The sequence below is a fragment of the Phoxinus phoxinus genome (assembly GCF_949152265.1).
Source record: "Phoxinus phoxinus genome assembly, chromosome: 5".
In the NCBI taxonomy this organism is placed as follows: domain Eukaryota; kingdom Metazoa; phylum Chordata; class Actinopteri; order Cypriniformes; family Leuciscidae; genus Phoxinus; species Phoxinus phoxinus.
This window is the reverse complement of record NC_136880.1, coordinates 4,940,961-5,229,318: the sequence shown is the minus strand read 5'-3', so window position 1 is coordinate 5,229,318 and position 288,358 is coordinate 4,940,961. Positions and strand designations below refer to the sequence as shown.

Here is a 288,358-nt window from a genome sequence, read left to right as displayed (position 1 = left end):
GTCGTGAGCTCAGGAATCAGAGGAAAAAAGAATTTTGATTCTAGCCCTTACGGTTCAAAAGTTATCAGCATAGACATGAGTGAAACTTTGGACTGTTGGTGGCGCTAGAGGGAATGAGTTGGAGACACCAAAATTGGTGTATTTAATGTTGGGACTGTCCTCTATCAGAATGTCAAATAAAATCAACTTTCCCGCAAGCGGTTCATAGGGCTGCCATAGACTTCAATGGCGGAAGAAGAAGAAGAAGAAGAAACGGAAGAATAAATATAGCTGCAAGCAGCAATCACCGGGGCCAAGCGCAAGCAAGACGACAAGACATGCCAAAGTGGCTGGGAGTGTGAGACCCACTGCAGCAAGGAGCAATTAAAGACATTTGAAGATGAATTTTGGCAAAATGGTTGAAAAATCACATACAATAACTAAAAATATGATTATCACTTTCGACCAATAGGTGGCGCAGTTACGAAACTGATGTGATGTGGTCAGAGTGAAGTGACAATGACACATACAAAGTTTGGTGTCAATATGTCAAGGCATTGCAGATATAAAGCCTGAATAGTCATTTTGGCATCATGCCTCAACTTTGCCACTGCGGTATACGAAAACGGTTTTGTCTATCGACACGAAATCCATAACTTTTACTCGGCACAGTCTGGAGATGACACGATCCGATTTTGGTGAAAATCGGACGTTCGGTCTAGGAGGAGTTCGAAAAAGTAGGTTTTAAAAGAAAATAAAGATGGCGGACAGGAACTTTGATTGACTATGGCAAAATTGGTATCTATGTTTTCAGCATAACCCAAGGAATCTATTGAGATCAGTGTCATTACTATAGGCAAATTTATTCAAAAGTTATTAGCATTTTTGGAAATTTCATTATAACTTTTGACCAAAAGGTGGCGCTGTCTCATAAATTTTTGAGTACTTTTAGGGCGTTGTACTGATGACCCATACTGAGTTTCGTAACGATACGTTCATGCGTTCATAAAATACAGCATTTTAGCACATAATTCAAAATGGCCGACAGCCAAAATGGCCGATATGGGAAAATTGGATATCAGTCGACTCAGCACGATGCCCTGAATCTAACGAGACCACTTTTGTGATTTTTGGACAAACCGTTCAGAAGTTATAAGCAAAAATATAAATTCTTCATATCTCCGGACCAGTAGGTGGCGCTGCGCCGAAACGCAGCATGTAGCCTCAGGTCATGCTTGTGATGACATGTACCAAATTTGGTCTGAATCCGATAAAGCGTTGTGGAGATACGGCCTTACGTCTGTTTTTGCAAGCGCTACGTAAAATTTATTTGCGCGGTATTCGAGAACGGTAATTCGAATCAACTTGAATTCCATAACTTTTTGTCGTCATGGTCTGGAGTTGATCTGGTTCAATTTTCGTGAAATTCGGAGCAACGGCCTAGGAGGAGTTCGAAAAAGTAGGTTTTTTGGAAAATTCAAAATGGCGGGAAAACTATTATGACGGAAAATGACGTCATAGGGTGCAATCGAATCGTCGTGAGCTCAGGAATCAGAGGAAAAAAGAATTTTGATTCTAGCCCTTACGGTTCAAAAGTTATCAGCATAGACATGAGTGAAACTTTGGACTGTTGGTGGCGCTAGAGGGAATGAGTTGGAGACACCAAAATTGGTGTATTTAATGTTGGGACTGTCCTCTATCAGAATGTCAAATAAAATCAACTTTCCCGCAAGCGGTTCATAGGGCTGCCATAGACTTCAATGGCGGAAGAAGAAGAAGAAGAAACGGAAGAATAATAATAATAAGAACGCCAACAAAAACAATAGGTGCCTCCGCACTTTCAGTGCTTGGCCCCTAATAATAATAAGAACGCCAACAAAAACAATAGGTGCCTCCGCACTTTCAGTGCTTGGCCCCTAAATATAGCTGCAAGCAGCAATCACCGGGGCCAAGCGCAAGCAAGACGACAAGACATGCCAAAGTGGCTGGGAGTGTGAGACCCACTGCAGCAAGGAGCAATTAAAGACATTTGAAGATGAATTTTGGCAAAATGGTTGAAAAATCACATACAATAACTAAAAATATGATTATCACTTTCGACCAATAGGTGGCGCAGTTACGAAACTGATGTGATGTGGTCAGAGTGAAGTGACAATGACACATACAAAGTTTGGTGTCAATATGTCAAGGCATTGCAGATATAAAGCCTGAATAGTCATTTTGGCATCATGCCTCAACTTTGCCACTGCGGTATACGAAAACGGTTTTGTCTATCGACACGAAATCCATAACTTTTACTCGGCACAGTCTGGAGATGACACGATCCGATTTTGGTGAAAATCGGACGTTCGGTCTAGGAGGAGTTCGAAAAAGTAGGTTTTAAAAGAAAATAAAGATGGCGGACAGGAACTTTGATTGACTATGGCAAAATTGGTATCTATGTTTTCAGCATAACCCAAGGAATCTATTGAGATCAGTGTCATTACTATAGGCAAATTTATTCAAAAGTTATTAGCATTTTTGGAAATTTCATTATAACTTTTGACCAAAAGGTGGCGCTGTCTCATAAATTTTTGAGTACTTTTAGGGCGTTGTACTGATGACCCATACTGAGTTTCGTAACGATACGTTCATGCGTTCATAAAATACAGCATTTTAGCACATAATTCAAAATGGCCGACAGCCAAAATGGCCGATATGGGAAAATTGAATATCAGTCAACTCAGCACGACGCCCTGAATCTAACGAGACCACTTTTGTGATTTTTGGACAAACCGTTCAGAAGTTATAAGCAAAAACATAAATTATTCATATCTCCGGACCAGTAGGTGGCGCTGCGCCGAAACGCAGCAAGTAACCTCAGGTCATGCTTGTGACGACATGTACCAAATTTGGTCTGAATCCGATAAAGCGTTGTGGAGATACGGCCTTACGTCTGTTTTTGCAAGCGCTACGTAAAATTTATTTGCGCGGTATTCGAGAACGGTAATTCGAATCAACTTGAATTCCATAACTTTTGGTCGTCATAGTCTGGAGATGATCTGGTTCATTTTTCGTGAAATTCGGAGCAACGGCCTAGGAGGAGTTCGAAAAAGTAGTTTTTTCGGAAAATTCAAAATGGCGGGAAAACTATTATGACGGAAAATGACGTCATAGGGTGCAGTCGAATCGTCATGAGCTCAGGAATCAGAGGAAAAAAGAATGTTGTTTCTAGCCCTTGTGGTTCAAAAGTTATTAGCATAAACATGAGTGAAACTTTGGACAGCTGGTGGCGCTAGAGGGAATGAGTTGGAGACTCCAAATTTGCTATGGTGATAGTTCAGGCTGTCCTCTATCACTGTGCCAATTTGTATAAGTTTCCCGCAAACGGTTCTATAGGCTGCCATAGACGCCCAGTCGGAAGAAAAAGAAAAAGAAAAAAAAGAAAAAGAAAAAGAAGAATAAGAACGGGAACAGATACAATAGGTGCCCGCACCTTCAGTGCTTGGCCCCTAATAAGAACGGGAACAGATACAATAGGTGCCCGCACCTTCAGTGCTTGGCCCCTAATAAGAACGGGAACAGATACAATAGGTGCCCGCACCTTCAGTGCTTGGCCCCTAATAATAATAACAACAAGCAGCAATCACCGGGGCCAAGCGCAAGCAAGACGACAAGACATGCCAAAGTGGCTGGGAGTGTGAGACCCACTGCAGCAAGGAGCAATTAAAGACATTTGAAGATGAATTTTGGCAAAATGGTTGAAAAATCACATACAATAACTAAAAATATGATTATCACTTTCGACCAATAGGTGGCGCAGTTACGAAACTGATGTGATGTGGTCAGAGTGAAGTGACAATGACACATACAAAGTTTGGTGTCAATATGTCAAGGCATTGCAGATATAAAGCCTGAATAGTCATTTTGGCATCATGCCTCAACTTTGCCACTGCGGTATACGAAAACGGTTTCGTCTATCGACACGAAATCCATAACTTTTACTCGGCACGGTCTGGAGATGACACGATCCAATTTTGGTGAAAATCGGACGTTCGGTCTAGGAGGAGTTTGAAAAAGTAGGTTTTAAAAGAAAATAAAGATGGCGGAAAGGAAGTTTGACTGACTATGGCAAAATTGGTATCTATGTTTTCAGCATAACCCAAGGAATCTATTGAGATCAGTGTCATTACTATAGGCAAATTTATTCAAAAGTTATTAGCATTTTTGGAAATTTCATTATAACTTTTGACCAAAAGGTGGCGCTGTCTCATAATCTTTTGAGTACCTTTAGGGCCTTGTACTGATGACCCATACTGAGTTTCGTAACGATACGTTCATGCGTTCATAAAATACAGCATTTTAGCACATAATTCAAAATGGCCGACAGCCAAAATGGGCGATATGGAAAAATTGGATATCAGTCAACTCAACATGACGCCCTGAATCTAACGAGACCACTTTTGTGATTTTTGGACAAACCGTTCAGAAGTTATAAGCAAAAATAGCCTTTTTTCATATCTCCAGACCAGTAGGTGGCGCTGCGCCGAAACGCAGCATGTAGCCTCAGGTCATGCTTGTGATGACATGTAGGAAGTTTGGTTTGAATACGATTAAGCGATGCGGAGATACAGCCTTATGTCTGTTTTCGCAAGCGCTACGTAAAATTTGTTTGCGCGTTTATCGAAAACGGTTTGACGAATCAACTTGAATTCCATAACTTTTTGTCCCCACAGCCTGAAGATGATCTGGTGCAATTTTGGTGCAAATCGGACAAACCGTCTAGGACGAGTTCGCAAAAGAAGGTTTTTTGGACAATTCAAAATGGCGGCCATATTTTTATGACGGAAAATGACGTCATAGGGTCCAGTCGAATTGTCGTGAGCTCAGGAATCAGAGGAAAAAAGAATTTTGTTGATAGGCCTTACGGTTTAAAAGTTATTAGCATAATATAAGTGAAACTTTGGACAGGTGGTGGCGCTAGAGGGAATGAGTTAGAGACACCAAAATTGGTGCAATTACTGTTGGGAATGTCCTTTATCAGAATGTCAAACCGGAACAACTTTCCCGCATACGCTTCTATGGGCTGCCATAGACGCCCAGTCGGAAGAAGCAGAATAATAATAATAATAATAATAATAATAAGAACCGGAACGAAAACAATAGGTGCCTCCGCACTTTCAGTGCTTGGCCCCTAAATATAGCTGCAAGCAGCAATCACCGGGGCCAAGCGCAAGCAAGACGACAAGACATGCCAAAGTGGCTGGGAGTGTGAGACCCACTGCAGCAAGGAGCAATTAAAGACATTTGAAGATGAATTTTGGCAAAATGGTTGAAAAATCACATACAATAACTAAAAATATGATTATCACTTTCGACCAATAGGTGGCGCAGTTACGAAACTGATGTGATGTGGTCAGAGTGAAGTGACAATGACACATACAAAGTTTGGTGTCAATATGTCAAGGCATTGCAGATATAAAGCCTGAATAGTCATTTTGGCATCATGCCTCACATTTGCCACTGCGGTATACGAAAACGGTTTTGTCTATCGACACGAAATCCATAACTTTTACTCGGCACAGTCTGGAGATGACACGATCCGATTTTGGTGAAAATCGGACGTTCGGTCTAGGAGGAGTTCGAAAAAGTAGGTTTTAAAAGAAAATAAAGATGGCGGACAGGAACTTTGATTGACTATGGCAAAATTGGTATCTATGTTTTCAGCATAACCCAAGGAATCTATTGAGATCAGTGTCATTACTATAGGCAAATTTATTCAAAAGTTATTAGCATTTTTGGAAATTTCATTATAACTTTTGACCAAAAGGTGGCGCTGTCTCATAAATTTTTGAGTACTTTTAGGGCGTTGTACTGATGACCCATACTGAGTTTCGTAACGATACGTTCATGCGTTCATAAAATACAGCATTTTAGCACATAATTCAAAATGGCCGACAGCCAAAATGGCCGATATGGGAAAATTGGATATCAGTCGACTCAGCACGATGCCTTGAATCTAACGAGACCACTTTTGTGATTTTTGGACAAACCGTTCAGAAGTTATAAGCAAAAATATAAATTCTTCATATCTCCGGACCAGTAGGTGGCGCTGCGCCGAAACGCAGCATGTAGCCTCAGGTCATGCTTGTGATGACATGTACCAAATTTGGTCTGAATCCGATGAAGCGTTGTGGAGATACGGCCTTACGTCTGTTTTTGCAAGCGCTACGTAAAATTTATTTGCGCGGTATTCGAGAACGGTAATTCGAATCAACTTGAATTCCATAACTTTTTGTCGTCATGGTCTGGAGTTGATCTGGTTCAATTTTCGTGAAATTCGGAGCAACGGCCTAGGAGGAGTTCGAAAAAGTAGGTTTTTTGGAAAATTCAAAATGGCGGGAAAACTATTATGACGGAAAATGACGTCATAGGGTGCAATCGAATCGTCGTGAGCTCAGGAATCAGAGGAAAAAAGAATTTTGATTCTAGCCCTTACGGTTCAAAAGTTATCAGCATAGACATGAGTGAAACTTTGGACTGTTGGTGGCGCTAGAGGGAATGAGTTGGAGACACCAAAATTGGTGTATTTAATGTTGGGACTGTCCTCTATCAGAATGTCAAATAAAATCAACTTTCCCGCAAGCGGTTCATAGGGCTGCCATAGACTTCAATGGCGGAAGAAGAAGAATAATAAATATAGCTGCAAGCAGCAATCACCGGGGCCAAGCGCAAGCAAGACGACAAGACATGCCAAAGTGGCTGGGAGTGTGAGACCCACTGCAGCAAGGAGCAATTAAAGACATTTGAAGATGAATTTTGGCAAAATGGTTGAAAAATCACATACAATAACTAAAAATATGATTATCACTTTCGACCAATAGGTGGCGCAGTTACGAAACTGATGTGATGTGGTCAGAGTGAAGTGACAATGACACATACAAAGTTTGGTGTCAATATGTCAAGGCATTGCAGATATAAAGCCTGAATAGTCATTTTGGCATCATGCCTCACATTTGCCACTGCGGTATACGAAAACGGTTTTGTCTATCGACACGAAATCCATAACTTTTACTCGGCACAGTCTGGAGATGACACGATCCGATTTTGGTGAAAATCGGACGTTCGGTCTAGGAGGAGTTCGAAAAAGTAGGTTTTAAAAGAAAATAAAGATGGCGGACAGGAACTTTGATTGACTATGGCAAAATTGGTATCTATGTTTTCAGCATAACCCAAGGAATCTATTGAGATCAGTGTCATTACTATAGGCAAATTTATTCAAAAGTTATTAGCATTTTTGGAAATTTCATTATAACTTTTGACCAAAAGGTGGCGCTGTCTCATAAATTTTTGAGTACTTTTAGGGCGTTGTACTGATGACCCATACTGAGTTTCGTAACGATACGTTCATGCGTTCATAAAATACAGCATTTTAGCACATAATTCAAAATGGCCGACAGCCAAAATGGCCGATATGGGAAAATTGGATATCAGTCGACTCAGCACGATGCCTTGAATCTAACGAGACCACTTTTGTGATTTTTGGACAAACCGTTCAGAAGTTATAAGCAAAAATATAAATTCTTCATATCTCCGGACCAGTAGGTGGCGCTGCGCCGAAACGCAGCATGTAGCCTCAGGTCATGCTTGTGATGACATGTACCAAATTTGGTCTGAATCCGATGAAGCGTTGTGGAGATACGGCCTTACGTCTGTTTTTGCAAGCGCTACGTAAAATTTATTTGCGCGGTATTCGAGAACGGTAATTCGAATCAACTTGAATTCCATAACTTTTTGTCGTCATGGTCTGGAGTTGATCTGGTTCAATTTTCGTGAAATTCGGAGCAACGGCCTAGGAGGAGTTCGAAAAAGTAGGTTTTTTGGAAAATTCAAAATGGCGGGAAAACTATTATGACGGAAAATGACGTCATAGGGTGCAATCGAATCGTCGTGAGCTCAGGAATCAGAGGAAAAAAGAATTTTGATTCTAGCCCTTACGGTTCAAAAGTTATCAGCATAGACATGAGTGAAACTTTGGACTGTTGGTGGCGCTAGAGGGAATGAGTTGGAGACACCAAAATTGGTGTATTTAATGTTGGGACTGTCCTCTATCAGAATGTCAAATAAAATCAACTTTCCCGCAAGCGGTTCATAGGGCTGCCATAGACTTCAATGGCGGAAGAAGAAGAAGAAGAAACGGAAGAATAAATATAGCTGCAAGCAGCAATCACCGGGGCCAAGCGCAAGCAAGACGACAAGACATGCCAAAGTGGCTGGGAGTGTGAGACCCACTGCAGCAAGGAGCAATTAAAGACATTTGAAGATGAATTTTGGCAAAATGGTTGAAAAATCACATACAATAACTAAAAATATGATTATCACTTTCGACCAATAGGTGGCGCAGTTACGAAACTGATGTGATGTGGTCAGAGTGAAGTGACAATGACACATACAAAGTTTGGTGTCAATATGTCAAGGCATTGCAGATATAAAGCCTGAATAGTCATTTTGGCATCATGCCTCAACTTTGCCACTGCGGTATACAAAAACGGTTTTGTCTATCGACACGAAATCCATAACTTTTACTCGGCACAGTCTGGAGATGACACGATCCGATTTTGGTGAAAATCGGACGTTCGGTCTAGGAGGAGTTCGAAAAAGTAGGTTTTAAAAGAAAATAAAGATGGCGGACAGGAACTTTGATTGACTATGGCAAAATTGGTATCTATGTTTTCAGCATAACCCAAGGAATCTATTGAGATCAGTGTCATTACTATAGGCAAATTTATTCAAAAGTTATTAGCATTTTTGGAAATTTCATTATAACTTTTGACCAAAAGGTGGCGCTGTCTCATAAATTTTTGAGTACTTTTAGGGCGTTGTACTGATGACCCATACTGAGTTTCGTAACGATACGTTCATGCGTTCATAAAATACAGCATTTTAGCACATAATTCAAAATGGCCGACAGCCAAAATGGCCGATATGGGAAAATTGGATATCAGTCGACTCAGCACGATGCCCTGAATCTAACGAGACCACTTTTGTGATTTTTGGACAAACCGTTCAGAAGTTATAAGCAAAAATATAAATTCTTCATATCTCCGGACCAGTAGGTGGCGCTGCGCCGAAACGCAGCATGTAGCCTCAGGTCATGCTTGTGATGACATGTACCAAATTTGGTCTGAATCCGATAAAGCGTTGTGGAGATACGGCCTTGCGTCTGTTTTTGCAAGCGCTACGTAAAATTTATTTGCGCGGTATTCGAGAACGGTAATTCGAATCAACTTGAATTCCATAACTTTTTGTCGTCATGGTCTGGAGTTGATCTGGTTCAATTTTCGTGAAATTCGGAGCAACGGCCTAGGAGGAGTTCGAAAAAGTAGGTTTTTTGGAAAATTCAAAATGGCGGGAAAACTATTATGACGGAAAATGACGTCATAGGATGCAATCGAATCGTCGTGAGCTCAGGAATCAGAGGAAAAAAGAATTTTGATTCTAGCCCTTACGGTTCAAAAGTTATCAGCATAGACATGAGTGAAACTTTGGACTGTTGGTGGCGCTAGAGGGAATGAGTTGGAGACACCAAAATTGGTGTATTTAATGTTGGGACTGTCCTCTATCAGAATGTCAAATAAAATCAACTTTCCCGCAAGCGGTTCATAGGGCTGCCATAGACTTCAATGGCGGAAGAAGAAGAAGAAGAAGAAACGGAAGAATAAATATAGCTGCAAGCAGCAATCACCGGGGCCAAGCGCAAGCAAGACGACAAGACATGCCAAAGTGGCTGGGAGTGTGAGACCCACTGCAGCAAGGAGCAATTAAAGACATTTGAAGATGAATTTTGGCAAAATGGTTGAAAAATCACATACAATAACTAAAAATATGATTATCACTTTCGACCAATAGGTGGCGCAGTTACGAAACTGATGTGATGTGGTCAGAGTGAAGTGACAATGACACATACAAAGTTTGGTGTCAATATGTCAAGGCATTGCAGATATAAAGCCTGAATAGTCATTTTGGCATCATGCCTCAACTTTGCCACTGCGGTATACGAAAACGGTTTTGTCTATCGACACGAAATCCATAACTTTTACTCGGCACAGTCTGGAGATGACACGATCCGATTTTGGTGAAAATCGGACGTTCGGTCTAGGAGGAGTTCGAAAAAGTAGGTTTTAAAAGAAAATAAAGATGGCGGACAGGAACTTTGATTGACTATGGCAAAATTGGTATCTATGTTTTCAGCATAACCCAAGGAATCTATTGAGATCAGTGTCATTACTATAGGCAAATTTATTCAAAAGTTATTAGCATTTTTGGAAATTTCATTATAACTTTTGACCAAAAGGTGGCGCTGTCTCATAAATTTTTGAGTACTTTTAGGGCGTTGTACTGATGACCCATACTGAGTTTCGTAACGATACGTTCATGCGTTCATAAAATACAGCATTTTAGCACATAATTCAAAATGGCCGACAGCCAAAATGGCCGATATGGGAAAATTGGATATCAGTCGACTCAGCACGATGCCCTGAATCTAACGAGACCACTTTTGTGATTTTTGGACAAACCGTTCAGAAGTTATAAGCAAAAATATAAATTCTTCATATCTCCGGACCAGTAGGTGGCGCTGCGCCGAAACGCAGCATGTAGCCTCAGGTCATGCTTGTGATGACATGTACCAAATTTGGTCTGAATCCGATAAAGCGTTGTGGAGATACGGCCTTACGTCTGTTTTTGCAAGCGCTACGTAAAATTTATTTGCGCGGTATTCGAGAACGGTAATTCGAATCAACTTGAATTCCATAACTTTTTGTCGTCATGGTCTGGAGTTGATCTGGTTCAATTTTCGTGAAATTCGGAGCAACGGCCTAGGAGGAGTTCGAAAAAGTAGGTTTTTTGGAAAATTCAAAATGGCGGGAAAACTATTATGACGGAAAATGACGTCATAGGGTGCAATCGAATCGTCGTGAGCTCAGGAATCAGAGGAAAAAAGAATTTTGATTCTAGCCCTTACGGTTCAAAAGTTATCAGCATAGACATGAGTGAAACTTTGGACTGTTGGTGGCGCTAGAGGGAATGAGTTGGAGACACCAAAATTGGTGTATTTAATGTTGGGACTGTCCTCTATCAGAATGTCAAATAAAATCAACTTTCCCGCAAGCGGTTCATAGGGCTGCCATAGACTTCAATGGCGGAAGAAGAAGAAGAAGAAACGGAAGAATAATAATAATAAGAACGCCAACAAAAACAATAGGTGCCTCCGCACTTTCAGTGCTTGGCCCCTAATAATAATAAGAACGCCAACAAAAACAATAGGTGCCTCCGCACTTTCAGTGCTTGGCCCCTAAATATAGCTGCAAGCAGCAATCACCGGGGCCAAGCGCAAGCAAGACGACAAGACATGCCAAAGTGGCTGGGAGTGTGAGACCCACTGCAGCAAGGAGCAATTAAAGACATTTGAAGATGAATTTTGGCAAAATGGTTGAAAAATCACATACAATAACTAAAAATATGATTATCACTTTCGACCAATAGGTGGCGCAGTTACGAAACTGATGTGATGTGGTCAGAGTGAAGTGACAATGACACATACAAAGTTTGGTGTCAATATGTCAAGGCATTGCAGATATAAAGCCTGAATAGTCATTTTGGCATCATGCCTCAACTTTGCCACTGCGGTATACGAAAACGGTTTTGTCTATCGACACGAAATCCATAACTTTTACTCGGCACAGTCTGGAGATGACACGATCCGATTTTGGTGAAAATCGGACGTTCGGTCTAGGAGGAGTTCGAAAAAGTAGGTTTTAAAAGAAAATAAAGATGGCGGACAGGAACTTTGATTGACTATGGCAAAATTGGTATCTATGTTTTCAGCATAACCCAAGGAATCTATTGAGATCAGTGTCATTACTATAGGCAAATTTATTCAAAAGTTATTAGCATTTTTGGAAATTTCATTATAACTTTTGACCAAAAGGTGGCGCTGTCTCATAAATTTTTGAGTACTTTTAGGGCGTTGTACTGATGACCCATACTGAGTTTCGTAACGATACGTTCATGCGTTCATAAAATACAGCATTTTAGCACATAATTCAAAATGGCCGACAGCCAAAATGGCCGATATGGGAAAATTGAATATCAGTCAACTCAGCACGACGCCCTGAATCTAACGAGACCACTTTTGTGATTTTTGGACAAACCGTTCAGAAGTTATAAGCAAAAACATAAATTATTCATATCTCCGGACCAGTAGGTGGCGCTGCGCCGAAACGCAGCAAGTAACCTCAGGTCATGCTTGTGACGACATGTACCAAATTTGGTCTGAATCCGATAAAGCGTTGTGGAGATACGGCCTTACGTCTGTTTTTGCAAGCGCTACGTAAAATTTATTTGCGCGGTATTCGAGAACGGTAATTCGAATCAACTTGAATTCCATAACTTTTGGTCGTCATAGTCTGGAGATGATCTGGTTCATTTTTCGTGAAATTCGGAGCAACGGCCTAGGAGGAGTTCGAAAAAGTAGTTTTTTCGGAAAATTCAAAATGGCGGGAAAACTATTATGACGGAAAATGACGTCATAGGGTGCAGTCGAATCGTCATGAGCTCAGGAATCAGAGGAAAAAAGAATGTTGTTTCTAGCCCTTGTGGTTCAAAAGTTATTAGCATAAACATGAGTGAAACTTTGGACAGCTGGTGGCGCTAGAGGGAATGAGTTGGAGACTCCAAATTTGCTATGGTGATAGTTCAGGCTGTCCTCTATCACTGTGCCAATTTGTATAAGTTTCCCGCAAACGGTTCTATAGGCTGCCATAGACGCCCAGTCGGAAGAAAAAGAAAAAGAAAAAAAAGAAAAAGAAAAAGAAGAATAAGAACGGGAACAGATACAATAGGTGCCCGCACCTTCAGTGCTTGGCCCCTAATAAGAACGGGAACAGATACAATAGGTGCCCGCACCTTCAGTGCTTGGCCCCTAATAAGAACGGGAACAGATACAATAGGTGCCCGCACCTTCAGTGCTTGGCCCCTAATAATAATAACAACAAGCAGCAATCACCGGGGCCAAGCGCAAGCAAGACGACAAGACATGCCAAAGTGGCTGGGAGTGTGAGACCCACTGCAGCAAGGAGCAATTAAAGACATTTGAAGATGAATTTTGGCAAAATGGTTGAAAAATCACATACAATAACTAAAAATATGATTATCACTTTCGACCAATAGGTGGCGCAGTTACGAAACTGATGTGATGTGGTCAGAGTGAAGTGACAATGACACATACAAAGTTTGGTGTCAATATGTCAAGGCATTGCAGATATAAAGCCTGAATAGTCATTTTGGCATCATGCCTCAACTTTGCCACTGCGGTATACGAAAACGGTTTCGTCTATCGACACGAAATCCATAACTTTTACTCGGCACGGTCTGGAGATGACACGATCCAATTTTGGTGAAAATCGGACGTTCGGTCTAGGAGGAGTTTGAAAAAGTAGGTTTTAAAAGAAAATAAAGATGGCGGAAAGGAAGTTTGACTGACTATGGCAAAATTGGTATCTATGTTTTCAGCATAACCCAAGGAATCTATTGAGATCAGTGTCATTACTATAGGCAAATTTATTCAAAAGTTATTAGCATTTTTGGAAATTTCATTATAACTTTTGACCAAAAGGTGGCGCTGTCTCATAATCTTTTGAGTACCTTTAGGGCCTTGTACTGATGACCCATACTGAGTTTCGTAACGATACGTTCATGCGTTCATAAAATACAGCATTTTAGCACATAATTCAAAATGGCCGACAGCCAAAATGGGCGATATGGAAAAATTGGATATCAGTCAACTCAACATGACGCCCTGAATCTAACGAGACCACTTTTGTGATTTTTGGACAAACCGTTCAGAAGTTATAAGCAAAAATAGCCTTTTTTCATATCTCCAGACCAGTAGGTGGCGCTGCGCCGAAACGCAGCATGTAGCCTCAGGTCATGCTTGTGATGACATGTAGGAAGTTTGGTTTGAATACGATTAAGCGATGCGGAGATACAGCCTTATGTCTGTTTTCGCAAGCGCTACGTAAAATTTGTTTGCGCGTTTATCGAAAACGGTTTGACGAATCAACTTGAATTCCATAACTTTTTGTCCCCACAGCCTGAAGATGATCTGGTGCAATTTTGGTGCAAATCGGACAAACCGTCTAGGACGAGTTCGCAAAAGAAGGTTTTTTGGACAATTCAAAATGGCGGCCATATTTTTATGACGGAAAATGACGTCATAGGGTCCAGTCGAATTGTCGTGAGCTCAGGAATCAGAGGAAAAAAGAATTTTGTTGATAGGCCTTACGGTTTAAAAGTTATTAGCATAATATAAGTGAAACTTTGGACAGGTGGTGGCGCTAGAGGGAATGAGTTAGAGACACCAAAATTGGTGCAATTACTGTTGGGAATGTCCTTTATCAGAATGTCAAACCGGAACAACTTTCCCGCATACGCTTCTATGGGCTGCCATAGACGCCCAGTCGGAAGAAGCAGAATAATAATAATAATAATAATAATAATAAGAACCGGAACGAAAACAATAGGTGCCTCCGCACTTTCAGTGCTTGGCCCCTAAATATAGCTGCAAGCAGCAATCACCGGGGCCAAGCGCAAGCAAGACGACAAGACATGCCAAAGTGGCTGGGAGTGTGAGACCCACTGCAGCAAGGAGCAATTAAAGACATTTGAAGATGAATTTTGGCAAAATGGTTGAAAAATCACATACAATAACTAAAAATATGATTATCACTTTCGACCAATAGGTGGCGCAGTTACGAAACTGATGTGATGTGGTCAGAGTGAAGTGACAATGACACATACAAAGTTTGGTGTCAATATGTCAAGGCATTGCAGATATAAAGCCTGAATAGTCATTTTGGCATCATGCCTCACATTTGCCACTGCGGTATACGAAAACGGTTTTGTCTATCGACACGAAATCCATAACTTTTACTCGGCACAGTCTGGAGATGACACGATCCGATTTTGGTGAAAATCGGACGTTCGGTCTAGGAGGAGTTCGAAAAAGTAGGTTTTAAAAGAAAATAAAGATGGCGGACAGGAACTTTGATTGACTATGGCAAAATTGGTATCTATGTTTTCAGCATAACCCAAGGAATCTATTGAGATCAGTGTCATTACTATAGGCAAATTTATTCAAAAGTTATTAGCATTTTTGGAAATTTCATTATAACTTTTGACCAAAAGGTGGCGCTGTCTCATAAATTTTTGAGTACTTTTAGGGCGTTGTACTGATGACCCATACTGAGTTTCGTAACGATACGTTCATGCGTTCATAAAATACAGCATTTTAGCACATAATTCAAAATGGCCGACAGCCAAAATGGCCGATATGGGAAAATTGGATATCAGTCGACTCAGCACGATGCCTTGAATCTAACGAGACCACTTTTGTGATTTTTGGACAAACCGTTCAGAAGTTATAAGCAAAAATATAAATTCTTCATATCTCCGGACCAGTAGGTGGCGCTGCGCCGAAACGCAGCATGTAGCCTCAGGTCATGCTTGTGATGACATGTACCAAATTTGGTCTGAATCCGATGAAGCGTTGTGGAGATACGGCCTTACGTCTGTTTTTGCAAGCGCTACGTAAAATTTATTTGCGCGGTATTCGAGAACGGTAATTCGAATCAACTTGAATTCCATAACTTTTTGTCGTCATGGTCTGGAGTTGATCTGGTTCAATTTTCGTGAAATTCGGAGCAACGGCCTAGGAGGAGTTCGAAAAAGTAGGTTTTTTGGAAAATTCAAAATGGCGGGAAAACTATTATGACGGAAAATGACGTCATAGGGTGCAATCGAATCGTCGTGAGCTCAGGAATCAGAGGAAAAAAGAATTTTGATTCTAGCCCTTACGGTTCAAAAGTTATCAGCATAGACATGAGTGAAACTTTGGACTGTTGGTGGCGCTAGAGGGAATGAGTTGGAGACACCAAAATTGGTGTATTTAATGTTGGGACTGTCCTCTATCAGAATGTCAAATAAAATCAACTTTCCCGCAAGCGGTTCATAGGGCTGCCATAGACTTCAATGGCGGAAGAAGAAGAAGAAGAAACGGAAGAATAAATATAGCTGCAAGCAGCAATCACCGGGGCCAAGCGCAAGCAAGACGACAAGACATGCCAAAGTGGCTGGGAGTGTGAGACCCACTGCAGCAAGGAGCAATTAAAGACATTTGAAGATGAATTTTGGCAAAATGGTTGAAAAATCACATACAATAACTAAAAATATGATTATCACTTTCGACCAATAGGTGGCGCAGTTACGAAACTGATGTGATGTGGTCAGAGTGAAGTGACAATGACACATACAAAGTTTGGTGTCAATATGTCAAGGCATTGCAGATATAAAGCCTGAATAGTCATTTTGGCATCATGCCTCAACTTTGCCACTGCGGTATACAAAAACGGTTTTGTCTATCGACACGAAATCCATAACTTTTACTCGGCACAGTCTGGAGATGACACGATCCGATTTTGGTGAAAATCGGACGTTCGGTCTAGGAGGAGTTCGAAAAAGTAGGTTTTAAAAGAAAATAAAGATGGCGGACAGGAACTTTGATTGACTATGGCAAAATTGGTATCTATGTTTTCAGCATAACCCAAGGAATCTATTGAGATCAGTGTCATTACTATAGGCAAATTTATTCAAAAGTTATTAGCATTTTTGGAAATTTCATTATAACTTTTGACCAAAAGGTGGCGCTGTCTCATAAATTTTTGAGTACTTTTAGGGCGTTGTACTGATGACCCATACTGAGTTTCGTAACGATACGTTCATGCGTTCATAAAATACAGCATTTTAGCACATAATTCAAAATGGCCGACAGCCAAAATGGCCGATATGGGAAAATTGGATATCAGTCGACTCAGCACGATGCCCTGAATCTAACGAGACCACTTTTGTGATTTTTGGACAAACCGTTCAGAAGTTATAAGCAAAAATATAAATTCTTCATATCTCCGGACCAGTAGGTGGCGCTGCGCCGAAACGCAGCATGTAGCCTCAGGTCATGCTTGTGATGACATGTACCAAATTTGGTCTGAATCCGATAAAGCGTTGTGGAGATACGGCCTTACGTCTGTTTTTGCAAGCGCTACGTAAAATTTATTTGCGCGGTATTCGAGAACGGTAATTCGAATCAACTTGAATTCCATAACTTTTTGTCGTCATGGTCTGGAGTTGATCTGGTTCAATTTTCGTGAAATTCGGAGCAACGGCCTAGGAGGAGTTCGAAAAAGTAGGTTTTTTGGAAAATTCAAAATGGCGGGAAAACTATTATGACGGAAAATGACGGCATAGGGTGCAATCGAATCGTCGTGAGCTCAGGAATCAGAGGAAAAAAGAATTTTGATTCTAGCCCTTACGGTTCAAAAGTTATCAGCATAGACATGAGTGAAACTTTGGACTGTTGGTGGCGCTAGAGGGAATGAGTTGGAGACACCAAAATTGGTGTATTTAATGTTGGGACTGTCCTCTATCAGAATGTCAAATAAAATCAACTTTCCCGCAAGCGGTTCATAGGGCTGCCATAGACTTCAATGGCGGAAGAAGAAGAATAATAAATATAGCTGCAAGCAGCAATCACCGGGGCCAAGCGCAAGCAAGACGACAAGACATGCCAAAGTGGCTGGGAGTGTGAGACCCACTGCAGCAAGGAGCAATTAAAGACATTTGAAGATGAATTTTGGCAAAATGGTTGAAAAATCACATACAATAACTAAAAATATGATTATCACTTTCGACCAATAGGTGGCGCAGTTACGAAACTGATGTGATGTGGTCAGAGTGAAGTGACAATGACACATACAAAGTTTGGTGTCAATATGTCAAGGCATTGCAGATATAAAGCCTGAATAGTCATTTTGGCATCATGCCTCACATTTGCCACTGCGGTATACGAAAACGGTTTTGTCTATCGACACGAAATCCATAACTTTTACTCGGCACAGTCTGGAGATGACACGATCCGATTTTGGTGAAAATCGGACGTTCGGTCTAGGAGGAGTTCGAAAAAGTAGGTTTTAAAAGAAAATAAAGATGGCGGACAGGAACTTTGATTGACTATGGCAAAATTGGTATCTATGTTTTCAGCATAACCCAAGGAATCTATTGAGATCAGTGTCATTACTATAGGCAAATTTATTCAAAAGTTATTAGCATTTTTGGAAATTTCATTATAACTTTTGACCAAAAGGTGGCGCTGTCTCATAAATTTTTGAGTACTTTTAGGGCGTTGTACTGATGACCCATACTGAGTTTCGTAACGATACGTTCATGCGTTCATAAAATACAGCATTTTAGCACATAATTCAAAATGGCCGACAGCCAAAATGGCCGATATGGGAAAATTGGATATCAGTCGACTCAGCACGATGCCTTGAATCTAACGAGACCACTTTTGTGATTTTTGGACAAACCGTTCAGAAGTTATAAGCAAAAATATAAATTCTTCATATCTCCGGACCAGTAGGTGGCGCTGCGCCGAAACGCAGCATGTAGCCTCAGGTCATGCTTGTGATGACATGTACCAAATTTGGTCTGAATCCGATGAAGCGTTGTGGAGATACGGCCTTACGTCTGTTTTTGCAAGCGCTACGTAAAATTTATTTGCGCGGTATTCGAGAACGGTAATTCGAATCAACTTGAATTCCATAACTTTTTGTCGTCATGGTCTGGAGTTGATCTGGTTCAATTTTCGTGAAATTCGGAGCAACGGCCTAGGAGGAGTTCGAAAAAGTAGGTTTTTTGGAAAATTCAAAATGGCGGGAAAACTATTATGACGGAAAATGACGTCATAGGGTGCAATCGAATCGTCGTGAGCTCAGGAATCAGAGGAAAAAAGAATTTTGATTCTAGCCCTTACGGTTCAAAAGTTATCAGCATAGACATGAGTGAAACTTTGGACTGTTGGTGGCGCTAGAGGGAATGAGTTGGAGACACCAAAATTGGTGTATTTAATGTTGGGACTGTCCTCTATCAGAATGTCAAATAAAATCAACTTTCCCGCAAGCGGTTCATAGGGCTGCCATAGACTTCAATGGCGGAAGAAGAAGAAGAAGAAACGGAAGAATAAATATAGCTGCAAGCAGCAATCACCGGGGCCAAGCGCAAGCAAGACGACAAGACATGCCAAAGTGGCTGGAAGTGAGAGACCAACTGCAGCAAGGAGCAATTGAAGACATTTAAAGATGAATTTTGGCAAAATGGTTGAAAAATAACATACAATAACTAAAAATATGATTATCACTTTCGACCAATAGGTGGCGCAGTTACGAAACTGATGTGATGTGGTCAGAGTGAAGTGACAATGACACTTACAAAGTTTGGTGTCAATATGTCAAGGCATTGCAGATATAAAGCCTGAATAGTCATTTTGGCATCATGCCTCAACTTTGCCACTACGGTATACGAAAACGGTTTCGTCTATCGACACGAAATCCATAACTTTTACTCGGCACGGTCTGGAGATGACACGATCCGATTTTGGTGAAAATCGGACATTCGGTCTAGGAGGAGTTCGAAAAAGTAGGTTTTAAAAGAAAATAAAGATGGCGGACAGGAAGTTTGGCTGACTATGGCAAAATTGGTATCTATGTTTTCAGCATAACCCAAGGAATCTATTGAGATCAGTGTCATTACTATAGGCAAATTTATTCAAAAGTTATTAGCATTTTTGGAAATTTCATTATAACTTTTGACCAAAAGGTGGCGCTGTCTCATAAATTTTTGAGTACCTTTAGGTTGTTGTACTGATGACCCATACTGAGTTTCGTAACGATACGTTCATGCGTTCATAAAATACAGCATTTTAGCACATAATTCAAAATGGCCGACAGCCAAAATGGCCGATATGGGAAAATTGGATATCAGTCAACTCAGCATGACGCCCTGAATCTAACGAGACCACTTTTATGATTTTTGGACAAACCGTTCAGAAGTTATAAGCAAAAACATAAATTCTTCATATCTCCGGACCAGTAGGTGGCGCTGTGCCGAAACGCAGCATGTAGCCTCAAGTCATGCTTGTGATGACAGGTACCAAATTTGGTCTGAATCCGATAAAGCGTTGTGGAGATACGGCCTTACGTCTGTTTTCGCAAGCGCTACGTAAAATGTATTTGCACGGTATTCGAGAACGGTTATTCGAATCAACTTGAATTCCATAACTTTTGGTCGGCAAGGTCTGGAGATGATCTGGTTAATTTTTCGTGAAATTCGGAGCAACGGCCTAGGAGGAGTTCGAAAAAGTAGGTTTTTCGAAAAATTCAAAATGGCGGGAAAACTATTATGACGGAAAATGACGTCATAGGGTGCAGTCGAATCGTCATGAGCTCAGGAATCAGAGGAAAAAAGAATTTTGTTTCTAGCCCTTGTGGTTCAAAAGTTATTAGCATAAACATGAGTGAAACTTTGGACAGCTGGTGGCGCTAGAGGGAATGAGTTGGAGACTCCAAATTTGCTATGGTGATAGTTCAGGCTGTCCTCTATCACTGTGCCAATTTGTATAAGTTTCCCGCAAACGGTTCTATAGGCTGCCATAGACGCCCAGTCGGAAGAAAAAAAAGAAAAAAAAGAAAAAGAAGAAGAATAAGAACGGGAACAGATACAATAGGTGCCCGCACCTTCAGTGCTTGGCCCCTAAATATAGCTGCAAGCAGCAATCACCGGGGCCAAGCGCAAGCAAGACGACAAGACATGCCAAAGTGGCTGGGAGTGTGAGACCCACTGCAGCAAGGAGCAATTAAAGACATTTGAAGATGAATTTTGGCAAAATGGTTGAAAAATCACATACAATAACTAAAAATATGATTATCACTTTCGACCAATAGGTGGCGCAGTTACGAAACTGATGTGATGTGGTCAGAGTGAAGTGACAATGACACATACAAAGTTTGGTGTCAATATGTCAAGGCATTGCAGATATAAAGCCTGAATAGTCATTTTGGCATCATGCCTCAACTTTGCCACTGCGGTATACAAAAACGGTTTTGTCTATCGACACGAAATCCATAACTTTTACTCGGCACAGTCTGGAGATGACACGATCCGATTTTGGTGAAAATCGGACGTTCGGTCTAGGAGGAGTTCGAAAAAGTAGGTTTTAAAAGAAAATAAAGATGGCGGACAGGAACTTTGATTGACTATGGCAAAATTGGTATCTATGTTTTCAGCATAACCCAAGGAATCTATTGAGATCAGTGTCATTACTATAGGCAAATTTATTCAAAAGTTATTAGCATTTTTGGAAATTTCATTATAACTTTTGACCAAAAGGTGGCGCTGTCTCATAAATTTTTGAGTACTTTTAGGGCGTTGTACTGATGACCCATACTGAGTTTCGTAACGATACGTTCATGCGTTCATAAAATACAGCATTTTAGCACATAATTCAAAATGGCCGACAGCCAAAATGGCCGATATGGGAAAATTGGATATCAGTCGACTCAGCACGATGCCCTGAATCTAACGAGACCACTTTTGTGATTTTTGGACAAACCGTTCAGAAGTTATAAGCAAAAATATAAATTCTTCATATCTCCGGACCAGTAGGTGGCGCTGCGCCGAAACGCAGCATGTAGCCTCAGGTCATGCTTGTGATGACATGTACCAAATTTGGTCTGAATCCGATAAAGCGTTGTGGAGATACGGCCTTGCGTCTGTTTTTGCAAGCGCTACGTAAAATTTATTTGCGCGGTATTCGAGAACGGTAATTCGAATCAACTTGAATTCCATAACTTTTTGTCGTCATGGTCTGGAGTTGATCTGGTTCAATTTTCGTGAAATTCGGAGCAACGGCCTAGGAGGAGTTCGAAAAAGTAGGTTTTTTGGAAAATTCAAAATGGCGGGAAAACTATTATGACGGAAAATGACGTCATAGGATGCAATCGAATCGTCGTGAGCTCAGGAATCAGAGGAAAAAAGAATTTTGATTCTAGCCCTTACGGTTCAAAAGTTATCAGCATAGACATGAGTGAAACTTTGGACTGTTGGTGGCGCTAGAGGGAATGAGTTGGAGACACCAAAATTGGTGTATTTAATGTTGGGACTGTCCTCTATCAGAATGTCAAATAAAATCAACTTTCCCGCAAGCGGTTCATAGGGCTGCCATAGACTTCAATGGCGGAAGAAGAAGAAGAAGAAGAAACGGAAGAATAAATATAGCTGCAAGCAGCAATCACCGGGGCCAAGCGCAAGCAAGACGACAAGACATGCCAAAGTGGCTGGGAGTGTGAGACCCACTGCAGCAAGGAGCAATTAAAGACATTTGAAGATGAATTTTGGCAAAATGGTTGAAAAATCACATACAATAACTAAAAATATGATTATCACTTTCGACCAATAGGTGGCGCAGTTACGAAACTGATGTGATGTGGTCAGAGTGAAGTGACAATGACACATACAAAGTTTGGTGTCAATATGTCAAGGCATTGCAGATATAAAGCCTGAATAGTCATTTTGGCATCATGCCTCAACTTTGCCACTGCGGTATACGAAAACGGTTTTGTCTATCGACACGAAATCCATAACTTTTACTCGGCACAGTCTGGAGATGACACGATCCGATTTTGGTGAAAATCGGACGTTCGGTCTAGGAGGAGTTCGAAAAAGTAGGTTTTAAAAGAAAATAAAGATGGCGGACAGGAACTTTGATTGACTATGGCAAAATTGGTATCTATGTTTTCAGCATAACCCAAGGAATCTATTGAGATCAGTGTCATTACTATAGGCAAATTTATTCAAAAGTTATTAGCATTTTTGGAAATTTCATTATAACTTTTGACCAAAAGGTGGCGCTGTCTCATAAATTTTTGAGTACTTTTAGGGCGTTGTACTGATGACCCATACTGAGTTTCGTAACGATACGTTCATGCGTTCATAAAATACAGCATTTTAGCACATAATTCAAAATGGCCGACAGCCAAAATGGCCGATATGGGAAAATTGGATATCAGTCGACTCAGCACGATGCCCTGAATCTAACGAGACCACTTTTGTGATTTTTGGACAAACCGTTCAGAAGTTATAAGCAAAAATATAAATTCTTCATATCTCCGGACCAGTAGGTGGCGCTGCGCCGAAACGCAGCATGTAGCCTCAGGTCATGCTTGTGATGACATGTACCAAATTTGGTCTGAATCCGATAAAGCGTTGTGGAGATACGGCCTTACGTCTGTTTTTGCAAGCGCTACGTAAAATTTATTTGCGCGGTATTCGAGAACGGTAATTCGAATCAACTTGAATTCCATAACTTTTTGTCGTCATGGTCTGGAGTTGATCTGGTTCAATTTTCGTGAAATTCGGAGCAACGGCCTAGGAGGAGTTCGAAAAAGTAGGTTTTTTGGAAAATTCAAAATGGCGGGAAAACTATTATGACGGAAAATGACGTCATAGGGTGCAATCGAATCGTCGTGAGCTCAGGAATCAGAGGAAAAAAGAATTTTGATTCTAGCCCTTACGGTTCAAAAGTTATCAGCATAGACATGAGTGAAACTTTGGACTGTTGGTGGCGCTAGAGGGAATGAGTTGGAGACACCAAAATTGGTGTATTTAATGTTGGGACTGTCCTCTATCAGAATGTCAAATAAAATCAACTTTCCCGCAAGCGGTTCATAGGGCTGCCATAGACTTCAATGGCGGAAGAAGAAGAAGAAGAAACGGAAGAATAATAATAATAAGAACGCCAACAAAAACAATAGGTGCCTCCGCACTTTCAGTGCTTGGCCCCTAATAATAATAAGAACGCCAACAAAAACAATAGGTGCCTCCGCACTTTCAGTGCTTGGCCCCTAAATATAGCTGCAAGCAGCAATCACCGGGGCCAAGCGCAAGCAAGACGACAAGACATGCCAAAGTGGCTGGGAGTGTGAGACCCACTGCAGCAAGGAGCAATTAAAGACATTTGAAGATGAATTTTGGCAAAATGGTTGAAAAATCACATACAATAACTAAAAATATGATTATCACTTTCGACCAGTAGGTGGCGCAGTTACGAAACTGATGTGATGTGGTCAGAGTGAAGTGACAATGACACATACAAAGTTTGGTGTCAATATGTCAAGGCATTGCAGATATAAAGCCTGAATAGTCATTTTGGCATCATGCCTCAACTTTGCCACTGCGGTATACGAAAACGGTTTTGTCTATCGACACGAAATCCATAACTTTTACTCGGCACAGTCTGGAGATGACACGATCCGATTTTGGTGAAAATCGGACGTTCGGTCTAGGAGGAGTTCGAAAAAGTAGGTTTTAAAAGAAAATAAAGATGGCGGACAGGAACTTTGATTGACTATGGCAAAATTGGTATCTATGTTTTCAGCATAACCCAAGGAATCTATTGAGATCAGTGTCATTACTATAGGCAAATTTATTCAAAAGTTATTAGCATTTTTGGAAATTTCATTATAACTTTTGACCAAAAGGTGGCGCTGTCTCATAAATTTTTGAGTACTTTTAGGGCGTTGTACTGATGACCCATACTGAGTTTCGTAACGATACGTTCATGCGTTCATAAAATACAGCATTTTAGCACATAATTCAAAATGGCCGACAGCCAAAATGGCCGATATGGGAAAATTGAATATCAGTCAACTCAGCACGACGCCCTGAATCTAACGAGACCACTTTTGTGATTTTTGGACAAACCGTTCAGAAGTTATAAGCAAAAACATAAATTATTCATATCTCCGGACCAGTAGGTGGCGCTGCGCCGAAACGCAGCAAGTAACCTCAGGTCATGCTTGTGACGACATGTACCAAATTTGGTCTGAATCCGATAAAGCGTTGTGGAGATACGGCCTTACGTCTGTTTTTGCAAGCGCTACGTAAAATTTATTTGCGCGGTATTCGAGAACGGTAATTCGAATCAACTTGAATTCCATAACTTTTGGTCGTCATAGTCTGGAGATGATCTGGTTCATTTTTCGTGAAATTCGGAGCAACGGCCTAGGAGGAGTTCGAAAAAGTAGTTTTTTCGGAAAATTCAAAATGGCGGGAAAACTATTATGACGGAAAATGACGTCATAGGGTGCAGTCGAATCGTCATGAGCTCAGGAATCAGAGGAAAAAAGAATGTTGTTTCTAGCCCTTGTGGTTCAAAAGTTATTAGCATAAACATGAGTGAAACTTTGGACAGCTGGTGGCGCTAGAGGGAATGAGTTGGAGACTCCAAATTTGCTATGGTGATAGTTCAGGCTGTCCTCTATCACTGTGCCAATTTGTATAAGTTTCCCGCAAACGGTTCTATAGGCTGCCATAGACGCCCAGTCGGAAGAAAAAGAAAAAGAAAAAAAAGAAAAAGAAAAAGAAGAATAAGAACGGGAACAGATACAATAGGTGCCCGCACCTTCAGTGCTTGGCCCCTAATAAGAACGGGAACAGATACAATAGGTGCCCGCACCTTCAGTGCTTGGCCCCTAATAAGAACGGGAACAGATACAATAGGTGCCCGCACCTTCAGTGCTTGGCCCCTAATAATAATAACAACAAGCAGCAATCACCGGGGCCAAGCGCAAGCAAGACGACAAGACATGCCAAAGTGGCTGGGAGTGTGAGACCCACTGCAGCAAGGAGCAATTAAAGACATTTGAAGATGAATTTTGGCAAAATGGTTGAAAAATCACATACAATAACTAAAAATATGATTATCACTTTCGACCAATAGGTGGCGCAGTTACGAAACTGATGTGATGTGGTCAGAGTGAAGTGACAATGACACATACAAAGTTTGGTGTCAATATGTCAAGGCATTGCAGATATAAAGCCTGAATAGTCATTTTGGCATCATGCCTCAACTTTGCCACTGCGGTATACGAAAACGGTTTCGTCTATCGACACGAAATCCATAACTTTTACTCGGCACGGTCTGGAGATGACACGATCCAATTTTGGTGAAAATCGGACGTTCGGTCTAGGAGGAGTTTGAAAAAGTAGGTTTTAAAAGAAAATAAAGATGGCGGAAAGGAAGTTTGACTGACTATGGCAAAATTGGTATCTATGTTTTCAGCATAACCCAAGGAATCTATTGAGATCAGTGTCATTACTATAGGCAAATTTATTCAAAAGTTATTAGCATTTTTGGAAATTTCATTATAACTTTTGACCAAAAGGTGGCGCTGTCTCATAATCTTTTGAGTACCTTTAGGGCCTTGTACTGATGACCCATACTGAGTTTCGTAACGATACGTTCATGCGTTCATAAAATACAGCATTTTAGCACATAATTCAAAATGGCCGACAGCCAAAATGGGCGATATGGAAAAATTGGATATCAGTCAACTCAACATGACGCCCTGAATCTAACGAGACCACTTTTGTGATTTTTGGACAAACCGTTCAGAAGTTATAAGCAAAAATAGCCTTTTTTCATATCTCCAGACCAGTAGGTGGCGCTGCGCCGAAACGCAGCATGTAGCCTCAGGTCATGCTTGTGATGACATGTAGGAAGTTTGGTTTGAATACGATTAAGCGATGCGGAGATACAGCCTTATGTCTGTTTTCGCAAGCGCTACGTAAAATTTGTTTGCGCGTTTATCGAAAACGGTTTGACGAATCAACTTGAATTCCATAACTTTTTGTCCCCACAGCCTGAAGATGATCTGGTGCAATTTTGGTGCAAATCGGACAAACCGTCTAGGACGAGTTCGCAAAAGAAGGTTTTTTGGACAATTCAAAATGGCGGCCATATTTTTATGACGGAAAATGACGTCATAGGGTCCAGTCGAATTGTCGTGAGCTCAGGAATCAGAGGAAAAAAGAATTTTGTTGATAGGCCTTACGGTTTAAAAGTTATTAGCATAATATAAGTGAAACTTTGGACAGGTGGTGGCGCTAGAGGGAATGAGTTAGAGACACCAAAATTGGTGCAATTACTGTTGGGAATGTCCTTTATCAGAATGTCAAACCGGAACAACTTTCCCGCATACGCTTCTATGGGCTGCCATAGACGCCCAGTCGGAAGAAGCAGAATAATAATAATAATAATAATAATAATAAGAACCGGAACGAAAACAATAGGTGCCTCCGCACTTTCAGTGCTTGGCCCCTAAATATAGCTGCAAGCAGCAATCACCGGGGCCAAGCGCAAGCAAGACGACAAGACATGCCAAAGTGGCTGGGAGTGTGAGACCCACTGCAGCAAGGAGCAATTAAAGACATTTGAAGATGAATTTTGGCAAAATGGTTGAAAAATCACATACAATAACTAAAAATATGATTATCACTTTCGACCAATAGGTGGCGCAGTTACGAAACTGATGTGATGTGGTCAGAGTGAAGTGACAATGACACATACAAAGTTTGGTGTCAATATGTCAAGGCATTGCAGATATAAAGCCTGAATAGTCATTTTGGCATCATGCCTCACATTTGCCACTGCGGTATACGAAAACGGTTTTGTCTATCGACACGAAATCCATAACTTTTACTCGGCACAGTCTGGAGATGACACGATCCGATTTTGGTGAAAATCGGACGTTCGGTCTAGGAGGAGTTCGAAAAAGTAGGTTTTAAAAGAAAATAAAGATGGCGGACAGGAACTTTGATTGACTATGGCAAAATTGGTATCTATGTTTTCAGCATAACCCAAGGAATCTATTGAGATCAGTGTCATTACTATAGGCAAATTTATTCAAAAGTTATTAGCATTTTTGGAAATTTCATTATAACTTTTGACCAAAAGGTGGCGCTGTCTCATAAATTTTTGAGTACTTTTAGGGCGTTGTACTGATGACCCATACTGAGTTTCGTAACGATACGTTCATGCGTTCATAAAATACAGCATTTTAGCACATAATTCAAAATGGCCGACAGCCAAAATGGCCGATATGGGAAAATTGGATATCAGTCGACTCAGCACGATGCCTTGAATCTAACGAGACCACTTTTGTGATTTTTGGACAAACCGTTCAGAAGTTATAAGCAAAAATATAAATTCTTCATATCTCCGGACCAGTAGGTGGCGCTGCGCCGAAACGCAGCATGTAGCCTCAGGTCATGCTTGTGATGACATGTACCAAATTTGGTCTGAATCCGATGAAGCGTTGTGGAGATACGGCCTTACGTCTGTTTTTGCAAGCGCTACGTAAAATTTATTTGCGCGGTATTCGAGAACGGTAATTCGAATCAACTTGAATTCCATAACTTTTTGTCGTCATGGTCTGGAGTTGATCTGGTTCAATTTTCGTGAAATTCGGAGCAACGGCCTAGGAGGAGTTCGAAAAAGTAGGTTTTTTGGAAAATTCAAAATGGCGGGAAAACTATTATGACGGAAAATGACGTCATAGGGTGCAATCGAATCGTCGTGAGCTCAGGAATCAGAGGAAAAAAGAATTTTGATTCTAGCCCTTACGGTTCAAAAGTTATCAGCATAGACATGAGTGAAACTTTGGACTGTTGGTGGCGCTAGAGGGAATGAGTTGGAGACACCAAAATTGGTGTATTTAATGTTGGGACTGTCCTCTATCAGAATGTCAAATAAAATCAACTTTCCCGCAAGCGGTTCATAGGGCTGCCATAGACTTCAATGGCGGAAGAAGAAGAAGAAGAAACGGAAGAATAAATATAGCTGCAAGCAGCAATCACCGGGGCCAAGCGCAAGCAAGACGACAAGACATGCCAAAGTGGCTGGGAGTGTGAGACCCACTGCAGCAAGGAGCAATTAAAGACATTTGAAGATGAATTTTGGCAAAATGGTTGAAAAATCACATACAATAACTAAAAATATGATTATCACTTTCGACCAATAGGTGGCGCAGTTACGAAACTGATGTGATGTGGTCAGAGTGAAGTGACAATGACACATACAAAGTTTGGTGTCAATATGTCAAGGCATTGCAGATATAAAGCCTGAATAGTCATTTTGGCATCATGCCTCAACTTTGCCACTGCGGTATACAAAAACGGTTTTGTCTATCGACACGAAATCCATAACTTTTACTCGGCACAGTCTGGAGATGACACGATCCGATTTTGGTGAAAATCGGACGTTCGGTCTAGGAGGAGTTCGAAAAAGTAGGTTTTAAAAGAAAATAAAGATGGCGGACAGGAACTTTGATTGACTATGGCAAAATTGGTATCTATGTTTTCAGCATAACCCAAGGAATCTATTGAGATCAGTGTCATTACTATAGGCAAATTTATTCAAAAGTTATTAGCATTTTTGGAAATTTCATTATAACTTTTGACCAAAAGGTGGCGCTGTCTCATAAATTTTTGAGTACTTTTAGGGCGTTGTACTGATGACCCATACTGAGTTTCGTAACGATACGTTCATGCGTTCATAAAATACAGCATTTTAGCACATAATTCAAAATGGCCGACAGCCAAAATGGCCGATATGGGAAAATTGGATATCAGTCGACTCAGCACGATGCCCTGAATCTAACGAGACCACTTTTGTGATTTTTGGACAAACCGTTCAGAAGTTATAAGCAAAAATATAAATTCTTCATATCTCCGGACCAGTAGGTGGCGCTGCGCCGAAACGCAGCATGTAGCCTCAGGTCATGCTTGTGATGACATGTACCAAATTTGGTCTGAATCCGATAAAGCGTTGTGGAGATACGGCCTTACGTCTGTTTTTGCAAGCGCTACGTAAAATTTATTTGCGCGGTATTCGAGAACGGTAATTCGAATCAACTTGAATTCCATAACTTTTTGTCGTCATGGTCTGGAGTTGATCTGGTTCAATTTTCGTGAAATTCGGAGCAACGGCCTAGGAGGAGTTCGAAAAAGTAGGTTTTTTGGAAAATTCAAAATGGCGGGAAAACTATTATGACGGAAAATGACGGCATAGGGTGCAATCGAATCGTCGTGAGCTCAGGAATCAGAGGAAAAAAGAATTTTGATTCTAGCCCTTACGGTTCAAAAGTTATCAGCATAGACATGAGTGAAACTTTGGACTGTTGGTGGCGCTAGAGGGAATGAGTTGGAGACACCAAAATTGGTGTATTTAATGTTGGGACTGTCCTCTATCAGAATGTCAAATAAAATCAACTTTCCCGCAAGCGGTTCATAGGGCTGCCATAGACTTCAATGGCGGAAGAAGAAGAATAATAAATATAGCTGCAAGCAGCAATCACCGGGGCCAAGCGCAAGCAAGACGACAAGACATGCCAAAGTGGCTGGGAGTGTGAGACCCACTGCAGCAAGGAGCAATTAAAGACATTTGAAGATGAATTTTGGCAAAATGGTTGAAAAATCACATACAATAACTAAAAATATGATTATCACTTTCGACCAATAGGTGGCGCAGTTACGAAACTGATGTGATGTGGTCAGAGTGAAGTGACAATGACACATACAAAGTTTGGTGTCAATATGTCAAGGCATTGCAGATATAAAGCCTGAATAGTCATTTTGGCATCATGCCTCACATTTGCCACTGCGGTATACGAAAACGGTTTTGTCTATCGACACGAAATCCATAACTTTTACTCGGCACAGTCTGGAGATGACACGATCCGATTTTGGTGAAAATCGGACGTTCGGTCTAGGAGGAGTTCGAAAAAGTAGGTTTTAAAAGAAAATAAAGATGGCGGACAGGAACTTTGATTGACTATGGCAAAATTGGTATCTATGTTTTCAGCATAACCCAAGGAATCTATTGAGATCAGTGTCATTACTATAGGCAAATTTATTCAAAAGTTATTAGCATTTTTGGAAATTTCATTATAACTTTTGACCAAAAGGTGGCGCTGTCTCATAAATTTTTGAGTACTTTTAGGGCGTTGTACTGATGACCCATACTGAGTTTCGTAACGATACGTTCATGCGTTCATAAAATACAGCATTTTAGCACATAATTCAAAATGGCCGACAGCCAAAATGGCCGATATGGGAAAATTGGATATCAGTCGACTCAGCACGATGCCTTGAATCTAACGAGACCACTTTTGTGATTTTTGGACAAACCGTTCAGAAGTTATAAGCAAAAATATAAATTCTTCATATCTCCGGACCAGTAGGTGGCGCTGCGCCGAAACGCAGCATGTAGCCTCAGGTCATGCTTGTGATGACATGTACCAAATTTGGTCTGAATCCGATGAAGCGTTGTGGAGATACGGCCTTACGTCTGTTTTTGCAAGCGCTACGTAAAATTTATTTGCGCGGTATTCGAGAACGGTAATTCGAATCAACTTGAATTCCATAACTTTTTGTCGTCATGGTCTGGAGTTGATCTGGTTCAATTTTCGTGAAATTCGGAGCAACGGCCTAGGAGGAGTTCGAAAAAGTAGGTTTTTTGGAAAATTCAAAATGGCGGGAAAACTATTATGACGGAAAATGACGTCATAGGGTGCAATCGAATCGTCGTGAGCTCAGGAATCAGAGGAAAAAAGAATTTTGATTCTAGCCCTTACGGTTCAAAAGTTATCAGCATAGACATGAGTGAAACTTTGGACTGTTGGTGGCGCTAGAGGGAATGAGTTGGAGACACCAAAATTGGTGTATTTAATGTTGGGACTGTCCTCTATCAGAATGTCAAATAAAATCAACTTTCCCGCAAGCGGTTCATAGGGCTGCCATAGACTTCAATGGCGGAAGAAGAAGAAGAAGAAACGGAAGAATAAATATAGCTGCAAGCAGCAATCACCGGGGCCAAGCGCAAGCAAGACGACAAGACATGCCAAAGTGGCTGGGAGTGTGAGACCCACTGCAGCAAGGAGCAATTAAAGACATTTGAAGATGAATTTTGGCAAAATGGTTGAAAAATCACATACAATAACTAAAAATATGATTATCACTTTCGACCAATAGGTGGCGCAGTTACGAAACTGATGTGATGTGGTCAGAGTGAAGTGACAATGACACATACAAAGTTTGGTGTCAATATGTCAAGGCATTGCAGATATAAAGCCTGAATAGTCATTTTGGCATCATGCCTCAACTTTGCCACTGCGGTATACAAAAACGGTTTTGTCTATCGACACGAAATCCATAACTTTTACTCGGCACAGTCTGGAGATGACACGATCCGATTTTGGTGAAAATCGGACGTTCGGTCTAGGAGGAGTTCGAAAAAGTAGGTTTTAAAAGAAAATAAAGATGGCGGACAGGAACTTTGATTGACTATGGCAAAATTGGTATCTATGTTTTCAGCATAACCCAAGGAATCTATTGAGATCAGTGTCATTACTATAGGCAAATTTATTCAAAAGTTATTAGCATTTTTGGAAATTTCATTATAACTTTTGACCAAAAGGTGGCGCTGTCTCATAAATTTTTGAGTACTTTTAGGGCGTTGTACTGATGACCCATACTGAGTTTCGTAACGATACGTTCATGCGTTCATAAAATACAGCATTTTAGCACATAATTCAAAATGGCCGACAGCCAAAATGGCCGATATGGGAAAATTGGATATCAGTCGACTCAGCACGATGCCCTGAATCTAACGAGACCACTTTTGTGATTTTTGGACAAACCGTTCAGAAGTTATAAGCAAAAATATAAATTCTTCATATCTCCGGACCAGTAGGTGGCGCTGCGCCGAAACGCAGCATGTAGCCTCAGGTCATGCTTGTGATGACATGTACCAAATTTGGTCTGAATCCGATAAAGCGTTGTGGAGATACGGCCTTGCGTCTGTTTTTGCAAGCGCTACGTAAAATTTATTTGCGCGGTATTCGAGAACGGTAATTCGAATCAACTTGAATTCCATAACTTTTTGTCGTCATGGTCTGGAGTTGATCTGGTTCAATTTTCGTGAAATTCGGAGCAACGGCCTAGGAGGAGTTCGAAAAAGTAGGTTTTTTGGAAAATTCAAAATGGCGGGAAAACTATTATGACGGAAAATGACGTCATAGGATGCAATCGAATCGTCGTGAGCTCAGGAATCAGAGGAAAAAAGAATTTTGATTCTAGCCCTTACGGTTCAAAAGTTATCAGCATAGACATGAGTGAAACTTTGGACTGTTGGTGGCGCTAGAGGGAATGAGTTGGAGACACCAAAATTGGTGTATTTAATGTTGGGACTGTCCTCTATCAGAATGTCAAATAAAATCAACTTTCCCGCAAGCGGTTCATAGGGCTGCCATAGACTTCAATGGCGGAAGAAGAAGAAGAAGAAGAAACGGAAGAATAAATATAGCTGCAAGCAGCAATCACCGGGGCCAAGCGCAAGCAAGACGACAAGACATGCCAAAGTGGCTGGGAGTGTGAGACCCACTGCAGCAAGGAGCAATTAAAGACATTTGAAGATGAATTTTGGCAAAATGGTTGAAAAATCACATACAATAACTAAAAATATGATTATCACTTTCGACCAATAGGTGGCGCAGTTACGAAACTGATGTGATGTGGTCAGAGTGAAGTGACAATGACACATACAAAGTTTGGTGTCAATATGTCAAGGCATTGCAGATATAAAGCCTGAATAGTCATTTTGGCATCATGCCTCAACTTTGCCACTGCGGTATACAAAAACGGTTTTGTCTATCGACACGAAATCCATAACTTTTACTCGGCACAGTCTGGAGATGACACGATCCGATTTTGGTGAAAATCGGACGTTCGGTCTAGGAGGAGTTCGAAAAAGTAGGTTTTAAAAGAAAATAAAGATGGCGGACAGGAACTTTGATTGACTATGGCAAAATTGGTATCTATGTTTTCAGCATAACCCAAGGAATCTATTGAGATCAGTGTCATTACTATAGGCAAATTTATTCAAAAGTTATTAGCATTTTTGGAAATTTCATTATAACTTTTGACCAAAAGGTGGCGCTGTCTCATAAATTTTTGAGTACTTTTAGGGCGTTGTACTGATGACCCATACTGAGTTTCGTAACGATACGTTCATGCGTTCATAAAATACAGCATTTTAGCACATAATTCAAAATGGCCGACAGCCAAAATGGCCGATATGGGAAAATTGGATATCAGTCGACTCAGCACGATGCCCTGAATCTAACGAGACCACTTTTGTGATTTTTGGACAAACCGTTCAGAAGTTATAAGCAAAAATATAAATTCTTCATATCTCCGGACCAGTAGGTGGCGCTGCGCCGAAACGCAGCATGTAGCCTCAGGTCATGCTTGTGATGACATGTACCAAATTTGGTCTGAATCCGATAAAGCGTTGTGGAGATACGGCCTTACGTCTGTTTTTGCAAGCGCTACGTAAAATTTATTTGCGCGGTATTCGAGAACGGTAATTCGAATCAACTTGAATTCCATAACTTTTTGTCGTCATGGTCTGGAGTTGATCTGGTTCAATTTTCGTGAAATTCGGAGCAACGGCCTAGGAGGAGTTCGAAAAAGTAGGTTTTTTGGAAAATTCAAAATGGCGGGAAAACTATTATGACGGAAAATGACGTCATAGGGTGCAATCGAATCGTCGTGAGCTCAGGAATCAGAGGAAAAAAGAATTTTGATTCTAGCCCTTACGGTTCAAAAGTTATCAGCATAGACATGAGTGAAACTTTGGACTGTTGGTGGCGCTAGAGGGAATGAGTTGGAGACACCAAAATTGGTGTATTTAATGTTGGGACTGTCCTCTATCAGAATGTCAAATAAAATCAACTTTCCCGCAAGCGGTTCATAGGGCTGCCATAGACTTCAATGGCGGAAGAAGAAGAAGAAGAAACGGAAGAATAATAATAAATATAGCTGCAAGCAGCAATCACCGGGGCCAAGCGCAAGCAAGACGACAAGACATGCCAAAGTGGCTGGGAGTGTGAGACCCACTGCAGCAAGGAGCAATTAAAGACATTTGAAGATGAATTTGGGCAAAATGGTTGAAAAATCACATACAATAACTAAAAATATGATTATCACTTTCGACCAATAGGTGGCGCAGTTACGAAACTGATGTGATGTGGTCAGAGTGAAGTGACAATGACACATACAAAGTTTGGTGTCAATATGTCAAGGCATTGCAGATATAAAGCCTGAATAGTCATTTTGGCATCATGCCTCAACTTTGCCACTGCGGTATACGAAAACGGTTTCGTCTATCGACACGAAATCCATAACTTTTACTCGGCACGGTCTGGAGATGACACGATCCGATTTTGGTGAAAATCGGACGTTCGGTCTAGGAGGAGTTCGAAAAAGTAGGTTTTAAAAGAAAATAAAGATGGCGGACAGGAAGTTTGGCTGACTATGGCAAAATTGGTATCTATGTTTTCAGCATAACCCAAGGAATCTATTGAGATCAGTGTCATTACTATAGGCAAATTTATTCAAAAGTTATTAGCATTTTTGGAAATTTCATTATAACTTTTGACCAAAAGGTGGCGCTGTCTCATAATCTTTTGAGTACCTTTAGGGCTTTGTACTGATGACCCATACTGAGTTTCGTAACGATACGTTCATGCGTTCATAAAATACAGCATTTTAGCACATAATTCAAAATGGCCGACAGCCAAAATGGCCGATATGGAAAAATTGGATATCAGTCAACTCAACATGACGCCCTGAATCTATCGAGACCACTTTTGTGATTTTTGGACAAACCGTTCAGAAGTTATAAGCAAAAATAGCCTTTTTTCATATCTCCAGACCAGTAGGTGGCGCTGCGCCGAAACGCAGCATGTAGCCTCAGGTCATGCTTGTGATGACATGTAGGAAGTTTGGTTTGAATACGATTAAGCGATGCGGAGATACAGCCTTATGTCTGTTTTCGCAAGCGCTACGTAAAATTTGTTTGCGCGTTTATCGAAAACGGTTTGACGAATCAACTTGAATTCCATAACTTTTTGTCCCCACAGCCTGAAGATGATCTGGTGCAATTTTGGTGCAAATCGGACAAACCGTCTAGGACGAGTTCGCAAAAGAAGGTTTTTTGGACAATTCAAAATGGCGGCCATATTTTTATGACGGAAAATGACGTCATAGGGTCCAGTCGAATCGTCGTGAGCTCAGGAATCAGAGGAAAAAAGAATTTTGTTGATAGGCCTTACGGTTTAAAAGTTATTAGCATAATATAAGTGAAACTTTGGACAGGTGGTGGCGCTAGAGGGAATGAGTTAGAGACACCAAAATTGGTGCAATTACTGTTGGGAATGTCCTCTATCAGAATGTCAAACCGGAACAACTTTCCCGCATACGCTTCTATGGGCTGCCATAGACGCCCAGTCGGAAGAAGCAGAATAATAATAATAAATATAGCTGCAAGCAGCAATCACCGGGGCCAAGCGCAAGCAAGACGACAAGACATGCCAAAGTGGCTGGGAGTGTGAGACCCACTGCAGCAAGGAGCAATTAAAGACATTTGAAGATGAATTTTGGCAAAATGGTTGAAAAATCACATACAATAACTAAAAATATGATTATCACTTTCGACCAATAGGTGGCGCAGTTACGAAACTGATGTGATGTGGTCAGAGTGAAGTGACAATGACACATACAAAGTTTGGTGTCAATATGTCAAGGCATTGCAGATATAAAGCCTGAATAGTCATTTTGGCATCATGCCTCAACTTTGCCACTGCGGTATACGAAAACGGTTTTGTCTATCGACACGAAATCCATAACTTTTACTCGGCACAGTCTGGAGATGACACGATCCGATTTTGGTGAAAATCGGACGTTCGGTCTAGGAGGAGTTCGAAAAAGTAGGTTTTAAAAGAAAATAAAGATGGCGGACAGGAAGTTTGGCTGACTATGGCAAAATTGGTATCTATGTTTTCAGCATGACCCAAGGAATCTATTGAGATCAGTGTCATTACTATAGGCAAATTTATTCAAAAGTTATTAGCATTTTTGGAAATTTCATTATAACTTTTGACCAAAAGGTGGCGCTGTCTCATAATCTTTTGAGTACCTTTAGGGCTTTGTACTGATGACCCATACTGAGTTTCGTAACGATACGTTCATGCGTTCATAAAATACAGCATTTTAGCACATAATTCAAAATGGCCGACAGCCAAAATGGCCGATATGGAAAAATTGGATATCAGTCAACTCAACATGACGCCCTGAATCTATCGAGACCACTTTTGTGATTTTTGGACAAACCGTTCAGAAGTTATAAGCAAAAATAGCCTTTTTTCATATCTCCAGACCAGTAGGTGGCGCTGCGCCGAAACGCAGCATGTAGCCTCAAGTCATGCTTGTGATGACATGTAGGAAGTTTGGTTTGAATACGATTAAGCGATGCGGAGATACAGCCTTATGTCTGTTTTCGCAAGCGCTACGTAAAATTTGTTTGCGCGTTTATCGAAAACGGTTTGACGAATCAACTTGAATTCCATAACTTTTTGTCCCCACAGCCTGAAGATGATCTGGTGCAATTTTGGTGCAAATCGGACAAACCGTCCAGGACGAGTTCGCAAAAGAAGGTTTTTTGGACAATTCAAAATGGCGGCCATATTTTTATGACGGAAAATGACGTCATAGGGTCCAGTCGAATCGTCGTGAGCTCAGGAATCAGAGGAAAAAAGAATTTTGTTGATAGGCCTTACGGTTTAAAAGTTATTAGCATAATATAAGTGAAACTTTGGACAGGTGGTGGCGCTAGAGGGAATGAGTTAGAGACACCAAAATTGGTGCAATTACTGTTGGGAATGTCCTCTATCAGAATGTCAAACCGGAACAACTTTCCCGCATACGCTTCTATGGGCTGCCATAGACGCCCAGTCGGAAGAAGCAGAATAATAATAATAATAATAATAATAATAAGAACCGGAACGAAAACAATAGGTGCCTCCGCACTTTCAGTGCTTGGCCCCTAATAAATATAGCTGCAAGCAGCAATCACCGGGGCCAAGCGCAAGCAAGACGACAAGACATGCCAAAGTGGCTGGGAGTGTGAGACCAACTGCAGCTAGGAGCAATTGAAGACATTTAAAGATGAATTTTGGCAAAAATGGTTGAAAAATCACATACATTAACTAAAAATATGATTATCACTTTCGACCAATAGGTGGCGCAATTACGAAACTGATGTGATGTGGTCAGAGTGAAGTGACAATGACACATACAAAGTTTGGTGTCAATATGTCAAGGCATTGCTGATATAAAGCCTGAATAGTCATTTTGGCATCATGCCTCAACTTTGCCACTGCGGTGTACGAAAACGGTTTCGTCTATCGACACAAAATCCATAACTTTTACTCCGCACAGTCTGGAGATGACACGATCCGATTTTGGTGAAAATCGGACCTTCGGTCTAGGAGGAGTTCGAAAAAGTAGGTTTTAAAAGAAAATAAAGATGGCGGACAGGAAGTTTGACTGACTATGGCAAAATTGGTATCTATGTTTTCAGCATAACCCAAGGAATCTATTGAAATCAGTGTCATTACTATAGGCAAATTTATTCAAAAGTTATTAGCATTTTTGGAAATTTCATTATAACTTTTGACCAAAAGGTGGCGCTGTCTCATAATCTTTTGAGTACCTTTAGGGCTTTGTACTGATGACCCATACTGAGTTTCGTAACGATACGTTCATGCGTTCATAAAATACAGCATTTTAGCACATAATTCAAAATGGCCGACAGCCAAAATGGCCGATATGGAAAAATTGGATATCAGTCAACTCAACATGACGCCCTGAATCTATCGAGACCACTTTTGTGATTTTTGGACAAACCGTTCAGAAGTTATAAGCAAAAATAGCCTTTTTTCATATCTCCAGACCAGTAGGTGGCGCTGCGCCGAAACGCAGCATGTAGCCTCAGGTCATGCTTGTGATGACATGTAGGAAGTTTGGTTTGAATACGATTAAGCGATGCGGAGATACAGCCTTATGTCTGTTTTCGCAAGCGCTACGTAAAATTTGTTTGCGCGTTTATCGAAAACGGTTTGACGAATCAACTTGAATTCCATAACTTTTTGTCCCCACAGCCTGAAGATGATATGGTGCAATTTTGGTGCAAATCGGACAAACCGTCTAGGACGAGTTCGCAAAAGAAGGTTTTTTGGACAATTCAAAATGGCGGCCATATTTTTATGACGGAAAATGACGTCATAGGGTCCAGTCGAATCGTCGTGAGCTCAGGAATCAGAGGAAAAAAGAATTTTGTTGATAGGCCTTACGGTTTAAAAGTTATTAGCATAATATAAGTGAAACTTTGGACAGGTGGTGGCGCTAGAGGGAATGAGTTAGAGACACCAAAATTGGTGCAATTACTGTTGGGAATGTCCTCTATCAGAATGTCAAACCGGAACAACTTTCCCGCATACGCTTCTATGGGCTGCCATAGACGCCCAGTCGGAAGAAGCAGAATAATAATAATAATAATAATAATAATAAGAACCGGAACGAAAACAATAGGTGCCTCCGCACTTTCAGTGCTTGGCCCCTAATAAGAACGCCAACAAAAACAATAGGTGCCTCCGCACTTTCAGTGCTTGGCCCCTAATAATAATAAGAACGCCAACAAAAACAATAGGTGCCTCCGCACTTTCAGTGCTTGGCCCCTAAATATAGCTGCAAGCAGCAATCACCGGGGCCAAGCGCAAGCAAGACGACAAGACATGCCAAAGTGGCTGGGAGTGTGAGACCCACTGCAGCAAGGAGCAATTAAAGACATTTGAAGATGAATTTTGGCAAAATGGTTGAAAAATCACATACAATAACTAAAAATATGATTATCACTTTCGACCAATAGGTGGCGCAGTTACGAAACTGATGTGATGTGGTCAGAGTGAAGTGACAATGACACATACAAAGTTTGGTGTCAATATGTCAAGGCATTGCAGATATAAAGCCTGAATAGTCATTTTGGCATCATGCCTCAACTTTGCCACTGCGGTATACGAAAACGGTTTTGTCTATCGACACGAAATCCATAACTTTTACTCGGCACAGTCTGGAGATGACACGATCCGATTTTGGTGAAAATCGGACGTTCGGTCTAGGAGGAGTTCGAAAAAGTAGGTTTTAAAAGAAAATAAAGATGGCGGACAGGAACTTTGATTGACTATGGCAAAATTGGTATCTATGTTTTCAGCATAACCCAAGGAATCTATTGAGATCAGTGTCATTACTATAGGCAAATTTATTCAAAAGTTATTAGCATTTTTGGAAATTTCATTATAACTTTTGACCAAAAGGTGGCGCTGTCTCATAAATTTTTGAGTACTTTTAGGGCGTTGTACTGATGACCCATACTGAGTTTCGTAACGATACGTTCATGCGTTCATAAAATACAGCATTTTAGCACATAATTCAAAATGGCCGACAGCCAAAATGGCCGATATGGGAAAATTGGATATCAGTCGACTCAGCACGATGCCCTGAATCTAACGAGACCACTTTTGTGATTTTTGGACAAACCGTTCAGAAGTTATAAGCAAAAATATAAATTCTTCATATCTCCGGACCAGTAGGTGGCGCTGCGCCGAAACGCAGCATGTAGCCTCAGGTCATGCTTGTGATGACATGTACCAAATTTGGTCTGAATCCGATAAAGCGTTGTGGAGATACGGCCTTACGTCTGTTTTTGCAAGCGCTACGTAAAATTTATTTGCGCGGTATTCGAGAACGGTAATTCGAATCAACTTGAATTCCATAACTTTTTGTCGTCATGGTCTGGAGTTGATCTGGTTCAATTTTCGTGAAATTCGGAGCAACGGCCTAGGAGGAGTTCGAAAAAGTAGGTTTTTTGGAAAATTCAAAATGGCGGGAAAACTATTATGACGGAAAATGACGGCATAGGGTGCAATCGAATCGTCGTGAGCTCAGGAATCAGAGGAAAAAAGAATTTTGATTCTAGCCCTTGCGGTTCAAAAGTTATCAGCATAGACATGAGTGAAACTTTGGACTGTTGGTGGCGCTAGAGGGAATGAGTTGGAGACACCAAAATTGGTGTATTTAATGTTGGGACTGTCCTCTATCAGAATGTCAAATAAAATCAACTTTCCCGCAAGCGGTTCATAGGGCTGCCATAGACTTCAATGGCGGAAGAAGAAGAATAATAAATATAGCTGCAAGCAGCAATCACCGGGGCCAAGCGCAAGCAAGACGACAAGACATGCCAAAGTGGCTGGGAGTGTGAGACCCACTGCAGCAAGGAGCAATTAAAGACATTTGAAGATGAATTTTGGCAAAATGGTTGAAAAATCACATACAATAACTAAAAATATGATTATCACTTTCGACCAATAGGTGGCGCAGTTACGAAACTGATGTGATGTGGTCAGAGTGAAGTGACAATGACACATACAAAGTTTGGTGTCAATATGTCAAGGCATTGCAGATATAAAGCCTGAATAGTCATTTTGGCATCATGCCTCAACTTTGCCACTGCGGTATACGAAAACGGTTTTGTCTATCGACACGAAATCCATAACTTTTACTCGGCACAGTCTGGAGATGACACGATCCGATTTTGGTGAAAATCGGACGTTCGGTCTAGGAGGAGTTCGAAAAAGTAGGTTTTAAAAGAAAATAAAGATGGCGGACAGGAACTTTGATTGACTATGGCAAAATTGGTATCTATGTTTTCAGCATAACCCAAGGAATCTATTGAGATCAGTGTCATTACTATAGGCAAATTTATTCAAAAGTTATTAGCATTTTTGGAAATTTCATTATAACTTTTGACCAAAAGGTGGCGCTGTCTCATAAATTTTTGAGTACTTTTAGGGCGTTGTACTGATGACCCATACTGAGTTTCGTAACGATACGTTCATGCGTTCATAAAATACAGCATTTTAGCACATAATTCAAAATGGCCGACAGCCAAAATGGCCGATATGGGAAAATTGGATATCAGTCGACTCAGCACGATGCCCTGAATCTAACGAGACCACTTTTGTGATTTTTGGACAAACCGTTCAGAAGTTATAAGCAAAAATATAAATTCTTCATATCTCCGGACCAGTAGGTGGCGCTGCGCCGAAACGCAGCATGTAGCCTCAGGTCATGCTTGTGATGACATGTACCAAATTTGGTCTGAATCCGATAAAGCGTTGTGGAGATACGGCCTTACGTCTGTTTTTGCAAGCGCTACGTAAAATTTATTTGCGCGGTATTCGAGAACGGTAATTCGAATCAACTTGAATTCCATAACTTTTTGTCGTCATGGTCTGGAGTTGATCTGGTTCAATTTTCGTGAAATTCGGAGCAACGGCCTAGGAGGAGTTCGAAAAAGTAGGTTTTTTGGAAAATTCAAAATGGCGGGAAAACTATTATGACGGAAAATGACGTCATAGAGTGCAATCGAATCGGCATGAGCTCAGGAATCAGAGGAAAAAAGAATTTTGTTGATAGGCCTTACGGTTCAAAAGTTATTAGCATACAATTTCTGAAACTTTGGACAGGTGGTGGCGCTAGAGGGAATGAGTTAGAAACACCAAAATTGGTGTATTTGATGTTGGGAATGTCCTCTATCAGAATGTCAAACCAAAACAACTTTCCCGCATACGCTTCTATGGGCTGCCATAGACGCCCAGTCGGAAGAAAAAAAAGAAGAAATATACCTGCAAGCAGCAATCACCGGGGCCAAGCGCAAGCAAGACGACAAGACATGCCAAAGTGGCTGGGAGTGTGAGACCCACTGCAGCAAGGAGCAATTAAAGACATTTGAAGATGAATTTTGGCAAAATGGTTGAAAAATCACATACAATAACTAAAAATATGATTATCACTTTCGACCAATAGGTGGCGCAGTTACGAAACTGATGTGATGTGGTCAGAGTGAAGTGACAATGACACATACAAAGTTTGGTGTCAATATGTCAAGGCATTGCAGATATAAAGCCTGAATAGTCATTTTGGCATCATGCCTCACATTTGCCACTGCGGTATACGAAAACGGTTTTGTCTATCGACACGAAATCCATAACTTTTACTCGGCACAGTCTGGAGATGACACGATCCGATTTTGGTGAAAATCGGACGTTCGGTCTAGGAGGAGTTCGAAAAAGTAGGTTTTAAAAGAAAATAAAGATGGCGGACAGGAACTTTGATTGACTATGGCAAAATTGGTATCTATGTTTTCAGCATAACCCAAGGAATCTATTGAGATCAGTGTCATTACTATAGGCAAATTTATTCAAAAGTTATTAGCATTTTTGGAAATTTCATTATAACTTTTGACCAAAAGGTGGCGCTGTCTCATAAATTTTTGAGTACTTTTAGGGCGTTGTACTGATGACCCATACTGAGTTTCGTAACGATACGTTCATGCGTTCATAAAATACAGCATTTTAGCACATAATTCAAAATGGCCGACAGCCAAAATGGCCGATATGGGAAAATTGGATATCAGTCGACTCAGCACGATGCCTTGAATCTAACGAGACCACTTTTGTGATTTTTGGACAAACCGTTCAGAAGTTATAAGCAAAAATATAAATTCTTCATATCTCCGGACCAGTAGGTGGCGCTGCGCCGAAACGCAGCATGTAGCCTCAGGTCATGCTTGTGATGACATGTACCAAATTTGGTCTGAATCCGATGAAGCGTTGTGGAGATACGGCCTTACGTCTGTTTTTGCAAGCGCTACGTAAAATTTATTTGCGCGGTATTCGAGAACGGTAATTCGAATCAACTTGAATTCCATAACTTTTTGTCGTCATGGTCTGGAGTTGATCTGGTTCAATTTTCGTGAAATTCGGAGCAACGGCCTAGGAGGAGTTCGAAAAAGTAGGTTTTTTGGAAAATTCAAAATGGCGGGAAAACTATTATGACGGAAAATGACGTCATAGGGTGCAATCGAATCGTCGTGAGCTCAGGAATCAGAGGAAAAAAGAATTTTGATTCTAGCCCTTACGGTTCAAAAGTTATCAGCATAGACATGAGTGAAACTTTGGACTGTTGGTGGCGCTAGAGGGAATGAGTTGGAGACACCAAAATTGGTGTATTTAATGTTGGGACTGTCCTCTATCAGAATGTCAAATAAAATCAACTTTCCCGCAAGCGGTTCATAGGGCTGCCATAGACTTCAATGGCGGAAGAAGAAGAAGAAGAAACGGAAGAATAAATATAGCTGCAAGCAGCAATCACCGGGGCCAAGCGCAAGCAAGACGACAAGACATGCCAAAGTGGCTGGGAGTGTGAGACCCACTGCAGCAAGGAGCAATTAAAGACATTTGAAGATGAATTTTGGCAAAATGGTTGAAAAATCACATACAATAACTAAAAATATGATTATCACTTTCGACCAATAGGTGGCGCAGTTACGAAACTGATGTGATGTGGTCAGAGTGAAGTGACAATGACACATACAAAGTTTGGTGTCAATATGTCAAGGCATTGCAGATATAAAGCCTGAATAGTCATTTTGGCATCATGCCTCAACTTTGCCACTGCGGTATACAAAAACGGTTTTGTCTATCGACACGAAATCCATAACTTTTACTCGGCACAGTCTGGAGATGACACGATCCGATTTTGGTGAAAATCGGACGTTCGGTCTAGGAGGAGTTCGAAAAAGTAGGTTTTAAAAGAAAATAAAGATGGCGGACAGGAACTTTGATTGACTATGGCAAAATTGGTATCTATGTTTTCAGCATAACCCAAGGAATCTATTGAGATCAGTGTCATTACTATAGGCAAATTTATTCAAAAGTTATTAGCATTTTTGGAAATTTCATTATAACTTTTGACCAAAAGGTGGCGCTGTCTCATAAATTTTTGAGTACTTTTAGGGCGTTGTACTGATGACCCATACTGAGTTTCGTAACGATACGTTCATGCGTTCATAAAATACAGCATTTTAGCACATAATTCAAAATGGCCGACAGCCAAAATGGCCGATATGGGAAAATTGGATATCAGTCGACTCAGCACGATGCCCTGAATCTAACGAGACCACTTTTGTGATTTTTGGACAAACCGTTCAGAAGTTATAAGCAAAAATATAAATTCTTCATATCTCCGGACCAGTAGGTGGCGCTGCGCCGAAACGCAGCATGTAGCCTCAGGTCATGCTTGTGATGACATGTACCAAATTTGGTCTGAATCCGATAAAGCGTTGTGGAGATACGGCCTTGCGTCTGTTTTTGCAAGCGCTACGTAAAATTTATTTGCGCGGTATTCGAGAACGGTAATTCGAATCAACTTGAATTCCATAACTTTTTGTCGTCATGGTCTGGAGTTGATCTGGTTCAATTTTCGTGAAATTCGGAGCAACGGCCTAGGAGGAGTTCGAAAAAGTAGGTTTTTTGGAAAATTCAAAATGGCGGGAAAACTATTATGACGGAAAATGACGTCATAGGATGCAATCGAATCGTCGTGAGCTCAGGAATCAGAGGAAAAAAGAATTTTGATTCTAGCCCTTACGGTTCAAAAGTTATCAGCATAGACATGAGTGAAACTTTGGACTGTTGGTGGCGCTAGAGGGAATGAGTTGGAGACACCAAAATTGGTGTATTTAATGTTGGGACTGTCCTCTATCAGAATGTCAAATAAAATCAACTTTCCCGCAAGCGGTTCATAGGGCTGCCATAGACTTCAATGGCGGAAGAAGAAGAAGAAGAAGAAACGGAAGAATAAATATAGCTGCAAGCAGCAATCACCGGGGCCAAGCGCAAGCAAGACGACAAGACATGCCAAAGTGGCTGGGAGTGTGAGACCCACTGCAGCAAGGAGCAATTAAAGACATTTGAAGATGAATTTTGGCAAAATGGTTGAAAAATCACATACAATAACTAAAAATATGATTATCACTTTCGACCAATAGGTGGCGCAGTTACGAAACTGATGTGATGTGGTCAGAGTGAAGTGACAATGACACATACAAAGTTTGGTGTCAATATGTCAAGGCATTGCAGATATAAAGCCTGAATAGTCATTTTGGCATCATGCCTCAACTTTGCCACTGCGGTATACGAAAACGGTTTTGTCTATCGACACGAAATCCATAACTTTTACTCGGCACAGTCTGGAGATGACACGATCCGATTTTGGTGAAAATCGGACGTTCGGTCTAGGAGGAGTTCGAAAAAGTAGGTTTTAAAAGAAAATAAAGATGGCGGACAGGAACTTTGATTGACTATGGCAAAATTGGTATCTATGTTTTCAGCATAACCCAAGGAATCTATTGAGATCAGTGTCATTACTATAGGCAAATTAATTCAAAAGTTATTAGCATTTTTGGAAATTTCATTATAACTTTTGACCAAAAGGTGGCGCTGTCTCATAAATTTTTGAGTACTTTTAGGGCGTTGTACTGATGACCCATACTGAGTTTCGTAACGATACGTTCATGCGTTCATAAAATACAGCATTTTAGCACATAATTCAAAATGGCCGACAGCCAAAATGGCCGATATGGGAAAATTGGATATCAGTCGACTCAGCACGATGCCCTGAATCTAACGAGACCACTTTTGTGATTTTTGGACAAACCGTTCAGAAGTTATAAGCAAAAATATAAATTCTTCATATCTCCGGACCAGTAGGTGGCGCTGCGCCGAAACGCAGCATGTAGCCTCAGGTCATGCTTGTGATGACATGTACCAAATTTGGTCTGAATCCGATAAAGCGTTGTGGAGATACGGCCTTACGTCTGTTTTTGCAAGCGCTACGTAAAATTTATTTGCGCGGTATTCGAGAACGGTAATTCGAATCAACTTGAATTCCATAACTTTTTGTCGTCATGGTCTGGAGTTGATCTGGTTCAATTTTCGTGAAATTCGGAGCAACGGCCTAGGAGGAGTTCGAAAAAGTAGGTTTTTTGGAAAATTCAAAATGGCGGGAAAACTATTATGACGGAAAATGACGTCATAGGGTGCAATCGAATCGTCGTGAGCTCAGGAATCAGAGGAAAAAAGAATTTTGATTCTAGCCCTTACGGTTCAAAAGTTATCAGCATAGACATGAGTGAAACTTTGGACTGTTGGTGGCGCTAGAGGGAATGAGTTGGAGACACCAAAATTGGTGTATTTAATGTTGGGACTGTCCTCTATCAGAATGTCAAATAAAATCAACTTTCCCGCAAGCGGTTCATAGGGCTGCCATAGACTTCAATGGCGGAAGAAGAAGAAGAAGAAACGGAAGAATAATAATAATAAGAACGCCAACAAAAACAATAGGTGCCTCCGCACTTTCAGTGCTTGGCCCCTAATAATAATAAGAACGCCAACAAAAACAATAGGTGCCTCCGCACTTTCAGTGCTTGGCCCCTAAATATAGCTGCAAGCAGCAATCACCGGGGCCAAGCGCAAGCAAGACGACAAGACATGCCAAAGTGGCTGGGAGTGTGAGACCCACTGCAGCAAGGAGCAATTAAAGACATTTGAAGATGAATTTTGGCAAAATGGTTGAAAAATCACATACAATAACTAAAAATATGATTATCACTTTCGACCAATAGGTGGCGCAGTTACGAAACTGATGTGATGTGGTCAGAGTGAAGTGACAATGACACATACAAAGTTTGGTGTCAATATGTCAAGGCATTGCAGATATAAAGCCTGAATAGTCATTTTGGCATCATGCCTCAACTTTGCCACTGCGGTATACGAAAACGGTTTTGTCTATCGACACGAAATCCATAACTTTTACTCGGCACAGTCTGGAGATGACACGATCCGATTTTGGTGAAAATCGGACGTTCGGTCTAGGAGGAGTTCGAAAAAGTAGGTTTTAAAAGAAAATAAAGATGGCGGACAGGAACTTTGATTGACTATGGCAAAATTGGTATCTATGTTTTCAGCATAACCCAAGGAATCTATTGAGATCAGTGTCATTACTATAGGCAAATTTATTCAAAAGTTATTAGCATTTTTGGAAATTTCATTATAACTTTTGACCAAAAGGTGGCGCTGTCTCATAAATTTTTGAGTACTTTTAGGGCGTTGTACTGATGACCCATACTGAGTTTCGTAACGATACGTTCATGCGTTCATAAAATACAGCATTTTAGCACATAATTCAAAATGGCCGACAGCCAAAATGGCCGATATGGGAAAATTGGATATCAGTCGACTCAGCACGATGCCCTGAATCTAACGAGACCACTTTTGTGATTTTTGGACAAACCGTTCAGAAGTTATAAGCAAAAATATAAATTCTTCATATCTCCGGACCAGTAGGTGGCGCTGCGCCGAAACGCAGCATGTAGCCTCAGGTCATGCTTGTGATGACATGTACCAAATTTGGTCTGAATCCGATAAAGCGTTGTGGAGATACGGCCTTACGTCTGTTTTTGCAAGCGCTACGTAAAATTTATTTGCGCGGTATTCGAGAACGGTAATTCGAATCAACTTGAATTCCATAACTTTTTGTCGTCATGGTCTGGAGTTGATCTGGTTCAATTTTCGTGAAATTCGGAGCAACGGCCTAGGAGGAGTTCGAAAAAGTAGGTTTTTTGGAAAATTCAAAATGGCGGGAAAACTATTATGACGGAAAATGACGGCATAGGGTGCAATCGAATCGTCGTGAGCTCAGGAATCAGAGGAAAAAAGAATTTTGATTCTAGCCCTTGCGGTTCAAAAGTTATCAGCATAGACATGAGTGAAACTTTGGACTGTTGGTGGCGCTAGAGGGAATGAGTTGGAGACACCAAAATTGGTGTATTTAATGTTGGGACTGTCCTCTATCAGAATGTCAAATAAAATCAACTTTCCCGCAAGCGGTTCATAGGGCTGCCATAGACTTCAATGGCGGAAGAAGAAGAATAATAAATATAGCTGCAAGCAGCAATCACCGGGGCCAAGCGCAAGCAAGACGACAAGACATGCCAAAGTGGCTGGGAGTGTGAGACCCACTGCAGCAAGGAGCAATTAAAGACATTTGAAGATGAATTTTGGCAAAATGGTTGAAAAATCACATACAATAACTAAAAATATGATTATCACTTTCGACCAATAGGTGGCGCAGTTACGAAACTGATGTGATGTGGTCAGAGTGAAGTGACAATGACACATACAAAGTTTGGTGTCAATATGTCAAGGCATTGCAGATATAAAGCCTGAATAGTCATTTTGGCATCATGCCTCAACTTTGCCACTGCGGTATACGAAAACGGTTTTGTCTATCGACACGAAATCCATAACTTTTACTCGGCACAGTCTGGAGATGACACGATCCGATTTTGGTGAAAATCGGACGTTCGGTCTAGGAGGAGTTCGAAAAAGTAGGTTTTAAAAGAAAATAAAGATGGCGGACAGGAACTTTGATTGACTATGGCAAAATTGGTATCTATGTTTTCAGCATAACCCAAGGAATCTATTGAGATCAGTGTCATTACTATAGGCAAATTTATTCAAAAGTTATTAGCATTTTTGGAAATTTCATTATAACTTTTGACCAAAAGGTGGCGCTGTCTCATAAATTTTTGAGTACTTTTAGGGCGTTGTACTGATGACCCATACTGAGTTTCGTAACGATACGTTCATGCGTTCATAAAATACAGCATTTTAGCACATAATTCAAAATGGCCGACAGCCAAAATGGCCGATATGGGAAAATTGGATATCAGTCGACTCAGCACGATGCCCTGAATCTAACGAGACCACTTTTGTGATTTTTGGACAAACCGTTCAGAAGTTATAAGCAAAAATATAAATTCTTCATATCTCCGGACCAGTAGGTGGCGCTGCGCCGAAACGCAGCATGTAGCCTCAGGTCATGCTTGTGATGACATGTACCAAATTTGGTCTGAATCCGATAAAGCGTTGTGGAGATACGGCCTTACGTCTGTTTTTGCAAGCGCTACGTAAAATTTATTTGCGCGGTATTCGAGAACGGTAATTCGAATCAACTTGAATTCCATAACTTTTTGTCGTCATGGTCTGGAGTTGATCTGGTTCAATTTTCGTGAAATTCGGAGCAACGGCCTAGGAGGAGTTCGAAAAAGTAGGTTTTTTGGAAAATTCAAAATGGCGGGAAAACTATTATGACGGAAAATGACGTCATAGAGTGCAATCGAATCGGCATGAGCTCAGGAATCAGAGGAAAAAAGAATTTTGTTGATAGGCCTTACGGTTCAAAAGTTATTAGCATACAATTTCTGAAACTTTGGACAGGTGGTGGCGCTAGAGGGAATGAGTTAGAAACACCAAAATTGGTGTATTTGATGTTGGGAATGTCCTCTATCAGAATGTCAAACCAAAACAACTTTCCCGCATACGCTTCTATGGGCTGCCATAGACGCCCAGTCGGAAGAAAAAAAAGAAGAAATATACCTGCAAGCAGCAATCACCGGGGCCAAGCGCAAGCAAGACGACAAGACATGCCAAAGTGGCTGGGAGTGTGAGACCCACTGCAGCAAGGAGCAATTAAAGACATTTGAAGATGAATTTTGGCAAAATGGTTGAAAAATCACATACAATAACTAAAAATATGATTATCACTTTCGACCAATAGGTGGCGCAGTTACGAAACTGATGTGATGTGGTCAGAGTGAAGTGACAATGACACATACAAAGTTTGGTGTCAATATGTCAAGGCATTGCAGATATAAAGCCTGAATAGTCATTTTGGCATCATGCCTCAACTTTGCCACTGCGGTATACGAAAACGGTTTTGTCTATCGACACGAAATCCATAACTTTTACTCGGCACAGTCTGGAGATGACACGATCCGATTTTGGTGAAAATCGGACGTTCGGTCTAGGAGGAGTTCGAAAAAGTAGGTTTTAAAAGAAAATAAAGATGGCGGACAGGAACTTTGATTGACTATGGCAAAATTGGTATCTATGTTTTCAGCATAACCCAAGGAATCTATTGAGATCAGTGTCATTACTATAGGCAAATTTATTCAAAAGTTATTAGCATTTTTGCAAATTTCATTATAACTTTTGACCAAAAGGTGGCGCTGTCTCATACATTTTTGAGTACTTTTAGGGCGTTGTACTGATGACCCATACTGAGTTTCGTAACGATACGTTCATGCGTTCATAAAATACAGCATTTTAGCACATAATTCAAAATGGCCGACAGCCAAAATGGCCGATATGGGAAAATTGGATATCAGTCGACTCAGCACGATGCCCTGAATCTAACGAGACCACTTTTGTGATTTTTGGACAAACCGTTCAGAAGTTATAAGCAAAAATATAAATTCTTCATATCTCCGGACCAGTAGGTGGCGCTGCGCCGAAACGCAGCATGTAGCCTCAAGTCATGCTTGTGATGACATGTGGCAAATTTGGTCTGAATCCAACAAAGCGTTGCGGAGATACAGCCTTACGTCTGTTTTCGCAAGCGCTACGTAAAATTTGTTTGTGGGTTTTTTCGAAAATTGCTAAGCGAATCAACTTGAATTCCATAACTTTTTGTCGGCATGGTCTGTAGATGATCTGATTCAATTTTCATGGAAATTGGAGCAACGGCCTAGGAGGAGTTCGAAAAAGTAGCTTTTTCGGAAAATTCAAAATGGCGGAAAACTTTTCATGGCGCAAAATGACGTCATTGGGTGCAATCGAATCGTCACGAGGTCAGGAATCAGAGGAAAAAAGAATTTTGTTTCTAGCCCTTGTGGTTCAAAAGTTATTAGAATAAACATGAGTGAAACTTTGGACAGTTGGTGGCGCTAGAGGGAATGACTTAGACACACCAAAATTGGTGTATTTAATGTTGGGACTGTCCTCTATCCGAATGTCAAACCATTACAACTTTCCCGCGATCGGTTCTATGGGCTGCCATAGACTCCCAGAGCGGAAGAAGAAGAAGAATTATTTTTGGTACGGGAACAGATACAATAGGTGCCCGCACCTTCAGTGCTTGGCCCCTAAATATAGCTGCAAGCAGCAATCACCGGGGCCAAGCGCAAGCAAGACGACAAGACATGCCAAAGTGGCTGGGAGTGTGAGACCCACTGCAGCAAGGAGCAATTAAAGACATTTGAAGATGAATTTTGGCAAAATGGTTGAAAAATCACATACAATAACTAAAAATATGATTATCACTTTCGACCAATAGGTGGCGCAGTTACGAAACTGATGTGATGTGGTCAGAGTGAAGTGACAATGACACATACAAAGTTTGGTGTCAATATGTCAAGGCATTGCAGATATAAAGCCTGAATAGTCATTTTGGCATCATGCCTCAACTTTGCCACTGCGGTATACGAAAACGGTTTTGTCTATCGACACGAAATCCATAACTTTTACTCGGCACAGTCTGGAGATGACACGATCCGATTTTGGTGAAAATCGGACGTTCGGTCTAGGAGGAGTTCGAAAAAGTAGGTTTTAAAAGAAAATAAAGATGGCGGACAGGAACTTTGATTGACTATGGCAAAATTGGTATCTATGTTTTCAGCATAACCCAAGGAATCTATTGAGATCAGTGTCATTACTATAGGCAAATTTATTCAAAAGTTATTAGCATTTTTGGAAATTTCATTATAACTTTTGACCAAAAGGTGGCGCTGTCTCATAAATTTTTGAGTACTTTTAGGGCGTTGTACTGATGACCCATACTGAGTTTCGTAACGATACGTTCATGCGTTCATAAAATACAGCATTTTAGCACATAATTCAAAATGGCCGACAGCCAAAATGGCCGATATGGGAAAATTGAATATCAGTCAACTCAGCACGACGCCCTGAATCTAACGAGACCACTTTTGTGATTTTTGGACAAACCGTTCAGAAGTTATAAGCAAAAACATAAATTATTCATATCTCCGGACCAGTAGGTGGCGCTGCGCCGAAACGCAGCAAGTAACCTCAGGTCATGCTTGTGACGACATGTACCAAATTTGGTCTGAATCCGATAAAGCGTTGTGGAGATACGGCCTTACGTCTGTTTTTGCAAGCGCTACGTAAAATTTATTTGCGCGGTATTCGAGAACGGTAATTCGAATCAACTTGAATTCCATAACTTTTGGTCGTCATAGTCTGGAGATGATCTGGTTCATTTTTCGTGAAATTCGGAGCAACGGCCTAGGAGGAGTTCGAAAAAGTAGGTTTTTCGGAAAATTCAAAATGGCGGGAAAACTATTATGACGGAAAATGACGTCATAGGGTGCAGTCGAATCGTCGTGAGCTCAGGAATCAGAGGAAAAAAGAATGTTGTTTCTAGCCCTTGTGGTTCAAAAGTTATTAGCATAAACATGAGTGAAACTTTGGACAGCTGGTGGCGCTAGAGGGAATGAGTTGGAGACTCCAAATTTGCTATGGTGATAGTTCAGGCTGTCCTCTATCACTGTGCCAATTTGTATAAGTTTCCCGCAAACGGTTCTATAGGCTGCCATAGACGCCCAGTCGGAAGAAAAAGAAAAAAAAGAAAAAGAAAAAGAAGAATAAGAACGGGAACAGATACAATAGGTGCCCGCACCTTCAGTGCTTGGCCCCTAATAAGAACGGGAACAGATACAATAGGTGCCCGCACCTTCAGTGCTTGGCCCCTAAATATAGCTGCAAGCAGCAATCACCGGGGCCAAGCGCAAGCAAGACGACAAGACATGCCAAAGTGGCTGGGAGTGTGAGACCCACTGCAGCAAGGAGCAATTAAAGACATTTGAAGATGAATTTGGGCAAAATGGTTGAAAAATCACATACAATAACTAAAAATATGATTATCACTTTCGACCAATAGGTGGCGCAGTTACGAAACTGATGTGATGTGGTCAGAGTGAAGTGACAATGACACATACAAAGTTTGGTGTCAATATGTCAAGGCATTGCAGATATAAAGCCTGAATAGTCATTTTGGCATCATGCCTCAACTTTGCCACTGCGGTATACGAAAACGGTTTCGTCTATCGACACGAAATCCATAACTTTTACTCGGCACGGTCTGGAGATGACACGATCCGATTTTGGTGAAAATCGGACGTTCGGTCTAGGAGGAGTTTGAAAAAGTAGGTTTTAAAAGAAAATAAAGATGGCGGACAGGAAGTTTGGCTGACTATGGCAAAATTGGTATCTATGTTTTCAGCATAACCCAAGGAATCTATTGAGATCAGTGTCATTACTATAGGCAAATTTATTCAAAAGTTATTAGCATTTTTGGAAATTTCATTATAACTTTTGACCAAAAGGTGGCGCTGTCTCATAATCTTTTGAGTACCTTTAGGGCTTTGTACTGATGACCCATACTGAGTTTCGTAACGATACGTTCATGCGTTCATAAAATACAGCATTTTAGCACATAATTCAAAATGGCCGACAGCCAAAATGGCCGATATGGAAAAATTGGATATCAGTCAACTCAACATGACGCCCTGAATCTATCGAGACCACTTTTGTGATTTTTGGACAAACCGTTCAGAAGTTATAAGCAAAAATAGCCTTTTTTCATATCTCCAGACCAGTAGGTGGCGCTGCGCCGAAACGCAGCATGTAGCCTCAGGTCATGCTTGTGATGACATGTAGGAAGTTTGGTTTGAATACGATTAAGCGATGCGGAGATACAGCCTTATGTCTGTTTTCGCAAGCGCTACGTAAAATTTGTTTGCGCGTTTATCGAAAACGGTTTGACGAATCAACTTGAATTCCATAACTTTTTGTCCCCACAGCCTGAAGATGATCTGGTGCAATTTTGGTGCAAATCGGACAAACCGTCTAGGACGAGTTCGCAAAAGAAGGTTTTTTGGACAATTCAAAATGGCGGCCATATTTTTATGACGGAAAATGACGTCATAGGGTCCAGTCGAATCGTCGTGAGCTCAGGAATCAGAGGAAAAAAGAATTTTGTTGATAGGCCTTACGGTTTAAAAGTTATTAGCATAATATAAGTGAAACTTTGGACAGGTGGTGGCGCTAGAGGGAATGAGTTAGAGACACCAAAATTGGTGCAATTACTGTTGGGAATGTCCTCTATCAGAATGTCAAACCGGAACAACTTTCCCGCATACGCTTCTATGGGCTGCCATAGACGCCCAGTCGGAAGAAGCAGAATAATAATAAATATAGCTGCAAGCAGCAATCACCGGGGCCAAGCGCAAGCAAGACGACAAGACATGCCAAAGTGGCTGGGAGTGTGAGACCAACTGCAGCAAGGAGCAATTGAAGACATTTAAAGATGAATTTTGGCAAAATGGTTGAAAAATCACATACAATAACTAAAAATATGATTATCACTTTCGACCAATAGGATGCGCAGTTACGAAACTGATGTGATGTGGTCAGAGTGAAGTGACAATGACACTTACAAAGTTTGGTGTCAATATGTCAAGGCATTGCAGATATAAAGCCTGAATAGTCATTTTGGCATCATGCCTCAACTTTGCCACTGCGGTATACGAAAACGGTTTCGTCTATTAACACGAAATCCATAACTTTTACTCGGCACGGTCTGGAGATGACACGATCCGATTTTGGTGAAAATCGGACTTTCGGTCTAGGAGGAGTTCGAAAAAGTAGGTTTTAAAAGAAAATAAAGATGGCGGACAGGAAGTTTGGCTGACTATGGCAAAATTGGTATCTATGTTTTCAGCATAACCCAAGGAATCTATTGAGATCAGTGTCATTACTATAGGCAAATTTATTCAAAAGTTATTAGCATTTTTGGAAATTTCATTATAACTTTTGACCAAAAGGTGGCGCTGTCTCATAAATTTTTGAGTACCTTTAGGGCGTTGTACTGATGACCCATACTGAGTTTCGTAACGATACGTTCATGCGTTCATAAAATACAGCATTTTAGCACATAATTCAAAATGGCCGACAGCCAAAATGGCCGATATGGGAAAATTGGATATCAGTCGACTCGACATGACGCCCTGAATCTAACGAGACCACTTTTGTGATTTTTGGACAAACCGTTCAGAAGTTATAAGCAAAAACATAAATTCTTCATATCTCCGGACCAGTAGGTGGCGCTGCGCCGAAACGCAGCATGTAGCCTCAAGTCATGCTTGTGATGACATGTACCAATTTTGGTCTGAATCCGATAAAGCGTTGTGGAGATACGGCCTTACGTCTGTTTCCAGAAGCGCTACGTAAAATTTATTTGCGCGGTATTCGAGAACGGTAATTCGAATCAACTTGAATTCCATAACTTTTGGTCGTCAAGGTCTGGAGATGATCTGGTTCATTTTTCGTGAAATTCGGAGCAACGGCCTAGGAGGAGTTCGAAAAAGTAGGTTTTTCGAAAAATTCAAAATGGCGGGAAAACTATTATGACGGAAAATGACGTCATAGGGTGCAGTCGAATCGTCATGAGCTCAGAAATCAGAGGAAAAAATAATTTTGTTTCTAGCCCTTGTGGTTCAAAAGTTATTAGCATAAACATGAGTGAAACTTTGGACAGCTGGTGGCGCTAGAGGGAATGAGTTGGAGACTCCAAATTTGCTATGGTGATAGTTCAGGCTGTCCTCTATGACTGTGCCAATTTGTATAAGTTTCCCGCAAACGGTTCTATAGGCTGCCATAGACGCCCAGTCGGAAGAAAAAGAAAAAGAAAAAGAAAAAGAAGAATAAGAACGGGAACAGATACAATAGGTGCCCGCACCTTCAGTGCTTGGCCCCTAAATATAGCTGCAAGCAGCAATCACCGGGGCCAAGCGCAAGCAAGACGACAAGACATGCCAAAGTGGCTGGGAGTGTGAGACCCACTGCAGCAAGGAGCAATTAAAGACATTTGAAGATGAATTTTGGCAAAATGGTTGAAAAATCACATACAATAACTAAAAATATGATTATCACTTTCGACCAATAGGTGGCGCAATTACGAAACTGATGTGATGTGGTCAGAGTGAAGTGACAATGACACATACAAAGTTTGGTGTCAATATGTCAAGGCATTGCAGATATAAAGCCTGAATAGTCATTTTGGCATCATGCCTCAACTTTGCCGCTGCGGTATATGAAAACGGTTTCGTCTATCGACACGAAATCCATAACTTTTACTCGGCACGGTCTGGAGATGACACGATCCGATTTTGGTGAAAATCGGACGTTCGGTCTAGGAGGAGTTCGAAAAAGTAGGTTTTAAAAGAAAATAAAGATGGCGGACAGGAAGTTTGGCTGACTATGGCAAAATTGGTATCTATGTTTTCAGCATAACCCAAGGAATCTATTGAGATCAGTGTCATTACTATAGGCAAATTTATTCAAAAGTTATTAGCATTTTTGGAAATTTCATTATAACTTTTGACCAAAAGGTGGCGCTGTCTCATAAATTTTTGAGTACCTTTAGGGCGTTGTACTGATGACCCATACTGAGTTTCGTAACGATACGTTCATGCGTTCATAAAATACAGCATTTTAGCACATAATTCAAAATGGCCGACAGCCAAAATGGCCGATATGGGAAAATTGGATATCAGTCAACTCAGCACGACGCCCTGAATCTAACGAGACCATTTTTGTGATTTTTGGACAAACCGTTCAGAAGTTATAAGCAAAAAAATAAATTCTTCATATCTCTGGACCAGTAGGTGGCGCTGCGCCGAAACGCAGCATGTAGCCTCAGGTCATGCTTGTGATGACATGTACCAAATTTGGTCTGAATCCGATAAAGCGTTGTGGAGATACGGCCTTACGTCTGTTTTCGCAAGCGCTACGTAAAATTTATTTGCGCGGTATTCGAGAACGGTAATTCGAATCAACTTGAATTCCATAACTTTTGGTCGTCAAGGTCTGGAGATGATCTGGTTCATTTTTCGTGAAATTCGGAGCAACGGCCTAGGAGGAGTTCGAAAAAGTAGTTTTTTCGGAAAATTCAAAATGGCGGGAAAACTATTATGACGGAAAATGACGTCATAGGGTGCAGTCGAATCGTCATGAGCTCAGGAATCAGAGGAAAAAAGAATTTTGTTTCTAGCCCTTGTGGTTCAAAAGTTATTAGCATAAACATGAGTGAAACTTTGGACAGCTGGTGGCGCTAGAGGGAATGAGTTGGAGACTCCAAATTTGCTATGGTGATAGTTCAGGCTGTCTTCTATCACTGTGCCAATTTGTATAAGTTTCCCGCAAACGGTTCTATAGGCTGCCATAGACGCCCAGTCGGAAGAAAAAGAAGAAAAAGAAGAAATATAGCTGCAAGCAGCCATTACGGGGCCAAGCGCAAAAGCAGACGACGAGATATGCCTACATGGCTGAAAGTGTGAGACAAACTGCAGCAAGGAGCAATTGAAGACATTTGAAGATGAATTTTGGCAAAATGGTTGAAAAATCACATAAAATAACTAAAAATATGATTATCACTTTCGACCAATAGGTGGCGCAATTACGAAACTGATGTGATGTGGTCAGAGTGAAGTGACAATGACACTTACAAAGTTTGGTGTCAATATGTCAAGGCATTGCAGATATAAAGCCTGAATAGTCATTTTGGCATCATGCCTCAACTTTGCCACTGCGGTATACGAAAACGGTTTCGTTTATCGACACGAAATCCATAACTTTTACTCGGCACGGTCTGGAGATGACACGATCCAATTTTGGTGAAAATCGGACGTTCGGTCTAGGAGGAGTTCGAAAAAGTAGGTTTTAAAAGAAAATAGAGATGGCGGACAGGAAGTTTGGCTGACTATGGCAAAATTGGTATCTATGTTTTCAGCATAACCCAAGGAATCTATTGAGACCAGTGTCATTACTATAGGCAAATTTATTCAAAAGTTATTAGCATTTTTGGAAATTTCATTATAACTTTTGACCAAAAGGTGGCGCTGTCTCATAAATTTTTGAGTACCTTTAGGGCGTTGTACTGATGACTCATACTGAGTTTCGTAACGATACGTTCATGCGTTCATAAAATACAGCATTTTAGCACATAATTCAAAATGGCCGACAGCCAAAATGGCAGATATGGGAAAATTGGATATCAGTCAACTCAGTATGACGCCCTGAATCTATTGAGACCACTTTTATGATTTTTGGACAAACCGTTCAGAAGTTATAAGTAAAATAAGCAAATTTTCATATCTCCGGACCAGTAGGTGGCGCTGTGCCGCAACGCAGCATGTAGCCTCAGGTCATGCTTGTGATGACATGTACCAAATTTGGTCTGAATCCGATAAAGCGTTGTGGAGATAAAGCCTTACGTCTGTTTTTGCAAGCGCTACGTAAAATTTATTTGCGCGGTATTCGAGAACGGTAATTCGAATCAACTTGAATTCCATAACTTTTGGTCGTCAAGGTCTGGAGATGATCTGGTTCATTTTTCGTGAAATTCGGAGCAATGGCCTAGGAGGAGTTCGAAAAAGTAGGTTTTTCGGAAAATTCAAAATGGCGGGAAAACTATTATGACGGAAAATGACGTCATATGGTGCAGTCGAATCGTCGTGAGCTCAGGAATCAGAGGAAAAAAGAATTTTGTTTCTAGCCCTTGTGGTTCAAAAGTTATTAGCATAAACATGAGTGAAACTTTGGACAGCTGGTGGCGCTAGAGGGAATGAGTTGGAGACTCCAAATTTGCTATGGTGATAGTTCAGGCTGTCCTCTATCACTGTGCCAATTTGTATAAGTTTCCCGCAAACGGTTCTATAGGCTGCCATAGACGCCCAGTCGGAAGAAAAAGAAGAAAAAGAAGAATAAGAACCGGAACAGATACAATAGGTGCCCGCACCTTCAGTGCTTGGCCCCTAATAATAGGAACGCCAACAAAAACAATAGGTGCCTCCGCACTTTCAGTGCTTGGCCCCTAATAAATATAGCTGCAAGCAGCAATCACCGGGGCCAAGCGCAAAAGCAGACGACGAGATATGCCTACATGGCTGAAAGTGTGAGACAAACTGCAGCAAGGAGCAATTAAAGACATTTGAAGATGAATTTTGGCAAAATGGTTGAAAAATCACATACAATAACTAAAAATATGATTATCACTTTCGACCAATACGTGGCGCAGTTACGAAACTGATGTGATGTGGTCAGAGTGAAGTGACAATGACACATACAAAGTTTGGTGTCAATATGTCAAGGCATTGCAGATATAAAGCCTGAATAGTCATTTTGGCATCATGCCTCAACTTTGACACTGCGGTATACGAAAACGGTTTCGTCTATCGACACGAAATCCATAACTTTTACTCGGCACGGTCTGGAGATGACACGATCCGATTTTGGTGAAAATCGGACGTTCGGTCTAGGAGGAGTTCGAAAAAGTAGGTTTTAAAAGAAAATAAAGATGGCGGACAGGAAGTTTGGCTGACTATGGCAAAATTGGTATCTATGTTTTCAGCATAACCCAAGGAATCTATTGAGTGTCATTACTATAGGCAAATTTATTCAAAAGTTATTAGCATTTTTGGAAATTTCATTATAACTTTTGACCAAAAGGTGGCGCTGTCTCATAATCTTTTGAGTACCTTTAGGGCATTGTACTGATGACCCATACTGAGTTTCGTAACGATACGTTCATGCGTTCATAAAATACAGCATTTTAGCACATAATTCAAAATGGCCGACAGCCAAAATGGCCGATATGGGAAAATTGGATATCAGTCAACTCAGTATGACGCCCTGAATCTAACGAGACCACTTTTGTGATTTTTGGACAAACCGTTCAGAAGTTATAAGCAAAAAAATAAATTATTCATATCTCCGGACCAGTAGGTGGCGCTGCGCCGAAACGCAGCATGTAGCCTCAGGTCATGCTTGTGATGACATGTACCAAATTTGGTCTGAATCCGATAAAACGTTGTGGAGATACAGCCTTACGTCTGTTTTTGCAAGCGCAACGTAAAATTAAATTGCGTGGTATTCGTGAACGGTTTGACAAATCAACTTGAATTCCATAACTTTTTGTCGTCATGGTCTGGAGATGATCTGGTTCAATTTTCGTGAAATTCGGAGCAACGGCCTAGGAGGAGTTCGAAAAAGTAGGTTTTTCGGAAAATTCAAAATGGCGGGAAAACTATTATGACGGAAAATGACGTCATAGGGTGCAATCGAATCGCCATGAGCTCAGGAATCAGAGGAAAAAATAATTTTGTTGATAGGCCTTACGGTTCAAAAGTTATTAGGATACAATTTCTGAAACTTTGGACAGGTGGTGGCGCTAGAGGGAATGAGTTAGAAACACCAAAATTGGTGTATTTGATGTTGGGACTGTCCTCTATCAGAATGTCAAACCAAAACAACTTTCCCGCATACGCTTCTATGGGCTGCCATAGACGCCCAGTCGGAAGAAAAAGAAGAAAAAGAAGAATAAGAACCGGAACAGATACAATAGGTGCCCGCACCTTCAGTGCTTGGCCCCTAATAAGAACGGGAACAGATACAATAGGTGCCCGCACCTTCAGTGCTTGGCCCCTAATAATAAGAACGCCAACAAAAACAATAGGTGCCTCCGCACTTTCAGTGCTTGGCCCCTAAATATAGCTGCAGGCAGCAACACGGGGCCATGCCAGAGCAAGCAGACCAAGCATGGCGCACACATAGCACAGCCAGCACATCATGTACAGCAGCACAGCAAGTACTGCAAGCACAGCAGCACAGTAACAATTTAATCACCTAGAGCAGTGCGGAGCCATAAGAGCAAAACATCTTAAATGTTATGAACATGTTAATGTACATAGAGCACAGTAAGTACTGTAAGCACAGCAGTGCAGCAATCATTTATGCACCAAGAGCAGTGCGGAGCCATAAGAGCAAAACATCTTAAATGTTATGAACATGTTAATGTACATAGAGCACAGTAAGTACTGTAAGCACAGCAGTGCAGCAATCATTTATGCACCAAGAGCAGTGCGGAGCCATAAGAGCAAAACATCTTAAATGTTATGAACATGTTAATGTACATAGAGCACAGCAAGTACTGTAAGCACAGCAGTGCAGCAATCATTTATGCACCAAGAGCAGTGCGGAGCCATAAGAGCAAAACATCTTAAATGTTATGAACATGTTAATGTACATAGAGCACAGCAAGTACTGTAAGCACAGCAGTGCAGCAATCATTTATGCACCAAGAGCAGTGCGGAGCCGTAAGAGCAAAAAATATGACATTTAATATACATGTTAATGTACATCAAGCACAACAAGTACTGTCAGCACAGCAGTGCAGCACGCATTTTAGCACCAAGAGCAGTGCGGAGCCGTAAGAGCAAAAAATATGACATTTAATGTACATGTTAATGTACATCAAGCACAGCAGTGCAGCAAACATTAAAGCACCAAGAGCAGTGCGGAGCCGTAAGAGCAAAAAAATCTGAAATTTAATGTACATGTCAATTTACATCAAGCACAGCAAGTACTGTAAGCACAGCAGTGCAGCAAGCATTTAAGCACCAAGAGCAGTGCGGAGCCGTAAGAGCAAAAAATATGACATTTAATGTACATGTTAATGTACATCAAGCACAACAAGTACTGTCAGCACAGCAGTGCAGCACGCATTTTAGCACCAAGAGCAGTGCGGAGCCGTAAGAGCAAAAAATATGACATTTAATGTACATGTCAATTTACATCAAGCACAGCAAGTACTGTAAGCACAGCAGTGCAGCAAGCATTTAAGCACCAAGAGCAGTGCGGAGCCATAAGAGCAAAAGATTAGAACAATACAGGAAAAGACACAACATAATACACAATTTAACATAGTCATCCCAAGCAGGATTCGAACCCACGACCAGAATGGTTCTGGATTCACAGCACATGGTTTAACAACTTGCGCCACTCAGAGGATGCTGGTTTAGGAAGCTGCAGAGATGTTTCAGTGTAAGAATGAGCACACAAAAGCAAGTTAACAAGGTTAGCATGCTAAGCTAGCTTAATGCTAATGTAGCTAATTACTTATGATGTGGTACATGGTACAAATTATATATCCACGGATTCGTCATGATGCAAGGAGTCGATAGACACCAATTTTATAATTTTCACTTCAAATGTTTACAAGTTACAGCCTCTGAACCAATTTAGGGTCATCCTTGTTATCTTTGTGACACCATAACTTTTGAACAGAGATGAATATGAAAAATCGGGGACAGTACTTCTGTGCGGCTTTGTCCAAAGATCATGTGAGCAAATTTTGGACAATTTTGAACCAACTTTGAAAGAGAAGTAGCAAAATAACTGTTTTACATTGGTTCCAATATGGCGACCAGTCATATTGTTGGAAAATGACAAATGAGACATCTTTGGAATCGGCATAAGCCAAGGAATATAATGGCATAAAGAAATCAAATTCAAGCAATGTTTGCAAAAGTTATAAGCGTTTTTGCAAAAAAACATTATATCTCTGGAACACTAGGTGGCGCTGTGATAAAACTTATCAGGTACCTTCAGGTCATGCTAATGATGATCCATACCAAATTTGGTGAAGAAATTTCAAACAGTTTAAAAGATATTGCAAATTATAACAAAATTCAAAATGGCGGACACATGGTACCGCCCACCATGGCAAATTTGATATCGACAGATTCGGCATGACCCAAGGAATCGATAGACATCAAGTTTAAAATTTTCTGACAATCCGTTGACGAGTTATTGGCCAAAATAGCCATTTTCCGTATCTCATGACCAGTAGGTGGCACTGTTTCCAACTTTGGCATGGACCCTCAGATCAAGCTTCCGATGAAGCATACCAATTTTCATTTCAATGCATTAAAGTTTGGCCGAGATACAGCCTCTGAACCAATTTTGGGTCGACCTCATTAACTTTGTGACGTCATAACTTTCTAACAATGACGTATAAAAAAAATCGGGTACAGTACTTTTATGCAACTCAGTCCAAAGATCATTTGAGCAAAATGTGGACCAATTTGGATCAATTTTGAATGAGTAGTAGCGATCAGACTGATTACTGTACTTTTCAAAATGGCTGCTACTGTAATGGGCGTGGTCTTAATGTATTATATTGGTTCAGATCAGTATGATGAGAGCAATCAGGTGTACTATGTCTCATTTTTGTGGATCAAATGGTTCAAAAGTTACAGCCATTTCAATGTTAAATTTTTGAACTGGTGGTGGCGCTATAGAGTGTGTCCAACAGACTCCAAATTTGGTCCAATTACTATTCATGGTCATATCTATAACTGTGCCAAATTTCATCATTTTCCTATGTACGGTTCATAGGGCTGCCATAGACTTACAGAGGAGGAAGAATAATAATAATAATAAATATAGCTGCAGGCAGCAACACGGGGCCATGCCAGAGCAAGCAGACCAAGCATGGCGCACATATAGCACAGCCAGCACATCATGTACAGCAGCACAGCAAGTACTGCAAGCACAGCAGCACAGTAACAATTTAATCACCTAGAGCAGTGCGGAGCCATAAGAGCAAAACATCTTAAATGTTATGAACATGTTAATGTACATAGAGCACAGTAAGTACTGTAAGCACAGCAGTGCAGCAATCATTTATGCACCAAGAGCAGTGCGGAGCCATAAGAGCAAAACATCTTAAATGTTATGAACATTTTAATGTACATAGAGCACAGTAAGTACTGTAAGCACAGCAGTGCAGCAAGCATTTAAGCACCAAGAGCAGTGCGGAGCCATAAGAGCAAAAGATTAGAACAATACAGGAAAAGACACAACATAATACACAATTTAACATAGTCATCCCAAGCAGGATTCGAACCCACGACCAGAATGGTTCTGGATTCACAGCACATGGTTTAACAACTTGCGCCACTCAGAGGATGCTGGTTTAGGAAGCTGCAGAGATGTTTCAGTGTAAGAATGAGCACACAAAAGCAAGTTAACAAGGTTAGCATGCTAAGCTAGCTTAATGCTAATGTAGCTAATTACTTATGATGTGGTACATGGTACAAATTATATATCCACGGATTCGTCATGATGCAAGGAGTCGATAGACACCAATTTTATAATTTTCACTTCAAATGTTTACAAGTTACAGCCTCTGAACCAATTTAGGGTCATCCTTGTTAACTTTGTGACACCATAACTTTTGAACAGAGATGAATATGAAAAATCGGGGACAGTACTTCTGTGCGGCTTTGTCCAAAGATCATGTGAGCAAATTTTGGACAATTTTGAAACCAACTTTGAAAGAGAAGTAGCAAAATAACTGTTTTACATTGGTTCCAATATGGCGACCAGTCATATTGTTGGAAAATGACAAATGAGACATCTTTGGAATCGGCATAAGCCAAGGAATATAATGGCATAAAGAAATCAAATTCAAGCAATGTTTGCAAAAGTTATAAGCGTTTTTGCAAAAAAACATTATATCTCTGGAACACTAGGTGGCGCTGTGATAAAACTTATCAGGTACCTTCAGGTCATGCTAATGATGATCCATACCAAATTTGGTGAAGAAATTTCAAACAGTTTAAAAGATATTGCAAATTATAACAAAATTCAAAATGGCGGACACATGGTACCGCCCACCATGGCAAATTTGATATCGACAGATTCGGCATGACCCAAGGAATCGATAGACATCAAGTTTAAAATTTTCTGACAATCCGTTGACGAGTTATTGGCCAAAATAGCCATTTTCCGTATCTCATGACCAGTAGGTGGCACTGTTTCCAACTTTGGCATGGACCCTCAGATCAAGCTTCCGATGAAGCATACCAATTTTCATTTCAATGCATTAAAGTTTGGCCGAGATACAGCCTCTGAACCAATTTTGGGTCGACCTCATTAACTTTGTGACGTCATAACTTTCTAACAATGACGTATAAAAAAAATCGGGCACAGTACTTTTATGCAACTCAGTCCAAAGATCATTTGAGCAAAATGTGGACCAATTTGGATCAATTTTGAATGAGTAGTAGCGATCAGACTGATTACTGTACTTTTCAAAATGGCTGCTACTGTAATGGGCGTGGTCTTAATGTATTATATTGGTTCAGATCAGTATGATGAGAGCAATCAGGTGTACTATGTCTCATTTTTGTGGATCAAATGGTTCAAAAGTTACAGCCATTTCAATGTTAAATTTTTGAACTGGTGGTGGCGCTATAGAGTGTGTCCAACAGACTCCAAATTTGGTCCAATTACTATTCATGGTCATATCTATAACTGTGCCAAATTTCATCATTTTCCTATGTACGGTTCATAGGGCTGCCATAGACTTACAGAGGAGGAAGAATAATAATAATAATAAATATAGCTGCAGGCAGCAACACGGGGCCATGCCAGAGCAAGCAGACCAAGCATGGCGCACATATAGCACAGCCAGCACATCATGTACAGCAGCACAGCAAGTACTGCAAGCACAGCAGCACAGTAACAATTTAATCACCTAGAGCAGTGCGGAGCCATAAGAGCAAAACATCTTAAATGTTATGAACATGTTAATGTACATAGAGCACAGTAAGTACTGTAAGCACAGCAGTGCAGCAATCATTTATGCACCAAGAGCAATGCGGAGCCATAAGAGCAAAACATCTTAAATGTTATGAACATTTTAATGTACATAGAGCACAGTAAGTACTGTAAGCACAGCAGTGCAGCAAGCATTTAAGCACCAAGAGCAGTGCGGAGCCATAAGAGCAAAAGATTAGAACAATACAGGAAAAGACACAACATAATACACAATTTAACATAGTCATCCCAAGCAGGATTCGAACCCACGACCAGAATGGTTCTGGATTCACAGCACATGGTTTAACAACTTGCGCCACTCAGAGGATGCTGGTTTAGGAAGCTGCAGAGATGTTTCAGTGTAAGAATGAGCACACAAAAGCAAGTTAACAAGGTTAGCATGCTAAGCTAGCTTAATGCTAATGTAGCTAATTACTTATGATGTGGTACATGGTACAAATTATATATCCACGGATTCGTCATGATGCAAGGAGTCGATAGACACCAATTTTATAATTTTCACTTCAAATGTTTACAAGTTACAGCCTCTGAACCAATTTAGGGTCATCCTTGTTAACTTTGTGACACCATAACTTTTGAACAGAGATGAATATGAAAAATCGGGGACAGTACTTCTGTGCGGCTTTGTCCAAAGATCATGTGAGCAAATTTTGGACAATTTTGAAACCAACTTTGAAAGAGAAGTAGCAAAATAACTGTTTTACATTGGTTCCAATATGGCGACCAGTCATATTGTTGGAAAATGACAAATGAGACATCTTTGGAATCGGCATAAGCCAAGGAATATAATGGCATAAAGAAATCAAATTCAAGCAATGTTTGCAAAAGTTATAAGCGTTTTTGCAAAAAAACATTATATCTCTGGAACACTAGGTGGCGCTGTGATAAAACTTATCAGGTACCTTCAGGTCATGCTAATGATGATCCATACCAAATTTGGTGAAGAAATTTCAAACAGTTTAAAAGATATTGCAAATTATAACAAAATTCAAAATGGCGGACACATGGTACCGCCCACCATGGCAAATTTGATATCGACAGATTCGGCATGACCCAAGGAATCGATAGACATCAAGTTTAAAATTTTCTGACAATCCGTTGACGAGTTATTGGCCAAAATAGCCATTTTCCGTATCTCATGACCAGTAGGTGGCACTGTTTCCAACTTTGGCATGGACCCTCAGATCAAGCTTCCGATGAAGCATACCAATTTTCATTTCAATGCATTAAAGTTTGGCCGAGATACAGCCTCTGAACCAATTTTGGGTCGACCTCATTAACTTTGTGACGTCATAACTTTTGAACAATGACGTATTAAAAAAATCGGGCACAGTACTTTTATGCAACTCAGTCCAAAGATCATTTGAGCAAAATGTGGACCAATTTAAATCAATTTTGAATGAGTAGTAGCGATCAGACTGATTACTGTACTTTTCAAAATGGCTGCTACTGTAATGGGCGTGGTCTTAATGTATTATATTGGTTCAGATCAGTATGATGAGAGCAATCAGGTGTACTAAGTCTCATTTTTGTGGATCAAATGGTTCAAAAGTTACAGCCATTTCAATGTTGAATTTTTGAACTGGTGGTGGCGCTATAGAGTGTGTCCAACAGACTCCAAATTTGGTCCAATTACTATTCATGGTCATATCTATAACTGTGCCAAATTTCATCATTTTCCTATGTACGGTTCATAGGGCTGCCATAGACTTACAGAGGAGGAAGAATAATAATAATAATAATAATAATAAGAAAACTTACGGATACAATAGGTGCCTTGCCCTACGGGCATGGCCCCTAATAAGAAAACTTACGGATACAATAGGTGCCTTGCCCTACGGGCATGGCCCCTAAATATAGCTGCAGGCAGCAACACGGGGCCATGCCAGAGCAAGCAGACCAAGCATGGCGCACACATAGCACAGCCAGCACATCATGTACAGCAGCACAGCAAGTACTGCAAGCACAGCAGCACAGTAACAATTTAATCACGTAGAGCAGTGCGGAGCCATAAGAGCAAAACATCTTAAATGTTATGAACATGTTAATGTACATAGAGCACAGTAAGTACTGTAAGCACAGCAGTGCAGCAATCATTTATGCACCAAGAGCAGTGCGGAGCCATAAGAGCAAAACATCTTAAATGTTATGAACATGTTAATGTACATAGAGCACAGCAAGTACTGTAAGCACAGCAGTGCAGCAATAATTTATGCACCAAGAGCAGTGCGGAGCCTTAAGAGCAAAAAATATGACATTTAATGTACATGTTAATGTACATCAAGCACAGCAGTGCAGCAAACATTAAAGCACCAAGAGCAGTGCAGAGCCGTAAGAGCAAAAAAAATCTGAAATTTAATGTACATGTCAATTTACATCAAGCACAGCAAGTACTGTAAGCACAGCAGTGCAGCATTTAAGCACCAAGAGCAGTGCGGAGCCATAATTTAACATAGTCATCCCAAGCAGGATTCGAACCCACGACCAGAATGGTTCTGGATTCACAGCACATGGTTTAACAACTTGCGCCACTCAGAGGATGCTGGTTTAGGAAGCTGCAGAGATGTTTCAGTGTAAGAATGAGCACACAAAAGCAAGTTAACAAGGTTAGCATGCTAAGCTAGCTTTATGCTAATGTAGCTAATTACTTATGATGTGGTACATGGTACAAATTATATATCCACGGATTCGTCATGATGCAAGGAGTCGATAGACACCAATTTTATAATTTTCACTTCAAATGTTTACAAGTTACAGCCTCTGAACCAATTTAGGGTCATCCTTGTTAACTTTGTGACATCATAACTTTTGAACAGAGAGGAATATGAAAAATCGGGGACAGTACTTCTGTGAGGCTTTGTCCAAAGATCATGTGAGCAAATTTTGGACAATTTTGAACCAATTTTGAAAGAGAAGTAGCAAAATAACTGTTTTACATTGGTTCCAATATGGCGGCCAGTCATATTGTTGGAAAATGACAAATGAGACATCGTTGGAATCGGCATAAGCCAAGGAATATAATGGCATAAAGGAATCAAATTTCAAGCAATGTATGCAAAAGTTATAAGCGTTTTTGCAAAAAAACATTATATCTCTGGAACACTAGGTGGCGCTGTGATAAAACTTATCAGGTACCTTCAGGTCATGCTAATGATGATCCATACCAAATTTGGTGAACAAATTTCAAATAGTTTAAAAGATATTGCAAATTACAACAAAATTCAAAATGGCGGACACATGGTACCGCCCACCATGGCAAAATCTATATCGACAGATTCGGCATGATCCAAGGAATCGATTGACATCAAGTTTATAATTTTCTGACAATCCGTTCACGAGTTATTGGCCAAAATAGCCATTTTCCGTATCTCATGACCAGTAGGTGGCACTGTTTCCAACTTTGGCATGGCCCCTCAGATCAAGCTTTCGATGAAGCATACCAATTTTCATTTCAATGCATTAAAGTTTGGCCGAGATACAGCCTCTGAACCAATTCTGGGTCGACCTCATTAACTTTGTGACGTCATAACTTTTGAACAATGACGAATAAAAAAAATCGGGCACAGTACTTTTATGCAGCTCAGTCCAAAGATCATTTGAGCAAAATGTGGACCAATTTGGATCAATTTTGAATGAGTAGTAGCGATCAGACTGATTACTGTACTTTTCAAAATGGCTGCTACTGTAATGGGCGTGGTCTTAATGTATTATATTGATTCAGATCAGTATGATGAGAGCAATCAGGTGTACTATGTCTCATTTTTGTGGATCAAATGGTTCAAAAGTTACAGCCATTTCAATGTTGAATTTTTGAACTGGTGGTGGCGCTATAGAGTGTGTCCAACAGACTCCAAATTTGGTCCAATTACTATTCATGGTCATATCTATAACTGTGCCAAATTTCATCATTTTCCTATGTACGGTTCATAGGGCTGCCATAGACTTACAGAGGAGGAATAATAATAATAATAATAAATATAGCTGCAGGCAGCAACACGGGGCCATGCCAGAGCAAGCAGACCAAGCATGGCGCACACATAGCACAGCCAGCACATCATGTACAGCAGCACAGCAAGTACTGCAAGCACAGCAGCACAGTAACAATTTAATCACGTAGAGCAGTGCGGAGCCATAAGAGCAAAACATCTTAAATGTTATGAACATGTTAATGTACACAGAGCACAGTAAGTACTGTAAGCACAGCAGTGCAGCAATCATTTATGCACCAAGAGCAGTGCGGAGCCATAAGAGCAAAACATCTTAAATGTTATGAACATGTTAATGTACATAGAGCACAGCAAGTACTGTCAGCACAGCAGTGCAGCAATCATTTATGCACCAAGAGCAGTGCGGAGCCATAAGAGCAAAAGATTAGAACAATACAGGAAAAGACACAACATAATACACAATTTAACATAGTCATCCCAAGCAGGATTCGAACCCACGACCAGAATGGTTCTGGATTCACAGCACATGGTTTAACAACTTGCGCCACTCAGAGGATGCTGGTTTAGGAAGCTGCAGAGATGTTTCAGTGTAAGAATGAGCACACAAAAGCAAGTTAACAAGGTTAGCATGCTAAGCTAGCTTAATGCTAATGTAGCTAATTACTTATGATGTGGTACATGGTACAAATTATATATCCACGGATTCGTCATGATGCAAGGAGTCGATAGACACCAATTTTATAATTTTCACTTCAAATGTTTACAAGTTACAGCCTCTGAACCAATTTAGGGTCATCCTTGTTAACTTTGTGACACCATAACTTTTGAACAGAGATGAATATGAAAAATCGGGGACAGTACTTCTGTGCGGCTTTGTCCAAAGATCATGTGAGCAAATTTTGGACAATTTTGAACCAATTTTGAAAGAGAAGTAGCAAAATAACTGTTTTACATTGGTTCCAATATGGCGACCAGTCATATTGTTGGAAAATGACAAATGAGACATCGTTGGAATCGGCATAAGCCAAGGAATATAATGGCATAAAGAAATCAAATTCAAGCAATGTTTGCAAAAGTTATAAGCGTTTTTGCAAAAAAACATTATATCTCTGGAACACTAGGTGGTGCTGTGATAAAACTTATCAGGTACCTTCAGGTCATGCTAATGATGATCCATACCAAATTTGGTGAAGAAATTTCAAACAGTTTAAAAGATATTGCAAATTATAAAAAAATTCAAAATGGCGGACACATGGTACCGCCCACCATGGCAAATTTGATATCGACAGATTCGGCATGACCCAAGGAATCGATAGACATCAAGTTTAAAATTTTCTGACAATCCGTTGACGAGTTATTGGCCAAAATAGCCATTTTCCGTATCTCATGACCAGTAGGTGGCACTGTTTCCAACTTTGGCATGGACCCTCAGATCAAGCTTCCGATGAAGCATACCAATTTTCATTTCAATGCATTAAAGTTTGGCCGAGATACAGCCTCTGAACCAATTTTGGGTCGACCTCATTAACTTTGTGACGTCATAACTTTTGAACAATGACGTATAAAAAAAATCGGGCACAGTACTTTTATGCAACTCAGTCCAAAGATCATTTGAGCAAAATGTGGACCAATTTAAATCAATTTTGAATGAGTAGTAGCGATCAGACTGATTACTGTACTTTTCAAAATGGCTGCTACTGTAATGGGCGTGGTCTTAATGTATTATATTGGTTCAGATCAGTATGATGAGAGCAATCAGGTGTACTATGTCTCATTTTTGTGGATCAAATGGTTCAAAAGTTACAGCCATTTCAATGTTGAATTTTTGAACTGGTGGTGGCGCTATAGAGTGTGTCCAACAGACTCCAAATTTGGTCCAATTACTATTCATGGTCATATCTATAACTGTGCCAAATTTCATCATTTTCCTATGTACGGTTCATAGGGCTGCCATAGACTTACAGAGGAGGAAGAATAATAATAATAATAATAATAATAATAAGAATAAGAAAACTTACGGATACAATAGGTGCCTTGCCCTACGGGCATGGCCCCTAAATATAGCTGCAGGCAGCAACACGGGGCCATGCCAGAGCAAGCAGACCAAGCATGGCGCACACATAGCACAGCCAGCACATCATGTACAGCAGCACAGCAAGTACTGCAAGCACAGCAGCACAGTAACAATTTAATCACGTAGAGCAGTGCGGAGCCATAAGAGCAAAACATCTTAAATGTTATGAACATGTTAATGTACATAGAGCACAGTAAGTACTGTAAGCACAGCAGTGCAGCAATCATTTATGCACCAAGAGCAGTGCGGAGCCATAAGAGCAAAACATCTTAAATGTTATGAACATGTTAATGTACATAGAGCACAGTAAGTACTGTAAGCACAGCAGTGCAGCAAGCATTTAAGCACCAAGAGCAGTGCGGAGCCATAAGAGCAAAAGATTAGAACAATACAGGAAAAGACACAACATAATACACAATTTAACATAGTCATCCCAAGCAGGATTCGAACCCACGACCAGAATGGTTCTGGATTCACAGCACATGGTTTAACAACTTGCGCCACTCAGAGGATGCTGGTTTAGGAAGCTGCAGAGATGTTTCAGTGTAAGTATGAGCACACAAAAGCAAGTTAACAAGGTTAGCATGCTAAGCTAGCTTAATGCTAATGTAGCTAATTACTTATGATGTGGTACATGGTACAAATTATATATCCACGGATTCGTCATGATGCAAGGAGTCGATAGACACCAATTTTATAATTTTCACTTCAAATGTTTACAAGTTACAGCCTCTGAACCAATTTAGGGTCATCCTTGTTAACTTTGTGACACCATAACTTTTGAACAGAGATGAATATGAAAAATCGGGGACAGTACTTCTGTGCGGCTTTGTCCAAAGATCATGTGAGCAAATTTTGGACAATTTTGAACCAATTTTGAAAGAGAAGTAGCAAAATAACTGTTTTACATTGGTTCCAATATGGCGACCAGTCATATTGTTGGAAAATGACAAATGAGACATCGTTGGAATCGGCATAAGCCAAGGAATATAATGGCATAAAGAAATCAAATTCAAGCAATGTTTGCAAAAGTTATAAGCGTTTTTGCAAAAAAACATTATATCTCTGGAACACTAGGTGGTGCTGTGATAAAAACTTATCAGGTACCTTCAGGTCATGCTAATGATGATCCATACCAAATTTGGTGAAGAAATTTCAAACAGTTTAAAAGATATTGCAAATTATAACAAAATTCAAAATGGCGGACACATGGTACCGCCCACCATGGCAAATTTGATATCGACAGATTCGGCATGACCCAAGGAATCGATAGACATCAAGTTTAAAATTTTCTGACAATCCGTTGACGAGTTATTGGCCAAAATAGCCATTTTCCGTATCTCATGACCAGTAGGTGGCACTGTTTCCAACTTTGGCATGGACCCTCAGATCAAGCTTCCGATGAAGCATACCAATTTTCATTTCAATGCATTAAAGTTTGGCCGAGATACAGCCTCTGAACCAATTTTGGGTCGACCTCATTAACTTTGTGACGTCATAACTTTTGAACAATGACGTATTAAAAAAATCGGGCACAGTACTTTTATGCAACTCAGTCCAAAGATCATTTGAGCAAAATGTGGACCAATTTAAATCAATTTTGAATGAGTAGTAGCGATCAGACTGATTACTGTACTTTTCAAAATGGCTGCTACTGTAATGGGCGTGGTCTTAATGTATTATATTGGTTCAGATCAGTATGATGAGAGCAATCAGGTGTACTATGTCTCATTTTTGTGGATCAAATGGTTCAAAAGTTACAGCCATTTCAATGTTGAATTTTTGAACTGGTGGTGGCGCTATAGAGTGTGTCCAACAGACTCCAAATTTGGTCCAATTACTATTCATGGTCATATCTATAACTGTGCCAAATTTCATCATTTTCCTATGTACGGTTCATAGGGCTGCCATAGACTTACAGAGGAGGAATAATAATAATAATAATAATAATAATAATAATAATAAGAAAACTTACGGATACAATAGGTGCCTTGCCCTACGGGCATGGCCCCTAATAATAAGAAAACTAACGGATACAATAGGTGCCTTGCCCTACGGGCATGGCCCCTAATAAATATAGCTGCAGGCAGCAACACGGGGCCATGCCAGAGCAAGCAGACCAAGCATGGCGCACATATAGCACAGCCAGCACATCATGTACAGCAGCACAGCAAGTACTGCAAGCACAGCAGCACAGTAACAATGTAATCACCTAGAGCAATGCGGAGCCATAAGAGCAAAACATCTTAAATGTTATGAACATGTTAATGTACATAGAGCACAGCAAGTACTGTAAGCACAGCAGTGCAGTAAGCATTTATGCACCAAGAGCAGTGCGGAGCCGTAAGAGCAAAAAATATGACATTTAATGTACATCAAGCACAGCAAGTACTGTAAGCACAGCAGTGCAGCAAGCATTTAAGCACAAAGAGCAGTGCGGAGCCATAAGAGCAAAAGATAAGAACAACACAGGAACAGACATCACATAATATACAATTTGACAAAGTCACCCCAAGAGGGATTTGTACCCACGACCAGAATGGTTCGGGATTCATAGCACATGGTTTAGCAGCTTGCGCCACTCGGAGGATGCTGGTTTAGGAAGCTGCAGAGAGGTTTCAGTGTAAGAATGAGCACACGAAAGCAAGTTAAGAAGATTAGCATGCTAAGCTAGCTTAATGCTAATGTAGCTAATTACTTATGATGTGGTACATGGTACAAATTATATATCCACGGATTTGTCATGACGCAAGGAGTCGATAGAAACCAATTTTATAATTTTCACTTCAATTGTTTACAAGTTACAGCCTCTGAACCAATTTAGGGTCATCCTCATTAACTTTGTGACATCATAACTTTTGAACAGAGATGAATATGAAAAATCGGGGACAGTACTTCTGTGCGGCTTTGTCCAAAGATCACGTGAGCAAATTTTGGACAATTTTGGACAAATTTTGAAGGAGGAGTAGCAAAATAACTGTTTTACATTGGTTCCAATATGGCGGCCAGTCACATTGTTGGAAAATGACAAATGAGACATCGTTGGAATCGGCATAAGCCAAGGAATATAATGGCATAAATAAATCAAATTTCAAGCAATGTTTGCAAAAGTTATAAGCGTTTTTGCAAAAAAACATGATATCTCTGGAACACTAGGTGGCGCTGTGATAAAACTTATCAGGTACCTCCAGGTCATGCTAATGATGATCCATACCAAATTTTATGAAGATATGTCAAATAGTTTAAAAGTTATAGCAAATTATGACAAAATTCAAAATGGCGGACACGTGGTACCGCCCACCATGGCAAAATCTATATCGACAGATTCGGCATGATCCAAGGAATCGATTGACATCAAGTTTATAATTTTCTGACAATCCGTTCACGAGTTATTGGCCAAAATAACCATTTTCCGTATCTCATGACCAGTAGGTGGCACTGTTTCCAACTTTGACATGGACCCTCAGATCAAGCTTCCGATGAAGCATACCAATTTTCATTTCAATGCATTAAAGTTTGGCCGAGATACAGCCTCTGAACCAATTTTGGGTCGACCTCATTAACTTTGTGACGTCATAACTTTTGAACAATGATGAATAAAAAAAATCGGGCACAGTACTTTTATGCAACTCAGTCCAAAGATCATTTGAGCAAAATGTGGACCAATTTGGATCAATTTTGAATGAGTAGTAGCGATCAGACTGATTACTGTACTTTTCAAAATGGCTGCTACTGTAATGGGCGTGGTCTTAATGTATTATATTGGTTCTGATCAATATGATGAGAGCAATCAGGTGTACTATGTCTCATTTTTGTGGATCAAATGGTTCAAAAGTTACAGCCATTTCAATGTTGAATTTTTGAACTGGTGGTGGCGCTATAGAGTTGGTCCTAGAGGGTCAAACATTGGTCCAATTACTATTCATTAGCATCACTACAAGTGTGCCAAATTTCATAATTTTCCTACATGTGGTTCATAGGGCTGCCATAGACTACCATTTGCGGAAGAAGAATAATAATAATAATAATAATAAAACTAACGGATACAATAGGTGCCTTGCCCTACGGGCATGGCCCCTAATAATAATAATAATAAGAAAACTTACGGATACAATAGGTGCCTTGCCCTACGGGCATGGCCCCTAATAATAAGAATATAGCTGCAGGCAGCAACACGGGGCCATGCCAGAGCAAGCAGACCAAGCATGGCGCACACATAGCACAGCCAGCACATCATGTACAGCAGCACAGTAAGTACTGTAAGCACAGCAGTGCAGCAATCATTTATGCACCAAGAGCAGTGCGGAGCCATAAGAGCAAAACATCTTAAATGTTATGAACATGTTAATGTACATAAAGCACAGTAAGTACTGTAAGCACAGCAGTGCAGCAAGCATTTAAGCACCAAGAGCAGTGCGGAGCCATAAGAGCAAAAGATTAGAACAATACAGGAAAAGACACAACATAATACACAATTTAACATAGTCATCCCAAGCAGGATTCGAACCCACGACCAGAATGGTTCTGGATTCACAGCACATGGTTTAACAACTTGCGCCACTCAGAGGATGCTGGTTTAGGAAGCTGCAGAGATGTTTCAGTGTAAGAATGAGCACACAAAAGCAAGTTAACAAGGTTAGCATGCTAAGCTAGCTTAATGCTAATGTAGCTAATTACTTATGATGTGGTACATGGTACAAATTATATATCCACGGATTCGTCATGATGCAAGGAGTCGATAGACACCAATTTTATAATTTTCACTTCAAATGTTTACAAGTTACAGCCTCTGAACCAATTTAGGGTCATCCTTGTTAACTTTGTGACACCATAACTTTTGAACAGAGATGAATATGAAAAATCGGGGACAGTACTTCTGTGCGGCTTTGTCCAAAGATCATGTGAGCAAATTTTGGACAATTTTGAACCAATTTTGAAAGAGAAGTAGCAAAATAACTGTTTTACATTGGTTCCAATATGGCGACCAGTCATATTGTTGGAAAATGACAAATGAGACATCGTTGGAATCGGCATAAGCCAAGGAATATAATGGCATAAAGAAATCAAATTCAAGCAATGTTTGCAAAAGTTATAAGCGTTTTTGCAAAAAAACATTATATCTCTGGAACACTAGGTGGTGCTGTGATAAAACTTATCAGGTACCTTCAGGTCATGCTAATGATGATCCATACCAAATTTGGTGAAGAAATTTCAAACAGTTTAAAAGATATTGCAAATTATAACAAAATTCAAAATGGCGGACACATGGTACCGCCCACCATGGCAAATTTGATATCGACAGATTCGGCATGACCCAAGGAATCGATAGACATCAAGTTTAAAATTTTCTGACAATCCGTTGACGAGTTATTGGCCAAAATAGCCATTTTCCGTATCTCATGACCAGTAGGTGGCACTGTTTCCAACTTTGGCATGGACCCTCAGATCAAGCTTCCGATGAAGCATACCAATTTTCATTTCAATGCATTAAAGTTTGGCCGAGATACAGCCTCTGAACCAATTTTGGGTCGACCTCATTAACTTTGTGACGTCATAACTTTTGAACAATGACGTATTAAAAAAATCGGGCACAGTACTTTTATGCAACTCAGTCCAAAGATCATTTGAGCAAAATGTGGACCAATTTAAATCAATTTTGAATGAGTAGTAGCGATCAGACTGATTACTGTACTTTTCAAAATGGCTGCTACTGTAATGGGCGTGGTCTTAATGTATTATATTGGTTCAGATCAGTATGATGAGAGCAATCAGGTGTACTATGTCTCATTTTTGTGGATCAAATGGTTCAAAAGTTACAGCCATTTCAATGTTAAATTTTTGAACTGGTGGTGGCGCTATAGAGTGTGTCCAACAGACTCCAAATTTGGTCCAATTACTATTCATGGTCATATCTATAACTGTGCCAAATTTCATCATTTTCCTATGTACGGTTCATAGGGCTGCCATAGACTTACAGAGGAGGAAGAATAATAATAATAATAATAATAATAATAATAAGAAGAAAACTTACGGATACAATAGGTGCCTTGCCCTACGGGCATGGCCCCTAAATATAGCTGCAAGCAGCAACACGGGGCCAAGCCCAGAAAGGGCTGTAGCGCAATGCAGAGCCAGAAGAGATAAAAGAGCAGAAATAGAATATACACGAAGAACAGATATCTTCAGAAGTACAGATAGGATGAAATGAAAAATGAACAGAAGTTCTGATGAGAACAAACACAGAATGAAGAGGAAAAAACACTTATTTCCAATCCAAGAGTAAGAAAGAAATGGGCTGCAGCGCAATGCAGAGCCAGAAGGGCAAAAAGAGCAGAAATAGAATGTACATGAAGAACAGATATCTTCAGAAGTACAGATAGGATGAAATCAAAATGAACAGACGTTCTGATGAGAACGAACACAGAATGAAGAAAAAAAACACTTATTTCCAATCCTACAAAAGATTAGTATTGCTCTTATCTGGATAATAAAGGAATTATTCATACACATTTTGAAAGTTGTCCCACACGGACTTGAACCCACTATCTATGGGTCAGGTGCCTGTCCCTCATCTTGTTGTGCTTCTTGGCAATCATGCATTTACACAGCTGGCAAAATTCAACAGTTCAAGTGAGTATCAACTAAAAATTAAGAATTTGTATAAAGATGTACTGCATGTTATATTGAAGTTGTCAGAAAGACACAATATCTTGAATAGAAGCAACTTTTGCACCACTTCTGGCCACAGTATCTCTTGCATGTGTCACACGGGATTCGAACCCACGACCAGAATGGTTCGGGATTCGAGACACGTGGTTTATCAAATTGCGCCACTCAGAGGACGTAACTTTCAAAGCTGCAGAGGATAGGCTTCAGTGTAAGAATAAGCACACAAAATCATGTTAACGAGATTAGCATGCTAAGCTAGCTTAATGCTAATGAAGCTAATGGTTATCCTGATAGCTGAAGAGCCACATTAGAAAGAATGGCATCTGGTTAGCATGCTAACCAATTATTATGCTAAGCTAACTAGCATAAGGCAACAAACACAGGCTAGGTCAACTTCGAAGATGAATATCTCGGGAACGGTAGCAAATATAAAAAATCTATTCAGTCATTTCTGTGCGTCTCAGTCCAAAGAACATCTGATCAAATTTTGGACAAAATTTAGCAAGATTTGAAGGAGAAGTAGTGAAAAAACTGTTTTTCATTTGTTCCAAAATGGCGGATAGTCACATTATTGGAAAATGACAAATGAGATATCGTCGGAATTGGCATAAGCCGAGGAACATAATGACATAAATCAATACAAATTTGAACAATGTTTTCAAAAGTTATAAGCGTTTTTGAAAAATACCTTATATCTCTGGAACACTAGGTGGCGCTGTGTTCATTGTTCTCATGTACCTTCAGGACATTGTGTCGATGATCCATACTAAATTTTGTGAAGATATGTCAAATAGTTTAAAAATGATTGCAAATTATGTCAAAATTCAAAATGGCGGACACGTGGTACCTCCCATCCTGACAAAATTGGCATCCTCGGATTCGGCATGACCCAAGGAATCCATAGATACCACATTCATGATTTTCTGACAAACTGTACAAAAGTTATTGGCCAAAATATCAATTTTTCATATCTCATGACCTGTAGGTGGCGCTGTTCTCGAATTTGGCATGGACCCTGAGATCATGGTTCCGATGAAGCGTACCAATTTTCCTTTCGATTGATCAAACTTTGGCCGAGATAGAGCTTCTGAACCAATATTGGGTCGAGTTTGTTAAGTTTGCAACAGCATAACTTTTGATCAAAGATGAATTAAAAAAATCTGTTCAGTCATTTCTGTGCGGTTCAGTCCAAATATCATGTGAGCCAATTTTCGTAAGAATTGAACAAAGTTTGAATGAGTAGTAGCAAAAAAACTTAATACTGTACTTTTCAAAATGGCTACTACTGTAATGGGCGGAGTCTTAATGTACGATATTGATTGCAATCACCATAATGAGTGGATTCAGGTGTACTAAGATTAATTTTCCTAGATCAAAGGGTTCAAAAGTTATAACTATTTAAATGTTCAATTTTTGAACTGGTGGTGGCGCTATAGAGTTTGACTTAGAGTCTCAAAAATTGGTCCAATTACTATTCATGGTCATATCTATAACTGTGCCAAATTTCATCATTTTCCTATGTACGGTTCATAGGGCTGCCATAGACTTACAGAGGAGGAAGAATAATAATAATAATAAATATAGCTGCAGGCAGCAACACGGGGCCATGCCAGAGCAAGCAGACCAAGCATGGCGCACATATAGCACAGCCAGCACATCATGTACAGCAGCACAGCAAGTACTGCAAGCACAGCAGCACAGTAACAATTTAATCACCTAGAGCAGTGCGGAGCCATAAGAGCAAAACATCTTAAATGTTATGAACATGTTAATGTACATAGAGCACAGCAAGTACTGTAAGCACAGCAGTGCAGCAAACATTAAAGCACCAAGAGCAGTGCGGAGCCGTAAGAGCAAAAAAATCTGAAATTTAATGTACATGTCAATGTACATCAAGCACAGCAAGTACTTTAAGCACAGCAGTGCAGCAAGCATTTAAGCACAAAGAGCAGTGCGGAGCCATAAGAGCAAAAGATTAGAACAATACAGGAATAGACATCACATAATACACAATTTAACATAGTCATCCCAAGCAGGATTCGAACCCACGACCAGAATGGTTCTGGATTCACAGCACATGGTTTAACAACTTGCGCCACTCAGAGGATGCTGGTTTAGGAAGCTGCAGAGATGTTTCAGTGTAAGAATGAGCACACAAAAGCAAGTTAACAAGGTTAGCATGCTAAGCTAGCTTAATGCTAATGTAGCTAATTACTTATGATGTGGTACATGGTACAAATTATATATCCACGGATTCGTCATGATGCAAGGAGTCGATAGACACCAATTTTATAATTTTCACTTCAAATGTTTACAAGTTACAGCCTCTGAACCAACCAATTTAGGGTCATCCTTGTTAACTTTGTGACACCATAACTTTTGAACAGAGATGAATATGAAAAATCGGGGACAGTACTTCTGTGCGGCTTTGTCCAAAGATCATGTGAGCAAATTTTGGACAATTTTGAACCAACTTTGAAAGAGAAGTAGCAAAATAACTGTTTTACATTGGTTCCAATATGGCGACCAGTCATATTGTTGGAAAATGACAAATGAGACATCTTTGGAATCGGCATAAGCCAAGGAATATAATGGCATAAAGAAATCAAATTCAAGCAATGTTTGCAAAAGTTATAAGCGTTTTTGCAAAAAAACATTATATCTCTGGAACACTAGGTGGCGCTGTGATAAAACTTATCAGGTACCTTCAGGTCATGCTAATGATGATCCATACCAAATTTGGTGAAGAAATTTCAAACAGTTTAAAAGATATTGCAAATTATAACAAAATTCAAAATGGCGGACACATGGTACCGCCCACCATGGCAAATTTGATATCGACAGATTCGGCATGACCCAAGGAATCGATAGACATCAAGTTTAAAATTTTCTGACAATCCGTTGACGAGTTATTGGCCAAAATAGCCATTTTCCGTATCTCATGACCAGTAGGTGGCACTGTTTCCAACTTTGGCATGGACCCTCAGATCAAGCTTCCGATAAAGCATACCAATTTTCATTTCAATGCATTTAAGTTTGGCCGAGATACAGCCTCTGAACCAATTTTGGGTCGACCTCATTAACTTTGTGACGTCATAACTTTTGAACAATGACGTATAAAAAAAATCGGGCACAGTACTTTTATGCAACTCAGTCCAAAGATCATTTGAGCAAAATGTGGACCAATTTAAATCAATTTTGAATGAGTAGTAGCGATCAGACTGATTACTGTACTTTTTAAAATGGCTGCTACTGTAATGGGCGTGGTCTTAATGTATTATATTGGTTCAGATCAGTATGATGAGAGCAATCAGGTGTACTATGTCTCATTTTTGTGGATCAAATGGTTCAAAAGTTACAGCCATTTCAATGTTGAATTTTTGAACTGGTGGTGGCGCTATAGAGTGTGTCCAACAGACTCCAAATTTGGTCCAATTACTATTCATGGTCATATCTATAACTGTGCCAAATTTCATCATTTTCCTATGTACGGTTCATAGGGCTGCCATAGACTTACAGAGGAGGAAGAATAATAATAATAATAATAAGAAAACTAACGGATACAATAGCTGCCTTGCCCTACGGGCATGGCCCCTAATAAGAAAACTAACGGATACAATAGGGTCTATCCCCTTCGGGGCTTGGCCCCTAAATATAGCTGCAAGCAGCAACACGGGGCCAAGCCCAGAAAGGGCTGTAGCGCAATGCAGAGCCAGAAGAGATAAAAGAGCAGAAATAGAATATACATGAAGAACAGATATCTTCAGAAGTACAGATAGGATGAAATGAAAAATGAACAGAAGTTCTGATGAGAACAAACACAGAATGAAGAGGAAAAAACACTTATTTCCTTATTAGGAATCTTTTGAACATTCCACAATTCACATGGTTTAATGCTTTGCTACACATCGGATTTGATTAAACAATCTTCAAAGTTATAGCCTTTTGCTTTACTCAGCATTTGCTTTATACTCATACACTGTGGTTTGCTTAATTTTACAGAGAGTTATGAAAATGTACTCAAAATGAAGATTTTTTATATAAATTTGCTGCATGTTATTTTTATGGAGATCCTTTCTCAGATACACATCATGTGCAGAACTGAAACAACTTTTCCACCACTTAAGGCCACAGTATCTCTTGCATGTGTCACACGGGATTCGAACCCACGACCAGAATGGTTTGGGATTCGAGACACGTGGTTTATCAAATTGCGCCACTCAGAGGACGTAACTTTCAAAGCTGCAGAGGATAGGCTTCAGTGTAAGAATAAGCACACAAAATCATGTTAACGAGATTAGCATGCTAAGCTAGCTTAATGCTAATGAAGCTAATGGTTACCCTGATAGCTGAAGAGCCACATTAGAAAGAATGGCATCTGGTTAGCATGCTAACCAATTATTATGCTAAGCTAACTAGCATAAGGCAACAAACACAGGCTAGGTCAACTTCGAAGATGAATATCTCGGGAACGGTAGCAAATATAAAAAATCTATTCAGTCATTTCTGTGCGTCTCAGTCCAAAGAACATCTGATCAAATTTTGGACAAAATTTAGCAAGATTTGAAGGAGAAGTAGTGAAAAAACTGTTTTTCATTTGTTCCAAAATGGCGGATAGTCACATTATTGGAAAATGACAAATGAGATATCGTCGGAATTGGCATAAGCCGAGGAACATAATGACATAAATCAATACAAATTTGAACAATGTTTTCAAAAGTTATAAGCGTTTTTGAAAAATACCTTATATCTCTGGAACACTAGGTGGCGCTGTGTTCATTGTTCTCATGTACCTTCAGGACATTGTGTCGATGATCCATACTAAATTTTGTGAAGATATGTCAAATAGTTTAAAAATGATTGCAAATTATGTCAAAATTCAAAATGGCGGACACGTGGTACCTCCCATCCTGACAAAATTGGCATCCTCGGATTCGGCATGACCCAAGGAATCCATAGATACCACATTCATGATTTTCTGACAAACTGTACAAAAGTTATTGGCCAAAATATCAATTTTTCATATCTCATGACCTGTAGGTGGCGCTGTTCTCGAATTTGGCATGGACCCTGAGATCATGGTTCCGATGAAGCGTACCAATTTTCCTTTCGATTGATCAAACTTTGGCCGAGATAGAGCTTCTGAACCAATATTGGGTCGAGTTTGTTAAGTTTGCAACAGCATAACTTTTGATCAAAGATGAATTAAAAAAATCTGTTCAGTCATTTCTGTGCGGTTCAGTCCAAATATCATGTGAGCCAATTTTCGTAAGAATTGAACAAAGTTTGAATGAGTAGTAGCAAAAAAACTTAATACTGTACTTTTCAAAATGGCTACTACTGTAATGGGCGGAGTCTTAATGTACGATATTGATTGCAATCACCATAATGAGTGGATTCAGGTGTACTAAGATTAATTTTCCTAGATCAAAGGGTTCAAAAGTTATAACTATTTAAATGTTCAATTTTTGAACTGGTGGTGGCGCTATAGAGTTTGACTTAGAGTCTCAAAAATTGGTCCAATTACTATTCATGGTCATATCTATAACTGTGCCAAATTTCATCATTTTCCTATGTACGGTTCATAGGGCTGCCATAGACTTACAGAGGAGGAAGAATAATAATAATAAATATAGCTGCAGGCAGCAACACGGGGCCATGCCCTGCAGGCCAGAGCAAGCAGACCAAGCATGGCGCACATATAGCACAGCCAGCACATCATGTACAGCAGCACAGCAAGTACTGCAAGCACAGCAGCACAGTAACAATTTAATCACCTAGAGCAGTGCGGAGCCATAAGAGCAAAACATCTTAACCCTCTGGAGTCTAAGGTGTTTTTGGGGTCCTTGAGATGTTTTGACATGCCCTGATATTTGTATTTTTTTCAGTTGCTTATAAACATATTAATGGCAAAGGTGTAATTACACTCTATTTAGCACGAACATGGCTATCATAATATGTGAGCAACATATATGTACATGTTTGCATTTTTGAGAGAATATTATTTATGCGTGGTTATTCAAAAAACTCAAACTTAAATTGTCTGATATAAGACCACATATGACCAACTTCACATATTCCCACAATACTGTTGACTAATGGATGTTGTCAGCTAGAGTATTTACTTCAAAATGATCTGAAAATCATCCGGGCTAATCGTTCACATTAAACAATAGATTGATTTAAATTTTGTAAGACACTTTTTGTTTGGAAAGGCAATATGCAGGTGGGCGTGAATGATCCAACAAGGTCATGAATAATGTCCTCATTCACACCTGGAGACAAAGAAGACCTGCTAATGCTGCAGTGCATACTAATGAGCCTTAGGTGTCACTGTGGCTACAAGAAAAAATGCAAAGACAACACACACACATATATACATACATATATACATACATACATATATATACCAGTATATATATATATATATATATATATATATATATATATATATTACTACAGAATTGGTTCAGAGTTGGAAACATCTTGAAAAAAGTGTATTTTTCCACAAACTGTATGCTTGCAAATTGTATAATATCCAAGGTAAACATTTCTAGTAATTGTGCAGTTAATTCTCATTCGTATTTTCAGAAAGTTTTGGATTATGTAGGCTATCCTCTCCCCAAATTTGTCACTAATAAAACACAAAAATAATTTATAGAGAAGGCTTATATTGACCTTTTAAGATTTTGTTTGCACCTTGTAAATTAGGTTTTGATGTGGCAGTAAAAGCTTTATAAATAATCTATCCAAAACGAAATTTTGTCTTTCATATTTCGTCTGTAACATATGGTCTTTTATAATATATATTAGGGCATAAATGTTAATTTGCAGTTTAATATGTTGCTTATACAAATACATTTTATTTCAACGTATTCAGTTGATTTTTACTCATCTCAGTAGGCAATATAGATAGTTTGCTAAAAGCGAAACTCGCGCGAGCTGTAGTAAACAACAGCATGCGCCGTTCATTCATTCAAACACAGAAACGCGATTCAAATTTAAACAGTCTTTTGCGGTTTACAGACACCATTTCATATCGCGATTAGAACAAAGCACTTACTGATGATCTGCAGCTGGATCCGTTGTTCGGCTACTCCAGCACGTTTGAGGTAAAATTTCCAGAATTATCACGATATTATTATTCCTCACAGCGAGCGTGTTGTCCAGCTGTTGTGGGCGTTGACTGGTTTGCATGTGTTGCTTCAGATTATCTGCGTTTGAATAGCAGCGCGCTCTCGATGGGCGTGTCACATTAGCGGAGTAATGAGGTGGCAGAAAGATAATGAGCACAGCTGATCTCTCGCTCTTTTTATATAGATTACATAAACAGAGAATAATTGTTTTAGTTTTGAATTAGATAATTTAAAACTACACACTTAAATGATTATAGAGATATATAGCTCATGTCTGAGTGAATAGTATTCGCTGAGATTTGTTTAAATTTAGAAACGTGCTTCAGAAAAAAAGTTCACGGAGACGGAGAGGCATAAAGCACTCCCTGTTTACTTTCTTTATTTTACAAAAGCACAATGTTTTATTTCGATTGTAAGTGAACACATAAAAAAGTAGACATTTAACAGCTTATTTTCTCATATTTCTTAAGGCTGTATGACCAAAACTGACTGAGTATTTTAGGTCTATTTTGCTGCTATGTAAAAAAAAACGAGCAAAACGCGCCCGCGCGTTTGCCGACCCCAGGGGGTTAAATGTTATGAACATGTTAATGTACATAGAGCACAGCAAGTACTGTAAGCACAGCAGTGCAGCAATCATTTATGCACCAAGAGCAGTGCGGAGCCGTAAGAGCAAAAAATATGACATTTAATGTACATGTTAATGTACATCAAGCACAGCAGTGCAGCAAACATTAAAGCACCAAGAGCAGTGCGGAGCCGTAAGAGCAAAAAAATCTGATATTTAATGTACATGTCAATTTACATCAAGCACAGCAAGTACTGTAAGCACAGCAGTGCAGCAAGCATTTAAGCACCAAGAGCAGTGCGGAGCCATAAGAGCAAAAGATTAGAACAATACAGGAAAAGACACAACATAATACACAATTTAACATAGTCATCCCAAGCAGGATTCGAACCCACGACCAGAATGGTTCTGGATTCATAGCACATGGTTTAACAACTTGCGCCACTCGGAGGATGCTGGTTTAGGAAGCTGCAGAGATGCTTCATTGTAAGAATGAGCACACGAAAGCAAGTTAACAAGGTTAGCATGCTAAGCTAGCTTAATGCTAATGTAGCTAATTACTAATGATGTGGTACATGGTACAAATTATATATCCACGGATTCGTCATGATGCAAGGAGTCGATAGACACCAATTTTATAATTTTCACTTCAAATGTTTACAAGTTACAGCCTTTGAACCAATTTAGGGTCATCCTCGTTAACTTTGTGACATCATAACTTTTGAACAGAGATGAATATGAAAAATCGGGGACAGTACTTCTGTGCGGCTTTGACCAAAGATCATGTGAGCAAATTTTGGACGATTTTGAACCAATTTTGAAAGAGAAGTAGCAAAATAACTGTTTTACATTGGTTCCAATATGGCGGCCAGTCACATAGTTGGAAAATGACAAATGAGACATCGTTGGAATCGGCATAAGCCAAGGAATATAATGGCATAAAGAAATCAAATTTCAAGCAATGTTTGCAAAAGTTATAAGCGTTTTTGCAAAAAAACATTATATCTCTGGAACACTAGGTGGTGCTGTAATAAAACTTATCAGGTACCTTCAGGTCATGCTAATGATTATCCATACCAAATGTGGTGAAAAAATTTCAAATAGTTTAAAAGATATCGCAAATTACAACAAAATTGAAAATGGCGGACACATGGTACCGCCCACCATGGCAAAATCTATATCGACAGATTCTGCATGATCCAAGGAATCGATTGACATCAAGTTTAAAATTTTCTGACAATCTGTTCACGAGTTATTGGCCGAAATAGCCATTTTCCGTATCTCATGACCAGAAGGTGGCACTGTTTCCAACTTTGGCATGGACCCTCAGATCAAGCTTCCGATGAAGCATACCAATTTTCATTTCAATGCATTAAAGTTTGGCCGAGATACAGCCTCTGAACCAATTTTGGGTCGACCTCATTAACACAATCCCCATTGATGTTCAGTGGATCTGGTTCCCCCTTGTTTTTCCTGAAGTCTATAACCATTTCTTTGGTTTTACCGGTGTTAAGCAGTAGATTATGTTCAGAGCACCAGTCAACCAGCCTGTTTACCTCGTCCCATGTTAATGTACATAGAGCACAGCAAGTACTGTAAGCACAGCAGTGCAGCAATCATTTATGCACCAAGAGTAGTGCGGAGCCATAAGAGCAAAACATCTTAAATGTTATGAACATGTTAATGTACATAGAGCACAGCAAGTACTGTAAGCACAGCAGTGCAGCAATAATTTATGCACCAAGAGCAGTGCGGAGCCGTAAGAGCAAAAAATATGGCATTTAATGTACATGTTAATGTACATCAAGCACAACAAGTACTGTCAGCACAGCAGTGCAGCACGCATTTTAGCACCAAGAGCAGTGTGGAGCCGTAAGAGCAAAAAATATGACATTTAATGTACATGTTAATGTACATCAAGCACAGCAGTGCAGCAAACATTAAAGCACCAAGAGCAGTGCGGAGCCGTAAGAGCAAAAAAATCTGATATTTAATGTACAAGTCAATTTACATCAAGCACAGCAAGTACTGTAAGCACAGCAGTGCAGCAAGCATTTAAGCACCAAGAGCAGTGCGGAGCCATAAGAGCAAAAGATTAGATAAATACAGGAAAAGACACAACATAATACACAATTTAACATAGTCATCCCAAGCAGGATTCGAACCCACGACCAGAATGGTTCGGGATTCATAGCACATGGTTTAGCAGCTTGCGCCACTCAGAGGATGCTGGTTTAGGAAGCTGCAGAGAGGTTTCAGTGTAAGAATGAGCACACGAAAGCAAGTTAACAAGATTAGCATGCTAAGCTAGCTTAATGCTAATATAGCTAATTACTTATGATGTGGTACATGGTACAAATTATATATCCACAGATTCGTCATGATGCAAGGAGTCGATAGACACCAATTTTATAATTTTCACTTCAATTGTTTACAAGTTACAGCCTCTGAACCAATTTGGGGTCATCCTCGTTAACTTTGTGACATCATAACTTTTGAACAGAGATGAATATGAAAAATCAGGGACAATACTTCTGTGACATACAGTCAACTTCACGTATATAAGCAGAATCCATCTTTGAAAAACAGACTCTATCAATCGATCTACGAACCACCGATCCAAATGCGCTGGACCATATGAGATTCTACACAGTTCAGCGCATTTGGATCGGCGGTTCGTAGTTCGACTGATAGAGTCTGTTTTTCAAAGATGGATTCTGCTTATATACGTGAAGTTGACTGTATGTATACAATATCTTCTTATTAAACTGTCTGGACACTTACACAGTTCTCAATGCTTCGGTTTGCTTGTAGGGACCCTCATTATGCTACCGTGTTAGTGTGGGGCTATTTTGAGCCTTGTTAGTGGTATTAACAAGCGATTTTTATTTGTCATTACTCCATGCCCCATATACTAGCGTTATACTAGCGTTATAGGCTAAACTGTTTTTAGAGATAAAACTATTTACATTCGATAATCATGAAAACAAATCTCAGATAACGGTTGACTAGGTAACAATGTGTAATTAGACCAAAGGTTCATTTTGCACCGGAGTTCTCCTTTAAGATCATGCATTTTCCTTTGCTTCTCTCTCGCGCTGAATCTTTTTTATTTTAGTTTATTTAGTCTCCCTGCACTGCGCGCGCCGGGTCTCTCTCGACCCATCATACAGCTGATAATACTGTATGTGGCTGTGTGTCATGCATACAAATCACGGAAAAAAAAATAACTGTAACAAATGATTTAGCCTTTGCTTCAAAGAAACAGAATGCCTGGTTGAATTCACCGTCCAATAAAACGAGGTGGAACACGAATAAAAGCGCTCTCCATCTGCGGCTAATCACTCGCATTCGTTTAGTTGGCAAGAACGCGTTTCGTCGATAGTTCATGTTTAGATAATGCCAGATTTGTTGACAAACACACTGCTCAAACATGTTAAAATTCTACAAAGCCAGTTGAAACAAATGGATTGAACACTTCAACTGAAAGTGTGTGTGAAACCCCTTTAGTGCGACTCAGGTGAATTAAAGAGGCGCCTAGAGGACATTGTTCCCCAATAGCATCATCGAAGCAGTGCAAGTTCCCTTTTGATAGGGAACAGTTACTTTTTTAACAGAGGTTAATTTTGCTTTAATATAAAATAAACTCATCTTTTTCCCCTTTCATAGACACTGTGATCAAACAATTTCCAACACGTCTGAGGTGCGAGCACTGATTCGAAGGAAATGCAACAATGAGGCAAACTCAAAGACCAATCAGTAACCGTACTGTAACTGTTTGCAGCTATTAATGACTGCACTTTATTGACTAGTTAGGTTTATTGAAGTTAGTTTTTTTTTTTTTTTATAATACCTCTGTAGATCACTGTATTTTATGTTAATGTATATTTGTTTTACTGTTTACATATGCTGCTGTACTGATGTACACTGAGTAATACATTAAAGTTTACTAGCTTTCAAAGTGTGTGTGTTTTATACAAATATTTTTTTACTGTGTTTTAATACACAATACATAAATATGATTTGTAAATATTATATATTCTTAAATTTTAAATAATTTATAAGTGTATTTAAAAATGCATTAAAGATGGGTTCAATTGTACTAAAAGGGGTAACAAAATCAAATAAATTAAAGCTGAAATAGTATCTTAAAAGCATATTTTAGTTCATCTTCAGTGTGTCTCAAAATAGCACAGTTGAGTACACTAAGATGATCTTAAGTTTATCTTAAGAAGTACTAAAGATAAGCTTTTAGTATATTAAGTACAAAATAAGTGCGCGAAAATAGAGCACTTTAAGTACATTATGGAAGTGTACTAAGTAAGTGTACTAAGTGCACTTAAATAAAATGTATTTTAAGTGCGGTGAAAATAGAGCACTTTAAGTACATTATGGAAGTGTACTAATTAAGTGTATTTCAGTGCACTTTTTTAAACCTAGGAATACATTATAAGTATAATTTGTATATATTTATTATATATTATTATTATATTTTAAATAATTTATTATTGTATTTAAAACGCACTAAAAGTGGTAACAAAATACACTTTTTTAAAAATCTAAAATAGTATATTAAAAATACACTTTAGTTCATCTTCAGTGTGTCTCAAAATAGCACAGTGGAGTACACTAAGATGATCTTAAGTTGATCTTAAGAAGTACTAAAGATAAGCTTTTAGTATATTAAGTACAAAATAAGTGCGCGAAAATAGAGCACTTTAAGTACATTATGGAAGTGTACTAATTAAGTGTACTAAGTGTACTTAAATAAAATGTATTTTAGTATACTTTTTTTTCACCTGGGTAAATACAATACATAAAACTACAATATTTATAATTTAAGGGCCTACATTTGGACACATCGAGAGATTTATCTTTAAAAGTATTTTGCCTTTGCCTGGTCATCAGGCTCACTCTGCATATGAAAGACAGAACATTTAACACCTCCTGAACCCCCAACCCCCCACAGGCGATCTGAGTCTGAGACCGACTTAAAACAAAGAGAAGTCGCAATTCACACATAATTCTAGACATAGCATTAGGCTAGTAAAGTGTTGATAATGGAAGAATTTAATTATTTAGGCTACATGTAGGCTAGTAGGCTAATATTTCTGTCATAAGTTTATTAATAAACATTTAATTATTTCAATAATTGAAGAAATAAAACGCTACCTCGGTTTGGGCCAGCTTTTTCCAAGCAAACCTAAATACAAACGCATGTTCATTTGTTCAAACGCATGTTTATTTGTTCAAACGCATGTTCATTTCTTCAAACGCATGTTCATTTCTTCAAACGCATGTTCATTTGTTGTCATGAATACAATGTTCAACTCAATGTTAAATTCCACGGGGATCTTTGGATCCTTACAACCAGGGTGCGCGATAGCTATTATTATTTTTTTAATATATAAATCTCGAACCACAGTGCTTGCTGCTGCTAAACTAAATAACATTTATATAATATAAATTAAACAATATCGCAACATTTCTACAAATAATTTATCTGATCTGTTTTTACAATTTAATTCAGGGTGATTTAGCCTAGAGTACATTTACTAATATAGCGAGATTTTCACCCTTGTCCGTTCATCATTGGGAAGCGCTCACAGCTAGTTTGAGTAGATCATCTGCACCTCTCGGTTTCATACGGATCACCTAATCAGATAACATTTATTAAATATTTAGACATTCAAAGGCTTTAGACATAGCCGATTTCTTATCGTGACTGAGCGGAGGAAAGTGGCTTTCGGTTCATTTTTGTGACGCGCAGTTCCCGGAGACATGGACGACAGACTTTTGAATAAAAGTTTGAATATGAATTAAAGTTTACAGTTTTGAACGATGTAGGCTACTCTATTTCTGATCTGTATGACTAAAAAACGACGGAGTAGCCTATTAGGGCCGAAGTTATTTTAGCTGTCTGTTATGAGAAAAATAAATCCAAATGAACGCGCCGCCGCGTCTGCGGAACACTAATTCAACATGCCAGAATAAAACCCGACTTTAGAACAATGGATAGCGCCACTCGGCGTGGTGTGCCAAAATACTTAATTATAAACTTCAATATTTAATGCAAAATAATCTCAAAACGCGTTATGAAAGCCGTGCATGCATTAAGGCCACTGGAACCATGAACGAAACTGGTTCTGATTTTATTGTTTGTCGTTTAAACGTGCCTGTTGCATATCTTTATTTTATATATTTTAAATGGTCTATTGGTGAAGTAATTTATAGCATTGATTACTGTGGAGGGAGGGGGGATTCAAATAATTCAGCAGAAATCGCACCTTGCTTAAAACAATGTTTTTACAAACTCTTTATAGGCTAGGAACCAAAAAAAAAAAAGGCTATCCTGTATAAAAAATGTTTTGTTTGTTTGATTGTCTGCATTAATAATAGGCTATGACATGCATTAATAGGCTAATATAAAATGTACAATAGTCTATGTTTGTTCGGGATTCGAACCTGTGTGATCCAAATGATCGATATGTAAGTTCTGCCACTCAGCCATGAGTTTACTCACTGAGAAATTCCCGGTTTCTCCAGTGTTGTCCAGAGAAGCGCTCATCATTCCTCAATAGAATAGTAAACAAATAATCAGCTTCATTGCACCCAATTTATTTTTGTTTGTTATTTTTGTTATTATTATTATTATTTTATCACGCTGCTCCCAACGGGCAAGGCTTATGTCGCCCACCGACGTCTAGGTGTAGGCAACGAAATAAAGGCTATATTGTTCTCGTCTCTATTTTAAAATTATGATTCTATTATTCTGTCCTAAACAATGTTCTATAGTAGCCTATTTCATCTGTTAATTGACATTAACCCCGCTTACATTTCAAAATACGGCAATAGCTGCTGTTTTGCACAATGTCCCTCTGCGCCACCTGGCGGTCATTTCGCGAATGACTTTGAAATGCGACTGGATTATTTTTACCGCTGTAGTTTTGCCGCGGTGCCTGTCGCGGCGGTAATAGGCATTCTGGTTGAGTACCATCTGTAGGTGACGTAACTAATTCCCAGTGTTTGTTGCAATGGCTTTACATTTTGTTTCAAATCCTGTGGACATCTCAGCGCAAATTGTTAGACGAGCACATCGTAGAGAAAGAGTTTTTAGCCAGACAAAATCCCCTTGCCTTTCCTGATTGTTTGTATGAAAGATACAGATTTTCTGCGGAAGGAATATCTTATCTTTGCGAACTTCTTGAGCTGCACATAAAGAATTTAACACGTCGAATTCATTACTGTACCGCAAATGGTATTGTGTTGCGTTTTTTTGCAAGTGGTACATACTTGCACGATCGGAACATTATTAATCTAGGGGTTTGTCGAACTATTCGCAAGGGGGTCCTCGCTCTGCAGGAGTAATAGTTTCATTAATAATGTTCCCCGGACCATGTCCATAAAAGAGGGCTTTTATAAAATTGCGGGTAAGATATATTGATAGAGTGACATCACATGAACAAATATGTATTTATTTTTTTTTCAAAAAGCTAATTTCACAAATGTACTACAGTAGGCATGTTAAGAATTATTTTAAATATTTTTTATTATTATTCAGTTAATCTTATGAATTCCTTAATGGAGCAATAGCCTGCACACATGTTGCAATACCAGTTCTCTAGAAGAACATGAGGCAGATTATGTTAGAAGGTCCTTTCACACCCTTAATGTTCAGGTAGAGATGATGTGATGATGTGAATGATGCGCTATCTGCACCATAGAACTGGCTTAAACAGACGATCTGATGGGTTTTAGAAGATTAAATAAAATTAAATACAATGTCTACCTTGAATGCAATGTAAGTCGCTTTGGATAAAAGCGTCTGCCAAATGCATAAATGTAAATGCAACCTGAAACTAAAAAACAGACCAGGCCTCTATTTGAGACTGGCCTTTTTTTATCCAAACCTATAGCCACACCAGGCGTGTAAAAGAGACAGGCGTCTTTGGGACTCGGTTATTATTTGAAGTTTTATGGTATATATCGGTATCGGCATCGGACAAAATTTGTTTGAAAATATCGGCATATCAAATATCGGCCAAAATCCATTATCGTGCATCCCTAATTGTCATGCAAGGTCAGCAATAGTACGGTGTGAAAAATTGTGTTTTAGCACTTATTCTGAAGTTCTTTTTGAAGCAACTCAATCTCTAGTGCCAGTTTTTTCTTCTTTAAGGTGTCAAGCTCTATTTCTCCCCTTAATTTGTTTTTTAAGATCAAAATACTAAATTTTCTGTTGAAGATTCCATTTATATAGGGTACGGATATCATCCTGTGCCATTTAAAAATAAAAAAAATAAACACAAGCCTCATGCAACAGAAATAAAAAGGAAAAGTAGACTGCCCACCTCTGAATCACTTTGTGCTGTAGGCCTTTCTGTAGGCCTTTCCTCCTGCAACTCATATTGCAGTCAGAAATAATATGTACACAGCTATAAATTAAATCAAGTTATTTATGCACTTACAAGTACTTCCTCCAAAGGACAGTCATCTGAGAGGGTTTCTTCACTGTACTGTGCAAAAGAAAAATGGGTATTACAAAGTGTTGCACTTCCTTCCCTTTTGATGTAAAGTTTTTAAAAAATCCACTTACTGCACATGCTTCAGCCACCACTTTCTTGGGAACAGGTAAAAGTGTTGGTGTATTATGTAAAACTACACAGAGGAGAACTCAATGGCATTACAGTGAACTACACTAGGAAAAAATATGATCAATAACAAAATATATTTACATTGACTTGTGAAGGAGAAAACTACATAACTTAAAGCAATTGACTCAATATGTACAGATGGTACTCAACCAGAATGAGACTTTTACCGCCGCCGTTCCCGCGGCGATAAAATTGCGGGTGTGTATTTGCTGCCTTTGACCGCAAAGAGGCGCTACAATCGCAGACTTTGAAAAGTGTCAGTTCATTCTCTCTATTGCGTAATCTGCCGCCGCGCCGCGGCTCATTGAGAGTGATTGATTGAAATGTGGTAAAACATCAATTCAAGTTAAACATGTAGTTAAATGAATTCATAATCACAAGACTGAAATTAAATGTAATAGCCTACATTTAATAAATAATAAAAACATTTCAACACAAAACATTGCAATAGAAAAATATTAGGCTACATCAATGAGCCTTTGCAAGAGCAACGTGATCTTATCAGCGGACCGACGGTAGCGCAGTGGACAACGCAACAGCTGAACAGCACGAGCTTCACAGAGCTTCAAGCGATGAGAGATCGAATCTCAGCCTTTGCTGACAGCATTAAATGTTTTACCATTCTTGATGCTTAGATAGGTAACTGTTTATTGAAGTCAAACGTTTTGTTTAATTATCAATGGCACATTACAACATCAATTTGCTAGAGCCGCTGCACTGACGACAAAACTGATGAAGGAAGATTATCAGCCGATCGCGTCAGAAAATGAAAATGACGAAGCTATCTTTAATCTGCTAATTTATTGTTTTGTGAATCATCCACGAAATTGAGATGACTGACAATTGATACCCGCCATAGCAAAGGAAGAAATTTTTAAAAACAGATCCTGGACATTTCAAGGTTTAAATAAAGTGTCGGGGCAGTTTATTTATTTAAAACAGGGTTGCATCGAGTTAGAGTTTATTTTCTAAGTAAGAAACAGAATCTTATTCTTGCGACATTTTAAATCTATTGCCAAAGAAATTGCAGCTAAATAAACAATTAAAACAGTAGGCTAGTCTACAAAACAAAAATAGTTCAAAGCAACATAAATTAAGATCATGCGTTTGTCTTTGCTTCTCTCTCTCGCTGGATCTCTTTTATTTTAGTTTATTTAGTCTCCCTGCACTGCGCGCCGGGTCTCTCTCGAAATTAAACATTACAGATTTAAAACACATTATACAGCTGATAATACTGATGTCGCTGTGTGTCATCCATACAAATCACGAAAAAACTGTAACAAATGATTGAGTCTTGCTTCAAAGAAACAGAATGCCTGGTTGAATTCACCGTACAATAAAACAAGGTGGATCGCGAACAAAATAGCTCTGTATCGGCTGCTCACTTGCATTCGTTTAGTTGGCAAGAACGCGTTTCGTCGCACTTCAACTGAAAGTGTGTGTGAAACCTCTTTAAAAACAATACATAAAACTACAATATTTATAATTTAAGGGCCTACATTTGGACACATCGAGAGATTTATCTTTAAAAGTATTTTGCCTTTGCCTGGTCATCAGACTCACTCTGCATATGAAAGACAGAACATTAACACCTCCTGAACCCCCAACCCCCCACAGGCTATCTGAGTTTGAGAGCGACTTAAAACAAAGAGAAGTCGCAATTCACACTTAATTCTAGACATAGTATTAGGCTAGTAAAGTGTTGATAATGAAATAATTTAATTAGGCTACATGTAGGCTAGTAGGCTAATATTTCTGTCAAAAGTTTATTAATAAACATTTAATTATTTCAATAATTGAAGAAATAAAACACTACCTCGGTTTGGGCCAGCTTTTTCCAAGCAAACCTAAATACAAACGCATGTTCATTTGTTGTCATGAATACAATGTTCAACTCAATGTTAAATTCCACGGGGATCTTTGGATCCTGGGTGCGCGATTTGTGAATTAGCTATTAGCCTATTATTTTGTTATATATAAATCTCGAACCACAGTGCTTGCTGCTGCTAAACTAAATAACATTTATATAATATAAATGAAACAATATCGCAACATTTCGACAAATAAATTATCTGATCTGTTTTTACAATTTAATTCAGGGCGATTCAGCCTAGACTACATTTAATTATAGCGAGATTTTCACCCTTGTCCGTTCATCATTGGGAAGCGCTCACAGCTAGTTTGAGTAGATCATCTGCACCTCTCGGTTTCATACGGATCACCTAATCAGATAACATTTATTAAATATTTAGACATTCAAAGGCTTTAGACATAGCCGATTTCTTATCGTGACTGAGCGGAGGAAAGTGGCTTTCGGTTCATTTTTGTGACGCGCAGTTCCCGGAGACATGGACGACAGACTTTTGAATAAAAGTTTGAATATGAATTAAAGTTTACAGTTTTGAACGATGTAGGCTACTCTATTTCTGATCTGTATGACTAAAAAACGACGGAGTAGCCTATTAGGGCCTAAGTTATTTTAGCTGTCTGTTATGAGAAAAATAAAAATCCAAACGAACGCGCCGCCGCGTCTGCCGAACACTAATTCACCATGCCAGAATAAAACCCGTCTTTAGAACAATGGATAGCGCCACTCGGCGTGGTGTGCCAAAATACTTAATTATAAACTTCAATATTTCATTCAAAATAATCTCAAAACGCGTTGTGACATTTTGAAAGCCGTGCATGCATTAAGGCCACTGGAACCATGAACGTAACTGAAACTGGTTCTGATTTTATTGTTTGTCGTTTAAATGTGCCTGTTGCATATATATATTTTAAATGGTCTATTGGTGAAGTCATTTATAGCATTGATTACTGTGGAGGGAGGGGGGATTCAAATAATTCAGCAGAAGCAGGGATGTTTAGACCCGAAGGAAATCCCCGTCCCCCTGGCAAATCGCACCTTGCTTAAAACAATGTTTTTACAAACTCTTTATAGGCTAGGAACAAAACAAAAAAAAGGCGATCCTGTATAAAAAAATGTTTTGTTTGTTTGATTGTTTGCATTAATAATAGGCTATGACATGCATTAATAGGCTAATATAAAATGTACAATAGTCTGTTTGTTCGGGATTCGAACCCGTGTCATCCAAATGATCGATACGTAAGCTCTACCACTCGGCCATGAATTTAATCACTGAGAAATTCCGGGTTTCTCCAGTGTTGTCCAGAGAAGCCCCTATCATTCGTCTCATTCCTCAATAATAATAATAATAATAATAAGTTTATTTTATATAGCGCCTTTCTAAAGACTCAAGGTCGCTTTACAATGAATTACAAAAACACATGACATAGAAACATGACATAAAAACATGACATAGAAACTGTGAAAGATACAGAATCAGCACATAGATCAGGGGTCGGGGAAACAAGTGACAAAAAGATATGTTTTAATGTGGGTTTTGAAGTCATGTAGTGATGAGAGATTACGGATGTGTTGTGGAATGGAATTCCAGAGAGTTGGGGCAGCGGTGCAAAATGCTCTACCACCAAACGATGCAAGTTTGTGCCGTGGGATCATCAACAGACCGGTATCCGAAGATCTAAGTGTGCGAACAGGGGAGTATGTATGGATGAGATCAGAAATATAGTTAGGGGCAAGACCATGGAGTGCTTTAAATGTAATAAGGAGTATCTTGTACTGAATGCGATAGCGAATGGGTAACCAATGTAGACTGCGTAAAATTGGAGTAATGTGGGAAGATTTCTTTGAGTGAGTGAGGACTCTGGCGGCAGAGTTCTGAATATATTGAATTTTGTTTAATGATGAATTGGGTAAGCCATAGAAAAGTGAATTGCAGTAGTCAAGCCGTGAACTGATGAAAGCGTGAACCAGGGTCTCAGCATCACTGATGTTAAGAAAAGGACGTAAGCGTGCAATATTGCGAAGGTGGAAGAAGGCAGACTTAGTGAGCGAGGAGATGTGAGGAAGGAAGGAAAGAGAGGAATCAAAGACTATACCCAGGTTTTTGACAGTGGTGGAAGGTTGAACTAGAACTCCAGCAATATTGACATTTTCAACACAAGACACGGGATGTAGTTTGAGGTGAACCAATAAGAAGTAAATCTGTTTTTTATCGGTGTTAAGTTTGAGAAAATTAGTGGTCATCCAAGCATTTATATTTCATCAATACAGGCTGATATGGAAAGCTTTGGGAAAGGTGCATTGCGTTGAGAATGGATGTATAATTGGGTATCATCTGCATAGCAGTGGAAATTGAAGCCATGATGACGGATGATATTACCTAATGGGAGCATGTAGATGATGAAGAGAAGAGGCCCAAGAACAGAACCCTGAGGAACACCGTGCGGGACAGAGGCAGAAGTGGACTTGGACTGGCGGATGGAGATGTAATGTTGGCGATCGGACAGGTAGGAGATGAACCAGGATAGGGCAGTTCTAGAAATACCAAGAGCAGAGAGTCGTGAGATGAGAATACTATGAGAGATTGTATCAAATGCAGAGGAAATGTCTAGAAGAATTAGAATACTGGTGGAGCCGGAGTCAGAGGCTACAAGGAGATCATTGACAACCCTAAGAAGTGCAGTCTCAGTGCTGTGGAGGGTGCGAAAATCGGATTGAAAACATTCATAGAGGTTGTTGGATGACAGGTGAGTTTGAAGTTGAAACATAACGAAAGGATGAGAATTTGAACAATGCACAAGGGTTAAGTTTGAAATATGGCTGACTGTATGTTCTGCAGTCGAGGGAAATGCAGTGTCCCTGTTGAAGCCAGCACACACACACACAGTCTCGCACACAGAGGTCAGTATGCAGCAGACAGAACACTAGAAACATAACCTGCTTAATATTTGCCTACTTTTTCTAGGAGTTTTGAAAGAAATGGTAGATTAGAAATTGGTCTGTAGTTGACCATGTCAGAGGGGTCGAGGCCAGGTTTCTTTAGAACAGGAGTGACGGCAGCAGTTTTTAGTTTGAGAGGAACAACACCAGTGCTTAGAAGTTGAGAGATGAGAAGTGAAATCGAGGGTGAAATAACGGGTGCACATTTTTAAAGTAAAGTAGTAGGAGCAAGATCAAGATGACAGGAAGATGAGTTTGCTTTGTTGATTAGCTCAGAGGTATAAGCAGGGGTTGGAGGGGCAAAATCAGTGAGAGTACCAGGTGTAGAAGTGGTGAGGAGGTCATGCGTGAGAACAGTAGAGATCATGGATGGGAAGAGATTATAGATACTATCAGTTTTACTTTGAAAGAAGTGCAGGAATGACTCAGAGAGGTCTGCTGAGTTACTCATGACAGGTGCAGGAGGGTTAGTGAGTTTGTTGACTAGAAAACAGTGATTTTGGTCGGGAGGATGCATTGTTAATGATGGTAGAGTAGTAACTAGAGCGTGCAGTATTCATAGTAGATTTGTATAACTGAATATGGTCATTGTAAGCAGTAAGGTGAACAGTTAAACCAGTTTTCTTGTAAAGGCGTTCAAGACGACGACCAGCTGTTTTCAGATTGCGAAGTGCAGGGGTAAACCAGGGAGATGTATACGTAGAAGGCACAGATCTGCTTTTAAGAGGGGCGTGAATATTGAGGGCAGTGGAAATACAGGCGTTATATTTGGTAAGGATATCGAGGGAGCTTGTGTGTTCAGTAATGTCAGAGAGATGAGGTTGTATAGATTCAGAAAATAGCAGTAGATCAACAGAATTGAGGTTACGGTATGTTATAGTGGATTTCACCCTGAGGCGGGGAAGAGGCATTTCACATTTTAGTTCAACGAGTAGGTGATCAGACAGTCCAATTTGAGAACCATGTACAGAAATATTATGTAGACCAGTTGTGCAGACGAGATCAAGTGTGTGACCTTTTGAGTGTGTAGCAAAATCAACATGTTGAACAAGACTGAAGCATTCAAACACTGACAAGAGTTCGCCTGATTCTGCACAATCGGTATCAACATGTATATTGAAATCACCTAGTAATATAACATAACGAGATAAGACAGAGGAAAGGGTTAACAGTTCATGCAGTTCACTGAAGAAGTTTGACATAGCTTTAGGTGGACGATACAGGAGAATCAAGAGCATTGGAGATGTGCCAGAGACTTTGAGAACTAAATATTCAAAGGTTGAAGTCACATGAAAGTCAATAGTTTTGACTGGAATGCTATTGCGGTAAACAGCAGCCAGGCCACCACCCCTTGATGTCAAGCGAGGTTTGGCCAGGTAGCTGTATCCAGAGGAAGTGAGGAGATTTAGGTGGAAATAGTCATTAGGAGTTTGCCATGTTTCAGTGAGGAGCAATAAGTCAAAGTTTTTCTCAGTTAGTATTGAGCAGAGTACAGTAGCCTTATCTGTGAGAGACCGACAGTTAAACAGCGCAACTGCAGGATGAAACGCGCAGTCATTGCGTGTATATGGATTAATCGTAGACCGATCACAGGAAACAGTTTTTAGTGAGGTATGATGTATTCCACGGTGAGTAGACGGCAGCATAGAATTACAGATATCCGATCTGTTCGACCAGATGGAAGGAATGGCTGACGACGATGGGCAGCGCGATGAGAAATGGCAGCGACAGGAACGATGGACATAGCGCGGTCGCCTAGCAACCCCGAGCTCCGTACAGAGTCTATATGTAGTCGCGTCGAGACGAGGATGAGATTTCAGGCTACGCAGTTGGAGTAACGAATAGTTAAGAGCCATAGGTACACAGCTGAATAATAAACCCAGAGTTAAAACTCCAGTGCAGTGCAAAAGCAATACAGAGACGTTGCGATTAGTATGCATATTCAGACCACGGAGCAGCACGACATCACTGGCAATTGAGAAACGGACTATTCTTGCAAGAAAGCAGCAGCACTTTTGTCGCTAATTATGCACGATCAGCACAGTATGACGACCTTTCAGATAAATTGAATGACAGGGGGTAACCAACCATTCAAAACGACTGTCCACGATAGATAAGCGAGGGAGTGGAGACTCACCCGCCACCTATGTAGAAGGTACAGTGGAGTAGTGCGAGGATCGGCAAACAGCAGACGAGTAGTGCGAGTTGGATAGATGCCAGTGATGAGTTGAAAAGTTGTCCGTGACTGCGTTGTATCAGAAATAAGATCCAGAGGAAAGTGACAACAATAAGGTCCAGGCAAACGTCCAGTCCAGCAGGGAAGGAGATGACACGGTTGACGCGAAACGTCAAGAAACGTCACGGTAGACGCGAAACGTCAAGCTGGGAAGTTACAGCGTGTCTGCGTTGTATCCGAAATAAGATCCAGAGGAAAGTGACAATGGTAAAGTCTAAGCAGACGTCCAGTTCACGCGAAATACAGCACAGAGTTCAAAACAAAACAAAACAAACAAACAAAAGTTCCAGCGAGAAGCGGCAGCCAGGCGCGCACAGCGTACTCTCACCGGAAACAGGAAGTGGGTTCCCGAACCCGAAAAGAAATCACACTTCATCAAGGTAGCGATATAATAGAAAACAAATAATCAGCTTCATTGCACTCAATTTATTTTTGTTTGTTATTTTTGTTGTTATTATTATTTTATCACGTTGCTCCCAACGGGCAATAGGCTTATGTCGCCCACCGACGTCTAGGCGTAGGCTACAATATGAAATAAAGGCTATATTGTTCTCGTCTCTATTTTTTAATTATGATTATATTTTTCTGTCCTAAACAATGTTCTATAGTAGCCTATTTCATCTGTTAATTGACATTAACCCCGCATACATTTCAAAATACGGCAATAGCTGCTGTTTTGCACAATGTCCCTCTGCGCCACCTGGCGGTCATTTCGCGAATGACTTTGAAATGCGACTGGATTATTTTTACCGCGGTAGTTTTGCCGCGGTGCTTGGCGCGGCGGTAATAGGCATTCTGGTTGAGTACCATCTGTATCTGTTGAAATGACTGTACCAGCCATTTGGATTATAGACATACTTAATTTAATGCAGCAACAAATTATTTACAGTGTAGCAAGATGATTTAAAACTAATTTACCTGTAATTAAGGTGTTGCTGTTACTGGTCCCTGGCTTTAGGTCTAAGGAAGAGCTACCCCCAGGGATGCCCTCCACACTAGGTCGGTTCTCATTTAATCCAAGGGCCAGCTCTTCTGCCGGGGTATAATGTGGGGGTGCAGGACCACCACCTGTTTTTTTTCATCTCAGCCTTTTTCTTGGTTGCTGTTATAAACAGACAAACACATCATTTAAAATGTTTTTGGTAAAAGAGACGAAGTAGTAGAAGTAGAAAATATTACCAGTTTGAAGAATATTCTTGTACTTCACTTTTACTTGTTCCCATGTTCTAGTGGGTCCTGAGCTGGCTCTGACATCAAGCTATTATGAAATTATTAAAATACAAGAATATATACTGTAATAAGTGATATAACCATAACATGGAACACTTACGCATGTAAATTTGTCTGCTACTTTTTGCCAGCCCTCTCTCCTGGCTTTTGCACACTTTGAGGTGTTTCCTGGCGTTTTAATTATTTTTTCAAACTCCGCATACCCTTCCAGTAATAATTCTTGCTCTGCTGAGGTGGAAAAACTGAGTGCCCTCTTTGGCCATGATGAGCAGCCAATATAGCAGCGTTGCTGATCAATGTTTCTACTATCGATACATGTCCCCTTTTAAACCAGCGCATGAACGCGCAATTATCTCACTAACTCAATCCAGCAGGTGTGTTCGAAGAACCTAATTAGCCAGATCATGATTACCACGATGATATCATCTTGGATGTCTCGTTTGATCTCGGATGTTTTAAGCAACGTACGAAGAACGGGCCCCAGGTGACTTTGGGATATCTTTCAAGCAGAAGTTATTCTTTATTGAGGACTTCGCTATGCGTAGCTGCAGGTCGTCCAACAGTCTAAACTAAAACAGTATACATTGTAGTCTACATACATTCCAAAGAGGGGAGGGATTACATAGAGGAGGAGACTCTGAACAAAGCATGTAAATGAAGTAGGCGTTAGCTCGTTACCAAACTTTCCGCGGCTCTAATCTCATCAGCATAACTATTCAAACGCATAGTGGCTAATCCAATCTGTCTAACTATTCAATTACTGGGACTGGGGCTCAGGCTCCAAGAGCCATTAAAGACAAAGGTCAGAGTCTGAGGCCCCGTTTACACGTACATGGTTATTTTGAAAAACTGAGACATTTCCCTTTGCTTGTGCCCTTCATTTACACGCAAACGGAGAATTTACCTCTGAAAACGATTCTTTCTAAAAACTCCGGCCAGAGTGGAGATTTTGGAAAACTTCGTTTGCACGTTTGCATGTAAACTGAGATACACAGAGTTTTAGGCAGCGACGTCACAGTATGAGACTATTTTCGGGATTCTGGTTGGTTAACGTGGGCTTGAGCTTCTCGTTACACTGCCACCTACAGGTTTGGCATGTTCTTGACGGCATATACACGGGTTCGTGTGCACAATGTTATTTTTGAAAACGAAGAGGGGTGAAATGTCCGTTTATGAAAATAGCCGTCCACGTGTAAACGTAGCCTGACTCATTTACAGGTCTGGCAGGAATCTCCTGCTGGAAACTCAATAATCATCATGTATACCTCAAATGCTAAAATCAGTCTACAAAACTTTCTCAGTTTATATACTAACTATGGTATTGGAACCTAAATTAAACATTTAATAAATTTGTAACCCTGCAGCTGCATTTCATGAACAGCACTCATGCACTTTCATACTGACTTCTCCTTTTGGTTGTTATACCTCTGTTTCTCACAAAATCGCTAATGTTTTGTAGCACACACTCTTCAGCAGATTTACATTGAAGACACTCAGATGTTGTGGCCAAATGGCCTTTGGCTATGTGAACTTAAAAAAAGCTGTATCACAGCAGCAACTTCTGCTTTTGACCACATTATTTTCTTCCCACGATGTTCAACACTTGAGTACTCTGGGTTCGGGCCAATGTTATATTTCAGTGATTCACCATATATCAAGTTAACTGAACAATACGAAGCTAGTAACTGTTTAATTAGTGCTGGTTTTACAGTTGTACATTTCTCAAATAGTGTAATAAAGACAATTTGACCCCCTGTTCTAAAGTGATGTTCTAAGTTATATTCTTATTAATTATGAGATTAATAATATTTATTATTAACTATGGCTGAACAAATTGTCTTCTGCAAAATGCCAAAGTCATTACGAAAAACTGTTGTTATATCATCATGTTTCATTGGGTCAAGAAGTTTCCAAACCCCTTGAGAAATACTTTCAGAGAACACAGACTGAGAAGTTGTGGCCAAGACCAAGACTTTGCAGACCCACCAGAAGCCTGTTCTGGCATGAAGTGGTATCTGCGAGAGTGCCGCCACAATTCTTTGCGGGGAAACATTCCTTTGCAATAGACACAGTGAATAAATTTAGACTGCTTAGAAGTTCTTTTTAATTTGATTTGCCCTCTTCCATTTTTGAGAACAACTACATTGTGCTGAAAGTTACCACGATTCTGTAACTTCTCCAAAGTCGTCGTCTTTTTACTGAACGTTTTGGAAAACTGAGAGCCTCCATCACTTCTGCTTCTTTCTTGTGTGTCTCTAGATGTCTGGCTAGTTTAGACTGAGGTTTTTGACAAACGTAACAGTAGTTTATCCCATTAACACCTGCTTTGTCATCTTTTGTTTCATCTGTGTTTTTTGTTCTAGTATCAAATGCTTCAATATTCCCTGAGAGAGGACCCTGGGATAGACTAGAGACATCCACAGAACTTGTATCTGAATCTGATTCACTGTCTGGTACATAATCCTTATCTTCATGCATGTCCTCATCGGATTCATTATCATCCTCTGCGCTGAAATCATCTTTATCCTAAAAATATAAAACATGTTTAACTAACACAGTATTTTTTTTAAACAAAACAAATGAAATGGTACTTACAAAAGTAAATCTGACATACCTCAGGTAATGCTTGCTTGAGACAACCCTTGTGCCACACACCAGAACAAACTGAAAGACAACAGGCAGTTAATATAAATCAATATATCTACACTAAAACACATCTTGCTATTTTACAGTACTAGAATCATAAAAATGCATTTTTAAAATGAATCATTATTCACTAAATAATCTTCATTAAACAATTTCATTCATTTTAAAAAGTGAGATGCACAAAGTTCCTAGTTAATGATTAATAATGAGCATGATTGTTATTCAATATGGTAAGTAAAAGCTGTTCAACGGTTCATATATCTGCAGTCCTAGTTTCGGTATCTTTTTTGAATGACGAAAATAGACAATTGATACCTGAGATTTCTCATCGAGGTGAAAAGCTGTCTCGTGATATCGCCATGATGGGTCGTGAGGGTGAAATTAGCATAGAATATACCACCGCTAGGTTTACATTACATCACGGTGCCGAGGCCACCGTCGTTTAGTTTTTTTTTATAAAAAATAAAAAATATTTAATTCAGTTGGATAACGATCGCTTCATAAACTATTGTAAACGTATACTCTGCTCAGCCAGCAAATGCTGCAGTCACACACAGTGCAGCAGGAATTCACTGATCACGTGACGAGAGTAAGGCGAAATGAATGACAAGACCATGGCGGATGATTAGTTGCGCAGACCCTAAGCGTCTGATAAATGTCTTATTTTCAAGTGTCAAGCAAAGGGTATATATTTATGTCAATGTGAAATATATATATATATATATATATATATATATATATGTGTGTGTGTGTGTGTGTGTGTGTGTGTGTGTGCACAGTGGTTAAATTGGGCCAGGGCTCTCCGGGGCTCAGCCCCGACACACCCACGCAAAAAGTGGGTATGCGCTATGCGGCGCATAGGGGCGCCAAAGCGATGGTAAAAAAAAAAAAAAAATTCTAGGAAGGTGACGATATGTAGCTGCTGTTGTGCGTTTATAAATCATTTCTGCATTTCCTCATTAACATTTTAGAGGACTAACAGAGTAGGCGCCCTCATAAGATTCCATCATATAATGTTGACATCGAAGGGTCGCTCTAATAATATCGCGAGCGGGCGGGGGCGCCGTGAGCGCTGAGCGAGCAGGTACGAGTAGTGAGTTGTCGACGAAAAAGATGTATAGAATAGAAAATAGAAAAAGAAAGAGGGGAAAAGGAGATGGCATGTAAATTGATGCGACAGCAGCTAAATAAGTGGATGGTGAAAGGCAACAGGTAGGATTTAAAGTGTGACGTCCAGGCATATAGGCTAATGCCATCGGGAGATTCCCGGTGGGCCAACGTGCTTTTTGGGCCGATACATCTCATACTTTCTTTTTTTCTTTTTCTTTTTCTGAACGGCCTATAAAACTTGTACATCGGCGGCTCATTCGTTCTGTTTTCTTTTGCTTAATCAGCGGCGCTGGGTTAGTGCTGGTGTAATGCACTGGTCAAAAAAAGTCAGCGTTCTGACACCGCATGCCAAAGGGTATCACATTGGACGCTGCTGCCATGAGGCCCAACAGTTTCTCGAACTGTTCCACAGTGCGTGACTGGCCTAGCTCCAACTCTTTTGTGGCTGTGAGGATAGCAGCTACACGAACGGGCAATAGTGTGGCTCGCATCGTGACTGAATCCCATACCACACCAAGGCTTCTGCCAAACAGGGCGGTTTGTCTGCAACATCTGTATTCATCTGTAATGGAGAGAATGAAAATAAATACCGTTTTAAGACATTTGCTGGAGCTAAAGAAACTGCAGGATAAAAGACAAAAGACCAGATTTACTAACAACCTGTGGCAACGTAAACCCTCTCTTGGTGTTAAAAACTACTGTCAGGATTTACCAAAGACATCCAGTAAAATATAGAACTGAAAAGGTGTGGACAGTTATTTTTGCAGCTGACTTTATAGAATATGCATTTGTATGAGTTTCCCTTTCAGAGGCAAAAGGGTTTCCTATATAACTAATAGGGCGCCTCGCTGACAGCAGCGGCCGGCCGCTTTACACTCGATCGCTTTGGACGGAGAACATTCTGTGGCGTGTGAGCGGCGCCGGGGGTACAGTGTTTATCAGTAAGTGTGAGCGGTCACAGGGCTTACGTTCACAACACTGCCGGTATGCTTTAAAGGTTCCGTCCCCTGGAATAACTGTGTAACAGAGCGGGCAGTGAGTAGGTGTGGGCACTGTATCGTGGGCACATTTCCTACATCTAACACTCAAATGGCGTGTGCCCGCTTTATGTGAGTGAGCTCTGTGACAGTGAGAAACACCGGGGGGATCGTGCTTGTGTGTAGGGGTGAACACTGAGGCGTGGGCACATTTTATACACTCAGAACACCGTCGGCCGTGAGCCGGATAAACAGACATTATACTCTTTTTGAGAATTATCTGGGTCGTGGTGTTTGTGTGCAGGCAAGCGAGTTGAGCAACTGGCTTGTTGGCTGCGGTGTACACTACTGCAGTAGCCTTTGCTAAGGGGACTGGCAGAGCGGGTCGCTTTGATGACGGTCCGGCCGCGACGGGACTCGACCATCTTCTCCTCCGTGTGGCTGCTAGGAGGACTTTGCAGGCTCAGGTTTTAATGCGATCTTAGGCTGGGGTCCCCAGGGGGGAGGGGGCCTGTGACGGCTGGTTTAGTGCGATCTAGGGCGGCCGTCCTGTCGTCGCTGCGAAGAAGGCGGAGACTGAGACGAGCGCTGCATGGAGCTTGGTGCAGGAGGCTGATATTAAACGCACGGAGAGGATATTAAAATGATATTGTCGCCGGATAGCGTAGCAGGCACGTAGGACTGAAGGTGGCGAAGACGGCCAGCTTCCTTAGACGCTGTCCTAAGCTTGCTGGTAGCTTGTTTCGACAGTGGCTTCTCTCAGAGTCCAGCGATGCGTAGAGCTTCGCTGAAGAGATGAAAATAAGGTTAGCAGCCCCTGAGCCTTTCCTTTTATACGCTAAGCCACCTCCATTCTGGCAGGCTATGACGTGTGAGGGCACTATGCACACTCACACTGCAAAAACTCCTGATCTAGCCAAGATTTGCAATCTTATATATAGCCGTAAAATCTTATTGATCTTGTTTTAAGAATAAAATACTATGTAAAATCAGATTGTGTAAGATTATTCAGATGGTTTTAAGATTATTAATCTTTTTTTTCTTACTTGGTTTGTAAATCTTAAAGATAGTTATTTTACCTGCAAATCAAGCTAAATCTATGTCAGAGACATCGTTTGAGGCCAGCCTTGAGTCTTTTAAGTCTTTTTTTAGCTTTAAGAACTTGTTTTAAGGTTGCCCAGTAAAAAAATGCTCAATCACACTGAGGACTTGTCAATAAACATTATTTATTACAAATACTGGTTTTATGTCAACATCAACACATTTACAACCCAGTAAAAAATCATAAGAATCAGCGTCAAGTCACCACACTCCTTCCAAACATCATCCAGTTTGTTTAATTACCCAGTTTTAAGAGCAATAATATCATCAAGGTTATATTTTGTCAAAACATACACACTGTTTTTGAAATTGATTAGATAATGAGATGTATGATCGATTAGCTTTTCAGCATCTATAAACTCTGTTGCCTGGGCTACATTAGGTACAGAATTTTCATACGCAAGTAGATCTCTATTCAAATCCAGAGTTTTAAAAAGCTGATATTCAAAACAATACAGTGAACCGTTTACAACATAAATGTTCTGTATAAGTCCAAAGACAGGCACTTTCCCATTTGCACTGATGATTATCAGAGACTTTTCTCTGATGTACTTGTTACCATTAAGAATAAGCCACTTCAGTGCGACTGCATGTTGAATGTCATCAATCCCCAAAAAATCTCTAATCTTTGCTGTAATGTACTCCATATTTGTCACTTCTGAAACAGGACCCAATTCCTTCTCATGTACAAAAATAGGATGCTCAGTACCAAGTTCATTTTGACAACTTTCAAAATGTTGATTACGGTTTGCAAGTGACTTGCAGACATTTTTGTAGTTAAATTTTGATGACCACTGTTTGAAAAAACAGTGTTTTGACTCAAATCTCATGCACATATGCCTTATCAAAGGGCCTAGAGAAAGTTGCTTAGGAATTACATTATTCTCAGGAAAAAGTTGCTTAAACTTCATCAGATGCAGTTCAATCATTGTTTTCAGTCTTAATACACTTTGCACAGATAAAACAGGAGCAAAAAGTATCTGAACTAACTCAATTAAGTCCAAAACAAATTGAACATATTCATTCCTTTCAATACCGTTTAACAGAAACGGCATGATCTTCAACAAAATCAGCATTTGACCAGAAGTCTGTTTAAGTTTGTTATCATTAGATGCCAAAGTATTGACACTGATTGGACATGGTTTTTTCCTGTATGTCTATTGATGAATAAGTAAAACTCTGCATGGCTGAATTGAACATGTCCAACTCCATCTGTCCAGAAAGAACAAGGTATTTCAACACACATTTAATTTCCATGGGTGCAACACCCTCAAGAATGGTGTGCATTATATCCTATGGAGTTTGCTCATTAAGGTCAAAGGCTGGACAATCAATCAACTTGCTTCTTCTGTTAATTCCATAGGTGGTTTTAAGAGCTGATTTCAAGATTTCTATGCTAGCCCTTTCTATTTCAAGGCACTGTCTAAGGTGTTTTTCCAGCGTCCCTTTGGTGAAACTTTTTTCGTCAAAATTCCTTTGAATTTCTTCAAAGGTACATTCGCAATGCCTACACTTACTCTAGGCAAAACCAACTCCTTCCTTGAAACCAGCAAGCTCGTGTTGTGCAAGTGTGTCACCACATAAATCCATTTCACCATTCTGTGTTTGGATTTTGACACCATTATAAAGCAGCTGTAAGTCTTCAGTAATTCTTTGCAACACAACATCAACACCACAGTCGTCAATATCATCAGCTTTTGCTACAGCAAGGAGTCTGATTGCAGCAAGCTTTGATCTAAACTTGGGGTCTATATTTCCTAAAGTATAATAAACCATCAGTAATTTATGTACAGAAGCGTGCGACCCCAGGGGATTGCATATCTCTATTTCATCAGTGTACAAAATCAACTGCAAAGCAGAAGGTTTTACTGAAAACAGTGGGTGGGATTTGAAAAGACTCCCATCAGTAATATCATACACAAAATCATCTTTGTGGCAGCTCTGTGGTGTGGTGCTGATCATATCCAAAATCCTGGAAATGGACAAGAACTGTTCAAGACTCTTAATTAGGGGAATATAGTAAAAACTTTTGTTTCTGATCGCAAGAACCCTTGATTGTCCTTTCTTAAAGGAGAACTCCAGCGCAAAATGAACCTTTGGTCTAATTACACATTGTTACCTAGTCAACCGTTATCTGAGATTTGTTTTCATGATTGTCGAATGTAAATAGTTTTATCTCTAAAAACAGTTTAGCCTATAACACTAGTATAACGCTAGTATATGGGGCGTAGAGTAATGACCAATAAAAATCGCTTGTTAATACCACTAACAAGGCTCAAAATAGCCCCACACTAACACGGCAGCATAATGAGGGTCCCTACCTTCAAACCGAAGCATTGAGAACTTTGACAGTGTCCAGACAGTTTAATAAGAAGATATTTTATACATACAGTCAACTTCGCGTATACAGGCAGAAGCCATCTTTGAAAAACAGTCTCTATCAGTCGATCTAGGAACGCCGATCCAAGTGCGCTGAACTGTGTAGAATCTCATATGGTCCAGCGCATTTAGATCGGCGTTTCGTTGATCGACTGATCAAGTCTGTTTTTCTAAGATGGCTTCTGCTTGTATACGTGAAGTTGACTGTATGTATAAAATATCTTCTTATTAAACTGTCTGGACACTGTCAAAGTTCTCAATGCTTCGGTTTGAAGGTAGGGACCCTCATTATGCTACCGTGTTAGTGTGGGGCTATTTTGAGCCGTGTTAGTGGTATTAACAAGCGATTTGTATTTGTCATTACTCTATGCCCAATATACTAGCGTTATACTAGCGTTATAGGCTAAACTGTTTTTAGAGATACAACTATTTACATTCGATAATCATGAAAACAAATCTCAGATAACGGTTGACTAGGTAACAATGTGTAATTAGACCAAAGGTTCATTTTGCGCTGGAGTTCTCCTTTAACTCTACAAACCCTTTGAGATATAACTATCTCCTCTGGTTTAACTGGGTTAAAAAGCTCCTGAATGGTGCTGTCCTGCATGTATGTGGTGGCCATAATGGAGAAAGGATCCTGAAAATTATCAAATGTTGCCAGTGCCTCCTCTTGGAGCTGCTCCACACTGTCCGAATGTCTTTCGAAGATCCTCTTCATTCTGTCCCTCAATGTATTCAGAAGGGAAGTTTGATACCGCTGGACTCCAGAGACAATACTGTTGACGTTCCTCTGAAACATAACAAAAACTCATATGGTGTTTATTGTTGTCAAGATGACATTATAGATTAGGTACAAAAATGAAATAAGTAAAGCTTAAGTATGTGATTATTATCCCCTGTAAATACTGAAAGACGATAAACAATTTTAGCTTTAATAGTATGCATTCTATACACTCACATACATGAGTTTGTGCATTTCTGTGATAGAACTGATGTATTTTGCTGTGATTGGTCACCAACACAGATTGCACCTTTTTTTTTTTTTTTTTTTTTATGTACATTTATTATTAAACATTAATATTAAAATTTTATTCATTTTGATGCATTGTAAGGGGTGTTAAAGTGATACAAGGCTCTAGACTCATTCTTCCCACTGGTTGCACTCATGCAACTAACTTTCCTGGTTGGTCGCATCGACTTATAATTTAGTCACACCCTTTTAAAAAAAAATAGTTTTTTTTTAAATAATAATGACCTTGCATGTTGATGAATCATCCTCTAAATTTGTATATGCTGGTTTTGCATTAATGTAAAAATTAAAAGAAAACATTATTAAAATATAATCATATATATAGGGCCCAATGAAATACGTTTTATTTTTTCCCAAATTATGTTTTTTTTTTTTTACATGTTAATTAGGGGTTCAAGCACTTTGCGCTGAAACCCTATTGTAATTGTTAGGATTTTTCAAGCATCGTGCAGCCCAAACCTTAAGTGCTAGAGACTTGAAACTCGGTCAGATGGTAGTAGTCTTGCTCGCTACTCAGGTACCCGGACTCGTCCCAGATGGTGGCGCTATAGCGAAAAGAAAAAAAAATCTACACATTTTTGCTTAAATCTCATTAGCCCTTTATCCCAGACTCAAGTGTCTTATATCTTTGGAATCCTTGAGTCAAGACGAAAAAAATGCCTTTTATTTCCGGTATGCAAATGTTTCCGGATTTTGGATTTTGTTCAAAACCTACTTTTGTGAACTAGTCATGCATTTATTTTTACCTGATTTGCTCACCGACTCCCAAATGATTCGTTCAACGACTCATTTTTCCAAACCCCTCCTTTGCGCGACACTAATCTGCGTTGATTGGTCAGATGACCCAGCAGTGTTTACAGAGATAATACTTCTTGTTTAACACGGAGTACAATGATGCTTTTATCAATTAAATCGTGTTATAATAATGATTATAGTCCACTGCTTTGTAGTTTGTAGTAAAAAACTAAAAATAAGATAAAGAATTTAATGCCCAGCCCAGATAGCAGACCGATGTCGATTCCACGTTGATTTTTAGTTGTAAAGGTTAGTATCAATTATCAATCAAATTTCAACGTTGAATCAACAGTTACGTTCAATCAGAACGTTATTACACCGAAAATAAAACATCGATTCAACATTGAAATGCGGTTGAATGGCGTGTCTGACGTTGATTCAATGTTAATTCGATGAGCAAAATGATGTTGTTTCAATGTCACGAGAAACGTTGTTTCCACATTGATTCGATGTCAGTTTGCTATCTGGGAGAGTTCATATTGTAAAAGCACACTCAGTCTTTGTTTGCGTTAGCCCGATGCATAAACATAACGTAAAAAAAAAAAAAAAATGCAGTTACGTTACTACGAGGTATTATTCTATTCTTTAAGACAACTCCGAAAACAACGACAAACACTTCACATCTCAATACAATTGGCATTGAAGACCTAGAAGCTAAACGGTGCTTACACAACAAACAAAATAATTATTAAGCATGCTACATAAAACATAAAAGCAATAATTATTAATAACACTTACAGGTTGTGATACGGAGGAGGAAGCTGATGCAAATACATCTGGAACTGAACCTTCCTTCAATATCAGCGGCTCGCGAATCCAAGTTTGATTGCATTTAAAAAGCAATCGTCTTCAAAATGGCACGAACAAAGCACAAGGCTCGGACTATACTTCTGTGGTACAGTTATATATATGAATTGTAGCCACTTAGTCTTCAAATGCTCCTCCTTGGGCAGATGAAAAAGTTTGCTTTTGCGTCGCACTTCAGAACACAGCGTCTCGTCGCCGTGATGTTTTCCCTGGCCTTGGAGTGCAATAAGTGGGCGTATCGTATTCAAATAACTTGACAAGTTGACGTCATCTAGTCAGAGAAAAAGCTTCAGTCTTCTAACGATTCATAAAAATGACTCCGAGTCGACTCTTACTTTTGAAAGACAATAACTTTATATACGGTGCACTTTCATATTTCAAACTTTGCAGGATGTTTTTGTTCACTTAGATCTATGTTACACACTAAACGAAAGGTAAATGTCAAAATTCCATAATAAGTGCCCTTTAACATGGTAACTGGTCTTGTTTTAATTCTTAACACAATACATAAATCAACAGTGAAGTGAACGACTCAATGTTAAACTTAAGAAAACCGACATGGTGAGAACAGGAACAGCACTTAAAGGAACCGCATGTAAGAAATGTATTTCAATTAATCATAAAATGGCCCTGATATGTCAGTAGACATTAAGACATCATGTTCATTTCAAATACTTATATCACTGACAACAGTAGTCCGGCCAGGATATTGTCATTTTAAAGTGAAGTTGTGGCCCTCAACTGATGTTGATGTTGTCATGTTGTGTTTTGGCCTGATGCGCCACCCTCCACCCAATCACGAAGTCGGTAGTGTTTCGGCATCCGGGTTGCCAGCTCTGCTCTAGTCTTGCCATTGGAAGCTCCCTGTAGCAGCCGACGTTCCTAATGGATCCTGCAGCCTATCTGGCCACCTCGAGTCAGGGGGGAGGGGGAGGGGATACACCGCTCTACTGTCATTTTAAAGTGATTGCAGTACCAGTTTTGGCCACAATCTTACATACGGTTCCTTTAAAGGGGGGGTAAAATACTTAGTTTCAGTCAATCTCATGTTAATCTTGAGTACCTATAGAGTAATAGTGCGTCCTTCATATCTCCAAAAAGTCTTTAGTTTCATCATATTTATAAAATACAAATACAGCTTTCCGATTCTAACCGGAAAAAGCCGAGGTCCTTGATTCTGGGCGTGGGCGGAGCTATAGAGTCAAGCGGGAGCGCCCGGGAAGGTTTGCTTATTATCGATCGTGGTGCGGTAGGTCATATTACTATATATATATATATATATATATATATAGTATTTGGTTTGCAAATCCAGCGACGACCTCGGCCTTGTTAATAAAACATTCGTCACTGAAATGACCAGAACACAAAACCGCACTTGCCACACTCCTTTGCTGTCCCGGAAATACAAACTGCATCCACTGTTCCAGTAACACTGGGTTCTTTGGGAAGCTGAACAAGGTAAACTTTTCCTCACATCCCAAAACACACTTTTTTGGAGACATACATCAACCATTCCTATTTAGCGCTGCTGATGATGATTTCCGGTAGTAGCACGTCGATGCATAGATATTATATAGAGATATATGATGTCTATGCGTCGATGAGCGCGGTCTTTCTCTCCTCTGATCGACGTGTGCGTGAACGCGCTTTTCCGAGAGCAATGCTCATATAAGGAGTTCCACTCTGGTCTACGTCATTAGATCTACGATAGAAAAAAACCAGCCGAAACGTGTTGCAATCCGGAAGTATGATTTTCAGCACAGAAATTCTGTTATTCGTTCAAAATAACTTTTCAAACTTTGGCCATTATTAGCATGAGAATCCATCTCTTTAACACTGTAAACAACTCTGAATACATGAAACACCATTGTACCCCCCCTTTAAACAATACACAATCATTGACACACACATATCTGCGTTAACTGGTGTTAACATTTGCGCAAAACAAATAATGTGTTATGTTAATATGAAAAGTGTATGTATGCATTGTATATTCTCAGTCCAGTGTCATAATAAAAGTAATTTCACAAAATAAGAGTCTCTAGTCACAGAGACAAGTATCAAGAAAAATTCCTTGTGTGTGTAAGCACACTTGGCAATAAAGCCCTTTTTGATTCTGAGTGTTGGTAGACCATTCTGTGAAGAATCCCCAAATCAGTTACTTGATCCAAATGTTTTGATGATCATAAGTATAATTATTTCCTCATTGGGGTAATATTTTTACCTTACACCTCTTAACACGATTACCAACACGTTTTTTTTATTGGTGGCTGAACGGATTAATTCAGAATATCTATCCACTTCCCTCATCCATCCATGTATAGTATATAGAATGAATGAGGCATTTATATAGCGCTTTCATATGTACACCCAAAGCACTACACACACACACACACACACACACACACAATACTGGAGAGAGAGTGATAGAGCCAATTCAGTGGATGGGCATTATTATATCCTGTATCTATATAATAACCGTTTCAGAAAGCTGTTCATATTCATCAAATCAGTTTAATGAAATCACAACTGAAACCATTGAATGCTTTCTGATATTTCTCAATTCAAACGGTTGTTTCCTTAATATTACCACTTGATTTAAATATAAATGATAAAACAATTAAGATGCAATAACTCTGACGTTTTGTTTAAAGTAATTTTATTCACCTTTAATGATCAAAAAGACCCATGCCATGTGCATGATTCATTGGAGCATATGAAGACAGTGTTGCCCGGCACAAATGAAATAAACTCGATGTAATGCATTAAAGAGGAGGGTTACAATCCTGTGGCAAACTTTCTGAGTATCATACCATATTGATAAAAATATTCCAGCACCCATGAGTTCAAAAATATGTACAACCTTTCTATAATGAGATATGGTAACACTTTACAATAAGGTTCATTAGTTAATGTGAGCTAATAATGAACTGCACTTCTACAGCATTTATTAATCTTTGTTAATTTCAACATTTACTAATACGTTATTAAAATCTTTTTAGCATTAGTTAATGCACTGTGAACTAACATGAACAAACAATGAACATCTGGATTTTTAATAACTAACATTAACAAACAATGAGCATTTGTTACTGTATTTACTAATCTTTGTTAATGTTAGTTAATACATTAACTAATGAACCTTATTGTAAAGTGGGTTACACTTTATTTTAAGACGTCATTGTTACAGTGTAATTATATATTAGTACTGAGTAATATTAATTAACTACATGTACTTACTATAGGGTTAGTTGCATGTAATTATGCATCATTTAGTGTTATTACTATGGTAAGTACATGTAACATGTGTAACAAGGACACTGTAAAATAAAGTGTTACCCAGATAATAAATTAACCAATATGTCCACTCATCTAGTGACAATATTGCATTTCTTTCCTAATGAGTTTGAATGTTTCTGCATTTCATTCCGTCCTACTTATGTCTTCATGCCATATTTTGTGAATCGGTTTACAACATTTGGCAAGAAATAAATCCCTATATTCCCCCAAACACACTCAATACTTGACCCAAAGAACTCTTACCGTTGACGTCACACCATTAAACACTCTTTATTCGCACTTTCTCAGCGCCTGACATCTGACGCCTAGATCTTCCTACCGCCAACCAACAACAGCAGACAATGCCCACAGACGGACAACGAGTCTTGGCGATCGGCACAGCGTGGGATCGCTCCACCAGAAGCTGGCTACTTCCAGAAGAGGATGTTCCAGAACATCAGCCAGCAGGGGTACACGAACAGGGCTAGCAGCGGGTACACCAGCGACCCGTAGAGCGAGTGGTCCAGAATGCCCTGCGAGATGACCGAGAGGAAGAGCATCCAGCCCTCGTTGATGCTGACGGGCGCCTCGATGAGCTCCTGGTAGATGAAGACGCAGTAGAGGATGGTGAAGGCAGGACTGAGCAGCACCATCACCACAGCACTCAGAGCTCTGACACACACGAAACACCGCATTAGAGGACAACACGCTAAAGACTGTCAGTAAACACTCACTAGCTGCAGGATTCGAGACATATCATTTGGTTATATCTTAGGGTACATTTACACGTTCAAGACGGAGACGCTTTTTCTTTGAGGTTTCCGCGTACAGACATTGTCAAAACAATCCTCATTCACTCGGATCTGCTAAAAACGCTGCATTCTGCCTCCAGGCCAGTAGATGGCGATGAAACACTATAAACTGAACATGTAATACCGGTATGCATGTGCATGACGTCATAGCAAAAAAAAAACGAGAATCTCTGAAGGCGGTGTACACAGAGACCGTTTTCAAAACTGAGTTTTCAGGCGCCCAAAACACTGTTGACGTGTAAACGAACGGCCAAAGCGCATAATTTTTTTAACATTTTTAGTTGAAGACGGTGTCGTGTAAACAGCCCCTAGACTTGTATTAAGAGTATTTTAAGCAGTTATCGGTATCGCTGAGCACAGACTGATGAAGGCAATCAAATCAACATGTAACGTTAATACTGCAGTCTGTAAGATTGACAGCTAGTGGTGGAAATCGGTACTGCAGTCCAAATTCAAAATATCAGAGAGAGCCATTTCCCCGCCGCCTCAGACTCGACACTCGCGAGGGTTAACAGATTGAGGACACGCAACAGGAACGAGCGCAATTGACAATGAAAGTCAAGGTTGATTTATCGGTGTTTTAATATGCTCTCGTTCATAGAGGTTTTTAGATACCGAGGCTTTTTATGTTGAGTAGAATCTGCGAACTCTGACCCAGTTTGTTTGCTGGCTGCAACACGCTGTGTTTCTGCTGGCATCCCGTGGTGGCAATACTATTGGGTGAACTGGCAGTGAGCGAGATCACACTGACCAAATCAAAAACAGACTTTACGACACGGAGCGCACAATTCAAAGTAACACAACTGGCTGTCGAAGGGTTTTTAGATAACGAGTATGTGAACTCCGCATGTTTCCTAAATATCATGATGGTATTCGTATGCTTTAGTAGAGTGAAAAATGATACATACAGCACCAAAAGTGCACAAAGTTGTTATACACAGATATATATCCATTCTTGGGTTTAACTATTCCCGCCAGTACGGATGTGGTTTCATTTTCCACTGTGCGGCTGATAAAGCAGAATGTACTACAAATGCAACAGTCGTTTCTTCTTTCTTTTTTCTAATCTATCTGTAAATGTGTCTTAAAGGCACACTATGTAATTTTTCACCACTGGAGGTCGTTTATTGAAAACAAAGGCGTAGCTTGATGATTTTGCTGAATCATGGGAGTAGTTGTCTTCACCTCTACAGCCGGTGGAGAATACGATGGACTCGGGCAGACATCATATTCATGGATAACCAGTAATGTAGTAAAGATTTATTAACGTTAGGAAAGCCATTGGACACGCGGCCCGAGAGCAGTGGAGCTTTTATGATGACACCGCTTCCGCTTCTTCCAGTCATGCGTATGTGGGGAAACACAGCGCTGTTTTATCATATTAGATGCAATTGAGTTATGTGCATTCGCAACTGAGAGACACTGGTTACACACTGCAGTGAGCTAGATCGGTATTAGGCGCGGTAAACATGGTACTCGCGGTAAATCAAGAATACGAGATTTAAACAGAATGACTAACTGTGCTGAGCTATATGACAATGATTAGTGTTCAGTCAAACAGTTGCTCCCCTGTCTAAAAAACACATAATATATTAAAGCGTCTTTGGTGTTTCCATGGTTTCTACAAAATAACACAGGAAATCGAGGGTAACGCGGGTATGATGTCATTGATAGGCGACGCACGTTAAACTGTTTAAATCCAGAGAAATAAGCAGTTTTAACCATTCTTTGAAACAACTCCACAAAATATCTAACATTATTCTAGAGGTTTTCAGATGGTGGTTTACTAGCCTAACTAATATAAAACATTAAAGACAAGTAAACACTCTGTAATAACAGTCTGTATATTCTTCACTGTATAAATTAAACATCCGTATTAATTAATTCTATTAAAGTTACAAAAGTCAACTTGTCCTCTCAAGTGCAAGACGACGTGAAAGAGAGCTCAGTTGTCTAAGTAACACAATGAACTCTCTTTTGTGTCTTGCACTTGAATATTTAAATGATCAAGGCTCAAACTTTCGAGACGATGCAGTGTTGGCATTCATTGTTAGAAATCATAAAAATGTTACCGGCAAACTGGCAAGTGACATTGTTTCATATACTCGCCAACGCCGAATTTTACTTGCATTTGGAGATATATGCATATATAACAAGGGAACGTTTTTCAGTTTGATGTTCATTATAATGGCCAGTGGGCCTCAGAATATCTTCAGAGCATGCTTGACAAATATAAAAGAGTGTTTGCTGAAACGGTTTTGTACTTGGGCATGTGTGGCGTGATGCTGGCGGTGATGGGCACCAGTGTGACGGCCAAGATGAAGCCCAGAGAGAAGTTAATGAGGGCTGTGCAGCCCAACAACGCAGCTAGATAGAGCAAAGCCGTCAGTTTCAGCACTTTCCAGCCCTGCTCCGTTCCCTCTCCGGACAGCAACCTGTCACAGACACAAGAAAACACATGATCAGTGTTGGCGAATAAACATCCGACACCGTGTGAAAGGCATTGAGGCCCGGGTATACTTCAATTTCCCTGTTCCGCTCAGCTTTCAAAGTATACCCAACCGTGGATAGATGAGTTCACCACATGTGCAGTAATATTTATTTTTCTGTACTCTACCAGGCGCCAGAGGGCAGCACTGAGTCACACCACTTACAGGACATTCGCTCGCAAGGATAGAAGAAACGTAGCAATAGATCCGCCACTGCATGCAAAGTTTAGAACAAGAACCGAAACAAAACCGATGCAGAAGGATCTGCTGCTTTGTGTCGTAGTGTATAGAGACAGAGCTGCTGTGTGACAGCAAACAAGCTCAAATAACCCAGCTACCGAACCGTGAAAAAAAACAGCATTTAAGGACACAAAAGTGGATACAGGCAATAAGATGAAGCATTAGCATTAGGATCCTGACACTCAGTGTCCACTACACGTGCAGAAAATATGTTGTCACTGATAGGTCAAATGTCAGTTTTATATATTATAAGCTAAGCTATCCTGTCGCCGTTCCCCTCCAGTGGGCGTAGTTCTCAGAGTAATATGGCACGTTGCGCTCTGTCTGTATTCACTTCTGTGTCCATAAACGCTCGTCGACAGCTTATAAAAACGTAGTTCTGGGTAGTTCAGCTTTTTTGTGAAGTCAGGAATGACGAGGCAGCTTCTCGCAATACAAAGTCAGTGGAGAGGGTTGGATTGTTTACCCCAGGTTGGCGTGGTTTTCAGATTATGACGCGTGTCTCTCTGTCTCAATGTGAACGCTAGGCGGACCAGAACTACTTTTGAACCAAGCGAACTGAACTACAAGTGTGAACACACCCTAACACTTTAAAATTAGGACTATATCTGGAGGAATTTGTTTGAAAACATGCTATCAAAACAGTTTCTATCACAAACATAGTCTCAGCCTCAGACATCACTCCCACGGACCGTTGGCTGAACGTCTGATGCATACGGCACACTTTTCTGGAAACACTTCAGGAGTTTCGAAGTCGCGATCTGATTGGTTGAATTCTACAGGATGTCCGGGAGACGTGTGTGTCACATTCTTTATCGGTCCGCCTGGAAACAAAGGTTTGCACACACTGGGGATTTTGGCCCACTCCTCCATACAGACCTTCTCCAGATCCTTCAGGTTTCGGGGCTGTCGCTGGGCAATACGGACTCTCAGCTCCTCCACAGATTTTCTATTGGGTTCAGGTCTGGAGACTGGCTAGGCCACACCAGGACCTTGAGATGCTTCTTATGGAGCCACTCCTCAGTTGCCCTGGGTGTGTGTTTCGGGTCGCTGTCATGCTGGAGACCCAGCCACGACCCATCTTCAATGCTCTTACTGAGGGAAGGAGGTTGTTGGCCAGATCTTGCGATACATGGCCCCATCCATCCTCCCCTCGATACGGTGCAGTCGTCCTGTCCTCTTTGCAGAAGAGCATCCCCAGAGAATGATGTTTCCACCTCCATGCTTCACGGTTGGGATGGTGTTCTTGGGGTTGTACTCTTGGTTCTTCCTCCAAACACGGAGTGGAGTTTAGACCAAAAAGCTCTATTTTTGTCACATCAGATCACATGACCTTCTCCCAGTACTCCTCTGGATCATCCAGATGGTCATTGGCAAACTTCAGACGGGCCTGGACATGCGCTGGCTTGAGCAGGGGGACCTTGCGTGCGCTGCAGGATTTTAATCCATGACGGCGTGGTGTGTTACTAATGGTTTTCTTTGAGACTGTGGTCCCAGCTCTCTTCAGGTCATTGACCAGGTCCTGCCGTGCAGTTCTGGGCTGACCCCTCACCTTCCTCATGATCATTGTTGCCCCACAAGGGGAGATCTTGCATGGTGCCCCAGACCGAGGGAGATTGACCGTCATCTTGAACTTCTTCCATTTTCTAATAATTGCGCCAACAGTTGTTGCCTTCTCACCAAGCTGATGCCTATTGTCATGTAGCCCATCCCAGCCTCGTGCAGGTCTACAACTCTATCCCTGATGTCCTTACACAGCTCTCTGGTCTTGGCCATTGTGGAGAGGTTGGAGTCTGTTTGATCGAGTGTGTGGACAGGTGTCTTTTATACAGGTAACCAGTTCAAACAGGAGCAGTTAATACAGGTAATGAGTGGAGAACAGGAGTGCTTCTTAAAGAAAAACTAACAGGTCTGTGAGAGTTGGAATTCTTACTGGTTGGTAGGTGATCAAATACTTATGTCATGCAATAAAATGCAAATTAATTATTTAAAAATCATACAATGTGATTTTCTGGATTTTTAGATTCAGTCTCTCACAGTTGAAGAGTACCTATGATAAAAATGACAGACCTCTACATGCTTTGTAAGTAGGAAAACCTGCAAAATCGGCAGTGTATCAAATGCTTGTTCTCCCCACTGTATGTTTGCGGCTCCATTGTTGCAGTAAACTTGCACAACGTTCTTGAATGAACAATTTAATAGATGCACGCCGGTCTGTTATTGTAGGGACATCGAGATTATATAGCCACGCCCCTAAACATGACGCGGAACAAAACTAACTGTGGTTGGTTGCGTTACATGTCAGTCAAACGTGCCCTTAGTCAAGAAAAGCTGCGATAGAGTCAGTCAGTCTGAAGCTCTGGCTACGCGAGACTGCTCGGTCTCTTTAGCTCTTTCTGCACGGTACATCACAACTGCCACCGAGTGCACTCTTCCATCTCAACATTCACCTCGCACATGCACTGCTGTGTGCGTACCGTCCACGTGGACCCTCCTGATGGCGGACAGTGAAGTACACCTCGGGCTTTAAGAAGAGTTAGTGTGTGTGTACCGTTGTGTGTTGTGCGGCAGGGCTAGGCCTGCGGTATAGATGGCAATAGCAGTGAGCACCACAGCCTCAGTTTCAGACACAGGGAAGTGCTCGACTGCGATCTCCTGCAGATGAACAGGCAGCAGGTACAGCGCCACACCCGTCAGGTGACTTATCATCACTGGGGTCAACACTGACAACACGCTCGGACCCGACGGCTAAAGAGAAACACAGGAAACAAGCGTTACGCTACGAGCAACTGGGAACCAATCCCCGAATCTGATACATTAAACATAGCTTTAAATGAAACAGAGTGAACACAGCAACATTACAGTGTCTGCCCAGATCCGGCATGCGTGGATCCACGTGTACCAGATCTGGGCCGACACTGTGTTGCTTACTCTGCATTTAACAATGGTTAAAATTGAAGCAGAATGAGAAAAACAAATAGCCGAGGCAGAATTGTATTAATCTGGAACTGACTGGGTTCATGTGAAAAATGGAGCGAGACATTAAAGGGGAACTGAAAGGGAATAGGAAGTCCAGGTGATATAACAGATGTGTTATCATTGTTGTGTGTGGTAGGACACTTAAACTGCTGAAGTAGTTACAAGGGGGAAACAGTGATATTAGTTTGTTGTTTTGTTACTAGGGCGCAGCCATCTTGAACTTCAACGGTCATGACGTCACTGGCATGGTAGACTACCTTGACAGCTCCAGCAAAATGTCATATCAAGAGCATAACCGATCGAGATGGGGGTCTTATTCAATCTTAATCAAGGTTCAAACATTTTGATCTGTCCAACAAGCGAATATAACACCTCCGATGCCATCAAGGACCGAATAACCTGCATAAATGTTGACATAAATGTGACACGGCGGGTCCTGTAAACAAGTTCCACTCACCTCTTAGTTGTTATCGTGATGTTCACCTTCACCGTAGATCACCTTGCTAAACTAATCCGACATCGAGGATGCCATCCAATATATGCAATATCCTTCGGCGACATTTGCAAGATACTTGTTAGTGTGATTTCAGCCGCTTTCAAACTGTGTATGAGAGACGCGGCGGCGCGCCTTCCCAGTTTAAATTTGACGAGCGCACGCGCCTAAACGCCATGCACAGACCGCCAGCTGGTTGAACGCAAGGTTCTGTGTGTATCAGTATATTCTAGGGCTGTCAAACGATTAAAATATTTAATCGCATTAATGCCATAGTTAACTCGCGATTAATCGCACATTTTTATCTATTCTAAAGGTCTCTTGATTTCTTTTTGTCCCATTATTTTTTCTCATTTTAATGCTCTTATCAACATGGGAAAGTGGATCGGCTTGCTTTGTGCAAATGTTTTTTTTTTTTTTAAAACAACATTGGCATATACTGTGTTCAATTTCACACTAACATTCTCACTTGGAGCAAATAATCTCTCACACAATGTAACACTGTCCATCAATAAAAGGGTGAAAGAAATACTGATGAGGTAACGTTACTGATGTAGAAACGCATTAGCTGTGTGTGTGTGTGCTTGGCCATCAAGTTCAGACTGGACGTGCTGCGATGATAGCTCAGTTCACAACGACAAAACACACAGATCACTTTGGTCTTGTCAATTGAACCATTTGGCAACTTTTTAAAAGTAAACTTTCCATTCAGAATCTTATAGGCATTTCGGCGTCTCGCGCTCATCATTCATCCACTCAAAACGTAACGTTCAGACGAGAAGCGCTGCGTCTCGCAGCACCTCGTATTTAAAATTCGAACACATTATTCTCTAAGAGCGTTTTTATTGCTGGCCATAAACTGAGAAAGTGCGCGTCCGATATGCTAGACGCGTTCAGTTGTCCTAGACGCGGCTCGGCGCTGCGCTTCTCGTTTGGCCGGATCGCAAGCCCAAACAAGTGTGTGCGGCGTGTCTGTTGTTTTCTTTCTGGTCTAGCTAGATCCGGTGTGGTGTTGTAGTTTTAATAACGTTATAGTTGTTGCAAAAGCATGTTAAAAAAACTACAAAGTTTGCTAGGCGTTAATCTCGCGATAAAAAAATTGACGCCGTTAAAATGGGTTTGCGTTAACGCCGTTAATAACGCGTTTAACGGACAGCCCTAGTATATTCATAAACATCATTTAAGTAAGAAATTGAATCATCAAATGAAATAATAAAACTGCAAATTCTTCACTGTATGAATGAAACGAAGGCTATACGGATTCTTATACAGACTGCTGTCACTTTGAGAACTACAGTAATGCAGGGATAGACTGATACACAGAACCTTGTGTTTTTGACACTTTAAATGCAATAAGACGATAAAGAGAGTTTAGTTTAGTGCACGCGCTGTGACCGCTGGCGGTCTGTGCATTGCGTTTAGGCGTGTGCCCTCGTCAATTTTAAACCGGCAAGAACTCTCATACACAGTTTGAAAGCGGCTGAAATCACACTAACAAGTATCTTGCGAGTGTCGCCGAAGGATATTGCATATATTGGATGGCATCCTCGATGTCGGATTAGTTTAGCAAGGTGATCTACGGTGAAGGTGAACATCACGATAACAACTAAGAGGTGAGTGGAACTTGTTTACAGGACCCGCCGTGTCACATTTATGCCAACATTTATGCAGGTTATTCGGTCCTTGATGGCATCGGAGGTGTTATATTCGCTTGTTGGACAGATCAAAATGTTTGAACCTTGATTAAGATTGAATAAGACCCCCATCTCGATCGGTTATGCTCTTGATATGACATTTTGCTGGAGCTGTCAAGGTAGTCTACCATGCCAGTGACGTCATGACCGTTGAAGTTCAAGATGGCTGCGCCCTAGTAACAAAACAACAAACTAATATCACTGTTTCCCCCTTGTAACTACTTCAGCAGTTTAAGTGTCCTACCACACACAACAATGATAACACATCTGTTATATCACCTGGACTTCCTATTTCCTTTCAGTTCCCCTTTAATGTAAAAAACTTGACTGTAAAAAATGTCCACAAAGTGCTTCCAACTGTAACCTCCTCACGACCAGTGTAATATTAGTTTTATTAAGATTTTTAATTAGTTTTTATTGTTACATTTTTAGTACTTTTGTCATTTTATTAGTTTTTTGTAATATTTATTTTATTTATTTCCATTTGATAATTTTTAACTTGAACTTAAAGGCCATGTTGCAGGTTAACCACCACTGTCGATTAATGGGTACTTAAATCACTCAAGATATGTATATAATTTTTAAAATGTCTCAAAAATGGTCTTAAATACCATTTTTTTACGTTTTTGGTATTAACGGGTTTTTTTCACGCAATTCGGTGATGACGTCACGTTGGGGAGAAGTGGAGGAAAGCTAGCCTGATGGCCGTCAAAGCCGATGAAATGCATGGTCCGAGGAGAATGAGTGGAGAGTTGGTGAAGTGTCCTGGTGAGTTGCTATCATTTAGCAACGCAGCAATGAGATAACGACACTTTTTTTTTTATACTGTCATTGAATAGCACCGAGTGAAAAATCAACGCATTTTCTTTATAGTGGCGGTGATGATCATGACGTTAGTTTAGATAAGTAACGTTACCGGTAGCCTTTGTCATAGTACTGGTAAACTTTGTCTTTGTCATCTATAAATAGAAGGCTTCGTGCTAGCTATATGGGCGTTTCTAAGCGTTTCTCTTCCTCCGGTGAAAATGTTGCTGCAAACGTAGCCGCCGCGCGTCTGTCGCGGTGTTTGGCAGGTGCTCGCGCGGGCGGTGCCGTCCCGTGGAAACTGCGCTGGAAAGCTTGTGCTGTAAGGCAGTGAGTGCGTTTGGGTCGCTGGTCGAGGAGCTCACACCGCGACCAGATGTGACTGAATGCTGAATGCATGCTGCCTGAATCTGTTTGTGCTGAAGATAGCATACACACATCTCAGGCAGGATCATGGTCCCCTTCAAGCCAGCACGCATGAGTAGCCTATGTTAATTGTTTGTTTACTTTTTTCACAAAGTCTTATGAACCAACTTAAACAGTTATAGGTGACTATAGATGTGTTGTATAGACAATGATCATGTTCTATAATCTGCGCTATCTGAATACTCTCGTCTACTACTCGTCTCTCTAGTCACTCTCAGCGCTCTCCAGGCGGGCTTTGGTAAACTCCCCAAGGTGACGTCATGCAATGCATTGTGGCGGAAAGGAGAATCGTTGGCGCTGTAAGATAGTACCTACTTTTTCGTATTATATTCCGTTTTGTGATACCCAACAACATAAAATACAATGGATAACATTTTAAATGTTCATTACCAACAAGCAAATTGCACAAATTCGTTGAAAAATTTAACCTGCAACACGGCCTTTAAGTAACTCAGTTTATTGCCAAAGCAACATTTCTAATTTTCATTTAAAGTTTTTGAACTAATATTTATATTTTATTCTATATTGTAATTATATTTTATTTCAAATAAGTTAACGATAATAACCGTTTCACCAAGACACTCCAATCCAAACCTTCTTTTTCAAACGGTCATCGTTATTTTTTATTAATGCCATAAGCTTTATTACATAAACATTATCCGTCATTATTTACTGTGTAAGATCCTCGATCTCTTAGAAGAGCATCATATGTAATATATAAAAATAATGTAGACTGGAATTGTGCATCATCTCATGTTGTACTTCTAAAGACTGATGCATTCACTATTCTAATACAGCAAATAACATCTGATGTATAGCCTGAACTCTCATTTCAGCAGTGCGTGATTCTCAAGCTCAGAAGAAGCAGCGGCAAACTTTGCTGAAGTGATCAACAAGAAGAGATATTGTACAGTTGGTCTACAAATATGAAAGACTGCAGACGCTAAACAAGATTTCATCAAGATTTTGAGAAGCCATATTCTTATGATACAGATGCTTTCTTGTTATTGATGATGAATAGAAATCAACACTGATTTGACCTGAATAATAATAATGTTTACTGTTGTCTTCTAGAGCTGCTTTACAGCAGATTTGACCTCTGTTTGCATCACTGAATCATTATTTTCCTCTTTAACACTGTAAAGCTGCTTTGAAACCATGACTTGTAATTTTACTTGATAACAGACACCCTGAAATATGATTAGGTGTAATTATATTTTGTTTGCTTAGATTATCAACATTTAAATGATATTCATTTCTTAGGGTTTAAAACTAAGTGGGAAACAAAGGACTCTGTGTACCTTAAAATAACAGGAGACTTACTGGCTCTGCTTCACTGACTCCCTCGACCGCTGCCAGATCCGGCGTTCCCAGATGAACCCAGAGATCCAGCGCCTGAGGGGGAATTAAGGATTCGAACAAACACATCGTCCTCTTCTGGTGGAAAATAGTGCTCGATTCTGAATTTTGCTCCATAGGTTTTCTTCAGAAAAAAATCTTAAACAAAAAGTTGCGCCACGATAATTATTACACAAGCAAATTTCCAATCTAGATGCGGGAACAAAGGTCCCTTGTCTAATTGTTAATAGTGTAGAGGATCTTGAAGCCCGGCTCACACTGAAGTCCATTAAAGGACAAGTTCGGTATTTTACACTTAAAGCCCTGTTTACAGATCGTATCTGATGAAATAGAACGGTTAAGATACAAATTTGGACACATGCTCCTGTCCCGAGAATTTTAGGTTTATTTTTTCTTGCCTTCCTCGTGTTCATTTAGGCTATGTTTACGCGAAATTATCTGAAGAGAAAGCGCAAAAGTGGCGTTGCGTTATCACTTTTTAATCTGCGTTTAGACAAGCGTTATGGGGGGGGGGGGGGAAATCTGCGTGCATATGGTGACGCAAAAGTGTGTGAAATTCGATGTAGTGTGCACTCCAGACGGCTAGGTGGAAATGTGAAGCACTGCCACACAACAACACCAAGTCCGCGCGCCTGCGTACAACCTTCCTTCTACTTCTCTTGCTAGTAGCGCGAAATCAAAACACAACAACATGGCGAAGCGAACAGCAAAAGCTGACAATTTTGTCAGGACAGACGAGGAGGAGTTATTGCTCCAAACAACATTAAATTACAAAGCCACAACAGGGCGTGGACTGGGAGTCCTGCCAGGCTAAATATTTAGCATATATATATAGAAGACTTTTGCGTTTTTACCCTTTAGACGGGAACGCGACGGTGGAGCGTTTTTAAGATTACCACTCTGGAGGGTGGTTTCACTTTTTTGAAGCCGTCGCCGTCTAAACGAAAGGCATATCTGATAAAATATTTTTAAGTTTTCACCCGCGAGCGTTCTTGTGTAAAGAGGGCCTTAGTGGAGTCTTCGTGTCCTTTGCTGTTTTGCTTATTCATTAATAAATAACTAGAGCCAGTCCCTACAGACGATCAAAAGCAAGCGCACAGACTGAAAAGGATACTCGGAGCAGCAAGATGACAGCCAGGAGGCCAAACGCCGGCATATAGTAGCCAATGGAGACAAACCGAGAGAGAGAAGGCAAGAGGTAAAAGAAATACGACTGATGAAGACGCTCCAGGAGATTGTTCAGTTTACGGGCCATTCCCTCCAACAATCTGAGGAGGTGAAAGAAGAACAACACATGGATGGTCAATTTATCCGATTACCCCAATACTGGCTTCAACCTTGATCCTGATGTAAGAACAATTGCCATAAAACAGTGTTTGGTTGTTTAGCATGAGCCATGGCTCTTAAAAGTAAAATGGTTTTGACATCATTGGTGAATTTCTTGTGTAATACAAACCCGACCTGCCAATGGTGGTGGCGTCCATCTTGTAGTGTCTGAAACTGTTGATGCCCTGGATAGAGGCGGCTTCGATGTGGTACCGGAGGAAGAGGCCGTGATCGCCCCACGAGCGCCCACACGCCTGCTTCAACACCATCAGCATCATGGTCTGAGCCGCGTGGGTGTAGCCCTCCGCCGTGTCCCAGTCGTTCCTCTGGAGCTGCGGACACACAAGCAACACCAGTCCTGACGTGTTCAGCAAGCAGTGTCTCGCTGGCCAGTCTCCACGCGAAGCCTCGTTCACAGACACTCTGGAGAACACTGAGTGTCTCTCACTGAAATCAGTACATTAGTTTGGAGCCGCTGAGGCTCGCTGTCGAGAACATTGAGCTTCTGATCCAAACTTCCCCCGAAGCAAACGCAGCCGCATATCGCAAACATGATTCTGAGCTATTCACATGTACAGTCTAACCAAACATTATTCAGACAACAGATATTTTAGTTTTTTTTTTTTGTAGTGAGTGCAGGACACTATAGTTAATTTATGTAAGTGAGGAGAGCAAAATAAAGTAAACTGTGACTCATTATACCTAACAATTATTCAGACAGTGACTACCAAAAATTATTCAGACACTTTGACCTGATCAAGTGTTTTTTCTTTAATTGCTAATGCTAATGCGTTTTACACCACAGACTGAACACAATTAAGCATTGCTTGGTAATCGGTTGATTTTCTAAACTATAGTGAATAAACTGTGATAATGTGATAATGTTGAAGGTGTCTGAATACATTTTGGTTTGACTGTAACTGCCTCTAAAATAATCTAGACTTCAAGACATCAGAACGGATATCCTCGTATTCTTCAGGTGTGTGGATTGATTGCGTTCATTTGCCAGGAGAATAAATGTTGAAATGTGTGTTATTGTGTGTGTGTTTACACGAGTGACACGAGTAGAGCCTGTGGTCAGGTTAAGGATGGGCATCAGACTCCGATGTTGAAAGACAAAATAAACGTATAAAGCTCATACACTACACGGTTGAGTACAGTGGATAACTACATAGTGCGTCGTTTCGGACACAGCTATAGTCTTTTTGCTAGTTACATTAGCATATACAAGCGTGCTATTGCTAGCTAACCACAAATATAACTAGGGATGCAAGATATATCGGCCACCATATTGCTATCAGCTGATACATGTTCATCTTTAATGTTATCATTATCGGCCCGATAAGAAAGTTTGTCCGATATATTAAAGATAAATAATGGATTATTTCCTTCAGCTGAGGTGCTTCAGATGCGCACTGTTCAACATGATGGGTTTAAATGTGATTGGAATCACTACAAAAAAAAGAAAATGCAGTTAAGTGCAACATTCACTGTCATATAGGCTACATACAATAATGAGCACATCATTATAGTTGTGTGTTTGGGACACGGCTTCTACTGTATTATAGCCTCCAACACGCGGCGTTTCTGTAACTCTCCAAACCACATGGATATGAGGCACATGATTGGCTGTTGGTGTTAAGCATCTAGCCGTAACATCTTAACGCCACATCCTTAACTATGAATAGAAGTTCTATATAACATAATGACTGTAATGTAAGACCGTTTAATTTGTAATCTAACTGGGACTTCCCCCGTGTGTCCTACCTTCCCCTGAATGGTGCAGAGCACTCCCAGCTTCTGGCAGAAGGCGTGGAAGAGGTTGGCCAGGTCCAGGTTGGGCAGCTGACCGTTGAGCCCCTCCAGGACCAGGTCCAGGCTGGTGATGACGTCACTGCTGAGCTCCAGCGAGAGCGCGGCTTGAATCGAGCCCGCGCGGCCCTGCAGCGGCGAGTACTGCATCCCTGGAGCAGAGAGAGGGCCGGGACAGTGAGTGACCACAGACACAGCTGGCCATTCACTCCGTAACAGGGCTAGACCGAGTGCCGTTGTGAAATTAGTAGGGGTGTGACGAGATCTCTCGTCGAGTGAAGAGCTGATTTGCGATATCACCATGACGGAGTGTGAGGGTGAAATAGCAGAGAATATGCTACCGCTACGTTCACATTACACTATATTTTTATCAAAACAGCAAAACGACAGAGTAGACCCTTGTAAACTATTGTAAACGTCTGCTCTGCTCATCCAGCGCGAGTTGCAGTCGCACACTGATCGAATCACAGCAGGAATCACAGTTACCGTATTTTCCAGACTATAGGTCGCACTTTTTTTCATAGTTTTGCTGGTCCTGCGACTTATATATCAAAATGAATTCATACTGACTGAGATGAACCAAGAGAAAGCATTACCGTCTACAGCCGTGAGAGGGCGCTCTAGTTAGTGGAGTTGTTCAGAAACGACACCGAGGATGAAGAGTACAGTGATGTGGGATGAGATCGGGAGTTTGGTGAACTTGCTTACCGTTAACTTGTTGGACTCGCTGGCTAATGTTAATTTAGTCTATTCAGCCTCCCAGGTATATGTTCTTTATGCTGTTGTGGAGCTGAATAACTTGCCTTTCCAGATTAAATGTCTGTTCTTGGTCTTGGATTTTGTGAAATATATTTCTAAATAAATGCGACTTATAGTCCAGTGCGGCTTATATGTTTTTTTTTCCTCTTCATGACGCATTTTTTAACTGATGCGACTTATACTCCGGACCGACTTATAGTCCGGAAAATACGGTACCTGATCACTTGACGATGGCGGGGGATTCGTTGCGCAACAGAGCCCGAGCGTCTGATAAATGTCTCATCTTGTAGAACGTGCTCAGCACCGCCACAGAGTATGTGCGATCGCGAATCCGAAAGTGAAACTGATGTGCGCACATTAGGCTGCTTACAATAGCCCATCTCTGGACTGTGCGGTTCTGGCTCTGGCCTCGGTTTGCACTTTCTGAGAGAGTACTTTGATTATGGTTGCACTTGCACTTAATAAGACTAAGAAAAAAACATTTACTTGTTACATATTTATACTGGTTTTATTTCTGTTCATTTTGTGGAAATTAGTTTAATCGTGAGGACACACACACACACACACACACACACACACACACACACACACACAGCGAGGGCGTGTGTGTGTGGCGAGCGCGGCGCGGCGCGTCTTGGACGGCGAGAGCGGCGAGAAGAGTTGAAATTTGTCAACTTTATGGTAATAAGCTATGACGCGGTTCGGCGGCAACCAATCGTAATGTAGAAGTCCTCCGCCTGAGAGGATACCAGAGAACACAATCCTGTAAACTTTGGTTCCGACCACATTAGTTCCTAAGCAAAATGGAGGAAAAGTTCATTATTTCTGTTGCGGGTTTCCCGTTATTGTACGACGTGTCCCTGTTTACATACAGGGACATTAATAAAAAGAACGACGCATGGAAAAAGGTGTCTGAAATTGTTGGTGTTTTTGTTACTTTCACATTTAAAAGATTTTAATAGGTTAATTTATACCCTACGTGTGGCCAGTATGCACAAAATAGGATACTGATTTATGTTCAGTTCTTATTTGCTTTGCGGCTCCTTTAAACAAAGTTTTTAAAACAATCACGCATTCTAAAATCTACGTCAGAGCGCCAGAGAGTCCCCGAATCTCACGGCGTCGATTGCAGGGCGGCGAGAGCGAATTTTGCCACTCTCGCCGGCGGCGGTGTGAACGTACAGTAAGATCTGAAGAGACTCGTGTGAAATCATACACAGGAGAAAAGCCCGTCAGCTGAGTTTGTTGCAAAACCTTTCGCAGTGCTTGTATATTGTTGTTTTCAATGCATTTGATAATTCATACTCATAAAGTAGAACTGAAATGACATTATAAGATTATTAGTCAAAACATTTCAAACTGCACCTGCAGACTTTTCCAGTCATGAATTTTGTCATTGAGGATTTCTATAAAATTATGTGCAAAAATCTCGAGTCTCGTCTCGTGAGATGATTGTCTCGACACACCCCTAGAAATGATGTAATTTGTCATGACCTGAGTCCTAACCGAGGACGTCTGTGCACACCTGTAATGTTCGTGTGGTGGTATCCTTCCAGCCAGGCCTGCATGCCGATCAGGTCGTGCTCGTTCACCAGGAAGATGATGTCTTTGGCCCAGTAAACCTGGTCTTTGGGGAAGAAGTGGAGCAGTCAATTATTTAGAAAAGAAGATCTAACTCATTGCAGAACATTGTGACTTTAACAGGGGGTGTTACACCGAAAGCAAACCTATCAACAATTAGGCACAGACCCACATGCTTTATGCAACCTTATAAAACAAACACAATCTCTCTGTCTCTCAGAAGTCACTTCCATCTAGGACACACATATATATATACACACAGGCAAACAAAGTCCTAGAACGGTGGCACAATACAATAAAAAAATAAAAAAGAACCACAATTTTTTAAAATAATTTCTCTGATTTTATGATTCATTTTTGCAGAGTTTTAGTACAACTAGTTCAGGGAGATTTTTGGAGACCATATTTATCAAAAACATTAAACTTTGAATTCCCCAGGATTATGAATAGTTACGGAAATTACATAATTCCTTTATATTATATCTTGAACAAACTGCCCAATTTTCTAAATACTGCGTAATCGTGATTCATGTAAAAACTGGTGCGATCAAACACCAGGTGGTGCAATAAATATGATAAACACACTTTAAACAGCAGTTCTCACATTAAGCACATTTTCATTGTCTCTTTTTTTATGCACCACAGAAATGTGGATATTTAGGGCACATTGCAGTCATTTTACTCTTGACATTTCATGAGATTCTCCAGAGAGTTCAAGCTATTTCTCGACAAATAAAGACTTTTGAACCGAATCACTTCAATAGTCAAAGTAATGGCCGAATACTGCGCTTAATAATGTCCAGGACAAATCTGCAATCTAACTCAGAATATCAAGGATTTTTGGCAGACCAGAGATGTCTTTCATCAGATTAAGGGATACACGTGCAGTCCGTCTTTCTGAACTGAAATACTACAGCATACACATCTTCTACTACTCGATGTGTATTTAAATGTTTTACACCTCGTCCAATATGACACATGATAGATTTCTGTCTCACTCTCTCGAAGAGCCGATATCTATGTATCCTTTTTAATTGTTCAGATTTGCATTTCCATGAATAGTAAAGATGGTTTCAGCAACTTTCACTCACTGAATATTTCATGTTGTCTGATCAGCTATTGTACATCGAGTCCTCTTATTTAAGGGGTAATTCTGTATTCAAATTTACAATTAAAATGAATGATTTTGATCCCCCTTTTATATAACATTTCATATTATTGTTCAAATTAGAAGATATTTAAAGAAATATAATTATAACAAAAAAATATTGAGTTGTAATGAGTTATTTAAGGAAAACTTGTTAAATTTAAACTATGGAGAGAACAACATTTACAACTGGATTCTCATGTAATCTGACGGACTTTCGTCTTAGGCCCCGCCCACTTCCGGCTGCACCCGGATACATACACAGGCCCCGCCCACTTCCGGCTGCACCCGGATACATACACAGGCCCCGCCCACTTCCGGCTGCACCCGGATACATACACAGGCCCCGCCCACTTCCGGCTGCACCCGGATACATACACAGGCCCCGCCCACTTCCGGCTGCACCCGGATACATACACAGACCCCGCCCACTTTCCCCGCGGCATTGAGATCAGTGCAGACACAGACACTCCGGCCCTGTTTACTGCTGGTGTTAGGATGCGTTTCCGTAGATCGGATCACAAGCGGACGACAGGTGTAGACGGGGTTTAAATGTTTTGAGCTTGTTTGGTTTGAAGATGAAAAACGTACCAAACACAACGTTCTCTCATCATTCTGATTTCTAACACACACACTCACAGCGTTCGGCTGGTCTTGAGACGATCAGAGCAGAAACTAAAGCTGATGCTCTCTGTGCAGGGTAGCTGCACAATTATTAAAGTCAAGTTTAAGGCTTTTTAAGACCTGAAGAAATCAAAATTAATACCGTACATTGGGGGTGCGCAATATTGACAAAAATATTTCTCGATATTTTCAAAGTTATGTTGATAATAATTAGATTATATTTTACTGATTGTGGTTTTGTACTGGTACCCTGGCTGGTTTAGGCCTGTTGTTGACAGCAGACTGAAATTAACATTTTTATTAAGGGGCAATATTTGCCCTTAAATTGATTTCCAGGGGCATTTTCACCTAAATATGGACATTGTTTCTAAATGTATTTAGAGGTATGCATCACCTTTTATGTCAAATTCTAACATTCAAATTATATTAGAATAACACAGTACCACTGTCAAATTAAATAATTCAATTAAAATCCATCCTTGCAGTGCAGAGGTGACACAGAAGCGGCATCCGAACTGGCATTAGCTTAAAGGAGAACTCCGGTCAATTTTAACATTGAGCTCAATTTTTAGTAAATTTGGAGTGCTGTCAATACAGAGAACAACGACAAAAATCGGTGTTGCCTACGCTGTGTTATCCTATTTTTAAAATTTGCACCCTATTGACTTGAATGGGGCAAGTTTTAAACCTGCTTTTATCCTCTTAACATATTTGATGTGTCATTACAAGTGCCCAGCCATGTTGAGTGATTCCTTAAGAGTGAACACGAGTGAATCTGACTGCAGGAGATGTGAAAGATATTAATAAAAATGATGTTATATCAGCCAGCGCAAATACCTGTATTTAGTTCCTGTTTTCGGTGGAAGTCCAAAGTAGTCGATTGTCGAGTTCACGCGCATAGGTTTAGTTACTATGATCACGCGCGTGAACTCGACAATCGACTACTTTGGACTTCCACCGAAAACAGGAACTAAATACAGGTATTTGCGCTGGCTGATATAACATCATTTTTATTCATATTTTTCACATCTACTGCAGTCAGATTCACTCGTGTTCACTCTTAAGGAATCACTCAACATGGCTGGGCACTTGTAATGACACATCAAATATGTTAAGAGGATAAAAGCAGGTTTAAAACTTGCCCCATTCAAGTCAATAGGGTGCAAATTTTAAAAATAGGATAACACAGTGTAGGCAACACCGATTTTTGTCGTTGTTCTCTGTATTGACAGCACTCCAAATTTACTAAAAATTGAGCTCAATGTTAAAATTGACCGGAGTTCTCCTTTAATATATTTACACTTAATTTGCAATTGCATAAATAAAGCTATTCAATATTTAAATATGAAATTATTTATAATTTTAACGTTTTAATTAAAGGGTACTTTAAATATGAAACTAAACCCACCAGTAGGTGGCGGCAAGTCACTCTCTTAATAAGCGAGTTGTTGGAATCACTTATTCAACCGATTTGTTCAAATGGCCGATTCATTCAGAAAAACAAGTGATTGTTCATTGAATTGTTAAAATGATTCGTTCAAAACACGGATTTAAGTATATAAAAAAAATTAAAATAGCTGTCTGTTGGACTACGGCTTCATTATGAAATTCTCGTCGGCGATATAAAGTGAAAATTTACAATATTGTGTCCAAAAAAGTAACTCACAATGTTGACTTTATTGTTAATTTAACTGTTGAATAAAATAAATAGCACATTTGCAATTGTGCACAGTTTTAAGATCTTTCATAAGTAAAAATAAGACTTTTTATGGCCTTAAATTGAAAAAATCGAATTTAAGACTTTTTAGGGATCCGCGGGGACCCTGCTGTGTGTTTTTCTGTCGTCTCCGGTCGTGTTCATGTGTAAATTGCACGAGCTCATTTCGTCCATTAGATTGAGAGATCTGAAAAAAACACTACATTTACCCGGCCATAGACCCTCCCCTCGAAGACATCAGGACAGAAGTGGGTGAAAGTGGACAGAAGAGACGGATTAAAACACCGGGTGTAAACGGGAATGTGTCTCTCGTCTACTTGTGATCCGATCCACCAAAGCACCTCTTAATAGTGAGAGTAAACAGGGCTCCGCCGCACAGCCCAGTTTCCCAGCGTCACCAGTGCCTTACTCCTGAAGTACTGCGCGAGCGCCAGCAGAAGGCCGACCGCCTGGTTGTTGCTGTCTCCAGGACTGCAGGGGGCGCTGATGACCAGAGCCTCGGTGCGAGGAGCTCGAGGAGCTCGCAAGATCCCGTACACATTCGTGCCTCGGACCATCTGAGCAAAACACACGGGAAGAAAACACTTTATTCCTCAATATTGAATCAATTTACTTCATTCTGGAGACTCTAAACATGAAAGCAATGCCAGTTGCTAAATGCCTATGTATTAAAAAAACAAGAGTAACAAAATTATTGGTAACACTTTATTTTACTGTGTCCTTGTTACACACGTAACATGTATTTACTATAGTAATAACAGTAAATTATGCATAATTACATGCAACTAACCCTCAACCAAACCCTAACCATATAGTAATACATGCATGTAATTATTATTACTCAGTACTTAAATCTATAATTACACTGTACCAGGGACACATTAAAATAAAGTGTAACCAAATGATGTTCTGCATAATAAAACAGCTTTCCGTCAGTACAGGTAATGTGCATTATTGAGGCCAAACCGTGACAGACTCACATATCTCTCCTTGTTCTCGTCGGGGAACGGCAGCTTGCGGGAGAAGCTCTGGGTGAACACCTCCAGTCCTCGAGTCTGCATCGTCTTCACCAACCAGTCCACCGGCATCCCACTGCACACACACACGTTACTCCTCACGCACTACATGGTCAATTCTTGTTTTTTTTATGCAATATTACAGTACAGGTGAAACTGGAAAAATGAGAATATGGTGCAAAAGTTCATTTATTTCAGTAATTCAAAAGGTGAAACTAATATATTATATAGACTCATTGGGTCTCATTCATGAAACACGAGCAGAACGGATGTTTGTGTGAATCGTGTGTAAAGTGGTTCTGGCGTAAATTTTCGGATTCATTAAAATGTTCGTATTTTCCAAATGTTAGTTGGTACGAAATAAATCTCCACCTGCTCCCAGCCACGCGTAAATATGCGTTTAACATCCGAACGTTTTGCTCATTAATAAGGCTGCATTTTAATTCACCTTAATCGGGTACATATTTACACACAGCATTTTGAAAAAATATGATATATAGTAATTACATTCGGTTTTTCTTTTTTACTTTTATTATGAGAGCCAGTAATAGCATCTGCAGACTGAACACTTTAATCAAATAATTAATTGCTTCAATACGGCTGGGCTATATTTGTTCGAAGTGAACTAATTAGTTTTTTGCAGTCGAGCTTCATGTCGAACCATTTTCTCTTCACTTCTGGGACTGTTCGATTAACAGATGAAACTCCAGTAACTGCGTCTGTAATATCTGCCAAGCTTCATTTTTTTAGGACCTGATACGCCACTATGTACGCTTGAAAATAAAATGTGGCGTTTTGAATGAACTTCTGATAATAAAATATTATCTGATAATGAGAAATTTTTCTTTTTCATTCGCTTTTGAGAAGACATGTTGAAATCCTGCGTTTGGTGTCATAATATGATGCCCATATATAGTTGTCAGTCGGATTTAATGGGCGGGATTTATGGTAATTGAGAATGAGCGTGCACGCGCGTCCCATTTACGACTGATTGGAATTCATTAACACACACACACACACACATTTCACTATCACACACACACATTTCACTATCACATCTGACGTTTACGAAATATTTGTGAATCAGGAGAAGAGTTTTCGGGAAGGTCTCTTTACACGCAGATCACTCACATATTTACTCGTATATTTACGAATGTTTCATGAATGAGACTCATTACATGCAAAGTGAGATATTTCAAGCCTTTATTTGTTATCATTTTGATGATTATGGCTTACAGCTTATGAAAACCCCAAATTCATAATTAGAATATTGTGTACAGGTTTTGATAGGACAATATTTGGTCGAGATACAACTATTGAAAATCTGGAATCTGAGGAGCAAAAAAATGTAAACATTGAGAAAATCTCCTTTAAAGTTGTGCATTTATGTTCACGATTGTGCTGCATTCACTCACAAAAATACATGTTTTATATATTTACGGTAGGAAATTTACTAAATATCTTCATGGAACATGATCTTAATATCCTAATGATTTTTGGCATAAAAGAAAAATGGATAATTTTGACCCATACAATGTATAGTTGCTATTGCCACAGATATACGGGTAGGGTGACCACCATCAAACGAACCAAATGTGGGACGATTATAAGTTTGTGTGGGACAATGTGGGACATGTTACCAACGCTAAAACATAACCTAAAAACATTTGTATTCTGCCTTTCAGCTGATAAAAGTGATTTGTTCTTTAGTCCCTTCCAGAAAACACCACATCACGATGTAACATACATGTCTTTATTTTACATGTCATTTAAATTCAACATCACTGAGCCCAAAGGCATCATGCAGATCACTATTTTTGAAACAGTTCTGACCAAGTCCAACTAAAATGCAACAAAATAAACAAAAATATAAAACAACATGAAATTACATTGACAGTCTTATATGTTAAGAATATATTAAACCAAAAACTTTCATATTTTTAGACCCAATTATCCATTTGTTTTCTGACAGGGAACCCATGGAACGAATCAGCGCTCCATATTTTGAGATTGACAGCCGTCACAACCTACCAGTGACCGTGTTTACTCCTTTCTTCTCAACCATTGGATAGGATTTTAAAAACGGCTGTTGTATTTGTACTTCTGACGAAGCGCTGTTAAATATAGGTGGAAAACTACGCCACAAAAAGAATAAATAAAATGCTTTCTTAAAAAGGCAAAAGATCGCATGCACGTTTTCTTAATATGATCATTAAAAACCAACAGACTGATGGAAATGCGGGACGTTTTCTCAATATGCGACGTGCGGGACAAGGGGTGAAAATGCTGTGCGGTACAACGCAAAGCGGGACGGGTGGTCACCCTATATACGCGTGCGACTCGTGATTGGGTGTGTGGTCCAGGCAGGGTCACACATATGCACATCATTGTTTTAAATTCATGTTCCTGGTAATCTTGAATCAGAACAGCGCTTCTCTTCTCTGATGACGAGGGCGGAGCAACCTGTCACTCACATGAGATCAGCCAATAGCAAACCACAACCATCCAATCAATTCCTCACAGACAAGCGCTTGTTCCAGAAGCGCTTCACTCAGTTATAGACTATAGTACAGTACAGTACAGTATATAGTGTAGTCACTCACAATAGGGAAGAAAAGACTGTCGCAACTTTCGTTTCATGCCGACTTTAAAGTGCCCCCTATTCGGCTATTTTAAAGGTTGCTTATTCTGTTTTGGAGTCTCATACTATATGTTTACATGCATCCAAGGTTATATAAAATAAAATAAAAACTTTCATATTCTCATAATATCCACTGCAGCATCACCTCTTTTCTCTCAGTGTCTGAAACGATCCAATAAAGGATCCGGCCTCTCCAAACCCTTTCTTTAGAGAGCTTCCTCTGCTCCGATTGGTCAGATGGCCCAGTCTGTTGTGATTGGTCTACGACTTAAAGCTCATGTTTTTTTTGCATTTCTGAATTTCAGAACCAGATTTTACTTTTACTGTATCAATCTCATCAAAGTGGATTTGCTTTAGCAAATGTTTTTTTTTTTATCAGCGCTTCTCGACATGAACAACACAAACTAAACTCCTCCAGTCTCAGACACACTACAGTGTTTGAGGGCGGGGCAAAGAGTTCAGCCAATGAAGATCCCAGGCTGGCATTATGCAAATGAGCTGCAAACCTACGTAGGTTCAGCAGGAAGTGAGACTGGAGTTACTGACTGGAGTTTCAGGTTCAGAATCGGTTCTTTCTTTTGACAGACAATAACTAAATTTATCTGCACTTTAATCTCTGAAACTCTGCAACCTTTGACAGTCCCAAACAGCAATATTACGCACTACATGAAAGGAAACATCCGCAAAAGCATAATTACACAGCAAGCTCCTGGTGTTGCTCAGACGCTGCGGTGATCCACTCACCCGGCCTTCCTCTTGTGAGCGGCGAACTCCTTGGCCGTGGCCAGCGCCCGCTCCCCCGCGGAGAAGCGCTCCTCCACCATGGTGGACCCCATGGCGTTCTCCGACATGTACGTGCGCAGCGTGAAGGGCTCGAACGCCAGGCCCATGAACCACACGATGGCCGCCAGGTAGCACACCATACTGGATAAACAATGAGGAGAACCAAATGTGGAACAGGAAGTGATGACATAGTATGGCAATGCTGTCATATCAAAGTTGAGACTACACAGAAACTCAAGTCACCTTCATTTATACAGCGCTTTAACAATATAGATCGTTTCAAAGCAGCTTTACAGAGATAACAGAAATTACAGTAATAGATTGTTTGGCTTTACAGCAGATCTAGAATAAAGTTAGTGTCTAGATAAAGTTTGATTCACTTCTTCGCAACGATCATTAGTTATTAACTTAGGGGCCGCTAACACGACACCGTTCTCACAGAAAACACTTATAGGCCCAATGAGACCAGAATAGTTACAATAGATATTTTTACATTCATACCACACTTTACATTCGTCTGGCTGGCAGACACCTACCATATGGGTGTGTTGAGGCGGGTCAAGAGGTTGGTCAGGGCTTTCCTGCGGTTCGGGTCAGACAACAGACCCATGATGACGGTCTACTGCCGCGCTTCAGCAGACACCTAATCACGGGGAACAACATCTCAACTCAACTGTTATTCACACAGCACTTTCAAAACCGCTAGTGCTGTCCATAAATAACTCTAAAATACACAGAAATACACATCTCCATCGTAAAGAATATGGAAACACTGTATAATAGCTCACTTGTTATAACTGAAGGGGTTTATTCACCTTTATTGCCCAGGAAATAAAAGACATCTTCGCATGGTAATGTTTCATAGCAAAAATATGGTGAAGTAGTTCATTTAGTTTAGAGGACAGAATTAATAAAGGTGTTTAAAACCAACACACAAAAACACTGCTTGGGACAACAAGCAATTTGACTCAAACGGCCCAATGTCCAATGTTTATACACAGAGAACCAATGCTTTAAAGAAAGAAAAACTAAAACACAAATTACTAATAATAATAATAATCGTGTTCTGCAGATTTGATTCATATGTTCTCAGTCTCAGGAGTAACAGCTCTGTAACTGACATATAACAAGTCCAAATGTTTGTGTAATGCTTACAATAATGTTTTTGATTTAAGTCATTATTATAACGTATTAATAAATATTAAATGGCGATGTCAAAATGAATGAAAGCTAGTGATGAGAGGGAGTCGATTATGAAACACCAGCAGGAGCCATGCACAGCAAATGCAGTGAAATGAAAAGACATTATACAATAACCATAAAGTTATCATTATTAAGGATAATTACCTGCAGTATCAGTGAGGTTTATTCAGCGTTAACTGCTGTGTGAATGCAGACACTAGCTCATCCCCTGCGAAGACATTGTAAAAGCCTTTAGAACAATCACGAAGTGTGTGATGGCTTTCAGATAAACTAAAGAATATTAACGTCCCTTTATATCGTGTGGTTACCTTGACATATCAAACATTACAGTCCAGTTTCGTCTGCAGCTGCAGTCATTCATTTACTCACACCGTTGTTCCGTGTTCCGGCCGGAAGGAATACGCTGCGGACCAACTTCCTGTCTGCGAGCGACCCTGAATGGGCGGGGCTTTTACTGTCTACGGAAGATTCCCGGTTAGTTTTGTTTGTTTATTTTTTCATATTCCAAGTGTGTCAAAAATTATCATCATTATTATTATTTTGGTGCATATAGGTTTAAAAACAGTGCCGCCCTTAAAATGAAAGTCATCAAATGAGAGTAATTAAACAGCGAAATAAATAAAATAGTTAATATGAATAATAAATATTTTTACAAATACAAAAATGATACAATGGGCAATTATATTTAAACTTTTAATCTATTTCAAAGGGATAGTTCAGCCAAAAATGAAAATGGTCTTATTTCCTCACAAGTAATTTCCTTAATTGTATTAGCTCATTTTGTTTTTCAAATCAAACCTCAAAATTGCAGACATTTCCTTACATAAGAGGATAATTTATCTAGTGGTTTTATTAGGAAAATCTTCTCAATATTTTCTATCAAACACTAAACCACAATTTCATTATTGAAATGTACATTTTTAAGCATCAAATTAACTTTAATGAAAAATGCCATGACTCATTTTTTTACAGTGTAGTACAGTATGATTTTAGTATAATTACAGTACATCACACTTCATAATGCACAGTTTTATCACAATGCATTCATTAGAGAGAAGAAAAGAAAAAGAAAAAAGTCAGACTCACTGCTGGATCCATTTATTTCACGCCAACATTTACAAGTTGTGTTTTCATTTATAAACAAACATGTAATCAAACCACCAACTTCCAAAGTTCCCACACAATGAGATGCACAAAGACAAAAGTAAAGCAAAGGTGTATTTATCGATAACATGCACAAGTTACTCTCAATGACTTTGCAATTCATCCAATAGTTCATATGACGCAGTGCCACACCCTCCTTCATTAAAACCCCTAAACTGCCATTGTGTTGTTCATCCTCAACCGAGCCCTCGCTGCTCAGTGCCAATGTACCGCTTCAAACTTCACAAGTCCACTTTGATGACCAAGTCTTCGGAAACAGGACTGGCAAATTGTTAAACTAAAGCCCAGTGCTAGATGGTCATCTTCCAGACGCCAGCTCCTGAAGAAATGTGGATTTCCTCGGTTTTGATCGAGGCATGAACTCAACATCACTGTGGAAGGGGAAAAAAGATGTCAGAGACTTTCAGCGTGTTTCTAAAATGTAACGATAGGAAACTCAATGGTTTGATGGTCCAGTGGCTGAAAAGAACATACTATGTTTTACTTTCATCTTACCCATCAATGCGGGTAAAAGTGAACACTGTCATCTCACCCATGCCGTTCCTATCCTGTAGGCTTTTATTTATTATGGTGAACGCAACAGAGGAGTTGTTGAGGAATGTTGATAGCCACAGTTTTTTTTCCAGTGTATTGTTTGTCCATAGTTATCAACATTCTTCAAAATATCTTCCTATCTACGTGCTCCACAGAAGAAAGGATACAGATTTAAAAGGTTTGCACATTCTAACAATGAAGGAAAGCCAACAATTGCGAGATAAAACCACTACTAAAAATGGCAAATGTTTCGGGGACCTTTCTTAATGCTTACTAATCACTACTCTTAATAGAAGAAGAAAGTCACACAGGTGTGGAAGGATATGAGTGTGCAAATGATGACCGAATTCTCATTTTTAGGTGGACTGTCGGTCTTGCATCAACGTTGAATTTTCATAGAATAAAGTACTGATTTTGCTAAGCCTGTTAGCATTAGCCGCGTTTCCACCGTCAGGCCAGAAGCTCTGAAACACGCCTCTCTGGAACAACGTCACACTAACCCAGTGCTTCTCAAATAGTGGGGCGCGACCCCCTAGGGGGGCTCGGAGCGATGCCAGGGGGGGCACGCGAGACCCCGAAGAACATGCTTTTTCAGGAAGTGGTTATTTTTTGCACCGAACAAGAGTACAGAGCAGGAGATATGAAGTGTAGATAACAAACAACATGGAAAAATATTTAACAGGGATGAAAAGAAAGGCGGAGAGAGACGGAGATAACGAGACAAACGTAAGTCTCCCGAAAGCTAAGACGAGGAAATATGACGAAGCGTATGTTGCGCTTGGCTTCACCGTGACTACGGTGGGAGACGAGGAAAGACCAGTATGTTTACTGTGTCTAAAAATATTGGCAGCGGACAGCATGAAGCCAAATAAATTAAGGCGTCACTTAAAGACATTACACCCCAATCACGCTGATAAGCCACTTGAGTTTTTTCAGCGAAAACGTGCCGAATATTGCCAACAATCGTCTCGCTTTGTGAATGCTACTTCAGTAAACCAGCGAGCACTGTTAGCATCATATAAGGTGGCGTACCAAATTGCTCAGTGCAAAAAACCCCACTCCATAGCAGAGGAGCTGATACTGCCTGCAGCATTAGACATGGTCTCTGTCATGCTGGATGACGCAAGTGCTGTAAAAATAAAAACTATCCCTCTGTCCAATGACACTGTCGCCAGACGTATAAATGACATTGCTAACGATCTTAAAGAACAGCTGGTAGATAAACTCAAAGACAAACGTTTTGCCTTACAGTTCGATGAAGCAACTGACAGCAACAAAGACTGTTTGTTTATTGCTTATGTGCGTTTTGACGTTACAAACTCCCTGAGTGAAGATCTACTTTTTTGTAAATATGTCAGAGACAGAGCCACAGCTGAAGAGCTATACAAAATGCTGGACTGCTTCCTGACTGAAAATGGGCTAAAGTGGGAGAACTGCATTGGTGTTTGCAGTGATGGTGCACAGACCATGGCAGGGATGAGAAAAGGACTTCGGGCACTCATCAAGAAGGTCTCACCTAATGCTGAGTGGACACACTGTGTTATACACAGAGAAGCACTGGCATCAAGGCACCTTTCCTCTGAATTAAGTGAGGTTTTGACTGACATTGTAGGTGTAGTCAATTTTATAAAGACCAGACCACTAAAAACAAGAGTCTTCTCTGCTATCTGTGAGGAGATGGGAGCTGAACATCAAGCTGTGCTGTTTCACAGTGAAGCAAGGTGGCTGTCACGAGGTTTTTGAGCTCAGAGAGCAGATAAGAATGTTTTTGGAGCAGGAGCACAAGTACGACCTCGCAGAAAAATTTTGTGATGAGAACTTCCTGGCAAAACTTGCGTACATGAGTGACATATTTGGAAAGCTAAATGAACTAAATCTACAACTTCAAGGGAAAGATAAACACCTGCCTCAGGTCACAGACAAGATCAGCTCTTTCACTCGAAAGCTTACAATGTGGGGCAGGCGACTTGATGAAGGAAAAACTGATTAATTCGAGAACCTGCATGAATTTGTTGACACTACTGACTATGATGCCACCTCAGTGATTCCATATATTAAGGAGCATATTTCATCACTTATAGGATTCTTTAAAAAGTACTTCCCTGAAAACAGTTCCCAATATGACTGGGTGAGAGATCCTTTCAATGCACCAGCTCCAACTGGTTTCAGCTCTGCAGAGGAGGACCAGTTCATTGATATGTCGTCTGACTCGACATTGAGACTGAGGTTCACATCACAGACACTGGGTGAATTCTGGCTGAGTGTAGAGAGGCAGTATCCTCTCTTAGGGCAGAGGGCATTCTCCTTCCTTTTGCAACGTCGTATCTTTGTGAGATTGGCTTCTCTGCTGTTGCTGCACTGAAGACCAAGTACAGGTCCCAGCTAAACATCAAACCCCGCTTCGAAAAGCTGTGCGCTGCAAAACGTGCTCATTGTAGCCATTAATCCTGACTTCCTCATTTTGATATAAAAAAAAAAAATCTGCACAAATAGTTTTATTCATTTTTGTTTTATAGGTCAAAGTGTTTTAAATATTGTGTTCCTGAGTTAATGTTGCTGATCAAATTGAATGTATTATTATTTATTGATTATATTTTATTTTCAAAAATGGTTTTATTCATTTTTGTTTTATAGGTCAAAGTGTTTTAAATATTGTGTTCCTGAGTTAATGTTGCTGATCAATTTGAATGTATTATTTATTGATTATATTTAATTTTATTTTCAAAAATGGTTTTATTCATTTTTGTTTTATAGGTCAAAGTGTTTGAGAGTTAATGTTGTTGATCAATTTGATTTTTTTAAATTTATTTATTGATTATATATTTTAATTTCTGGCAAATTGATGCACTTTAAGCCTTTCTTTGTTACAGACTAAAAAACAATGTTAATAAAGTTATTCTTTGTTTTAAGTTGATCTATATTTCTTTCTTTTTTCTTTTCTTTAATGTTAATAAGGATACAATGTTATGCAGAGGTGTACTTATAACAATTTTATAGACAAATTATACTATTTACAGTCGCGGCGGAGAGTTGGGGGGCGCGAAATGTTTACTTCTTCCTGGGGGGGGCGTAACAGAAAATAATTGAGAAGCACTGCACTAACCCATCGTTTCACCAACAAGTGGAAGTTTGATCAGAAAACTATGAGCAAGAAATCACTGGAAACCGCGTGATCGCAAAACAAATGATATGATAAATCTCACCTCAGGCTCAAAGAGAGTCAGCGTAAAGTGCCGGAGGAGGAAGATGATCGATGTCTGCGAACTGGAAGTTTTCTGCCTCTCTGTCACGAACACAGAGAGACGGGACATTAACACACACACACACACACACACACACTGGACTGTCTCCATTTCTGTGAAAGATATCAAACTCAGATTCAAACAAACACAACAGAGATTGCATGAGTTTCATTACTAGCAAGGAATCGATGGGACAAGAAATAGTGACTATAATCACTTACTTGGATCATCAGTGCTGACGAAAAAGTTGCAAATGTTCAATGAAAGAAATATACATTTTATTGCAAATAATGTAAAGTATAACTATGAATAAAAATAACACCTTTTATTACACGGCTTGGTTGAAATCTAATGTAAAATGCGGTCTGTTATTTCTTGATCACACCGTTGCTAAGGATAACACACCGTTGCTAAGGATAACACACCGTTGCTAAGGATAACACACCGTTGCTAAGGATAACACACCGTTGCTAAGGATAACACACCGTTGCCAAGGATAACACCGTTGCCATGAAAAACAGAGCGTTGCCATGGACTTTTAAACGGAAGCAAAACAATCGTTTTTAAATCAATAAACTCCTTTTTAAATAAATATTTTGTGTCAAATTATTGATTTATTTGGTAGGTAGCCATGTCTACAGACTGTCTAAAGTGGACTATCGATATGTAAGGGATAATGTAGAGCGAGGCGGTTGTTATAGCGAACACAACCCTGTCGGGCTGATTCAAGACCCCGATGTGAAGCCTGTCGGGCTTGTGTTCGCTATAACAACCGCCTCGCTCTACATTATCCCTTACATATCGATAGTCCACTTCAGACAGTCTATTAACTACTAGTAAATGTCAACTTATTCTACTAACCCTGAACCTAACGGTCTACTACTCAGCAGAGAGTTAGTTGACATGTAGTTACGTGTAGTTAGTGGAATGTTAAAAGGGTACTATCGAAATAAGGTGAAAGCTAAAATTAAGCGATAAAAGCATATACCTTTAGGAGAGAATTTAATCTTTTTGAGCTTCATGTCTAACGCATGGCCTTTCTACATTAATGAACACCACAAGGCCTGTCTTAACTACTGCTGGATATCTCTCCACAACTGTCCTCAATCACTCATGTGGACAGACCGGAGAGTTGCGTTTCTCACTGTGTGTGGACAGACTGGAGAATTGTGTTTCTCACTGTGTGTGGGCGTCTTCGATACTCCAGTCACTGAACGTCTGATGAGCAGAAGAGGTGCTGTCAACTGAGAAGAGAGAGGAAACACGGAGTAATCCACAACACAGCACTGTACTGTACATACAGCTCAACGCAGAGAGCAACAGTGCACACTTACAGATCTCAGGCATCGACACCGCTTTAATCTGACTCCTGGAAATAAGAGAGAGAGAGACACGAGTTTAGAGAGGTGTGTAAAGTTCAGATGAACTGAGGACATTTTATGAAACGTAGTTCAGGCTCACGAATTTTCAGCAGAGAGAGACAAGGTGTCGTCTTCATACATCCATTCCTCACTGTCATCAGTGACTGCAAGTCGAAACAACACATGACAAAGAAAAACAATTAAATACACACAATTTTACTTTTGATTGACATGCTACTGTACAATGGCGGCCCAAAATATTGGCACCTGGCACTTTTTCCCAAATAACCCACAATCTCTTCCAGAAACTTAAAATAAACGGTTATCCACACATTTATGTCTTCTGTGTGCAACTGAACAAAACCTAATACAAAATAAATAGTAATTTCACAGAAAATCCTAAAATGGCCCAGACAATGTTATTAGCACCCTTTAAAAGTAGTTGAAAACCCGATTAAGCAAGTTCAGCGGGAGGCTTTGATTCTTATTCGCGTGATCAACCAGTTTGAGAGCATGAACAAAAGAAAGAAACCTGAATTATTTGTCTGACGTCTCAGACATTTTCTCTATAGCATTATCAAGAAGTTCAAGGCTCATATCTGCCTCTGAGCCTTGCTTTGTTTTCCTGGTTTTTGTCCTTTGATTACGGTTTGAATCTGTGCCTTCCCGTCACCACTTTTTCCTATTAAATATGAATTAAGACCAGATGTCGTTCTCTTGTCTGAGTCCACCATACAAGTGGTTCTGCTGGAGCTCACAGGCCTTGGGAAGACCGTCTAGAAGAGCCTCTGAGAGGAAGCTCGCCAAGTACGAGGGACTGGTCAGCGAGTGTCGACCAGCCGGATGGAGAGCAAGGGGTCTCCCAATTAGGGCTGTCAACGAATACTCTAAATTCGAATAGTTTTAAAAAACAGACATTTGAAGGTGAAAATTTATATTCGAATGTGGAAAAAACTTTTTGTACAGTCTATGGGAAAAACACGCCCGCATGTAACGCGGCGCGGCTGTCTGCTTTGCGAGTGAGACAACAAAAAGTTGACTTAACGTTACATGGAAGATGGCAGGAAGTGCCGAGCCCAACTCGACCGCAGCAGAGAAAGTGATTTTAACCCCCCGAAATCTAAAAAGCAATGTCTGGAAGTACTTTGGATTTTGGTCGGTAGAAGGTAAAATTGTGGAGCCGCGAGATAGTATGCAAGCTATGTAAGATACAGTTAGCATACCATTCGACCACTAGCAACAAACAGAAACATTACTAAAGTGTAGGCTACTGTACTGACTGAATAGATATGGATAAGGTTAGATACAGCAGTTTCATGCACTTCCACTGGTGTGATTATTTATCGTTTCATGTCAAGGAAAAGTTCCATGTTTAGCACAGCACAGCTCGCTCGGAGCGCTCAGTGTCGGCTCTATACACTGGAAAACTTCAATTAATGTTAATAATATTTGTTTCAATCACTGAATGAAGCCTGCTATCTTTGGGACAAGAGTCGCGATCTTAAATTGCTTGCACAAAACTCTAGCACTCAACATTTGTTTATTGTTGGAACAAAAAACGGGTCCCAAAAATGTGTTTATTGTTGTTGTTCATTTCAACCGTTATGCGCAGAGAGCGTGAGGGCGAGAGAGAACGAGTGCCTGCGGGCGAGCGAGAGTGAGGTCTGCGGTCTTGGCCATTAGTTGATTTACCTGTTTTTGTGTAGTAATACGTTGTCGAATATGTTTAAACTTACATAAACTACCTATACAAGTAGTTATGTCTCTTTGTATTAATTTGTCCTGTTATTGACGTAATGCGCCTTATTGACAAAATGCGCAACCGGATGTTCGAATATATGTGTTTTTTTTAGAGGGAATATTCGAACGTAATTTGAGCAATTTTGACAGCCCTACTCCCAATAGAAGTATGATGCTGGGGCTTTGTAGCCCGATCCCTGTCCAGAGTCTTCAGTCTGTTAGGCGTTGGTGGAGTGAGGAGGAGAAGAGCATCCGCAATACCAGTGAAGCGGCAGAGAAAGCCTCAAGATGGCCATGGCTCGAGATGGGAGATCATGGGGGCGGGGTAGCTAGATTTGCCAGCTGGACACAAGCTGGGGTCTGATCAGCCTCAGCTGGGGCGCCTGGATGAGGGTGTATGATGTTGAAAGACCCAAAACACCCAATGATTCCAGCAGCACCAGTAGATGTGTCCAGGAGCACCAGTAGATGTGTCCAGGAGCACCAGTAGATGTGTCCAGGAGCACCAGTAGATGTGTCCAGGAGCACCAGTAGATGTGTCCAGGAGCACCAGTAGATGTGTCCAGGAGCACCAGTAGATGTGTCCAGCAGCACCAGTAGATGTGTCCAGCAGCACCAGTAGATGTGTCCAGCAGCACCAGTCGATGTGTCCAGGAGCACCAGTAGATGTGTCCAGGAGCACCAGTCGATGTGTCCAGCAGCACCAGTAGATGTGTCCAGCAGCACCAGTCGATGTGTCCAGGAGCACCAGTCGATGTGTCCAGCAGCACCAGTAGATGTGTCCAGGAGCACCAGTAGATGTGTCCAGCAGCACCAGTAGATGTGTCCAGCAGCACCAGTCGATGTGTCCAGCAGCACCAGTCGATGTGTCCAGGAGCACCAGTAGATGTGTCCAGGAGCACCAGTAGATGTGTCCAGCTGCACCAGTAGATGTGTCCAGCTGCACCAGTAGATGTGTCCAGCTGCACCAGTAGATGTGTCCAGGAGCACCAGTAGATGTGTCCAGCAGCACCAGTAGATGTGTCCAGGAGCACCAGTAGATGTGTCCAGCAGCACCAGTAGATGTGTCCAGCTGCACCAGTAGATGTGTCCAGCTGCACCAGTAGATGTGTCCAGGAGCACCAGTAGATGTGTCCAGCAGCACCAGTAGATGTGTCCAGCTGCACCAGTAGATGTGTCCAGCAGCACCAGTAGATGTGTCCAGCTGCACCAGTAGATGTGTCCAGGAGCACCAGTAGATGTGTCCAGCAGCACCAGTAGATGTGTCCAGCTGCACCAGTAGATGTGTCCAGCTGCACCAGTAGATGTGTCCAGGAGCACCAGTAGATGTGTCCAGCAGCACCAGTAGATGTGTCCAGGAGCACCAGTAGATGTGTCCAGCTGCACCAGTAGATGTGTCCAGCAGCACCAGTAGATGTGTCCAGCAGCACCAGTAGATGTGTCCAGCTGCACCAGTAGATGTGTCCAGCTGCACCAGTAGATGTGTCCAGCTGCACCAGTAGATGTGTCCAGGAGCACCAGTAGATGTGTCCAGGAGCACCAGTAGATGTGTCCAGGAGCACCAGTAGATGTGTCCAGGAGCACCAGTAGATGTGTCCAGGAGCACCAGTAGATGTGTCCAGCTGCACCAGTAGATGTGTCCAGCTGCACCAGTAGATGTGTCCAGCTGCACCAGTAGATGTGTCCAGGAGCACCAGTAGATGTGTCCAGCAGCACCAGTAGATGTGTCCAGGAGCACCAGTAGATGTGTCCAGCTGCACCAGTAGATGTGTCCAGTAGCACCAGTAGATGTGTCCAGCTGCACCAGTAGATGTGTCCAGCTGCACCAGTAGATGTGTCCAGCTGCACCAGTAGATGTGTCCAGCTGCACCAGTAGATGTGTCCAGGAGCACCAGTACATGTGTCCAGGAGCACCAGTAGATGTGTCCAGCTGCACCAGTAGATGTGTCCAGCTGCACCAGTAGATGTGTCCAGCTGCACCAGTAGATGTGTCCAGCTGCACCAGTAGATGTGTCCAGGAGCACCAGTAGATGTGTCCAGGAGCACCAGTAGATGTGTCCAGGAGCACCAGTAGATGTGTCCAGGAGCACCAGTAGATGTGTCCAGCTGCACCAGTAGATGTGTCCAGCTGCACCAGTAGATGTGTCCAGCTGCACCAGTAGATGTGTCCAGCTGCACCAGTAGATGTGTCCAGGAGCACCAGTAGATGTGTCCAGGAGCACCAGTAGATGTGTCCAGGAGCACCAGTAGATGTGTCCAGGAGCACCAGTAGATGTGTCCAGGAGCACCAGTAGATGTGTCCAGCAGCACCAGTAGATGTGTCCAGCAGCACCAGTAGATGTGTCCAGCAGCACCAGTAGATGTGTCCAGCAGCACCAGTAGATGTGTCCAGCAGCACCAGTAGATGTGTCCAGCAGCACCAGTAGATGTGTCCAGCAGCACCAGTCGATGTGTCCAGGAGCACCAGTCGATGTGTCCAGCAGCACCAGTCGATGTGTCCAGGAGCACCAGTAGATGTGTCCAGCAGCACCAGTAGATGTGTCCAGCAGCACCAGTAGATGTGTCCAGCAGCACCAGTAGATGTGTCCAGCAGCACCAGTCGATGTGTCCAGGAGCACCAGTCGATGTGTCCAGCAGCACCAGTCGATGTGTCCAGGAGCACCAGTAGATGTGTCCAGCAGCACCAGTAGATGTGTCCAGCAGCACCAGTCGATGTGTCCAGCAGCACCAGTCGATGTGTCCAGCAGCACCAGTAGATGTGTCCAGGAGCACCAGTAGATGTGTCCAGGAGCACCAGTAGATGTGTCCAGCTGCACCAGTAGATGTGTCCAGCTGCACCAGTAGATGTGTCCAGGAGCACCAGTAGATGTGTCCAGCAGCACCAGTAGATGTGTCCAGGAGCACCAGTAGATGTGTCCAGCTGCACCAGTAGATGTGTCCAGCTGCACCAGTAGATGTGTCCAGCTGCACCAGTAGATGTGTCCAGCAGCACCAGTAGATGTGTCCAGCAGCACCAGTAGATGTGTCCAGCAGCACCAGTACATGTATCTGCACAGCCACACTGCGACTGGATCTCACCGAATCATCCGCCTCTGCTGTTAAAGGCACTGAAGCCAGAGATACTCTCACTATAGGGAGATAAACCTCCACGGCTCCAGAAGGCGTAACTGTTCAATTGACCGTTCGCAAAGACCCGCCCCCCTTAGTTACTGTCGCTATGTCCGACAAGCTACGCCGCTCTCACGTCACACCATGTTCTCACGCAGTGAAAAACACATTGCGGACCAGAGAGACTGACAACACACTGACTGACACAGACCAGCTTACTTTTCGGTTACTTTTGATATCAAACAAAGTCTCACCTTTCAAATTTGGTCAATTTTTAAAGACATTTAAACGATAAATACCGTTTTGTGGCTCTTTAATGTGTGTGACAGATCGCTGTGTCGCCTCAGTTAAAGCCGCTCGTGAACCGATCATCTCTTCCTTCTAGTTCATTTATAGCATCAAATAAACATGAATGAACATCAGAAGGAATGTTGTTTTAACCGCGGAAAGACGTCAGTACACTCCGCTTCTCAAGCTCAAATCCTCCTATGTTAGTCTACTAACTCTCCTGACTGCTTTGTCGGACAAAATGGTGGGTGGCGAAGTATGATTGGTCAAATCACCTGTCAATCAAGCTCCCTGCGAAGGGTCAATTGGATCCCGTGTGCCTTGATGACCAGTCACATTATAGCAGTGACATCAATGATAGAGTTGCCAGAGTTGTGCCACAGACAATCATCGTTTACGGATGTCAGAAATGAATAAGTAGTGCTGTAAACTGAATTCTTCCTGCCGCAAAACTGTCTCGCTTCCCTTGTAAAACAATCCAAAATTAATGTTAAATGGCGAACATGTTGGAGATTAACCGATAGTCGGTTCATTAAGTTGTTTCCGCACAAAAGCAGTTCATTCAGCAAACTGAAGCCTCTCCTCCCTCGCCATCCTCCTCACGCACCACTTCAACCTCGCGGGACATGAAAGCTGCAGTGAAGATTGAAGTAAAGGATTGTTCAAATGGTGGGAAGCACCTCAGTCGACAGCCACCGAGATTCAAGCTGACCTTCACACACACAATACAGTTTCAACACACACCATACACTGCAAAGTGCATGAAATATGGCAGTAGACCCAAGAGGTTTGAAAAAAAACTGAGAAAGCAGCAGCTGTTAAACACATGATTATTTCACCACAGGGTGTAAAGTGCCATGTTCTGTCATGTTCATATCTGTCATGTTCATATCTGGCATGTTCATATCTGGCATGTTCATATCTGTCATGTTCATATCTGTCATGTTCATATCTGGCCACGGCTGTATAGAGAAAAGCAGAACACTTACAGCTGCTCGTGAACACCGGATTCTGATGAGAGGACCTGCAAACATCAAACCGTTTTAGATTTGCACATTCATGTCACTGTGGCAGTTAATAGTCTGACTATATGCTGTAGATATAGTGTTTGAAATGAGCAGTGGATTGCAGTGCCGTGTCTGACTTGAGTCTATGATGTGCCGCGTATGACTTGAGTTAACAGCATCTAGCGGCTGAAGAGGACATTACTGGATGTTTAATCTCTGAGCTTTATATCATGAGATGTACAATAGTACTTCAGTTCAGTGATCAATGTGAAGCTGAACGCGCAACATCTATGGACACAGAATTACTTTTGAATGATGAACTTTTGAAATCGGATCTCGTGCGCACGTGTGCAACAAACTCCGATGTGTCAGATGCGAGTACACAGCCAGAGATGTTGAGTGTCAGAATAAAGGTGTCGCATCAATACATCGTATCATTAGTATTCTGATCCATATCGACGCATCGCAACACACCTAGTTTCCAATCCATGGTTGACTTGTCAGTGAACTTTATGTCATATGCATGATGAGTTTGTCATCTCTGCTGTACCTGCTGCTGAAGCTCAGGTTATCTCCGTCGGGCTGGCCTCGTCCGGCGGCCTGCGAGGCCTTCTTGCCCAGCTCTAGCATCTCCTTAATGTTCAGCTCCACATTCATCACGGATATGTAGCCGTCTGCGAACACAGCACAGAAGAAAGACCGTCTCCTTCAGTCTCAGAAACTACAGTCAACTTACATCAACTCCTGCAAGACATTTTCTAGGACAGTGGGATGACTTTCAAGAACTGGTCAACTTTATTTTAATGTCTCTTAAAGGGGTGGTTGATTATGATTTCACTTTTCTAACTGTAGTTAGTGTGTAGTGTTGCTGTTTGAGCATAAACAACATCTGCAAAGTTACAACGCTCAAAGTTCAAAGCAAAGGGAGATATTTTCTTTTAAGGAAATCTTTTTAAGGACTACAACAAACGGCTGGTAGGAACTACACAAGCTTTCTTGTGACATCAACAACCCTAAAATTTACTTATAAAACGGTTAGTTCCAGTCCTTGATTCTGATTGGTCAATAGCTGTGTTTTATTCACGATAAACCTATGACCTCTTCACCCAAAGGTTCGATGCATCACAACACCCCTAAAATAGAATACAATAGCGAGAGAGTAAGCGAGCGTTCCTGCTTTTTCCTTCAGGTCAGTCCTATATTTGTAATAAAAAATCTGCTTGAATATCCACTGTGAAATCTTGTCCTTTTAACAGTCAAGGGTTTTATCCGTGACACGCTAACTTAGTCATTCGTCGGTTGCGTCTTGCTTTTCCGTGTTCACAAGTTCGTTTCCGTTCAGTGTGAAAGTCTTCTCTACTGACTGACTCGCTCATAAACACAGTCTTTGCCGCCATCTAATGGAGAAATAATGTATGTAACTTCTGTTGTTGTTTATGGTCAGGGACTATTTTTTCCAGCGGAAGGAAGGCTTTTAGTGATTTTACTTCATGAAAGTTGCATAGATACATATTTTTCGGCTTTAATATTTGTATTGTGTGGTAACCGTTTTATAAAAGCAATAAGGTAATGTAAGCACTGAGGTACGAGAGGCTAGTGCTGTATCGTGAAGAAGTCACAGCTAATTAATGCCTAGAAGATGTGTTGCTGATGTGGAATTAACCAACCATTCAGAAATGTCCTTCTTGAGTCTCTCCATCTTAAATATAAAAGGCTATATATATATATAATATAAAAGTTTTTGAAATTTTCAGAGTGTGTCTGTGTGAGGTAATCGGAGCCACACACACACACACACACACACACACACACACACACACACACACACACACACACACACACACACACACACACACACACACACACACACACACACACACACACACACACACACACACACACACACACACACACGGGAGCAGCAGCTCATATGCATGTAAAGGGACACACAAAACGGTGTGTTTTTGCTCACCCTCAAAAAGTGACAACTTTAACATGCTATATAAAAATATCTGTTGGGTATTTTGAGCTAGAACTTCACACACACACGCTGGGGACATCAGAGACTTGTTACATCTTGTGAAAAGGGCATTACACCCCCCCCCCCCCCCCCCCCCTTTAAGGAGTGGAGAGGGAAATAATATACATACAGTTTCTGCTACAGTATAAGCCATGACTAGAAGATTCAAGAACGTCTCACATTTGTTGTTGGCGTCTCTGGCCAGCCATTTGCCCTTGGGGCAGTTGACCGTGCGGATGATGCTGATGAGATCCCCACTTTTGACGGGCAGGTCGTATTTGCGGAGTTTGCTGGCCGCCAGCACGCGGGCCCGATACATGGGCTCTTCCAGTCCGGTGATCTATTGGGAAACATGGGAAATATCTCAGGAGCTGGACGCCTGGAGAAGTTACACTAATGTATGCTACTACATAACAGATGGAAAAAGTATCTTTAAAGTGAACACCAGTCCGTTTGAAACTGTATCTGCGCTACATTAAGTGTGGCTTTAATTTATGCATCTGAATTAATTCACTTTAAATTTCTTGTGCAACATGTTCCTCTTTTTGTCCTTCTCCTTCTGCTCTTTCTTCTCCTTCTCCAGACGCTGCTTCTCCTTCTTCCTCAGCTCTTTATCCTCCTGCTGTTCAGGGCTCAGCTGCTTCTTTCTGGAAGAACAGCACACAGTCTTCAGCAGTTTCTATGAGGAACAAGCTTTGCTCAGAGTCTCTGCTGGTAAATAACCAGATCGGCTGGGTTTTATTTAGTTACGTATATAAAAGTGTAAATCGCATGTCCAAGTTAAAAAACATTTATAGCCCAATAATAAGAAATCATGAGAAAGACATACAATTATAATCATATTTAATATAATTTAAATTAATCCAGTTATTTTAAAGTAATACTTATATATTTTTTCCTTGCTCAAGACAACATTTTCACTGGCCTCAACACAAAAGCCTGATTTTTTATTATTAAGTTTAAGATTATTATTATTTTTTTCAATAACTTCAATTCATAAACACACTTTTGCTGGAAGATGATGGAAACAAGGCAAAACATTTCTGACTGTATACATAAACACATTCTCACTGAAGCTTTCGAGACTATAACAAGTCGTTTTTGCAAAGTCAGCAATACTTCTAGATAATATCTTTATAGATAGCAGAATTTGAAAATGAAAAGTGTCAGAAAACTAAATCTGATGTACAAGACCCATGAATCTAATGGCATTGCATGACTGGGCCAAAAGAGCATGTGACTGTACTATAACCTGTCCAGATGAGCTGTTTTCATGACTATAGTGTGCATTAGCACCCGCCTTTTTAGCGGCGTTGGTTCTGGAGGTATTTTACCCATTTATTTATCACATAGGGATTTTTTTTCTTTGAAAAAGTCTTTGCTAAAGCATTATTAGTTTCTCCAACTAGCTCTCAAACAACTGTGTTATCTAGTTCTGACTGTAATGAATTCCTCCAGTTTTTTGTTAATAAGATCAGAGATGTTAGGGCCAACATTGTTCCACCATTGGCCCAGACCTTTGCCTGTGACTTGTCTCCTCCCCATTGTTGGTCCACTTTTACACCTGTGACGTTACATGACATTACCTCTCTGTTCCATTCTATGAAATCATCATTTCGCCCTATGGATGTTGTCCCTACTGTGCTATTTTGACAAGTTTTTGACTACATTGGCCCCTGTATTGTTGAGATGCTTAATTCTTCACTTTTAAATGGTGTTGTTCCTGCTTTTTTTTAAACATGCCGTTGTTAAGCCTGTACTTAAAAAAACTAACCTGGATCCGCTACAACCAAAAAACTATAGACCAATTTCGAAGCTTCCTTTCATGTCAAAAATTCTAGAAAAATTTGTAGCTGAAAAACTCACCCTTTTCCTAGAGAAACATGAGTTATTTGACAAATTCCAGTCTGGTTTTTGCAAAAAACATTCCACAGAAACGGCGTTACTTAAAGTTTCAAGTGATATTATAATGTCAGCTGACTCTAAAAAATATACAGTGCTGGTCTTATTGGACCTCTCATCAGCTTTTGACACAATTGATCATAAAATTATTATTAATAGACTTCGTGATCTGGTTGGCATGTCGGGATCAGTTTTAAAATGGTTTTCATCCTACCTGTCTGGTAGAAGCTTTAGTGTCAATGTGAATCAGATCATGTCTGAAACTGCAGAGTTGTCGTGTGGGGTACCTCAGGGTTCTGTCTTGGGTCCTATCTTGTTCCTCTTGTATACATTTCCTCTCGGTCAGGTTATTAGTCAGTTTAGCGACATATCTTACCACCTGTATGCGGATGATATCCAACTGTATTGCTCCTTTAAGGAAACTGAGTTGTTTAAATTATCTTCGTTAATTAACTGTCTGACTAGTATTAAAAAGTGGTTATGTGAGAACTTTTTGCTTCTCAATTCTGACAAAACAGAAACACTAATCATTGCCCCTGAAAGTAAAATCCCAAAGATAAAACAATATATTGGTGACTTAGGCCCGTCTGTCCAACCGAGCCTCAGGAGCTTAGGTGTTGTCTTTGAGTCAGCTATGTCCTTGGAGCTTCATTCGAAACAATTAGTTAGAAACTGCTTTTTTCAACTGAGGAACATTTCCAAATTAAGATCATCTGTGACTAAAGGCGAGTTAGAGATGATTATTCATGCGTTCATCTCCTCCCGTTTGGACTATTGTAACAGTCTTTTTACGTGCTTGAGTAAGAAGGAGCTTCATCGTCTCCAGGCTGTTCAGAACTCTGCTGCAAGGCTTTTAACCCACGTTAAGAAAAGAGACCACATCACACCTGTTTTAGCATCACTTCACTGGCTACCAGTCCAGTATAGAATTCATTTTAAAATCCTGGTTCTTACCTTTAGAGCCTTGCATGGCCAAGTTCCTACCTACATCACTGACCTGATACAGCTTCACACTCCTACCCGCAGTCTCAGGTCTTTAGATCAGATGTTATTAGTTGTTCCCCGTACTCATTTTAAAACTAGAGGGGACCAGTCATTCCAGGCAGTCGCTCCCAGGCTGTGGAATGCTTTGCCTCTTGTTTTACGTTGCGCGAACTCAGCTGATTCTTTTAAAAAACAACTGAAGACTTTGCTCTTCAAGCAGGCTTTTGGTTAGTCGAGGGGTTGTTATGGTTGTTTGTTGTGTTTGTTGTTTGTATTTTGGGGAATGTTTTTTAAATTGTTCTTGTATTACATTTTACTGTGAAGCACTTTGTGATGTTTATCTGTGAAAAGTGCTATATAAATAAATTTTACTTACTTACTTACTACTTACTATTAGCCATGAACTAAACCAACCAGCTACGAGAATCACAACATTACAAACTTTGATTTGAAGCGAAAATTGGACAAAAGTACAAGACTGTGAACTTAACGGCTTTAGTGAGAAAGAACTACAATCCCATGAAGCATTGCAGACAGCATAACTGAATTAATAATACATTAATATAATATACTCATTTAAAAATTAAAAACACACCATATATTTTACATTTATTTCAAAATGCGCACGTATATATATTGGAAAATATAAATATCTTAACGTAGGGAGACCGACTCAAAATGCTTCATGGGACTGGGCGGATCTTTTGGCTCTGATTGGTGTAATTTCCTGCACAGCATCATGGGTAATGTAGTTTTCACTAGTAATTCTGCCGTTAAACAATCTTAAAAATAAGCTGGAATAATGTGGGCTGACGGCTTCAACAGAAGCAAATGCCATCGATTAACAATCGTAGCTCACAGCAGGGCTGAATTTACAGATTTATAAGGTCTCTGTACAAATCAATTTCACTATGGATGAAAATGAATAGTAGTTTTTACTTGAGGAACCCATTAGGAATGTTTTCTGTCATAATTGACATCAACATTTAAATCTAGCTAAATGTAAGTCTGCATTTCTTCAAAATCTTGTCTTGTGGACATGGGATGTGTTCTTGAGTTTATCATTATATTCCTTGATGAAATCTTTCACCCACATTATAGTAATGAGATTTAGTCTTCACAGATTACAGTAGAGTAAGTGTACCTTCACAGAGTTCAGTCACAAAACAGAGATCATAATACCTTTCGTGATGACTGTGGCCGTTGTGGTCTTCAGCTGTAGTAGACCTTCACATCGTGAGGGGAAAACAACACAAACAGACAAAAAGCTTTTCTTACGTAGTATTGTTGTCTTGTTTCCAGTCCAAATATTTAAAAAAATACTTAAATCAAGAGGCATTTACTAAAGTATTACAATGCCATAAGATATATCTTATTTTCTAGGGAAATAAATCAAAATCAAGTGAGTTGTTGCTTAAAACAAGCAAAAATTATCTGCCAAATGGGGTAAGAAAAATTATCTTGTTTCTGTTTGAATTAAGATTATTTTTCTGACCCCACTGGCAGATCATTTAGCTTTTTTTAAGCAACACCTCACTTGATTTTGATTTATTTCCCCAGAAAAAAAGATCTAATATCTTATGGCATGTTACTCGTCTAGTAAACGTACCTACAGTAGATGGGGTGTGTATTTACTAGACGAGTAGTACATGTGGACTGGAAACAAGACAAAAATACTACGTAAGAAAAGCATTTTTTGCAGTGTACTCTTTTCTTAAACTGTGTACAGCATTAGAAAACAACATGTATCATCAGTTTCTGGACAACAGCAGAGTGAAAGAAGAGCTGACAAACCACTGAGTGACATGCCATATATTCTTCCAAGTCTCTTCTTTCTGTCAAACAAATCGAGAGATCAATAGAAATAATAAACATCATTATTAGCATTGCTCAAGCTAACAGACACATTAAGAGCATTATTCCCTGAGCTGGCTTTCCATGAACACCAGTTTTAAGGATGTTTCCAAGTATCTCTTCAAGTACCTATCAAAATAAATGTCCTGCATACATGCTATCATGATATATCAAACATAATATTTCACGTAAATTAACAATTCTTGAATAAATGGCGATTGCAAGAATGAATCACTCACCACATGGCCGTTGTCAGCATATGGATCTGAAGGAGAAACGCATCGATCATGATCCTCCACTCATTGACTGGAGATGTAGTGCTAGCATGATACTCACTTTTAGGAGCTCCTTTACTCTTGAACGAGTTTTGAGCAAAAGAAAATTTGTGAACAGTCTCCACATCCTCATAAACATTGTCAAATGTCCCATGCAAACGCTTTTCCTTAGGGAAACTGAGGGGAAGAGAAGAAGAACATAGATGAGATGAAGTCTGATCTATCGCATTGTAGAGAACATTACACGGCAATATTAAAGATACAAGGTCAAACCCTCATCTTTCCCTCGATTTTTCTTTTTCTTTAATTGAGTGTTCATCAGAGGGGTCCAAGACCCCTGGACTTTTGTCACACTGAACCACAAATACACACAAAAAAAAAATATGGATTCGAGGAGTTTTGTGGTTGAAATTGAAAAAAAGTAACAGATCCTTCCCTCACGGGTCAGTTTGACCCCATAGGAATGAATTGAATGTGAGGAATGCTTCAATACGCATTGAAAAAACTGAAAATGCTAAATATAATGCTAAATCTTTATCAAAAGATTATGTTATAATGTCTACATGTGTATCTGAGTGCACACTGAAGAGAAACTGACTTTAGGACCAAGAGGAACAGCTTGTTTTCTCCATATAGAGATATAAGGCCATCGAGAGTCATGAAATATCATCTTTTATTATATTTTTTTCCACATGAGGGCCACAAAGACACCCAATGTATAATATTTTGAGCTGAATTAAAAGGATTACGCATGAAATTATGAGCTATTTGTGAATTTAAGTTGAAAGAATGTGAGGAATGTGCTAAAATTATTATTTATTTATTGATCAAATATAGTATATTTTAAGATAAAAAAGCATTAATTTTTAAAACAAATATCAAAATGAAATAAAATTAGCTTTATGAAAAAAAAAAATGAAAAAAAAAAGTATAATTTTAGGGCTTCGGGTCATTGTGACCCGCGAGGGAAGGATTCAGGAAGATCCCACATAATGAGAAATGAAACGTTTACACTGGTTGTGATGGAAGCTGGTGTTCAGTGTGTGATCCGTTCATTCTGAGGTCAGAGGTCGCTGCGCTGGTGGCGTGCTCTGAGGACTGAGCGCTAGCGTCTCCTGACGGCGTGTCCTGTGGGCCAGCGTCCCCGGGAGAACATGTGACCGGGACAGCCTGTGAGCGCGGGCCGCTGAGCTCCTCTGGCGGAGGAGGAGGCAAGACATCGGGGACCTCTGTGGCCTCCAGCTCCAGCGCTGCCAGATCGATGGCCTCACCGCCCGCCGCTTCTGCTGCGAACACCTCAAAATCTGGGAACTCGGGAGGAGGCAAACTCGTGTCCTCAAGAGACGCATCAGCCTCGGGATCCGGTTCTGGAGAACAGAGAACAAGACCGAAATCAGTCCCCAATGGATGAGCTGCATTTCAAGCTCAAGATACATAATAATAGTCAAACCTCCAATAGTTAGGCTAATAAACCATCTATATATACACACACACTGACATATACTGTAGACTACCAGTCAGTTACTACCAGTTAAGAAGTTTTTATATGTTTGTGAAAGAAGTCTCTTCTGCTCACCAAGCCTGCATTTATTTGATCAAAAATACAGTAAACACAGTAATATTGTGACATTACATTACAATTTAAAATAACTTTTCTATTTGACTATATTAAAAATGTAATGTATTCCCGTGATCAAAGCTGAATTTTAACATTTAAAAAAAATAACTACCGGTAGATTAATCACATTTGTTCTGATTAATTGCGATTAAGAACACTTACGTTTATATACGTTTTTTTTAATACATTATTTTTATATTTTTATACAATAATCTCTAAATAAATGTAGAAACAACATAAAGACAGTATATTTTAAATACGTATTTTAAAGAGTGAAGGCCAAAATCACTGATAATATATATATATATAAAAGCAAAAAAGACTTTCAAAACCATTTAATTTTTTTTTTGAATAATTCCTGAATAATAAGTCAGAGTGCTTCATCGTGAATATGAATATATATATATATATATATATACAAAGTATTAAGTAAAATTAGGGGGTATTCATTCATATTCATGACAAGCGCTCTGACTAAGAGGAATTATTCAGATTTTTTAAAATGTTTTTTAAAGTCTTTTTTTCATTCATATATATATATATAAAAATTTAAAAAAAGATGTCATGAATATGAATGAACACCTCTAATTGTACTTCTCATAGCTTTCGCTTCAACCACTGTATTGTTGTACTGGGGTAAACTGCTACATGCACAAACATCCGAGTAGCAGTGAGGTGTGTGAGATTGAGCTTCTACGAACCGGCGGTGAGCGTTTCGCCCGCGCCTCTGCCGTGACGTCCAGTCTTGTGTCTGTGGAGGTCCACGCGCGGGGGTCTGGGGGGCTTCACGGGCGCCGGCCCGAGGGACGCGGGATCAGGGAGAGGCTTGCGCCGTCTCTCGGTCTGCAGGGCTGAGCTGAGCTCCGCTACAGCGGCTGCGGCACAGGACACTTCACAACCACAGACACACTCAAGAACCGACAGGACCAACACAGCCTCGACTTACAGTTCTTACAGGGGAAACTGCTGAGTTCATACACACCACAGGTCAAACGTTTGGAGACATGACTATTATTAACGCTTTTGAAAGGAGTCTCTTATACTCATCAAGCCTGCATTTATTAAATCAAAAATACAGATTTTTTTTCTTCTATTTTAATATACTTTAAAATATAATTATTCCTGTGATCAAAGCTGTATTTTCAGCATCATCACTCCAGTCTTCAGTGTCACATGATCCTTCAGAAATCAGTGTAATATGAGCATTTATCATCACTGTTGAAAACAGCTGCTTAATATTTTTTTCATAACTGTGATACTTTTTTCAGGATTCACTGATGAATAAAAAGTTAAAAAGAACAGCATTCATTCAAAAAAGAAATCTTTTCTAACAATATAAATATTTCCTTTTTATCAACTTAACGTCCTTGCTGAATAAAAGTATTCATTTCTTTTTTTAAAAAGAAAGAAAAAAATTAAAGAGTAATGATGATGAAAATTCAGCTTTGATCACAGGAATAATTTATATTTTAAAGTCCTCCTGCAGTGAATAATTTTATCCATTAAAACTCATATTTTGATCACCAAAATTACATATAAACGTCTTCATGCCTTAAAATAGCCTGAATGTAACTCGACACCCTTGCCTCATTTAGTATGCGCAGTTCTATAAATATGCAAATGAGCCCCGCCTCCTCTCACTCACTCGCTCGAGATCCACTGGTTGACGATCACACGTTGATCTGATTGGTTACAAGGTAGTGTGTGACGTCAGAAACACCAGCGATTTCAAACCGTGTTTTTGAGACTGTCTTTGGTTCACTGCAGCTTTAAGCAGAAAATACTCAGCAATGCTGTCCACTTATGAACTTACACACGGTTTGTCTTAAACACGGTTTGTCTTAAACAAACGACACATAAGCAACATTAAAAGCTGGATTTTAACCACAGGGAGACTTTTGTATATTAAAATAGAAAACCATTATTTTAAATAGTAACAATATTTCACAATATTACAGTATTTTCTGTATTTTTGATCAAATAAAAGCCGGCTTGATGAGCAGAAGGCCGTATAGTTTTGACCGGTAGCGTGTGTGTCCGTGTGTAAGACTGGAGAGTTAGGGGACTCACTGTGCGCCGCTCTGCTGATCTTCAGGGGAGATGAGGTCTCCGGAGACGGAGGACTCTCGGCCGGTTTGCTGATGTAGAAGCCCTTGGGTCGGCCACACACCAGCAGGCTCTTGTGCGAGAGCTTCCTCTTGGCTTTCTCCAGCGTGCTCAACACATGCTGGTCGAAGAAGTGGCTAACACTCCCCGTCCCAGAAGACGAATCCGTCAGGGACTCGCTCGGGGAAGGAGTAGCGGAGCGCTCGAGGCTCGCACACGGGTGTGACTCGCCGCTCTCAGCACTAAGAGTACTTCGAAGACCATTTTTACCAACTTCTTTGGCGCACGCTGAAACTTTGGTCAAGCTGAAAGGAGTAGGGAATTGCTTCCTGATGCATTTGAGAGGTGATGTGACGGCCTTTGAGCAAGGAGCTGAAGAATCAGGCTTTGGCTCGCTTGAAAGCGGCAACACGAGGGGCAAATGCCGAACTTTGAGCGACTGCCTGTTGTGCCCATCCTCACCAGACCTGCTGACTTCAGATGTCGTGTTGGGAAAGCTTGGGAAAGACACCGGCCGTCTTCCTAAGGGTATTTTCAGGTCTTCTCTGAAAATGACCCGGGGTAGACTAGGGGTCTGGGTTTCCACAGCTGAACTCAAGCTCATGGTTATCGGACCAGAGCGGCCCACGCCAGCGGTTGGGAGGCGTTTCTTGGGTTTCTCGGGAAGCACAGGTCTGTTCCTCACCTGGAGCTCTTCCTGAAACTTGGCCCGTATGGATCGGAAATTGCTGCAGGCTTCCTATAGTCCACAAGAAACGCAAAGGGTAACAGATTTAATCGGTTGATTGTCATACGTATACATTTAAGCACCCACATATCAAACACATTTCAAGAGACAGTGTAAAATATTCAAGTAGGCAAACTTATGAAAATTAACCATGGTTTTACTACAAATAAAACAAAAACAACATGGCTAGTACAGTTAGCCTAACCCTTGGTAACCACAAATGAATCATGGTTTTACTTCAAATAATAATAAAAAAACATGGCTAGTAAAGTTAAACCACGTAGCCTAACCATAAATTAACCATGGTTTCACTACACAATTTTTTGTTTTAAAACATGGCTAGTACAGTTAAACCTTGATAACCACAAATGAATTACGGTTGTACTACAAATAATAATAAAAAAAACATGGCTAGTAAAGTTAAACCACGTAACCACAAATTAACCATAGTTTCACTACAAATAAAAATAAAAACAACATGGACACTGTAGTTTAAACCTTTGTAACCACAAATTAACCATAATTTTACTACAAATGAAAAAAAAAATACATGTTTAGTAGTATGGTTTTTACCACAAAAAAAAAAAAAAACATGGCTAGTAAAGTTAAACCACGTAACCACAAATTAACCATAGTTTCACTAAAAAAAAAAAAAAAAAAAAAACATGGCTAGTACAGTTAAACCTTAATAACCACAAGTTGTACTACAAATAATAATAATAATAAAAATTAAAAAACATGGTTAGTATTGTTAAACCATGGTAACCACACACTAATCATAGTTTAACCATTACTATACTTTTACTAATACAACCCAGGTTTAATTTCATAAGTCATTGATTGAAAGAGTATTTGAGTATAAAACATCACCTCCATATAAACAAAATACACGTATTTGTGATTAAACTAAGCGAACTTTTTGACCCATTTAAACCCATCAATCTTTATGACAAAATAGGATCTGTTTGGCGTTTCTATTTTGTTAGTTATCTATCCCAAAACAATGTCTTTACCTGTTCCATCGTCGTTCAGTCTCCTTCTTGGGCAGAAGCGGGTTAAGCATTACATAATATCTTCAAAATAATCGCAAAACACGTTTAGGCAGCGAGCATTGCTCTTATTGATTGATTAAACCGCCAACTCTGTTGAAGGATTGGCTTATGAATATTAATTACGTAGCGTGTGGGTTGCACCCCTGATTGGGTGAACGCAAGGCGAGGGAGTCGCGGGCAAATGCAATAATCCTAAATGTACTTGGCGACGTCCGAGGAGAAGTGAAGCTTTTCTGAACTTGATTCCCAGTGTGGACGCGCTGGAAACGCCACACCCTGGAGACCCCTGCTGGCCAGACCTGTGTGACCGCAGAACAAACACGCATTAAACCCTTGCCACACCAAATGCAAACGTTTATTAAATGTATGCAATTAAAAAAACATCTAATACGATTAAATGTCAAGTGTTTTTATAATATGAGTTATTTTATTACCTTGATTTGTTTTCTTTATGGAGAGCGTGTTTAATCAGTCTTTTAGCCACAAATAAAATCCTTATTTTTATTATAAAAATGTGTCATTAAATATTTACTAATTTATAAGACTGATCCGAGATCAGGTAAAAATCACATAATAGACACTGGTTCATGGGTTCATAGAGATGACGCCTAGCGGCGAAACATTTTATTAAAAAAATTTTTGCGAACCATTAAAATTTCGCAACAGTTGTGACGTAGAATCACCGTTTTTAAACGAATTAATCGGAAATGTTTCGAAGCGCCCATTACTACATATAGGCTATAATTTGCTGGTATATAAGACTTTAGATATGGAAATTTGTGCTGTGGTAAAGCCAAAGAAAATGGTAATTTTCTGCCATTATTCGTTTTTCTACAGATTTGTATGTGTGCAAAGTGATATGCATTTATAATGGCCAGAATGCAATCTGGTAATAACCACTGTTTATTTTGACTCAATGCCAGTCAACCCTAATTCTCCATGTAAAGCTTGTCATGTGTTTGCTTAGAGGTGGAGCATTCTGGGCAAACGTTTTTTACCCCAAATCCTGTCAATCATTAATGATACTGACAAACAATGTGTAGACTGGACCTCAGTCTCAGATCAATCTCAAACCAAGCATCTCTCAGCTATGTGCCGATTTTGGTTTTCTGTTTGTACGTTTGGCCTTTTTCTGGAAAGTTTCAGTTTCCATGTTTCTGCCAGATTGACTGATGCGTCATCAAGCAACAGGTAATAATAGACACTGTACTTGTAGGAGCTTTGTTCATGCTGTACTCTTCTTCACATATGTTGTCTCTTCAGGGCTAATGCATCTTCGAGACACACCAGAGGAGTGGATACCCCCTCTCCCATCGACTGTAAACTCAAGAGCTGGACGGACTGGTCACCCTGTGACGCATGTAGCGACCGGGCGGTAAACACATTATTATAGACACTCATACAAACCAACAAATATGGAAAAGAAAGTCTGTTTTTGTTCATTGTAATGAGTTAAAATAACTTTAAAAAAATATCTGTCCACTCTAGTGGACATCATGCATTATAGGACATTAGCTGGGCAACAAACGAGTGTGGCTCTAATGCAAACAAGCAACATTTTAAAGTTTGACCGCATATAAGCTGATGTGCATTGAACATTAATGTTTAAACCGGTTGTGATGTTTCTCAGTTTCGCTTCCAGTACCTGGAGCGGCCGTCTCAGTTCGGTGGTCAGCAGTGTGTTCACAGTCAGTGGGACGAAAGACAATGTCCACAGGAGGACGAGTGCCAGCTCCAGGAGGACCACTGTGGGGACATGTTTGCTTGTGGGCCTGCTGGTGAATATTTCTGCCTGACTTTTTTTCTACACGTTTGTCTGTCTATGTTAAAGGGGACCTATTGTGTAAGCAATGAGGTACGAGAGGCTGTGCTGTATGGTGAATAAGTCACGTCTGAAGGGTGTTGTTAGGGAAGCGGAGTAACCCCTTCAGCCGTGACTTAAGGCCTGTTCACACCGGGACGAATTTCGCGCGCGATATTCGCTGACGTAAAACGCCTCGTGACTAAACAAAGGGCGCCAATGTGAGTGTTCACACCGACGCGTAAAACGCCATGCGTAAAAGCGTCATTTTTAGAAAAACGCTTCGGGTTAGTTTTTTTGGTTTGACGCGCCGCGTCAAAAACTATCCGACCAATGAGATTGGCGCTTTTGCTCACGTGTCTGGAGCTTCTGAAGTTACAGTAAAACACAACTTGGGGGCGCTCAAACACAAAACGGTCTTGCCGAGCGTAACGCGAAGAAGATATACGCCAAGTATAGCGTCTACACTGCCGGGAAGAAATAAGACGAGGAAGATGCAAGACGAGATGAATGTGGAGCTGTTGGTCTCGTTGGTGTCGGAACATAAAGAACTATATGACAAACGTGCCAGCGACTATGCGAGTATTTCTGTTTTACATTAAGCGCCATCTAATGTCAGGGAATGAATTTGCATGTTCACTCGGCTCATCGTCAGCGAAAATCGCTTGGGTGTGAACACAAAAAACGCGTTGAAAAACGCTGACGAATAATGCGCGCCGATATTCGTCCCGGTGTGTACGGCCCTTTACAGTTTTTTGGGATTGTTTAAGCACGATTTTCAAAACAGGGCCCGTGTTTTCAAAACACTACACACAATTAGCAGAACCACAAACCCAATTAGCAAAACACTACAGATCCTTTGCATAATTAAACACACTTGTAAAAACTATACACTTCTGTTTAAAAACCACACTTTGTTACCATATGAAACACACACGTTTCACATTACTATACTCTGTTTGCACGAGTTACACTCTGCTGTGATAAACCTAAAACACTTTTAGCATTTCTACTTCAACATCAACAAAGTACAAATATAATGTAAATTCACCAAACACTACACAAGACCAATGTTGCAGACTGAAGAAACTCATTTATTTCTCAACACGCCCAAAATGTTGACATGGAGATTCATAATACTGTAACAAAATGTCACTTTACGTATTGTACTGTAAGTTTACTGTAAAAAAATAAAATAAACTAGACATTGTCTCTTCGCCTAGCTGGATCTGGCCAGAGAATTTCATCGCAAGCAATGTTGCAATGTTGTCATTAGCAAGACACCTTGGAAAGACACATCTTGAATGATGAATCCATCCTTGCATTGCTGCTACCTCCATCTGGTCACAGGCCTCCTCCATGGCTTGGATGAGGGGTACCTCAGCCTGGAGACGGAGATCATATACCTTCCACTGCCATGCCGAGAAAAACTCTTCTATAGGGTTGAGGGATGGAGAGGATGGTGGAAGATATAGGACGGTGAAATGTGAATGTTGCTGAAACCAGTTCTGAACCAGAGCAGAGCGGTGGAAAGACACATTGTCCCAGACAACAATGTATTGCATATGAACTCTGCATATGATCGATTTGATTTGCTGCTGTTAACGTTGTGCAATTGGTCCAAGAATATAAGTATGAGTGCTGTGTTGTAAGGGCCCATATGGGCATGGCGGTGGAGGATCCCATTCTGTGTAATGGCTGCACAGTGTTATATTACCCCCACGTTGCCCTGGGACATTGACTATAGCCCCGTGGCCAATGATGTTTCTTCCCCTCCTTCGTGTTCTCGTCAGGTTGAACCCAGCCTCATCTACGTAAATGAACTCATGCTGGATCTCCTCTCCATCCATTCAAAAAACTCCCTGAAGAACAGTGTCAGGCAAAGTTTTGTAGTTCAGTGTAGATCTAGTACCTATTTTCCAATCGAAATGTTCTTATCACACTTGCCACTGTGTATCGGCTTAGATTTGGCTGTACTCGCAGTCCAGCCTCCCTCAGCGTCAGGCCGTGGTTGACAACTTGTCTTACTCTTACTCTTTCTCTGACTCTTTCCATTGTGCTTGAAGACCGATGAACTCACCTGCTGCTTTTTATAGTGCTTATACACCTGATTGGTGTGTCTACAATTAAGCAGACAAGTGTTTGCACACCTGATGACTGTGTTGAACCAATTGGTTGTACGGTGCGGTAATTTGACAGTCAGTGCTTTGGTATTGCAAGGAAGTGACTTCATGATAGATTTTTGTGTGTAATGTATGTTAAGTGTGTTTAGTGTTTTGCAAATCACTGTGTGTAGAGTTTTGCAACAAGTGTGAGGTTGACAATGTGCTTATAGTTGTGCAAATATGGGCTGATGTTTTGCTTCTTGAGTGTAAGGTTTTGCTAATAGTGTACTACTTTTAATTTTAGTGTGTAAGCAATCCAAAAAAACTGTAATCACGATACAGCACTGGCCTCGGGTACCTTATTGCTTTTATAAAACGGTTACCACACAATACAAGCCGAAAAATATGTATCTATGCAACTTTCATGAAGTAAAATCACTAAAAGCCTTCCTTCCGCTGAAAAAATTAGTCCATGACCGTAAACAGCAACAGAAGTTACATAACGTTACATTATTTTTCAAAAGATGGCGGCAAAGACTGTGTTTATGAGTGAGTCAAAGGACTCAAACTTGTGATCACGGAGAAGGAAGACGCAACTGACAGATGACTATGGGCTCGAGAAAACCCCTTAACTGTTAAAAGCACAAGATATCCCAGCGGACATTCAAACGGATGTTTTATTATGAATATATAGGACTGACCTGAAGGAAAATGCTATCTCTACTGTAAATGCAGGAACACTCGCTTACTCGATCCCTCACAATACTCTACTATAGCTTCAGTGAACAATATCGATGAGATCAAACATGCCTTTACGTTGCTAAGAGTGGTTGCTAGGGGTGTTGTGTAGTGATACATAGAGCCGTTGGGTGAAGCGGTCACAGCCGTGTTTTATCGTGAATAATTGACCAATCAGAATCAAGCATTGGAACTAACTGTTTTATAAGCCACTTTATACAAGATCTCAGAGTCCATTTTTTTTTCTTTATTAACGTTTATTATCAGCATGTACGTTTTAAAGCCATATCAGTCTAAACTTCTGATATATGGTTTTCTGAGTGCACAGAAAGCTGAATGTCAGACGGCGCGGCGCGTGAGTATTAAACTAAGCTCTCTTTCACCTCTTATTGCACTTAAACTGGCCACATACACACAAGGTTATGTCAAAAACACACAAAGTTCATATAAACAGTCGGTTATGTCTGTAATGAACGTAAACAGCAGGGAAAGAAATCGCACGTGTATATTAGATCTGTGTATTAAAGTGGCAGCAGCGTAATATACAGAACCTACTGTTATAAATGCTGTTAATGTGAATCAAACAACAAGAGAAAAACAGAAAATCACTCACTGCTCTTGACTGAATAACTTTAGCAGCTTTAATAAGAATACATTTCTTACTTGAATGCTCTGACGTGGAGATAAACATGGCGGACTGTGTACAGCTCAGTGAGGGGCGGAGCCTATGCTGGTGGGCGGAGTCTGTCTGCAGCAGTGGGCGGGGCCTAAGCATGTTTGACGTCACATTGCATAGAAACTGAAAACGGCTTATTCTGAGACATTGTTTATGATTTATGGGGATGAAAAAAAAGGAGTGTGTGGATTTTTAGCATTATTGTGTTGGTTTAGTACACACACTGCCAACACACACGTTCAAACACCATGTAAAAGTGAATTTTGAATAATAGGCCCCCTTCAAATGTGTTGTCTGTGTTCTCACAGGACGCTGTATTGGACAGCAGCTCCGTTGCAATGAGGAGATAGACTGTGTAAGTCAGAAAGACGAGATCGACTGTGAAGTGTTGAATAGAAGAGAAACCAAATGTAGCGACATGTTGATCATACCAGGAGTTGATAAAGCCACTCTAGGGTAAGAGTCCGCAGACGATGGAGAAATGCACACGTGTCGTTTATTTTAATAATGGAATAACGTGCTATTCAGCATTGGAAATATGTTTTATCAGAGATATCACCTTTAAGACAATAACTGCAGCTTATGGATTTATTTATTAATAAAACATGTAATTATGTTTACAATGAAAATGAATCTGTCTATTATCTTGACTTATGCATTTCCGGAGTTGTTTCAGTGTCAATGTACAGTAGTTACTCAAAGAGCATTTCAGGATCTGAAGCAACATTATTCAAATCTACGGTATAATGTCTGCGCATCAATGCAAGTCAATGATCTTCAATACGGTTTGGTTCACAACATGACATGAGGACCACATAGTATGCTTTTAATGCTAAATATCAGTAATCCTGCCAAAGTGGAAAATACATTTTTTGGAAGATAATCTAGCTTTATATGTCGGTATATTTCAGTGTATCCACAATCACATCCTGAATAATTTTTTTTGTTTAATTCCCACAGATATAATGCTTTAACTGGAGCTTTTATGAGCCATGTTCTGGACCCGAGATACTTTGGAGGTGTTTGTGAATACATCTATAATGGAGAGTGGCGGAAACTCACGTATGATCCTTTCTGTGAACACCTCAGTTATGATGATGTGGAAAAATATTACCGGAAACCATACAACTTCCTCACATATCAGATCATGGTAGGCGCTGATATCTCTGGCTCTTTAATTTGGCAGAAAAGAACTACTTTACTTTCAATGTTTATTATGCTGCACATGATTGTGTGTGTGTTTTAAATCATCAAAAAATTACGTTTGAACATTCAAGAAATCATATTTTCTCTTTGAAAACAAAGGTTAATACGAACCATTTCCTCACACAAATCTATGCAATGGCTTTTGAAGGCTTACAATACCAATCATATGTGGACGGACATTTGGATAATTTATCCTAAACTTGGCTTTATTAAGCAAAATGCAACCTCTTACAATAAATAATCAGAATGGACACTATTTTGACATATTTATTTAGAGATATAGTAACTGAAAGCGAGAAAACAAAGATTTTATTGTTATATTTTTGTGCGTTAAGGCCACCAACTTGGTTCAGACTGCAAATAAAAAACTACTCTGTTCAATTTTCATGTTTTTAAACACTGATTATTCTCTAGATCAGGGGTGTCAAATTCAAACTCAGTAAGGGCCATGCTGAGGGTTGTGAATAAAATCAGGGGCCGGACATATATTTAGAGGATTTTTCATATATTGAAATATAAGTGTATTAGTAACTGTATAAAAAAACTCTCAATTTATTAAACCACATTATCAAAACAAGGTTTTATTTTTTCAATTTGAGTTGTAAACACATTTTTACATATTTCACAAAACATATTTGTGTCACATGAGGCTTTTCTTTATCTTTATCAAAACAAGAAATGTGAGTGAGATGTATGATCTCACAGATGTAGGGTCTCTGACCAGCATAACTGCATAAACAGTACTTTTAAAAACTTTTAATTTCATAAAAACTGGTTGATGAAGCAAAATAGTCAACAAATGATAGATATAAATACGACATGGTAGGTAGATAGACAACAAATGGTATATGATATTGTATAATTTGGCTTATTTTGGCTGCTCTTACTTTTTGATTAGATAACTTTATCTTGAAAGGAAACATGCACTGGGCATGATGGCAACTGTCAGTCAAACAAAACATGTGAGGTAGTTAGGGGGGTTCAGGGGCATGCTCCCCAGTGAAAATGTGGATTTCCAACCCGATCTCACCAAATGCGTCTATATAGCACGCAGTGTGTTTATCGTGTAATATATACGCGAAAATGAGTTTTTACGTGCATAGTATACACATGGATAGCACATGGGTAGGTTTAGGGTGGGGTGCGTGTGTATTATACGCTTGGGTAGGATTAGTGGTGTGGGGTGCGTGTGTATATCACGCAATTAAGTGCGTATCATATGCAAGCGCAAAACTGCGTATCATATCCACGTAAAAACTCATTTTCGCGTATAAATTGCACGATAAACACACTGCGTGCTATAGAGACGCATTTGCGTGAGAACAGGCTGGGATTTCTCTGACCAATTGTGCAATTTAAGACTTCTGAAGGCCAAAAAAAAATGGATAAGAAACCGCTTTAAAACTATGTCAGTGGGCATTAGATTATTTGTCAATACCTGCTCTCTCCTCATCTCCATCGTTCTTTTTCTCTCAGTCTCCTTATCCTGCCCTATTTCTTCCCCTGCTAAAGCTGAACTTTCCCTGATAGTCTTTTCATTTTCGTCTGTGTCAGTGAATAAAGTAAAAATAGGCTCAACTGATATTTATATGTTTTATGTATAATTTTCTTAGACAAGTTAATTTACTCAAGGCTACCAGGAAAGCTGTAGCCTAAGTCAGTATTGCCAATAGGAACCTTCTACAAGCTTTGGAATTTGAAAACATCTGTTTTTAAATGTTAAAAGTATAATTTTCTATAATTCAAAGTAGGCTACGTTTAACGCAGTTGGAGGAATTGGCAGACGTCTAGAGTCTAGATTATTGCTCCACCAATATGAGTTTTTCAATGGCTGATTCTTAAACTAGCATCATCTCAAAGATGTAGTTAGAAGAGTTGGGTCGATTTGTGTTTAGTTAGGATGTTGGGACATTTCTTTTAACATGTTCATGCATTTCCAGAATCTAATCCATGCTCTTTTCTTTGTAGCATATTTCTATCATCATTAGTAAGTTATTGGGGACACGCATAGCGCATAAATGGCATTGTTTGCTGAGAATGACTATGTAGCATTTTATGCTACCAACCAAACAATCCTTAAATAGAAATCTTAGTTTAAGAAGGACACAGCCTAATTAGGATGCGACCTTACAATTGAGACGCATCCGCTGACTGTGCTTTTGTCCTTGCCAGGCACAAGCCACTACTGAGGAAGCCACCGACTATCATGAGGACGCTGTCAGCTTTCTCAAAGCAAGGCAGACAGAAGGATCCTTCAACCTTGGTATATCACTGAGAGTCTCTTATGTGGAAGTTGGTGGGGAAGGTAGTAGCCAATACAAGTTTCTCAGCAACATATCACAATACAATAATAAGGTAAAGTAATACATTTTGGATATCAACTAAACTCTCTTTATTGTCACCATGTACCAGTGTTGTCCAAGTCTGCATATTATAAATGGCTTGTTTGGCTTTTCCAAGAAGTCACTTATCCACACTATTCCTGCACCCCATGACGAGTGTAACTTCCGTTAAGCTGTAAACAATCAGTGAAAAGGCTCGCTTTGAACGCAATATGTTAAGAAATTGTCACAATGAGATGAGATTGATCTACTCACCGTTCAACCATCGAACATTAACCCCTTATCAAGCGCCCCCCTTTTTTCTAATAGACATGAAAATGCACATTCCGAACTTAAATGGTTGTAATTCAAGAATGCTTTGGAATATAGATGTAAGATTGGTCTTGTTTTAAAGAAGACATTTGGCAGATTTTTGTAGAAGTGAAATAAATTAAGAAAGTTAAACAGAAAAAAAGTGGTAAAGCTTCAGTAAAGTTAGCTTCATTCATTGAGAGAAAAGGTATGACGTCACATGTGCGCCTTTTGGGTTTGTAGTCTTTGTAATGACGTATTTTCACAGTTTTATACCTCAACAGTTTTACATCAAACTGCGACTTCCTTGACTATAAAATGTTTATTTTAAATTGACAATCATCATATGTGTAAATCAGGGCACAATTCAAACGAGATCAAAATATTTGTTGTCTCTCGCCATTGACTACCATATGGCAAATTTCATATGACATGTGACATATATGAAATTTATATGTGACATGGCAAATTTCAGCAGTACGCAGTATGCACGTTACAACGGGAGTGATCAGTGATATAATCACTTTGCGATCGAATATCTATATCTGCAGGGTTAGCACATACGCTCTTCTGATTGGCTGTGATTTTTGGCTGATTTTGACGTCTCGGGTCGAGTCTGGTTTGGCCAAACAAATTGCTTGCCGCTGGAAATCTTAAGGCATCGCGTCCGGTTAAGACACGACGTTAGGCTGTTTAAATTTGCATTTCAAAGCTGCAATTTCTGCCAAAGGCAAACTCAAGCAAGAGAAATAACGAGCAGCATAAATGCCAAGGTAAGGCAACTGCCATATACTCTGCCATATGTAAACGCCGCCCCTGAACAATAGGTCTGAGAGAAAATCCTCAAACTCTTTTAGGAAATCAACGTAGGGTCCTGGAGGCCTATATAAAAAGCAAAAGATATATAAAGCAAGAGATATGGATGTTCATAATCAGACGGGGCTCGTGCTTATATCCATTGGCCCTTGCCAATCATGGCCTCCTAATAATCCCCATCCATTGTTTCCTTTTCATGTTTAGGAGATGGGTTTTGTCAGGCTGTTGTCAAAAGTACAAACGGCTCAGTTTAAGATGAGAAGCAGAGACTTGACTCTGGATGAGGACATGCTCTGGGCTCTGGGTGATCTGCCAGATCAGTACAGTTTTGGTGCATATTCAAATTTCTTCAATGAATATGGTACACACTACGTCACAGAGGGAACCATGGGTGGGGTGCTTGATTATGTTGCTGTTGTGAACAAGAATGCCATGAAAAGAAATGGTAAGTATATTACATATACAACTCAAATAAAGTATCTGAAATAAATGACTCAACTGTATTTAGCTAACTTTATTCAAGTTAGAAAAGCTAATTGGTACTTGTGCCATTTCCCACATTCTTTTCACTATTAGAAAAATCTGGGCAAGAGATTGGAGCGTGCCTTGGTGCTTCTTTGGGCCTGACACTGTCCAAAAAGGTCACAGTTACAACAAAAGTAAAATCATGTAAAAAAGTTGGAACAATAGATGAGAGTACGTAACTTGGAGCCCCATGAATTTTATTTTCTTCTTTTGTTTTTATACTTCAAACTTTTATACTTTTTCAAACAATTTCAAATTTTATTATTATTTTATTTTCAACAGTTAGTCAACAGTCCGACGGTGCTATTGAGGATGTCTTTGGCTTTGTGAAGGGTGGAGACACAGGCTCCAGCAGTGGAAGTTTGGGCATCAGAGACGCCAAAAGTTACATGGATTGGGGGAAGAGTCTCAAATATAACCCTGGGCTAATTGAGTTTGAGGTGCATTTGCCTTACTCTTCGCAGGCCGGTCAAAAATGACCGATTTTGGGGGTTTTTGTCAATGAAATGAATGTACTATATTTTAGTTTGATATAATATTTTTCTATTTAATATTTTGTATTTTTAGCTGATTTTTTTATACACAATTATATTTACACTGTATTTATAATCAATTTATTCACTTTTTGAGCGTAGAACTAAAAATTAAATGTACAACTTTAACTGTCATAATTCTTGAATGCTTTTAGAGCAACAAACTTAAGTTTGATCTCTTTTCAAATACGACACTTGGCAGATTATTGCTGAAGTGAAAAAAGTTTAAAACAGTGAACTTAAAAAAAGTAACAGGATTTTACGTGTATTGTTATGAAAAATGCTCAAAAATACAATTTTGAATTTTTATATGAATATATATATTTTTAAAATCACGTTTGACTCTAAAACTTCAAGAAAATCAAAGCTAAATATAAAATCTAAACAAGTTGTCTTCCACATTTGACAAAAATGACCGATTTTTTGGGGGGGGTTTGTCAATTAAATGAATGTACTATATTTTAGTTTGATAATAGTTTTTTATTTAATATTTTGTATTTTTAGCTGATTTTTTGTGTTCTCATTTGAACGTCATAAAAAGTTTTAAAGTTGTTTCTCCAGCAATATCAGCAAGCAATATCCGTCATTTCACCGTCTAGGTTAACTATTTACTCATTTAATTTCTTTATCTAATTGATAACTTGTCTATTCTTGGGCTGTGGTTTAGACATCTATTACATTTTCACTGACAGCCCAAATGTTTTGCTTTAGCCTAGACGTCTGGGTTGTGTTTGGACGGCTATTAGACATCTTTTAAACGTAAAATTGCTTGCTGATTAGTTTTCTTCTATTTTCCGGACATATTCCTTTCAGTAGCACCACTAACACTGATAGGACAAGAGGTATGGACACAGAAATTGCGTGACATGCATACTGTCCTTCATTCCTAACCCAGCCCCATTGGGTTACTGATTGTGAACGATTATCAACCCAACTTTTGATCTCTGTCAAAACTCTGTTTGAAATCTTCAATTTAAGATATATACTATTTATAGTTATTTCTTCTCTATTTCTGGTCATTGTGGTCCTGTCATAGATCGCACCAATATACGAGTTGGTACGCTTAAGCACATCGGCCGAGCAGCTGCGCACAAAGTTGCCCCACCTGAAGAGGGCATGGGAAGAGTACATGGAGAACTTCAACCCATGCCGCTGTGCCCCGTGCATGAACAATGGCGTCCCCATGCTCTCCAGGACAGCGTGCAGTTGTCTATGTAAAAGTGGATACAGAGGTAAAGCCTGCGAGGAGACTGAAAGAAAAGGTAATGTACTTCACCAAAGTATAACTGTTATTTTACAAATGTATGTGGTTTGAGTACTGGCAGTATGTCAGAAGAATGTCAGTATTGCATTCATCCAATGAGATTTACACACTTGTAGAATATTTTCTCACAAATGTCTTGGATATTTTTCCAGGACAAACACAAGTATGTAACTACAGCTGCTTGAATCTGCTTCACGAGTCTCAAACACTGTTTTCGCTTTCAAGTGACAAGTTTCGTGCGCTCTCCCGTTTGCCCAATTGGTCTGTGTGAAATGTGGAGCAGAAGTGAGTTGTGCATCTGTAGCGGCAGTGGGCCGCTACATTAATATTCATGAGTTTCCCGGGCATGCGCGTGTGTCGAACTGCTCATTTTAGTTCACGCTCCTCGTTTCTCAGGAGGTAATGTGGTCAGTTCTCAGGTGTTTGTTTAGAGTATTTTACAACAGCTTCAAATGCATCTCAGCCAATCATAATCAAGGGCCGTACCTCTCTGTGTTTCTGTGACTGCTGCCGTTTCAAACTGAACTTGAATGCACTGTTAGTGGCTTTAGATAAAATAGTCTGCCAAATTCAAGTAAAAGTAGTAGTAAAAGTGGGATCAGGACATTTAGGTATGAGATAAGCACATTATAAATAAAGGTATTATTATTATTATGACTAATCAGACTCGACCTTGGGTTTCCCAGTGTTTCCCAACTCTGTGCTTCCAGGAAAAGGGTTGAGAAACACTGTGGGCCTCGTTTATAAAACATGCATATGCACAGATCTGAACTCAGAGCATACTCTAAAATTAACTTATTTATATAAAAAAAAAATTTGATGTGGAAAAGTACGTCAGGATCGGGATCAGATGTACACGCATTTCCTTTTCATTTATAACTTAATGACATTTATTAGGCAGCGTTTACAAGGCGGATATCTGAAACCATTCAGCATTCACGATTTATAACTGCACATCTGAAAGAGAGGCATTTGTGATTAAAAAAATTATGTTAGGATAAATGTAGGACAGTTTCTTTATAAATGATGCCTTTCCCAATATAGCTACTCTTGTGGTCTTTGCCATTGACTACTTGTCTACCTACATGTCTACTAGCTTGATATTCAGTACTTTGCACTTTAAAAATAAAAAATCTGAATGTCTGTTCAGTAGTTCCTTTGCAACACAACACAATTTAATTTTGGTGTTTATAATTAAGTGGTAAAAAGCAGTTAAAAAACGTTTTAGAAAATACACTGTTCCAATTCAATTTGTAACACTTTATGTTTTACAAACCAATTATATGTAATCTTTCACCGTAAGGTTTTCCTCAACATCACGGGATATCTGGGACGTTATCAGACCTGGGAAAGTCCTGTATACTTTCTGTCATTTGCACACACTCTTGAATGGCAAGTGTTGGTATTGGGACAGGCCCACTGCTCTACACGCTTGAAATGTCTATATGCTTTTCACATTTTACTATCAAGTGTTTTATTGGTGCATATGATCGTCACAGCTGAGCACTTGTGATCAGATGAGATGATGGATGAGCACATGTTCCCTCTGACAGGTCCTGCACATGGAGTCTGGAGCTGCTGGAGCTCCTGGTCCCCGTGTGTGTCTGGAGCAAAGACTCGGACACGGGAATGCAACAATCCCCCGCCAAAAGACGGCGGTCTGCCTTGTCAAGGAAGCAGCAAACAGAAGAGAAGTTGTTAAAAATCTGATATTCTCATGTTGACAGTTTTCTTACAAACAATACCACTTCTGTCTGCATAAAATATTGAGTCTGCCATTGATGTTCGTTTTGGTTTCAAGACCAGCACTAATTTAAATGACTATTTTGGATTTACTTCTACTAGCTAATGTCGTAATTTAGTTAAAATATGGCTAACACTTTATTTTACAGGGTCCTTGTTACATATGTTACATGTACTTACCATAGTAATAACAGTAAATTATGCATAATTACATGCAACTAACCCTCAACCAAACCCTAAGCCTATAGTAAGTACACGTTAATTAATATTACTCAGTAATGTGTCAGATGAATGATTTTGAGTGCCGGCTTGTTCCCCTTTCTCCTCTTCAATTGTTTATCACTAGCTGTATACTGTCCTATCAACATAAGGCAGAAAACATATATTTTGTAATTGTTACATTTTAAGGAAAAAGTTTACCTAAAAATGTTATGTGATCAATTGTAATAAGGTCTGTGAGAAGTGTTTATGAGATTTGAAAGCAAGATGTATATATAAAATAACAGCTGAAATTCCCGAAGCTACTGTATGTTACTCTAAGCTAGGAGAAGAGCACAGAAACCCTATGGACTGGACTACATGTGGTACATTTATGGTGTTTTTATGTCCTTTTTGGATCTTGACAGCCCCAGTTCTTATTAAAAGGCACTAAAATTTACTCTTTTTTTTTGATAATGATCAAATTCAAACATACAAAGAACACAAATTTGACTAAAACATCATGTCTGTGTTTAATGTTTCATGAATGTAGGAAAGATAATAAATTCAGTCAAGTGTGTCCAAACCTCTGACTCGTAGTGTTGGTTATATATCATTCAGTTATAATATATTATTATCTTAAAATAAGAATAGTTGCAACCACAGTAAGAAATCTTTCTGATGGCATGATGTACACTTGGCCAGACATACTGCATATGCAGAGAAAGCCACAAAATACACGTCTCATTTATGCAGATATGTTGTCATTTTGTGTACAGTCCTTCGTGTTATGTTAGCTTTATAGTTAGCTGGTTAACTCAATGTATGTTCATATATAAAATAGCTCGCTCAGTTCACTTCATGCCGAGCAAAGAGCAGGTGGTCTCTTGGCTCAACAAGCCATCGAATGGTGCTATATGCAGAGAAAGTCACAAAATACATGTTTAAAACTTATATTTCACATTTATGCGGAAAATAAAAACAGTGCTGAACAGCAAGAGGGTTGAAGTTTCTTTATTCAGTCTATCAACACAACACGGGACCCGTTAAGCTTGCTAATTTCAATTAAGTTCCCTGTAGTTCCCTAAACAGCACTTAAAATGAGTGTCCACAAGAAGATCCAGTCCAAGCCGATCTGAGAAAGCAGTGGCAGCTAAATGTGCACTGGCACCTTATATAGACAGGTGTGTGTGCCTTTCCAGATCATGTCCAATCCACTGAATTTACCACAGGTGGTGGACTCCAATCAAGCTGTAGAAACATCTCAAGGATGATCAGTGGAAACAGGAGGAACCTGAGCTCAAGGCTGTGAGTACTTCAGTACATGTGATTTTTTAGTTTTTAATTGGCAACGATTTCAAACAAACTTCTTTAACAGAAGATAGCAGTAATGTAACGTCAGGGATGCAAGCTGCCATTAAAACCCAAAGAACATACTTCTTTCACGTTGTCATTATGGAGTATTGTTTGTAGAGTTGTGAGGAAAATAACGAATTTAATCCATTTTGGAATAAGGCTTTGGAATCCGGATGCACTAGGACCAGCAGCAGTGCTTCACAAAATGTTAAGTACCACTTTTTGTGTAGGTGAATATCTAGTTTAGTTAATTTAGTGTTGATCCAGTGATGTTTGAGGCCAATATTGTAGGCCTTCATGAAGATGTCATTACCTGATGCAACAGAAACACTCAGCTAACTGCTAGATTGTAATGCTAACACAATATGTCAGTTTCATGTTTCAGCTTAAAATCAAGACGTTTTGCTTAAAGAAAATCTTAATGGTTTGTGTATTAACATTCATTTCTTAACACTAAATTTCCCCCAAAGTAAAACATCAGAAAAAATACAATAGTGAGAATATACTTAACCCTTATGTGCTGTTGGGGCTGTTTTCAGCCACTATGGGGTATTTTTGAGTCTTATTTTGGCCATAACTTTTTCCGTGTTTCAGCAAATGGAATGATTTTTGGTGACAAAGCTTATTTTTACACATATTTTAGGAAAATGCTTTGAAAATTTTCAAAAACTTAACAGTACACTCTGGGCAAATTCACTACCCTTTCGTTATGTTCGTGGCTGAAAACAGCCACTACTTTAAAATGCTGTAAAAATTGATCAGATAAATATTTTTTTGCCATTTTTTTTTCATAAATCTATTAATCAACATCAGTCCTGTTCAAAACTACTAAATGTTTTTAAAAAAATCAAGATTTTAACTCTTTAATTGCCAAATTCATAAATTATGACACTGATTTGGGAGGGGAAAAAACACAAAATTACTTATTTTCAATATAAAATGTGATTGTGGACTGGATTTTTTTTTACCTTTTATCACAGTCTTGGACATGTCAAAGATTAGAAACAACATTGGTTTTGATGCATTGTTAGTTTTTGTGCAGCATCAGATTTTAACTTTTTCTCCCTCATTTACTGTTCGTGGCTGTTTTTGCCCCATTGACTTCCATTATAACCACATTTTTTGATTGCAAAGCCATGACACCATAAAATCATGCATTTTTGATTGTTGGTGGTTTTCCCTGTTGGGAAGAGGTAAAATTTGTAATTTTTACTGTTGATAACCAGGTGGCACCATTAACCCTTTAGATAGGCCTGTGCAAAAAAAAGCTTAGTTTCTGGCTTTTACATGGAGTTATATGGAGTATAATAGCATAATAAAGTGTGTGTGTGTGTGTGTGTGTGTGTGTGTGTGTGTGTGTGTGTGTGTGTGAGAGAGAGAGAACTCACCTTGATGCGTCTGAGAAAATCAAAATATGCACCTCAGAACTACATGGAGTAAACAAAAACAAAGTAAGTGTATTTATGCATCTGCCTTTTGATAATGAGAAATGCAGACTAAACAAAAACAAAGCAAGTGGATTTGAACACTTGCATGCAAGCCTGCTGGTCATTTGATGGTGAGAAGAGCAGGCAACATGAGAAAGGGCTTGACTTGTAGTGAAGTTCTAGAGATGATCATGCAGCCTGACCCCTCCAGCGAGCTGCAGGATGTATTGTCTTCTCCCTCTGACACCACAGACTCAGGAGAGGCAGATCCTGATTTGGATGTGGCACCCTCATCATCCTCTCTAGCTTCCACTGAAGGCGAGGAGGATTCGGAGGATCCTGGGTCTGGGTGGATTGGGAGAAACGGCGAAGTGTGGTTTTCCACCAACGCGGAGACAACTCCCTTTCTTCAGCCTGCCAGAGGCGTGACTCCAGGGCCGACGAGATGATTGACCTCATTGTCAGCATGACCAACCTCCAAAACGCAGAGCTCTGCTGATTTCTTGAATCTTGAGAGGGACATGGTGGCTCTAAAAATCGCACGACCACTGCGATCATCCCACAGGCAACGTGTGGACTCCCCTCTGGACCTGTAGACGCCGGCCAAAATCAGTAGCCCCATGTATGCACGGAGATCTGTGGAGTCCACCCCGGTCCAGTTTCTCATTGTGCGGCGCCCGTAAAAAACAGATTGAACACAGAATCGATGTTATGGACCCTTGCGATGGCATAGCGCGTCGGCCATGAAGTCACGCCTCTGGCAGGCTGAAGAAAGGGAGTTGTCTCCGCGTTGGTGGAAAACCACACTTCGCCGTTTCTCCCAATCCACCCAGACCCAGGATCCTCCGAATCCTCCTCGCCTTCAGTGGAAGCTAGAGAGGATGATGAGGGTGCCACATCCAAATCAGGATCTGCCTCTCCTGAGTCTGTGGTGTCAGAGGGAGAAGACAATACATCCTGCAGCTCGCTGGAGGGGTCCGGCTGCAGAATCATCTCTAGAACTTCACTACAAGTCAAGCCCTTTCTCATGTTGCCTGCTCTTCTCACCATCGAATGACCAGCAGGCTTGGATGCAAGTGTTCAAATCCACTTGCTTTGTTTTTGTTTAGTCTGCATTTCTCACCATCAAAAGGCAGCAGATGCATAAATACACTTACTTTGTTTTTGTTTACTCCATGTAGTTCTGAGAGCTGAGGTGCATATTTTGATTTTCTCAGACGCATCAAGGTGAGTTCTCTCTCTCTCTCTCTCTCACACACACACACACACACACACACACACACACACACACACACACACACACACACACACACACACACACACACACACACACACACACACACACTTTATTATGCTATTATACTCCATATAACTCCATGTAAAAGCCAGAAACTAAGCTTTTTTTTGCACAGGCCTATCTAAAGGGTGCCACCTGGTTATCAACAGTAAAAATTACAAATTTTACCTCTTCCCAACAGGGAAAACCACCAACAATCAAAAATGCATGATTTTATGGTGTCATGGCTTTGCAATCAAAAAATGTGGTTATAATGGAAGTCAATGGGGCAAAAACAGCCACGAACAGTAAATGAGGGAGAAAAAGTAAAAATCTGATGCTGCACAAAAACTAACAATGCATCAAAACCAATGTTGTTTCTAATCTTTGACATGTCCAAGACTGTGATAAAAGGTAAAAAAAAATCCAGTCCACAATCACATTTTATATTGAAAATAAGTAATTTTGTGTTTTTTCCCCTCCCAAATCAGTGACATAATTTATGAATTTGGCAATTAAAGAGTTAAAATCTTGATTTTTTTAAAAACATTTAGTAGTTTTGAACAGGACTGATGTTGATTAATAGATTTATGCAAAAAAAATGGCAAAAAAATATTTATCTGATCAATTTTTACAGCAGTTTAAAGTAGTGGCTGTTTTCAGCCACGAACATAACGAAAGGATGGGAATTTGAACAATGCACAAGGGTTAATTGTCATAAAAATACTCACAATTTTGGGGAATAATACTGACATATATTAATGTTTCACACATATAGAGAACATCAGTGAAATAATTACTGTTTTCAAGCAATTATTACAACTCTGGTTAAAGAAATTAAAGGAAAGGAAAGTTTTTACAACAATGTGTAACTATCATTTTATTAATGTTAAGTATTTTTAATACTATGGACTCCTTTCACAGACTGATGACGCGTTTCCACTTATCAACATTGCAAATGTTTTTTTGTTATTTTTGCTTTTACAAAAATGTAATACACATTTATAATGCTCTATTGTTATATTACCTTGGCAGTTAAAAAAAAAAAAAAAAAGGAAAAGGAAATGCTGCAAAGAATGCTGTAATCAATCAAATTTTCCCTCATTTGGAAAGTCATGGAAACACGACCACAGATTTTTTGATATGACAAAAATGATATTTGCTGTCATCTCATGTTCAGCACTATAGAAGTTTACCCAACTATGGTGAGATAAAAATATCGTATTGTCTGTGAAATAGAGAGATAGATAGATGACGCACACGTCAGAGGCAATCCGCTGATTCCTCTTGAGACCCGAGACACGCTGCTCCTCCATTCTGCGGGGCTGGGTTGTCACATTGGCGGGTGCGCAGCTGGGTCCTCCTCGAACATGTGGACCACGAGGACCAGCAGCTCCAGCTGCCATCTACTGCCAACGCTGTGAGTGTTCGGATGACAAGAAACATGCAGGATTTAGATTTATGTGTTTTCAATTAGTACAAGCTTTAGGCCAAAGTGACTTGAAAATGAGAACAAAAAAATTACGTTTAAAATAAACTCGCTTAAAGGCCCTTCCACACCGGACGCGAAACAAAAAAGTGAAACGAAAAACCAAATAGTTTGCGTGCAAAACCATTCACATCAGCCGCAACGCGAATTTGCGACAGTCAGAGCTTCAACTTTCCAAAACTTTCGCGCCGACAGCTGAGAAAACATGGATCCTTCATCATCCTCATCATCCAGTGAAGACGAGCTTTTTATTTTCTTTAAAATACAGAAAAGGTTTTGGGTGCACCCAATCTTAAAGAACAGAGTCTGAAGGGGAGTATGCTAATCTTGTACAGGAGCTAACACTTTCTCATGGCCGGTTCCGCACTTTCGGATGTCTGTGGGACCATTTGAGGAGCTTCAGACAGTGGCACCGCATCTGACGAGACAAACCACAAACTTCAGGGAACCAATCGATCCGGAGCAGCGTCTGGCAGTCTCCTTAAGTGAGCTGTCCTCTTAAAATCATCAGGGGCTACGTTCAGTGTTGCTAACTATTTTCAAAGGAAAGTCGCCAACGCCTTCCCTAAAAGTTTCTAGATGACGTCATACGTTAATTAGCATACTCATGACGTCATCGGGTCGTACTTGCGTTATGCCTGCCAAATGCGTTTTTTCTCTAAAAATTAATTCTCGCATACTGTATTTTAATATAATGTAATATAATATAACATAATATAATATAGCCGAATGTCCAATAAAGCTGTTCTCATTTCCTATATATTGTCAGACAACGAGTAGCCTAGCTATGATAGTGAATGACAAACATTTTTTATATGTGTAAAATTATCTGAATTGAGAGAGTTTGGGAACTGGATGAAAGATTTGTTATAGTAATAAGCACAAGAAAAGAAAGGACATTTAAATGGTCAAACTAAATTCTTCACATATAAAACAAAAGAGAAGCAGATAAGTGGAGGCAACATTTGGAGGTTACTGAGGTTTGTCCAAAAAGTCGCTTTTAAAAAAAAAATTCGCTAAAGGGGTCTGAAAAGTCACAAAAAATAGCGACAAAGGCACCAAGTTGGCAACACTGGCTACGTTTACATGCAATCAAATAAACAATCCGCGGAAAAAAATAAAAGTCGTTTTTTTGCCGCAGCACATTCGCGTTCGGTGTGGAAGGACTCATTACACAAACAGCTGCTCAAAAAATAAAACCATCACGCAAATTATTTGTGCGTCAAAATCGCGTCCAGTGTGAAAAGGTCTTAATACGCAAACAAGAGCAGAGAGGTGAAATGCAGAAGAGAAATGGAAGAGAAATTGTTATTTTTGTTGCCTTGCAATATTCTGTTATGTATGAGTCTATATTCATTTTGAATTTGTTAAAACCAATGTTTAATATTTTTAAAACGTAGTAGCTGCAGAGATGCAGAGACGATTGGCTCTTTCATTGAGAAGGCTGGACTTACTCTGCCATATTGTGTGTTGCTCTTTCTCCCATTCACTGTAATATGAGTGTACCGGTTTTGTACATCTAAAGACTTTGATTGCACACGGTGCCTTAAACACCAATTTTAACATCGCCCCGAGTACCTTTTCTCTTAAAATGTGATATAGTGGTCAGTGGACTGTCACCATCAAATGCTAATAAAGTACTGAAACTGAATATATTTTGAGTACAATTTCTATGAAGGAAAACGGCACCCTTTCTGCTGGCCTAAAGAGTGCAGCATTTGAGACCGGGCCAAAGCATCTCTCTCTTATTATATAGTTAGACAAACCTTTTCGTTGGGTGATCTCACAGCTCACTCCTCTGAAACCAGCTGGACAAATACAATTACACCTTGTGCCTATCGAGAGAAACAGACAATTATTACACATATTTATGTAATAACATTTGTGATTACATAAACCTACATTTGTTATACTTAGAACTTACAAATACAAAACAAAATGCACTCAAACATGTCCCTGCTCTTGACATACAATCATTGATGAACGTCTCTGATTTGAGTGATTTTTTTGGGGGGACCGTATCAGTGAACACCCCTGACCACTCTGTGAGTTTCACGTCTTTGTAAACGAAAGTTTAATGTGTTTTTAGGAAGGAATCTTCCAGTGCACATAGACTGCCATTGTGGGGGTGGGGGGAAAGCGAAATAAACCTAAAATTCTCGGGACAGCAGCATCTGTCTAAATTTTAATCTTAACCGTTCTATTTCATCAGATACGATCTGTAAACAGGGCTTTAAGTGTAAAATACCGAACTTGTCCTTTAAAGAATTCAGCAACAAAATCTGACGTGAATTGTCCTATAAATTGTTTCTTATGTTCAAATAGCAGTATCAAAGCTTACTTTCCAGGCAAGAAGAGCCAATGCCCATGTACTGTTTTAAGTGCGAGTCTCAGGTTTCTATGGGAACCGGAGCTTCTAACGTCAGCTGCAGTGATGTAATAACTTTGCCAATCAGCGATTGGCTCTTTTACGTAAAAGGCGGGACGTATTTCGCCATATTGCAGGTTGCACTTTCTCACATTCATTGTAATATGAGGGCACCGTCTTTCTATATCTATAGTCTTTGGTTTTGATCATTGTTCTGAATCCAGTCCAGAAGTCGTCTGACAAAAACACAATTTTCTCAGCCTTTTGTTCGAAAAGTTTCTTTGTTTTTGTTTTTATGAAAATTACCAACATTCAAATGTTGATAAAAAAGAATGAATATAATAGGAAAACACTATTTTCATTAGTGGTGTCAGATTATTCTCACCTTTGAGCACTGCCATGCCATTATTGAGACAGGGGGAGCAGCGACAGGAGCTGATTTCCCTCAGGTACTCGGACAGAGCTCTCCTCAGGTTTTTCTTCAGGATGTTAGCATTTGGTTCTTGTGATGGCACCAACTCATAAAGTGGTTCTATCTGTAAACATTGTTTACATTTAACATTACAGGATTTTGCAAAGTGAAATCAATCATCAAGGACAAATGGCTGTGTTAAAAACCCAATAACACTTGTGATGTTTCCAGTCAAAAATGACTGGCCTGCAAAAAATAGCTTATAAACCTCTCGTTATGCTACATCACCAAATATTGGATTCAATCTTTTTGTCAACATGTTTTCTTTAGATTAGGACAGGTTTTGTATTTAATTTAGGAACTGATAAATCATAGACCTTATTTATCTGAGCTTATGTACCTCAGTTTTTTGAGTGGCAACATTTTTTGTGGATAATTTTGTCAATTTACATAAAAACTATGAAAATACATTTGCACTGTTGATCACACGAGTTAGCTCTCATGTTTAAGCTATAGATTTGTTTTGAAATGTTTTTTGTGTTTTTTTCACAAAATGGCACAAAGTCACACTTGTGGTGTTCATGCTCAAAAATGACCAGCAAACAAAGAAATAGCTTATAAATCTCTCGTTATGCTATTTTATCACCAAATATTGGATTCAGTATTTTTGTCAACTTGTGTTCTTTAAAGCTGCAGTCCGGCACTTTTTTGGGTTTAAAAATATCAAAAAAGACATTTTTGGAAAAAAAAGTAACCAGCCAGTGTTCAAAACTATCTGCTTGCCTTACCTCGATTCAAAACGGTAAGCTTGTAATAATGATTTTAATTCTAGTGGTACTGGTGGATTTCCGCGGGAATTTCGAGCATGTCTTTGCGTCATTACGTCACTTCTGTACACATAGAGAAGGAGTCCCCGGCTAGTCGGCTATATAGCGTGTGTGGATGATGGTGGAGATTTAACTTAGCACTTGGTATGGCGGATCCCGAAAGTTTAAAGCGACAATCACCAGTGACAACTGGAGATTCACCAGTTGTAAAACCCAAGACTTCGGACTTCAGAGTGGCTACAGAAAAAATATATATTTTTCACGTTTTGATGTGATAGTATAAGCAATCGTTAGATTTAATCAGCATAGCCTACTGCAATGCTTCCCCCCACCCCCCGAATTTGGTCAGAACAAACGTGAATGTTTCTTACTTGCTCAGATGACATTTTCCGATGAAAATTCTAATGTTGACACTTTCAAAAAGTATACTCTGAGATTGCTGATGACAGTACAGTATCCACAGCGACGCGACAGCCTCAATACATTGTGTTCATCCGCGCTGTTTCATGCCGATTTACTACCCACGCACAGTTAATAATTCCGCGAATAACTGCAATTGCAGATTTCTAACAGAGATGGCGACAAAGAGGAAAAACGACGGACTGCAGCTTTAAGAGTTTATTTTTGAAACTGATTGATCATAGGCCTCTTGATCTGAGCCACACTGATTGGAGAATAAAGTTCATCTCTGCGAAAAAGAAAGCCTTTAATACTCAAAATAGTTAGTTTGTGTACGTGTGTGTGTGTGTGTATGTACATGTATGCATCTATCCACGCATGCACAGGCACGAGGCCTTTATTTTTGCAAGCCCACATGTACATATGTGAACGTAGACATGATGAACACACTCTTGAACACTAATGGTTTCTCTGATTTTTCGACTCCACCATTCATATTCAATGGGTAGTAATTTTTGACCAATAAAAGCATTTCAAAACGAATTTCCTGGTAAAACATTAAAGCACACTAGTGTGAAATTTATGAAATTTTCATAATTTATGTGAAACTGACAAAATTAGCCACACATAATGCGTTCTTCACAAAAACACTGAGGTATGTAACCTTAGATCAATGAGGCCTACAATCAATGCATTTCAAAAATATATACAAAACCTGTCCTAATCTAAAGAAAACAAGCTGGCAAAAAGATTGAATCCAATATTTGGTGATGATGTAGCCTAACTGTGCGTTCACACCGCCGGCGGCGAGAGCGTCAAATTGGCCGGAAGCCATTCATTTTCAATGAGAGCCGGTGGCGAGCTCCGGCGAGAGCGGCGCGGCGCGTCTTGGACGGCGAGAGCGGCGAGAAGAGTTGAAATCAAGTCAACTTTATGGTAATAAGCTATGACGCGGTTCTGCGGCAACCAGCGGCAACCAATCGGAATGTAGAAGTCCTCCGTCTGAGAGGATAACAGAGAACACAATCCTGTAAACTTTGGTTCTGATCACATTAGTTCCTAAGCAAAATGGAGGAAAAGTTCATTATTTCTGTTGCGGGTTTCCCGTTATTGTACGACGTATCCCTGTTTACATACAGGGACATTAATAAAAAGAACGACGAATGTAAAAGGTGTCTGAAATTGTTGGTGTTTTGTTACTTTCACATTTAAAATATTTTAATAGGTTAACTTATACCCTACGTGTGGCCAGAATGCACAAAATAGGATACTGATTTATGTTCAGTTCTTATTTGCTTTGCGGCTCCTTTAAATAAAGTTTTTTAAAATTCACGCATTCTAAAATCTACGTCAGAGCGCCAGAGAGTCCCCGAATCTCACGGCGTCGATGGCAGGGCGGCGAGAGCAAATTTTGCCGCTCTCGCCGGCGGCGGTGTGAACGTACAGTAATGAGAAATGTATAAAAAAAAATGTTGTAGGCCTGTCATTTTTGACACTTTGACATTTTCAGCAGTTGACAACTATGGGGAACACCTCCCAGGTGTGATGATTGCATGACACACATATAGAACCACAGAAATAAATATTGTCTGATGCTACTTGGCGGCGTACAGAAGGCACTTGATCATCAAACCCTTCTCAGGGAAATGCAGCAGTGCCACGGTGCTCTTTTCTCTCAGACAGTGTTGTATAAAGTAAACAATTGCCATACTTAAAAGTAAAGAGATCTTTAAATTCAGGTAAAAATGTAACTTATGATTAGAAGTAGCTTATGATTCGAATAAGCAACAGACAAGATAGAAGTTTGACCAAGATACAGTTGCTGACTAAACTAATTAAGGAAACAAACTGAACATCAGCATCCCATGTTGGCTCTCCAGAACACAGCATATGCAGGTGATCGGGCATTCTGCTCTTTTCAACAGGGATGACACAGTCTATAGAAGAATTTGAGGCTCTTTGGTATAAGATACCAATATGCACAAAAGTGATCTTTACCTGTTCAAGCAAGGACATAGATATTATTCACAGGGAACACAGATACTGGTGAAATGTGTACACTGAAAAGTCGCTTTATATAAAGGTAAATGCCAAATGTTGCTTTTGTTGTTGGAGCCTATCTAGCATTCTAAGAATGTGAGAAAAGTTTTACATTTTTGCATACAAATTGTATTTATTGGTATATTATTGGTTTATACGATTTTTGGACAACAGTTTAATGTCTGGTCTATAGCAAGAAATATAGATATAGAAATATTTAAGTTTTTAATATTTAAGATTTAAATATTTAAGATTTAAGTTGAGGCTTTGGAAAGAAAAATGTCACCTTCTTGTGAATAAAATCTGGATTGTAGAACACAGCATCACCCCACAGCTGCATAATGTCTGGAGTTGGCAGCTGTTTTGCAGCTAGACGTGACACCGTCTCACTGTCACCCCCTCTGACCACAATAAAGACGTCTTCCACCATGTCCCTTTTTTCACTGGAATCTGAAATGTCAGACAACAAAACAGGGCGTTTAATAAACATTAGTAACATTAGATAATCTGCTCTACAAGCAAAAAAAAATTGATTTAATGACTGTTTCCAAACAGGCTTTCTAAACACAAGTAGAGAATTGTTTTGATAGTGTTCAAGCTCCTAATGAATTCAACAATATCTAACTGGAGTTGTCACGATATCCTAAAATTGAGATTAAACAGAAGTTGCTATAGTCTTTTCTTCTTTACTGTAATGTATATCTGAGTGAAACGTCTTCTTGAACAACTTTGAGAAGACTTGATTTTGTCCATCAGGAATAATTTGTATTGTTGGATACTTGTTCGCAATTGCTGCAATTCCATGTGAGTGACAGGTTGTCCCACCCTTGTGACTGAAAACACATGATTGGAGAAGATAAGAGATGTTGAAAGCGGGAGGCAGGGCTGTCGCTAGAGGGGTGAATGGTGATGACGATCGAGGGCCCCCTTGATTCCCCTGGAATCAACCGACTTAAATCATGTAAACCATCCCTTCTGGGAATCCCCATTCAAAGATGCAATACAACGAAATGCAAGTTACAACTCCAGTTTCTTGCTGAACTGGTGCATTTCTAAATTCACACACACCACTCCAAGTATCACGTCAGAGGCAGCCTGATCAAGCGTTGTAAATATTAAACATGTTTGATATTTACGATTTGGGATCGTGCGGGCTACGACTCGTTCAGGAGCAGTAAAATAATGGTAATGACACCACACAATTTAGGATTTTTTCGGACAAAAACTGGGTTGCCAGAAGCTTCTAATTGGGCCAAACCCCCGATCGCTTGGGGGCGCAAATCAGGCTTAAAATCTTCAAGTGTGTGGCCAGCTTAACACATCATGCACCGAACACATTGCAGTGAGAAGCTGTAATTCAATAAAAAAAGGGGTAGGGTCATTTCTGACTGTAAGGATTACAATATTATTTTACAAGAGATGGATTATGTTGCATTCCTGACCTCACTCCCATTGGCAGATACTGCTGAAATTTGCAGTTAAAATAAACTTCTCAACTTTGTTGTGTCACTGTTCTCTGGTGCAGTCTCTGCACATTAAGCTGAGGCAGGAGAAATTATTTTAAAAGCTTCAACTTTCAGGTTATTTGATCTGAACAGTGTAATTGTAGATTTGCTTACCTCCAAGCTCTTCCAACAGGCCTTTGCAGCTACCAGCTGACAATCCTGCACCCACATACACTCCCTTTATTTGGACTCCAAGTTTCAGCCCAAACTGGAAACATTTCTTGGTTTCTTCAAGTGTGTATCCTATAATGAAAGAAAAACCCTTAGATTCAGTGTAGGCTCATCTTTTGGAATAACAGTGTAGTCCTTGTTTTGATCACATACTCTTTTTCCTTACTTTTACCTACCAGATTTTTCAAATCGCTCATCATTGAGGACAACAGTATATTCAAAATCTCCACCGAGAGTTGCCTCTTTGATGAAATGTGTCCCATAGTCACTGTAGATCAGGCGATATTCTCCATATGTGTATTCCAGTGGCAGGGCACGCAAGCGGGACAGGAATTCAGGGTGTAGCACCAGGTTTGCGGTCTTTAAAGCATAGCGGGCTACCTCAAGCTCAGAGTGTGCTCGGATGAATTTTGTTTTCTGAGGACAACACAGAATAAAGTCATGGTTGGCTCCAAATTATAGATTTCACAGTCTGGTCAAGAATTTAATATTGCCTTATTCTTCTTTTATTAATATTCAACTATTTTCTCATAGAGGTGTCTGCTAAGACCAGCATCACTATTACAATTATTTATACTTCGTGAATATAAAGGAATCTAATCATACCCCTAACCCTGAACTTTAGTCTAATTCCTCCTGTAACGTTTTTGCTACACATATAAAATATATCTCAAACCATGTGGCTTATTTCAATCTGACCAGACTAAGTGGCAGACAATACAATTGGTAAAAAATTCAACATATTTACAGTGAGGGACCTGATCCACTATTCTGCAAAGTTTATTTCCAACCTACGCTTAACTAAAACAAGAGCTTAATTCAAGTAATTCAGTTCAAGCTCAGCTGGTTCAAGTGTTTTTAATTAAGATTTGAGCTAAACTCTACAGGACAGTGGGTCACCAGGAGCAGGGGTGAAGACCTCTAATCTAGGGATCATAGATACTCTGGGATAGGCTCTTGGACCAGTAAGAAACCACCTAACATCCAACCAGCCACAGCACCGTAGCATAACAGACTTCTGCAAATGCAAGCCAGAAATTGTAAAAATCTAGTTTCATCTTTGGTTCTTCATAGTAATGGCCATTTTCTGATTTCATCTGTTGTCATCTCACAAATCTAGTTAATATAGTTCAAATGAAGCTTCACCTTAGTGATAGAAAAACAACTTACCGTCCCTGAAAAGGTGCGCATCTTCTTCACTGACTTCTTGTATTTGTGGTCATTGTATTTGAAACTGAATTCAAACACCTGAGGAACAGCAATTCCAATTGAGACACTGGTCTTGGACAAAGTTGCCTTGCTTTCACTCTTGGAGTATTCATCGTAAGAATCGTATGCCTCCAGCGTGAAATCATAGGAGCCTTTTGTCTGGGAACAAAGGAAATTATGTCACACACATACATTAAAAACAGAACCCAAAGTATTTGTTGCAAGTGTAATTGGAAAAGCGTTTGTCGAAGAAGTACTTAAAGCAGGGATGGGCAACTCCAGTCCTGAAGGGCCACTGTCCTGCAGAGTTCAGCTCCAACCCTAATCAATAACACCTGAAATATCTAACTTATGCCTTCAGGATTGATTGAAAATGACAGGCAGGTGTGTTTGATTTGAGGTGGAACTAAACTCTGCAGGACAGTGGGTCTCCTATGTTGCCGGACTGATTTGCCTAATCTTCGCAGTACATTGGGCGGCGGTGGAAACGCAGAAAGCAAGGTCTGGGTGAAAAAAAATTCCTGGGACAAATTGTTCCGGGTAATTCCGGTGAAAAGGTGGCTTTAGACACCGTCTAACAGTAGTGGTGGGCAGATCGAGGCTTCGAAACAATCCGACACCCGTCTCAACGGTGACACCTAGTGGTCACTTGCATGTGTTGATCTGAAACAACCATGACAACGAGCCAATAAAAAAAATTGTAATCTATCTATCTATATATCTATGCATCTATATATCTATTAATCTGTCTATGTATCTATCTATTAATCTATCTGTCTATATATATATATATTTCTATCTATATTATCCCTACAATCTATGCATCTATTAATGTGTCACTATATGTATGCTCTGTCTGTCTCTGGCCTATCAGTTAATGTGTGAATTTAAATGTAAGCCTAAATATAACTAATCAAATCGCACTATAAATGTCACTATATCACCAAAAATCCACTATCTCAAAATCCAACTCCTCTCACAAAAACCCACGAGGTCAAGATGCGTTGATTTCACTTTTATACAGATGTGCGATTGTGTGGTCTGTTCCCGACCCTGTCAATCAAACGCTGATTCGGCAGATCACACCTGATGAAACACTCGTGAAACACTCCGAAGCTTCATTATGCCGTAGTCACGTGACATGGGTGTTTTGAATCACGCTTCGGATCAGTGTTTCGAAACATCTGCGCTTCGGGATCTCGCAAAGCTTCGGAACGTCAGTTTCGCGTCAGCCATCCCTACCTAACAGTGAACCACCAGAATTTCGAGACTGTATGGCGTAACAAAGCATTGTTTGCTGAAATTACATGACTTGGCCAGTTTAATGCTATGCTCAAAACCAAGGATTCGTAAAGGTTTCAAAACTCCATAAAGCAATGTTTTGAAAAAGCACATCACGAATCTTACGTACTGCAGCTATAGAGTTTAAAGCGTGATACATACCTCTATTGTGTACTGTTGTATGTTATATGGCTTCCTGAATCGAACATCCTGGATAAAATGAGGCAAGCAACCACCAGCGTAGTATCGGTTATCAAGCACCACTGCTTCTAGTTTACCATTCAAAATGTTGATTCTAGGAATGAAGAACAAGTTATCTCTGATCTATGGCAGCTTTTACATTTGGCATCAAGTACATGAGCAACAAAAATGTCCTTAAGTACACATTTTAAAAGTGGACTTTGTGGTAATAATGTCCAATAAAAAATTTTTGGCTTTAAATATATTTTAAATCATTGTTTTAATAATCTTGTTGTGTTTTGCGGGTTTACCAGCAAATTATATTAATGTCAGTCACCCACTAGTCACATGTCTTCTTTTGTTCTGTTTTCCGCCACTCATCTGTTTCCATGGTTACTGTCATTTAGTTCATCATCTGCTTCACCTGTGTCTAGTTAATCATTATCTATGTCACCTGGTTTCTGTTAATCTGTGTCCATCAGTGTTTGTATTTAGATCCTTTCAGTTCAGCCAGTCTTGGTCCATTGGTCCAGTCTTATTTAGTGTGTGTATGGTCACCCTGCCTGTCTGTACATGTTGTAATTGTTATTAGTATAAGTTTGTGTTTGAATTTTGGACTCCTTCTCTTCTCCTTCTGCACCACACCGTGACAATTAAATGGATTTCTTTCTTCTGCTGAACACAAAGGAAGATATTTTGAACAATGTCAGTAACCAAAAAACTGGTCCCATTGACTTCCAAAGTATTTTTTACCCTACTATGGAAGTCAATGGGACCAGTTAAAGGTTGTGTAGGTAAGAATAGTCTAAATAACTTTTTTTCAAATTGGCTTAAACTGTCTTTATATACCAATACATAATTAAAATGTAAGTACTTTGAAAAAGAGAGTATAAAGATTGAGTGACTATAGTGTATTTAATCTTCAAAAAACACAGCTCATTAATTCCATTCGGGACGAAACAAGTGATTGGCTTGCGCGACTGTCACTCCGTCGCCATGACTACCGCTGCTATTACTGGCTCTGCCCACGTGCGCGCAGTCGCGCACCCGTGTTTAGGTGGGAGTGAATGGAATTAATGAGCTGTGTTTATTGAAGATTAAATACACTAGAGTCACTCAGTTTTTTTAGACAATTCTGACCTACCCTACCTTTAACTGTTTAGTTACTGACATTTTTCAAAATATCTTCCTTTGTGTTCAGCAGAAGAAAGAAATTCATACAGGTTTGAAACAACTTGAGGGTGAGTATATATATGATGACAGAATTTTCATTTTAAAGTGAACTATCCCTTTAAGAGGTTGCAGTATACAAAACTCTGCAGCACGTGTTTTGACTTATACAGTACATCTTCGTGCCATCACATTAACCCCGTGCTCCAGCAACTGCATTGGCTTCCAGTTCAGCCACGTATTGATTTTAAAATTCTGATTTGAGCCAATAAAGCAGTACAAGGGTTGGCTCCAGTCCAGATTACATCTGTGACTTGGTTACTCCATCCATTCCCGCTCGCTCTCTCTGAGTGTTTTTCCCCCCATGTTTGATTTTGTTCTGTACATGCTGTAGCACTTTGAGTCTGAGAAAAGCGCATTACAAATAAAATGTATTATTATTAATAAGAACACTTATTTTGATGTTGAATAACATCCTAAAGCATGTGTAAAGTACTTGATTATATTTTTAACTGTATCGTGTATTATTCAAAAATATATTTAAAGTTAACATATTTTAAATGTACTAAATCTGTGCTAAACTTTGTCATTACAAATATATGCATGACAAATATATTTAAATGACATACACGTTTTAGTAGAAATTACATTAATCTCTATTTTAGTTCACCATAAATGCTTGTCAACATCTGGAAATATTTCAAAAACAATAGAAGTAATTATGAAATTACATTTAAACATGTCAATAAGTCGTACTTGAGTAGGTCAAAAAAGCAGTCTAAAGTTCAGCCCTTAAACTATAATACATTTTAATTTTATTTACATTAACAGGAAATTAAGTGTCTGAATTCATTACATTTAGTTTACACAAGTTTATTTTTTATACTTAAGTATATTGTCTATACATGACTACATGTCACGTAATATCAGTTCTTATAATTTGCGCTCTGGTAATTTGTACTTGTTAACTGTACCTAAGGTTCGTACAGAGCTTGGTAAGAAGGCTTTTAGTTATGCAGCCCCAGACTCCTGGAACACATTACAGACTGATCTGCAATTGCGAACTCTGATTTCATTTGGTGAATTTAAACATCGTATGAAAGTGTTAGAAATAGATGCCATAAATTGTTGTCACTGTTTTTAAAATACCTAAATCACTTTATACCTATGGTAGGCGTGGATTGTATTTTTAAGTAGTCTGATGTTGATGTAGTTTGTGTATGTATCTTGAGGATCTTGTTTAAATGTTGTTGTATATGCTTGGTGATCATATTTATAACTATGCGTTGTTAGTATGCTGCCATTTTGGCCAGGTCTCTCTTGCAAAAGAGGTTTTAAATCTCAATGAGATCATCTGGTTAAATAAAGGTAAAATAAAAAATATTATTTTCATAAAATTTGCCTTAGTTCCCTTGGTTCTTAATTCTTAACCCCTGTTCTGTTTTGATCTCGATTACTCTCCCTGTGTATTTAAGCTTCTAGTTTCCTCAGGTATTGTTTCAGTTGATGTGGTTGTGTTGCTCCCTGTTTTCTCCTGTTCCTTTATTATTGAGTTTCTTCATTGTGCGCTTCATTTCTACAGCCACACGTGACAATACAATTAAATCAATTCTCTTCCACAAGGGTAAGAACACCCACATTTGCTCCATCAAAAATGAATATTGCTTTACATTATTTAATTTATGCATGATTTACATCATTATAGTGACCTGTGGCAAAGGATCAGAAGGATGTTAATTCAGTTTAAAACAATGTACCAAAACAGTTTTTTTATGTCTTAAAGGTCCCGTTTTTCCTGTGAAAGGTCACGCCTCTGACCGTCACGTGGCGATGCATGCGCTCAGTGTTATTGTAAACATGGCCAAACAAAGGTGATTTGACTCCGGGATGAAAATAACAGCGTCTCGACGACATGGCGACAAACACTCTACAAACGCAACTCTTCCTCTTCTCTGTAGGAGCGCAACAAGACCACGCGCCTTTTTTAGTGTATTCCTGTGTGCGGAGGTTAGTCAAAAACTGTTCTAGTGACGTCATTAAAGCAGGAAGTAGAGATGTAGTCCGAACCGGCCGTTCGCTGTCGGCTTTGAAAGGGGACTTCTGTTAAATCAAATATCTCGCTTGGCATTGAACTTTGAGCTTTATAATTTTACAGGTATTATTTATGCTCTAACAGCAACATTACACACTAGCTAAAGTTAAAAAAATAGGATCACGAAGAACAGGACCTTTAAAACAACACAACATGCCAAATTTGAATTTGTAAATGAAAATGCAGTGGAGGGGGAATGCAGTGAATTTTGGTCTGTTCTGCTCACAATGCTACTGGATGCACTATAAACACGAGGGTAAACTTGCCAAAGGTCAACATGGCATTACCAGGAAAGGAATAAAGGAAATGCAGGCCTGTACAGCAATAAACCAGTCGGGATCCATCAGTGAGCTGCAGTTTGTAACAGTGAGTGCAATAGGAGTACAGGAGTGTAGGCTGTTGAACACACTCACCCTTTGGCAAGATTCTCGATTCCATAATATTCCTCAGTTGGCTGTTTGCATGCTTTGTACACTTTAATACAGCCCTGTTCATCAGATCCATCGCCACAGTCATCATCGCCATTACAGCGAAGACCCTCCGGCACACAGCGACCTGTCACATGAGACACGGCAGTCACACTTGAGGGCTTTGTTTCATTATTACATTGCAGGAACAAATGAGTAATGCAGCCTTAATCTAGAAACCACTAATGAACAAGAAACTCTGATCAACTAATAAGCAAGTAATAACACTGACTGCTGTGACTACTATTTTTTAAAATGTTTTAATGTAATCAATTAATGGTAAACCAATCAATAACATGCGAAACATAAAAGCTTTTTAAACACTACTTTTACAATTAACCACTTACATTAAATGGGTAATGGCAGACTTATTATTTGAGTAAGCTGTTAATAATTCATAAATTTTATTTGCCCGCTACAGACTGTGCAATCCAATAAGATCATTACAAATAACACTGGATCTAATAAACTTGGGTACGACATGTATGTAGACTGTACGATGATGACACTTATTGAATCGTAGGCTACGACGCAAGTTAGTATAGAAGAATAAAACATCCTCAGGATGTGTTAGTGGTGAACAAACAGAGCAAGATTAATCGCACTTTGGCAATTGTGTTTTTTATGTGCTGAAAAAGAGGAAGCAGCGAAAGAAGAATATGGTCATGGCTAGGGGAAAGAGGACAACTTGGCATGACAATTCTGCAAACGGAGCTTGAGGTGAGTAGGTTTAAGTTTTAGCGTCATGTCGCGTTGATCAATACGCTATTTCATGTTGCATTTTTATTGGCTAGTCAGATGTAGGTCGTAGCAGAAAACACACTGTGAGATTCAAATCCACCGTTTAGGAGCCACGACCACAGAAATCACCACGATTGGTCATCTTTCATCTGGGACAGCCCAACATCTGGGCAATGTGTACTGGGCATTACAGAACTAACTGGATCATTTTAAAGAAATGGCTTTTTACATGCAGATTTTAGGACCTACTAAGAATGACAAGCCATTTAGATCAGTATGCTAAAGTGAAGATTATAGTAACCCACTAGTATGACACCCAAGATGTTACCAAATCCAAATGTTTTCTGTTACTCTGTGTAGTTACTCATTAATGGCGGAACTGTTGTCTAAACATATATACACACACACACATATACACATACAGGGCCTAAATATTTATATAAAATCTGTGTTGGCGAGTATATGAAACTGTGTCAATCGCCAGTTGACCGGTGCTGCATTGTCACGAAAGTTTAAGCCTTGTCAATTAAAATATTCAAGCGCAAGAAGAAGCCAAAGGGAATTTAATTCATTACCCGCGTGCTGTGTGGAAAGTTTAAACATCCGAAGCACGCTTGTCTCAGACAACACACAAAAACTGAATTGAGCTCTCTTTCTCGTCTTCTTGCGCTTGAACGGACAAATACACACAAAATATTATGTTAAATAAATGTCCGTCTTGGCGAGTATCCTAGTAAACATAGTTGGTTATGTCTTGAATGTAAATAGTTGAGAAAGAAAACGTATGTACAGTATGTATCAGTATATTCAATTCTGTACATTCGCTCTTAAAGTTAAAGCAGCCTAATATATATCTGCTGCTTTCTGTGTTTTTAATGTTAAAAAACACTCCCTGCTCTTGTTACTTTAATAAAGATTAATCTATGTTTAATTTATACAGTGAATATGATTACATTTGATTAGCCTACTTTATTCAATTTTATGTACCTAAAAATGTATCTGAATTTGAAAAAAAAAAAAAAATTCACTGATATATAAAATTTTGATGTCAAAATTGCCTTTCATGGCTGGTTAAAAATATTTATGGCTGGTAAATTTTCTGCAGTAACCATTGGCAGATGTGGCAAAAAGTTAGTTTAGGCCCTGTATATATTACAGTTTTTTTGCAGTGCCCAGAGATTATGGTGATGTGAGGGTCACCTGTGGTAGTACAACGGAAGCCTTGGCATGGAGGAGTGGGTTTCTGGCAGGAGTATCGTGATGGAGCAGTGCAGGATTCCTCCTCTCTGCCGTGATTATGACACGACTCTCCTCCAAACTCAGACGGCTGGATAAGAGTGGCGTAGCGATACTGAAGATAAAGAGAGATAAAAACATTGATCAGCAGACATAAACAGAAGCTTAACTGCACCTGCTTGACAGACGAGAATGAACCTCATTGGTTCTCGCATGTCAAGCAAACATGCTTGAGCTTCCTTTTAACATATCCGATGTGTCAGTTGATGAATGTTTCTTTGTGAATAACAGCCGGTTCATCAAATAAATGGATTGTGTCTCTGCTGAAAATAAGATAAATAGAAAATATTGGTAACAAATATATATTCTATTCCTCTGCACACTCCAAATGTGTTAGAGTAGTTTTGGTGATAAATAAATGAATAAACATACAGTATAAAGGACCAGACAATATTCAGAACACTATATGCTCACCCTCTTCTTATAGCAGGGGTCACAGCGCGTCCACGGAGACCATTCAGACAGTGCACAGTCCACAGGGTCTTTAGGCGGCTGTACAGCGTCTCCTGAACTACAAAGCACTATAGCACTGTTGGAAGCACATTCATGTTTTTATTTTATTTTATTTAATAAACCATCAAGCTCTTTATGAAAGTAGTATGATCATTTTTGGTAGAACTTTACAATAAGGTTCATTAGTTAACATGAACTAATAATGAACAATACTTCTACAGCATTTATTAATCTTAGTTAATATTAATTTCAACATTTACTAATACATTATTAAAATCAAAGGTTGTATTTGTTAACATTAGTTATTAATGCACTGTGAACTAACATGAACAAACAATGAACAGCTGGATTTTGATTAACTAACATTATCAAAGATTAATAAAAACTGTAACAAATGTATTGCTCATTTTTTATTCACGTTAGTTAATACATTAACTAATGTTAACCAATGAACCTTATTGTAAAGTGTTACCGATCATATTATTATCATATATGATAATAGAGAGAGGGGTTTACCTTTTTTTTTATATATATTTTTTTTATAACAGATTGTTAATGTTCCTGTCTACAGTCCACTGAACAGTAGTCACAAAACTTAATGGTCAACAATTGTCTGAATGGTGCACACTGACCAACATAATTACATCAAAAAGTGAATCATTGAAACCAAAACATCTACGTAGAACACTGGAAACCAGCGAAATACATTCATGCTCATAAAGTAAAATGTTCCTACGTACCATATAATGCCCAGACATAGTATTGTTTCGCTGTAAGCTGAATTAGCTCTTAGAAAACTGTGCATTGTAATATCAAGTAAACCAAGATAATAGTAGACTAGATAACACAGTAACAGAACTTAAACCCTCAAGCCTTCCCAGCAGCCCCTCCCCTATCTCTGACTACATTCACACACATCCACCTTTATACACAAGAGACTATGCTGCAGCTAAACTGTGCACCTCCATAATATTAAATTACTTGTATTAGAGAGCATTTCATTTTTCATACTGGCAACGGTTTGCAATAAAACTATAAATATTTATTTTGAGTCATCAAATAACATAAACTTTTTAAAAATATAACATCAAATGTATTTTAATGTGTTTTTCTTTTATGGGTAGAACAAATCAAAAAGCTACAGGCATTCAGGCTTTTCCAGGATGTGTTATTTGAAGTCTTGATTTCTCATAAATTAGTCTCGTCAAAGCGAACCGACAGAATCAATAGAGAATTGTTTGTTTTGAGCTGCATTCAATGTAACCATTGGACTCTCTGTTAAACATTAATGATCTTATTTACATTTACTGACTTGAGTAATTACTTTTTACATTTCATTTATTTTCTTTGTTTTACAGATTTCTTATTTCTTACAATTTACATGCTTCTCTATAAGTATCATTATTTTCAAGCTTTTCTCTGTTATTTTCTAATATGTAACTTAATCCACTGCTTAATCTCACTTTCCGAATATATGGAGAGTTTTTTTTTTTTATATATATATATATAGTTTTAACATGCCTAAAAAAAATAAATTAAAAAAAACACAGAACAACAAAAACAACAACAACATAACAATGACAGACAAAATGGCTGCAGTAGTACAGTACTGTATGTCCACAATCAGTGTTGGGGTAAGTTACTTTTAAAAGCAAGTAATGCAATATTGCATTTGTAATTGTTACTATAATTGGGTTTAACAAAAATGCGAACATAACAACTACCAGGAAACACAAAGAGCGTAGAGAACGTACACATGGGGAACACCAGTGGTTAAATTGGCTTTTGTAGGGAGGGGGAGCCCTTATTTAAGGTGAATGGTCATCATTCAAAATCGCGCCGCAAAATTACTTGATGTGTTTGTACACCAAAGGGGCTCTTTTTCCAGTAATGTGTAAGGTAGGGTTGAGTAGTTATTCAAACAAAGATAAATACTTTACAATTCACTTACTTTATTGTTATTCTTTTTTAAATGTTTTAAATGTTAACAAGCAGCCAACGAATTTCACCCTCGGAAAATGTATGAAATTTAACATATTTGAAAATATTGGTTGGCAAATATGGAAAATTATGTTGATTTAAGAGAATCAGGGCCAATTTCTTTGGCAGTTTATGTTATGTTTGATTTAATCACACCGACACGGAAGGTAATTACTCAACTCAATGCATTATGAAACAACCCGAACAACACTTGAGGCACTTGTGTGCAGACATAACAGTTTACACTTTAAATACATCACATTTACTTATTCACATACTACAATTCATGCATTCATCAGCTTCCAAATAGGAGTAAAGGCGGGCTCCTCTGGTTTATGCTGCCTTTGTCGACAGGCAGCATGGTCTGCTAACCGCCTTGTCATCACCCACTTCCTAACAAACTTAATTGGGTTCCACAACTCTAGCGGTGGACCCACTAACTTTATGAACATCAAAGAGGACACATTGACAATCTTCAGCTGATTTCTAAGGGGTGAAACTATAAAATTCATCGCTGAAAATCCCCTTTCACATTCAGCTGTGCTCACAGCCAGTGTATCTACTGTGTGTTTTAATTTCAGAAGACCCTCTTTAATTGCCATGTTTGGGTTTTCCTTGTAGTCCCTGAAACCTTGTTTGACACTACAGTAGTACATTGCCAGACTATCACACAGCTGCCTCAATTCTTGTTCTCCATACAGCAGTGGCACTGGAGAGGGCCAGGTGTCCGGTGACAACACATTTATTTGATCACAAAGCTCCAGCTCATGCTCTGGGACCATCCTGGACTGCATGCTACAACTGAGTGCATGAAAAAAGTTTTCGTGATTGATTTTTATTTGTCTCCCACCAGTTTTTAATGGAACCCCCTTAAAAACACCATCCTGAAGAGCCTGACAGGCAATCTGGTAATGAGGGCCTGGTGTTTCCATTATTGCTAAGAAAACATCAGCCTGCCGTTAACTTTTTTTTATACCTTCTGAGAGACGAATTTCTCTGTTTTGTAATGCCTCAGACAAGTCTTTAAGCTCTTCTAGAGCGTCCAACATTATTCCCAAATTGACAACAAAACCCTCTGAGGATAATTTAGCTGCAAGCCCGTCATACATGCACCTTTCAGCCGAGGTCCTGGACTAATAAAGTGCTGGTGCAAAGCACCATACATATTCCAGACAGCCTCAACTGTCCTGCAGGAAGAAGCAACCAATCTCACATTTAACACACAACCTATTTTTCTCAACTGTGTGCCCACTACTGATGCAGCCTCATCCAGTTCCCTCAAATTCTTTGGGGACTGACTATATAGACAGTACAGCTTATCCAGGAAAGTGGTTAAGTGGTTGGTTTCCACACAGCTCCTTACAGCATCCCCAACTGAAAGCTCTAGCCTGTGATTAAGGCAGTGCCCGCCAACCACTGCTGGATATCTTGCCTTTAGCTTTGCATACACCCCTGCCTTTCTACCCAGCATCACAGATGCCCCATCTGAGCAGAAGCCAAGAAAGCACTGCTTCAGAAACTCATCATCTAACCCGTTGTCCATGAGACACTTGAGCAATGCATCAGTAATGCCATCTGCAGTAGTCTGTTCTAGCTCAATAACCGCTAAGAAGAAAGTGAGTGTCTGAATTTTGGATCGATGCGCAAACATATACAACTAAACAAGATTTTTTGCTTAGTGTCGTGCTCTCATCTATCAGGATGGACACTTTGGGCCTTGTATTCCTGATGCTGGTCATCAGGGCATGTTTCATTTCTTTTGAGATGAAATTAACAATATCTGTGCATGTGACAGTGTGCAAAACTCTCCCCATATTAAGACCATTCATGCGCTGTAGGTCTGAGCGAAGGGTGATCTGTGTATGGCCGATTTCTTTTGGCAATGCGATATGCCGTCCTAAACACTTTCTCAGTGGTGCACAGCTGTTCTTTTAGTGCTTTTAGGAAGCTGGCATCTAATGTATTTTTTTCCCCCACAGATTGACTCTGCTAATTTGTGCCTATGCGATGTTACATGCTCGCATATTTTTTTTCGTAACTATCTCATCTGCTTGTCTTTAGTATTCCCATAAGGTTTAACTCTGCCATATTGCCACTCTGATGAAAAAGTGTATATGTTTGAACCAGATCTTAGCATACCTGGTGACCCTGCATCTCTGCATATTTCACATCCCAGTGCATTATTAGATAGGAATATGAAAGAGTATTTGGTTTTGAAGTGTTCATATTGGGCCAGAGTCCAACAAATTGGCAAACCGAGGGCTGACGCTGGGCTGCTGCTGCTGCTACCACTGCTGAGGGCTGATGCTGGGCTGCTGCTACCACTGCTGAGGGCTGATGCTGGGCTGCTGCTGCTACCACTGCTGAGGGCTGACGCTAGGCTGCTGCTGCTACCACTGCTGAGGGCTGACGCTAGGCTTCTGCTGCTGCTACCACTCCTGAGGGCTGACCCTAGGCTGCTGCTGCTACCACTGCTGAGGGCTGACACCAGGCTTCTGCTGATGCTACCACTGCTGAGGGCTGACGCTAGGCTGCTGCTGCTACCACTGCTGAGGGCTGACGCTAGGCTTCTGCTGCTGCTACCACTGCTGAGGGCTGACGCTAGGCTGCTAAGGGCTGACTGCTGCTACCACTGCTGAGGGCTGACGCTAGGCTGCTGCTGCTACCACTCCTGAGGGCTGACGCTAGGCTGCTGCTGCTACCACTGCTGAGGGCTGACGCTAGGCTTCTGCTGCTGCTACCACTGCTGAGGGCTGACGCTAGGCTGCTAAGGGCTGACTGCTGCTACCACTCCTGAGGGCTGACGCTAGGCTGCTGCTGCTACCACTGCTGAGGGCTGACACCAGGCTTCTGCTGATGCTACCACTCCTGAGGGCTGACCCTAGGCTGCTGCTGCTACCACTGCTGAGGGCTGACACCAGGCTTCTGCTGATGCTACCACTGCTGAGGGCTGACGCAAGGCTGCTGCTGCTACCACTGCTGAGGGCTGACGCTAGGCTGCTAAGGGCTGACTGCTGCTACCACTGCTGAGGGCTGACGCTAGGCTGCTGCTGCTACCACTGCTGAGGGCTGACGCTAGGCTGCTAAGGGCTGACTGCTGCTACCACTGCTGAGGGCTGACGCTAGGCTGCTGCTGCTACCACTCCTGAGGGCTGACGCTAGGCTGCTGCTGCTACCACTGCTTAGGGCTGACGCTAGGCTTCTGCTGCTACCACTGCTGAGGGCTGACGCTAGGCTGCTGCTGCTACCACTCCTGAGGGCTGACGCTAGGCTGCTGCTGCTACCACTGCTGAGGGCTGACGCTGGGCTGCTGCTGCTACCACTGCTGAGGGCTGACGCTAGGCTTTTGCTGCTGCTACCACTGCTGAGGGCTGACGCTAGGCTTCTGCTGCTGCTACCACTGCTGAGGGCTGACGCTAGGCTGCTGCTGCTACCACTCCTGAGGGCTGACCCTAGGCTGCTGCTGCTACCACTGCTGAGGGCTGACACCAGGCTTCTGCTGATGCTACCACTGCTGAGGGCTGACGCAAGGCTGCTGCTGCTACCACTGCTGAGGGCTGACGCTAGGCTGCTAAGGGCTGACTGCTGCTACCACTGCTGAGGGCTGACGCTAGGCTGCTGCTGCTACCACTGCTGAGGGCTGACGCTAGGCTGCTAAGGGCTGACTGCTGCTACCACTGCTGAGGGCTGACGCTAGGCTGCTGCTGCTACCACTCCTGAGGGCTGACGCTAGGCTGCTGCTGCTACCACTGCTTAGGGCTGACGCTAGGCTTCTGCTGCTACCACTGCTGAGGGCTGACGCTAGGCTGCTGCTGCTACCACTCCTGAGGGCTGACGCTAGGCTGCTGCTGCTACCACTGCTGAGGGCTGACGCTGGGCTGCTGCTGCTACCACTGCTGAGGGCTGACGCTAGGCTTTTGCTGCTGCTACCACTGCTGAGGGCTGACGCTAGGCTTCTGCTGCTGCTACCACTGCTGAGGGCTGACGCTAGGCTGCTGAGGGCTGACTGCTGCTACCACTGCTGAGGGCTGACGCTAGGCTGCTGCTGCTACCACTCCTGAGGGTTGACGCTAGGCTGCTGCTGCTACCACTGCTGAGGGTTGACGCTAGGCTTCTGCTGCTACCACTGCTGAGGGCTGACGCTGGGCTGCTGCTGCTACCACTCCTGAGGGCTGACGCTAGGCTTCTGCTGCTACCATTGCTGAGGGCTGACGCTGGGCTGCTGCTGCTACCACTGCTGAGGGCTGACGCTAGGCTGCTGCTGCTACCACTGCTGAGGGTTGACGCTAGGCTTCTGCTGCTACCACTGCTGAGGGCTGACGCTAGGCTGCTGCTGCTACCACTGCTGAGGGTTGACGCTAGGCTTCTGCTGCTACCACTGCTGAGGGCTGACGCTGGGCTGCTGCTGCTACCACTCCTGAGGGCTGACGCTAGGCTTCTGCTGCTACCATTGCTGAGGGCTGACGCTGGGCTGCTGCTGCTACCACTGCTGAGGGCTGACGCTAGGCTTCTGCTGCTGCTACCACTGCTGAGGGCTGACGCTAGAAACAAAATAAACAAATGTACACATTTATTTTAAGATAAATAAAGCATAAAAAGCAGATCAGAACATTTAATGAAAAAAAAACGGGTTCTGCTAGGCTATGGCAGACAGGGGAGTGTAGTCGAAAGCTCGTTGATAAAGGTCGGTAACCAAAATCAGTCCAGTAAAACATCAACAAATCCAGAGGAGCAAAGAAACAAATGAGACTAAAATTGCAGACAAATCCAATGAAAAACTAAACAGGCTACATTAGTCTAGCTACTAGTATTAGAAAATGAAGTTGTAGGTTGTGTTTGAATAATTACATATCTTATTTAGCTGAGATAAATGAAACACAATACTCATATGCTCGATAAAGAATGTGACAACGCAATGAGCCCAACAACGAGCGGTTGAAATTTAAAAGGCTGATTTTCGCGCTTCAGGGCAGTGACGAGTTGTAACAGGCTCAGGCCTGTGTACTACTACTACACTCCACTCCACCAGAGCCGATAGGGTGCTTTAGTGGATGGTATATAACCAAATGGGTAGTAGAACAAGTCAGATTTGTTGGGCAGAGGAAGCATGGCTTACCTGTTGTGTTACCACAAACCGCTTTAAGTCCTAATTGGGAAACATTGGTTTTCAGCTCAATCAAAGTAAGATTAATTTATTCTACATATTTTGAGTGTGGTTTCTGTATTAGTTTGTAACCATTGCACATACTTTTTCTGTGTTCTTTTCGATTGTTTGCTAACTGGATGCACTGCTAATGTCAAGTTTGTATCTTTTTGTTGTTGTTGTAGAAGGACTCTTTTGTAGCCACTAACCTTTTATAGTACTGGCGTTCATTCATTGGAGAGCAAAAGAGGATTTCCGTTCACAAACTGTTTCATTACTTCACCTTGTGGATCTCTTGGATCTTATGCACAAGGATTGTATTGAGACCACCATCTTCATCTTCAACAGACTATAGTGTATCCATGGACTATACCAGATAAGGCTTTCATGTAACTTTGGACTCAAGCAATGTGTTGGCACTGACTCCAGAGCCATACCCCATGCTGCTGGGCCTGTTGACATCAAAACAGTTTGTTTTGTTTTCCACATTCACCCAGGTCTACTGTATTTATGGGTGGTTTACATAAACTGACAAAAACACATTTTACTGCCTGACTCGTTCATGTAACTTATACCTGGTTTAGTTTAGTGCTATGTAAAAGTAAGTTGGCGGTTCCCTTCCTAAAAATCAGACTTATAGCAGTCCTAAACTTAACGTGGTTGAGGCAGTTATAGAGTGACGAGAACAGATGTAGTCCAGTGGTTGTCTAGACTCTAGACACCCTAGGCACAACCTAAAGCAATGACCGCGAACGGTGGTTTAATGTCAACATTGTGTCAACGCTGTAACAACCTTCACCACACACGTAGTTATAGTAACCTTTTGGCCATCGATCGCACTAGCAGTTCGTAGGCTGACTAGGGTTGCCACCCGTCCCTTAAAATATGGAATCATCCCGTATTTACAAGTAAGATGATGCGTCACTTGTTTCAACAAAATGTAATTTTGAAACAACATAAGTTTTTTTTAGGATTTATAGTTTTAGGAGGATTTATTATATATTTTTTAATGTAGGCTATATAAATAAATAAATATTTTTTTATACAAAAACAGTAAAAAAAAAAAAGTAAAATTCACTTTATAAAAGACCCACATTTCTAAAGTTCATGGATATGGATAATTTGACATGGTTTAGTGTTTTTGCCCATCTTTTGGAAAATGCCGTTTTAAAAGTAAAGAAATGATCACTTTAGTCGATGGCTGCAGAGCTACACCATTTGCTATTTGACTAAAATACATATTTTCACTAGTTTTTAGTTGGATTCATATCTACATATTATGAAATCACAATTATAACAATAAAAATGACTTTGTCAAAGTTGAGCATTTTTTGTACTGACAAAAATCTGTTTTTCAATAATGTTACATTTTGATTAGAATCAAATTACATCAAGGTCGTAGATGAAAAATAATTCAAGTGGAATAACAATATTTGGTGCTGAAGGAGACGGAGCTGAGCTCAGGCAGGGTGTGTTGTGGACCTGAGGAGGCGGAGCGGAGCTCCGGTGCGCTCCGGCCCAATTTAACCTATGGGGAACACCAAACATTGACTAACAAAGCACAAGAGAAACATAAGGGCTATATATACACAGGGGCAAACGAGCATAACAAGCATCACAAATTCACAAGACATGGCTGGGAGACTAATCAACAGAGAAAAACTACAAAGGACTACAACAGGGCACACAGGACAGGAAGTAACATAGAAGTCCAATCAAGACTAAGGGAACATGGTGGTGACGTCACAACCGTACTGCATTGTGGGACATATAGGTGCCTGAAGTGTACATATGAAGTAGACTCGCTCCCTCTGTCAAAATCGAGTGGACTGGAACGCAGCACTTGACCGTGGAAGAATAGAACAAAGGAGAAGAAACTTCAACCCTTTTCAGCAATAAAAACTAAAAATGAAACACAAATGTGACATATAGTATCTACCGGTAGTCCTTTTTGCTTAGTTTGGTTGAATTGGATCACTGAAGATCAGCAGCAAAGACATTGGTTTATAAAGTGAGATTAAATACATAAAGTATATGTGTTATTTAACAAATTATTGCAGGTTTGGGGATAATAAGGGGATGTTTATTTAATTTAAATAAATCTTCAGGATAGACCAAAAAACAGACAGCAAGGACAGTTAGCAGCCACACCTAACTCATAGCCATCAGCCAATGCTCTCACTTCAACACACACACACACACACACACACACACACACACACACACACACACACACACACACACACACACACACACACACACACACACACGCAACCCCAAACCATCACTGACTGGAAACTTTACACTGGACTTCAAGCAACGCGGATTCTGTGCCTCTCCTCTCTTCCTCCAGACTCTGGGACCGAGATTTACAAATGAGATGCAAAATTTGCTCTCATCAGAAAAGAGGACTTTGGTCCACTGTGCTTTATTAAATCCAGAGTCAGCACAGCCGTCTACAGGACATGTCCAGAGCACTTCATGCTTCCTTCATTTTCCAGCAGGATTTGCACCGGCCCACACTGCCAAAAGAACCAAAACCTGGTACAATGACCATGGTATTACTGTGTAAGTACTGTGTGATTTCATGAAATATTCAAATTTTCTGGGAATTTTTTTTCGTGGGTTTCATAAGCTGTGAGCCATAATCATCAAAATTATAACAAATAAAGGCTTGAAATATCTCACTTTGCATGTAATGAGTCTATAATAAGTTGAATTCTTGAAATAAATCAACTTTTTGATGATATTCTAATTTTATGACCAGCACCTGTATAGACAGCTGAAAATATGACATCCAAAAATTTTAGGATGTTTAGAAAATTAACAATTTCTCACAAAGTAAAACAATTACACTCCTTTTTCTCAGACAGAGAGTGAATTTTAATGAACATGTGCTGAATGAGTTATACAGTCTATTGAATCTTATACCGTATGTTTGTGGAAGAATCAACCTTAAACTTAATACAAAATCTAAAATAATATCAAAAATGTTCAGTGGAGTGATTTATGAAAACGCACATCAAGGTCATATTTACCCAATCCCAAATGATAATGTAAACAGTTATATTTTGCCCAATGAAAAAGTTAAATCAGGTGGACAGTAAATATAAAACAATGTGATGTAAACAAATCTAACCAATGACACCAACACATTTGCTTTATTTCAGTTGATTTGCTGTTAGTCTTCAGGATTTATCATTGAACCAAGCTTAATGATAATTAGCTACATATAGTCATGTTTTTTTAGTAAATCAAATGGAGTTTATATCAATCTATTAATCCCATCATTACTCATTTTTCTTACTTGACAAAATAAGGCAAACTAAAAATGCACCAATACAGAGTAGGACAAAACTTAAAATGGCACTTTCTTACACTTTATCATCAAAAAGGGTCACTTGAGAAAATTACTACAGTACAACAAAGAAATTAAACTGATTCTAGTGATATTTTTTGTAATAAAATAGACAGATATCCAGATGGTAACTGTCTTTGAATCGCTTTATCTGCAACACTTCTTGATTCAATGAAACTTGAAGCCATTAACAAGGACCTTCTACTCCGACAGATTCACAGAGGAAAATGCAGAATGGAATAGTTTGTCAGTACAACTAACATCAACCCTGATATTTTATATTAATTATTTGAAAATTCTTGTTAAAAATGTTCATTTTTAAATAAACATATATCATTGTATAAAATCTAAAAGAGAATGTCTGTCAAGTTGCTTTTCAAAAAAAAGAAAAACATTGTAAGAAGCCTCACCACAAAGCCAACATACAGTATAATTCCTTCCAAGAAAAAGAAAAGCAACATTATTTTAACCAATGCTTTTTGTCTTCTTTATATGCAGATTGCAACTACACAGCTTCCTCAGTGATAAAATCACCTCAGTCAAGAAATCTAAATCTGTGCATTACAAATATCAATTGAAATGAATCTCCAAGTGCAGTTAAACGTTGATCTCACTGGTTCATTTTCCCATATTGTGACAGCTTAGTAATATTTTACAAAAAATATTTCATTTTGAAGTCATTTGAATAGATAGTGGCTACTTGTAGACAGTCAATTATGTTCAAGTCCATTGCAAACTAAAGGAAAATAGATTTTACTTTCTCTGTTATCAGTCATCAGAGTTTGTGAAATGTCCCACAGTTATGTTACGTCCCATCTGCATCACTGTGATTTTTGGATTCTCTCAGTGCTCTTCTCTTTGTTCAGGGTGACTCTTCCTACGGATGAGCAAATACAGGTTTAGTCAACAAATAAATAAAGTTAAAGTAATATATAGACACGAGAGACCAAAAAAACTTTGCGATTACAAACGAGGGATGCGATTAAAAAAAAGTAAAGGCCCTCTGAGGAACTGGCACACCAAAGTGTGTTTTTCTAACAGTATTATGAGAGATGAGAGACAGCTGTAATTAAAACCTTTATTGTGTTAACTATTCTACCTGAGTCTAAAACTGACAGAAGGAAGGTCTACTGCTGTAAGACACTTGTTTGGATCCAAGATCTGCAAAAATTGTGGTTAACATTACTAAACAGGGCAAATTAGCGACGATGGGAATGGAAAGCTCTGCGCATGATCTACTGCACATTAAAGAACTCGGACGCAGCCGGATCATTTCCATAATGATCAACTCAATCTACCAAGAGCTGCGCAAATTAGCATCTGGTTTAAAGGCCCGTTCACACCAAGAACGATAACTATGAACTATAATATCTATAAAACTATAATATCGTCCACACCAGCGGACAATCTCGTTCTGTTTATTATAAGCGTGTGCTTGTCTGTTACTTGAAATGCTCGAGCTTGTTAGAGCAGGATGAATTCTGATTGGCTGTCAATATTTTTATCATTCATCGGCTGGATAAAATCGTTCTGATTCCAACAATATTGTTTCTCTGTGCCATTATCATTATAGCTGTGGTGTGAACTCTGCTATTCTTTAATATTGAGAAAGATTTTTAGAACTATATCTTTATCGTGCCTTAAGACATGCTTTAAATAATGCTGCAAGTACCAGTAAACTGCCAAGCCCAAAATCACTTAAAATAACCCCGTCCACGCCTTTTTCAGTGCTAATCTTTCACTGCTTGTCTTAGGTAAATCCTGACAGAAGTTTTTTGACGGCAAAAGAAGGTTTGCGCTAAGCTGTTAGTAAATCTGGCCCTAAGGCCGTGTGTCCACCAAAGACACACGGCGCTCTGCTGAAAACACCGAGCTGCGGGCGCTAGAGCGTTTTGGTAGCGCAGCATTTTTTCCGTTGACGTTTCGTTGCTATGGTACAGAATATCCGCGGCACAGTTTAGTTGTTCGGTTAGCTCTGCTGGTTGATGTCGTTGTACAGAAAGAATGTTGTGACAGTTGGTCGGTGTGGTATTTGTCCTGCCCGTCCTCCACTGTGATTGGACGGTTGGGTAAAAAGTGACAGTGATGAGCGCTGCGTTTTACCCAAAGTTGTACATTCTTCAACTCTCGGCGACCTGTAAAAAAAGCGCTCAGCGCTTCAGCGTGAAAAAGACGCTCAGCGCCTCGTTACACTCATGGTATTTAAAAAACGCGGCACTCCCATTAAATGTTTCTTTTTTTAAACACGCCAGCTGCTTGAAAAAACGCTTTGGTGGACACAGGGCCTAAGAGGCAATAGCTTTACCTGAAGACTGACAACTTTCTTGCACTGTAAACCCTGTAACAGGGGTGTTCAATCCTGCTCTATTGGGGGCCAGTGTCCTGAAGAGTTTAGCTACAACCTGCCCAAACACACTTGCCTAGAAGGCTTAAAGACCTTGATTAGCCGGTTCAAGTGTGTATAATTAAGACTGAAGCTAAACTCTGCAAGATAGTGACCCTCCAGGAGGAGGATTGTAAACCCTGTATATATTATTTTGAAGGAAGTGAGCAAGAGAGGAAACCAACCCAGAAGACATCTCTCTTAGGCATCTAGCTGTGAAGTGTCTGGAAGGCTTATCTGAGCATCTGGTGGCATCTCATCAGTGCTCAGAGTTTGAGCACAGGCTTCCTGTAAGACATAAAGAATGAGATGATTGATTAAAACAAAAAACCTTAGAACTAGCTGAATCACAGCTCATTAGAGTATTAGTTGAGTATTAGTAGACTATTATAAGTTGGCATGTACTTCCAAAGTCACTTATAGTCAGTAGAATGTCGGTTGGAGGAGCATCACAATAAAGACTTAGCCGATATTAAAGGGATGCACAGAGAAGTCAAAATTAAACATGATTTAATGACTCGTAAATGTAAGTACACATTGATGGCCTAAGACACGAAACGAGCGGTTTGTGTGAGAAAACGAACAGTATTTATATCGTTTTTACCTCTTGTAACACAGCCACGTCCAAAGTGATCTGAGGGCGCACGCGCTTCCTGGTGTGTGACGTGTGCGCAGACTGGTGCATAGATGTATACACTAGATGTCACCTTGGCTACGGCTGTTCATTGGAATGAATGTCTTTAATGCGACATCTAGTATATATATATCTATGCACCAGTCTGCGTACACGTCACACAGAAGGAAGCGCCCGCGCCCTCAGAGTACTTGGACGTGACTGTGATTACAAGAGGTAAAAACTATATAAATACTGTTCGTTTTCTCACACAAACCGCTCGTTTCGTGTCTTAGGCCATCAATGTGTACTTACATTTACGAGTCATTAAATCATGTTTAATTTTGACTTCTCTGTGTATGCTCTTTGAGGTGGACCCCATAGACCTGCATGATATGACTGTCAGACAACAACGGTTTGACCTAAAAATATCAAAATTTAAAATACTATGGAAACAAAGACACCTACATCTTGGATGCCCTTGAGGTAAGCTAAAACATATCAAAAATTAATTTCAAAGTGAACTATCCCTTTAAGCAGACAGTCTACTAATACTCTAATGAGAGTTAGTTGACATGTAGTTGTAACTTTACTTATTGTCAATAGAATATCTAAAGAGGACTATCAAAATGAGGTTTTACCAAAAAATCTCTTGTGTAACAAACATAACCATTACCAAAACTTCTGTCTCATTGACTGAGCTGTCTTCTGCAGCCAGGAGTAACGGCTCTGTTGAAGGGGGCATGGGTTCCTGCTCAGGACCAGGAGTAGCACCTATGGAAAGGGTGCAAATGAGTAAGAATAATGCATGTCACATGATAAATCTCAACCGTTGGCCGTATGTTGTTTTGAACTCACAAGAGTCAGTTGGGGATGATGGCATCAATGACCCTGAAGTCAATTTCATCTGTGAAAAGTCAAGCTCAGCAGTGCAGTCCATGATCTGTTTCCCAGAGGGCTGTGCAGCAGTGTCTAGTTTGCTCGTGCAAATGTGAACAGCTATGGATTCCTCCTGGGGGTCCGTGTTTAGGGTGTGCGTAGAGTCTACAAAGTGCTGAGGACTCATGATGTTGGACGAAGCCTCGGGAGGTTCACAGGAGTGGGGGCGCATGGCAGCTATGGGGACCAGACCCTGAAGCACTGCGGCTGGAATTGGATGTGCCCCCATGCCAACTGTCTGCGCTGGGACGAATGCCCATTGCTGCTGGCCAGTTGCTGGAGAGTGGAAGAGGTTAGCCTGACCCCAAATCACAGGCTGGCCTCCAGGAAGCATCTGGGCCACTTGCAATGGGGCCTGAACCCCGAAGGCCATTGGACCAGCCTGGGAGGCAAACGATTGTTGGGTCCAGTGAGCAGCCTGGATAGTACTCATGGTCATATAACCTGGGAAGCAAGAACAACCAGTTTCATTGATAGCACTGTTTTAAAATTGGCTGCACTTAGATGAAAAATACATTTTACAGTGGAACGAAGTAACTCTCAATAGAAATGGCATTTGCCGTGTTTGTTACCCGAGGGCACGGGCGGTGGGCTAAAATGAGTAAGGAGTTCTGGCCGGAGCTGACGCCGTCTCCTTCCAGGATCCACTGTGGTAGCAGGCGACGCTGGCATCTGTGATGAATATTGGTGTCATTTTTTATATTTGACTCTACAATAATTTACCTTATTGTATCATAATGCATTGCAGACTCAATAAAACATATTAGAGCATTACAGATATCACTGTGATATTACTAGGAGAGCTAATCAGAAAACAATTACTCAAAATTATAAATGATATAAACTATGTATAGTCAGAATTTACATTTAAATGGGTCATCACATTTCAATTATTTCAATATGTTCCTTGAGGTTCACTTGTAACGTTAATTTTTCCACAAAAAACAAACAAATATATGTGTAAAAAAAAGCTGAAATGGTCCGTTTTTAATCGTTATCTCCTATAAGGCTGGTAAGTAAAGGGCCTGTTGTGATTGGCTAACATCATTCCATAGGAAATAGTATCACCGCCCACTTGCTATTGCATGCGAGTAAGTATTTTAACCCTTAATCACTGTTAAAAAAGGATAACACTTAAGATGTTTGGGGTCAGACTGACCCCAAACTTTTAAAGAGCGATTGTATAGGGAAATATAATTTTTTTTATATGGAAAACTATATATAATTTTTTTTATTTACTTCTCAACTATACATTTATGCTGTGTTTTTGTGGAAATTTTTTATTTTTTTACCTATTTTCTGCGCAATTACATAACTAAGCCATAAATTGGCTCATAAAAAAATATTTTTTAAAGAAAAAATCACTTAAATGATCATCTTAATTAAATCTAAATAGTTTTTGGACATTGCTCTGTGTTAGGGATATAATACTGCCATCTATAGGTTAGTAGAAAAACATTATTTCTTATAGTTAAGGAATTCAAGTGCAATGACCACATGTATCCAATAGAGGGCCATAGAGACTCATTCACTTTCACTTCATTTTTCTTGATGCTTCACCTTCTCCTCACAACTTTATGATATATATATTTTGTGAATATTTATTTAAACATTTTGAAATAAATAAAAAATCTGTAGTTTTGTCAGAGTTAGAATTTGTTGTTGTTTTCAGATATAAATTGAATTATCTGCTTTTGCAAATTATTATACATACATTTGCAGAAACATTTCATCTTTCTTTTATCTGCCCTTTCCCTCTGTGTGTGTGTGTGTGTGTGTGTGTGTGTGTGTGTGTACAAGCTTGTTCCATGTTGCATATGTGACATTTTTCAGATTTATGCCAGTTTAGTTGATTTTATTTGCCAATTTCTATATATGAGATAGAAAGTTCGTTCCACTTCGGGTTTATGCTCTAGGACCAGACCTTGATTTAAATGTAATTTTTTTTAGATTTATGCCAGTTTTGTTTATTTTATTGGCCTATTTCTGTAAAAATGCTCTCTGTTGCAGTCACATACATTTGTGTGTGTGTGTGTGTATAAGATAGAAAGTTCGTTCTACTTTTTATTTATGCTCTAGGACCAGACCTTGGTTTATTTGTAGAAATTTTCAGATTTATAATGGATTTACATTTATTTTTTTGACAAACAAAATAAAAAAAGTCATTTTTTCCATTTTCCCATTCATTTTCAATGTGGGGTCATTTTGACCCCAAACACCTTAAACGGTAAAAACATTTTTACACACAACCAAATCAAGCCCAGTTTTTTTGTGCATGTTTAGATAGATTATTTAGGAAAAGTCACTGAGTTTCATGCCCCTGAGATGAAGGTAACATTTTTAAAAAATGAAGGAAAAGTCCATTGGGGTCACCCTGACCCCAAACAGTGATTAAGGGTTAAAAACACTGTCCATATAAAACTTCCATTTACAGAAAAAAGCTTTATGTAATTACTTTACGGTTTATAATGCAGCTGCTGTCAGATTCAATACAGTTGGCTGCTTCATCGGTCCACAAACGTGCCTCGTTTACAAAACCATCTTCAGTCAAATGCTCTGAACAAACATATAAGCCTCCGACACGATCCACGACACCATTAAAATAAACCTTCTATTTGTTTTCAACGCTTGGCTTCTTCTAAAGTATGTACAGAGATGTAAACGAGCTGTTTAAACTGGACAACCAAAGCAAACTTTCTTTCACTCTTCCATTTGTCCTGTTTTTAGAAGACTTGGGCGTGTGGAGTATGTCTCGGTTACATAAATGCTTTGACTATAATGCGGAGGACGTTTTAACAGGGTTCCCACACCTTGGAATGGTTAACTTCAAATTCAACTTTTCTAATTCAAGGACCTTTCAAAGAGTTTCCAGGTCCAATACCCTCCAATTCAATGACTTAATGTGAAGACACATTTGTTGTGTCCAACAACAAACGTTCAAAACCATTGTTCAATACCATAGTAGTTTCGTCCGTGCATGAACATCATGGCAACGTACAACACAAAGTACCTCACGCAGGAAACACTTAACGTAACGCGTAAATAAGTGTAATAAGTGTAAGTAACGTAAATCAAGCAAGCTAGTATGCATAGGCCACGAAGCGTTGGCAAAATAACACATTTGCCGACCGTAGGGAATATGGATTTTTTCCAGAAAACTTCTTGCACAAAATAAATTCAAGCACTTTCATGGACCTTGAATTATTTTTTCCTGATTCACAAATTTTCACAAAGGATTTCAAGGACCCGTGGGAACCCTGTTTTAAGCTATAAAACGTACAGGATGTTTTAATGGTACAAAAACCTCTTATATGTCAAAAGAAAAATTTGACCACTTTAATGTCATGAGCCCTTTAAATTTATTCTGACTTGTAACTATATATATATATGACTGGATTTACAAAAATCCAGAAAATCACATTGTATGATTTTTAAATAATTAATTTGCATTTTATTGCATGACATAAGTATTTGATCGCCTATCAACCAGTAAGAATTCCGGCTCTCACAGACCTGTTAGTTTTTCTTTAAGAAGCCCTCCTGTTCTCCACTCATTACCTGCATTAACTGCACCTGTTTGAACTGGTTACCTGTATAAAAGACACCTGTCCACACACTCGATCAAACAGACTCCAACCTCTCCACAATGGCCAATACCAGAGAGCTGTGTAAGGACATCAATAATAAAATTGTAGACCTGCACAAGGCTGGGATGGGTTACATGACAATAGGCAAGCAGCTTGGTGAGAAGGCAACAACTGTTGGGGCAATTATTAGAAAATGGAAGAAGTTCAAGATCTTCTTCTTCTTTCGTGTGTCGTCATCAAATGTCCAGCTCAGTAGAGCTCAGCCACGTTCTCATCTCAGGTCCCACGTCGAAGAGGCCGGCCTCCGAGGGTGGTTTATATAGTGGACAGGTGGTGATAATGTGCTCGGCAGTCTGCTCTGGCTCCCCACACTCACACACTGCTCTGTCCTCCAGGCCCCACTTCCTCATCGATGCTTTGAAACGTCCAACCCCAGTTCGCAGGCGGTTTAGCAGAGTCCATTGCCGGCGTGGCAGATCCTCTCCTTCAAGACCGCCTCCAGGGTCATGGATGTAACGGTGGATTCGTGAGGGCCCTGCTGACTCCCACTCCTGCTTCCAGGCTGCCGCGAGCCATGCCTCTGTAGACAGGTCCTCGGGGATGGACCTGAGCAGATCTTGTGCCGCCTTGTTGTACGGGTGGCGGGACTTCAGTCTATGAGGAGGCAGTGCTGTTGTGGTGGTATTATGCAGGATATGCCAGTTGTATCTTTGGGCTTTCCTTGCAAGAGCAAGGGTAGCAGCCTCTCGTCGGAGGCCGGCCGGGGCAATTCCCGCTAGTGTTGGCAGATGGTAGACAGGGGTAGATTTCAGGCAGCCAGTTATAGTCCGAAGAGCGGTGTTTATGGCAGTGTCGAGTTTCCTGGCGTGTGGGCTTCTGCATCAGGCTGGGGCGCAGTATTCAGCTGTGGAGAAGACGAGAGCTACTGTTGATATTCGAAGCACCTTGGCAGTTGCACCCCAGCTAGTAACAGCGAGGCGTTGGATTATTGCGACCCTTGATCACACTTTGAAGGAGATGACGACAGCCTTCACGTGGCCTCCTCCGTGAGTAGCAAGAAATGGTGCAAGACCAGCTTGCGAAACTAATGTCGCCAACCAGTCATCATCTAGCTGGCAGACCAAGGTGCAAGAGACCGAAGGGACATGGTGCGTCCATGTCAGGACGAGTGACCATCCCGACCATCGAGTACCAAGGTCTGTCGGTGTTCCAACTTAATGTAGAGGGCCTTACCATCGCTAAAATGGAAGTCATCTACCATCCCGCTGACTCCCACAAAGTAGCAGCCGTCCTCCTCCAGGAGACACACTGTGACAATGATAACCTCCTCAAACTGCCCGGTTTTCAGCTTGCTGGGTCTACCCACAGCAAACAGCATGGACTTGCAACCTTTGTAAGGAACAACCTTAGTTCGACAGCCACTGGCCAATCTCCACCAGGCTTGAGTATCGAATGGCTGTCCACTAAGGTGCAGACTACAACGGTTGTCAATGTCTACAAGCCCCCACCATCAATGCTGACCATGGCATCACTCCCACCGGCACCTGCACCCGCCATCTATGCAGGGGACTTTAACTGCCAACACATAGACTGGGGTTAAAGTCATACCACACCAAATGGAGAGACATTAAGCCAATGGGCCTCCAATGCCAATGCGTTGCTGCTGTTCGACCCCAAAGAACCTTCAAGTTCAAGATGACGGTCAATCTCCCTCGGTCTGGGGCACCAATCAAGATCTCACCTCTTGGGGTATCAATGATCATGAGGAAGGTGAGGGATCAGCCCAGAACTACACGGCATGGAATGGGAGAAGGTCATGTGATCTGATGAGACAAAAATAGAGCTTTTTGGTCTAAACTCCACTCGCCGTGTTTGGAGGAAGAACCAAGAGTACAACCCCAAGAACACCATCCCAACCGTGAAGCATGGAGGTGGAAACATCATTCTTTGCGGATGCTTTTCTGCAAAGGGGACAGGACGACTGCACCGTATTGAGGGGAGGATGGATGTATCGCGAGATCTTGGCCAACAACCTCCTTCCCTCAGTAAGAGCATTGAAGATGGGTCGTGGCTGGGTCTTCAGCATGACAACGACCCGAAACACACACCCAGGGCAACTAAGGAGTGGCTCCGTAAGAAGCATCTCAAGGTCCTGGAGTGGCCTAGCCAGTCTCCAGACCTGAACCCATTAGAAAATCTTTGGAGGAGCTGAGAGTCCGTATTGTCCATCGACAGCCCCAGAACCTGAAGGATCTGGAGAAGGTCTGTATGGAGGAGTGGGCCAGAATCCCCAGTGTGTGCAAACCTGGCCAAGAACTACAGGAAACGCATGATCTCTGTAATTGCAAGCAAAGGTTTATCTACCAAATATTAAGTTCTGCTTTTCTGATGTATCAAATACTTATGTCATGCAATAAAATGCAAATTAATTATTTAAAAATCATACAATGTGATTTTCTGGATTTTTGTTTTAGATTCCGTCACTCACAGTTGAAGAGTACCTATGATACAAATTACAGACTTCTACATGCTTTGTAAGTAGGAAAACCTGCAAAATTGGCAGTGTATCACATACTTGCTCTCCCCACTGTATATTCAGTTTGACATATATATATATATATACAGTATATATAGATTTATTAATATAATGTATACTCAGATTGTATATAATTAGGTCATCGCAAACTGGTGGTTTAGTGGGAGTGAGGTTCTTTTAGCCGCATTAACAAACATAAGTTGGGAATTTATTCAAATTTATTCAGTTTGCATAAAGTGAGGCGGACCACAAGGTTGATTGTTCTCCTGGTGTTTACTTACTGAAAGGATGTCTGGGGGGGTGGCCATGTCACCGAAAAGATCAAACTGGTTTATATTCTGCAATACATTCAGGGAGAAAGATAAAGAATATGTAAAGCCATACTGGAAGGCATTCTACAACACACAACTACAACTATCTGCATAAGTTCAAAGATTACGTTATGATTTTGAGTTAGTGTTCACTGAGGAGAGCAGTTCACAAATGGAATAGTTATTAATCAGTTAGTGGAATTATGATTCAACAGTATAAATACAGTAACTACTACACATGCTATAGTGATTAACAGGGGAAGGCTTCAATGAAGACAATGATGACATTTGAAGGACAACAACAACTGAAGGGAATCAGCCGACAAACATTTAAAAAAAACTAAACTGAAGGTACAAGCAATGAGGTGGATGATCAATTTTAACCAGTTTAACAAACCATTTAACCAGAACCCAATGTGTATGTAAAACATAAAAAAAAGAAAACCAACACAATGGTGATGTTCTATAGTAAAGCTAGCAAAGCACACCAGAAGACTCAACGATTCAAGCAAGACCAATGTTTGGCGCGTGTGCGCAAACATTGCAGAAGCGTGACTGGTATTTATGCAAAGATTAGCTCCAGGCACTCGATAGGCTCCGACTGAATGAACAGACAAGCAATAACACTCTGTGAAATGGATTGATAACAATCATTTAACATGGATTCATTCCGGTGAAAGCAATGCTCTGCTTTGACTTTCATAGATCTGTCTCGGATTTTGCAATGAATGCATGGATCTTAGTTGATAAGATTGTTAGAAAAATAATAATCTCTAGAAATTTTAGGAAGACATCCCTCTTTCTGTAATTTTCAAAAATATGAATGTTGTTGTTCAAGCCAATCATCATCTTTATTTCATTGGGTCCAAAAAACTTTATTAAAAATACTTGTCATTAATGCAAGTTGCACCTTATTTCAATTTAGACATTCACTTTAGACATTCTTCTAACAATAAGTAACTTTGTTGACATGTACTTAAAAGTTGCTTATAGTTAGTAGAATATCTAAAGTGGACAATCGAAATAAAGTGTAACCATAATGCATTGACACTGTCACATTAACTTTTTCTAAATCCATGCAGCACATCCATTCTAGAGGTGAACCCCAAAAACAAACCTCTGTTTTATTTCCCCCTCATCCGTTTCCCTTGTATAAGAAAGACCCACAATGTGTACAAGAACAAAGACATATTTTTAGTACAGTAATCGCTTTCAATTCGCTGTGGGACTCAGAAATAATCCCTTGAGATCTTGAAACGAAGAAGGGGGAAGGACACTGAGAGGTTTGTTTGATGGAAGAAAGGGACGGGGATGTTGAGCGAATGTTTGAGATATGACAGAACCTACACTCATAAGATGGTGTTTTGGAACATCATAGATCCCGTCTTTCTGATGACTTGTGGGGACCTACAAATTATAGTGAATTAACAACACAAGGCTACTGCACAAGGCTATATATATTGTAGGTATGTTAGAGTATACTTTTAATCTGACAGATTATTGGACATTTTACATGTTTAATTTGGGGAGGCATTATTAGAGGAAATCTTTTTTTAGATTCCCCCTTCTTTGTGATGCTATATCTGTAGAAGTGTGGGCAAAGAGGGGAGTGGCTCGAGGAAGTACCTGGTAAACGCTCTCCTCTGATTGGTGGAGGGGCTCGTGTCCAGCTTCAAACACAATGTACTACAAGGAGTTGGGAAAGAAAATGAGAAAGGCCCCATATGGAACCAATCAGACAGAGACAACACTAAGAACATTCAACGATGACTCTTTATCCATAAAAAAATATATTTTGTATCTTTATGGCTGGCCCTCTTTATTTCCACAGGATAGAAAATCAACAATATCTCATCCATTTCTTAGTTATTTTTCTGTTGTTTCTCCAACTTCTCACAAAAAAGACCTCAAAATGTCTCCCATTTTCAGAAGAGATGCCAAGATACCAAAAGTCAGAAATCTCAATATGTCAAATTTTCCTAAAATGTTGCTTTTCGATTTTTTTTTCCATCTCTATACTCTTAATGTATGTTTGTTACTAATATCCCATTAATGTACGTTTTTATTTCTCCTAATTTTAGGAGAAATCTATCTACAAATATGAGAAGTTGATACTTTACTAACAATTTCATTAATACTGCCCACACACGACACACAATGCCCTGATTGCAGTTAATAGAGATTGAACGCTTGAAATCAGAGGCAAGTCATGTCTCGTTCACGTGAGTGACAGTCGCTAGGTGTGAAGTGTCAAAGAAAGACATGATCTGAGAGATGCCCGAGAGACATTTAGCAGGTTAAATATCTAGTCCTGCCTTTGATACGAATGCTTTGACTGGAACTGACATCGGCGCAAATTGAAAAGCAATCCAACAACTTTGGAAGTCGTGTAGGCTGGGCGGTATATGTCTCCTGAGCAAGAACATTTTCTCTGGACAATAATTATATAATTCAACAGGTAAAAACACTGGACTTTTCCCATCACAAACTGATGCAAATGTTTTAAAGCTTAACTAAGCCAATTTTGAGAGCTTCTATCTTAGGGATTCTGTTTGGAGATAAAATAAGGATGTTAAAATGATGGTTAAAGTTGTCTGTATTCAGTGTGAGCGCGAGAGCACTGGGTTCAACACATCAGTGCATCCAGTGGGGCTGTTTACGACTCTCAGTAGAACATACACACAACCACAAAACATGACTGCATATCAATACACTGCCAATGACAGGAGCTGAATGGTTAACAGAAGTTGTGTAAGCATCGAGTGCAAACAATATCAGCAACACTTAAATGGAGGAGTTAAATGATAATAAAATCACATACAGTGCTAGTTCTTAATTAAATCAGATTCAGTTTATGGTAACTGAGATTGACAAGTACTCACCTGATAGACTGGATCATCAATCTCATCTTCCAGAATCGTCTGTGTCAGTCATTAAGAAAAACAGGCATTATTGGAAGTTTTTTCACAAAAACTTCATGGCCCCCCAGAATATTTTGTTGTATGAATATCTGAACATGCAATATATTAAAAGAACGAACAGAGCCTCTGCTAAAAAAAAGTTATTCTATCTTCATGCATTCTTTTTTATCAACACTTGAACGTGGCTAAGTTTCATGAAAAAGCAACACTTTGAACAAAAAGCTGAGGAAATCGTGTTTTTGACAAATATTTCATCCACAGATTAAGCAGATTGAGATCATCAAAGTTTCACAGTCGTTCCTCTTCATGGGTTCGACATTTCATTCAGTAACGTTAGGCAGTTTTGATGTTGTTTAATGTTTGATGATCACCTTATTTTACATGTGTGTAAGTAAACGTCTATCATTTGTTTCTGCTTCTTCACCTGTGTTTTGATCAGGAGGTTCTATTCTCTTTCAGAAGATGCGTAACAGCGCCCCCTACCATATATACTATAACAGTGAAAACATGGATTGAAGATTCTTTCTGTCAATGACGGGGAAGTCCCCCTGTGTTGAAAATCCAGTTTTTAATGTTGTTTATGTGTCTATGTGGTGTTTTTAATATGCTTTAAGACAAACCATGTGTAAGTTCACAAGTCGACAGCATTGCTGAGTATTTTATGCTTGAAACTGCAGTGAACCAAAGACAGTCTCAAAAACACGGTTTGAAATCGCTGGTGTTTCTGACGTCACAAACTACCTTGTAACCAATCAGATTGATTAGTCAACGAGTGAATCTCTGAGCTGAGTGAGTGAGTGGAGGCGGGCTCATTTGCATATTCATAGAACTGCGAATACTTACATTTCAAGGGAAAAAACTTTTAAATATGTAATTTTGGTGATCAAAGATGCGTTAAGGGATACAATTGACAACAGGGGGACTTTAGAGATGGAATTAGAGCAAACAGACACTAGAATGTCATCTTTTATTCAAATATCATTAATAGCTGATATTAATGGGCCGATAAACAGGCAGGGTTGATAGTATATCCCTCTATCATTAATGAATTACTTGTAAAACTAATCAAAAATAAACCGTTTGTTTTTCCTCCCCTCTACAAAATCATCAGTGACATTAGTGACGAAACTGGAATATCCCACTATCTTCAGTAAGAGTTGTGCTGCTGTAAACATAATTTACAGGAATGTATTCTTTTGTATTCTTAACATGTTGGTATACAGTCCTAACAATGGAACAGTTGTTCAGCTGTAGTCAAGTTAAAAGGAGCTGTAAACTTTGATAAATCTCTGAACCATCTCAATAAGTTGGCCATGTATCCCTGCGACCCTACATAGATCAATCGTTCTGCAAAATGGATGGATGGATCTCAATAAGTTGTCAATGTTTTCTTTAAGGAATGTTTTACAGCAATTGTGTCAGAGGAAAACACCCTCTTGAATGATCATTTATATTTCATATGTCATTTCTGGAAACCTTGTATGGCATGAAGCATGTATGGACAGAAGAAATATTCCGAATTTTGCCAAAAAGAGTCATTAGCAATTTATAAATCACGTTGTTGACTTAGTTCATGATCTCACCTGGTAGATGGCTTGTTCACAGTGCTTGTCCTTCTGAGACTTTTTTTGTGACTCCTCCCTCTGTTTGATGTCATAGACAAGGGTGAAAAGGTCACGCAGGTCCAGTATAACCGGCTCTGCCTACAAGAGGATCACTGACGTTATAGACAAATAGTGCCACTTTTAACAAGCAAGATTCATTTAGGAATATTAACAACTAACCGAATGGCTTGTCTTGATTGCCACAAATTTGTGGTTGCCTTTTTTACCGCACACATAGCCAAAGGCGCGATGGTCCCTCGTGTCTTTGGCAATGTAGGAGATTTCGTGTACAGAGTGATGGTGTTGTAAAACCTGAGGATTGGGGAGGTTATCACATCATTATATATGTAAGGAACCGTTACTAAAACAAGGACACTTTCTTTTTACCAGTTTTACATGTAAAAAAAAAAACATGCCTCTATTCACAAGTCCACTGGTTTTTGATAAAGATCAAATTGAAGATTGAAAAATTCAAACATTCAGCACTTTCTGAATGCACTGTATAGCTGTGTGCATCACCGCCTGATGGTTGCTAAAACTGTAATGTTGGAAACTTATCAAAGACCTAATTAATATTCATCAGTCATTCAACATGCAGGAAAGTCATTGAATTGACACTGAGGATAATTCAGTTTTAATTCAACATCATTCCGTCCTCTGTGGGTTTGCAGCGAGACACGTCTGTGTCTCATACAGAGATTCACAATCTCCTTAAAGGGGTCATGACATGGTTTTTTTTATTTCATTATTATGTTCCCTTAGGTGCAAATATAGTATTACTATAGTTTTTTTTACAAAAAACTTTTAAAATGTAGTGATTTATGACCTTTTCCCACCGTGTTTCTCATCCTCTGATTCAAACAGTCTGTTTTGGGGGTGTTTCCCCTTTAAGAGTTCAGTGTTAACGCCCACTGTTATGATTGGCTAACGTCAGTGCCTATGCATCAATTATTAACGCCCCCAGCCAGAACATTTGCGGATTCGGCGCAACTGTTTAATAGCGGGTGATGCATGCGAAGCGATGGCTCTTGCAATGATAAAACCTTATTATGTTTGAGCCAGAATCAGAGGAAAATGAACGATCACCACAACAACGAAGACTGGATCAGCTCGTGTCCACATGGAAAGTGAAACTATTTTGAATTAATAAAAAAAAATTAACCCGAGACACTTGAAAACGGATTAGCTAACAGTTTAACATTATTTAACTAATTTCAATGAAATGATAGGGTGTACCACGGACAAAAATGCATGCACAGGCCATATTTGAAGATGCAGCATTGATAAAGGCAACATTTTTAATTTTCTATCACATGTAGGCCTACTAGAAAGGCGACATATTTTCAAGATTCTCTTATACAAATGTGTTTATATTAGCCATGGTAAAAAGTAAGTTTGCGTCGTCGTTGTTGAGCCCAGAATATTCGGCACGGACTTATCTTTGAGCAACAGTTTTCTGGCAAAGCCAAGCATCATATTGGGATTTTTTCCTCAAAACAGTCATCCTTAAATGTATAGAACAAACGCTTAAACTAACACTGCCGTGACTGGGACGTCCGCAAAAAATAAAGTGCATCCATTTTTTCCCTGACGACTGGATCTTTCAGCGTATTTAAAAAGTAGTTTAAAGTTTTAAATACATTACTTACAGTTTGCGTCGTCGATGTTGAGCCCAGAATAGTCGGCACGGACTTATCTTTGAGCAACAGTTTTCTGGCAAAGCTCAAAACAGTCATCCTTCAAATGTACAGAACACACGCTTAAACTAACACTGCCGTGACTGAGACGTCTGCAAAAAATAAAGTGCATCCATTTTTCCCTGACGACTGGATCCTTCGCAGCGTATTCAAAGATGTTGTTTGTCCACATCCAGGAACAGCACATCTGCGTGGCATCGTAATTTCCCTGTACACAGACCCACTCACTGTCCGTCGACTGAACGCTTGTGAGGCGCGCAGCGCGCGGGCGCGACAATGATACGAAATGAGCGTAGTTGCCTTGCGCTTAAAGCGTAGCTGTCTTGGAGGCGGTCATATGCAAACGCTGGTACGTCACTTCGTACCGTGACGTCACTTCTTACCATGGATCCAGAACGAGCTGTATTTAGAGCTTGATTAAATAAATGATTCGTTTATAATGGGGAGGACGTCTTAAGCTATGAAACTTGCAGGACGTTTTAATGGTACAAAGACCTCTTATATACCAAAAGATCAAGGCAAATTTGGTTTCTCATGTCATGACCCCTTTAAACGCAACAGAGATTGTTCCAAACTGTGAAGCCCACAAGGGGTTTTTACAGCCATCTTTTCATCCATCCGCTGTGTTGTGTGAATTACAGTGAATCTGTGAATGACCGCTAGATGGCAGTGTAACTCAATGCGCTGGAACGTGGAAGGAGACCAGAAGTGGTTCAGTTCAGTTGTGGAGTTGGAGATGATCAGTTTACATGCTTCCATGCATTAAAAGATCGCTGTCTGGATTCAGTTCTTGCTTTATTCTTTAACACACCTTACAACATAACATTATGCCTTTTAAAGGCTTTATAGACAGTATTGTGTGCTTGACTGGCCTGCAGTCCAGATTTTGTCCTTATTAAAAACGAATAGTGCATCACGAACAGGAGAAACAGACAACGACAGCCATGGACTGGAGTGCAACTTAGTATCAACTTTGTATCAAGAAAGAATGGGTTAACATTCCACTTGCAAAACTGCAATAATTAGGCCGTGTGTCCACCAAAGCGTTTTTTTCATGCGGCTGGCGTGTTTTTTCAATTGTTTTCAATGGGAGCGTCGCGTTTTTAAAGCGGCATGAGCGTAACGAGGCACTGAGCGTCTTTTTAACGCTGCAGCGCTGACCGAGAGTTGAAGAATGTTACCGAGAGGTAAAACGCAGCGTACATCACTGTCCCTTTTTACCCAACCGACCAATCACAGTGAAGAAGGGGCGGGACTAATCCCACACCGACCAACTCAAGCGCCCACAGCTCGGCGTTTTCAGCTGGCTAAAAACGCATGGTGGACACAAGGCCTTAGTATCCTCGGGTCCCAAATGAGTACAAGAAAAACGATAGGTGATGTAACAAACAAAGTGGTAAACATGCCTTCCTTTCCAACTTTTTTTTTTGGTGAGTGTTGCAGACATATCTAGTTAAGTCATGAAACTCTTACATGTAATCTTACATGTAATCTGCAAGCAATCGCATAATTTACAACACGACACAAGCTGATTGGCCTCTGCTGATTCAGCAGCCAATGAGGTTCCTTGGTCAAGATTTAAATAGCCTGGTTCAGCATTTTCTGTAAACTAGCCCATAAGCGCAAGTTCCTCTGACACCCTCCACCTCCCCCAGCTCCACCTGCCTGGATCTGCTTCAGGATTTATGTTTGTCTACGCATCAGCATATCTTACATTAAAAAAAATCCCCAAAAGCGGCATAAAAACCATGACCTGAAGCCAGGATTGTGCAGTAGTATTGAACATCAGCATGGCTGTGATTACCTGCTGTCTCCTGCCTACAGATGAATCACAGTTATGCAGATATTCAGCACATGTGTTCATATAAAATGGCTTGTATAACTGCCAGATATCATAACACTAATAACACTAGAATGCACTTCTAGAAAACTCTTACCCCCGATCTCTCATCATAAATCTTGATTCCACCAAAAGACACAGTTAGGAATATTCTCTGTTTGTGGTTTCCTTTTGATCGTGCCGAGGCAGCAATTCCCTGCAGCAATAAACGGAAAAAACATAAGCATGAGAAGAATTACAAGCAAGCATGGATAAAAACATAGTGTAAAGGTGAATTCTCACTTTATCAGCAATATGGTGACAGACTTTGAATAGTGGGGTTTTGCATATGGTACATAGTGTCTGTTCTGCATAGTTTGTAAGTTCACTCTTGTTACTCATTCAGCACTTCTAAACATTTGAAAGGGATGTGTCTAGTTTGCAATTTTCTCTGACTTCTGAGGGCAGAAAAGAAACAGATCAATTTATTCACTCTGTTGAATTATTAAAAGCAACTCTAAACACATTGCATGGTCACTTGGAGCAGGTTCGAAACCTCGATCTGTCTCAAGGCAATGCAAAATGGCTTAGCTACAATATATACATAGAGTGCATTCAGAAAGTATTCAGACCCTTTAATATGTTCACATTTCTGAATGCACTGTGGATGTCAGCGGTCTGAGACAAGACCATAGGGAATGCTGCAGCTTATATGCAATGCATCTTTACCTTTAGCTTCATCATGGAGTCCTGACACAGCTTGTCTCCACGTGTGGTCGTCACGTCATCAATCCCAATCAGCTTGGCCTTGTACCTGATGCCATCGCCTCTGAAGCGTTGAACCAGGACCTGCTCGCTGCGATCCTGACCTACACAAACAGGATAGATACATGGAGTGAGACTGTCATTCATTTAATCGGATATATCATGTCGCCTTTAACCCATAGAGATAGTGTTATGCTGGAATATTTGCATATGTGCAAATATGTGCACATAGATCATTGTGTGGTAATGTGATACACACTTTGGTCACTGTGACATTGCTTTCTGACAATGTATTGACAAATCTTGGTAAAATTCGTTATTTTTAGAATCTTGGCTGACTAGGGACAATTTTCAACAACTACCGAACATTTTACTTAGTAAATGCTGATTATTCATGATATTGTAATTTTGTGAATGTAAGATATTTCCTGATGCGACGATGCAGACTCAGAGACAGAATGAAGATCCATTTGCAGAGTTTAATGGGGATAGTCAGGCATGCAGTAATAAAAAAAATAAAATAAAAAAAAACAGGTACACGAGACAAACAAGTCCAAAACACAAAGAGGCAAAAAATTGATAAACACAGGTACAGGCCTGTAATCCAAAACAGGTACAAAAAAAAAGGATTTCGCAGGATTTATACTCATGCTAATTGTTACGTGTTACTGTTTTTAATTTTCTATACAGGTCACGTGAGCTCCCGCCGGCTGTGATTGTGGGCGGGCCAACTGCCTTAAAGACGCCCAGTCTGGAGAACGTGGCTCTCTCTCACTTCCCATCCGCTCCTGGTGGCAGACGGAGCACTCTAGCTCCGCTGCGTGCTGGGCCTTTGTTTTCCTTTTGGAATTTGTTAGAGCTTGATTTAATGTTGGGTTCACAAGCACGATCCCGATATGGGAGTTCTGTTTGTTGCTTTTTGTTTATTATATTTATTTAGAGCTGGTGGTAACTGGTGATGGGTTTTTGCATGTTATTTAGTAGAGTTTAGTGAAGAGCAGGAGAAAGAGGACCCGGAAGACTCACACAAACTCTGTCTTTTGTTTTGAACGGGAGGCAGGCAAGTTTCAACTGCTTTGAAGAATAGTGTGGGCCAGGGTTTTCTTTTGTTTATGTTTTGCTTATTTTTGCCACCATGCTCTGCCTACGTCAAGACGTATTATTTGATTAAAATTATTTATTAACACTGTCACCGAATCTCTGTGGTCTTTTATATGTTATGTTGATCCATAATTCATTTGATGGGTTCGTAACACTAATAAACTGGATGTAATTTTTAAGTCCCTGTAAAGGGAAGTCAAAAAAAAATTTCTAAACACATTATAAATGTTAGAAATGTATTGCTAAAACATATTACAAAGACTGTGAACTGTGAAGTACTGAATTGTGGAGTTAGACCGTTAAACAGTTTTTCACCGTTGCTGACTGTGTTCTGGATTTTTTGGGCGAGGCTATAACGGGGACTCGATGACGCACTGGAGCCCCTGAGCTCCTGGCCCCGCCCCTACTGTCGATGATGCACTGGAGCCCCTGAGCTCCTGGCCCCGCCCCTACTGTCGATGACGCCCTGGAGCCACTGAGCTCCTGGCCCCGCCCCTACTGTCGATGACGCCCTGGAGCCACTGAGCTCCTGGCCCCGCCCCGCCCCTACTGTCGATGACGCACTGGAGCCACTGAGCTCCTGGCCCCGCCCCGCCCCTACTGTCGATGATGCACTGGAGCCCCTGAGCTCCTGGCCCCGCCCCTACTGTCGATGACGCACTGGAGCCCCTGAGCTCCTGGCCCCGCCCCTACTGTCGATGACGCCCTGGAGCCACTGAGCTCCTGGCCCCGCCCCTACTGTCGATGACGCCCTGGAGCCACTGAGCTCCTGGCCCCGCCCCGCCCCTACTGTCGATGACGCACTGGAGCCACTGAGCTCCTGGCCCCGCCCCGCCCCTACTGTCGATGACGCACTGGAGCCACTGAACTCCTGGCTCCGCCCCGCCCCTACTGTCGATGACGCACTGGAGCCCCTGAACTCCTGGCCCCGCCCCGCCCCTACTGTCGATGACGCACTGGAGCCACTGAACTCCTGGCTCCGCCCCGCCCCTACTGTCGATGACGCACTGGAGCCCCTGAACTCCTGGCCCCGCCCCGCCCCTACTGTCGATGACGCACTGGAGCCCCTGAACTCCTGGCCCCGCCCCGCCCCTACTGTCGATGACGCACTGGAGCCACTGAACTCCTGGCTCCGCCCCGCCCCTACTGTCGATGACGCACTGGAGCCACTGAACTCCTGGCCCCGCCCCGCCCCTACTGTCGATGACGCACTGGAGCCCCTGAACTCCTGGCCCCGCCCCGCCCCTACTGTCGATGACGCACTGGAGCCACTGAACTCCTGGCTCCGCCCCGCCCCTACTGTCGATGACGCACTGGAGCCACTGAACTCCTGGCTCCGCCCCGCCCCTACTGTCGATGACGCACTGGAGCCACTGAACTCCTGGCTCCGCCCCGCCCCTACTGTCGATGACGCACTGGAGCCCCTGAACTCCTGGCCCCGCCCCGCCCCTACTGTCGATGACGCACTGGAGCCCCTGAACTCCTGGCCCCGCCCCGCCCCTACTGTCGATGACGCACTGGAGCCACTGAACTCCTGGCTCCGCCCCGCCCCTACTGTCGATGACGCACTGGAGCCACTGAACTCCTGGCCCCGCCCCGCCCCTACTGTCGATGACGCACTGGAGCCCCTGAACTCCTGGCCCCGCCCCGCCCCTACTGTCGATGACGCACTGGAGCCACTGAACTCCTGGCTCCGCCCCGCCCCTACTGTCGATGACGCACTGGAGCCACTGAACTCCTGGCTCCGCCCCGCCCCTACTGTCGATGACGCACTGGAGCCACTGAACTCCTGGCTCCGCCCCGCCCCTACTGTCGATGACGCACTGGAGCCACTGAACTCCTGGCCCCGTCTCTACTGTCGACGACGCACTGGAGCCACTGAGCTCCTGGCCCCGCCCCTACTGTCGATGACGCCCTGGAGCCACTGAGCTCCTGGCCCCGCCCCTACTGTCGATGATGCACTGGAGCCACTGAGCTCCTGGCCCCGCCCCTACTGTCGATGATGCACTGGAGCCACTGAGCTCCTGGCCCCGCCCCTACTGTCGATGATGCACTGGAGCCCCTGAGCTCCTGGCCCCGCCCCTACTGTCGATGATGCACTGGAGCCCCTGAGCTCCTGGCCCCGCCCCTAACAATATAACAGTGTCCCCGCGGATCCTTAAAAAGTGTTAAAAGGTCTTAAATTCGATATTTAAAATTTAAGGCCTTAAAAAGTCTTAAAGTCTTATTTTTACTTATGAAAGGTCTTAAATTTTAGATGACACTTTGACGACGTATCTAAATGCTTTCCAAATGAAAACTATCTAATTAGCGTACGTATTATTTTTATTATTCTATCTTTGTGGATTTGCTTGTTCACGTGACAATTCGCGTCATTTACGGCAGCGTATTATCCTGCGTCTGTCTCCTGCGCGCGAGAGGAGAGGATAAGAGAACGAGTAAATGTCAGTTCAATAGTAAGTTCATTCTTTGTGCTTAGGATTGTCTATGGATTATGATGATATTGTAATCATTGTTTAAACTACGTACGAGGTACCGCGAGTTCGAGCTGACATCGCGTTTGTCTCTCATGCTTGCTTTCACTGCGTGATGTGTCAGTGCAGTTATAGGTATGTCCCCAGAATGAGTTTTTGTCTTATTATATTTATATCATATTATGTTGTTATATTAGAATATCACGAGCAAGAGTGCCGTTTTCCTGTGCACAATTGCAAATGTGCTATTTATTTTATACAACAGTTAAATTAACAATAAAGTTAACATTATGTGTTACTTTTTATATTGTCAATATTGTTTGTTTCCCCCTTTATTTCGCCGACGAGAATTTCATAATGAAACTGTAGTCCAACAGACAGCGATTCTTTTTTTAAAAACTGAAATCCGCGTTTTGAACGAATCATTTGATTCGATGAATGAATCGGCCGTTTGAACAAATCGGTTGAATAAAACTCCAACAACTCGCTTATTAAGACAGTGACTTACTGCCACCTACTGGCGGGTTTAGTTGCATATTTAAAGTACCCTTTAATTAAAATGTTAAAATTATAAATAATTTCGTATTTAAATATTGAATAGCTTTATTTATGCAATTGCAAATTAAGTGTAAATATAGTAATGCCAGTTCGGATGCCGCTTCTGTGTCACCTCTGCACTGCAAGGATGGTTTTTAATTTAATTATTTAATTTGACAGTGGTACGGTCTTATTCTAATTTAATTTAATTTGAATGTTAGAATTTGACATAAAAGGTGATGCATACCTCTAAATAATTAAACCTCTAAACCTACTAAAAGAAACTAAATTTATTTAAAATAAATAATTTCCATATTTAGGTGAAAATGCCCCTGGAAATCAATTTAAGGTGGCAAATATTGCCCCTTAATATTTTTTTTTATTTCAGTCACTACTGTGAACTGACCACTGCATAGATAGAATATGTTAAATATGAATATCTTTGTGAGTCTGCTGTCAACAACAGGCCTAAACCAGCGCATGGTACCAGTACAAAATCAGTAAAATATCATCTAATTATTATCAACAAAACTTTGAAAATATCGAGATATATTTTTGTTAATATTGCAAACCCCTAATGTACGGTATTAATTTTGATTTCTTCAGGTCTTAAAAAGCCTTAAATTTGACTTTAAAAAATGTGCAGATAGATACCCTGTATAAATAGAGCACATTCACATCAGTTTGCCGCTCAATCGCGAGTTACTGTCAGTACTATTAGTTACTACAGCCAACAGTTTGCTAGTTAGCTATGCCTTCGTCACGGAAATGCGTACTACCTGGATGCGATCACGTAAAAAATAGATTGGTGTCCTTATTTAAATTTCCGAAAAACAATCACATCAAGAAGAGGTGGATTAATTTTGTGAAGATCCACCTTGATGGAGAGCTGAGAATCACCGCCAAAACCCGCCTCTGTAGTGATCATTTTACACGGGATAGTTTTATAAACTTTAGTCAGAGACAACTGGGATTCACTGATAATCCGCTGTTACTGGTGAATGAGGCCTGAACAAGTACTACGTGTCTTCTATAACATGTTATTGGCTATTGAAGTGGGAAAAAAATCAACAACCTTTACATGGGAAATTGGATGCTTTTGACAACATGGCAGAAGGAGGCAGTGGCCCTTTCCTTTCTTTGCTGATCTATAATCAAAAATGGAGGCAGTGGCCCTTTTCATTTCTTTGCTGATCTATAATCAAAAATCAGTTACATTTGGTTGTAGTGCACGGGATGCCAGCTGAGGTAGCTGTAATGGATTTTTTTTAAATGTGTGTAACACCTTGTACAAATATTGTAAGAAGCCCACAATAGCTGTGCACTACAAGGGTGAGAGGCTTCTTGAACAAAAGCTTCACAGGCCATTTAGCTGCAGTGTCCGTCATTCTGAAAAATGTCAATGAGATCACATCTCCTCTGACTGAAACTGCGGTTTACCAGTGGCTCCGTCCTGTTTTTGTCACGGGTCAGGGTGTGTCATAGGTTCTTCTCTGTTGTTTGTTTTGGTCCAGTCATTTTCTGCAGATCATGGTCTGAGCAATCAGTGATGTCCTGCAGTAGTGTGAGCACAATCATGAGCTGATCCCCATGAGCTGATGCCACCTTAACAGGGGCACAAGGAAAATTATTCTTTGCCTTTTTTTTCTTGTTTAAGGCATATGCCTCATTTTATTCTGTAACGTTACTCCAGCAGACAGATGCTGTTGAAAAGGTACTATCTAATTGTATTCATTGTTTTTGCCAATGTAATGTTAAATGTCACTTGTGTGTGTGTACTGTTTGTAGTTTTTGTACTTCATTTTGTAAAAAAAAAAAAAAAAAGCAGCAAGACAAATAAATTTCCAATATTTTCCACTATTTATTTGGACTCTACTTCTCTCAGAACTTTCTCACGTCTTTCTTTGTGTCTATCTTTATTCCTCCTGAGGAATTTTAGGAGAAACATCATTGTTGATACTAAAATATGAGATATCTGAGAATCACCACTAAGGAAAAGCAATACAATTTTCCCTCCGTGTTACTACCAGAATAAAATCAGCAACCTGCAGGCACCCTCAAACTGTTTACAACAATCTCAGTCTCTCCATATACACAACCTCACTGAATCATAAAGGCACATGGCTTTTCTTATCACTACTATGCAGATCATATAGCTCTGCCTTTCGTTACAACCCAACAACCCCGTCCTCTCAGATTATATCTCTTTCTGCCTTTCAGATATCTCAGTTTGGATGAAGAAACTTTACTTTCAGCACAACCTTGTTTAGTCACTGTCAAGTTGAGTTCCACAGCACTGGGAACCTGGTGGTTAGGTTTATGACATGTTGAGCTTTACTAACCCTGTCTCAACAGTGGCCTGGTCGTGCAGGTTCACAATTTCAACATCAGGAAAATCAGTATACTGTGCAGCTTCTTGTGCAAGTTCTACTCAATTCAAGAATGGACAACTGGAAATCTATATTGGCCGGCCTCCTGGCCAGCATGACCAAGTCTTCATTCAGACATTCATTCAGACATTCGCTTCTCTTTTGTGGACTCATTCACAAACTCTCACACCTTGGACGTCGACTGCCTCTTCTACAAATCGAGTCGCTCCAAACAGTCGTCATGCAGAATACCCGCCGGTGGCCGCTCAACACCTCGCGGAGAAAGCGAAGGAGGAAACGAGGAATCCGCGGAGGATACATTGCGAAACTGAAGGCTTATTTACGAGCTGCCATTTCGTCTCTGTGCAGCTCTGCGGTCTGGCGCCTGCTGGATGCGGTTTACCAGTGGCTCCGTCCTGTTTTTGTCACGGGTCAGGGTGTCTTGTGCTGTGCTGTGAGCACAATCATGAGCTGATCCCCTACACCTGTTGCTTGTTTCCCTTACCCTTTATATTCCCAGCTGTGTCTCCTTGTGTCTTCTTGTCAGTTGATCATATGCTTTGTTGTGTGCATGTCCCATGTTCTGTCTTCTCGTTAATTTTTCTTCTTTTGCTTACCTGCTGGCGTTTGTGTTCAGGAACCGAAGACAAGAGGTTTGTAAGCAAGGCCATCTCACTTGGTGGACCCGGGATTCGTCATTCAGTGGGTCACCCTGTTGTTCTCTGCCTGTTGGTGGTCTCCTCTACCTGCGTGTCCAGTGAGTGTGGGCAGTACACACGGGAACCACCCTACGGAGTCTACATTTTTGCACTTGAGTCACAGAGACTGTTTCTGTTTTGTTCTCAAAGTTTTCTAATAAGCTTTTCTCACGTTCATCACAGCATTTGAGTCCTCTTTTCTCTGAGTTCCAGACAGTTTTTCCCCTGCACCTGAGTTCTGACGCTCGGGCTGATCTCCACAGTGTTGGCCTCTGCTCTCGGCAGCAAGGAGTTAATCACGGAAATCTGCGCTCATTGAGAAAAGTGTCTTCATCTCACGTTACTATTACTCCACCTTAGATGGCATTAATAAACGCCCGCTCTGTGGTGAATAAGACCTTTTTATTAAATAACTTTTACTCATCACATAACTTGGATTTTATGTTCATCACAGAATCCTGGATAAAGGTTGGTGATTTAACTCCCTTCTCAGAACTGGTTCCAGCGAACTGTACGGACTGATTAGCACAATACTGTGTAACGGACAGAACGTTACTTGTTCTATTGTATTGTTCTATTGCTAATTGTTGATGCCCTAGTGTGATGTATTTGGGTCACGTGTAGTAAGAACAGGAGCAGCCTGAGGGCGCTGTTGCCTGGAGGTAACCGGATATATAAACACACCTACCATAGAGTAAGACAGTTCGTTTGGTAGAGGGAAATCAAATGGTTGAACTCATGCTATCTTCTTGCTCCTCTAAAGTCCTTTGTTGAGAACTCTATGAGTTTCTGCTCAACTGTGAGTATGGATTGAGTTATATACTTGACGTTGTGTTTGTTTCATAAAGGTCATTGATGTTAGATATTTGCTTTCTTTCTAGAAAGGACTTTTGATTGCCACATGTGCTTTTGTGAGCACGGATTAAAACTAGAGACAGTGAATCCAAGTGTTGTCCACACCGACAAAGAGTCTACAGCACATGGCCTTGCACATGGCTACGTGGCGCTGAGGACAACGTTTCACTGAGCACTGTTGTCTGTGATCTTTTCTCGTGTTGTGGATTATAGGACAACACCCATTGCATCGCACTCAAATAGCTTTGTGGGCTTGAAACTCAATTCACCTTCATCATCACTTGAACTTACCAAAAGACAGGACATTCGAACGATAAGTTTACTTCATCTCACTGGTTCCTTATTGAAGAGACTAAGACTTTTGAGAGTGCTTTACCGTTTTATTGGTTGGCTGTGTGGTACATGTATTGAGCACTGGGGAAAATAAAATAAGTGTAAAACATACATTTGTTTGCTGAAGAGTTTATTGATCAGTACATGTCAAAAGTCTGTTGAACCCCCTCAGAGTAACATCTTTAAAAGAAAGGAGGTGTTACAGATTGGCGCCCGAACAGGGACTCGTGAATTGAACTTTATGGAGTCCCTTTTATTAAAAATATAAATTTTGACGGTACTGATTAATCTTCACAAACAAATAATACAAACCATCAGCTGCAATGGCAGAGAGGGCAACCGATGCTGATTTCTCAGATGAAGCCTTTGTTAAGCACAGAGACCCTGTAGTTAATCTCATTGATACCTTCAGTGAGTTATATTTAGACTCTGAGGAAGAGAGAGAATGTAGAGGTATAGCCACTGATCAGATAGCTAAACCCGATGACGTGCCATTACCGCATCCACCACTTGAGTTGCATGAAGATAGACTGCAATTCGACAATGAAGAAGCTACCCAGCGCATGTGTAGCATTGAGGAGCATCTTGCTGATCTCGAGCATCGTGTTAGTGGACTTGTGACCACCGAAACTATGAATGCAAACTTTCAAGCATGTGAAGACAAAATGAACTATTGTGTGCAAAGAGAGTTGGATCGTCTTAAGCAGCTGTTCCTTTCTAAAATCGATGATATGAGCCAAAGTATTGTGGATTGCTTAAAGCGACGAGACCGACAATTAGAGCAACAATTTAAAACCTTCAAACCTTTCATGTCTACTCCCTTGCACACTAGTACTACTACTACTCCTAAGATGTCTCAATTCCCATCCAAGATTGACCCAGCTACACATAACAGCTCAAAGCAAGTAACTTATCTTTCTTCATCGTCTAATCCCCCAGTTAAACTTGAACTGCCTACCTTCAGTAATCTTGATTCTGAGGACCCAATTGATTTTATTGATCGATTCGAAGAATATAATGAGCTGAGACCTCTGTATCCTGAAGAGCTGTTAGCATCATTGTCTGTGAGTCTGAAAGGTACCGCTAAGAGCTGGTGGAGAGCGGAGAAACACAATATAAGAGACTGGTCTTCTTTCAAAAAAAAGTTTTTCTTTTCGTTTTTAAATGAAGATCATAAAGAAGTTGCTGCCCAGAAATTAGCCAACTATCGTCAAGGGGTTGATGAGAATCTTAGAGACTTTGTTTTCAATTACAGAGCCCTGTCTCTGAAGAATAATCCTGGAATGACTGAAACTGAGATAGTTCAAGCGACTTTAAGAAACTGCAACCCTCGATTGGCTTCGTTGTTAAGGGGAACAGTGAAGACGGTTGATGATCTGGTCCGTCTTGGTACGCAGATAGAAAAGGATTGGGTTGAGAGTAAAAAGAGATGGAATCAAGGAAAAGAGGAGGAACAGAGGAAGAAATCTTCTGGTGGAAGAGGGCAACAAAATCACCTTATGCTCGTTGATCCAACTCCCAACTCTCAATGTAATAAAGTGCTGCAAACTCCAATCATTTTAAATCACTCTTACTTTAATGCTGTAATTGACACTGGGAGCACCTTCTCTTTGATGCAGCAGAAAGTTTGGCAGAGGCTGAGAAAAGATGATGAGCATTTGACCAAAAGTACTCAAACTTTTATGCTTGCTAATGGTCAGAGTCAGAGAACTCAGGGAAAGGTTCTCTGGAAATGTGAGATATATGGAGTGAAACTCGCCGTCACATTGTACGTGATGAATGATGAAGACTTGGCTGTTCCTGTCATCTTGGGACTGGATTTCCTAAGGGAAGCCAAAGTAACCATTGATTTTAATTCTTCACGTGTTTACTTGCCTGATTCCAATGCCAGTCACCCCATTTGTTTCAACGAACTTCACAAGAATTCTGTCATCCAGTTTTATGCTGCACAAGATGATGTCGAATTGATCTCAAAAAAAGGAAGACTTGAAGCTCATTGAACAAGCGGTGGAAAATTCTCATGCATCCCTCAAGGTAAAGAATCAGCTGAAATCTCTCATGTATGATTGGTCATCAGTGTGCACTCACAAGCTAGGACGTACAAACTGCATCAAACATGAAATAAAAACCATTGATGAACTTCCCCTAAGAAAGAGACCTTATCGAGTATCCAGAGTCAAGAATGATTTTATTGAAGAACAAATCAAAGAATTGCTCCAACAAAAAATCATTAGACCTTCCACGTCACCATGGGCTTCCCCTGTTGTGGTAGTAGATAAGAAGGATGGTGGATCTCGGTTATGCGTTGACTATCGTGGTGTTAATTCTAAAACTCACCTCGATGCTTATCCAATGCCCCAAATTACAGATATACTGGATTCTTTGCAAGGAGCTAAGGTGTTCAGCACTTTGGACTTGAAGAGTGGCTACTGGCAAGTAGAGATGAATGCTGCAAGTGTGGAGAAGACTGCATTTGTAACCGCTTCAGGGTTATATGAATTTTTGTGTCTTCCCTTTGGCCTTAAAAATGCAGCTGCCTCTTTCCAACGTTTAATGGAACAAGTTCTCAGAGAGCACAAGAACAGGTTTTGTATGGTATACATAGATGACATCATTGTGTACTCACCAGACATTCAAACACATCTGCAACATCTTAATCAAGTATTCAACAGTTTGCACAACGCCGGTCTCACTCTCAATCTGAAGAAGTGTAAATTTATCTGTTCATCACTGGACTACTTGGGTCACACAATCACTGCGGATGGAGTCAAAGTGAATTCTGACAAGGTAGATGCGATCAAATCATTCCCTACACCGACTTCCATAAAAGAATTACAACGGTTCCTAGGTCTTGCGGCTTGGTACCACCGTTTCATTTCAGATTTCTCAACTAAAGCAGCACCCTTGCATGCACTAAAGAAAAAAGGAGCTAAATGGATGTGGACGGACGTGTGCCAGAGATCGTTTGAACTCCTCAAAGATGACCTGACTAAAGCCCCTGTTTTAAACACACCCAATTTTGATTCTTCTTTTAAAGTGCAAACAGACGCAAGCGGAGTTGGTTTGGGAGCAGTGCTGACACAAGAGGTGGATGGACAAGAGAAAGTGATTGCTTATGCATCTAGATTACTGAGAGGGGCTGAGAGATCATATTCTGCATCAGAGAAAGAATGCCTAGCAGTAGTCTGGGCTGTGGAGAAGTGGCATCATTATCTTGAGGGCAGAGCATTTGAAGTAATCACTGACCATGCTTCCTTGGTTTGGCTTTTTCAACACCCAAAGCCTTCGTCTAGGTTGGAAAGATGGACTATCAGACTTCAAGGCTATCACTTCGTAGTACGTTATAGAAAAGGACAATGTAATGTGGTTGCTGATGTTTTGTCAAGGAGATATCTAGCTGAACCAACAGCCATGCTGATGCACACACCTGCAAAACATGTTCTTAATCCTATCACTTGTGAACTGCCAATGGACTTGTCTCAGATTGCTGCTGAGCAGAAGGAAGACACAGAGTGCCATGAGATCATGGTAAGAGTCAAAAACCAAAATACCACTGACCTTATGAGAACTCACTATGTCTTGAGAAATGATATTTTGTTCAGGAGTGTCCCAGTCTCCAAAGGAGGTCAAAGATTCCAGATTATGGTACCTGCTAGCTTGAAGGAAGTGTTTTTAACGTATGCCCATGACAGCCCCCTCAGTGGACATTTAGGCAAGTTTAAAACTCTAATGAGACTCCTAGAATTTGCTTATTGGCCTTCCATGCGTACTGACGTATGGCAACACTGCAAACAGTGTGAAAAATGTCAACAGCATAAGGCTACCAACTTGAAGCCAGCAGGAGGTCTCCAAAGTGTGCCCATTGTTGAGCCCGGATACATGCTCGGCATGGATATTATGGGACCATTCCCACGGAGTACCCGACAAAACGAATATCTTCTAGTGGTGGTAGACTACTTCTCTAAATGGGTAGAGGTCTTCCCCATGAGATCTGCCAAATCTAACATCATCGTTCGTATTCTCATCGAAGAGATATTTACAAGGTGGGGAACACCAGCCTTCATTGTTTCTGACAGAGGCACTCAATTCACCTCAAACCTCCTGGATCAGTTATGCAAGCAGTGGCAGGTAACTCAAAAACTCACAACTGCTTATCATCCACAATCAAACCTGACTGAACGCATTAACCGAAATCTAAAAACCATGATTGCCTCATATGTTGATAATAATCATCGTACTTGGGATCAATGGATCTGCGAATTTAGATTTGCTTTGAATACAGCATGGCATGAAAGCACAGGATTTTCACCCGCTGAAGTGGCCCTGGGACGTCAATTGAAAGGACCATTACAAAGAGCTTTACAGAACCCGCCAGATCCAGATCAACCAAGCTACAGTACCATTGATCGCCAGAAACTACTGTACGAAGCTGTTAGAGAAAATGTTGAGAAAGCACAAACTAAACAGAGGAAGTATTACAACATCAAGAGAAGAACCCAAGACTTCCAGGAGGGTGATCTAGTTTGGGTGCGTACTCATCCTTTATCTCGTGCAGATGATGGTTTCATGGCTAAAATTGCCCCAAAATGGCGAGGGCCAGCTAAAGTAGTCAAAAGGCTAGGTCCAGTAAATTACAAGGTGACAATGTTGTCTGATCCTACCCAGATTGACAGTTATCATACCCAAAACTTAAAAATGTGCCATTTGTCAAATTTTGACACCAAAGGGAGGGGTATGTAACGGACAGAACGTTACTTGTTCTATTGTATTGTTCTATTGCTAATTGTTGATGCCCTAGTGTGATGTATTTGGGTCACGTGTAGTAAGAACAGGAGCAGCCTGAGGGCGCTGTTGCCTGGAGGTAACCGGATATATAAACACACCTACCATAGAGTAAGACAGTTCGTTTGGTAGAGGGAAATCAAATGGTTGAACTCATGCTATCTTCTTGCTCCTCTAAAGTCCTTTGTTGAGAACTCTATGAGTTTCTGCTCAACTGTGAGTATGGATTGAGTTATATACTTGACGTTGTGTTTGTTTCATAAAGGTCATTGATGTTAGATATTTGCTTTCTTTCTAGAAAGGACTTTTGATTGCCACATGTGCTTTTGTGAGCACGGATTAAAACTAGAGACAGTGAATCCAAGTGTTGTCCACACCGACAAAGAGTCTACAGCACATGGCCTTGCACATGGCTACGTGGCGCTGAGGACAACGTTTCACTGAGCACTGTTGTCTGTGATCTTTTCTCGTGTTGTGGATTATAGGACAACACCCATTGCATCGCACTCAAATAGCTTTGTGGGCTTGAAACTCAATTCACCTTCATCATCACTTGAACTTACCAAAAGACAGGACATTCGAACGATAAGTTTACTTCATCTCACTGGTTCCTTATTGAAGAGACTAAGACTTTTGAGAGTGCTTTACCGTTTTATTGGTTGGCTGTGTGGTACATGTATTGAGCACTGGGGAAAATAAAATAAGTGTAAAACATACATTTGTTTGCTGAAGAGTTTATTGATCAGTACATGTCAAAAGTCTGTTGAACCCCCTCAGAGTAACATCTTTAAAAGAAAGGAGGTGTTACAACTGTGAGCGAACTTTCTGCTCCTCACCACGGGGCTTCTCAGGCGCTGCGAGCAAATCACTCCGCAGAAGTAGCAGTGCTTCACCTTCTGAGAATATAGTTCCCGGTATATATATACGGTTAGAAGATGGCTATGTCTCATGTGACCTTGTTATTGGTACACGCTGTGACTATACAAATCACAACATGTAAATAGAAAAATTTTGGCATTATTTTTGTCACTTATTGGGAGCAGTATGCTAGCTGGAGCCGTTTATCTCCAGTCTTTGTGCTAAGCTAGGCTAGCAGTGGGTGCATCACACAGAGTTACGGCACACACGGAGATGAAAAGGGTATGTATGGACCAGAGGTGGAAAGTAACAAATTACATTTACTTGCGTTACTGTAATTGAGTATTTTTTTTGTGTACTTCTACTTTTTAAAGTAATTTTTAAAATCTGTAATTTTACTTTTACTTAAGTATTTTTTGTTTGAAGTATTGTACTTGGCTACATTTTAAATCATATCCGTTACTGAGTAAAAAAAAAAATAATAATGCAAAGGAAAAAAATTTGCGTCCAGGAAACTACTGCACTGATTGATTGATGGGCGGGAGAACAACCGCGCTAAACAAGAATGATGGAGACGGACAAAACAGGTGCAGACCCAGCTGAAATTGAAATGCCATGAACTTCTTTTGAAGCAAACCCCTGGTCATATTTAAACGACCACTTTAACTTCAAGTGCAAGAAAGGCAACAGCTTTATCATGCAGTGTAAACTGTTTGCCCAAGTCGACTGAACTGGCAGCTTATAAAAACTCTACATAAAACCTCTGCAAGCATGTTGAGGTAAGTTAATACATTACTTGTATCTTTAGTTAGTTTACATAATTGTTGTACTGTTGCGTTGCATCAGTGCGTGACCTTGCTAGCACGAGGGTCGGTGATTAGCAGAGACTTGGGGCAAAATTGTCAATGCATAAATTAAGCTAGCTCTATTTCCAGTGTCACGATTTAAGTGTCATATAAAATGAATTAAAGTGTTATTTGGAGTAGATGTGCTGATTTTGCATTATATTTTAGCATTGCTGTAGAATATAACATAAGTGCTATCAAAATAAGCACATTAATGCAGGCGATTTATTCAATTTAAATATTTAACGCAATTAACCCAGCATCCGTTTTTTATATCATCCTTTGTCTAGCATTATATTATGATCACGCTCCTATTCATTCAAATGCTTTAAAAACCATTTCAGCGCGACAAGACGAAAGAGAACCCTGTCCTGGTTGCGTCTCAATCAGCTCCTAGTTTCCTAGGTGGTGAATCAGTAGGCTATATCGTGAACATGACTAGGTCATGAAGAGGTGATTGACTATATCGTGAACATGAGTAGGTGATTGAGACGCAGACCTTGTCTGAAAGACACGTGTGACCCTGGTTAAATCAAGGAAGTTAAGTTTAATTTATTCACAATTTATTAACATCTAATTTCCCTAATTAAGGTAAAATAGTGATGTGTAAAAGCGATTTAAGAAAAATAGTGGGTGATTTAAGAAAAGCAGTTATTATTAGTTGATTTGCGATTGACCAATGAGAACGCTCCCGACATCACGCGCTGTGCGTGTGTGTGGACGCGCCTGCGAAAGGAGAGGAAAAGAGAGTTGAGCATAGAGGAGAGAAGACGTGAGTCGATCTTCGCGATAAAAGTTAAAAGTATATAGTTGAAAGAAAAGTAGAAAAAAACTTTATATACCATGCAGTGTATGGAGAAGCTGAGTGAGTGTTGAGTTGCATAACTTTCTAAAAGTTAATGTATAAACTTCCTAACACGATGAAAAAATGGTTAATTCGTTTGACTAAAACAGTGTTATTTCCAATTTCATGTCGTATTTCAACGTTAGAGATTATAGTGAATCGTGTGGATATTCCTCGTTCACTGACGCCATTGCTGGCCTGTGAGACGCGCCTGGGTGAAAACAAAAGACGATTAATATAGAGGTAAATGAGTAATATACAAGTTCTTGTGGAGAAATACTGCTTTGTTCTATTGTTTAATTTGACTATTTCTTTCTAAATTATTATAAGTGTGGTCATAGTGAACCGCGTGGTTATCCCTCCATTTCACTTCACGGGCGCCATTATTGGTCACGTGGGCTTGTGTGAGAAAGACCAGTAGGATTGTTCTAGAGGTAAATAGGGTAATATCTCTTCTTGAAAAATTATATTTGTATGTTTAATTGTTATTTTGATGATTTTGATCTGTGATGTGAAATTATTTCTGAAATCACTAAATGAATGTTCTGGTCTGTGATCAGGCCAGGTTTTTTGTTTTGTTTTCTCTTTCTTTTTCTTCTTTGTATTTCTATTTTGTCCTTGATTCTGCGGATGGTGATGACCTGTGATATCCTGTGAGAAATTTCAAGTTTGATGGCGAGCCACCCGAATCTATTACGGTGAAAGGACAACAATTCATAAAGAAGAGGACAATATCCTTTTGCTTTCTGCTCCAGTCTTGCTTTAGCAAGACAATTCACATTTAGAGATTGAGTTTTTCTTCAAGATTTAAAGACGAATACAGAGACTGATACAAAACTGATATGTGCTTTGAAAAGAGTGTTTAAGGAAAAAAAAGGGAAAAAGACACCACTCCATTATTAATTTTATTAATTTTATTTTCTTCTGTCATTGCAATTATCTGTGTATGTTTTGGGGTAAAGGGAGAGTGCACTCTAGGGGGATTTTCATGTTTGAATTGTGTGTATAATTGACTGACATTGTAATTACCCTTTCTGATTTTTTTTTTTCATAGGAAACCAAAATTACATACCAGTTCATATTCAACCTATGTCGTTTGTTGTTCCTCACCACAACCCGCTACCTCCTTTACGAGCTAATAAAAGAGTTTTCTGATGAATTATCTGCACCAATAGCAATTTAATTAATTAATTGTTAAATACTGCAGACACCCGTTACACACGCGCCAGAATCGAGTTCTCTTCGCACTTGAATGTACAATAAAACACAGAATTATGCCAAAATGCCCATTTTGTTGAGTATTCTCATAAGAGAATTAAGCAGTCTTAAATTAGTTTAAAAAAACGTCTTAAATGAACTTAAAAGAGTTGTGGAGAAAATGAGATGCGCGTCAGATCCAGTTGCAGATCTTAAAGTGACACCAGATGGACACTAATGATTGCTGTAATTAAAGTTACTCAAAGAACAAAGGTAACAGAGAAAAGTGTAGCTTTAATAAAGAGTTATTCTATATTTAATGTATTATTTATGCAGTGCAAATAGTTTATATTTCTGTATATCCTACCTGTTAGACTGGTAGGAAGGCCACAGGTACATTTCACATATATTATAATGGGTTTATGTGAAGATTGTACACTTGGAATTGTGACATTATACTGTGAATACACTGGCTAGGCATAAATATCTCTTACAAGCCCACTTCAAAACTACTGTACTATCACTTTTAATTTAATGTTTATATATACAATATTTTTCATAGTCATATTCTTATCTTAATGTTCAGTGAGCAAGAATTGTGCACTATGAAATGTAAAGACAAAATGTGATATGTGTAGAAAACCTTTTTTCTATGAATGTAAATATTTTAAATTCAGCATGTTTAATGAATATGACATTGATTTAAATGATGAAAATGTTTTGGTTACAGAGAAAATATCCATCAAAGCTGAAGGCCTTCAGTGACTTTGTGGCAACACGGAAGCGAACCCTGGAACCACCAGAAATCCCAGCCAAGCAAACTAAAATAAGTGACGTAATTGCACTGGGTGGAAACAAATGTGTGCCACAGGCAAAGGTTGACAAGCTCATGATCAACTTCATTTGTGAGGATCTTCATCCATTTTCTTTGGTTGAACAACCTGCTTTTAAAGAACTTTTACTTGCACTGAATCCTCAGTGCACAGTCATATCCAGACCCACTCTCCAGACCAGAATTGATGAAGCTGCCACTCGGTTGAAGAAGACTTTGCTGTCACACCTATGTTGCCACCACTACTTACAAAACTTTCACAAGAGAAAACCTTCATAGCAAGCGTAAAGCAGTGACTTCAGATACCCGGATAAGCCTGTGTTATCAGTTTTTACCAGTTGTTATCAGGGAATAGCATACGCGATTGACCAATCAGAATCAATTATTCCACAGTGCTGTGTAATAATCAAAAGATAACCAAAAGAGAATTGAATGGAAATGACTCCAGATAAAACATGGCTTTACAGCTTTTCTTCCATCAATTTATATAATACACCACATTTTTCAGATTCATGCAATGTCAAAGGTTGCACATATGTCTACTCTTGTCTTTTAAGAGAAAGTTCATTGATAAGATATATACACGCACATATATACACACACACACTCCTGGGAAAAAGCAAATGGACCAAGCTCAAAATGGCTAAACACTAAGCTTTGAACTAAGTGTCTAAACCACAAATTATTAGTCAGGAAAATAAATAAATAATACATTTAGGCAAATGCACAACTTAAAAAGCCATTGTGTCTCAAAACATCAAAAGGCAAATTCACACCAGCACACGCATGCCCCGTGTTGGTGAGTGGTCACGTGATCCGCGTTTTCAGTCGTTTTAATGTGGACGGAGATCAATTCTAATACGCAGCTAAAACGCTGGTGTGGACGGAGATCGTATTCGTTTTAATTCTCCGTTTCTAAACTAAAACGCAGTAGTGTGGATGAGGCCTAAGAGACCAAGAGATTCAGCTCAGCACATTCTCTGAATAGTTAAAACATTTGTATTGTAAGATGTATTGAAATTTTGCACAATTTGCACAATAATATAAATGCTGTAATTATGTATTCCTTTTTGTGTAGTTCCAAACCAAATATGAATAAAACACAATTTTCATTTGGGGCACAGCTGCAGCATGTAGAGAAAAACATGGAAGGGTAAAACTGAACTGACATAAAGGATATAGCTCCAAACACGCCGTCACTGGGGAAACACGCAGCACAAGATTCCTCTCCAAACACGCCGTCACTGGGGAAACACCGCGGATGAGCCTGAGGCCTGGCGTCCGTAACTACCGAGATCTATCTACTACTAAGAGCAAAAATCACCAGAAGAAGCTGAGATACAGTGTTGATTCCAATACATTAAAACTTTGGCCGGAATATGCCGCCTAAGAAAAATCCAATCCTACCCGATGAGGTGGAGGAGATCAAGAAATCTCTGGACTTCTTGTCGGCGGAGATTTCAACCATAGCAGCGCAACAGAAGAAAATCATTGATCTGATGGGGGAAATACAAACGCTAAAGAGGCAAAGCTTGGAGAAGGACCGAAAGATCGCTATTCTGGAGACTCGAGTTGCTGACCTCGAGCAATATTCCAGAATTAACGATGTGGTTATCAGCGGCCTGAGAACCAAACACCGGAACTATGCCAGGGTGGCTGCAGACGCTGGGCACACTGTTGCCGGAATGAATGAAGCTTCCGAAGAGGAGAAGGAGTCGCTGGAACAACAGGTGATTTGCTTTTTGGATAGCAAAGGCATTGCTGTTGACAGCAGGGACATTGAGGCTTGTCATACCCTACCGAGCAAAAACAAAACGTACACTCCATTGGTAATAATCCGGTTCACGAATAGAAAGAAAAAGTCATCACTCCTCGGACAGGGAAGGAAATTAAAAGGCACTGAAGTCTACATCAACGAACACCTCACCAAGAAAAATGCTGACATCGCTAGGAAAGCACGCATACTCAGAAAACAAAACAAGATCCAGGCAACATGGGTAAGAAATTGTAAAATATTCATCAAACTACATGGGTCGACACCTGAGGCAGCGAAAGTGATTCTCATTAGGGACATCACCGAGCTGGATAAGTTTGAAGAAGGAATGAATCGTGAGCTGCATAGGCCTACATAAGGTAACTAAATATAAACTGAACTGAACTTATCAAATACAATGACAACGATAAACTCGGACAGAAATTCATCTGCTAAATATGAACAACTGAATTTGGAAACTTTCAAATATACAGAACATAAACCACAAGACATTGAAAATGACATCGACCCAGACAATAACTTTTACATTGGTAGTGTACACAGCCAGTGTGAATATTACACAGCTGAGCAGTTCAAAAAATACATACAAATGCACGGCACAATATCAATTATATATTTTAACAGTAGGAGCCTTATCGCAAACCTTTCAAAAATCAAACAGTGCCTAAAACAAGTGGAAAATAAATTCACAGTAATAGCAATAGCAGAAACTTGGCTCACAGAAGAGAATCATGATTTGGTTGAGATTGAGGGATACGAACTGTTTATCGTTAATAGGAAACAATCAAAGGGTGGGGGGGTCGCATTATATATTGACCAAAGATATCAATGTAAAATAGTTAATAAAATGTCTTTTGTTTTGGATACAATCATGGAATGCATCACAGTACAAATTGAAATGGAAAAATCTAAAAACATTCTAATTAGCTGCCTTTATAGGAAACCGGGATCAAATATTGACATGTTTAACGAAAAAATAACAGAAATATTTAGTAATAGCAATAACAAAAAAATGGTTTTTGTCTGCGGAGACTTCAATATTGACTTGCTCAACCCACAAGAACACAATAAAACTACAGAGTTCATTAATTTGATGTACAGTACTGGTTTATATCCCTCAATCACTCGACCAACCAGAATTACAACAAATAGTGCTACATTAATTGATAACATATTTACCAACGTCATTGACTATAAAGTTGAAAGTGGACTAATAATAAACGATGTCAGTGATCATCTGCCAGTTTTTGCAAACATACATAGCTGCACTAAGACCAGGAAAGTCAACAAAATATACACAATGACCCGACACAGAACCCAAGAAAACATCAATACATTTAAAGAGGACTTAATGAAACAAGACTGGGGCAAAGTGTTCATAGATAACGCGAATGAAGCCTATGATTCATTTTTGTCTGTTGTAACATCACTCTATGAAAAAAACTGTCCTGTAGTAAAGAAAGAAGTAAAATTGAAATCTGATGAAAAACCGTGGATAACTAATGGAATATCAAATGCATGTAAGAAGAAAAATGCATTATATAAAGAGTATTTAAAAAAGAGGACAAAAGAAGCAGAAAATAAATATAAGATATATAAAAACAAATTAACAAGAATCATGAGAAGCAATAAAAAGAATTATTATAGTAAACTACTGGAGGACAATAGAAGTAATTTAAGAAACACCTGGAAGGTGCTGAATGAAATTATTAAGAAAAAAAAAGGTAAAACAGGAGACGCTAACTATTTTCTGACAAGCAACAATATAGAAGTTAAGGACATGACCTTAGCTGCAAATGAATTTAATGATTTTTTTGTTGGAGTTGGTCCAGGTTTAGCTGATGGGTTTGCAAAGCCTGGCAGTATAAATGATGTGATAAGTAAGAATGTATATATTAATGAATCTATGTTTGTTAAGGAAACTGATGAAAAAGAAATTATAGAGATTGTTAAATCTTTTAAAAGCAAAAAGTCAACTGACTGGAATGGTATTGATATGTTTATGGTAAAAAGTATTATTGATTGTGTTGTCAAACCTTTAACGCATGTATGTAATCAATCTCTGAAGACTGGAGTCTTTCCAGATAAAATGAAAATGGCAAAAGTGATACCAATATATAAGGCTGATGGAAAACATACACTTTCAAACTACAGACCTGTTTCACTGCTCTCCCAATTTTCAAAAATACTAGAAAAAATATTCTCTAAAAGGCTAGATAATTTCATTACTAAACATAATATATTGTGTGATCAGCAATATGGTTTCAGGGCTAATCGGACAACTTCACATGCACTTATTCAATTTATGGAAGAAATAACAACAGCAATAGAACAAAAAAAATATGGAGTGGGGATATTCTTGGATCTTAAGAAGGCATTTGATACAGTAGACCACAATTTTTTGATTATGAAATTACACAAATATGGAATTAGGGGGACTGCACTTTCTTGGTTAAATAGCTACTTACATAATCGACAACAATATGTTGAATTGCAAAACCATAATTCGAAGATGAAGAAAATCACCTGTGGGGTCCCCCAGGGGTCAGTGCTGGGTCCATTGTTGTTTAATTTGTATATAAATAATATATGGGAGGTGTCAAAAATACTGAAAACCATTTTATTTGCTGATGATACTAATTTAATTTGCTCTGGGGGAAATCTGGAACAACTCTTGGATACAGTGGAAAATGAATTAAAAAAGATGAAGAGCTGGTTTGATGCAAACAAGCTAACACTGAACTTAAGTAAAACTAAATTTATAATTTTTGGTAATCGTGACACAACCTTAAATAAAAAACTTATGATAAATGGTATTGAAATAGAAAGAGTAAAAGAACTTAAATTTCTGGGAGTAATAATTGATGAAAAATTATGTTGGAAGCCACATATACACTATATAAAGGCCAAAATAGCCAAATCAATTGCTATATTATATAAAACCAGTTATCTATTAAATCAACAAACATTGTATACGTTGTATTGTACCTTCATACTGCCATACATTACTTACTGTTTGGAAGTATGGGGAAACACTTACAAAACCAACACTGAACCTATATTTATCCTTCAAAAGAGAGCCTTAAGAATTATAAATAAAACCACTTATAGAGCACCAACTACTCCACTGTTTATTAAATTAAAAGCACTAAAATTTAGAGATATTGTCGACTTCAAAACTGCACAAATCATGTACAAAATAAATAATCAAGAGCTATCGAACAGTATTCAAGGGTTGTTTCAGATGAGAGAGAGCAAACATCACTTAAGAGGAAAATTTGTATTTAAAAAGCAATGTATAAGAACAAATTCTAAATATCACTGTATCACAACCAAAGGAGTTAATGTATGGAACAGTTGCAATGAAGAGATGAAATCATGTACAACAATAAGTAAATTTAAAAGACTATTTAAACTGAATATATTAAATAGATACGAAAAGGACTCGAGGTGAAAGTATTGTATATTGGTTCATTGGTCTACAAATTAAGTTTAGTATGGAGGTGTTATTATTTGATCTGCTATAGATAGAGGGAAATGAATAAGATATACGGAAATGAAAGTAGAAAAGAAAAGGGGAAAACATTTAAATGCGGGTGTATGTTTGTATCTATACATCTGTATTTATGTGAATGCATGGGTTTATGTGAACTGTAGGTAGATATATGATGTATGAAAAGATGTATGTATAAAAGAACTAAAGAAGAAACAAATTGTTTTGTATGTAACTAAAGGATAGACATAGAGAAAGGGGGTAGGACTTGAAAAGTTTGTTATGAACTTCTTCCTGCTCCTTTTTGAACATGGGAACTTCTAATTTGAATTACTTACAATAATTTTGGAAGATTGTGATGAGAAGTACATGACCTTATTTAGCTGCTATTTTGATTTTAAGTTTGTATATGTATGCATGTCTGTATATATATATTTTTTGTTTTATAAATGTGTATGTGTATATATATATATGTATGTGTATATATATGTATATGTATATATATTTTTGTTTTTGTTTTTACATGTTCAAAATAAACATCAACTACTACTACTACTACTACTAGCTGTAGCTGTATACTTTGGATATATATCAAACATGCTTTAAATATGGTCTTAATAATTTTTTTTTTTTTTTGTCATGGCTTTCCATATTTTTTAATAACCTTTTTTCTAAACCTGCTCAACACTAAAACTAAAACCCATCAATTAAACATGATACATTTATTGGGATCAGAACATATAGGTGGACCTAATGAAGAAATGCCAAGGCAATATTTCCTCCATAAATAAAAACAAAGAAAATATAGCTTATTTTAGGACAATTCAAACCATTGTCTTGTTTCTAACTAGACCATTGTTATTAACATTATTTTCAAGCAAACTAAATTATGTGATTCATCCATATAAACTGTGCTACGGTTTGAAATATTTAGTTCTATGCTCACATGAAAATGCATAATCCTATTGGTTCCACAGTCATGAAAGTAGATCAGTGCCTCTCCTAGAGGACCATGTGTCAGCCATCGACTGTTCAACAGTTCTGTGAGCGCGGGACAGATGGCAGCATATGGGGAGGAGGAAGACACTCTCTAGACGCCCCAATCTGTCAACAGGCTGTTTAGTTTTTGGAGGCCTGACACAGAAACTCATTGACCTTTTTAAACCCCCAAGAGACAAATTACCAGATATGCCTCATATTCAATGCAGAATATTCAGCACTGTTTTATAACCAATCAGCTGGGCTCCAGCGAGAAGTTAGGACATCAAATCATGTTTTCAGCTTTACTGTTATTTGATTATTCCAATAAATTAAAATAAATTATATCAAGCCCACTGCATTCCCAACAACATAAATGATGCTTTCGTAGAGCATGTGTAAAGAAAATGCAGGTGGGCAAGACAACACACTGCAAGAGTAACATCAAGCATGAGCTTTCTCACAGCGCATATCCTGTGCAATGAAGCCCGCGAATGTCCTTGTAGTTCGCTTCAACCTTTCCGAACTTTATGAAATATTATTTTACGTTAAGTTCGAGTGGTGTGTGTGTGTGTGTGTGTGTTTGTGTGTGTGTCAGGAACTGGAAGCAAGCAGAAAACGGGTGTTTCTATACCACACACAGCATCATCGTGCACCTGTGGTTAAAAACTGCTCAGAATCATTGGAGAGAGAATCTTTTCTCCCACCCTATTGTATAGTATGACCAACACAATATTAGATAGATTAAACAAACTGTTCTTTCCTGTAGGCCTGGCCTATGTACATAACGTGCCAAGTTGATGCTTCCTCTGCAAACTGCTTTAGACTCACGTGTCATGTGACCAGAGTGTAATCACAGCCTTTGCGGTTAAACAATAGAATTTTATCATATCGCGATATTGTCGCTAATGCAATTAATCGCTCAGCCCTAGTAGCCTATCACTGAGAAACGTTCTGCTCGAGTCGTCCTTGCGATGGAGGTTTGGGTTGAATAAGTTCCTCCAATGTTTCATCATCGGACTCACGCTCAGATTGATATCGACGTCATCGACAATTTATGGTAATGGTGTTGTTTCCAACTTGTGCTGTAAGCGGTTGACCAATCACAACAGACTGGGCTATCTGACCAATCAGAGCAGAGTAGACCAATCACAACAGACTGGGCTATCTGACCAATCAGAGCAGAGTAGACCAATCACAACAGACTGGGCCATCTGGCCAATCAGAGCAGAGTAAACCAATCACAACAGACTGGGCCATCTGGCCAATCAGAACAGACTGGGTCATCTGGCCAATCAGAGCAGAGTAGACCAATCACAATAGACTGGACCAACTGACCAATCACAACAGACTGGGTCATCTGGCCAATCAGAGCAGAGTAGACCAATCACAACAGACTGGGTCATCTGACCAATCAGAGCAGAGTAAACCAATCACAACAGACTGGGCCATCTGGCCAATCAGAGCAGAGTAAACCAATCACAACAGACTGGGCCATCTGGCCAATCAGAGCAGAGTAGACCAATCACAACAGACTGGGCCACCTGACCAATCAGAGCAGAGTAGTCCAATCACAATAGACTGGACCAACTGACCAATCACAACAGACTGGGTAATCTGGCCAATCAGAGCAGAGTAGACCAATCACAACAGACTGGGCCATCTGGCCAATCAGAGCAGAGTAAACCAATCACAACAGACTGGGCCATCTGGCCAATCAGAGCAGAGTAAACCAATCACAACAGACTGGGCCATCTGGCCAATCAGAGCAGAGTAGACCAATCACAACAGACTGGGCCATCTGGCCAATCAGAGCAGAGTAGACCAATCACAACAGACTGGGCCATCTGACCAATCAGAGCAGAGTAAACCAATCACAACAGACTGGGCCATCTGGCCAATCAGAGCAGAGTAGACCAATCACAACAGACTGGGCCATCTGACCAATCAGAGCAGAGTAGACCAATCACAACAGACTGGGCCATCTGACCAATCAGAGCAGAGTAGACCAATCACAACAGACTGGGCCATCTGACCAATCAGAGCAGAGTAAACCAATCACAAAAGACTGGGCCATCTGACCAATCAGAGCAGAGTAGACCAATCACAACAGACTGGGCCATCTGACCAATCAGAGCAGAGTAAACCAATCACAACAGACTGGGCCATCTGGCCAATCAGAGCAGAGTAGACCAATCACAACAGACTGGGCCATCTGACCAATCAGAGCAGAGTAGACCAATCACAACAGACTGGGCCATCTGACCAATCAGAGCAGAGTAGACCAATCACAACAGACTGGGCCATCTGACCAATCAGAGCAGAGTAAACCAATCACAACAGACTGGGCCATCTGACCAATCATTGCAGAGTAAACCAATCACAACAGACTGGGCCATCTGACCAATCAGAACAGAGTAAACCAATCACAACAGACATCTGACCAATCAGAACAGAGTAGACCAATCACAACAGACTGGGCCATCTGACCAATCAGAACAGAGTAAACCAATCACAACAGACTGGGCCATCTGACCAATCAGAACAGAGTAAACCAATCACAACAGACTGGGTCATCTGACCAATCAGAGCAGAGTAGCTCTCGGAAAGGAGGGTTTGGAGAGACTGATTCATCCATTGAGTCGTTTGAGAATCATTGAAAATGTGGTGATGTACAATGTTTATTATGAGAACATTTTTTTTTTTTTTTTAATCTTTGATGCATGTAAACCTGTTGTATGAGGTCCAAAACAACATTAGGAGACTTAAAATAGCATAATAGGGGCACTTATATGTTAATCAATATTAGGCATTATGCCGCTACCGCATTCATTGACTTTGCAAGCAACGAAAATGCTCATTAAATAAATAAATGAATGGGTGTGGTTCTTGGATATTCTGATTTGATCAAAGGAGGCCTGAACGGTTTGAGAACCTCTGCTCAGGATGAAGGGGTCACCAACTGAACATGGTGTACATCTGGTCACATGACTGGTTGCATAAATGAATATTAATTCATGAGGACTGATTCACACTTTCACTTTCCTGCAGAGTTAGCTCTAACCCTGATCAAACACACCAGCCTCGCAATGGGTTGTGGGCAATATTAGCCATTACAGTGTGAGCAAGCATGCATAGATATACATAGATATATTCTGGTTGTAAAAACCAAAGAGACTTAAATTCCAGAAGAAACGGGATAACCTTTCACAGGTTTGAATGTGATGGTTTGTGTTGTTATATGTATTAACTCAGTATTACAGGCTTTTAAACTATGGTAACTTAGCTGATGCTTTTGTCTGGTTGTATTGTCTCAGATTAGCAAAATCATCTGCTGAAGTCTATTGCAGATATAGATATTCATTATTACAGATATTCATATGCGTCTGTCTAACGGGTTGGAGCTGCAGGAAAGTGGATGTCGAGGGCCCGTGTTCCCCAGCCCTGGTCTAGGGGCCGGATCTGGACCACAATCCACTAATTGGGGACTTCTGCTCTACCATGTACGTGTTATTTATATAGCACCTTTTAAAACAGTTTATAAAGTGCTTTACTGAAAACACATGAATATTATATAATATTATCAACATTAAAATTTCAATAATAAAATCTAAGACAATAAAATTGAATCATTGTGTGGAAAAGACCAGTGTGAATATTCCGCATAATATCTCATTATATAATAACTTTAAAGCAGCACTCGGTAAGATCAGGATTTCTTTGTTGTATCCTCGTGTTTTGCTCGGAGGTTTCTCTCTAGAGCTCCCCCCGCAGCTTCGGAATAGATATTTGACAACAACTGTTAAAAACTCGCTGGCTATTCTCAGACACTAGAGGCTTAGTAGATCAACGACATCAAAGCAGATGGGAAACTCTTTGCAACGTCGTCTTCATTCGGGTTCCAACAGCGTGAGGGAGCGCAATAATGACAGCATTATAGCAGATTTATTTTTGCAGTAAAGCAATTCTTTACCTCGCAAGACTTGGGATCACACGATACTTCCAGACGAAGAGGCCGGCGGGCCGCCGGCCCAAAGTTGCAAATGCTGTCTTTCCGCTCACGGGCACCAGGGGGGTGCGAAACCACCACCATTCAACCCAAAATAAGTAATATAACCATTCCAGTGACTCCAAAGTTGATCAGTTAAGGTAAAAAAGTTACTTAGTTCACCTTTAATAAACACAGTTCTTCACAATTTATACTAATGATACCAAAAACTACCACTTAGTAGTATAAATGTTTCACTCATTTTTCAAGTGCATTGCAGTCAACAGTATACAGGTAGTGAGATAATAAACGGTGAGTTTGCCGGAGGCTGGAATGTTTGCTTTAATCGATCATGAAAGGAAAGACAAGAGACTGTGGTAGCACAATGTTTGCACAACGTCCTAAAGTCCCCCTGTGGTCAATGATTTTATCGCTTTAAACTCATCTTTGATCACCCAAATTACATATTTAAAAGTTTTTTTCCTGTGATTTTTTTTGTTCATGCCGTAAAATAGATTGAATGCAACTCTACACCCTTGCCTCATTTAGTATGTGCGGCCCCATGAATATGCTAATTAGCCCCGCCTCCACTCACTCACAGCAGCTCAGAGATCCACTCGGCCAACTTACTGAGGTAAACACTGCACAATTGTGTCGCTCTTTACAACGTCGGACACAAAACGCTAATTCATATGATTAGCCTTTTCCTTGACTATGTTGTCAAACAGCTAATAATGCGTTGCTAATGTTACACAAACTGTTCCTGTTTCGCCATCTCAGTCTGCCTTCTAACAATCATCAGATACGCTTTGAACTACTCAGAACATCAGTAGAGAAAGGCATAACATCATAATGTATACATTATACAACCACTATATTGCTAAATACCCGATTTTTTAAAATCAACTGAAAAATATACTGGGATAACCTGGCTTCTCTTGAGACTCCCCTGCTAGTTCGCTGTTAATGATACAGTACGCTAAAGCCCGCCGACATGTACGTGATTGGTACGTGATTCATTACAAGTAATGAATTTGTCTGAAAGCATATTAAAAATAGACATATAAACAACATTAAAAACGTGATTTTCACCACAGCGGGGCTTTAAAGTTAATATCATTAGTATACCCGCCACTGAACTGACCTTTTCTCCTGGACTCCTTTTTAACACTGAGTTTGACGTCTGCGTGACGCTCTGCCTCTGTTGACATCCTCCTGTGTCTCGGATCCTCTCAGACGCATGGAGATGCTTATCTCGTAGTATCCTCTAGTCATCGGAGGCTAATTCAAACGCTGCATTATTGTCCCAGTCCTCTGAGGTTTATGTCCAGTATTCAAACACAAGGATCAGCTCCAGTCAGTGCGATTGTCTGTTTCTTCTGTAGTTTCCTGCATATAATAAACAGTGTTCCTCTGATGTGTTCACAGCTGATCCGGTGGCATTCACATCATTTCATTATTCTTCATCTGCGTTCAAACCGCTTGGCTGTGACACTGTGGAGAGAGACAGAAATAGAAGAGGTATTCATCACAGATTGTACATATGCTGCTATTAATCATCATCATCATTGTATTCCAATACAGATCTTTGCATCATAAAACTAAGCATTAAATATCATCTTACTAAGACATATTATTGGCAGATATAGAGTGACTACTGATGTTTATATGCATTTTACATATGCCGTTATAAAGATCTTGTTGATCTTTAAGTATTTTCCCATTGAAATTAAAATAAAATTCTATTTTCTTTCTTAACTCTATAAAGCGTTCTCTATCATATTTGATGCGCAAATTTCTAAGGCCTCTAAATTATCAACCTTAGTATAATTGTACACATCTCTCCTTGCTGTGAAATCTTTACTGATTTTTATAAAGTAAATGTAAGAATAACTTAAATATTGTTAGTAATATTTCAAGATGAACACTTACTGGACTGAAGCAACTTTGGCTTACTTGATTATCCAGACATAATTTTTTAGAAAATTCAAGTATCAGTATCAAATATGATCATAAGGCTTTTGAGGAAGTTTTATCTGTTCATCTCTCAATCATCATTGTTTTGCCTTATATGTTTTAAAAGTACAGTTGATCATAAAACTAAGCATTTAAATATCATCATTAAATAAGACATACAGTATTATTGGCAGATATAGAGTGACGACTGATATTTATAAGTATTTTATGTAAGTAGTTGCTATACTGTTATAAAGATCTTGTTGATTTACATCACAAGCATAACATTTTCATCTTACATTTTAGCCATAGAAATATTCAATACCAAATTGCATATTTTTGCTTGGTTTGAGTGAGATTCGTTTCACGCGGCGACCACCTTTGAAACGCCTCTCGGCAGTGATTTCAGTCATGTATGTGCAGCTCTTATCTTGTTGAATGGGGAAACATCAACTTCTCCAAAGCTGTTCAACGAGCTTACGATTAAAATTCATATTTGAAATCACCAATAAAATCAGACATGAACTGCCTCATAAATTATGTTTTTTTGCACTCAAATGGCAGTATATTTCAGGTTGGTCAAGCCAATGTGAACGGCAGCTGCAGTCAATGACTTTACCAACTGCTGATTGGCTCTTTTATTCAGAAGGCGGGATTTATTCGGCCATTTTGCGCGTTGGAGTTTCCCCCATTCATAGTAACACGAGTGCACCGTCTTTGTATATCTATAATCTTTGGTATCATAAGAATAATGTATCGAATTAGAAAAGAAAAAAAATACTTTTTCATTATTATTATTAATAGATTTTGTATAAAGTTTCAATAAACGTTTCTGTTTCAAAAATTCTGATTACTGTGAACGATTCATCAGTGCACCAAAGAAAAAAAAAGTAAATTAAAATATGAAACTTTTAGAAATTAAAGTCCCTGTGTCAATAATTTGATCCCTTAAAACTCATCTTTGATCAACAAACTGACATATTTAAAATAACCTTAAAATATCTTGCCTCATTTAGTATACGCGGTTCTATGATTATGCAAATGAGCCCCGCCTCCACTCACTCACTCACTCAGAGATCCACAGGTTGACGATCACACGTTGATCTGATTGGTTACAAGGTAGTGTGTGACGTCAGAAACACCAGCGATTTCAAACCGTGTTTTTGAGACTGTCTTTGCTGAGTATTTTCTCTTTAAAACTGCAGTGAACCAATGGTGTCGACTTATGAATTTGCACATTTGTCTAAAAGCATATTAAAAACACCACATAGACTAATAAACAACATTAAAAGCTGGATTTTCACCACAGGGGTACTTTAAGTTGTATTTAATAAATAATGTAATTTATTCCTAATACATTCCAAGAGATCTAACAATCCTGACCAGTCACATGTAGAACATTCTTCTCTATCTTCAAAGACGTGAGCGCTTCTGCTGGAGAAGTCATGCATCATTAATAGACATGCTTTCATTTGCACAGAACTGATGAAGGTTAGGAAAGAAGATCGGAACGTGTGCACGTCCATCTTTGCATCAAAAAAGGAAAAGGCCGACATTGTCAATCTGGGACAATGCATTTTTCATAATATGAACATGCCTGTGTCTGACAAAAGCATGATTTAATGTGATGAATGGCTGCTCTTTAAAGCCCCTTTTAAGTAGGTCACCACAGCGCTCGATCTGCTGTGTGGAAGAGCTCGAGCATTGCCTCTCATCTGGGGCAGGAGCATTGCTATTGCCAAAACTGTCTCACAAATATGCTTGCGGACATTTTTCATTGGGATAAACAGGATTGCAATCTGCTATTCAACTGTCATGCCTCTTCAGGTTTTGTTTTTGTTTCATTGATTCATGCCATGTGCTTTTATTTTTCTGTCTTGTTGTATCATTTGTTTCCAGTGTATTTATAGCCGTCATGTTTTAAATATTGATCAAGTTAATCCATTTCATTTCATTTCATATAGTTTAAGCCGTATTTTTCTTAATTTGTAGATGTCTGTAATCTTTTCCCTTAGAAGGCAGTAGGAAAAGCACTGTCTCAAGAGACCGATAGCTTTGAGGGAATGCTGAAGACAACAGGAAGATGAGGAGAGAAAAGGTTTCAAAAAAGCCACAGTGCACTGTAGTAAAAGAAGCATATTTGTAGTCTTTACAGAGTGGCATCGCCAACTACTTATCTGGCATGCATGATACAGCATTATTAGTCGTTTTCATTGATCTGTGTGAACGGGGATCGTTTTGGTACAAAGGAAAACCGTTTCCAGTTTTAGCACATCGTTGTCGTGTAAAAGATCCTTAAGACAGAACAAACCCTGACACCAGTCGCTAATAGTGATTTCTGCGTGTCTCTGTGTGAATGAAGTTTTGTCTGATACACAAACTCACACACGCATGATGCTCGCAGTGTCTCGATATATGAGGATATGAACGCATGAACTTCATTTCCAGAGCTGCTCTGAGAGTCAATTCACAAGCTCTTCACCGCTTCTTTTGAGAAAATCTACTGTCAACACAGTGAACCGTCCACAACAAACTGTCAAAATAAATGTTTGGTTTAACTTCAAGAGATTATGACAGAAATACGTCATCACTGTATACAAAAATGTACTTCAAAAAGTAATAATAATAATAACTAGAATGTACATTTCCAGAAGAAAATGTGAATGGTGCTTGCAGTGGCAAAAAACACGACCCGGATGCACATTATTGTCTACGGAACAACAACTATGTCTGTACGATGTTCTGGTGCTGAGATATGGCTTATTCATGTGTTTGTATGGTTACTAGGGTACTTTATATGGTTGCTATTGTGTGCTTATACAGTTCATGGGATGATATTTAAAGAGTAGTTGACAGTCTGAGTCAAAAAAGCCGAACTCCATGTTTCTCATGCATTCAGCATTGAACTCAGCATTGTCTTGATATGATTTAGCACTTAGCTAATCGCTATTAGCATGTAGTTATTTACTGCTAGCATGTGTAGCATGTAGGAAGTCCTGTTTGCTAGCATGAGTCGAAAGTGCCAACCCCCATCTCTATACAATGTTCTGATGCAGAGATATACGTCTTGCTAAACGGTTGCTAGGGTACTTTGTTTGGTTGCTATGGAGTGGCTTGGCAGCTGCCAACAATGAGACTCCAAAGGCTGCTTGTCAGTATGAATAATATAAACCAACTCCCACGCCTCTGTGGCATTCAGAATTAAAGATGTCCTCTGTGGATTTTGGTTGCTAAGGTGCTCGACAATGGTTGCTAGGTAGGGGCTAGGAAGTTTTGATGTGATTCATGATTGGCTGTTTGCTGCCCCGAGTCAAACGAGACCACCCTCATGTTTCTATGACTCTTCTATCCAGAGATATCCATTTGATCTCTTTCAATGGAAGTCTGTCACTTGTTGCTAAGGTGCTCTAAATGGTTGCTAGGGCGTGGCGTGATAGCTTCACAATGATCCTGAGAGACTGATTGGTCGTCTGAGTAAAATGAGCCCGCCCCCTTGTCTCTATGACACTGTGATCCAGAGTTATGTTCAATACAAAATCCCTATGTAATTTACCATAGTAGGAAAAACGCATGCATTACATGGGCCGTCCTACACCATAGTATGTCAATGGGGCAACTTTGGGCCGCTCCTGCCCCCCCATTGGTGAAACTTTTACCCCATTGTGAAGTGTGTTCTTACAGAGCCTGCCAGCCTCTTCAAATGTGGTAAATTTCACATTTCTACGAAATCCTCGCTCTGAGCTGTGACTCGTCAAAGTTTGTCGCAATGTTAAGTCTATGGGATTCTAAGGAATATCATACACAACCCAAGATGTTTTATTTCATCCATGTTTTAAATGTACACAGTTCTGTTTTACAGCAAATGCAATGTTTTGTGGTAAATTGTTATATTTTCATTTAATTGCATTTTAAAAGCTTGATGAGTAACTTAATAAAACCTTAATAAAGTTTATATAAATTTGTAATACTGTCGTTACCTGGATGATCCACGACTGGTTTCTTGTTCTGAGATGGTTGTTTTTGAGTCCCTTGTTTGTCCTGAGCCGTTAAACTGCCCAATGTTCTTCAGAAAAATCCTTCAGGTCCTGCCAACTCTATTTGAACCCTTTCCAGCAGTGACTGAATGATCCATCTTTTCACACTGAGGACAACTGAGGGACTCAAACACTGCTGTTGAAACATTAACTGATGCTCCAGAAGGAAACACGATGCATTAAGAGCATCAAACCTTTTTGAATTTGAAGATCAAGGTCGATTTGACTTGATTTGTCTTCCAGGAAACATGTACGTAAGTATCTTATGTTGCTTCCGAAGAGATATACTTACCAGTGATGCGCGGGTCAATGTATAAACAACCCGCACCCGACCGACGTTTTCAACTAACCCGCCCGCAACTCGGACCGCAAAAAAAAGAAAGAAAATGTTGTACCCGACCCGCATTTTTTAAAAGTAGCTAGTAAATGCTCATCGCGTCATGGGCCATAGACGGAGGAACTAGGGGTGCAGCATTTTTCTGAATGCTGTATGATATCGCCTAGTGTTTTGTAATAAAGGCTTGATTTATTCATTTATTTCGTTTCATTTTCTTAACAATTAAGATGCTGCATGTGTTTATCCAGTCTAATCGACGTGTGCGTCTCTCCCCCGACTTTCCCAACAAAAATCCCCCCCCTCTCAGCAAATACATAAACTGACATTACAGAGCTATATGCGTTTAAAAGTAGCCTATTAAAATGGCACAATGGCATTGCTCAGTTCAACGCGTTGGGAAATCGGGCATTTTGTCCCGCGTCAGCTTTTATTCAAAAGTTAATAACGCGCTCAACATTCAAAAGGTAAATAAGGATTTCCCACTGTCATCTCTGACTCAGCTCGAGCGTCATCCTCGCGCAGTTATTCAGACAATAAAGTGTAGGCCTGTGTATTTCATAGAACATTGTGTCTAGTACTATATAAATTACAAAGGTTTAATTGGCATCTTTATTTCAAACGACCCGACCGACCGCGACCCGAATATTATTAAAAATATTTTTGGATGACTCGTACAGGCACCCGCTCATTTTGGATCAACCCGTGCATCACTGATACTTACTAAATTAAAAAATCGAAATCATACGGGCTCATTTTAATTTTTTATTTTGTCTTGTTGACTACATGTAAACATTTTTATGTAAAATCTTATTCTGGACAGTTCTGAATAAAAATAACATGCATTTTGTGTGATCCCTCCTATTTTGTTCAAATAATTCACATTTAGGTATAGGCCTATGTACACTTTTGAGCACAACTGTACCTTGTCATTGGTAAACAAATGGCGAGTTGATTTCTATTGACTCCTAATAAACGGTCCACACTCTTCAAAATGACTGAGATGCATGTGGACACTCTGTTTATGAGTGCCTAGTCACTTCATGTGTTTTCTGTGATTGCAAAGCTATCCAGTTGTGAAAAGACTGAAAGAGACGGCTTTGATTTTGCATTTCAGATGAAGCTGGACAAAATGCATGTGGTTGTTGAAGCCACAAATGAAGCCCAGATATGACAGCGCTACTACAGCACGCTTCACCACAGCTGAGCATCTCTTCAGCAAGCCGCCGCGAATGAAACTGAGAGTTCAGCGTCACATCAGTCAGCCTCAATAAAAGTCGTGAGACCATGTTCTTCAATTAAATGTGCTGAATGACATTATTGCTTAATGGTTTAGTAAAGTCATGTCTCCAGTAATTATACGGCATGAAATATTGTGCCTTTATTACTGCATGAACAATACTCCATGTTGCAAGGCTAGTTTCAGTCATGAAGAGAGAATCTGAACCGAGGTCATGTGGTGCGCTTCGGTAGTAATGAGATCAAGCGTGATGTCGTTCCCCTGCAGGGTCTTCTGCTCACTATGCATCAGATCTGTCTGTGCTTCTCTTCTCATTTCCCTTTTGTGGCAAACTGTGTGAAGGAGAAATGCACAATTTTTTGCAGCATAGAGGGAAAAAGATGACCAACTATTACCTACTTTTCGGTGTTCTTTATTGAACTACTTCACAACTAAACAATGTTGAGATGATCTGAAGAAATGTGTGTAACAACGCCACAAGTCACATGTATTTGTAATGAGCTAGCTAAATGTGCCTTGACAAAATAAAGCCAAGCTGCCAATACACGTATGTTTGTAGCTCAATTAAATAATGTTTTACACTATTGGAGAGAGTCTACCTTGTACATTTTCATCAGAATTTAGATAATTTTATGTTGCATTGTAATTCCAGATTAAGAACTGGCGAAATCTCCAAGTGACAAATGAGAAGAGACGCAGTGTTTCCCAACCCTGTTCCTGGAGGCATCAACAGTACATCCAACCCATCCGACGGTTTGAGGAAAATAGTAGTAGTAACCATTTCATTAAAGGGTTTGTGACTTTTCTTTGATCCTAAGAGGTAATTGTACTAAACAACACTGTAAGTTAAATCAACTATCAGTTAAAATCAAGCGCCCAAAACAACTACTTTTCTACTTTCTCCACATGGTGATGTCATGCTAGATATTTTCACAGTGAGGTACGCACAAAGATTATGATGTTGGGGAATATCAGAGAAGTAGTAGTTTGTGTTTGGGCCATGGATGTGGAAAATATGACATGAACGCTCAGTCCCGTCAAAAGCAAAGAGTATCCATTGTAATCAATGGCGCTGATACGGACAAATACTCGCTTCAGTTCTGTACTCTCGAGAAAACTCCCATTAACAATCAATGAAGCTTCATAAACTGCACAACATATACCTTGCTTACAGTGTCCAAATGTTTGTAGTTTGTGAGAGTGCAGAACTCACTCAGTGGGAATGCATTCACTTTTTGAGTGGAATTCTTCTGCGCATTGACTAATTTAAACACTTCTGATTGGTCATTGCATTCATGTGCTCAACAGACAGGTCTGTGATTGGCTACAATACTTAACGCTGCAAAAACAAGTTATAAACGGAAACCAGTGACACTGGAGGCCTGTTGCCTGGAGCCGGATTCAGTTGATACCCAGGGGTGTGTGTCCTGTACAGCGCTGTAACTCGCTGCTTTACTACTGTAGTGCGATGCATCGCTGAAGAAATCAACTAGTGAGTCACGACTGTTTCCCGAAACCATATTGTCGCAAATTGGTTGTTCAACCACGTTGGTTAAGGATGTCACGCAGGTGGTGGAGTAATAAGCACTTTTAATAAATCTGTTTGAGATCAAATTAATGCTAGATGATTTCCTATAAATTACGGACATGACATCTGAGAACTATTTCTCATTTTTCTCAGTTATTTTGCTTTATTTCCAGATTCAATCATAGGCTCGTTCTTACACACTAGAGCACGTTCACACATGCACAGTCTTCAAAAACCACGCTTTAAATCTCTAGACAAACTAAAAGCCGTAAATGACATTTGTATGTTCTCTAAATAAAATATATATATTGTACTGAATGCCAGCTTGCTTATTTTTTATCAAGATAAGTAAGGCCCTATGAAATCCGTTTTATTTTTTCCCAAATTCCGTTTTATTTTTTCCCAAATTCCGTTTTTTCCGTTAATTTTTTTGCCAATTCCATTCTTTCCGTTTTAATTTTTGGGAATTCATTTTTTTTACCCTTTACTGTTATTTTAGTCGAAAAAAGAGTGTGCTTTTAATGTTAATGATTAAAATGTAAGCAAATAAAATAGGAATGACCTTAAATTAAAGGTAATTAGGGATGTCACGATACCGAAATTACAGTAGTTGGTACCGATACCTTTTACGGTTCTCGGTACCAATTTCGGTACCACAGCAAAATCTGTTGGAAATATTATTTCTATTTAAAAAAAAAAAAAAATGTATTCAATGACTTTATTATTTTTGACGTATCATAAATTATAATCATAAGCAAATAATAAGCACAAAGATATAAGCATTGAAGGCTACATGCTGTTTAAACGTATGCTTATAAAAAGATCAAGTGAAAAATAAGCAACCTACTATGCACACATTACTACTGTACTGCAGTAGCCTAATATAATTATTTCTGTCAAACTTTTATTTTGACGGGTTGCCGAGAATACCTTTTGAGTTTCTGTTTCTGTGTCTGTGTGTCTATGATATGACAATAGTTTTTCTCAAATTAAACCGCAAAGTTTTCATGGAGTGACTCTCAGAGCGGCTCTGGAGATTAATTTCATCATGTCCTCATTATATCGTGAGGCAGCAGAGACTGAAAACAGCGCGAGCATCACGCGTGCTTCAGTGTGTGTGTGTGTGAGGTAAATGAAACCGCGCGTCTGCGCCATTCAGAACATGCAGGATTAATTTTTAAATAGTCTTTTTGCAGTTTAATATAAACAGACTATATATATATATATATATCAGTGGTATATATCGGCTACAGTGCTCCTAGTAAAAAAGTTAGTCTGAAGCCCTGGGCTTAAACACGGAAGCGACTGAAAGCAGCGGAGCCTATTAGTGCGTACGGTGGGTAACGGTACTACAGAATTTCATTCAAAATATGTAAATTCTGCAAAATTCCGCGTTAACACTAGATTCCGCGTTAATTGGCCAATTCCTCGATTCCGTCCGCGTTTCCGCGATCGCGGAAATCATAGGGCCCTAGATAAGGATTTATTGAGTCCACATGTCATGCAAACACATAACTCCGCTTCGAACCACATGTTGAGATCTGTCGCTCAAACACACAACTCTGCGATGATGAATGTTCGGTGGTACGATGGTTTCGGGAAACTGATGCAATAAAGCCACTCCCTCTGTATCTCTTGCTTTAAAATAAAGCAGTTTATAGTGAAAACTTTTGCTGCTAATTATTTATTATATTTATAATATATTAATTCTAATTATGTGCAATGCATATAATAATTATTATATGAATTGATAATCAGAGGTGGAAATTCCAGGTTCAGAAAATAAAAGTCCTCCTCAGTATTTTGTTCCAATCACCTGGATTTGCTAATTAGCACAGTTTTTCAGCCAGGAGATATGACTGAGTTCATGGGTGGAATAAACATATGGCAGGACTTTTACTATCTGACCCCTGGACTTTCCACCTCTGTTGATAATTAATATAAAACTTTGCATTCAAATTAATACATACAAGCTTTAATACATCAAGTTTTTAAATAACTAAGTTTAAGTGTTTACTTTTGAGCATTTTGTGAACCTACATACATTATTAATTAAATTAAATTGATTCACATCATGCATTGATATAGTCAGATATTTTCTTTTGGCTGCCTTCTCAAACTTTTCCTGCAGCAGCGGTTTTTATTCCTGCCTTGTAAATGCATTTAATTTCATGATTATTTTCTAAATGATCTCTTAATCTTCAGAGGAGAAGTGAATTGCGCCGTCTCTCTTGTGAGAAGTGAATCTAACTGACGCTCTCCATGTTCTGTGTGATTGACACTTTCAGCTGCACACAAATCACAAACTCTGGATCAAACTCTTAGTTGACAGAGAAAGTTTATACCAAGCTTTTGAGAGCCTGTTTAAACTGATCTAAAAACCAGGTTGGGTTTGTATGGTTTAGCCAAATCTAAACCTACTCTAAAACTTAGCTAGCTTCATGCAACAGCCCTCGGGTGAGTTTATATTTATTAAATAACATTAATTATTTGCAGTAGCCCTAAGCGTAATCTTGATTTATGCAGCCCTTTTTGAATTACTGTGCAAGGAAAAGCCATCCGATCAGTTATCGGTATCCATGAGCTATTTGATGTGGATAACTGTAAACAAGCTGTGTTTTGATGTTGGCTGATGTGTGTGTTGATCGGATCACGGGGATCACGTGTTAAAGCCTGGGTGCTGTAAACAGGGCCATAACTATAGTGGAGCTAACTATGAAATATATGAATCTGAAACATTTAACGTAAAATATAAAAGTATTAGTATCAAAGTATCATGAATTAAACATATGAACCTCAAAGGATTAGCAAACTTTTTTATATCTCTAAAGCTGTTTATACATAAACGGATACATTTTGCTCTATGCATTAAGTTGAGATGGTACGTTTTATCCATTCATCTCTTCTCCAGACTGCAGTGATGCTGGAGCCTATCCCAGCGTCTCGGGCCGCAGGCAGGGAGACACCCTGGAAAACACCTGGATAGCCAGGACTAACACATTCACACAACTAAGCACAGTTGCTCCATTGTACCTATGCTGCATATCTTTGGATTGTGGAAAAACCGGAGGAGCCCCACAACAAAACCGGGAGAACATGCAAACTCCAGACTGGACGAGCTCTTGGGTCAGCAGTGAATTGAAACCTCTTGCTGTAATGTGATAGTGCTTCCACTGAGGCACCTTTTAGTGTTTACACAAACGTACAACATGCATGTGATCTAAAAACACTCTTTGTATAAAAACCTATGAACACAAATGAGATCACATTGGCCCCCTATAAAGACAGATTCCTGACCGAAACAATAGTCGTAGGGTCTTTTAATCAACTGTGGAGTGGAGATACAGCATTTTTTAGTTGACTTGAAGTGGCATTAATGCCTGCTGGTCAACAACTCTTTAGTACAGCAGATACAAAAAAAGTATACACACCCCTGTTAAAGTCTCTCTGTGTTGAAAATCCAGTTTTTATGTGGTGTTTTTAAAATGCTTTAAGACAAACCATGTGCAAATTCACAAATTCATTTTCTCCATATAGAGACAGTATTGTCTCAAAAACACGGTTTGAAATTGCTGGTTCTGAGTCACAAATTAATTTATAACCAATCAACCAATCAGATCAACGTGTGATCGTCAACGAGTGGATCTCTGAGCTGAGTGAGTGAGTGAGTGGAGGCGGGGCTTATTTGCATATTCATAGTAAATGAAACAAGGGTGTAGAATTACATTTAAGCTATTTTAAGGCATGAAGACATTGTTTTTTAAGGAGAAACGTTTAAATATGTAAATTTGGTGATTAAAGATGAGTTTTAAGGGATAGAATTATTGACTACAGGGGGACTTTAAAACAGCTGGTTTTTAGGGGTGTAAAAAAATATCGATACACATGTGTATCATGACATTTTGTTTAACGATACTGTATTGATTCTCAAAAATGCAATATAGCCTACCTATTTAAAAAAAAAATCATACAAGATTCTTGGCAGTGGTTTCATTTTGAGTGTATAGCCAGACTGCTAGATAGCAGTCTTGTTATCTCTGATCTTAAACAGTGACAGGAAAGAGCGTAAGGGCACGTCGCTAATGTTAGCATTAACAAACATAGTTCGCTGCTAGTAATGGAAGACGAAATAATTGATCCAGCTCCCGCCACGATGTACAAGTGTGGCGTCATTTCATCTTAATTTCATAATCTTGTCATTTCATAAACGCGTGCAACCAAAGTAACTCACTCAATAAGATTGCAAAGAAATGTTCCCTCTCAGTGTCGTTGAGAACGAAGGTTTGAGTAATATGGTGAAAACACTGGAGCCTCGCTACACAATACCATGCTGACAGCACATTACGGACATCGCTGTGCCCAGCTTGTACAAGGAGGTAAAAATGAGAATCTCTAGACAGTCGCTTTGACGTGATGCTTGGACATCACGGGCCACTGAATCATTCGTAGCGATAACAGCGCATTGCATAATGACTGAGAGGAATCAGATCTCGCATGTGCTACAGACAAGAGCGATGCATGACAGAGACACACGGGATAACATCGCAGGATTACTAAAGGAGGCCGTTACTAATTGTAGTTTGGAAGAGAAACATTCCAGGATTGTAACAGACAATGCATCCAATATGAATGGACTTGCAGACATGACCCACTTACGATGTTTTGCTCACAGCCTGAATCTCGCCTCACAGAAAGCACTGAAATTGCCAGCAGTGGAAAGACTACTCGGCAGGATCAGACAAACACGACCTGCACCAGCTACTAAAACACAGGTTAACACAAGGTGGAATAGCTCTTATGACATGAGAGAATGATTTTTAGAGCAACAACCAGTCATCAATGCAGCACTGCATTCAACAGAGGTCAGAGAGAGTGGAAAGCATGTCTTCGCATGTGCCAAGGAAGTGCTCAAGGCACCGAAGCCAATGAAGGATGCAACACTGGTAATGTCACAAGAGAGCAAATGTCATTGAATCACTTTATTCCAAGCTCGTCGTGGGACCAGACAAAAGCCTGGATGATACAAACATAGTAAAGGACATCAAGGCTGCAATAGTGCAAGATCGTGAACGAGATAAAGTCAATGGCGAAATATTTTTCCGCCACATTAGTAATGTGCGCCTATAGGCGGTCCAACACGCGCGTACACTCTGCTTATTAAACACACAGGGACGCGCAGCGGCACACAAACATGCCAAATAAAAAAATTAAAAAAAGAACTACAATGTAAAAGATTATTAAGGTGGAATCCGGCTTGTCCTGTAGATGGTCTGCCAGCATACTTCAACCTCGCGCATGAGCAGATCCGTTTCCTCACTAGAGAAGCGTTCATTCTTTCCGCTTGCAAATTCCTCCATGTAAATAGCGAATCCGCCATGGCGAATGCACAACTGGCTTTTAAAGGGAATGGGAGACGAGACTCTAGGGCTGGTCCGAATACCATTTTTTGAGCTTCGAAGCTTCGGTAGTAATGAACATCGAATATTCGAAGCTTCGGAGAGAGGGTGCTGAACATAATCTTCTCTCTAATAAAAGCAGGAATCTCTATGTGTCTGCAATATAGATAGACACGTGAGACGCGACACGTTCAGAATTAATAAACTTTTAATAAACGACAGAACAGCGCGAGCGGGAAGCGGTGCGCCTCAACGCGGGCTGGGCTTATGCTCCGAGAACGCGGACACTGCACTATAGTGATATAAAACGCACACACACAGGTCTGTTAAATTAAGCAATACTTTTAAGGTAGGCTAGTCTAATATTTTTCTGACTAACAAATTACTGACAGAGTAAAGGGTACATTTTAAATAAAGAAAAACTAAATTTAAATAAAGAAAAACTAAATTTAAAAAAAGAAAAATGAAATTTAAATAAAGAAAAAACAAAATCTAAATAAAGAAAAAACTAAATTTAAATAAAGAAAAACTAAATTTAAATAAAGAAAAACGAAATTTAAATAAAGAAAAACGAAATTTAAATAAAGAAAAAACGAAATTTAAATAAAGAAAAACGAAATTTAAATAAAGAAAAAACGAAATTTAAATAAAGAAAAACGAAATTTAAATAAAGAAAAACGAAATTTAAATAAAGAAAAAACACAATTTAAATAAGAAAAAAACAAAATTTAAATGAAGAAAAACGAAATTTAAATAAAGAAAAAACACAATTTAAACTAAGAAAATTTTTAATTTACATAAAGAAAAACGAAATTTAAATAAAGAAAAAACGAAATTTAAATAAAGAAAAACGAAATTAAGTTAAATTAAAAACGAGATTAATTTAGATTGATAATAACGGGTAAAAAGTCTAATAAATTTTGTTTCTATTATTTTCCACAATGTCAAAACAACGCAGCTTAACCCAAAACACAAGCTCATCATGCACTTCCACACACACTCCGCTGTTCTCATGCACTTCTGTCCACACACACTCCGCTGTTCTGCTCTAGAACACTCCCGTTGCTGGAACACTTAAGCCTCTGTTATACTCCAGTTTGGACGCGTACACGACAGCTGCGCACAGCTCGGACGCAGACTACTTGTATTTATACTTTCTGCTGAGGTCCAATCTACTCGCTTGCGCAGTAGATCGGTCTGGCCAGTATAATCGATAATATTTTAAATATTTATAGTTTATATTTTCATTTATGTCAAAACCTATCACTTTCAAACATCAACATTACATTTATTAATATGTATTCGTGTCAAAATGACATATTAACATCTTAGGCGTTGGTTCTTTTTCTACCATGCACGCGTTTTCCTGAGACTGGTGTATCAGCAGGTAGTGTGCAAACTCCAACCTGTTAACATGGGTGCCGAAATAAAAACGGACATGCCACGCAGCCAGTGTGTAGCCGGCCTTATTCAAGCTCGAATGAGAACCGTTTCGCGGGAGATCCTAGGTGTGCAAAAAAAAAAAAAAAACCCCGAATATTCGAATGTCAAATTTTCAAATCGAATACCAACCCACCGAACGAATATTCGATTATTCGAATATTCGGGTTCAGCCCTACGAGACTCTAATTGTTTTTTTGCATGTTACGCCCAAAACACACCCATTACTCATGAAGAGAATAGGGACAACCCTTTTAGACCATGCGTCGGGAGCACCGACCATTTTTCCCATCGTTAAACTAGCAAAAGTGGATTCAGACGCCCTAATTGCACTTGCACTTGTCAGAGGATGTTGATGATCATCTACCTGAAGATGATCTGCCTTCACCTCCCTGCAGCCTATAAAGAGACCAAGGAGATCGTGTGCATGGGCCGACCTGCTTGGGACGGTATTTGCCACTTCTAAAGACAACAAACTCTGCACATGATGCTGCTGCAGCTGAGATTAAGAGGTTTAGAGAAGAAACACCTTTGCCTCACCCAGAAAACCCAATCAGTTGGTGGAAGGAAAGTGAACATGAGTATCCTGAGCTATCCAAACTAGCAAAGCGTTTCCTGTGCATTTCTCCGCTGCATGAGACACTGCAACTGCACATAGACGTGCCCTGAAATCTGAGCATGCTGACCCGCTCATCTTCCTCCAGAAAAACATTGACAGACATAAATAGACCGAAAAACCTGTGAAATCCAAGGTAAAAGCTTCTGAGAATGTTCAACATCTGCATTTATTTTATTGTTTGCATTTGTTTTTTCTTTAAGATTGTTCTTTGATATTAAGCAGATGTAATTATTTTGATCAGATCACAAAAAAGGTACAGTAGGACATTGTGTGTTACAATTGTAAACCTGCACTGTGAACCTTAAAAGCAAGATCTAAAAATATATATGGTCTCTTTATATAGGTTTACCTTTTTATTAATTTAATTTATCTAAATCCTGCAAGCACTTTATTTTTGTCCATTACCGTCAATTACTCGTATTGCACAAAAAGTAGTTCCATGACGTTGAATGTTTACAGAGACTGATTTATCGCAAATGTAGGCCTAAATCCCACTGTGTTCTGGTTAAATACATTTTTAATGCTCAGGTTTTATAGCCTGGCACCGCCCTCCTACGTACTTCCGCTCGATTTCATTTCTCTTCAGTACTTAGTCTGGCCTCTCTCAAGAGAGAAACGTTAACTGAGTCACTCTGGATCTGTCACAACCAATCGCTAGCGTGTGGTCGTGACGTATGGCATGCGACGGAACTGGCCGGAAACAAGAACGAAGTTTTCAAACACCAACCGGGAAGACATTTCACTTCATTAACTTCAACAGAAACATTCTGTCCAAGGTCAACTTTAAGGACTTATGGCAATGAGTTGCTTCTGAGCAGCAGAACTGTAAACATTAGTTCAATATGCCTCTTTGTGGAAGAGTGGGATACATTTCAAATGCTTTCTTTCTTTCTTTCTTTAGTTAATTTATCAACCTATTCTTCTGGAATAGTGGAATATTTTTTGTTAACTTCTTCTGTGAATTATTATTTAACCTTTACATTATTTGTTGAACCATGGTATTAATAGAAACTACACAATAGTAAGAGCTGAACTGTTGCTTCATTTATCCAATTTGGAAAAAGATGCTAATTTGGAATTCCACCATGGAAAAAGTGGGCCGGTCTTGGGCCTGAATCTCCCGGGCTGAAAAGTGGCCCCACTCCGGCCCTGGAAATATCGCAATATATTGCAACTTATCGTATCGCAAACCCTATATCGTGATACGTATCGTATTGCCAGATTCTTGCTGATACACAGCCCTACTGGTTTTTGTGTTATACATTTTTTTTACGAAGATAAATAATTTCAGAACTTTTGCACATTTTAATGTAAAAATTACAACCTATGCAATGCCACCCCAGACAACAAAGTAGTGTCGGCCCAGATCCGGTCCACATCTGGTTTGTGTGGAGTCTGGGACTGAAAAACAAAGTTTCACATTTCAGAGAAAAAAAGGTACAAATAAAAATATAGGCTACTAACTGCATAAATCTGCACACCCTTTTATAGTCAGTTATGTGGCTCCAGAATGGACTAATCAAGCTTGTGTGAAATAGTCCACTACACACCTGTCTTCACCTGAAGAGACACTGATCAACTCCACAAGATCTCAGCTTTGTTTGGGTGCTGCTACTGCAAGAGCCATGGGCCACACAGAGCTTATGAAGCATCAACGGGATCTCATTGTTGAAATGTTTCGCTCAGGTAAGGGCTACAGAAACATTTCCAAGGCATTAGATACACCATGATGGAACACAGTGAAGACAATAAGTGGAGTAAGTATGACAGTGACATTATCAAGAACAGGGCATCCCTCTGAAACTGAGGAGAAGACAAATCTGGTCAGGGAGGCTGTCAAGAGGCCGACATCAACATTAAAAGAGTTGGAGGTCTATCTGGCTAGTACTGGTTGCTTCCTACATGTAAAAACAAACACTATTCTCCATCTGTCTGGGATTTGAGGCAGGGAGACAAAACATAGTTACTTGTCTAAATGGTAAGAATCCTTTTGGAAGTTGGTCAACCAGCAGAGTTGAAAAACTCATGACATAAATGAGTTCTCGGCTAGTCTAACATGAAGAAATCAGCCTTTTCTAACAGGTCTAGCTACATTTATTTTCTCTGACTCTCTAGACTTTTATCAGCTTCAAACTTGGATCTGGACTAACTTGGACACACTATCGTCGCCAAGATGCCACTCCGGACGGATGCGATCAGACCAACAAATTATTGAACCTGGAAAACCGCTTTCGGTGCCACAGAAGGCAATCACCATTCAAAGACAAAGAGAAAAACAAGTAATACCTCCAGGATTCCAGCTGATTTGATGCATTAAGACGTTTCATAGCCTTGTTGAACACTCAATGCGAGGGTTAAATTAAAGGAGCTGTGTGGAGTTTTCAGCGGCATCTAGCGGTGATGTTTCAGATTGCAACCAATACGTTTACAAGCGCTCGTGCGCATGCTTTTTTATTTTATTATTATGTGGAGTTTGTGTTGGAGTCTGTGTTGTGCTGGTCGTTTCTTAGTGTTAGCAGACTCCATGTCATAAAGATGCAGTAGACGTGCAGGTCTCAGTCACGTCACTGGATTTTGCGGCAAATCCGACCCAGAGACTTCACATAGAAATAGGAATACTTGCTTTCAGAGGTAATAGCAAAACCCGCCAAGTGGATCATTTTAAAGGAGAACTCCGGCGCAAAATGAACCTTTGGTCTAATTACACATTGTTACCTAGTCAACCGTTATCTGAGATTTGTTTTCATGATTATCGAATGTAAATAGTTTTATCTCTAAAAACAGTTTAGCCTATAACGCTAGTATATTGGGCATAGTGTAATGACAAATAAAAATCGCTTGTTAATACCACTAACAAGACTCAAAATAGCCCCACACTAACACGGTAGCATAATGAGGGTCCCTACCTTCAAACCGAAGCATTGAGAACTTTGTCATTGTCCAGACAGTTTAATAAGAAGATATTTTATACATACAGTCAACTTCACGTATATAAGCAGAATCCATCTTTGAAAAACAGTCACTACTAGTCGATCTACGAACGCCGATCCAAGTGCGCTGAACTGTGTAGAATCTCATATGGTCCGTTGTTTCCAGAAGGATATGTACACGTAGCCTACTGTTCGCGCTCACCTTATCACAACTTATAGCTCGTTCACATCTCACCAGCGCACTTGGATCGGCGTTTTTAGAACTGTTTTTAGAGATAAAACTATTTACATTCGATAATCATGAAAACAAATCTCAGATAACGGTTGACTAGGTAACAATGTGTAATTAGACCAAAGGTTCATTTTGCGCCGGAGTTCCTCTTTTAATGTGAGATTACAATCCCTTCACACACAGGCAATAAAAAATGGATTCATTTTAGTAGAAAAACTCCACATAGCCTGTTTAACGATTAAAGGTTGTTCAGGTCAGGTCTCAGAAATTGCATGTATTGTTAGAAACTTCACTCTCTCATTTTGACTTGAAACATTTTTAATTTTTAAAACATTGAGTGTTCATCTAGGACTTTTGATGCACTTGAACCACGAATATACAAAACAAATGTAATGGATTCGAGGAGTTTTGTGGTTGAAATTTTAAAAAGTAACAAATCCTTCCCTCGCGGGTCAGTTTGACCCCCTTGGGAATTAGATGAATGCGAGGAATTCTTCAGTACACATAGAAAAATGCAAAAACTTTACCCAAAGTTATGTTATAATGTCTACTTGTGTATCTGAATGCATACTGAAGAGGAACTAACTTTAGGACCCAGAGGAACAGCTCATTTGCTCCATATAGAGATATAAGGCCATCGAGAGTCATGAAATATCATCTTATATTATTTTTAAGTTGAAAGGTTGTGAGGAATGTGCTTTAAATAATTTATTTATTGATAAAATCTAGTAATTTAAAGGTAAATAAAATAAAAAAGAACAAAAAGTATTGAACTGCCGATCTTGTTACTGTAAAGGTTTTACAATACTTTGGAAATGATATTAATAGTTATGGCCTGTTTCAATTGATTGCTGGAGGATTCATTCGATCAGCCGTAAAACAGTGATTCTGAAATGTACCTGCTTCCCTTACAAGTGAAAGGTTGAGACAAAAAAAGAGATACATGCTTTACTTAGCTATATAAATGGGGACATTCCATATATTTTTAAACAAAGCTGGTTATGAATACTATAATCAAACACCCTATTGTGATGCAGTCATTGCATCTTTAATTTTACCTGGTTTTAGAAACTAGACGGTTAATTAGTAACACTTTACAATAGGCGGCTTCTTTTTTCTTCATCTATCTAGGTCACTTAGATCAAGCATTTGTTATCTTTTGTGTGTCCCCAGATCAAGCAACGTAGGGGAGGCCGAGGCTTTGCCGTCGCCGGCCTCAAGCTGTGAAATATTGTATAATTGAGTTGCTCCCACGGTGTCTGAGGATCCCGATCGGGACGAAAGCACTTTGTTTGTCCCCAAAATGTGGTTAAGTAGGCACACACACACACACACACACACACACACACACACACACACACACACACACACACACACACAGACACACACACACACACACCTTGATTTTCTATAGACAACCTCAGAACCTTTCTTTGGCCCTTGGAAACATATTGCCATTTAAATGTGTGACTTTATTACATTTTCAAACACCTGGTCAATCCTCTCAATAGTATTAGTACTACACTGTAAAATAAATGTTGGTTTAACTTAAAAAAGCAAGTTACCTTGTTGCCTTAAAATTTTGAGTACGTTGTAATTAGAAATTTGAGTTAATACAATGAAGAAGAATGGTTTAATAAACAGAAACTCAAAATAGTATGTTATCTTCTTCACACATTAGTTATCGAAGTTGATTTGACAAAAGATAAAAAGTTGTGATAATAAATCATGAAAATATTTTTTACAGTGACTAGTCCATATTAATACTAATGCTAGCCACAGAAAGTGAGGAAAAATGCTGCAATAATAGTTGTTTAAATTATTTGTAATGCAGCTCACATTAAATGCAGGAATTCACATGTTAAGTGTAAAAATATATATGTTCTTTAAAAATAGATAAACTAAAAAGCAACTTTATTACAGGGACAATTCCCATGAAGCAAGCTGATGTTCAATTGGTGATAGGTCTTGGCTCGCTTATCAAATTTTTTGAATTTTTAAAACATATGGTGACATTAATACTGCTGTTTTGTCCAGAGCCTTCAATGCTTTTGTCCTCACTGGGAATTATGAACACTTGGCCAGCAACATCTGGCATGAGCTGTAAGGTAGCGGGAACATATGTCATCTTTTCTCCCAGATATGTCCTCCTTTTCAGACCTAAAAAAAGCATCAACTGGGATTTCTAATTTCATAAAATGTCCAGATGTTCAGTCATCGTTGGCTACATACCTTTTAATGTGTAAAATAAGCATCAACGATATATATATATATATATATATATATATATGGTAAGACTTTAGTTTAGGGTCAAATTCTCACTATTAACTAGTTTATTACTAGCATGTATATTACTAGGATATTGGCTGCTTATTAAAACACATATTAATGCCTTATTCTGCATGATCATATTCTACATCTCTTAATCCACACAATACCTCAATTTAACAACTTACTAAGCAGTAATTAAGAGGCAGAAGTCATAGTTAGAGAGAATTGTATACTAAAGTGTGAACAAATATATGTTTTTCTTCTTCATTGAATTGGACAGCAAGACTTCACATAATTGTTTAATTATGTCGATCACACATTATCTGAAGTTTACAGAATAATTTCCCTGAAATATCCTCCATTTGTAATGCTTTGTAGGCTCCTCTGTATACTTTCACCAAACAAGCACAACATCTGGATCCCATTCACCTATCTGAAGTAGCCTATATGTTAAGAAAACCTATAGTCCCGATCCATTGTGTTAACACAAATTGAACGTTATATATTCAGGTTAAAAAAATCGCTGTGCAACAAACTAACTGTAATAAATGCGCATAATTTCATAATGTAGGCTATATTAATAAAATCGTAAGTTAGGCTATATGTTTCACGTTTCTCCTGAAATTTCAAGCAATGCAGGGAAAATAAAACATGTAGGGCCTGATTAATTAACAAAAGCTCTGATAAACACGACGTGTGTTTTTAATATTTCCTCCTACATGATTTCAGGCTTTAAAAAAAGAAAGTCGGAGAAACCCGGTCGTATTAAAAATGTCAGTCGCTTTAAATGTGATTGTCAGCGGAACGACAGAAATGAAGAGAAAATAAGTGCACTTTACCCACATAAAGAGTTACATTTTTAAAAGTTCATGCCTGTAATCTCGTTAGTAAACGCTGCGCACCTGTAACAGCAAACATCGCGTTACTCACCTATCGACGAGCGTCGCGATTACTGCCAATGGGTCGCTTTTATTCCAACAATCATCGGTGTCTAGCAGCTCCTATGGTCAAATAAGGAGTTAAATCCAGTCCGTGCACATCGTTCAGCACATCTGCATCTAACGTTACAGGTTCAGCCTCTCCGATCAAACGGCACCCTCGAAACCAATGATCGCAATGTTACACAGATATAATATGTTTCTTCTCAGCCAGAATAATCAGCTATGAAGAGAAATGGGGCGATGGGGTGGGAGGAGGAGAGAGAGAGAGAGAGAGAGAGAGAGAGAGAGAGAGAGAGAGAGAGAGAGAGAGAGAGAGAGAGAGAGAGAGAGAGAGAGAGAGAGAGAGAGAGAGAGAGAGAGAGAGAGACAGACCCCCGTGACAAAATAATTCAAATGCACGGAGGATAATGTGGGGATGAGTGAAGGGGGATGGGAGAGGATTAAGTGGGAATGGGGAATCAGAAGCCCACCGTTGTATGATAACAGATGCCCACTCTTTTATGTGTGTAGTGCTTTTCACAGTCCATGTTTTTCAAAACACGTTTGTCATGTGTGTAATAATGGTGTAGTGTGTGTGTGTGTGTGTGTGTGTGTGTGTGTGTGTGTGTGTGTGCATGTGTGTGTGTGAACTGTAAGGATAACGTTTAGTTTGTTCTCCTGGAGGGTTGCAGACAGTGGCCAGTTCATAATGTTATTAATACACCATTAAAGACTGGATCAGATGCCTAATCTTATATGCAAACATCAGTGACCTATTCTCACACACTGTGTACTGATTTTATATATAAATATAGTATAGTATATATATGTGTGTGTATTCAAATAAAAAGACTACAGGGTCATTGAGTTCACAATGATTGGTCACCTCTGTTGTAACATTTACAATGTATTTCTGAAGCCCTGTTTTCAAAGCAGAACTGTGACATCACTGCCATGTGACATGACATGAGATATAAACATATAAACACTAATCCAGAAATGTAACAGATGTTTGCAGTCTCAGTTTTCTGTTGTCTCTAGCAGTGATGCCGCTGTCTTAATAAACACATGTTGTTATTGAGTGCTTTAGTCCTGCTGCACCTATCATTTGAATGTGTTATAAATATAGTCTAATCTAAAATTTGTCTGATTTCTAAAACTGTGATATAGTCCTTAAAAAAAAATAAAACCATCTAAAATTTACTCTGAATAAGTGAACTGTGAACAGATAAACAACCCATTTTTTAAGCACATTATTCCTAATTTTACTTAATTCTTAAAATCCTGTTCCTTATGGTGTTTTTATTTTTTACAAACTTCTCACAGAATATATCAACATATGAAATACAGATCACCAATACCAGCCTGACCGCAACTGGCAAAATAACAAACCATGCTAAGAATGAATGATTTAATTGAGAATAAAGCAATAAATTACTTTATTTATTTTTTTACAATGATCAAAAAGCTGTCATATCCATATGAAGAAATCCTACGCTGTGCCGTAAAGTTTATTTAGGCCCATTGTGAACGGTTTCAGGCAACTTGAGCAATAATAGGATATAATGTCAAATAAAGGAGCCGTTTTCTCCCTTCGGCTGTTGTGTGAACATCAGAGCCTGCTCAAATTCATCTCCACTGTGAAATTGGCATTGATGGAAAGGACGTGACCCCTGACTCTGCCTCTTTATCATGTTTCTGCTCTATTGCTCCAATTCAGAGGGATGATAATGCATTACAAGAAACTAGGAAATGGCACACATCTTCAGCTTGCCGTGCCACAGGAACATATCAGATAAACAGAACCTAAAGCACCTTAAATATATAATCACTACATCAAACATCATCATAAAGCACAAAATACACAAAAATGTAAATGCAATTAATATGCCTAGCCATGCTTTAATATGTCATGCCTAGCCTAGTCAAAGTTTAGCAGTGATATGAAATAATTAGAGAATAAAATACAGGATGTGCTCTATTAGTAGAGAGAAGATCAAAACCCTGAAATAACACTGCAATAAAGCCAGAGATGAACAGTATTTTTTTAAATTTATTGTCAGATTTCTTACATTTAATCAATAAATTCAACCAGACACTGCCAGAAGGTGGCGGCAAGTCACCGTCTTAATGAGTGAGTGGAATCCTTCATTCAACCGATTCAACTAAATCATTTAATTTAGCAAAGGACAGTATTTATGAATGGTTAGCCTTAGTGAACCATTTACTCATCTGAATCCTTCGAACCCGCTCGCAGACGCTGCGGTTCTGCTGTTTGTGTCATTCTCTTTGACGGAGCAAAAACAGAAAGTGTATCTATGAAAGTTACTCAGTAACTTGTTGTTTAACCGGTTGTTCATAAACCAGTAGTGATGTACAATGAGGACGTTGTTTCGTCACCGGAAAGAGTCATTGGTGTCCCAATGTGTAGTGAGTCCTTTACCTTACCAGTGCCGAGTTCATGCACATGATTTACTGATCCACGAGCTCGGGAGCTGATTGACACGCACGCTCAGTTCAGTTCTCCCACCAATCTGATGATCTGAGTCAGGTGTTGTATAAGGAATAAATACAAAATATGCAGCACTGTTGGTCCCCAGGACGAAAACCACTGGCCTTGTGAGCCGACGACGAACACATGAGCTTTTCGGCTAAAGTCAGGGGAGGAGCTTTCATTGTTGGTTGGTGTCATAGCTTTGGATAGAAAAAAACATGTGTGTGCCGAAAGTAGGTGTCACACTCACTCCAAACACACACACACACAACCATCACAATCACCCGGAATAATCACCCGCACCTGTCCCTCATCACCACTGCAATCTCTTTTCCTCAGCGTTTGTCTGCACAAAGCAGAAGTCGTGCAGCTTCTCGAAGATCTCGCCTTTGGAGAAGACTGGTGATTTACTCTAAAAATGTAAGTTTTATTACTTAGTGAAAATGGAAAATTACCCCAGAAGTAAATGCATTGTTAGCCCACACTCTATTCTGATTGGCTGGAAGGTGTGGAGTAAAACCGTGTAATGCACAGGTAGTTTAATCACTGTTCAATATTAATGCACTGTTTTCATTGAACCGCACACATTCATGTCAGTTGCACACAGAGTGGAGATCTGCTACAC

The 288,358-nt window shown here is 39.9% G+C and overlaps 5 protein-coding genes across 13 annotated transcripts; 1 reads left to right on the top strand and 4 right to left on the bottom strand.

Annotated features, from left to right (window-relative positions):
* Positions 1–116,558: 116,558 nt before the first annotated feature.
* On the bottom strand, positions 116,559–144,345 carry gpaa1 (glycosylphosphatidylinositol anchor attachment 1). Of its 4 annotated transcripts, none has more exons than XR_013797848.1 (15): positions 143,655–144,345; positions 143,491–143,554; positions 142,680–142,786; positions 142,105–142,284; positions 138,684–138,795; positions 138,113–138,260; positions 134,160–134,261; positions 131,831–132,027; positions 130,199–130,395; positions 129,852–130,005; positions 128,702–128,773; positions 123,534–123,730; positions 120,518–120,688; positions 117,297–118,113; positions 116,559–117,224 (listed from the first exon to the last, which is right to left on the bottom strand). XR_013797848.1 is itself a non-coding variant. In XM_079614095.1 (14 exons), exons 3-14 carry the CDS (start codon positions 142,751–142,753, stop codon positions 117,870–117,872), a joined length of 1,848 nt encoding a protein of 615 aa, XP_079470221.1. In that variant the 5' UTR covers positions 142,754–142,786; positions 143,491–143,554; positions 143,655–144,345; the 3' UTR covers positions 116,559–117,869. The 4 variants fall into 4 exon arrangements, 2 of the variants coding, with proteins under 2 accessions (XP_079470221.1, XP_079470222.1); XR_013797849.1 differs by having other exon boundaries at positions 143,632–143,767; XM_079614095.1 differs by having other exon boundaries at positions 116,559–118,113.
* Positions 144,346–144,428: 83 nt separating this feature from the next.
* On the bottom strand, positions 144,429–168,627 carry LOC306999430 (uncharacterized protein). Of its 2 annotated transcripts, none has more exons than XM_079614093.1 (17): positions 168,290–168,627; positions 166,514–167,288; positions 165,145–165,333; positions 163,838–164,192; positions 162,887–163,002; positions 162,790–162,815; positions 162,491–162,531; positions 161,879–161,923; positions 158,325–158,457; positions 157,991–158,150; positions 156,341–156,464; positions 155,773–155,807; positions 149,748–149,811; positions 149,621–149,655; positions 149,467–149,530; positions 148,248–148,327; positions 144,429–144,881 (listed from the first exon to the last, which is right to left on the bottom strand). In XM_079614093.1, exons 1-16 carry the CDS (start codon positions 168,296–168,298, stop codon positions 148,255–148,257), a joined length of 2,244 nt encoding a protein of 747 aa, XP_079470219.1. In that variant the 5' UTR covers positions 168,299–168,627; the 3' UTR covers positions 144,429–144,881; positions 148,248–148,254. The 2 variants fall into 2 exon arrangements, with proteins under 2 accessions (XP_079470219.1, XP_079470220.1); XM_079614094.1 differs by having other exon boundaries at positions 165,145–165,318; positions 168,290–168,625.
* A 736-nt stretch (positions 168,628–169,363) lies between these two features.
* c8a (complement component 8, alpha polypeptide) lies at positions 169,364–183,026 on the top strand. Its single transcript, XM_079612055.1, has 11 exons — positions 169,364–169,519; positions 169,592–169,703; positions 169,959–170,106; positions 173,957–174,104; positions 174,609–174,798; positions 177,027–177,209; positions 178,508–178,748; positions 178,880–178,999; positions 179,111–179,268; positions 180,398–180,623; positions 182,179–183,026. The coding sequence occupies exons 1-11, from the start codon at positions 169,419–169,421 to the stop codon at positions 182,325–182,327; spliced, it is 1,776 nt and encodes a 591-aa protein (XP_079468181.1). The 5' UTR covers positions 169,364–169,418; the 3' UTR covers positions 182,328–183,026.
* A 1,116-nt stretch (positions 183,027–184,142) lies between these two features.
* On the bottom strand, positions 184,143–205,602 carry c8b (complement component 8, beta polypeptide). 2 transcript variants are annotated; one of them, XM_079612715.1, is made up of 13 exons: positions 205,466–205,602; positions 204,687–204,801; positions 204,177–204,327; positions 202,182–202,323; positions 198,489–198,621; positions 197,007–197,204; positions 196,013–196,253; positions 195,780–195,908; positions 194,447–194,610; positions 190,868–191,018; positions 189,881–189,949; positions 187,886–188,043; positions 184,143–184,235 (listed from the first exon to the last, which is right to left on the bottom strand). In XM_079612715.1, exons 1-12 carry the CDS (start codon positions 205,528–205,530, stop codon positions 187,889–187,891), a joined length of 1,713 nt encoding a protein of 570 aa, XP_079468841.1. In that variant the 5' UTR covers positions 205,531–205,602; the 3' UTR covers positions 184,143–184,235; positions 187,886–187,888. The 2 variants fall into 2 exon arrangements, with proteins under 2 accessions (XP_079468841.1, XP_079468840.1); XM_079612714.1 differs by lacking the exon at positions 184,143–184,235 and having other exon boundaries at positions 187,363–188,043.
* Positions 205,603–214,983: 9,381 nt separating this feature from the next.
* On the bottom strand, positions 214,984–285,484 carry dab1b (DAB adaptor protein 1b). 4 transcript variants are annotated; one of them, XM_079614098.1, is made up of 15 exons: positions 285,250–285,484; positions 263,484–263,833; positions 234,346–234,485; positions 233,735–233,833; positions 230,281–230,412; positions 230,080–230,199; positions 228,458–228,496; positions 227,202–227,261; positions 226,923–226,982; positions 225,546–225,602; positions 219,714–219,813; positions 219,061–219,585; positions 218,879–218,976; positions 217,775–217,877; positions 214,984–216,083 (listed from the first exon to the last, which is right to left on the bottom strand). In XM_079614098.1, the coding sequence occupies exons 2-14, from the start codon at positions 263,548–263,550 to the stop codon at positions 217,791–217,793; spliced, it is 1,584 nt and encodes a 527-aa protein (XP_079470224.1). In that variant the 5' UTR covers positions 263,551–263,833; positions 285,250–285,484; the 3' UTR covers positions 214,984–216,083; positions 217,775–217,790. The 4 variants fall into 4 exon arrangements, with proteins under 4 accessions (XP_079470224.1, XP_079470225.1, XP_079470227.1 ...); XM_079614099.1 differs by lacking the exon at positions 226,923–226,982; XM_079614101.1 differs by lacking the exons at positions 226,923–226,982; positions 227,202–227,261.
* Between the last annotated feature and the right edge of the window lie 2,874 nt (positions 285,485–288,358).

Coding starts and splice junctions, on each gene's coding strand:
- c8b (XM_079612715.1), bottom strand. CDS start 205,530: ATGCACAGTTTTCTAAGAGCTAATTCAGCTTACAGCGAAACAATACTA. Junction 195,909..196,012: donor TGAGCGATTTGAAAAATCTG/GTAGGTAAAAGT, acceptor CTTTCATTATAG/GATACACACTTGAAGAAACC. Junction 194,611..195,779: donor CCTGTTGGAAGAGCTTGGAG/GTAAGCAAATCT, acceptor CTGACATTTCAG/ATTCCAGTGAAAAAAGGGAC.
- LOC306999430 (XM_079614093.1), bottom strand. Junction 164,193..165,144: donor GGGCGAAACGCTCACCGCCG/GTTCGTAGAAGC, acceptor TCTGTTCTCCAG/AACCGGATCCCGAGGCTGAT. Junction 148,328..149,466: donor ATCGAAGACGCCCACACACA/GTGAGAAACACA, acceptor TGTTCGTGACAG/AGAGGCAGAAAACTTCCAGT.
- c8a (XM_079612055.1), top strand. CDS start 169,419: ATGTGCCGATTTTGGTTTTCTGTTTGTACGTTTGGCCTTTTTCTGGAA. Junction 177,210..178,507: donor TATCACAATACAATAATAAG/GTAAAGTAATAC, acceptor TTTCATGTTTAG/GAGATGGGTTTTGTCAGGCT. Junction 179,000..179,110: donor AGTTGGAACAATAGATGAGA/GTACGTAACTTG, acceptor TATTTTCAACAG/TTAGTCAACAGTCCGACGGT.
- dab1b (XM_079614098.1), bottom strand. CDS start 263,550: ATGTCAACAGAGGCAGAGCGTCACGCAGACGTCAAACTCAGTGTTAAA. Junction 233,834..234,345: donor ACTCCATGATGAAGCTAAAG/GTAAAGATGCAT, acceptor TTATTGCTGCAG/GGAATTGCTGCCTCGGCACG. Junction 225,603..226,922: donor CAAAACACCATCTTATGAGT/GTAGGTTCTGTC, acceptor AATGTATTGCAG/AATATAAACCAGTTTGATCT.
- gpaa1 (XM_079614095.1), bottom strand. CDS start 142,753: ATGGGTCTGTTGTCTGACCCGAACCGCAGGAAAGCCCTGACCAACCTC. Junction 134,262..138,112: donor GCTCGCGCAGTACTTCAGGA/GTAAGGCACTGG, acceptor TCTTCCCCAAAG/ACCAGGTTTACTGGGCCAAA. Junction 120,689..123,533: donor CTGCCGCACAACACACAACG/GTACACACACAC, acceptor TGTCTGTGACAG/GTTGCTGTCCGGAGAGGGAA.